At 46.4% G+C, this 281363-nt stretch overlaps 10 protein-coding genes and 2 long non-coding RNA genes across 24 annotated transcripts in view; 6 read left to right on the top strand and 6 right to left on the bottom strand.

Moving 5' to 3' along the window:
* NLRX1 (NLR family member X1) overlaps positions 1–1176 on the top strand; it is a 10540-nt gene extending 9364 nt beyond the window's left edge. Inside the window, 1 exon segment of the mRNA XM_026687975.2 lies at positions 1–1176. This exon segment is cut by the window's left edge and continues 106 nt beyond it. Coding sequence (XP_026543760.2) covers positions 1–213 — 213 coding nt within the window. The 3' untranslated portion in view covers positions 214–1176.
* Positions 1177–4517: 3341 nt separating this feature from the next.
* Positions 4518–20080, top strand: NHERF4 (NHERF family PDZ scaffold protein 4). 2 transcript variants are annotated; one of them, XM_087970178.1, is made up of 11 exons: positions 4519–5054; positions 5644–5800; positions 10496–10523; positions 10969–11033; positions 11955–12166; positions 12905–13091; positions 14481–14617; positions 15100–15304; positions 16432–16628; positions 18210–18404; positions 18944–20080. In XM_087970178.1, coding segments are annotated over exons 3-11 (1230 nt in total). In that variant the 5' UTR covers positions 4519–5054; positions 5644–5800; positions 10496–10521; the 3' UTR covers positions 18974–20080. The 2 variants fall into 2 exon arrangements, with proteins under 2 accessions (XP_087826303.1, XP_087826304.1); XM_087970177.1 differs by lacking the exon at positions 5644–5800 and having other exon boundaries at positions 4518–5050.
* DRC12 (dynein regulatory complex subunit 12 homolog) lies at positions 18279–27752 on the bottom strand. 2 transcript variants are annotated; one of them, XM_087970179.1, is made up of 7 exons: positions 27458–27752; positions 25341–25397; positions 25062–25181; positions 23322–23414; positions 21656–21786; positions 20940–21091; positions 18279–18414 (listed from the first exon to the last, which is right to left on the bottom strand). In XM_087970179.1, the coding sequence occupies exons 1-6, from the start codon at positions 27516–27518 to the stop codon at positions 20963–20965; spliced, it is 591 nt and encodes a 196-aa protein (XP_087826305.1). In that variant the 5' UTR covers positions 27519–27752; the 3' UTR covers positions 18279–18414; positions 20940–20962. The 2 variants fall into 2 exon arrangements, with proteins under 2 accessions (XP_087826305.1, XP_026543770.1); XM_026687985.2 differs by lacking the exon at positions 18279–18414 and having other exon boundaries at positions 20751–21091.
* Positions 27753–32557: 4805 nt separating this feature from the next.
* CBL (Cbl proto-oncogene) lies at positions 32558–66408 on the top strand. The gene is made up of 16 exons (XM_026687981.2): positions 32558–32911; positions 39282–39529; positions 48544–48690; positions 49849–50005; positions 50467–50588; positions 51060–51197; positions 52823–52910; positions 53830–53961; positions 54440–54640; positions 56303–56440; positions 57245–57604; positions 58496–58587; positions 59262–59417; positions 60011–60114; positions 61275–61469; positions 62479–66408. The coding sequence occupies exons 1-16, from the start codon at positions 32810–32812 to the stop codon at positions 62763–62765; spliced, it is 2667 nt and encodes an 888-aa protein (XP_026543766.2). The 5' UTR covers positions 32558–32809; the 3' UTR covers positions 62766–66408.
* A 539-nt stretch (positions 66409–66947) lies between these two features.
* On the bottom strand, positions 66948–97467 carry MCAM (melanoma cell adhesion molecule). Of its 4 annotated transcripts, none has more exons than XM_087970175.1 (16): positions 97337–97467; positions 82263–82393; positions 80163–80373; positions 79532–79602; positions 78758–78845; positions 78366–78545; positions 77695–77822; positions 76946–77084; positions 76053–76168; positions 75641–75782; positions 75413–75537; positions 74358–74490; positions 72993–73025; positions 71463–71607; positions 70387–70504; positions 66948–68991 (listed from the first exon to the last, which is right to left on the bottom strand). In XM_087970175.1, exons 1-16 carry the CDS (start codon positions 97404–97406, stop codon positions 68950–68952), a joined length of 1872 nt encoding a protein of 623 aa, XP_087826301.1. In that variant the 5' UTR covers positions 97407–97467; the 3' UTR covers positions 66948–68949. The 4 variants fall into 4 exon arrangements, with proteins under 4 accessions (XP_087826301.1, XP_087826302.1, XP_026543767.2 ...); XM_087970176.1 differs by having other exon boundaries at positions 66948–68603; XM_026687982.2 differs by having other exon boundaries at positions 71463–71604.
* Positions 97468–138325: 40858 nt separating this feature from the next.
* Positions 138326–143982, top strand: RNF26 (ring finger protein 26). Its single transcript, XM_026687971.2, has one exon. It carries the CDS (start codon positions 139268–139270, stop codon positions 140693–140695), a length of 1428 nt encoding a protein of 475 aa, XP_026543756.1. The 5' UTR covers positions 138326–139267; the 3' UTR covers positions 140696–143982.
* An 8727-nt stretch (positions 143983–152709) lies between these two features.
* C1QTNF5 (C1q and TNF related 5) lies at positions 152710–160061 on the bottom strand. Its single transcript, XM_026687972.2, has 3 exons — positions 159942–160061; positions 157081–157311; positions 152710–155842 (listed from the first exon to the last, which is right to left on the bottom strand). Exons 2-3 carry the CDS (start codon positions 157298–157300, stop codon positions 155325–155327), a joined length of 738 nt encoding a protein of 245 aa, XP_026543757.2. The 5' UTR covers positions 157301–157311; positions 159942–160061; the 3' UTR covers positions 152710–155324.
* A 2915-nt stretch (positions 160062–162976) lies between these two features.
* On the bottom strand, positions 162977–179480 carry MFRP (membrane frizzled-related protein). Of its 3 annotated transcripts, none has more exons than XM_087970163.1 (13): positions 179075–179480; positions 178522–178663; positions 177172–177303; positions 175256–175417; positions 172974–173202; positions 171692–171822; positions 169941–170066; positions 169697–169773; positions 168861–169009; positions 168109–168239; positions 165604–165738; positions 165075–165205; positions 162977–163974 (listed from the first exon to the last, which is right to left on the bottom strand). In XM_087970163.1, exons 1-13 carry the CDS (start codon positions 179207–179209, stop codon positions 163750–163752), a joined length of 1905 nt encoding a protein of 634 aa, XP_087826289.1. In that variant the 5' UTR covers positions 179210–179480; the 3' UTR covers positions 162977–163749. The 3 variants fall into 3 exon arrangements, with proteins under 3 accessions (XP_087826289.1, XP_087826291.1, XP_087826290.1); XM_087970165.1 differs by having other exon boundaries at positions 169941–170012; XM_087970164.1 differs by having other exon boundaries at positions 165075–165202; positions 179075–179479.
* Positions 179481–180623: 1143 nt separating this feature from the next.
* Positions 180624–197252, top strand: LOC148130062 (uncharacterized). 2 transcript variants are annotated; one of them, XR_015750380.1, is made up of 3 exons: positions 180624–180784; positions 193707–193878; positions 196971–197252. It is a non-coding gene; the product is annotated as an uncharacterized LOC148130062 (long non-coding RNA). The 2 variants fall into 2 exon arrangements; XR_015750381.1 differs by having other exon boundaries at positions 193707–193889.
* On the bottom strand, positions 182257–252256 carry USP2 (ubiquitin specific peptidase 2). 5 transcript variants are annotated; one of them, XR_015750378.1, is made up of 15 exons: positions 251931–252256; positions 244242–244326; positions 229743–230521; positions 203122–203172; positions 198366–198489; positions 197246–197357; positions 196437–196547; positions 194510–194574; positions 191304–191407; positions 191059–191139; positions 189545–189623; positions 188572–188679; positions 186988–187108; positions 185870–186114; positions 182257–182692 (listed from the first exon to the last, which is right to left on the bottom strand). XR_015750378.1 is itself a non-coding variant. In XM_087970166.1 (14 exons), the coding sequence occupies exons 3-14, from the start codon at positions 230478–230480 to the stop codon at positions 186027–186029; spliced, it is 1782 nt and encodes a 593-aa protein (XP_087826292.1). In that variant the 5' UTR covers positions 230481–230521; positions 244242–244326; positions 251931–252256; the 3' UTR covers positions 184076–186026. The 5 variants fall into 5 exon arrangements, 3 of the variants coding, with proteins under 3 accessions (XP_087826292.1, XP_087826293.1, XP_087826294.1); XM_087970166.1 differs by lacking the exon at positions 182257–182692 and having other exon boundaries at positions 184076–186114; XR_015750379.1 differs by lacking the exons at positions 229743–230521; positions 244242–244326; positions 251931–252256 and adding an exon at positions 214959–215210.
* Positions 215611–221247, top strand: LOC148130061 (uncharacterized). The gene is made up of 3 exons (XR_015750382.1): positions 215611–215678; positions 218513–218623; positions 221158–221247. It is a non-coding gene; the product is annotated as an uncharacterized LOC148130061 (long non-coding RNA).
* Positions 252257–261601: 9345 nt separating the features above from the next.
* THY1 (Thy-1 cell surface antigen) lies at positions 261602–270052 on the bottom strand. Its single transcript, XM_026691064.2, has 4 exons — positions 269967–270052; positions 268028–268128; positions 264352–264690; positions 261602–262740 (listed from the first exon to the last, which is right to left on the bottom strand). Exons 2-4 carry the CDS (start codon positions 268065–268067, stop codon positions 262628–262630), a joined length of 492 nt encoding a protein of 163 aa, XP_026546849.1. The 5' UTR covers positions 268068–268128; positions 269967–270052; the 3' UTR covers positions 261602–262627.
* Between the last annotated feature and the right edge of the window lie 11311 nt (positions 270053–281363).

The raw sequence follows: 281363 nt of genomic DNA, 5'->3' as shown, positions 1-281363 counted from the left end.
GTGTCTGACTACTGGGCCATCATCCTCAACGTGGTCCAGAAGAACCTGCCCATCTGGGACCGGGAGCGGGTGAAGCAACATCTGGGGCTGCTCCTGGAAGATCTTCAGTGCAGCCGCCGAGAGACGGTCAACCCTTGGAAGAAACTCAAGTTCATGAGAGTGGAAAAGGAGGTCAAGAGGATGTTGGGTCACATGCAGAGGGGCGCCCTTTGACCCTCAGTTCCTGGGAGTGATCTGGAAACAAAGCATGGGATTCCTACCACTCCATTGAAACACCAGTTGGTACGAATGCCACAGCAAATCTGGTGGGCTGCCATAGGTAACTGGACAAGGTTGTCTTTCAGTTAGCTGATCCCACCTCAGGGCTCTTCTGACATTGTTAGGAGACTAAGTTGGCGGGTGCTGTGGACCAGAGTGTCCATCTTTGGCATCTAGAAGACCGGTGGACCTCCACTTCCAACATTTTCCAGCCAGCCATGTTATGGGGAATTCTGGGAGATGAAGTCCTCCAAGTCTTAAAGTTCCCAAAGTTGGACACACACACACCCCGCCCCGCCGTAGATGTATCTGCCAATCAAAGACTGAATCGGATATCTCTCTCACGTAGCAGGTGGTTTGCCTTAATGTCAACTCTTTATGCTTTCTGGTTGAAATCAGTCTTTGATATCTGTTGCCTTCCAGGCAGGTTGGACTACACTGCCCATCACTTCCAGTTGGCCTGGGTGCAGGCGGATACATCTGGAGGGAGTAAGAGGAGGATTCCTTCAGATTTTTTGTGCTTTTGCAGGATGTGACGAGCCTTTTTTCTAACCAAAAAAAAATACAAACAACCCAGAAGTTGTGGGCAAGGTCTCTTTGGGACATCGCTGGTGCTATGCATCATGTTGCAAACTCAGTGTGCTGATCCCCTCCCCACCCATCGTTTACTCTGGGGAGGAAAGGATGTAGTTGCAGTTGAATTTTAAAGCAAAATTAAACCGGCATTCCTCGACTTACAACTGCAATTAAGCCCAACGTTTCTGTTGCTAAGCGAGACAGTTGTTAAGCAAGTTTTGCCCCTCCTTGCCACCATTGTTAAGTGAATCACCGCAGCTGTTTGGTTAGTCACATGGTTGTTCGACGAATCTGGCTTCCCCCGTGGGATGCTGTAAACATCATAAATGTGAGTTGGTTGCCAAAGCGTCTGAAGGTTGATCACGTGATGATGCTGCAACAGTCATAAGTGTGATAAACAGCCGTAAGTCACGGTTTTCAGTGCTGTTGTAAACTTTGAACGGTCACTAAACGAATTACTATAAGGCAAGGACCACCTGCAAATGGGACCTTACCAGTTAGAGCAGAGGTCTCCAAACTTGGCCACTTGAAGACTTGTGGATTTCAACTCCCGGAATTCTCCAGCCAGCCGTGTCTCTTTCTTTTTTCTCTTCTCCTCCTAAAGTGGAGAGATTTCAAAGGAAGGGATGATAAGAGAGTAAGCTAAGCTGGCTGGACAATTCTGGGAGTTGAAGTCCACAAGTCTTCCAGTGGCCAAGTTTGGAGACCTCTGAGTTAGAGGATATTTAGCTGAATGCATGCGAGAGAATGTCGGTATTTTTAAAAATGGCCTTCTTGGATGGGGTTGATGAGAAGAGTTGAGACTGACCCAACCTTTTCCCATGTCTGCAATGCAAAGGGACTTCTTCTTTAAACAGATTAATAGAATTAGAAGGGACCTTATAGGTCATCTAGTCCAACCCCCTCACCCAAGCAGGAGACACTACACCATTTCTGACAGATGGCAGTCCAGTCTCTTCTTGAAAGCCTCCAGTGATGAAGCTCCCATAACTTCTGTAGGCAACTTCTGCTCCATGGGTTGCTTGTTCTCACTGTCAGAAAGTTTCTCCTTATTTCCAGGTTGAATCTCTCCTTGTTCAGTTTCCATCCATTCTTCCTTGTCTGGCCTTTGGGTGCTTTGGAGAATAACTTTGACCCCTTCCTCCTCTCTGTGGCAGCTCCTCAAACATTGGAAGATGGCTCTCATGTCTCTGGTCCTTCTCTTTCCTAGACTAGCCAGGCCCAGTTCCTGCAACCATTCATCATATGTTTTAGTCTCCAGTCTCCTCATCATCCTGGTTGCTCTTCTCTGCACTCTTTCTAGAGCCTCAACATCTTTTCTTATGGTGTGGTGACCAAAACTGGATGCAGTACTCTAGGTGTGGTCTTACTAAGGCTCTTTATAGAGTGGTATTAGTACCTCCCTTGATCTTGATTGTATCCCTCTGTTGATGCAACTTAGGATTGCGTTGGCTTTTTTGGCTGCCGCTGCATACGGCTGGCTCATATTTAGCTGGTTGTCCACTAAGGCTCCAAGATCCCTCTCCCGGTCACTGCTATAGAGCCTGGTTTCACCCAGTCTGTATGTGTCCTTGTGGTTTTTCTTCTTGTCTCAATCCCTCAGTGTTTAACGTGGCATCCTTCTCCTCTCATTCCTTCCATCGGTACGACATTCAAAACATACCTCACCTCCGATTCTGTACCACACACTGACTTCTCTCCCATTGGCTGAAGTTATTGGCAGGAAGAATATGCTCCATAGATGAATCTAAAAAGACAAAGGGCCGCGTCATGCATCACTGAGGACTAGCAAATCCTGGGGGATTTGGTGGCCTAGAACCCCGCTATTTTCTTTGGTTTGGGTGGAGGAGTGGGATCCTTTCAGTTTTTTTCTACCCAGTTTTTTCTCTCTCTCTCCATGAGTGATTGGCCGGATTCTTTTGCAAGGATGCAGAGAAATAATACAGTAACATGATGCAAGATATGATACGATCATTTCAGCCAGATTTTTCTAGACTTGGGCTCAAATCCCAGCAGGGCAGGAAAAAAAAGCAGGGATTAAAAAAAAAAAAGCATTGTCTTGGGAATTGTTTGCTTACGTGCTTCGAGAAAACTAAAAGCACTTTGCTTCCGTACATGCAGCCCAGAGGTGGTATTTAGCCGGTTCTGACCGGTTCTAGAGAACTGGGAGCAGAAATTTTGAGTAGTTCAAAGAGAACCGGCCAATCCCACCAATGATTGGCTCCACCCTCATCTCTTCTCTGCCTCCCATTGAGTCCCAGCTGATTGGCTGGGTCTTCTTTGGTTGCCCTGCACAGGAGAATGGGGCTGGAAAGCAGGTTAGTGGGGTGGGGAGGGAATGAGGATTTTGCAGTAACCTTCTGCCAAGCCACACCCACCAAGCCATGCCCACAGAACCAGTAGTAAAAAAAATTGAATCCCACCAGTGACACAGCCCTTTACAACCCAAATTGGGACTGGAACTTCTGCCCCTAAGCGATGCGGTGGCTTAAGTGAGTTTCACCCAATTGTATGACCTTTTTTTCCCATGGCCGTTAAGCAAGTCACACCGCTGTTCAGGGAATGCAACTTCCCTCCACTATCTGGGAAGGGAGCATCCACATGACCCCGTTGCAAATACTTGCTGGTGACCGAATTTTTGACCACATGACCTCAGGGAAGCAGTGATGGTGGTAAACGCAAGTCAGTTTTTTAGCACCATCGTAACTTTGATCAGTCGCTAAACGAACGGTTGTAAGTTGAGGTTTATCTGTCGATCTAGGACTTAATGCAACTCATTTCTGCAGGCAGAAAAAATAAATAAAAATAAACAGATATGCATTGGATATAAGGGTGTAACTGGAGACCAGCTACCTCAGGTTGAGAATTTGAAGAACCAAAGGATTGTTTCACACAGAATGAATGAATGAATTCTCAGTAGAATTAATGAATTAATTCTCAGCTGAATTAATGAATTAATTAATTCTCAGTAGAATTAATGAATTAATAAATTAATTCTCAGTTGAATTAATGAATTCTGTTGAATTAATGAATTAATTCTCAGATGAATTAATGAATTCTCAGATGAATTAATGAATTCTCAGTAGAATTAATGAATTAATGAGTTCTCAGCTGAATTAATGAATTCTCAGCTGAATGAATGAATTAATTCTCAGTTGAATTAATAAATGAATGAATTCTCAGTAGAATTAACGGATTAATGAATTAAGTCTCAGCTGAATTAATGAATTAATTCTCAGTAGAATTAACAAATTCTACAGAGTTGAAGCAGGTTTTAAGAAGGCCGATCCTTTATGTCTCTGAGCTCTGAACTTTGCACGGAGCCTGCCAGTCGAGGGGCACTCTTCCTTGAAATGCCAGCTACCAGGGACAAACAAAGGTGAGAGCCTATTGTGGGTTTGTTGCAAACACTTTTACTTTGCTTCCAATTTCTCATAAACGCAAGCATGCACACACGACTGCTGGACTCTGGAGAAATAGCAATATCTATTTTCTGGTTGTAACAAAAGCCGTTAAAATAAACTTCCAGCGAATGTTTTACATTATAATTTCCCATTCGTTGCATTATTTAAACACACCACTGATTTTGTAATACCTTCTGGCCGATGGTTAAAATAATAATAATAATAATAATAATAATAATAATAATAATAATAATAATAATAATAATAATAGTACCCCAATAGAAAGAAAAACCTTGAACATTTGCCAAAGAACAAAGGACGTTTGCACTAGCAGGTCCTAAAATAATTTTTTTTCCTGCGTCAAAGGCTCAGCTTGACAATATTATTCATCACTTTTATTTATCACCCTCCTTCATCACTTCTTCGGAAAAAAATAATTGAAAAAAAACACACGTTCACACACAAACCTGGTGACGTCCAGATGACAGCTGCACAGTGCAAAGTGACTTGAGCCTTTCCAGGGTGTGCAATTCACACTTTTCTTCGCTGCTCGCTTGGCGTGCCAACCCCTCGTCCCATCACCTCCGGATCCCAAAGAACCACCCGCCCCCAGCTGCCGTGCCTGGCTGATCTTCCCTTTTGCAGGAATGAAAAAGCTATTTTCCACACTCGGCTTGGCTTCGTGGAAGAAGGAAGCGACGTTGAGAAAAAGACGCTTGAGTTGTTTAAATATTAAACGTCTCGGGTTGCGTGGCCACCTCGCCCCTGGACCTTGGACTTCAGAGTGGGAGCAGACATGAAGCAGAAAAAGGGTAAGTGGTCTGGGACTGGGCAGCAGAGTAGATCCCCTAAGATGACAGGCTTGGATTTCTTACTTAGAGGGGGAAGAAGGACACAATGGGGTTACTAAGAGGTGCCTATGAATAACCATCGTCCAACTTTTCCAGAGGTTTTGGGGAATGCAAATTATTCACATTCGTTTTTTTCTTCAGCTGAGGTTATTCCTGCATTGGTCACCTTACTGAAAACAGCCCTGCTGTTTTGAAGGCATTCATAAGCATCTCTTTGTGCTTTGCAATGTGAGGTCGAGCAAGTTTTTAAAATTAAAATCCCTTCTTCTAAGGGAACCTGAGATCTGAAGCGGTTGAAATTCAGAAAGAAAGCCTGCCCGGATTTTCCTCCCCGTAGTAGGACCACTCCCCCCAAGAAGGTAGAAGTTTAATTTCTGGCCGTTGAACCCCAAGCCCAGCTAAAATGGACCCTAATTTCTCCCCTCTCCCTGTCCTCCCCTCCTCCCTGTTCTCAATCGTGTAACAACCATGGCATCAGTTAAATCCAGGAATAAATTGCCTGCTCTCAGTCCAACCCTTCTCCACCTAGTTTTGTTTTGCTTAATAGGGTGGAGGAAAAAAAGATGACTATCTGGCCCAGCTTTACTGCTCTTGCCACATTGGTAATCTTTCAACCATGAGCCACAACAAGCGTGCTTCAAAAATCCCATCTGGTTTTTGCAGCTTGAATCTACCCAGTTAAGAGAGACCGAGGAGGAGAATCCTGTTCAGGTATTCAAACCTCTTTGCTTCCCCCTCCCCGCCCAGGTGACTTGCCTGGACCTGAAAGAAAAGAGATTCTAGAAAGAGATTGAAACTCAACAGGGGTTTCCCGGTCCTGAAAATATGTTCTTTAGGGTGAATTGGGTCTGTTGTTGTTGTTGTTGTCTGAAACTCAAGAATAATGGCAATGGGGTGATCCTTGCGAAGGAAGATCGCGATCTTTGGACTTAGTTCTGATCCCTGGCACTTTGTTTTGTGACTTTGCTGAACACCGTTGGAAACAGCGTATAAGTCTGCTTTCTATAGCCTTGGAGGCTGTTGGTTTCCCCAGGCTCCAGAACTGGCTTGTCCTCCATCCCTGGTGGATTTTAAGGTGATATTGCATAGCCACTTGTCGTAAATAGAAATAGAATAACAGAGTTGGAAGGGACCTTGGAGGTCTTCTAGTCCAGCCCCCTGCTTAAGCAGGAAACCTTACACCACTTCAGACAAATGGTTGTCCGCTATCTTCTTTAAAATTTCCAGTGTTGTATTGCAGTGTTGCATTCATAACTTCTGGAGTTGTTCCACTGGTTGATTGTTCTCCCTGTCAGAAAATTCCTCCTTATTTCCAGGTTGAATCTCTCCTTGTTCAGTTTCCATCCATTATTCCTTGTCTGGCCTTCGGGTGCTTTGGAGAATAGCTTGACCCCCCTCCTCCTCTCTGGGGCAGCCCGTCAAATATTGGAAGGCTGCTCTCCTGTCTCCCCTGGACCTTCTCTTCCCTAGACTAGCCAGGCCCAGTTCCTGCAACTGTTCATCGTATGTTTTAGCCTCCAATCCACTAATCATCCTGGTTGCTCTTCTCTGCACTCTTTCTAGAGTCTCAACCTCTTTTTTTATGATATAGGGTATCCTGCTTGAACAGGGGGTTGGACTAGAAGATCTTTAAGGTCCCTTCCAACTCTATGATTCTGCTTTCACGGCTTGTCCTGCTTCCTGTCTCTATAATCTTTTGGGTTTCCCTGAATGGTAGAAATTAAGGAAGCTTTCAGCTGCCCAGCTCCAGGTCTTTCCTCGCATGCTTATTGGTAGCGAGCGATAAATAAATAAATCTTTCTGCAAGAGTATAAGAAAAAAAAAAATCCCTTTGAGAGACAACCGTTTGGCATGCATTGTGCCCAAAGTCAGCCTAGATCTAACCATCTTATCCCTCCTTCAGTCAACCGCAAGCAAGCAGAATAACAGATGGGAGAGGGTTTTTTTTTCATGGTTGATCACTACTTTATAAGAATCTTGCCAGACTGGCTGCCTTCCCTTGGCAAACAGCAACCACTTGACCTCAAACATTTCCTCTCCCAAACGGACTCTAAATTGGAATATCGTGTCTATTGGGTGTGAATTCCTCACACCTTCCTACCTTTCACCTCTTCACCCTTTGCATCGTCTTTCCAAAATTGTTCAAGGAGGAAAAGATTGAAACGAAAAAGGAAAACATTGAGTTCCAGCTCCTTTTGGTGCAGTAGAATAAGGCATGAACATAAAACGTCAATGTGTAGATACCTATATATATATAAAAGCAAAATACTACTCACACATCATCACAAAATCTCCACAACTGTAAAGCCCACAAACTTGAAATTTGGCACGTATGCTCCTCTTGGCTTCTAGGGAGTCACTAAGCAATGATTTTTCAAAATGACCATCAGAGCATTTAGTATTTCCTATATTATTATTATTATTATTAACATGCTCTGATGCTAAGGAGTTCTACTCCCCCTCCCCACCTGAAGAGAAATCTCTTCCAAATGCAAAACACAAGCAGAGGAGTGTCAGTTTCAGTTTTAGTTTCACAGCACCTAGCAGCTTTAGTACAGAACACTTGAGCTAAGCCACGCCCAGGCTCCTTGCTGTCTCCTTCTTGCTCACACAGCAAATACTGCTTCAGTTTCCAAACAGCCCTCCACTGTCTCACACCCTGACAGGACACTAGCTAGATGAATACTGTTGGATGCTGGTAGGCAGAGGCAGATTTTTTTTTTTTTTTTGCATTATTTTCCTCCCCAAAAACTAAGCCCGACCACATAGTTTCATAGCGAAGCATGGGTATTCAGCTAGTAACAATACATACTAGCCATTTCCATAACAACAAACCTATCTAATCAGCAAAACCCAAAGCCAAAATTGTATTCGGCGAGGATCTTGTGAGTATGCAGTGCACAACCCCATGCTTCTCACTCTCTCCACACTACGGGCTTATCCAGGCCTGCAAGCCATTTGGAGGCTTCGGTAGCTTGTGAGGTCATACCGAAGACGCACAGAAGTCAATTCCTCTCCTTATTAAGGGTGGAAAGAACAAGACTATGAATCAAGCTTTCCTCTGGTTCCACCCATGAATCATAGCTGGGCTTATCCCGCATGCATGTGAAGACACAGTCAGCGTCAACATTGCAGCCTGGCTGTCCCAAAGGGGCTTCCCCCGCCCCAAGAGGCAACTGGACTTTCTGGTTTTTCTTCGAAGGCGCTTCACTTCTCATCCAAGAAGCTTCTTCAGCTCCGACTGGATGGTGGGGGAAGGGAAGGATTGATACTCCTTGCAGACAGCTGGTCATTTGCATCCTTTTAGAGGGTCATCGAGGCCACTGGAAGGTTTATTTATGTCTTCAGTTGTCCCAGAGGTGCTTTTTCCAAGAGGCAACTGGACTTTCTGGTTTTTCTTTGAAGATGTGTTGCTTCTCATCCAACAAGCTTCTTCAGCTCTGACCAGATGATGGGGAAGGAACGAAGGAAGTGAGAAAGGGAGGGAGGGAGGGAGGGAGGAAGGAAGGAGAGAGGGAGGAAAGAAGGAAGAAACAGAAGTCTATGGAGATTCCAGGTCCTGGTTGTCTCAAAGGTGCTTTTGCAGGAGGCAACTGGACTTTCTGGTTTTCTCTTTGAAGATGTTTCGCTTCTCATCCAAGAAGCTTCTTCAGCTCTGACCAGATGATGGGGAAGGAACGAAGGAAGTGAGAAAGGGAGGGAGGGAGGGAGGGAGGAAGGAAGGAAGGAGAGAGGGAGGAAAGAAGGAAGAAACAGAAGTCTATGGAGATTCCAGGTCCTGGTTGTCTCAAAGGTGCTTTTGCAGGAGGCAACTGGACTTTCTGGTTTTCTCTTTTGAAGATGTTTCGCTTCTCATCCAACAAGCTTCTTCAGCTCTGACCAGATGATGGGGAAGGAACGAAGGAAGTGAGAAAGGGAGGGAGGGAGGGAGGAAGGAAGGAAGGAAGGAGAGAGGGAGGAAAGAAGGAAGAAACAGAAGTCTATGGAGATTCCAGGTCATGGTTGTCCCAAAGGTGCTTTTGCAGGAGGCAACTGGACTTTCTGGTTTTCCCTTTTGAAGATGTTTCTCTTCTCATCCAAGAAGCTTCTTCAGCTCTGAATAGGATGGTGGGGAATGGAAGGATTGATACTCCTTGCACACAGCTGGTCATTTGCATCCTTTTAGAGGGTCGTTGAGGCCACTGGGAGGTTTATCTGTGTCCTCAGGGCTGAACTGAGTTCTGCTCCTAGTTCCTGTAGTCTGCTACTGACTTTTAGCTATACAATTTGGGATGGAGACCCTTTGAATGGTGGGGGAGGAATAGGAATGGATTTCCAATGGAAAAAAAATGCAGACTAGAGGAACCATTTGCACCACTCAGGTGACCCTGAGGACACAGATAAACTTCCAAGTGGCCTCAACGACCCTCTAAAAGGATGCAAAGGACCAGCTGTCTGCAAAGAGTATGAATCCTTCCCTTCCCCACCATCCAGGCAGAGCTGAAGAAGCTTCTTGGAGGAGAAGCAAAACACCTTCAAAAGAAAAAACAAGAAAGTCCAGTTGCCTCCCAGGAAAAAGCACCTTTGGGACAACCACAGGGATGGGATTCAAATTTTTTAACAACTGGTTCTGTGGGCGTGGCTTAGATGGTGGGTGTGGTTTGGTGGTCATGTGACTGGGTGGACATGGCTTGGTGGTCATGTGACTGGCTGGGTGTCGCCAACTCAATATCACTCACATCGAGGCACGCATCTCCTTGCCTGGCCTCTCATGACTGTGGGGATGTTGCAACAGTTGTAAGTGTGAAAAAGGGTCCTAAGTCACTTTTTTCAGTGCCATTGGAACTTTGAATGGTCCCTCCACACAAGCAAAGTACCCGCAAAGGAGGGGGAAAAAAACTCTAGAGACGTTCCTGAGACAGGAAGTCTAGTCCTGCCAAGAATGTAATAAGGGTTAACGGAGAGGCAGTTTCTGTAAGCAACACCAGAATGTTTCCTTCCTGCCTTCCTTACAGGATTAGCCCAGTAATTTCTTCTAACAGCCGGTTCTCCGAACTGCTTAGAATGTTAACAGCCGGTTCTAGCGAATAGGTGCGAACTGATAGAATCCCACCCCTAGACAACCATGACCTGGAGGGCGGAGAATCTCCAGAGACAATTGCAGACTGGATCACACAGCTCAGCCAGCCTTAAACCCAATCCAAGCTGGAGGATGGTTCATTGTGGGTTCATCCAGCCAACGGTACTATTGAATTACAACTCCAGAGGGACGAATTGGCAAAATACCCCCGAATCTCTTCCCAAAGCAAAATGAATATGTCTGGCCCGGAATCAGGGAAGGGATATTGGGGGCTTTGAGTGAGGAGGGAGGGTCTCTGTGTTGGTATGAGGCAGCCCACGGCTCATGCTCAGTCCTTGCTTTTACAGGGCTCCAGGACACCACGGAGTCAACCATGTAAGTGCCAAGCTGGGGGGGGGGGGGAGGGGCAGGCACCGGCAAAACCAGCAGACCCACCACCATTTCTTTCTCCCCTGCTCCCCCTCACCGCCACGTCCAGTTTCACACATTCCAACCGGGCACGCAGGCCAGTTTGCACAAACAAGTTGACGGGACGGGTTGATGGTTGACTGAGCTCAAAGCCATCCATTGAATGTAAGCAATACCAGAATGTTTCCTTCCTGCCTTCCTTACAGGATTAGGCCAGTGATTTCTTCTAAAAACCAGTTCTCTGAACTGCTTAGAATGTTAACAACTGGTTCTAGCGAATAGGTCCGAACCGGTAGAATCCCACCCCTGCTGATGCGGCCCTCAATGAAATTGACACCCCTGTGTTAGACTCTGCCCTGGGAACACCTGTTTCTCAATCTTTGAGATGCGCCTTCTTCTTCCTCTCTTGCAGGAAATTTGAATTTAACCCGAAAGAAGGAATCGATAATCCCGCCTTATCTCTGGCAGAGGATTCCGGTAACAAGAGGGCTGGCCAGTGGCAGCTTGTGGGCGGGAAAGGAAGGGCTGGTGTTTTCTTGAGGCTGTTTGGCAAGCGGGTTGCCCAAACTTTTCCATCAGGCAATGGTCTTCTGCAAGCTGATGTTTCTTCCTCTTCCCTGGTTCCTTCTCAACCAGGGTTCAACTTTCCAAGTTCTTTGCAAATGCCATGACCAAGTCATGAGCCTTGTCAACGTCTCGACTAGACAGGCCTTGTTAGTGTGTGATGGGAGGTGGGCTCAAAGGTTCAACTTGCTCCTGAATTCAAGAGAGCCCATCTACCAAGGAGGGTTCTTATGGGATCTTTAAAAGAAGAGAAATTTTGTAGCTTGGGGTTGAACCATGAGGTCCTTGGTGCTCCCTGAACTTGGTGGTTTTCTTGCATTACCAAACTAGATAACATTATCAGTGCTAGAAGGGAATGGGGTTGGCGGAGTGGTGGCGGTGAAGGTGGAGAACTACAATGATGATGGGGTGGGTTTTTTTTTTTGCTGCCCTTTGAACTTAGCGGTTTTCTTGCAGAGGCTTCATGACCCAAGTAGGGAACATCATCAGTGCCTTCATCATCAACAACATTAGCATTGATGATGTTCCTTAGTTGGGTTGTGAAATGTCTACAAGAAAACCCATCAAGCCCAAAGAGTACCAAGGACTCCACAGTGGAGGTTCTGCATGTATTATTATTCTGGGATGGGAGCAGACATGATGACTCCTAGAGTCAATATCAAGGAAGACCCTGCTTACAGATAGCCTCCCCCATTACCTCGGCATGATTTAAGGGTCTTCCTCTTTGCTCAGCCTATCTCTTTTCTCCATATTCAGTCTTCCCAATACACAGGTATCCCCACCTCTCCCAGCCAAACCAGTTTGAAAAGAGATGTTTCCTTTTATCCTCTTCAGAACCAGGAGGGGCTTCCCAGATACGTTTCTGTTCACTGAAGAAAGGAGCTGGTGACAACCTGGGCTTCTCGTTGTGCCAGGGAGCCGGAGGAATGTGCCCCATTGTGCGTAAGGTGACACCGGGTGGGCTGGCCTACCGTAGAGGCCTCCAGGATGGAGACCGAATCCTTGAGGTCAACGGAGTTAACGTTGAAGGCATGGGATATCTTCAGGTAAGGCTTTAATGGATCTCCTGCTTGGACCTGGGTATATTGAGTGACCCACGTTTCCAAAGTTTAAACAAGTTTCCCAAACGAACAGCTTCTCAACCTTGGAAACTTTAAGACAGGTGGAGTTCAATTCAATGCTGGCTGGGGAATTCTGGGGGTTGAAGTCCACATGTCTTAAAGGGACTTAAAGGTTGATAAATATTGCTTGTAGTCAACTTCATCCATCTAGATCAGGGGTCTTTTAAGTCTTGTGTTCCCATTTGAGGAACTCTGGAAGTCCACAAGTCTTAAAAGTGGCCATGTTTGGAGACCCTGGATCTAGATGGTGTCCATACTGGATCAGGCTGGCTGGGGAATTTGAGGAGTTGAAATCCAGACATCTTAAAAGGCAGTCGAGGTTGGGAACCCTGATCTAGATGGTGACCATGCTGGGATCAAATATTGGAGCAGGTTCTCCGGTTACTAACATTTGCTTCCTCTGTCTTTGTCTGTCTCTCTCTCTCTCTGTGTGTGTGTATGTGTGTCTCTCTCTCTCTGTCTCTCTCTCTCTTTCTCTCTCTCTCTGTCTCTCTTTCTCTTTCTCTCTCTCTCTGCCTCTCTTTCTCTGTCTCTCTCTCTCTCTCTGTTTCTCTCTCTCTCTCTCTCTCTCTGTGTCTCTATCTGTCTGTCTCTCTCTCTGTCTCTTTCTCTCTGTCTCTTTCTCTCTCTCCCTCCCCCCCACATCTCTTGTCTCATTTCCAGGTGGTCTGGAAGATCAAGAGTAGCTCAAAAGAGGTCTTGCTCACTGTCCTGGAAGGGAACGCCTACGAAGTAGCCAAAGCCCTCAATCGGGATCTCAACCAGCTCTTGTCCAGATATGGAAAGCCACGTCTGTGCTGCGTCCCCAGAGGCTCAAGTGGTTTGGGCTTCAGCGTGTCAGCTCCAGAAGGTAGTAGCGGCAGGAGTCACTTCTGCTTATCTTCGTTGGCGCTGGTGGTTTTTCACCATGAACTCGAAAGATTCTGCTTTGAGAAAAGACTCAGACCTCTCGGGCTGAGCTGGGGTTATTTTTTGCATGCTGGTTTCTTGCTGCCAGAGTCCCACTGGACACGTGCAGCATGCAAGGGACATGTCCAGCAAGAGGAATGGAAAGAGAATGGAGGGGTTGCAGCCAGAGAACAAGCTGACTGCTGATGAGATGGATTGTATGACGCAGGAGGAGACGTCTCCAAAGAGACATGCCAAGACAAGGCCTGGCCTGGCCTTCCTCCCCCCCTGGGGTGAAGGGTTCTGCACCCAGGCTCAACTGCCAGGCCACCCAAATGGGTGCTGATGGAAGAGTCAGCTGATGGCCAGCCAGTTTTTTGTCCTTTCCATGAAAGGGGAGAGGTTTAGGGCAGGAAAAAACAACCGTGCAAATAGTCACAGCTTCCTTCTGCCAGAATCCTGGATGTTGTAGCTGGTCAACATTGCTAGTAATTCTCCATTAGAGACTCTCAGGATTAAAAAGTCTGTGAAAAGTCCTCTAAAGTCTTTAAATGCTTTTAAAAACAGGAAGGACTTTTCAACTAATTTTAATATTATGCCCAGTTTGCTTACATTAGCTGTCTTGAATTTCTTTATCTATCTATCTATCTATCTATCTATCTATCTATCTATCTATCTATCTATCTATCTATCTATCTATCTACTATCTAATCAATTTCTATCTAAGTTAGGTTCTGCCCTTATCATCTCAAAGTGACACTTGGTGGTTTACAGCAAAAAGCATGAACCCATATAATATCTGGATGTGTGTGTGTATGTGTGTACAGTATATATATATATGGCTACATTATATTGAACAATATAGTATATTGCATTATGGTATGTATACCCTATTGCATTATATGTTCATATTATACCATATGTGGTTATATTGTATATACAATAAACCATGCAATATACATTGACGATATATTGAATAGCAGGGTAGGGAATCAGCAATAAAGCCCAGTCTTTGTAGCATACAAAGCATGATTTATTTGTCTCACTCTGTTAAGTAAATCCACCCAACTGTGGTTTGCTCAAGAAAGCCCAGCTTGGGTAAACCAAGAGTTCACACAAAAGTACAGCATGATCGTGGTCACAGCACGGACACTTGGAAGTCTTTGTTTACACTTCTGCAACTTGTTCTTCTTCTCCGCTAAAGAATTGAGTTCCAGAGAAAGAGGAAGGTGGCTGAGGGAAGATTTGTTGGTAGAGGGAAGAAGCTACCTAGGAAATCCGGTTGTTTTCGAGGATGCAAATTCTCTTCCTTCCCAAGGCTTCCTCTTGATGTTGTGGTCCTTCTGTGCAGGTGTGACTGGCGTATTCCAGCTCTCTGTGCTGCAAAATGGGCCAGCTCATAAAGCAGGTGTGCCTCATGGTTCCTGGCTGGTGGAACTCAATGGCGTCAGTGTTAAGAACTGGACGATTGCGCAACTCAACCAAAAGGTTCTAACAATGCAACGTACTTTGAGATTACTAATGGCCAATCTCTTACATTCAATCTCACCCGACCTCTATGAGGGGAGGTTAGAACTTTCCACCAAAAGAAGGCTCATAGCTCAGGGTACAACCAAGTCTCCCCACATAGTTGGAGACCATCCTGTACACATTGTGGGCCATGTGGTCTCCATATCTGGTTGGGGAAGATCTTCCATAAAACTTCCATAAAACTTTCCTCTGTTTGGTTTTCTCTGCACCAGAGGAAGGAGTGAGTAATTCGCTTCTCTGTCTTAACTGGACAAAGTCAATAATTCTGGACTAAAGAGAACATTTTCCCTCCCAAAACTACTCTGGCCATTCTTTGGGTGTTTTTTTACATAGCCCCTTCTCCCGTCATAGCCCAATAGTTTCCCAACCCTGTCTAGAACTACTTCTCTGAATTGTGCCAACGTTTGTCTTTCCTCTCTCTTGCTCCGATTCGGATTCAGCTCAAACAGAGCAGCAGCCCCACAGGGCTCCTGGTGATGGGCAGCCAGTCGGAAGAGGCGTACCGACAGTGCGGTGTTAAGGTTACAGCTGCCTTGGCTGACACCTCCTGGGTTCCGTTCCAAGTGACGAAGCTTCAGATGATGCGAGGAGAAGACGGATATGGGTTCTTGATGAAAGAAGAAATATCTAGCTCGGGGAAGAGGGGTGAGACATCTCCATTTGCAGGCTCCATTGAAGGTAGTCCTTGAGTTATCACCATTCATTTAGGGTCCAATCAAAAGGACAACTTTGAAAAAAAAAGTGACTTATGATCGGCCCTTGCATTGATGACATCACAGGGTCTCCACTTCACATCATCAACATTTGGGGAGATTGGCAATCGGCATGAGTTTATGATGGTTGCAGCATCCCAGGGCCAAGTGATAATCACTGGTGACCTTCTCAGTCAGCTTCCAAAATCATGGGAGAAAGCTGGATTCACTTAATGGCCAACAACTGCAGCAATCTGCTTAGCAACTGTGGCAAAGGGGTGGGGGGCTTAAAACTGGATGACCGCCTTGCTTAGCCAAGGAAATCCTGGTCCCAACTGTGGTCATAAGTCAAGGACTACCTGTATAACCTCTCCTCAAAATACAAATCAAGTGACTTTGAGGCACGGCGGAGAAGATGCTCAACCTGTCTTCCTCTGCTGTGCCCACCTTGACGCTTTGCCTTCCAACTTCCCAGGAAGTAAGAATCAAGCCAACATTCATACTCACAGTTGAGTGGCAGGATTGCAGGTTATAAGATTACAGCTATCTTGGCTTACTCCTGACAACCCAGCCATGTTGCCAAATGCCTATGCAGGTTAGGAGTTGGGAGACTTGAATTCTGGACCAGACAGGGAAAGCTAGATTTAGAAGAGGCCAATGGGGGAGGGAGCTGGATCTCGTTCCTTTAGCAGATCTCCAGTTTTCCTTCCAAGTAGGTTGATACAGGGCTCGTAAGATGGGGATGGAGAAAAGCATTTCAACTCATTTCTAAGCCAGGGTTTTTCAACCTTGGCAACGTGAAGATGGGTGGCCTTCAACTCCCAGAATTCTCAAGCCAGTGATGTTGGCTGGGGAAATCTGGGAGTTGAAGTCCACCCATCTTCAAGTTCCTAAGGTTGAAAAACATTGTTCTAGGCAGAAGTGCCTGGGGCCAAATCAGAAACCAGTGTGGAAAAGAGGGTTGGAAGTATGTCCTAGAGAAAAACCTGGAAGTTCTTAGCTACACCTGTCCCTCCAGGATAATTTGTTGGAATAATTTCATGCACAGGCCGTTCTGTCTTTCCTATCTTTGACCTGCAGCCCAATTTTTGAGAGATGTGGAGGCTGGGCTACCCGCTGAAAAGGCAGGGATGAGAGAAGGCGATTGTCTGCTGGCGGTGAATGGCGAGATTGTCGAAGATCTTGACCATCAGGAAGTGGTGTCGAGGATCCGTTCCGACAACCAGCGGGTGACTCTCTTGGTCATCGACTCAGAAGGAAGCAAGTTCTACAATATGGTACCTAAGTCTTCTCTTCTATCAACTCCTGACAGAAAGATAGAAGATGGAAGATAACAATATGCAGAAACTAATTTGGGATTCTGCATCCAGATAGTCTGTAAGCCATCACCTTATAACCAGGACTGGGACCAGAATTTTCTGAACTAACCAAACTAGTTATTACTGTCATGCCCTTGGTAGAGTCTGACTCTGGGGGAGAGGAGGAACGGCTGACAGGGAGTGGAAGTGTGGCTCTAGAGGTTGTGGAGGAGGCTGGGGAAGGGCAGAGGCCGGCTGGGCAGTCAGAGGAAGAACCAGGCCCATCCCCTCTTCATCCTAGGACATGCAGGGAGGAATGGAGAACAACTTGGCTTGTGAGAGAGGAAGCGGCCATGATCCTCCTCATTGGTTGCAGCTGGGGAGACTAGTACATAAGATAGACAATTACAACACAGTGTTGCCAGAAGTAAAATGTGTTTTATTTTGGTCTGAAGTTATCTTGGTTGGCATCCTTCCAACAGACTGTGCCTTGTTACCTCCTTGAATTTGGTAATTACTTACCCTGTTCCATTGTGGAAATTCCTTCATTGTAGTTTGTTTTAGTTTTTTATTTCACCTCTATCTGCCCATTAAGTTCGGACTGTATTGCTTTCTTTTGAAGACTATTTTTGAGTACGCTTTATCTCCAACTGAGAATTATTGAGCAGTGGGGCCAAGTTGGAGGCATTAAAGGACAGTTATTTACGTTTTGGATTTTGTTACGTTTGTGTTACACTCCAGGTCATCACAATTACTGTGAGTTGGGCCTGATTTTAAGACCGTTTTTTCAGGGTTGTTAAGAAAATCAAGGCAGTCCTTAAGTGAATTGTGCGATCATTAAGTGAATTTGGCTTCCCCCATTGACTTGGCTTGTCAAAAGCTTCCTAGGAAGGTTACCAATAGCAATCATATGACCCCATCCATGTAAATCCATGCTGGTTATCCCAATGGTGCTTTTCTCAGGAGGCAAGTGGACTTTCTTGTTTTTTATTTGAAGATGTTTCACTTCTCATCCAAGAAGCTTCTTCAGTTCTTCTTTGGAGCTGAAGAAGCTTCTTGGATGAGAAGGCGAAACATCTTCAAAGAAAAACCAAGGAAGTCCAGTTGCCTCCTGAAAAAGCACCTTTGGGATAACCACGACCTGGAGGACTGACAATCTCTATAGACTACATTCTGGTTTTGCCAGGTACCTAAATTTGGATCATATGATTGTGGAGATGCTGCACCAAATGTGAGAAAGTAGCTTTTTTCAACGTTGAACAGATGCTACCCAAATGATTGTAATTCAAGGACTGCTTGAGGTGGTATTTCTTCCATATTCAGGAGAGGAGAGCAACGAATTCCTATCATTATCCATTTCATTACAATTCAGTAGAATTCTCCAGGCAGACATGTCTACTGGTATCAAAATGATGCCCATGGACAGTGTGTTTATGAAAGTGTGGGGTACTTAAGATGGGCTAAATTTGATTTTGCCCCATGATACAAAATAGAAATTTTAAGTCTAGTTTAAGAATTGATTTCTTGATGCCAATTTTTGATTTGGGTCTACAATTCCAGGTTGGAGTATCTCCTTTAGTTTTCTACGATGATGAAGACATCCCATCAAGCTTTCTGATCACCCGTGGTTCTTCATCTCCAGGCATCGTTCAGGAACAAAGCTGGCCCACTTTGATACCATGTCACTGTCAGCTCTCTAGCAATACAGCACCACCTGGCCAACCTGACCCTAACCCATGGACCTTCACCGGAGAGGTAAGAAGTCCTAAAACAGAATAACAGAATTGGGAGGGACCTTGGAGGTCTTCTAATCCAACCCCTGTTCAAGTACAAAACCCTACCTCAGATGAATGGTTGTCCAATCTCTTTTTATAAACTTCCAGTGTTGGAGCACCCACAACTTCTGAAGGCAATGTTCCACTGATTGTCAGGAAATTCCTTCTTAGTTCTAGGTCAGTTCTCTCCTTGATTATTTTCCATCTATTGCTTCTTGTCTTGCCTTCTGGTGCTTTGGAGAATAGCTTGACTCCTTTGTGGCAGCCCCTGAGATATTGGAGCATTGCTATCATGTCCCCCCGAGTCCTTCTTTCTATTAAACTAGACATGCCCAATTCCAGCAACCGTTCTTCGTATGTCTGAATGTTCTGTGAAGCCAATGACTTGACTTTCTCTAGCCCAACATCACCTCTTGCGTTTTGGGGACAGACCACCAAAGTGGGATTTGTTCAGTGTTGCATTTCTTTTTCTGGGTTTATCTATGGAAACATAACCTAGCTTCTCCTTGTTTCATCCAGGGCCGTGATGGGTTCAGCCAGGCATTCTAGAGATGGCTCCTTGGACTCTATGGAAAAAAGTGAGCACCTTTGCACATCCTTCCAGAATGGCAAATTGATCTCATCCCCCCAGACCAGCTTTTCCAATCCCTCTTCTGCCTTCCACATCAGTCTGTCTCTGCACTCACATGATTCCTGCAGAACCCGGCAAACAGGCTGAAGATTCAAAGCAGAGCATGGTCAGAGACCGAATACGATGAGTCAGGGCCATCTTGGGGAAATTCCCTTGGGTAAGATTCAAAAAAAGATCAGGACGTTGGAAATAATTGCAACTCAAGGACAGCCCTCGTTCATTGCATTTTGTGGAAGAGAAGCTAGTATGGATGTCCTCTCTGGATGTGACACATCTCTACATGATTCCTACAAGTGGAATGTGAATGAAGAGCATTGATCACTTCCTTCAGACTCCTTTTCCCCTCCGTCAAAATATTTCCTCTGTTGCAAGATCTCCATCCTTGAAAACTTTAAGACTTGTGGATTTCAACTCCCAGATTTCCCCAGCCAGCCATGCAACTCCCAGAATTCCCTATGCTGCCTGGGGAATTCTGGGAATTGAAACCCACAAGTCTTCAAGTCACCAAGGCTGGAGTTCCCTGGTCTACTGGAACCAATACAACTGAGCACTGGACTTCCTTTCACCTTCTTCTGACAATCAACCCGTCAATTTTGCACAAAACAGACTGTGAAGGGTGGCAGAGGATAAACGAGGGGCTTCCAGTCCCAGAGCTCCCTCTCCAATATTTTTTTTCTGAGTGGAGATGCAAAGTATCTTCTGTTCCTGGCCTACACACTCTGATGAGTACAGGATTACAACCTCAGCTACGTTAAATGGGAATTAATGTGTTCTGAAACAGGAAAAGATAACAGACGGCCTGATCTGGAATTTCCTTCCTTCCTTCCTTCCTTCATTTGAGCTGCTTAAGAAAGGAGTTTGTTAACGGTGGAAAGGACTTCTTGCACATCTAAAGACTGTATTGTTTGGATTCACCCGTCACACTAAACCTTAAGTTTGCTTCAATAGGGGTTTGTCGCGAGGCACGCAGACCAACTGCACACATGACACTAAAACCAAGTCAAATAAACCACACTGTGTTTTCACATGCTGGGTGAGATGCTGAGCAATGTTGATGAATAACTCCATATTTTATTGTGTGGAATCCTTGGTGCTCTCTGAGGTTGGTTGTTTTCTTGCAGACATTTCATGACTCAACTAGGGAACGTGATCAGTGCTAGAAGGGAGTTGAGCTTGGGAGGAGGAGGGGGAAGGAGGAGGAGGAGGAGGAGGAGGGAGGAGGAGGAGGAGGAGGAGGAGGCTGTAGGGTTCTTGGTGCTCTCTGAGCTTCGTTGTTTTCTTGCAGACATTTCGCTGGGTTGTGTAGGGGTGGCTTGGGGGAGGGGAGGGGGGGGGGGGAGGGGGGAGTGGGTTCTTGTGTTCTCTGAGGTTTGGTGGTTTCTTGCAGACATTTCAATACCCAACTAGGGAACATCATCAGTGCTAGAAGGGAGAGGCAGTCTGCTTTGTGTTTTTATACACAAGAGGCTTGCCCTGTCAGTGTTGGTGCGGGTGGCCTTGATGGTTCCTTGATCAGGCTCTTTTTTTTCTCCTGTTAGCTTATCTGAGTCGGTAGCTCCCTCACTGGAGTGTCATTTGTGGCTTGGTTGTTGGTCTAGTGTTAAACTGGATGTTAAATCTCTTTTTATCTGGGCGTTGGTTACTGGCCAGGAGGCGCTGTGATCTCTTGGTTCCTTTGGGGTTTTCTGATTGGTATGTAGATGGGTTTATCTCGATGGGTCTGTTGATGGCTGATTGGTAAGAAAACCACCAAGCTCAGAGAGCACCAAGGACCCCACAGCTCAACCTTGAGCTAGAAATATTCCCTTCTAACAGTACATTTCAATGTCCGTGGCAATCTGAACACACACACACACACACCCCTGTGAGGAGAAGGGGACAGACCTTCACTCTGCTTGACTGCTGGTTCAGAACTCCAACGGGTTAAGTCCAAACTCCTTTAGCGCGTTCTTATATCCAGTATGGATGAGGGCAGCCTCTTTCTCCCAGCCCAGCTTGGCGGCTTGTAGCTTGGAAAGCACCTGATCCAAGCTATCCTGTTCAAAGGAAGTGAGAACGGGGAGGTTGAGGGATTGGAGCACGGAAACAGGATGGTGGGCCCTGACTGAATGTCCAAAGGGAAGAGATAAAGATCCGTGCTGGTTTATTTGCAGTTGGGTTACCTGAGAATTTCCCCCTTCTGAAAATGTCTTGTGAGGTTTGGGAAAGCCAGAAGGGATCAATTGTGGTCCAAGCAGACAGGATGCCGAGTGATGGAAGGAAAGATCTGAATGGCACTGAATGCTTTTTCCAGGCATCAGGATTGAAAGGGGGGAAAAAAAACCAAGCACAGACCAACAAACCAGTTTCTCTGCTTGATGAGAGGAAGAACGTTGCCCAATAATTTTGACTATCGTCACGCTCAACCTATCACCCATAGAAGCACGTACAGTGTTGAGCATAGTTGAACACAAGCAATCGTGGGAATATTCATCCTCCCTCTCTCTCTCTCTCTCTCTCTCTCCTGAAACTTTGGTAATAAGCAATGCTGAACATCTGATATCCACCCCCGATGTTCTTGGCTGGGGCCAGAATTGATGACCTTCCCATCCCTGACTCACGTGAAGGATTCGTTCCCATTCCTTCTCCATTTCCTCAGCCTTCTGCTGCATCTGAGCCTCAGCTCGCTCCTTCTCCTCCGAGATCTTGGCTCGCTCCTCTTCACTCCTCCGCAGGCTTTTTTGACAGGCAGCTGCCGAGGACAAATGAGATGGGTTGGGCATGGGTGGGGTGGGACAGAGATCGAGGCGAGAGAAAGCGGAAGAGAGCTGAGCCAATGGGTGGCTGGGGAATTCTGGGAGTTGAAGTCCAGACATGTTAAAAGTTGCTTAAGGTTGAGAGGCATCGCTCTAGTCCAAGGGTTGGCAATCTGTGGCTGTGGAGCCGCATGTGGCTCCTTCATCCTTCTGCTGCGGCTCCCTGTCCTCAGTTGGTTCCACAATTGACAAGGTTAGGACAGGTAGAGGAAAAAGGACACCACACTAGGAGGAGAGTCTATGGTGGGGAAACAAGACTTTGGTGGGTTCCAGAATTAAACAATGGGTTTCCAGTTAGGACCTTTGTGGCTCTTTGAGTGTTTAAGGTTGCCAACTCCTGCTCTAGTCAACTCCATCTATCTAGATGGTGTCCACACTGGGATCAAATGTTGGAGCAAGTTCTCAGGATATGACTGGCTGGGGAATTCTGGGCGTTGAAGCCCACACAACTTAAAGTTGTCAAGCTGAGAAACACTGCCCTTGGGACTTCAGGATTTGGAGGTGAGGGTAACCCAAGACTGGGGACCTTCAGAAATTTTGCAGATAACAATCATTTCCCTCATGTTGCTAAGAAGACTTGACAGGTGGAAATTAAATAATGTATGTACATATTTTTTTTTTTAAATGACCTGGTGTATTTTTTCAAATGGGGCAAAACCTGGACTTTATTCCTATGGATGTCATCCTAGTCTGATGCTCTCACCAATAATAATAATAATAATAATAATAATAATAATAATAATAATAATAATAATAATAATAATAATAATAATAATAAATAAACATAATAAACAAACATAATAAACATAATAAACATAATAAACAAACATAATAAAAATAATAATAAATAAAAATAATAATAGTAACAACTTTGAGAAAAAAATCACAAAGTATCGGGACTTACAAATTGAAGTTGAGCGACTTTAGAAAAAGAAATCGTGTGTTATCCCAACTGTAACTGGAGCCCTTGGAGCAACTCCTAAAGGGCTACCTCGCTATTTGGAAATTCTGAATTTATCAGACTTGAATACCCTGATTCTACAAAAAAACCACCCTACTTGGAACAGCTTATATCTTCTTATGCTACCTGAACAGTTCCTAGGTCCTTGATTAGCTGTTGAGCTACCAACCAGCCCCAAAGGCTGTGAATCTCACTAAAGATTAAATAATGATGACAATGATGATGATGATACAGCATCTGTTAAACCAGGGGTCTCCAACTTTGGCAACTTTAAGCCTGGCAGACTTCAACTTCCAGAATTCTGTAGCCAATAACTTTAAGCCAAGCTGGTTGGGGAATTCTGGGAGTTGAAATCCCCCAGGTTTAAAGTTGCCAAGGTTGGAGTCTCCCGGTTTAAAAGATGCAAGGAAGTAGATAGAGCTATTTTTTTTAGTTTCCTTAAACAGCGGCCTTGAATGGCCACAACCCATCTGAGTAACCTTCTGTCGGGCCAAACGTTTCGGTAAATACCCAGCTCTTCTTGCAGGTTCTGCTTTTCAGCTTCCAGACGCTGAATCTGGCCGTCAGTCTGGCACTGGAGCTGCTGATACTGGCGGATCATCTCTGCAACGGAGAGAAGGAACAGAAGTGGGGTCAGGGGGAAGATGAAAAACCCTTAGTTACCCATAGATGATTCCTAGATGCTACTTCTGTAGCTCCCAAGCGTGACTCTTGAGTGTACAGTAAGGTAAATGGGCAGGTCCTGGGGTGGGATTCAGCCAGTTTGGACCGGTTTGGGCGAATCGGATGTTAAATTTACATCTGGTTCGCCGAACCGTTAGTTGAACCGACCGGCTGGCCCCGAGAACATGAGATGGATGGACAGAATAGCGATTGATATCTATTGACAGAAATATAGCAGGGCATATAACTGAACACAACCAGTGTTTTTCAATCCCAGCAACTTTAAGATGGGTGGATTTCAACTCCCAGAATTGCTGGCTGGGGGATTCTGGGAGTTGAAGTTCGCCCATCTTAAAGCATGTTTCCTGGGTAATTCTGGGAGTTGAAGTCCAATCCTCTTAAAGCATGCTGACTGGGGGATTCTGGGAGTTGAAGTCCACCCACCTTAAAGATGCCACGGTTGAGAAACGCCACCCTAAACTAAAAGTTAAAGAGGGTACAAATGGAAAAGATGCACATAGACAGCTAGGCTGTGGAGAATGGGTTATGGCCCTCTTCCTAATAATGATCAAATCCCAGGTCTGTGCAACATTAAAGAATGTTACTGATACTGAACAACGCCTTAGAAAGGTCACTCTGAGACTCTGAAAAATGTTCACAGATTCCTTGATATTGATCTTAGGAGAGTTTTGCTAACCATTTTGACCTCAAGTGGATCACCCAGAAGGGCGTCAGCAATCTGCGGCTCTGGAGCCACATGCGGCTCTTTGGGCCTTCTGCTGTGGCTCCCTGTTGGGTGATCCCACCACTGGCTGACCCCGCCTCTCGCCCTCCCCTCCCAGTCACTCCTCGCCTGGCCTGAAAAGGTAAAACACAAAAAACAGAAATGGGAGGGAGGGAGAGAGAGAGAGAGGGAGAGAGAAAGGGAGTGAGAAAGGGAGAAGGAGAGAGGGAGAGAGACCCATTTCTCACAGAAAACACTAGGAGCCACAAAACCTGGGTAGGCGTGTTGGTAGTGGGTCATGTGACATTGGGTGGGAGTGACGTTGAGTTGGCCACACCCATCCAGGTTTTGTGGCTCCTGGTGTTTTCTGTGGGAAACGGGGCCAAATGATTCTTGGAGTGTTTAAGGTTGCAGACCAGAGGTGGTATTCAGCTGGTTCTGACCAGTTCTGGAGAACCACCGGTAGCAGAAATGTTGAGTAGTTCGGAGAACCGGCAAATCCCACCTCTGACTGGCCATGCCCCCATCTATTCTCTGCCTCCCAAGCCCCAGCTGATTGGCTGGGTCTCCTTTGGTTGCCCTGCACAGGAGAACGGGGCTGGAAAGCAGGTTAGTGGGGTGGAGAGGGAATGGGATTTTGCAGTATCCTTCCCCTGCCACACCCATCAAGCCACGCCCACAGAACCGGTAGTAATTTTTTTTGATTTCCACCACTGTTGCAGACCCCTGGCCCAGACGAATGAAAGACAAAGATATTAAGGCATTTTCCATCCCACTGCCAGTCCCATTTCTGGGACAAGGAGAGTATCGGTTTCTGCAAGCAACGACCAGGGGAGCAGTCCCTCCCACCTCCCCCAAATAACCTTCAAAAATATCCTTTTTGTCTTTCTGGGCTTCCTCCAGCTCTCTCTCCAGTTCTGTCAGCCTCTGCCTGAATCCTTCTCCATCAATCATGGCCTGTTTGGCCAGGTCTCTCTGGAGAACTGCAAAGCAAAAGGACACGGAAGCCACGTCACTCTTCGGTCTCCTCTCGTGTCAGAAATGCAGGGACTGGGAAAGGGGGGAAATTACAAATTTAAATATTTTTTTTAAAAAAACTGTATCCGCTTTAATAAAATATAGATTTGTACAGCTCTCCTCACCCAAGTGCTGCTTAAGCGCGTCAGCCTCCGGTGATGCCTTTTTGTGGCTGTCCTCACCTGGATGGAAAGGAGGGAAGAAGCAGAACAAATGCTGGAGAAAGGTGAAGAACGGAGGTCCTCATACTTGGTATTTAGTTAAAGCAGGGGTCCTCTGCTTTGAAACTTGTGGCACCCCAACTCCCAGAATTCCTCCTCCTCCAGTCATGTTAGCTCAGGAATTCTGGGAGTTGAAGTCCACAAGTCTTAAACTTGCCAAGTTGGAAGACCCTTGAGTTAAAGACAACTTTAGAAGCCTTAGAAAATACCTCCAGGAAGGCATTTCATAGAATCTTAGCATCGGTCAGACACATAATAACAAGAGCTCCAAATACCAGTGTTAGGAAGGATCATAAAACACCCCTACTTCTCTATTTCCATGCCCCCAGAGGAGGCAAAGAAAAACCATCCACTGAAGCTAAAGCTGTAGTGGCGCAGTGGTTAGAGTGCAGTACTGCAGACTGCTTCTGCTACCTGCCAGCTGCCTGCAATTCGGCAGTTCGAATCTCAGCAGGTTCAAGGTTGACTCAGCCTTCTGTCCTTCCGAGGTGGGTAAAATGAGGACCCAGATTGTTTGAGGACAATATGCTGACTCTGTAAACTGCTTAGAGAGGTCTGGAAAGCACCGTGAAGCAGTATATAAATCTAAGTGCTATTGCCCTTCCTTCCTTCCTTCCTTCCTTCCTTCCTTCCTTCCTTCCTTCCTTCCTTCCTTCCTTCCTTCCTTCCTTCCCTCCTTCCTTCCTGTACAGTGGTTAGAGTGCAGTACTGCAGGCTCCTTTTGCTGACTGCTGGCTTCCTGCAATTTGGCAGTTCGAATCTCACCGGCTCAAGGTTGACTCAGCCTTCCATCCTTCCCAGGTGGGTAAAACGAGGACCCAGATTGTTGGGGGGGCAAGAGGCCGACTCTGTAAACCACTTAGAGAGGACTGTAAAAGCACTATGAAGTGGAATATAAGTCTAAGTGTTAGTGCTAAGTGCTAAAGCAGTCGTTGCCTCCCAGCCAGAATGGCCACAGGTAACCCCAGTTAGAAGACTGAGACAGGCTGAATGGACAGAATTAAGGATTAAGTCAGTAAACGCAAAGCTACACTGAATTTGCATTCCTTACCCTTCCATAGCCTTGACTCTGATCATTACCCAGGAAACCAAATAGGGACAATTAGAACACAGAATCTAATCAAATCCAATAACCCCACCAGGCACCTCAATTTCAAAGGTCCAAAAAGGTATAAAAACCACTCTACTCCCCCATGTTGTCAGCTGCCCCAGAACCGATTCCGAGGCACTTCGCTTCTGATTTCTAAATAAATGGAGACCTCCTTTCCTTGCAGCTTGCCTCCAAATTCATCGGCTCCTGCAAATTTCTCCCGGCTTGGAACTGGACCGGGTTCCCCCCACCCCCAACACCAGGGAACCTCTAACAGACTATCAGGGATGGGATGTAGGAAAAACCGCCTTCTAATATCATCCCATTTCCTCCGAGAGTTACGCATTATTATTCCAGGGCTCAACATTATGGGGAGGATGAGACATCAGACATAGAAAAATGTTTTAACAAGTCGCTTTAACAACTTCTGTAACCTGATCGTTTCTTCCTTCAGAGTGAAAAATTACAAATTTAAGTTGAAGGCTAATACGCCCCATATATTTTTTTAAAAAAAGACACGTAACGAAAAAAATAATGTTAAGCCAAGCCAGGTGTTATCGTAGAGAGTTTGAGTTGGATTTTCAAATGTGAAAAGCCTTGCTCCCAAGCATGCAAAATAAGTAACGGTTTGGTATTGGTTCTTAAACAGTTTAACAGAGTTGGAAGGGTCCTTGTAGGTCATCTAGTCCAACCCCCCAAGCAGGAGACCCTGCCTACACTATTGCTGACAAACGGGCAGTCCAGTCTCTTCTTGAAAGCCACCAGTAATTAAATCAGTTCTGATTTCATTTCCTCCTCCTCTCTGCAAGAGATCGATTAGTATTCTTGTATAATACTTTCCATGAAAGGAATGTGAAGGAAGAACTTTGCCGGCAAACCTGAGGTTTTTTTTTTTGTTTTTGTTTTTTGGCATCGCTGCACTGAACTTTACCTGGAACGGATGACTTCGGCTTCCTTGTTTTTTTCACTTTTCTTTTCTTTGGAAGAGGCATCTTTGCAAAGACTCAGCCTGTGCAACTGCAGAAATTCACGCTCCACACCGCACTCCTTCAAGTCTTCAACCGGTGCAGCAGTCCAGATCTGTGTCTCACACCTGGTTAGAAAAAAAAGTCTTTCTAGAAAAAAAGAAAAGAGTCTTTGTGGGTTTTTTTCCACCATATAATTGCAAATGTTTGCTGTGGCGACACCAGAAGCGTCCCATGTGCAAAAAGGCCAGAAAAAGCGCCTGGATTTTAGCACGCCCTTCCCCAGGTATCTGAGTTGTGTGTTTTTTTTTCTGTGTTGCATGGCAACAGCCCTTCTTGGCTGCCAGGGTGACCAAGGAAAGCTTAGCAAAAGAGGGGGGAAAAAAAGAGTTCAATGTCCAGCAGCATTGAACTGTTCAGCAAAGAAAGGATTTTGAGATTTGGGCCAAATGTTTTGTTTGATTTTTTTTTTTTTTGCAGGGAGGGGAGGAAAAAAGGCAACCAACGAAAAGGAGGCAGCAGTTCCAGATTCAGTCTTCTGGGCTGAAGCGCATAGCCTAATTTTTCAATTCAGCCCCTCGCCCTCTGCTTGTTCTAATTTTCTGCCTGGAGTGTTGAAAATCTGCAGAGAATTTGGGGCGGTTGTGTTGGCCCTACTACCAAAGGTCCTCTCCTGCAGACCCTGCATATCTGGTAGGACTTGAAGAACACCAGGGACAGGGAAGGGTAGAATAGACACTACAGGGCTGCATTCAGTGGTGGGATTCAATTTTTTTTTACTACCGGTTCTGTGGGCGTGGCTTGGTGGGCCTGGCAGGGGAAGGATAGTGTAAAATCTCCAGTCAGAGGTGGTTTTTCTGGTTCTCCAAACTACTCAAAATTTCCACTACTGGTTCTCCAGAACTGGTCAGAACCGGCTGAATGCCACCTCTGGCTTCATTGCCCCAAAGGAGTCCAGGTAATGTAATGTAATGTATAGGAATAGAATAGAATAGAATAGAATAGAATAGAATAGAATAGAATAGAATAGAATAGAAGAGAAGAGAAGAGAAGAGAAAAGATTAAACTTTATTGTCATTGCACATGAATGCAACAAAATGTACTTCTAATCAGAAGTGCAAAACAACAATGAAGTATAAAGATATATATACAGATATACAAAATATGTAACTATACAAAATATGTAACTATATATGGATATACAGAATATCTATGAATATACAGAATATGTGTCTATGGAAGGAATATATATGACTGTACAGAGAGAATAGAATAGAATAGGATAGGATAAGATAGGATAGGATAGGATAGAATAATGAAGAATGACATGGAATGGAATAGATAGAATGGAATAGAATAAAATAATGAAGAATGGAATGGAATGGATAGAATAGAATGAATGGAATGGATAGAATAGAATAAAATAATGAATAATGGAATGGAATGGATAGAATAATGAAGAATGACATGGAATGGAATGGATAGAATAGAATAATGAAGAATGAAATGGAATGGATAGAACAGAAGAACTTTATTGTCATTTTGAATGTATGCCAATCAGCATACATTAAAATGAAATTTCATTGCATTTCAGCTCTCAAAGGGCCACCACCTCCAATATACACTACATAAACATGACAAAATAAATAAATACCAAATTATGCTTATACCCACGTAATATATTATGTGACACAGACAAACAACAAAAGTCTAGTTTGGATGTATATGTGTCTACGGCAAGAGAAACAAATCTTGCGAGTTTACCAGACGGATGGCACAAGGAAACAAAGCTGTTGCAGAATCTGGTAGTCCTGCTAGAAATACTTTAAAACCTCCTCCCAGAGGGGAGCAACAGAAACGGAGACTGGGAAGTGGGTGTGTGGGGAAGCAGTTGTATAATATGTTTTTCCCCCACTAGAGTTACGATCCCCTTCTTCAACAGAAGACTTGGGGAGTTCACAAGCGTTTGTCTGGCTTCCTAGTTTTGCATTTCGAGAAGTCATGCAAAAGTCACTTTCTCCCCAAACCACCTAGGATTTCTGGAGAAAAACGAACTCATTCCCTTGAGCCTTCGAGTGAAGGGATCAGTTGTCTTTTGCCCAGACCTTTCTCCATTTTCTTTGCCCAGGGCAGCCTGTAAATCCAATCATCTTCTCTTGGATCATCACTTCCTCTTTGTTGTCAGAAAGAAGGCCAGTGAAGATGTTTCGTCACCCCAAAACCTCTCCCAACACCTTCATTTCTCTTTTTGCTGCTTTACTTCTGTTTTATCAGCCACTTCCATATTTTCCTTGTGTTTTTCTGTTCCCTTGTCGTCAGATAGCATGACTTTCCAAATTTTCATAAAATTTGCAAAATTTGAATTTAAGGCAGCTTTCCCCAATCTAGAGTACAAAATTCACACTGGCAGGGGATTATGGGAGACAGTCTGGAGAAACAGGAGGGTGAGGTGGCAGCCAAAAAAGCCAATGCAATCCTAAATTGCATTGAGGGATACAATCAAGATCAAGGGAGGTACTAATACCACTCTATAGAGCCTTAGTAAGGCCACACCTAGAGTACTGCATCCAGTTTTGGTCACCACACTGTAAAAAAGATGTTGAATCTCTAGAAAGTGTGCAGAGAAGAGCAACCAAGAGCCTCGGTGGCACAGTGGTTAGAGTGCTGTACTGCAGGCCACTTCTGCTGACTGCCTGCAAGTTGTCAGTTCAAATCTCACCAGGCTCAAGGTTGACTTGGCCATCCATCCTTCCATGGTTGGTATAATGAGTACCCAGATTGTTTTGGGCTGATTCTGTAAACCAGTGGTCCCCAACCTTTTTTGTACCAGGGACCAGTTTCAAGCAAAAACACTTTTTCAAGGACCGGAGGAGGGGGTGGGGAGGAGATTCTATTTTCCATTCCCAAAACTTTATGTTTACCCTACAACTAGCATTAAAGACACCTGACTGCAGTCTCTCTAGTTCTAGGTCTTGCCCAGCTGTGTAGCTACAAAATTGCATGCAGATGTTTCTCTTATCTCTGTTTGGTGAAAACAGGAATTGAATGAGGAGCATTTAGTCAGTGTGTTTTCCCTAGGAAGCTCCTGTAGTCCTTGTTTAGGATCATTCAGAGCTACGATGAACCTCTAACATCCAGCCCAGGAAGAAACTGCTTCAAAGAAGCCGGGGGCTTTTCCTGTCGCCGCAGCTCCTCCGAAGCGCCCGTTCACCCCCACCCGCCCGCCCGCTTCAATCCAGTGCTCCGTTCTGCCTGCCTGCCTGCCTGCCTGCGTTTCTGGTTGTTTGGGAGCAGCTTCGGCTGATAAAAGAGGCGAATAGTTATTATTCTCAGCTGAAGCTGCTCCGAATCAACCAGAAACGAAGGCAGGCAGGCAGGCAGAACGGAGCACTGGATTGAACGCAGCGGGCGGGCGGGGTGGGGTGAACGGGCGCTCGGAGAGCTGCGGCGACAGGAAAGCCACCACCACCACCCGGCTTCTTTGAAGCAGTTTCTTCCTGGGCTGGTGGAGGAGCGGAGAGCAACTGAGAGAGGAACGAGGAGGGAAGAAACCGAAGCCACTGAGCCAGAGAGCAGGACAGGCTTTGGTTGCTTCCTCCCTCCCCTTCTTTCATTTGTGTCCTTGATCCCGATCCCAGCAGCATTCACCGAAGCGAAGAAAGCCGCCATTTTTATTTTATTTTTTTTTCTTTGCGGCCCGGTACAGAGTGCTCCACGGACCGGTACCGGTCCGCGGCCCGATGGTTGGGGACCCCTGCTGTAAACCACTTAGAGAGGGCTGGAAAGCAATGTGAAGTGGTATGTAAGGCTAAGGGCTATTGCTATTAGTGGAGTGGTGACTAAAACGTATGAAGAACTGGTCACTCGGTCTAGGGAAGAGAAGGAAAAGAGGAGGCGGCATGATAGCAGGGTTCCAATATTTGAGGGGCTGCCCCAGAGAAGGAAGGGGTCAAGCTCTTTTCCAAAGCATCTGAAGGCCAGACAAGGAATAATGGATGGAAACTGATCAAGGAAAGATTCAACCTGGAAATAAGGAGAACAATCAACCAATGGAACAGAAGTTGCCTTCGGAAGTTTATTTATTTATTTGATTTGATTTGTCAATTGTTTACAATTAAGCTGTGGGAGCTTCATCCCTGGAGGCTTTCAAGAAGAGACTGGGCTGCCACCTGCCAGAAAAGTCTCCTGCTTGCGTGGGGGGTTGGACTAGATGACCTACCAGGTCCCTTCCAACTCTGTTAACCTGTTCTTAATCTGATTTTAGAAAGGAAAACCAGTTACCAGTTAGCATCTTTTCTTCCAAGTTAAAACCCAAGAACTAATTTGATTTCTGCCATTCAACATTTTTTATAGACTGGCAGGGAAGTAGCTCTGCATTAGGCCAGTAAGTTGCATAACTGCACTTTTCTATGCCGGTTGCTCAACTCTGCAGTAGCTGTTAGAGAAGCCAGACTGCCCAACCTCATCATGGCATCGCGAGCCTCTTTTCTTAGTACTGCGCATGCCTCTATGCCCCACCCGCTTCTAAAGGCGCATGCGCATTCGGCTCTATGGCGCACCAAAGACATTTAAAGACACACGGCGAGGCGTGGCTATGCTAATCTGACGCCGGGTGGGCGTGGACAGAGCGAGGATTGATGCTCTTGTCCTGCCTGGAATGGGAGTGCCGGCTTCTCGGGTGTCCTTCGAAAAGGAAAAATACGGTCCGACTAATAGGACTGAGACCATTTAATGCCCAGAGCCAGCGCCGATCTTACGTGAAGAGAAAGGTGGGGCGCTCCGCCCCTTTCCTTCCACGGACCAATCAGAAAACGGCTTTTCTAAGGGGGGCAGGCGTTCTGGAAACCCTGAACCAATCAGTCGGCTTTCCCGTCGGAGGGGGCGTTGTGGGCGGCCAATGGCAGCGCACCGCCCCTCGAGGAGGCTCGCGCAGCGCCCGCTTTTCCTTCCTCTCCTCCCCACCACTTCTCCTCTCCGTCCGCCCAGCCAATCAGGAGACTCCGCCCGGAGAGGCTCGCGCCGGCGCGCATGCGCCGCTGCCCTTCCTGCCCTCCTTCCCCTCCCCACTTCCCTTTTCTTCGTCAGTCGGGCGCGTCCCCGGCGCTCGTGGAGCAGCTTCTCGTCAGTCCGTCCCAACCGCTGCCCGAGCCCGGGGCTCTCCGCGGCCCTCGGGACGGGAAAGGAAGGAACCCGCCTTGAGCCGGCCGAGCTCCCTCAGCCTGCTCGAGGGGTCCGGCGGGGGTGTCGCTGCGGCCGCCTCCCCCTTCCCCACATGGCGGCCCCCCTGAAGAAAGGGCCCCGGGGGCCTCATTGGCCTCATGAAGGACGCCTTCCAGCCCCATCACCACCACCTCGGCCCCCACCAGCCCGGCACCGTGGACAAGAAGATGGTCGAGAAGTGCTGGAAGCTGATGGACAAGGTGAGGGGAGGGGGCAATGGGGGGAGGGGGCTCCCTCCCATCCCCCCGCCCTTCGCCGCCCCCTCGGCTCGGGCTGTGGCAGGTGGGGGGCCGGGAAAGGTTGCCAGGCGTGGCCGAAGGGGGTGGAGGGGCTGAGAGGGGTGAGGGCAGCGTCCGGGTGGGGTGGGGGGCTTCTGAAGGGGGGAGGAGGGGGGCAAGCAAGCGAAGGGCTGTCCTTCATCGCCCCCTCCCCCCCCTCAAGGGATGGGGTGGGGAATTCTTGCAAGGGAAGCAACTTCTTGTGGCTGGGTGCAACCCTGGGTTTTTGGAGACTCCTGTAAGATAGACAAGATAACTTGATTGTCATTTCTTTTATTACTGCAAGCACGCCTGCCCACCTTAAAAATGAAATTCTCTTACCTGCTCTCGAGATGTGTGTGTATGTATATGTATATGTATATACACGTGTGTGTGTATATATATATGTATGTATGTATATATATCCAATAATGTACATATACATACATGTGTGTGTGTGTATGTATATGTGTATATGCATATGTATATGTGTGTGTGTGTATGTGTATATGTATGTATATATATGTATGTATATGTATATATATATCATAGTATATATATATATATATATATATATATATATATATATATATATATATATATATATATATATATATATATATATATATATATGAGAGACGTAGGGAGGTATTGCTAAATAATATAATAGCAATCAATTGCAAAAGGCAGCTTTGCTTGGATATATATATCATCATACCTATATCTGAATGAGGTAGAGAAGGTGTTGCCAAATAATATAATAATCAATTGCAAAAGGCAGCTTTGCTTGGAATGACTTACCACCTGCCTCCATACCTTTAAGATCATCAAACGGCAATATCTACCTATGCTGGGTCCTTGGGAAGGACTAGTAGGTGGATAAAAAGGCCAAATCCACCCTGAACATCTGGCTGGCTGTGTGACCGACTGTCCCTGTCAGTCAGTTGCAAAAAGCAGCTTGACTGGGAACTGTTTCCATCCTTTTGACACTGTAAAACATCCACCTGTGCCTATGCCAGGTTCTTCGGAAGGACTCCTAGGTGAATAGAAAGGCCAGATCCAGTCTGAACATCTGGATGACTGTGCGGCCAACTGTCCTAATAAGCAAAAGAAAGCAAATGTACCAATAACAGTAGGTGCCTTGGGTGCAACCCCAAAACATCTGGGCACCATCGGCATTGACACAGTCCCCATCAGTCAATTGCAAAAGGCAGCTTGACTTGGAACAGCTGACATCCTGCAAAGTACCTCTTAACACCATCAAGCAACAGCATCTACCTGTCTCAGGTCCTTGGCGGAGACTCCGTAAGTAGACCCAAATTCCAAATATAGTCTAAGCATCTGGCTGACTGTATGACTGAGCATCATAACAAGAGACTTATTGGAAAGGAAATGAGATTCCATCTCTCCATGCAAAGGTCAGGTCTGTAGACTGGGCTGGTAAGAAATGGAGTTGTGGGAGGCTCTCTGAGACCCCAAGAACCCCACAGTTCAATCCTGAGCTATAGATACTTATTTTCTGTTAGAAATGGAAATTCTAGGGGTCTCCAGAAGAAAATATAGTATAGGAAAAACAGGATAGGGTGGATTGCTGGATGGCTGGGATGTCATAGTGTTAGTGTTTTAGTATGAACCTAAGCTCAAGTCTTCCTGGGAGTTAGAATGATACAAAACTGTCAGTCTGCATTGGTTATTTTGCAACTGCTGCTAATCGCAAACAAGTTCCTGTCCTGAGGATCTGATCTTAATTTAGAAGGTGAAGGAAGGAAGTGAGGAAGAGCAAGAGGAACATGAAATCAATGCAGGCAAAAAGCAGTTACATTCTGCTTTATTCTTTGGCTGAATGTGAATATCCCGAGGAGAAGGCTGTCTTATCTGGAAAGAAGGAGATAGTTGTAGGTTGGATTCTGGGAAGTTGGGATATTGGGGAACTGGAAATTTGGCTTCAGATCAAACTTTAGATGCCATGAAAGGTTTGATAAGAATCTGCATGAAAGGGCTTGGACTAATGATGTGGCCTGGAAATCTATTTCTTTATCAAATTTATAAGCCCCCCTAATCAAATAGGCTGATTTGATGCCAAGAAGTTGCAGGTTGCTGGGATGAATTTTTCAACTGTGGGTTTTAGGAGGCAGGTACTTTCTTAGGGTGGCACATATTGAGGAAAAATGCATGCTTCAATGTTTAAGGATATGGTGCCTGCACATCTGTTTCTAAACATTTGTGCTAAGGTATGCTGTTGGTCTTGCTTGTGAATCAAGCTACTCTTGGGTGGAGATTCTGCCATGCTTCTGAAATTGTGTTTTAACACACATTGTTACAGTTTGGTTGCTCGCTTACTGGTTGGCATGGGAGGAAAAATCAGTTTTTGTGCCTATAGTCAGCTGCCCATTATGTTTTAACCAGATAACATGGATGGAACTTTTTTCGCCTATTTTATGTTAATTGCTTAGTCCTGATATGTACAACTATTAGGCTTATAAATAGTCTAATGCATCATCAGGTCTTGAACTGTAACAGATTTTTTGATTCATTCATGAACCTAATGTGTTGTTTCAGTATTAAAGCTGTGGATATATACTAATATAGCTGAGGTGTAACAGTTGAAGTGAGAATGTTAAAAATAACAAGAGGCCACCTAAATACTGTATTTGAGGAATTGAGTCTAGCAAAATTAGAAAGTTTTCCAAGGATAGAAGATGTAACCATCACATTATAAGCGAAAGAATAATTTCTGAATTTTGGCAAGCTTTTAGGCCAATGCTTTTAAGTACCTTTAAAACATTATGCTTGGTTGCTAAAAATGAGTGGAAGTTGAGGGGCCAACAGCTGGTTAAAATGTGCTTTTTTGAATCCTATGAGTGCATTTAAAAAATAAAACAATCAAGGACTTAATTAGTAAATAATTAGCTAGTACAGTAGTTAATAAACCTATTTCGTATGCATAAACTGAAGCAAGAATGCTGCAGAGAGGTGAAGCATGGTAGGTCAGTCAGACTGTTAGAGAGCTCACCAGTTCATGTGGTTTGAAATAATGTTTTTGCTGTTTCCTCTTTTTCCTTTCTTTAAAATATTGAGCAACAATTTAAATGTTTATGCTTTACTCCTTCCCTTCCTGAAGATAAGATAGTCATCTGTTTTCAAACTGGGAACGTTTTCGAGAAGGCACACTTTTCACAGAATCGCACAATTGTCAGTGCAAAATATTTCCATTTTAAAATGTAAGGCTGCCAGCTATCAGCCTCTTTGGGCAGCCCCAAGTCAAATGCTGTCCTGGGTGCCATGATGTCATTAATGAACTTGTGTTTCATATAATTATATTATCATGCCCTATAGTAAGTCCCTATACAGTGTGAATACAGCCCAACCAAGCCATCATCTTCCCTTCTAGTTTTGTTTTGATTAACTAAGACTCACTCTTAATTTTATCCCAATGATCATGATCGAAACCTTGATGTGATCAGATAATACTTGACTATAATTATTGCTATGACGTTAGTACTTGGTGAAGAGCCTCTTGTTGTTGAAGTTACTTGTTCTTAGGAGCTGTAAAAGCCAAGGAAGGAGTATAAATATAGTATGTGCCAACATTTCTCAACCTTGGCAACTTTTAAGATCAGTGGACTTCAACTCCCAGAATTCCCCAGCCAGCACAGCTCTGGGAGTTGAAGTCCATGGTTGAGAAACGCTGGTATTTGCTAATGATGTAGCCACCTAAAGTAACTTCTTGGGCGATGGGTGGCCACATATTGATAAATAAAATATTTACCATCCATTTTCTAATCAAAATTCAAGCATCTGTATTAAATCTTAAACTAGATGCTAGTTAACCTACTACAAATAATTAAGAGAAACTATGGGTAGTCAATGATGCATTAAATCAGTACAGCATAAATCATAGAGATAGAATATAAAAAAGCATCTTACTATATAGCAGTTCTAATATATGAAATAAATTCAATATTCTTTAAAATCTTACTGCTGTATCTCTATAACTATGTAGTATTTATACTCTGCTTCCATTTAGTTATATGGTTTTGGGTTAGAAATCATGAGTTTAGGATTGCTAAGGTTCTGTGATGAAAATGAACTTTAATATAACTTAGTTACTTTCAATTCAACAGGAATGTAAAATTATAATTATAAAATTATTAAAGTTATAACTACTGATACCGAATAGCTGTTCTGAAATTGCTTTAAGAGAAAGTTGGATTTTATGGTCCTGTTGGAAGTAACTAATTGAACTAAATGATAACTAGTACTAATGAAAAGTAATATGCCCTTCCTTTTCTGACGTGTTAACTTTTCAGAGGATATGGTTATTTTTGGTATTGGTTTCCTAGAAGTCATGAGAATGCTCGTATGATGTATATAGTGATTAGATTTATGGCGTCTGTGCCATTTTCCATTTCCCATTATTTCTGATGCAGGAACATTATTTTTTGGTGCTTTTGATTTCCTGGATAATGCTGTTGTCAGTGAATCATTTTCTCTTTGAACTATTCAGAATATAAAATAGCTTTACAAAAATAAAATGCATTTTTGTTCTGTACTTTAGCACGTTTTCATGATTTTAAAGGCTTTTTAATGAAAGCATGATCAAACCCGAGCTGAAGCATAATCCATAGTTGTTTTGATTGCATTGTGTCCTTTCTTTGTTAGCCTGTTTAGGAAATTTATATCATGGTATCTTGGAGCATTTTGTCCTTTATATTTTGAACTCTATATCTTTAAACCATATACAAGTTGTTATTCTGGAGGCTTTAACAAATCCAAGTCACGTTGGATTGCATGGAGTTGTGCAGTGGCTTACAGTTATTTGAATTTTAATCACCATGTGCATATTTTTAAAAGAAAAATGCAGACTACACCTGAGGAAGGAGGTGAATGATAAATCCTATTGAGAAATGATAGCTAGAGAATTGGTCATTAAAAGAGCTGGGCAAGTCCATAGTTAAGAGTCTTCGTAAAATCCACGTATATGAAAAATGCTACTGTTATATATGCATAGTAATTGATGGTTTCTGAAAATGTAACAATCCCAAGGGAGTTTACTTTTCTTGAATGTTGATGGTCTTATTATTTGAGAATCTTCCAGGCAGATTATTCTTTTAGTTAGGGAAGGCAGCTGGGGAATTCTGGGAGTAGAAGTCTACATATCTAAAAGCTATCAAGATTGAGAAACATTGCTCTACCTAGCTCCTAAGGAAGGATCTGTAGAATTAGAATAATGTGATATTTTGGATGCACAATACCCTTGCTTGTATTAAACAGAACACAGGGAGGTTACTGGTCAGCTAAAGTTACAGCTGATAAAAATAACTGATTAGCTGTTTCCACAGTCCATTTCCTTTTTGATAGTTGAGGTGCCAAGTGCTATCTGTATTTTAAGATTATTCTAATAAGCCTTCTAATATTTGCAGTTTGGCAGTAGCCCACATACAGTAGCTCCTCCTTCCCCATCCCAGACTTGGTACATTATGTCAAATAGCAAAACGTGGTCTCTTGCAGTAAAATAAAGCCTGTGGTTTCATCGGGTCTTTTTTTTTCTTTTAACTTCTTGAGCATTGAAAAGTTTCAGTGTTACATATCCGCTCACCCTAAGAGGAGTTTTGCAAAATATTCCAATGATCACACACCCTCTGCTCATCTTCAGTTCCTTGGTCTTCCTTCATCTCCTCTTGAGCTTTGTCGAGTTACAATAATGCCAAGCGTAAGTTAGCAGATCCTTGGGCAAGGGTATCCCATTCCTCCTCCTCAAATGATTCTGGGTCATGAATCCTTACAGAGAGTTGAGTGACAAGGTGACTGTCACCCACCAAAGTGCTCCACTGATAATTGGGTTAGAAATCTAACTTTGCTAAGACACCACTCTTGAGTGGACATAGGAAGCCAAGGAGCTAGGACATTTCTCTTTTAAGTGAAACCTTTTTCTTGCGTCATTATTTTGATGCTTTGTGCACACTGTCTCAAAAAGGCTGATGATGGAATAGTAATTTCAACAACTTTTAAATGGCCTCTTCATTAATGTCTCTGTGGGAGAAGTTTCTGTGGCAGCTGGTGGGCTACACAGACGTCTAGCCTCGAGTTTTGAGATTAGCATGCGTTGTGGTCTGAACTGAACTTTTTTGTAGGTTTAAAATTTCAAAATCAGAGTTCGTAGCTTGTTAGGTTCAGCCTCTCACTTGTCACGTTTTTGAGAATTCATTAAAGCACGCTGTTATTGTGAGAATGCATTCTTAAATTTTAAAATCGCGCTGCCCTCCAGAAGGCATTTTTACATTTATTTATGTTTGCTCTTTACACTTCTTAGGTTGTGCGTTTATGTCAGAACCCCAAGCTGGCACTAAAGAACAGTCCTCCCTACATTCTAGACCTGCTTCCTGACACCTACCAGCACCTGCGAACCATCCTGTCCTGCTACGAGGGAAAGATGGAGACTCTGGGAGAGAATGAATACTTCCGGGTGTTCATGGAGAACCTGATGAAGAAGACAAAACAAACCATCAGCCTCTTTAAAGAAGGGAAAGAAAGAATGTATGAAGAGAATTCCCAGCCGAGGTAATGCTGGCTAGTGCTGGAATTTATCCGTGGTATTCCAGAGCGTGCCTGGATCTGGGAAAGTCCCCTTGCTTCTTTCCAAACTCCTCGTCTCCGTTTGCTTTTGCTTCATTTTGGTTTTCCCCTGAATTTTTATGTTTCCCTGGCAGCTCATCAGTTTGAGTTGGAGGTGCTGCTCTGCTCGTTCCATTTTCACTGAAAACTCCATGTCTATGCTCTAATTTTAAAATCACCTACCTCTTGAAGGTGCCGGGATTTGCAAGATAGATTATGTGCAAAAATGAGTTCAGTTGATAAACCAGCTAATGCTGTCAAAAATTAGTAAAGAAATGCTGATATGGGATCTCTCTGAGCTTGGTGGTTTTCTTGCAGACGTTTCATTACTCAAACTAGGTAACATCATCAGTGCCAATGATGCTACTACCTATTTTGGGTAATGACATGTCTGCAAGAAAACCACCAAGCTTAGAGTACACCAGGGACCCCCTCACTTCAACCCTGAGCTACAAATTTTGTCCAGATAACGTATCCACCAATAAAATTAAATCATATCAAGCAAGGGCAGACAATGAATCTCTATGGAGATTCTCAGTCATCCAGGACATGGTTGTCCCAAAGGTGGTTTTTCAAAAGGCAACTGGACTTTTGTTTCTCCTTGAAGACATTTCACTTCTCATCCAAGAAGATCCTTCAGTTCCATTCAGCTGCTTCATTCAGTCAGAACTGAAGAAGCAGCTTCAATGAGAAGGAAAACATCTTCAAGGAAAAACAAAGCCCAGTTGCCTTTTGAAAAACCACCTTTGGGTACAGACAATGAAGTGAGGTCAGAGGAGAATGTATGTTTTAACCTTAGGCTAAAACCTGCCCTATTATTTTCCCTAGGTAACTTGGAGATGCATTCAATATCCAGAAGCTTTCCACCTTATTTATTCTAATCTTTTATCAGCCACCTTTCTCTGTAGGCTCCTCAGAGAGAGCTCTGTTAAAGAAATGCAGGGTTTGTTTTTTTTTACTTTGCAAGAGAAACAGGCAATTTCCAGCCTGCTTTGAAGAGTTGGCAGCTGCCTGTTTTCATCCTGCGGTGATTACATTTTAAATTAGGGATTAAGCTTCAGGATGACAATAGGGTTTTTGAGATGGAGGCGCTGCATCTGAGTGTGGATGGATGCTGGAAGACACGTGGGAAGAGGTGGTAGGCCGAGCTGTGTTCATAAAAAACCATCTCTTAATGTTGATGTAGCATCCCAGCTGCCTCCCACTTCCCAATAGAGTGCTGAGACAATGTCAAATAATATTGTATAAATCGAGCATCTTTGAAACGCTGTTTGGGGCAATATTCTAAATAAACAAACTTGTTGTTACCACAGCGCAAGCAATATTTTCCACTTCTGCGCGGCCTACCTTTAGAATTAAGAAAGCATCGAGCCTTGTGGTTAGAGCCATAAATAGAGCTGGATTCTCTCTCTCCGCTGTTCTTTGAGCTTAGTTTCACTTTAGCCCAGAAGCATTTTCTGCTACTTGAAGCGCAAAAGCTGATGTTAGGAAATTGCTGGGAAGGTGGGCTAGTTTATGTTGAGAGTTTGGTGTCTTCAAGACCTTGGAAGCTGTCAAATGCCATTTTCATGCATTTATTAAAAACAATGGTTTGGAAGCCACCGTTAGTCTTGTGAGTCAGTCACTATCTCTGGATAGGATGCCAGGAATTCAGTAAAGCCTCGGTTACCTCAAACAGCGTCACTGAACAGTACAGAGTAAGTAGTTATGGTTAAGGGTGAGGAGGCCCTTTGATCATTACCATGAGTCATTTATTGTGTACATTTGCAACTGGAGTGGGGTTTGTTCCTAAGACCTCAGCCTTCCCTGTGGCTTCCTTGAGCCAAGGATGAGACGCAAGAGACTGGAGAAGATAATCCTGTCGTTACATTGTGAGTGGTAAGCATAGATCAGGGTTTGTTTTTAACAGCCAGCCTTATCCTCAGAGAGTTCTGCGAGGGATTTGCCTGAATCCTAATCCCCTAGAGGGAACGGCTTGATTTTGAACATGGGTCATAAAAATGCCTCAATCATTGCTCGGAGGTCAAGGTTTCAGCTGTGGATGGTATGATTTCACTGTAACACGGAGGACAGTACATTAGAAGAATGCCCAGCTCTAAAGAAGTGGTTTCTCTGGATTTATAAATTCTCCCCCCCCTCCTTTTAAAAATGAAAACATAACTTGGCATAGTAGGAAGGGATGAGCATTTAAAGCCAATAGTAGCCAATGTATTGAGCGCCTTGTCTCGTCCTGTGGTGAGACCGGGGGGTGGGTGGGGCTTGTCTGTCTCTGCAAGATTTCATGCTTTAGCTGTAGGACCTGGAGGAACAAATCCATACAGGAAAAAGCTGCAGACATATCCAGGGCCTTTATAGGTATGAAATATGTGCAGCTCCACGTAGGAAGGAAGCTGATCCTTTTCAGGCTGTTTTTTAAGCGGCTTTGAAATATGCACGGCTATCATGTTTAATGCGCTCGAAGCATTAGACACCCCAATCCCCAATTCAGAAACAAGTTCGCTGCTAATCATTTTGCTTGCTGCATCAGGAAAAACACAATCAGGCATTGTTGAGGCAGCCTATCCAAGTCTGCGGTTAAAAACACCGCCTGCCCCTTCCTTCAGATTAACCATGCCCTCCAGAGTGTAGCCAAATGGTACAACCTACTTCTGCATTTCAATTACCACTTCTTAGGGAAAGTTCAAATGCTGCCCATTGGGGGAGAAAAAAAGGCGTCGTTTTGCTTGCCAGATTGTCAAGAAAGGAACGTGAACTGTTTGCTGTCCCGTTCTGCCATCCTGGCTATTCTTTTAAAATTGCTTGCAAAGGGTCTAAACATGGTCACAAATGAAAATATGGGTGAGCCTTTACTGATCTATCCCCTTTCCCAAACGGGTAGCTTCTCAATGAATGGAACTTCAGTTGCCATGAGCTCAAGCTAACCATGGCTACTGGTGGTAGGGACAGGAGGACATCAAGTTTGGAGGTCGGGATATAGAAGTGCCGTGTTAGGTACCGAGGTAGAATGTGGGATTAGAAACAAATATATTGTGGTTTTTAATATTAAGGGGCGTTTCATGGTTAAGTGTTTATGCTGACCCATGTGCCTGCTCTGAATGTTATGCTAGTGCATAGTTCACATGATCAGAGTAATGCTGGATAGTTCTTTGTATAGGCACTTAAAGTTGACATAGAACATAGAATAATTGAGTCACTTGTATCTGTATAAAATGAATACACTCCATTTAGTTTTCTGTACTTCTCTAGAAAGCAATATACTCTATTGAGTGGAGCAAAATAGAACTTCAAATTGTGTATTAAGCTGAATTGAGAGTAGTTGTGCAATTTTTTTTTTACAAAGTTGGTTACTATGGGAAGCAGACTCTGAAGCTGCAGGAAGTGTATATATATCAACCTATGATTTTAAATAGGACTACTCAGCATTCCTGAGGGGTGAATTCACAATAGCTGTAGCTTCCCTGCAATATGCTGTTATTGGAAGGCCATGCACCAATTTAACTATCTTGGTGGAATCTTTTAGTTGGATCAGAGATGAAAAGCACATGGCTCACAGGCGGCATCATTCTGGTGAGGCCTTTAAGAAATGCACTGTCTCCATATTTGATGCTTCATCGTGAAAGCAAACCTGAAGGACTTATGGTTGGGACAAAGTTCCAAAGTTTAAGCTTCAGTGAATGTTTATGGTAAAGTTCCAAGCTCCAACTACAGTAGTTACATTCCATCCACTCATCATATTTATGGCTACTTCATTCCCCTTCTCAAACGTGGCTCAAACTGGTCCACAGACCAGGGCTGGGGACCCCTGGATTAGACAAACCTTTCTAATTTGTCAAGAATAGCTCTACTAAATGAATTCTCCCAATACAAGAGATCCAATGCCCACATAACCTAATTTTCCTGCATAGATAACTGCCTATCGAAGAAAGACACTTAAGATTAATTCATCGGACTCGACTCGCATTTGCATCAGGCAAGCACCGGGCACTGAGATAACATCACAAGTTGGCGTTGCGTGCAGGATTAATCGAGTCCTTTCCAGATGTAGCAATTCATCGCTCGGGATGGAAGAATTGAGCCAGATGCCTTCCATTGTAGTGGCCGCTGCCCTGTTACGTGTGTGGCAGGATAACCGCAGGTTGGAAAAAAACAACAACAACCCCTCCCTGAGTGGCTCATGGCTTTGCTATCCCCCTCTGAAAAGGATAGGGGGAAGTTAAGTTAGGATGTTTGTCTCCCGACCCAGAGAGGCACATGCTGCTGTTCTTCACAAGCTTCTAAACTATTTGAAAACGCTGTCATTAAATGTTTCCGTTTGGTTAGACTCAAGTCAAATTTCGGCATTGAGAGGAAGACAGAGCTAGGGGACCAAGGTGGGGGGCGGGGAGAGAGGCTCTGAATATGAATTGCTTTAGCACAGGGGTCTCCAACCTTGGCAACTTTTAAGACTTGTGGACTTCAACTCCCAGAATTCTGGGAGTTGAAGTCCACAAGTCTTAAAGTCGCTAAGGTTGGAGACCCCTGCTTTTAGCATACTTCTTTAGCAATAGCACTACGCCTACTCTAGATACTAAAAAAATTGGATTTGGACATTTGGGAGACCGTTGTTCTCGCACTTTTCAGAAGGAAACGATTGATGAGGTTCTAATGCCACGGCCTAAAAATCATGCCATAATTTGTCATCCCGCTTGTGGCATAATTCAGATTCTGCTATACAGGGAGTCCTTGGCTTACTTGACCCCAAAATGTATGTTGCTAAGCGAGAGACATCAGTTAAAGTGAGTTTGGCTCCATTTTGCAACCTTTCTGGCCACGGTTGCTAAGTGAATCATTGCCTCTTCCTAAGTGAATCTGGCTTCCCCGTTGACTTCTCTTGTTCCGAAGGTGGCGAAAGGGGACCCCGGGACTCTGCAACTGTCATAAATGTGAGTCAGTTCACTGCCAAGGGCCCGAATTTTGATCACGCGACCATGGGGACTCTGCAACAGTCCCATTTTTTTCCAGTGACACCGTAACTTTGAACGGCCACGAAATGAACTGTTGTAAGTCGAGGGTTACCTGTACACCCATGCAGATTTTCTAGCAATCCTCCATCAAGTCTGCAAAATTGCATTCTCGACCTCAACTAGCCAGGAAGCCATTCTCTCTCACACACCCCTCTTTGCGCTGATATTTCAGGCCCCTGTTTACTTTCTCGGGATGAGATCAAACGTGTAGCCTCCCCCCCATTGGAGAGGCTTGGCTTTCCGTTCTAAACATCTCGGCATCTTTATCAGTCTGTGAATTGAAGCCTTCCTCCCCTGAGCCAGCACATCTGGCTTCCCTGGGAATAAAATGGGGGGGCGGGGGGAGAGAGAAACTTGGTGTATGTTTAAAGCTAATCACAGAGCAGATCAGTAGAAGCGCCATGCGTTACCTTTCTGCGGGGGCAGCAGCCTGGTTTCCTCTCCATCCGTCTTGTGAGTTTGGATATTTTGAATAAACAGCGATTGCGGAAGTCAGACTTGCTTACACAAGCTGTTCCCAGGTACATCTTCAGTCTTCCTCACCAAACGTAAACAAGGAAGCATCCTTGTTATTTTTAGACAGGATATTTATATATGTATTTTTTTTTTCCAGAGAGCTCTCTGTCTCTCTCTCGTGCTTTTAAGCCCATTCATAACATTTGTATTTATTAAGATCTCAAAACGCTCCCTGTTGTTTTGCTTTGTTTACCCAATCTGCAGTCTTCCAACTGGTAACCTGTCTTTGGAAACATGCAGTCATTTTGTCACCACACAACACATTTGTTGTGACTAGCAGTCTGATTCTGCAAAGAATTTTATTCCAATTGTAATTGTGAATGCTTAAATGTTTAGGGCTAAGGTTGAAATAGCAATGGCGTGCTTAATTCGAATTCCTCGTGTTCTGCTAGAGCTGCTTTTAAATTTGCCCACTATATTTGCTCTTTTCTTAAGGAAGTACAGGTAGTCCTGGAGCTACGGCCACGGTTGAGCCCTGAATTTATGTTGCTAAGTAAAACGTTTGCCAAGTGAGTTTGCCCCATTTTACGACTTTGCTTGCCACGGTTGTTAAGTGGATCATTGCATTTGTTCAGTTAGTAACGCGGTCGTTCAGTGGATCTGCCTTCTCCCATCGACTTTGCTTGCCAGAAGGTCTCCAAAGCAGGTCACATGATCCCGGGATGCTGCGACCATCATAAACATGAACCAGGTGCGAAGCATCTGAATTTTGACCATGTGATGCAGCAGTGGTCCTAAGTGTGAAAAACGGTCATAAGTCGCTTTTTTAAAGTGCCGTTGTTTCTTTGAACCGTCACTAAATGAAGTCAAAGACTACCTGTATATAATAACATCTAGCCAATTCCTTAGGTGCTCCTCTGGAATATTGTAGATCAGGGGTGTCCAACCTTGGCAACTTTAAGACTTGTGGACTTCAACTCCCAGAGTTCCTCAGCCAGCTTTGCCAAGGTTGGACACCCCTGTTGTAGATGATCATGAACCTTACTTGGTGCCCTAAAATATAAATGGTATCCCATATACCTTTAGTCTGCAATGTACTGTACCTGTCGCGTATTTTTTTAAAAATGTTATATCCAGAAGAGAGAAATTCTATGCAGTGTTTACAGACTGTATCACTGCAGATTATATTATGCGTGTTTTCCCTTGCTTGATTTAGTTTCTGCTAGTCATATGAGTGGAATTAGCAGCATATGGTAGTGATTGCCGAGAGATATCCTAGTGCTTTTCTACCTGATGCTGCCTTGTATTCCAGAGAGTTGGGATGTATAGCTCCCCCCCACCCCAAATAATCTGAGAACCTTGCTTAATTTGGCTGTGTGATGATTGTCCTGATGTATAATTTCAGGAAAGGTGTCGCAAGGCAGACATGTTTCCTCTGCAGAGGCACCAACTGAAATTGAGGGCATTTCCCCCCCTGCTGAACGTAATAAGCTCAGTTAACGGACTAAAACACTGTTCTTCAGAAGAACTCCTGGGAAGTTCTGGAGCAGCTAGTTGGAGGTGTGAAAGGACGGTTTTAAAGATTCATGGGTGCAAAGAAGGACCGGAATGAGTTGACATCCCAGTGACTTCTGCAAGGCAAGCCCTTATCATGGTAGAATGTTTTTCATCCAGCAAACAGGAAGCAGGAAAAGGACAGCCTGCTGCAGGTCAGAGGCAAAGGCAGCAGAAAACTGAACTCAGGAAAATGAGGCCCTGCTAGAGGCTGCAGTGGGGCTGAGAGCTTGGTTGACCTCTTGACTTTTTGCAGGACAGAGCCAGAAAGTAATGAGGAACTGAAGAGGAGAGCCAAGTGGAGAGAAGTGGGAAAAAAAAGAAAAGAACATCCCTTGCTTTGATGCAGCATATTTAATAGAGTGTTAATTTTCAATTCTGTCTGGTGAAGCTACTGTTGCCTTCAGGAGTTGATGCACAAAATCTCAACTCCACCTCCTTGGATGGGAGACTCACCACGCTGGCCCAGAGCCAAGACTCGTATCTCACCCACCGCCTTCCCTTCGTATTTTTAGACCGTCCAGAGTGACCGGCTACCTAGAAGCATTTAGCTTCCCTCCCTCCTTTCCGAGCTCTCTCCCTCATGTGAATGTCACAGGCGTGTTTGAGTCTCTGGGAGGTCCCCCTTGAGAAAGCATATTAATTGGGAAGTGAGAATGGTGCCAGAACAGTAGTTGATAAGGAAAATAATGATCTGGAATAAACACTCTCACAGCTAACTGCCTGAAAATTAAAACAGGAGGGATTCCATCACAGCTACAGCCTACTCAAGAGATTAAAAAAAAAATGCTCTCTTTTGCTGCTGCTCTTGTGTAGATGTGCTGCTCCTTCTGGGGTGTAAGAGCTAGAAAGTGCCTCACGTACCTTTGGTTCTTTATATAAGTCTGTGAGTAAAACGCACATCATGCTTAACATATGCTCACAGGTGTCTTCCAGGGCCTTTTTCCATTTGACACTTGAACATTTTATTTATTCAAAAATTACGTTTTAATGCCAAAGTGGTCATGAAGTTCCAAACATAATTGATGCTTTTTCCCTGGAACAAAAGAAGCCATAATCGGTCAAATTCTCATTAATTAGCCCAGAGATGATATAAGGCGAGCAAATAATGTGAGGAAGCTAGCAGAAGAGATCACCCGTGGGCCAAGAAAGTGGGGGGCTTTAGGAAACTAGGTTTGAGGGTCCTACCCCGACTTTCCACGTGTGTGAGTAAAATAAGTTGTACATGGTGTTAACTTCTCTTAATCTCGTTGATTAAAAGCACTGCAAGTAGCTGCTCTCACTTCTTAACACCGAAGGGCAATAATAGTGAAGGAAGAATCTTATTCTTTGAATTTGGTTGTCATCTGGCACTGTTGATTAGACCAGTTACAGGAGCCTCCCTCGTTGTGGCTGATAATTTTCTTACACAAGCACCCTAAATTTACCCCTTTCTTGTACACCTGTGTTGAGTAGCCTGGGTGTATGTACTCAGAAGGTGATGGCTCTTGTGCACTCAGTTATGCAAACCTTAATTTTGCTTAATAAGGTACACTTAAATTATGATTGGAATTCTTTTGAATGAAATGCTGTCTGGACAGATAGTTATTATATAACACTGATTGAAGGACTTGTAACTCCTAGCTGGGTCATCATTTTTCTGCCTTACTTTAAAAGCATTTTATCCATCTTTCTATTGCACCCTCTGCGTAAGCCAATAAAACACCTGAAGGGATAAAGAGGGCTTGTAAACTACTGTAAACCTAAATTTCCAAACTGCTGTGAATTAGAATGCATTGCTAGAAAAACCAAGTCAGAATGTGACCTGAAAAATCAACGTTCCAGTTTCTTCTTTCATTTTGTGGTTGCTGCTTTCCCATTTCATGGCACATTTATTTGTTTAATTTATCTGCCACTCATCTCACTATCCAGAGTGACTTACAAAGGTGTGTTTTTCCGTTCTTGCAGGCGCAACCTGACCAAATTGTCTCTGATCTTCAGCCACATGCTGGCAGAACTGAAAGGCATATTTCCAAATGGACTCTTCCAAGGGGACACTTTCCGAATCACGAAGGCAGATGCAGCCGAGTTTTGGAGAAAAGCCTTTGAGGAGAAGTATGTACAATTTCCAAAATAAGCTTTTAGGCTTCCGGAAGTTCTTCAGGCAACCCATAACTGGAGTGGTTTGTCTCTCGTGGTTTTACCACATCCAACTTATGTGAGATGGAACCCCAAAGCTACAAGACTGTCAAAGCTGGGTGAAGGCATTCAAGTATTTCTTTGAAATTATCTGACTGTAGCTCCCACTCTTATAGGATTAAAATCCACACACACACACACACACAGCTTCATGATAATTTTCAGCCTTGACCTTTCCTTGATAATAGAAGGGTTGACTTCAGAGAGTAAATTTGTTCATGGTTGATTTGTTGAGGAATTGATGTTTCATTTGGCTTCAACAGGCTACACTGCCATAACTTGAGATGTTTATCTCTGGAGATTAATTTTGATCGCATTCCAGATTCAAGCTTTTTCCCATATGAAATACGCACGACATATCTGAAAATTAAGACTTATGAAATATGTGCACTCATAACCTTGCCTGCAAGCAGTTAGTCTTCATTACTTCCTTTATTTAGTATCTCAGTACAGTTACTTGGATGTCAAAAATCTTGTTTAGATGCAGTTATATGACATTCCTTTATACTGCTGTTACGTCAGTAGCTGCTTTAACCAGTTATTGGACAAATTAAGGATTATAACTGATGTTGTCTGCTTTCAGTAATTGTACATTGTTTCTCTCAAAGCAGTTCATGTGCCTACATTTGTGTACTTCCATTCTTGTGGTTGTGACTCTATATGCATGGACAAAAGGCCCATTAACACTGATGGTTTTAAAAGCAATTTATGGGAAATGGTATAATGTCCAGCGTCAGAAATGATGTGTGCTTTGAATATTTATGGCTAGGAAGCATGAGTGGGATAGAGCTGTTGAGTCGATGTCTTGTTCAGGGACTTCCCAGAGCATAGCCATTTTAAGATGTGTGGACTTCAACTCCCAGGAGATGCTCAATTCCCAGGGAATTGAAGTCCACACATCTTAAAATGGGCAAGGTTAGGAAAAGCTATCATAAATGAATCTGATTGGCTCCTCTAGGAAAGACAACACTGGGTGAAAGAAGTCTTTTGTTTGATTTAGCAGATGTTTTAAGTCCCTATGATGCAAAAAACCCCATGCCAATATATATCTATCTATCTTTATCCTATTGTTAGGACTATTGTCCCATGGAAAACCTTCCGCCAAGCATTACACGAAGTCCACCCCATCAGTTCCGGCCTGGAAGCCATGGCATTGAAATCAACCATTGACCTGACATGCAACGATTACATTTCAGTGTTTGAATTTGATATTTTTACCCGTCTATTTCAGGTAAGCTTTTTTTTTTTCTTTTTTATTGATAAGCCACGATTTCCCCAAAGACAGACCTTGGTTTATCACTGAAACAGCTTTTTCCTCCTCCTGTTGAAATGGTCGATCTTCCTCTCCCTGACTTGTACAGCCTCAACCTTCAAATGTTCCTTCTCTCCATCTACTGGCTTCCTTGCCTCCCGAATCTCTCTGGCTTCTACTGTCCGTTGGGATTTCTGGGATCAGGAAGGATTGATAACCTGGCATGGGGGATAGTTTTGAAAAGAAAAATGGCCATGCCCCATTAAAATGCCAATTAAATTCTCTGCTGCTATTTGAAATGTAATGGTTGGGGTTGAATGTGGCCGAAGTCAATTCACGGAGGGGATGTGACTGCAGGGGAAGTGGAATGAGCCACGACTGGAAAGGCTGTTTCCTTGCTGAAGTAACTCCCTACCTTTTCACCTTCCCCCCCAACCCAGCCCTGGTCGTCTTTGCTTCGAAACTGGAATAGCCTTGCAGTGACTCATCCTGGCTACATGGCATTCCTGACCTACGATGAGGTCAAAGCCCGGCTTCAGAAGTTCATTCACAAACCCGGAAGGTGAGCGCTTCAAGGCAGCCTTTCTAACCTCCATTCATGTTCTGGTTAAGCGTTTTATAGGTCGAAAATAGTTGATACCAGGGACGTTGTAAATTTGAAATGCCAAAAATTGGCACTTGCAGGGTTAAGCCCATTGATGATTAATTGATTTGTCAATCCATTTAGATACCACTCATCTTACTGACTGATAGATTCTGGGTGGGTTTACAAAATCATAAGTTTCTTCCAGGCTTAATCATTCCTCAGTAGGAATGCCCCAATAGGATGATCAAGCCAACTTAGAATATCCAAGAAGTAAGGGGCCATGATAGTTAATACACATTGAAAGAAGCATTCAGATTATTATGATTGCCAGGATAGGGGAAAAGAGATTTTCTGCTGTGCTGTCACTCAAAGAAGGCCTTATATGTAGGATGTTCACATTTGTGTTTGTTCAGCTACCAATGTATCTTTTTGTCGTTGTTGTTTTAGTTACATTTTTCGTCTGAGTTGTACCCGACTTGGTCAGTGGGCAATTGGCTATGTCACTGCAGATGGAAACATCCTCCAGACAATTCCCCACAACAAACCTCTTTTTCAAGCACTGATTGATGGCTTCAGGGAAGGCTTGTGAGTGACTTTTTTTTTTTGCACCGTCTCATAACTCTGATTCGTTCTTTTTTCAGATAAGGTGCCTATACGGGCAGTCCTTGATTTATGATCGCCGTTGAGGCCAGAATTTTGCTTGTAAGCCATTGTGATCATAAGTCAAATCACCCTGTGCTGGACTCGATTTTTATGATGTTTGTTAACTGAGTTACCACAGTCATTAAGCGAATCCCATGCTTGTAAATCATAATCCCGCTTAACCAGTGATCATTTTTCCCCCCTGTAAAAAGGGCAGAAACTCAAAATGCAATGACGTGAGCACGGGGCTGTGCAGCAGTCCTAAGGACGGGCCATAAATAACATATTTTGAGTCCATCATAACATCAAAGGCTACCATGTTTTCCCGAAAACAAAACCCTGTCTTATATTTTTTTTTTTTTGCCACCCAAAAAAGGCACCAGGTCTTATTTTCGGGGGATGCCATCCACTGAATAACCTCACTTGCATGCGTCGCCCCTGGCTTTCTTTTTGGTGTCAGAGGCTTTCAGGAACTTCTTCTGTGGCCGGTAAGGCTTTCCTGAGGCCTCTGCAGCCAATAATGGAGCTCTAGATCGATCCAGAACTTTGTTCTCAGCTCCAGAAGCCTTCAGGAAACCATGGCCAGCCTTGCCGGCTGCAGAAGAAGTGACCCAGCAAGGCAGGTGTCTGGGTGTGCGAGGCCTGGCTACACCTGTCCAAAGGTAAGTAGTAGGGCAGCTCCACCACCTCCCCATCCCCACTCTAGCTTAATTTTTACCCATGCACTCTGAAGTGGGCAGGATCTTAATTAGGGCTTGTTTTGAGGGGGGTATGGCTTATATTGGGTGCATGTGTAAAAAAAAAATCAAGCTAGGACTTACTTTCAGGGTAGGTCATATTTTCGAGGAAACGAGAGAGTTAAGCAACCAGTCGTAAGGCGAGGACTCCCTGTAATTGAAGAGTGGAAAGGAATTCAGTCTGTTCTACCAAAGCTGCAGAACCTCTGAAACTCCTTGGCTCTTTCTCTGAAAGCCAAGAGGGTCCTTGTGCTTGTCCTAATGTAACCTGCCTTACCAGGCACCTGGATTCAAGGTTTTGCACAGTCCTTCGATACGCAACCGGTTGAGTTTCTCTTTCCAGCCCTGTGGCGTTTTGACAGATTGGCATCAGTAACAAACCACAACAAGATCAAAAAGAGGGCAGGTGTGTCAGTGCCTCGTTGTGCAAAAAGAGGCAGCTGGGAACTTGCACGGCCATCTCTGATGCCAAGGGGTGTGTGGCCTCAGGTGCACGTGACTTCCTTCCCCAAGCCACCTAGAGCAAACCGGTGCAAGCTTCTTTTAAGTGCCAGGCCTGCGATTGGCTGAAGCTGGTTGAGCAACAGGTTTGGCTCTGAGCAGCTCGAAGCTGAGAGGCCTTTTCCGTTTTTTTCATCGGCAGGGGAATCACAACTCAAACTTCTGTTTATTTTCCCACATTTGGGGCCTTGTAAGGTCTCTCCCTAATTAAGTTTTATCTCCTAATTCAGCCCTCTGCAAGAATGCAATCTCTCCCATTTGTCTGAGGCTCTGCTCTGCTCAGCTGTATCTTTCTTTTAAAAGAAATAATTTTCCCCATCTCTCCTCTAGTTACTTATATCCCGATGGAAGAAACCAGAATCCGGACCTGACCGGCCTGTGTGAGCCCACACCCCAGGACCACATTAAAGTCACCCAGGTGAACGGAGATCCTTCCTTCCTCTCCATTCCTTCTGCCTAGTCCAGGGGGTTTCCCACACTTGCCAACTTTTAAGGCTTGTGGACTTCAGTTCCCAGAATGCTCTGGCCGAGGAATTCTGGGGGTTGAAGTCCGCAAGCCTTAAAGTTGCCAAGTTTGGGGACGCCTCATCTACTCCTACAGTTTAAAAACAAACAAACCCGGAAAGTACACAGAAGGATGTGCAGGGTGGATTTAAATCACTAGTTAAAAAGGCTTGATTTAAATTAACTTGATTAAAAACATAATTTTTAAAAAGCAACTGTCATCTCTGTCCCTCGGCAGCTCTGTCTCTCTGTCCCTTTGACCCGCTGTTGACTCACCAACAGTCCCAATATTGCAGAATATACAGTCTCACGCTACATAACTAAGCTCCATTTCACGCTGAATAAATGATTAATGTATCTTAGATAGAAAACTATTTTAGATAGATTTTTACTCCAGAAGCATTTGATTAAAATTAATTCGATGAAAATTAAAAAAAATACGATTTAAATTTTTTAAAAATCCATTTTTTAAATAAAAAAAAAACAACATTGATTTTTATCCACTCTGGGTATGTGTGGAGTCCACATTTGGAGAAAAGGGTACTGAACAGGAGAACTGGGGAATCTCGGTTAGAGAGCACTTTCTTTTTTAACAGATTTTCTGTCTTTTTCAACGCCTGCACTTTGAAATCCTTGCAGCCATGATTTAAGAATCACACCCTGTTCCATTATCAATAGTCTTACTTTTTGAAATGAGTGGTCACCAGTGGATTTTTTTAAAAAAAATGCGTTGCAAGCTCTCCCTTTTCCGCGGCCCTTGTGGAAGCTGAGTTTTTAAAAGGCTGTTTCCAGGAGGGTGTTTTTTAAGATGTGTCTCCCTTTCTTACCCTCAGGAGCAGTACGAACTCTACTGTGAGATGGGCTCCACTTTCCAGCTCTGTAAAATCTGTGCCGAAAACGACAAAGATGTGAAGATAGAACCCTGCGGGCACCTCATGTGCACCTCTTGTCTCACGTCATGGCAGGTATGTGGGGTCGCCCCCCCCCCCGTCAGAGTAAACATGGCCCTCTGCAGCCCCTACAGAAAGTGGCACCTGGCTGGGCATGTTGCATCATGGCTGCTGTCACCAGCTTTGCGAAAGGCACCTAGAATGGGTGTTCTTCCTCTAGGCTGAGTCAACCATTATGCAGTTGTGCTCCAATGTGTTTGTGCAGTGAAGGAGGCAAAGGTGTTTGTGTCTGTCTGTGTGCAAGAGATGGAGGGAGGGAGGTAGAACATTTGATTTTTCTTCCTCTTTCTTTTGGTGTGCCCATAAGGCCTCTAGTCATACATTCAGACTAGTTAATTTCCTACTGCAGTAGCAGGTTATAAGTTTTTCTCTCTCTCCCTCTTTCTCTCCCTTCTTTCCTCCTTCCCTCCCTCCCGTGTGCCAAGATAATCCTGCAGCCACAATCCATGGGGTGGCCCTGAGTGAATCACGTGGTCCTGCTCTCTGTTTGCAGGAATCGGAGGGGCAGGGATGCCCGTTCTGCCGCTGTGAAATTAAAGGCACGGAGCCCATTGTGGTGGACCCTTTCGATCCCCGAGGAGGGGGAGGGCTTCTGAGGCCAGGGGCAGAAGGAACCCCCTCTCCAAATTACGACGATGATGATGACAGAACGGATGAATCCCTGTTCATGATGAAAGAGCTGGCTGGTGCAAAGGTAAGACTGGACTGATGGTCTCCTCCATGGAAGTAAAGTAATATAAATTGGGATGGGATGGGATGGGATGGATGGATAGGAGGGAGGCAGCCAGCCAGTAAGGTCTTCAGAATGATAGTCTGTACAGACCCTGAACCTGCCTTCAGTTTGACCCCTTTAAATCTTATGAACCAAGTTTACATATGTTTTCTAGTGTTTGGTTTCAGACGGTTGTCAGCCTTCCACTTTAATTAAAAGTCTCTATTGTCAATATTAATGTCTATAATCGGCAGTCAGCTGCGAGTTCTGCAAGTAAAATGCTGCAGTGAGTAGCCCTATCCATTCTGCCTGCTCTCTATCCTGATAATGTTTCCTCCCAGCGGCCATGCAGAGCTCAAGTTGGCAAGGTGTGTGTGTGTGTGTGTGTTTTCTTGGGTTTTGCGGTCTTTTACATTCGGCCGCCCCACAGCTGAGCTTGTCAGTCCTGTCTCCTTGTGTTTGAGGCGTCCTGGTTAGCCATGCGTCTCTTTGAGTCTCTTCTTGAGTAATGAATTCACGACCAGCTTGGAAGACGTAGCCTCTGCTGGAGCTACCATTGTCTGCCTGTTGATGTACCTCCTTTGATTGGCATAACAGATGGACCCATTTTGTTTTCTGCTCTCTTGGAAACCTGTTAATGATTTCTGGGATCGCTGTGCCTCAGCAGAGACCAGTTCCGGGTCTGTGCCCAAATATCAGCAGGCCTGTGCTCTCAGCTGCTGGCTGTCCTTAAGGTGACCATCTGTCACCTTTAAAAACTATGCCCTCGGCTAGTCCGGTTCAAGAACAGTATGCAGATGAATCGGTGACAGAACAGGTCTTGTTATTCCTGAGATACTGTATTGGAATGAACAGGAAGGAAGATGTTATGGTTCGCCGGCAGCCGGTGCAGACGGCAGCGGAATCGGACAGTGGGGAAGAATGGGGACCAGTCAGGGACTCTGGGGAGGACTCAGACGAGGGTCCTGCGTCCAATGCAGAGATGTGGCCAGGACCATGTGGGAGTGGGGTGCTGCCTTCGGAGCCTCTGGAGTCTGGCAGCAGTGAGGCAGAGGACCCAGGGGAGCCTGTTCCCAGTGGGTGTGTGCACAGAGCTGCTAGAAGGTGAAAGCAGCTGAAGCAGAAGGAGCGACTCAGAGGTAAGGCTGGGAGGTGATTGCCCCTCCCATAAGGCATAAAAGTCAGGCCAAGATGACGAAACCTTTGCAGGAAGCAAAGTAGTTCGATTGGTTCAGAGTCATCCTTGAAGCTCTTCATACTTCGGTTGGGTTTTTTTGTACTTCGGTTGGTTCCTTTTCTAGTTCATCTGATACTTCTGTTTTTGGCATCATTTCACAGAACTGAAAGGTGGGTGCTTATCTCGGGGGACTGTTTGAGATTAATTCCGGCTGGGAATGAAAACAATTCCCAGCGCTGCAATTAGTCTTATTTTTAAAACAAGAGCGTGAGTAATTAACGGTTTAGGAAGCCTGGGGCAGAAGAGAAGAGCACCTGCTCGTATTTGTTGGATAAAGATAAACAGCAGGTCTCCCGCTTGGCTTGAAGAAAAGGTGGCTTGAAATGCCATGGTAGTGGTCACTTGATGATTAGTCCTGATATTTTTTTAAAACGTCTTCACTGGATCTCCTCTTGGCCTCTCTTCAGGTGGAACGTCCTCCTTCTCCATTTTCAATGACTCCCCAGGCAGCCCTTCCGCCAGTACCTCCACGGTTGGACCTTCTGCAGCAGCAGCAGCGGGTGCCCAACCCACCTGGAGCTTCGAGCCCAGGAACCACTTCCAAGGTACCGGAACTTGTTAGACTGATGAGGTGTCCTTTGAAAAACGCCTTACCCGAAATGGACCAATGGAAGAGAGCCTTTGTAGCTGAGGGGTTGAACTATGGTATCCTTGGAAGATGTTTCATTACCCAACTGGGTAACATCTTCAATGCTACATGATGTCAGCTAGCACTTTATGTTACCTGGCTGGATAATGAAACGTCTCCAAGAAAACAACCAAGCTCAGAAAGCTCCAAGGATTCTCACACTATCTTAATTGTGTTGGGCTTGATTAATTTTCTTCAGTGGCACTGTGGACTTTTCCACTTTCCCTCTTCTTGATGATTCAAATTCCAGCTAATGTATTTGTTGAGTTAAATGATAGCCTTGATGGACTGATTTTTCAGCCTGGCTCCTACTTCTTCTTGCCCAAGTTAACAGCATGTTGTGGTTCCTTACAAACTTTGGGCTGAGTCACCTTTCCTCTGTAACTTGCCTGTTATAATCTAATCATTGTTTTATCGGTGGCTGGAAACTTCTGATGTGGCCTTTCTGACTTTGTGCATACATATACAAACATGAACGTGTGATCCATGGCTTTGATGATTACACAGGATTATAGAAGGAAGGATATTATGATTTAATTTTAGTGTATCTTAAACCTCGGTGACTTTAAGATGTGTGGACTGCAACTTCTGGAATGCCATGGCTGGCTGGGAGATTCTGGGAGGGTTGAAGTCTACGCATCTTAAAGTCACCAAGAGAAACTGCTTCGAAGAGAAAAGTTAAAATATCACTGTACTTGGAAAGCTTTCCCTTACTTTATAGGCTGTACCTGGTTCTCTCCACAAAGACAAACCTCTGCCGATCCCACCAACTCACCGAGATCTTCCACCACCTCCTCCTCCAGACAGGCCCCACGCCATTGGGGCAGAGTCTCGGTCCCAGAGACGACCCTTGCCTTGCACTCCAGGAGACGGCCCTTCCAGGGACAAGCTGCCCCCCGTGCCCTGTAACCGTCAGGGAGAGCTCTGGCCCTCGCGACCCCTGCTGAAGGCTCCCACTGAAGCCTGGGCCAATAGGGAGTTGAAGAACCGGCATTCCCTCCCCTTCTCGCTGCCTTCTCAGATGGAGGCCAGGGTGGAGCCTCACAGACTGGGCAGTACTCTGAGCCTGGACACTCCTGTGGTGAGTGGGTGTGGGTGTGCCAGGCTTCCCATGGGGAGGAGGTGGGGGGTCTTATCCCCGTCCACGAACCATTTCCAGTATAACCCACCCCTGTTGGGGCACCAGGTCATTGGAAGGGACAAGTCTTCAGGCCCTTTCAGAAAGCCAAAGGGTGCATGCAGATCTCGCCTCCAGGGCATGATGTTCGAGTGGACGGGAGCCACGGCAGAAAAGGCTCTTCCCTTGGACCCCGCCAGTCGGAATTCCTTGACCAATGGGCTCTGCAGCATAACCCTTCTACCCCTCCTTTTCATTTATGAAATTTGCAAGAGCTATTAAAATCCCAGGCGCAAAAGTGCAGGTCCACACATAAGGTCCACTTAAATTGGTTTATTGCCGCTCATGGTTATGCACAGGACTGGAGTGGTGCGGTGGCCTAGAGGTGGAGTTGTCACCTCACAATCAGGAGGCTGTGAGTTCGATCCTAGATAGAGGCAGATATTTCTCCCCCACTCCCCCTCACAGTTTCTGCCTCTCCTCCTACCCAAAGGCAACGTTGGGAATAGCAAAGATTCTTTCTAGTGGGCAAAGTTGCTTGGAGCTGGATCACTGAGTCAAGGGAGAGCTGGCCCTTCTTGCTTACTTGGGAGGAGTTTGATCCTATAACTCCTGAGGAAATGGACAAGACCTTTGCTACTTCCTCAGGCCATTCAAGAGGTGACGAAACAGTTGGGCCCATGTGGTGGTGATGTCTTCCTTGAGAGAAGGAGCTAATGCACTGGCTAGAAGCTAACCCAAGTGATGCCTAAGTGTGCCTTTTTTTTATAACTACAATAAATAAATATGGAGGCTCAATAAATGCACCTCCAACCGTACACCAGGGGTGGCGTCTGATGCAATGTTTTCTTGCAGAATCAACTGGGGCTTCCTGCTGGCTTAGACAGCGAGCATTCTAAAATCAAACCATCTTCTTCTGCCAATGCCATCTATTCTCTTTCTATAAGGTAAGTTGCGTCCTCAGGGGAGCTCCCAGCCACGGAAAATTTTACGACCGTTGCGAAGGTCGAATTGCCCAATCGATTACTCAAAGTTCGAAACTCTGTAGAAACTCGTGGGGAGAGTTTCCGGTTGGTATCTGATTCCTCATTTGGTTTCTGATCCTCTCTGTAGCGAAGGCATCGCTTTCTTGTGACGCTGGAACGCGCCAAATGGGGCGGGTGATTTTAGGCTAAGCTGCTTAGGTAAATCTGGCTGCAGTTTTTGTTTCGTTTGGGGAGGTTTGCTAGGATGGCTTCGGGTGACGAAGATGGGAGAAACCGCAAGAGGTTTCACATCATGAAACTAAAATAGGATCAAACTGGATCTCAACAGACGAGTAGCTTAACGTAAGAGGCTGTCTTAAGACAGTGTGAGGCTTCGTGGCCTGGTGTGTGTGTGTGTGTGTGTTTGTAGTCATATTGCCTGGTGTGTGTGTGTGTGTGCGTGCAGCTGTGTTGCTGTGTTGTCATTTGTGATGCAAGACTGGGCACACTACAAGTCACAAAGTTAAAACTTTTGAAAGGTTTGACACACGGACCAAAAGCCTCCCCAACTCTCACTTCAAAAGTTTCATCAGCAGAGAGCAGCAAGCTGCCTTCTATCCCAGATTGCAAACCTGTATTTGTCTTCTCTCCCCCAGATCATTGGTTGCCCCAAAACTGCTCTCTGGAGAGGCCTCTGGGAATGACGAAGACTCCGAGTACATGTCCCCTTCCTCCTTGCCACTGGTGCCCCCTGGCTGTGCGGGACAAAAACCCGATGCCAAGCTGCCTTCGGAAATGAATCCTGGTTCACGGTGAGGGAGTCCTTGTCTTCCCCCCTCCAGTGCGTGTGACTATGATTGGATTTTAGAGGTGTAGATGAGTGGAAAGGTGTAGATCTGTGGTGGCGCGCAGTGGTGAGAATGCGGTATTGCAAGCTAATTCTGCCAACTGCCAGCAGTTCGATCCTGCTCCAGGTTGACTCAGCCTTCCTTCCTTCCGAGGTCGGTAAAATGAGGACCCCGATTGTTGGGGGGGCAAGAGACTGATTCTATAAACCGCCCCAGAGGACTGTAAAAAAAACACTTATGAAGCGGCATATAAGTCTTAAGTGCTGCTGCTATTGCTATAGTTACAAGCGAAATCAGGCTGACTTTTGAATTCCCGGCAACATTGTAAGCTGGAATTGTTTGAGGCTTGGCCCGGAGTTGAAAAGCAACCCGATCCAAAGGATGCTGCTCTCCTTGGCGCAAAGGCCAGAGATGCTTACAGACTCAAAACGGCGTATGGAACCAGGCGCCACGTTGCACGAAGCAGCCTGTATGTCTGTGCTGAAGTTTTGAGCCGAGCGTCTCTTCCTGTTGCAGGAGTGGAATCCAACGCCTTTTCTTTTTTTCTCTTTGCTCAGCGTCTTGGAAGGTGAGCAGGAAATGGAGGGAATGACGTACGAAGCGATGTTCAACATTCAGTCCCAGGCAGCACCGTGTTCCTCCGAAGCTGCCAGCGTGCCTGGTAATTTTCCTGGGAAATGAAATTGTGTTTAGGCTAGATTCATATTGCAAGAAGCCAAAATAATGAAGGAGACACAGCCTCTCTAAGAAAAGGACACAAGCATTCCAACCAGTGCCTCCCCTTTCATTATCTCTCTCTCTCTCTGTGCCTCATGCAGAGCCATTAACACCTCATTTTCCTTCTCCTGCTCCTTGCCTGGGGGAAGGATTGAGAGAGTAGGAGCCCAGGTGCACAGGGCATTATGCACACAACAGCTTCCACCCTGCGTGTGACTTTGACAGCTCACTCTGGCAATTTGTAGCAGGGAGCAAAAAATAACTGGCTAATTCTTCCACCCCGATTGGCTTTCTGAGGTCTTTGCTTTCTGGGGAACGAAAAAAACTGCAGCTGCAAAGATGATCCCACCGTTCTTCCAGATTTCTATTTATTTATTCAGCCTATGGCATTTCATACATGGACTAGCAATATATATTAACACCTCACCTAGATTAGTTATATATTTATATATTTATATCTATCTATCTATCTATCTATCTATCTATCTATCTATCTATCTATCTATCTATCTATCTTAAAAAAAACCTCTGCGTTTGAATACTAGTGTCTAGGCCAGGGGTCTCCAACCTTGACAACTTTAAGACTTGTGGACTTCAACAAGCTTTGCTGGCTGAGGAACTCTGGGAGTTAAAGTCCACAAGTCTTAAAGTTGCCGAGGTTGGAGACCCCTGGCCTAGGCCATTGTCAGATCGCAAAATGGCTTTTATATGTGTTATGCATCACAATTTGTAATTTCTGTGCCTTTGGTTCAGCTTTGAGGCTTACGCCAGGGGTCTGAAACCTTGAACAAAGAGCCATTTGGACTGGTTTCCCACAGAAAAGAAAATCCCCGGGAGCCAATAATTTAACAACCGGTGGGACCAGGTGGCCATGACCAACTCGACCTCACTCGTTCCCACCCAGTCACCACCTGCTCTGGAATATGGAGGGGAGGGCCCAACCAGGGGTGGGATCAGCCAACAGGGAGCCACAGCAGAGGGCCGAAAGAGCCACATGTGGCTTGCAGACCCCTGGCTTAGCCTGTCTGCGTTCCTCTTGAAAACGCGCCCTCTCCTGCAGGCCAGAGGCCTAAAGGGGCGCTGAAAAGGCTTCCTCCTTCTCAGACGTAGGTGATATGGTAGCTGAGGACGACGTCCCCAACGGTCCCGAGGAGTCGGAGAACGAGGAAGACGGTTACGATGTCCCCCACTCGTCCGCCCAGCCCGCCGCCGCCGCCACCACTCGCCGCACTCTGTCCGATATCTCCAATGCAGCCACTTCCTTCAGCCGGGCCTCTCTGGACGGCGAACTTCTAACAGGTGCTTTCCCGCGCCTCCTTGGGCGGGGTGGGTGGGGGTGGGTGCCTCTAGGAAATGGCCCTGCATTGCTCAGGGTGCCAGGACCCACAAAAGGAGGGCGCGAAAGGTTGAGAACGGTGGCAGAGCTGACCGTATCTGTCCTCGACAAAACGACGAGCCAAAATCCCGGATTTTGATTGGGAAGCCCCAGCGATCAGGTGATCCACGACCCCTGACTTCAAGTCCCTCCTGCGCTTTTCCTACCCTGGGCTTTCAGGAAGGGGAGGAATTGGCAGGCAGGATAATTTTGAGGAGTTTCACTTCCTCTCCCTTCCTCAGGCGTTGCTCAGGAGGCCTCTTGCAAGGAGAAGCTCCTGAGTGCCATGAGGTCAGCCCTTCGAGCTAGGCCGGACTAGAGTGCCAGGACTATGAACCTGTTCCGTCTCATGAATTGTCTGTATCCCTTTTATTGATGGACTGATTCTCCGTCCTCCAGGTCCTGGGTGTTCCCAAAGGTGCTTTTTTTTTCAAGAGGCAACTGGACTTTCAAGTTTTTCTTTGAAGAAGCTTCTTGGATGAGAAGTTAAACATCTTCAAAGAAAAACCAAAGAAGAAAAGTCCAGTTGCCTCTTGACAAAAAAACACCTTTTGGGGACGATCTAATTAATAAAAATGGAACAGGAAGGGACCTTGGAGGTCTTCTAGTCCAACCCCAGGCTCAAGAAAGAGACCTGATACCATTTCAGACAAAAACCTCCAGTGATGAAGCACCCACAACGTCTGAAGAAAAAGACATTCCACCGGTTTGATTGTCCTCACTGTCCAGCAGTTTCTCCTTCATTCCAGGTTGCTTCTCTCCTTCATTAGCTTCCATCCATTGTTTCTTGTCTTGCCTTCTGGTGCTTTGGAAAATCTGAAGCTTAATGGCCAGAAAGGAGCATCCCCATCAAGGAAGGCAGCTGGTAGACCAGCCCACCAGGGGCGCTTCCCAAATCCCTTCCTCTCAGCCACGTGCTGCTTTCCCTTGCAGATGCCTCGGACGTCTCCCAGGTTCCCGAGAGGCCCCCGAAACCTTTGCCCCGGAGAATAAACTCTGAACGGAAGGCGGGTAGCGGCTGCCTGCAGGCCAGCGGAGCAGGACCGGTCCCCGTGGCCTCCCCGCAGCTCTCCTCCGAGATCGAGAACCTCCTGAGCCAAGGCTACGCATATCAGGACATCCAGAAAGCCCTGCTCATCGCCCACAACAACATTGACATGGCCAAGAATATCCTCCGGGAGTTTGTCTCCGTTTCCTCCCCCACGCACGTGGCCACATAGCACGCCCCCCTCCTCCTCTCTCTTGGCCCTACCTGGAGCCCCGTGGGTCCACCTACCCGGGCAGCCTCTTGCCCGCACCGGCCTGGAGTTGAGCAGAGGCTTCTGGAGGGATTCCCCTGCAGAGCCAGGCCCATCTCTGCTGAGATTCGGTCATCAGGGTTTTTGTGCGAGTCCAGGTGTTCTTTTCCCCCCGAGTGGCGTGAAACGGAGCAGATAGGTGTGTGTCTCCAACAGTCTTCATGTACCTTTGCCCGCCCATCCAACACCTCCCCAGCCCCACCTTCCCCCTCCTTGCACTTTTCTGATTGGAGAGAACTCTGGATAGACCGGTCACCGGTTTCCTTTGCCGTTAGAATACGGGGAAGGGTTTGGTCAACTTGTCTCGTGCTGTGAATATCCAACCGGAGGCCAAGATGCTGAAGGTATCTCCCCCCCCCCCCCAATACCTGGTGGTTTGGGATACTGCACGCAGGCCTCCTTGCTGCTGTATGTTTTGGCTCAGGCTTCCCAAATCCTCCGCCGTCAGGTACAGATTCTTGACGAAGCCGGAGGTTTCAACGCCTACTTTTTCCCTCTGCCAACCCTTCTCTTTCTCCCGTCGTGTTCAGTGCGCCTTCGGAAGTCAGCCGCTCCGCTCCGCCACACACTGGATTCCACAGCGTGGTAGATGCTGACAGCTCTCCGGGGAAGGTGTCCGGGCGGGTGTCTGGGCTACCTTAGCAGCCTCCAGCCTTTTCTCCTTCGAAGTTCCCCGGGCCGGGTTGGGCCATAGCAGCCGTCTCCGTGAACATTCCTGATGTGATGATGAACGGAGCTGCCCATTTTAGCAGCCTCGTGTGGCTCTTCCACCTCCCCTCGTTTACCTGTCAAACTCCTAATTAAAAGTTAACCACAAGCATGGTCCCTTAGACACTTAACAGGGAAAAAAAAGTGTTATGTAGCAACCCCTGGAACCTCTCACCTGCTCAGTAGTAGAAATGCAACCATTTTGGGTTCGGGGCGTCTGTGGAACAGTATAAAAGACCACAACTCTTCTTTTTTCCGGCCTGTTTATATCAGGAACAAAAGAAAGTCTGTCTGTTGGAAGGACGTTGTCCATAAAACACGCTGCCTTTGCGACGCCTTGACTTGAGCTTTTGATGTTACTTTTCCTGGGCACTCAGGGAAGAGATATGACGAAGCTGTTTTGGTTTTCTAGGGAAAAGTCAGCAAAGATTCTGTTTCTCTCTCTCTCTCTCTCTTTCTCCTTCCCCTCCACACTTTTCCTCTTTCCTCATCTGCTTCCCTAGTTTTTCTGTACCACCTGCAGGGCGAGAGCATGTTACCCTGGCATGAAAATGGACACCTCGAGGTCCCCTGCACGATTGGCTTCTGTGTTTTAAATAGCATTAATTCCTCCCCACTAATTAAGGATGCTTTCGTTTCTAAGAAGGCCGGAGAAGAGAGTTTCCGTGGAATAAATGTTTCCTCCTCAGGAGGTGCAAAGTGGTCTTCTATGGGCAGCAGAAGGCACCAACCAGATGGCCAAGACCTCATGGGGGGGGGGCTCCAAACCCCCCCCCTCTTCTCTACACCCCCACCACCACCACCATTGGAAGTTGACGAGGCCAGCCCAATCTTCCTGCCTGCAGGTGACTCCAGATAAAATATGTGATGCTTGAAGGCCTCGCGGAAAGGGCCCTGCGGAGGAGATGGTGATGGCACCTAGAAGCACGGGAATTGTACGCCCTGGCTTCAAGGAGAACTTTATTTTTTAAAGTTGCAGTGGCTTTGCTTCCTTCCACCCCCCAAGTTTAAAAATCGGTGGAAGTCTTTTCTGTTTCTCTCCAGGATGATGGCTAAATCTGGGTCAGTTGAGGAGTCCCTTTCTTGAATTCTTTGCAAAACTGAAGAAGCTCTTTGTGTGATCCCGGGGGAATTGTGTTGACACTCCTTGCTGGAAGTGGGATCGTGGCATTGTATCAGCCCACAAGGAGAGGCAGTTCTCCTGTGGGTGCCATGCCATGGATTAGAAAGAGCAGAGCCAGCCCCGCCATGCCGTGTAGCCGGCCGGGTTCCTCTGCATGCTTTCCTTTCCTTTCCCTGTCTTAAATTTCAATGGGACGTATTTTGGGGGAAGCGTCTTTCTTTAGGAACCCCATGAATGTCACAGTCCAGCAAGCAGTAGGGAGATACAGACAAAAATGTTTCTTGGGGTTGTTTTCCCTGCTGCTTTTATATTCGACTTTAAATCCACCCCGCCTCCCTCCTCCTTCCATCTCTTAATTTTGCACGCACACAAAAAGCATTGGATTTATTTTACAGAAAGCCAAATGTATAGTGCCTTTTCAATAGGGAAAATGCTGTTCTCCCCAAGGATGAATCTGAAACTGGATTTGAAACTTGACTGCACAGCCCTGGTGCGCCGTGTTGGAGCTTGGAAGGAAGGAGCCAGCAGTTGGCCAACAAGCTAGCAACAGTCACAACTAGCTCTCTTAAAGCTTCTTCGTTACTAAACAATGAAAGGCCAGTGTTTCCTGCCCCAGGCTGTACCTGAAGGTCATGGAGTGCTGCTGGACAAGTTTTAACGTAGCTGTGGCGTACGTCTTCCATCATTGGTTTCCTTCATGAAACAAGTGTCTTACCGGAAGCAAAATCCAGTTGGCTCCTTCAAGGTGTGTCTGGACCGAGAGCGTCCAACTTTGGCAACTTGAAGACTTGTGGATTTCAATTCCTAGAATTGAATTCCCTAGCTGGCTGGGGGATTCTGGGAGTTGAAGTCCACAAGACTTCCAAGTTGCCAAAGTTGGACATCCTTGGGCCAGAGCCTGCCTCGGGCCAATTTGGGGAGCGGGGCATTTCGTTGCCTTTGGCCAACTGAAGGGGGCAGAGATGGTGTACTTGCATTGCCTTTGAGCACTGTGCTTGGACATTTCCATTCATTTTTCTCCTGTGTGTGTGTGTTGTGTGTGTGTGGCTGGACAAGGAGTTTCCTGTGGATTAAATGTTCAGTGCCTAGTGGACCTCTTTCCTTATAAGTGTGGCCTCACATGCAGTTGCACTGAGGGAGGTTATAGCTTGCAGCAAACTTTGGAATTCATCTTGGATGGCATTCCCACCCAACGATCAAGAGTTCCCATGGTTTAGGATTAAAACTGCGGTCTGGGGAGAGGTTACACTAAATTATAAATTATCTTTGTTGGGTAGGAAAGAGTGGTTAACAATAAGTAGCTTTATTTCTCCTGAAGGTTGAGAACCAATGTAATATTGGTGTTTAAAAAAAGAATCAGATTTTCACTGACTATTTTAAAGTTATAATATCATTAATATAAAAAAATATATTAGCAGTATTTAATCCTTTCAGACATGTAAAGAGTAAGAACAGAAGGTAAATATTCTTACAGAATAGCCGAGCTTTAAGATTCATTTGGGCTAAAGTCCTCGGTTTTTTGTTTTTATTTTGTTTTGTTTTGCAGATGCATTGTTAATGTTTTAGAGGTTATACTAATGTTATTTATTTTTCATTTTTCATTCTGGTAAGGGACCGACTGAAGAGCTTGGTGGGGAGGGCTGGTGGCCTTTAGGGAAATTCATGTGTGTTGATTAAAAAAACAAACAAAAGGAAAAAGTTTTATTTTTAAATAAATTTCTTTGTTGTAGCACACGGCTTGTTTGATGTCAATGTCAATTCTTGTGAATAGGGGGCTAAGATGTAGGGGCACCCCAGTTTTAGGGGGTCTCCCAAGAATGGGTTTTCCAGCAGTTCCACATCAATGAAAATTAGACCTAGATTAGGGCTTTCCAAACTTGTCAACAGGAAGACTTGTGGACTTCCAACTCCCAGAATTCCTCAAGTCAGCCATGCTGGCTTGGGGAATTCTGGGAGTTGAAGTCCATAAGCTTTGCAGGCTGGGGAATTCTGGGAGTTGGTGTCCACTCACCTTAAAGTTCCTGAGGTTGAACAACACTTGTCTAGACTTTGCTTGTAGACTTGACGGCCCCACAAAAAAGTCAATTTTTTGTCTGGTGTGTATTGTTTGATAATGAGAGTGAAGCCCCCTTCCTAGAGAACAGACCTGTGTGCAGCAGGAAGCCCCTTGCTCCCCCCCCTCCTCTTAGCATGGCTAATTTAAAAACAACCCAAATCATTCCCCGAGATGTTCCTTTTTCAATCACCATATATACAAGAGGTCACTCCTGACGACTTCTTTATCTTCTTTATTTTTCATTTATATTTATATATATTTATATATATATATAAAACCCTGCAACTCAGACACTCTTAAATTTACACACATGTCAACGAAAAATATATGTATATCTCCAACAAAAGCTTTTCCATTCTGGCATCTCCCGACGTGCATGTAAAGCACACCAGCCCCTCACATTTTTGGGGGGTTAACCCTTTTAACCCGATGGAGTGTTTTCAAAGCAAGGTATTTACTGTATGGTAGGGGTGTCCCAACTTTGGCAGCTCTTAAGACCTGTGGACTTCAATTCCCAGAATCCTGGCCAAGGAATTTTGGAAGTTGAAGTCCACAAGTCTTTAGTTGGATACCCCAGCCTCAAGTTTCTGAAAGGTGAAAATAGGAAACAGTACCCAGAAGATCCTGGGAGAAGAAAGAAAGAAAAAGAGAAGGAAGGGAAGAAAGAAAGAAAGAAGAGAAAGGAAGGAAGGAAGGAGAAAGAAGAAAGAAAGACAAAAGAAAGCTTGAGTTTATGTCCACATAGAGATCTTATCCATTCCAAGGAGGGATAAGTTCTTAAGACATTGGAAGACCATTAACACACCAGAGCATCTAAACACATCTTCGGTATTCGGTCTCTGGCAGTGGCAGCTGCCTATTTATCTTCCTCCAAGGGTCTCAGCTGGACAGAAACCCAAGAATGGCATCTCCAATTCCCATTTTTCTCTCGCTGGAGCCGAGGGAGAAGTGGGCACCGCCCAGCTGCCTTAGCAAAAGGTATGGCAGGAACTGCGGACTTGAACATGGATTTTGTTGCAGCTGGAGGGGAGAGGGGACTAGCTGGAGATTTCTGATAATATGCCACTGTACAGTTTGTACAAAAAAAAAAATTCCCTTATTCCGGCATTTTTCAAACTTGGCGACTTTAGGACATGCGGGCTTCAACTTTAAGAGAGTTCTTAAAAGTTGCCAAGTTTGAAAAGCATTGCCTCATTCCTATCCTAAGTAAGAGCCATGGAAAGAACATTTCACATATTCACCGAACGAATTCCCCAGCGAGTGTCCTTAAAAACTTCAAATGTGCTTCTTCCTTTTTCACTTTTGAGACGCGACGTCTTCGGTTCAACTTCAACCATTCTCCATCTTGGACATGCTTTTTAAACAAACGTTTCAATTTACATCCTTAACTGGAAACCAAGCTTCTTAACACATTATCCTGTGCTCCAGACTTACAAATTGGGCGTTAAAAGAACAGCATAGTAAGTTTTCATTCAGAACTGACTGGCTTGGCCAGTATTCAATTGTGCCAACTTAAACCTTTTTGTTCCCTTCTTTTGTAAAACCCGGAATGCAAACACAAACAACAACATACACAGAACAGCACAGATCTGCCGGCCCACCTTCCTCTTAACACAAATGTTGTGAAATTACAGTGCCTCAAATCACCTTTCCTTGTCGTCCTCTTTGAAAAATCATAACCCCTTTGAAAAGACAGAAGAAGGCAAGGCTGCAAAGTGTCCCATACTGCTTTCTTTCCGTGCGATGTTGGTTACTTGCGTGTCTGAATGATGGAGTATGGGATGAATGTTTTAAGAGGGAGGGGCAGGAGAAAAACTCGAAGAAAACGGCCGGTTCTCTCTCTTCAGTTCCTCAGATCGATGTATTTCTCTCCCTTTTGAGAGCCAAGAGAGGAAGATCTTGCGTTAGGATCCAGAAAAGCATGCCTTTAATTTTTTTTTTTTTAAAAGAAAAATCCCAATTCACCCATTTCTTAGGTGGTTAGCACAGGGAGGCAGTTGTGTGAACGAAAGCAAGTGAGAAGCTTCAAGGCAGGGCCAAAAAACAACAACAACAACAACACATGCTGGATATTTTGGGGACTCTTGAAAAAACGACCCGCTCTTCCTTCATTGGCCAAGGAGAGGAGAGAAGGGGCCAAGCCGGCTCTGGGTTCAAAAGAAACAGTGAAGCTGCAGTCCAGGGAGATGCTGAAGCGAGGCACGTCTGCGGGACGGACTTTAACCTGTTTCCTGCTCTAACGTCAAACCTGCGTTTGCACCCTGTAGGGTAAAGAAACCAAACGGCCTGGATTCCCATGCACAACCCTAAAAGAAACCCCCCGCCCACACACACCCCTGCAAAAAATAAAAAGGCCAGCGAGTTTTTCTTCAACCTGTCCTGGGAACTTCAACCAGGCTAGCTGCCAGGGTGAAGTGCCTGGACTGCAGAAAAGTAGGGCTTTGGGGAAAGGACATATTTTGTGGCTGCACAGGAAACATCCTGCTTGCAGGCTCGGCGTCTGTCAATGGGACGGTCGGGAAAAACACTGCGGCCCCCAAACAGAGATCGAGCGAGAATAGTATTGCTCAACCTGGGTGACTTTTTAGGACGTGCGGGCTTCCAACTCCCAGAACGGCCTAGCTAGCATGACAGAATCAGGGGATTCTGGGGAGCCGAAGCCAAGGTTGTGAAAACCTGGGCTAGATGCTGATGGAGAACAGTGACTTGCGCTCTATATAGATGGTCCGTAACAACCATCCGTTTAAGCTCCCTTCGAAGTTGCAACGGTGCTGAAGCAAGTGACTTCCAACCAGTTTTCGCGCTCACAACCATCATCATAGCTGTGATAAAAATTCAGGCACGGCGATCGGCATCTATTGACACCAGTTGCAGCGTCCTGGAGGATCATTTGTGACTTTCCCAGCTGAATCCCAACAAGCAAAGCCAGCGGGGTTCGCTTAATGACTTAACCACTGCAGTGATTCACTTAAAACTGGCCAAAACGGTCCTGAAGTTGGGAGCTCAATTGCCTTGCTTAGCAATGGACATGTAGAGTAGAATAGAATAACAGAGTTGGAGGGGGCCTTGGAGGTCTTCTAGTCCAACCCCCCCTGCTCAGGCAGGAAACCCTAAAACATTTCAGACAAAGGGTTGTCCAATGGCTTCTTTAAAACTTACAGTGTTGGAGCCTGTACAACTTCTGGAGGCATTAAATATGTATTAAATTGACCAGTAGCACCCAAGCCTCGATGCAACTAAAGTGAGCTGCACTGGAAAATTAGGTGTTTGAGGCTCTTCGATAAATGGGGCAAGATTGTACCTTGATGGGTATTGTCATTTGATTGGGTTAGCAATTTTTATTGTAGATGGTTTTAATGTTCTTTTAATGCTGTAAGCTGTCCAGAGTCGCTTTGTTAGTGAGATGGGCGGCAAATAAATGTAATAGTGAATAAATAAGTCGACATCCGAAGGCCACTGATTTGGCCAAGGACGAGAAGAGGGGGCGCCATCCACTAAGAAGGAACTGTTTGCTGACAGCCCATCTGCACCCCAAAGGGTGCCACTGATCTGGAGGGAGGATAGATGAAAGTTGCCCCGCCCCGATACATGAAAGTTGGGCAATGCAGGAAAGCAAAACCCCCACCAACCCCCTCCCAGTTGCAGGAGCTGCCTACCTGGTCACCTGGCGATCTCTTCTCACCGTTGGCACCCTGCAGAAGGCCTGCCTCTTCGGGAAGTTTATCTGATTTTACTTCAACTACAATCTCGTCTTTATGTGCTTCGGGCCTCGTGCTGAGGAGGAGGAGGAGGAGGGAGGAGTGTGACAGTGTTGAGACAGATCCAAATGGGGCTCTGGGGAAGGGGGCATGCAAGGGGAGGGGGCTGCAGGTCAGAGTGGAAAGGGCACCTTTGTTTCTGCTTCCCGTTTCTTGCATGAGAAGGCGGAGCTGCTTAACCCAGGCGGAAAAGGCCCACAAGACACTTTTGCTGAATTAGGTTATGTAAAGGCCTGTGGGAACGGCCTCGGGAGACGGAAGGAGGAAGAGCTGCAGACCAAACAACTGTGGTGCAAAAGATATCCGAGTCCACAGAAGCAGAAACAGGTGGGAAGCATTTCAGAAGGACCCTCTCTAGTTTTGGGGGAATTAAAACTGTAAGAGGGGTTGGAAAGTGCTTTGCTTTCAGACTTGTAAGATTCTCAAAGTTGACCCAGCCTTCCTGAGGTCGGTAAAATGAGGACCCCAGATTGTTGGGGGGCAATAGGCTGACTGTGTAAACCACTTAGAGCTGTAAAGCACTGTGAAGCGGTACATAAGTGCTATTGCTATCCTCTTGCACTAATCTTACAATAAAGGTTGTACGCATGGTTGGTGCTTCTTGTCTGGACAACTTTGAAGGGCTATCATCAGTTTTTGTAAGTCTGAAAGTATTCCTCTACTTTCCTTTTTCTCTCTGATAAATGCTTCCCACTTTTGGATGAGAGTTGTGTAGGCTGTGACTTTCCCTCCTGTGCCAAGGCCATCCCCACAGCCCATTCGGGATGAAGCAGAAGATGGAGGTTCCCGATTGCTGCTTTTGGGGAGGGGGCGGGTGACAAGGGGAGCAGAAGCCGATCAAGCCAACCACCCACCCACCCACCCTTTCTCCTGCATTCACAAGACGTCTGTTGCTGGGTGCAATGAGATTGGGAAGTGTGTGGACTCGGGCAGAGGGGCAAAGGGGAATGTCCCAGGAAACGCTCCCGACTTACATTTCTTGTTTGCCGGAGCGCCCGCAAGCCAGCTTGCCTTTCTTGTGCAGGAAGTAAAGGACAGCCCCCAGGACGGCGAAGACCAGCAGGAAGACGATGACGGCTACAATGATCACTCCTTTGCTCTCCTGCGCTCGGGTCTCTGCTGGAAAAAATGGTGGAGATGGAACGGAATGGCTGCTCTTGGCAGGGTTCCGCGTGGCGTAGGAACTAGGGGCTGCATTTGGGGAAGGAGCCTTGCTCAGGTCTCCTGCACCAGCTCTGGGTTGGGGTGGCTCGGCACGGAGAAAAGCCGTCTCAGATGTCCCAGGGTGGGGTGGAGAACCTCCCCAAAAGAGGCAGCCGGAGGGGATTCTTGCCAGTGGCACGGCATTGAAGTTGTATCAATTGCAACACTGGCATAGATCGACTCCAGCCGGGTCACGAAGAGATCAGGCTTTGAGTTTAGAGCAGGGGTCCCACACCAGAGGTGGCATTCAGCAGGTTCTGACCCGTTCTGGAGAACCGGTAGCGGAAATCTGGAGTAGTTCAGAGAACCGGCAAATCCCGCCTCCGACTAGAGATTTTACAGTATCCTTCCCCTGCCACGCCCACCAAGCCACACCCACAGAACTGGTAGTAAAAAGATTTGAATCCCACCACTGGGTCCCACTACTAGGTCAGGATTAATGGGGCTTCATGCACGAGCGCAGCTGCCTGTCGCTCCTGTGAGTGGAGCTTCACATGTGACTGCAAGCACCCTTCACTCGCGCACGGAGTTCCATTCGCATAAGTGGAGGGTAGGCATGTGCCACTCACAAATGGAGCTGTGTGCGCACATCTGCTAGCCACTCGTGCCAGGCTACCAAGCTGGAAGTTTGGGGACCGCTGGTGTAGAGTACAGAAAGTTTTCAACTCAAGTCACTTAACAACCATCCAAAATTATGCCAGACCCCCCTCCCCCCGGGATACTTATGACCTGGTTCCAAGACTCCGACAGCCAACCCACCTCAACATGTGACCGCATGATGGGCACATGGCAACTGGCCTGCATCTACAGCGTCCCCCAGTCGTGCAACTGTGTCTTAACAATGGATTCGCCGAAAACCAGCACTGGGTTTCCAGTCTTTGGCAAAACTGGCCCACCGCAAACTCCTGGTTCGCTTAACAAACATCACACCCGCCATCTCCACTTTGTAACCGTGGTGTTTGCTTAGTGACTGCCTCAAAAACGGTCACAGAATCAGATCAGTCACCTGCCTGATCTCTTTTTAGAACGGGCGTGACTTTTGACCTTGATCGGCAGGATTCTTCATGGTTGTAGGTTGAGGGATTTCCTGCAATGTTTCTTCAACCTCGGCAACTTACGTGGATTTCAAGTCCCAGAATTAGCCAGCCAGCATGCAAAATTCTGCACAAAGGCCTCTTTTGTGAGTGTCAAAAACGGGCATCTGCAGCAGGGAAGGTGCCCCCAAAGCCCAGAAGGCAGCTGAAATGAAGTTCCTGCTGCAATGCTTGTATTTTTATGGTGGCTAACAAGGAAGCACTTACCCGGTTTTTCGGAACGGACTTGGGTTTTCAGCCCTTAAAAAGAAGGAAAGACACGTTGAGTAAACTTTTTGAGCCATCAAGACCTCCGGAGGGCCCCCACTTGCAAACCCTTTGAACCAGGCGTCCCCAACCTTGACAACTTTAAGACTTGTGGACTTCAATTCCCAGAATTCTGGGAGTTGAAGTCCGCAACCCTTAAAAGTTGCCAAGGTTGGAGACCCCCTGCTTTGAACCTTGTTTGCTTTGGGTTTCTTTTCTGCTTCGGCACATGAGTTCAAGCCGGTGTATTTCCTTTGCTGAGGAATGAGTTCATTTGGGGAAATGCCTTTTTGCTTGATGGATTCAGGAAGGAGAGGTTGCAAATTTTGGGTGGAATAACACAAAAGGTGGGATTAAAAACAACAACCCAGGAATGAATCTGGGTCTGAACAAAGTATCCTGGTCCTTCTTCTTTCCAACCTCTTGAAATTTTGTGAGTTCATGCGAGATTCCAGCCATTTCTTGAAACTGGATTTTATTTTGGAAAGCTGGAGGTGCTTCTAGCAGTCTGTACATGCTCTAGAACAGGAGCGTCCAACCATGGCAACTTTTTAAGACTTGTGGACTTCAACTCCCAGAATTCCCCAGCCAGAACATATGATGCCAGAATGGATGATGGCAGGTGGCATGGCTGGTTGGGGAATTCTGGGAATTGAAGTCCACAGGTCTTAAAGTGGCCAAGGTTGGAACACCCTGGCTCTAGAACAGGGATTGCCAACCTTTTGGACCTCGGGGACCACCAAACTCATCATTTTAAATCCCACGGACCACTAATATGAATTTTGACTGATGGTGGCTTGCTGACGGTGGTGGGGAAGTCAGCCCCATATTCCAGAGCTGCAGGAGTCGCAGGACTGGCCCTTTGGTCATCCCGGAGCAGCTCCTCCATGGTAGGCCAGTGCACCCGGGTGGAGGAGCTGCTCCGGGATGACTACCGCAGCTCTGGAATATGGGACCGACTTTCCCACCAACGTCAGCAAGCCACTCCGGGGCGGATTTGCCTCCTCTGGCATTGGTCTCACCTTTCAGTTCCAGCTCGCGTGGCTCTACTCAAGGTTTACGTGAAGGGTGGGGGCCAGCGGGTGGGCGGACCATGTGGGTGGCGCAGCCTTGTGTTCCCGCGCAGCCTGGATTAATTGCTTTGGGGTGGGGGACATTTCTCTGTGGACCACCAAAATTTCCTTGCGGCCCACCAGTGGTCCACAGCCCACTAATTGGGGACCACTGTTCCAGAACATGAATTCCTTACAAGCTGGATTAGGGAATAGTTTGCAAATGGTTTTTCTCGCAGAGGGGAGAGTCAAGGGAGAGAGGGGAACCACTTACTGAGTGGGAAGTGTTGATTCTCTGACCCCAACTCATTTTCACCAGTGCAGTTGAGACCCGATGTAAGGATTTCCTTGGTGACCAGCACCGAGAGAGTGCTGTTGTAGTAGTATTTCCGTCTGGATGTATGTACCTTTAAAAACAAAAAAAGATGGAACGGTTCCTGTGTTGTTGAGAGGAATTCAATATGGATGAGATGGTTATTATCTTTAAATAGGAAAAAGGCAAGAAATTATGACCAGCTGTCCCAGAAGGCAAGTTTGACATAGTCCTTGATTTATGATCGTTCCCTAGCGACCATTCAAAATTTCAACAGACTTGCAACCCAGTTTTGAAGTTCTGAGGTCACTGCCCCCCCCCCAAATGGTCATGTGACTGCTTTTTGGATGACTCCACAACCAGACTGTATTTAGAATATAATAGAACAACAGAGTTGGAAGGGACCTTGGAGGTCTTCTAGTCTGACCCCCTGCTTAGGCAGGAAACCTTACACCACTTCAGACAAATGGTTGTCCAGCCTCTTCTTAAAAAACCTCCAGTGTTGGAGCATTCACAACTTCTGGAGGCAAGTTGTACCACTGATTAATTGTTCTCACTGTTAGGAAATTTCTCCTTAGTTCTAGGTTGGTTCTGTCCTTGATTATTTTCCATCCGTTGCTTCTTTTTTCCTGCCTTCTGGTGCTTTGGAGAATAGCTTGACTCCCTCTTCTTTGGGGCAGCCCCTGGGATATTGGAAGACTGCTATCATGTCTGCCCTAGTCCTTCTTTTCATCAGACTAGACATACCCAGTTCCTGCAACTGTTCTTTATACATTTTAGCCTCCAGTCCCCGAATCCTCCTGGTTGCTCTTCTCTGCACTCTTTGCAGAGTCTCAACATCTTTTTCACGTATATTAAGAGCCATTTGCAGTGCCCCACGCAATCACTTTCCGAGGTCGATTAAAACGAGGACCCAGATTGTTGGGGGGGCGAGAGGCTGGCTCTGTAAACTGCTCAGAGAGGGCCGTCAAAGCACCGTGAAGCGGTATACAAGTCTAAGGACTAGTGCTATTTACCGTGCCGTTGCTTGCACTCCAGGAGATGTTCATCCGAGGCACCGAGTAGAAGGTGCAGGTCAAATCCACCACCTCCCCTTCCTGGACGCTCAGATTCTGCTCCACGGGCACCTTCTGTGGCTTTGCTGCGAGGGGAGACAGAGCAGATGCTGGGCGCTGCCGGGTGGTCTTAGGGGTGCTCAAGGGAGAAGAGGGCGAGGGCTCTACCGGGTGCCCCACCGTGCCTACCTCGAACAGCAATAACAATGTGCCGGGACCGCACCCAACCTGGGAAGTCAGGCATTGTCACCACGCAGGTGTAATTGCCCATTTTCTCATAGGTGATGGAAGTCAAGTTCAGAACCGCACCGTCTCCGATGTGCTTCCCTTTCTGGAATGAAAACTAAATCAGCCTGTGGTCCCCTTTCCTTAGCTTTTTTCAGTTCCACCCCTCCTGAAAATTTTGACTCTCTTTCCTCTCTCTTTTTCCAACCCACTACCTTCCACCGGTCTTTCCACAAGGTGAAGCTCACCTTATCTTGCATCCCTGACCTGCCCACTATCACCTTTGCCCCCCCCCCCCATGAATGTCAACTACGGCCCACCTTTGCTTCAAAGTTGTCTACCCACCCCCACTGGGCACCACCTCCACCGAAAGTACCTTCTTCCACTGGTATTTCAAAGGTCCGGATCCTGTGGTGGAGCAGGTCAGGACCAGGTCTTCTCCTTCCATTGGTTCCTGGGGTCCAACTGAGAAGATGGTGGGCACGTCGAGGTCTGGAGGAGAGAAACAGCCTTAACCCCGAGCCTAATCTTTTATTAAGAGACTTTGCAAATGTTCTCAGCCTACAACAGGGGTCTCCAAACTTGGCAACTTTTAAGACTTGTAGACTTCATTTCTTTTTTCTTTTTAAACCTGCATATTAATAACAGCAGCGAGATTAGCACTCGCACAATGTTGGAAAGGAGATTCAATGCCGACAGATGATCTAGTTATCCCAAAGATCTTTGACTGCGCAGAAATGGAGACACTTTCATTAGAATTCAAAGAGAAGGACAAGAGTTTATTATACAGTATGGGAAAATTGGCACCATTGGATAAATGAAATAAATAGATAAATAAATAAGGAACGTATAATATAGAATGATAGAGATGTATATATAAGAACAAATAGGAGTAGAAAATAGGTACTGGAATAACAATTGAAATGCAAGCACTGTCAAAATAGATTGTAACATATATAACGCTTTTATTTTAAATATTCATATTGTATTTTGTATTTTAATGTTTTAATTCTTCAATAAAGGTTTATTTTTTTAAAAAAAAAAAGACTTGTGGACTTTGACTCCCAGAATTCTGGGAGTCGAAGTCCACAAGTCTTAAAGTTGCCAAGTTTGGGGACCCCTGGCCGACAGCAACCTTCTTGCAATCCCAGCAGGGTCTTATCTCTGCGCAAAGGAAGGGGCATAATTTGGAACTGGAAGTTCCTGGCAGGAAACTCGCTTCGTCCCTGTCCTATGAAATCAGAAACAAGCACCAGGACAGCAACTCACAGTTTACCATCAGATCCACCGAAGCGATTAGTTCATCGAGGGTGTGCAAATCCAGGGCTTTGCACCAATAGAGACCACTGTCGTTTCTCACGACGCTGGGAAAGAACAGCTTCCCGTCTGGGGGCGAGTACTGGGTGTCCTGTTTGGGACAAGAGAAGGGGTTGGTGAACTAGGAAGGAAGGAGATGCCACCTTCACCCCTCAGCATTCTGGGCTTTAACTTAATTTTTATTTATTTCATATTTAATGTTTGTAAGCTCTGTTTCTATGACATTTTAAAGCCACCCAGAGTCACTTGACAGGGAGATGGACAGCATAAAAATTTAATATGTCTGTCTGTCCGTCCATCTATCTGTCTATCCATCTATCTATCCATTCATCTATCCATCTATAACCTCTCTATCACCGTGATGGCGAACCTATGGCACGCATGCCGGAAGTAGCATGCAGAGCCATCTCTCCAGGCACGCCAGCCGTCGTCTGTTGCTCTTCCGGTTCTGGTACACACATCCATGCCAGCCAGCTGGTCTTCGAGTGTGCAGGTGAGATTCAAACTGCCACATTGCAGGCAGCCAGCAGCCAGCAAAAGTACCTGCAGTACTGCACTCTAACCACTGCGCCACCGTGGTATAAGCATCTCCCTCGAGCTGGGAAGGCTGCATTCGTACAATCTTTGCTTATAGATAGTCATTCCATGGTTTAGCAAGATAAATGGGGAAGTCGGAATGGGATCTGGGACAAGAGGCTCACCTCAGTCTTGAATAAAGTGTATTCAGGAGGTGGATTCCCATCACCTTCACAGATTAAGGTCACGTTGTCTCCTTCCTTCAACTCTTGGTTCAATTGGTCCAGCGTAAAACTGAGGTTTTGGGTGGCGTCTACAAGAGAAGCAGAGCAAAACCACGAGATTCAGCTGGTTCAGGGGAACCGGATGTTAAATTTACATCCGGTTCACCGAACCAGTTTTTAAACCGATCGGCTGACCCCACCCACCCCACCTCTCCCCTCCCAGCAGTCTCCACATGGCCCATTTTGGACACAGGTAAGTGCAGGGTCAGTGCAGAGGCTCCGAGAGGCCGAAAAATAGGCCAAATGGGAAGTTCCAGAAATCCAAAAACGGGCCTGTTTCTGGTTTCCAGAGCCTGGGGGAGGCCATTTTCGCTCTCCCAGAGGCCCGAGGGAAGCCTCCGGACTCTGGGGAAGGTGAAAAACAGCCCTCCCAGAAGTTCCAGTAGGCCATGCCTACCATGGCCACACCCACCAGCAACTGGGCAGCCAACTGATTGCTGGGATTTTTGAACCCCACCCTGTGTGGTCCCTATTGTAGTTATAAGTTGAGGACTACCTACATGAATTGCCAGAGTGATCACCCGCAGTCTCCTACGTACACAACCCAACCCAATTGCGGAGCCCGGACTTACACAAAACGTTGATGTGGAAGCTCTCTGACATGGCGGTCTTGTTTGTCCCCATCAGGGTATAGTTGACTTGGCAATGAAACTGGGCCTCGCGATCCTCTTTGGCGACTCGGGCCGAAAGCATGCTGCGGATGGTGATCAGCCCGCTGGATTCCGTGATGACTGTGGCATGGATCCCTGTTTCTGGTGGAGCGGCGGATAAAAAAAGGAAAAAGCAATGAGGTCAGCCTTGTTCCAAGATAACTAAGCTGGAGATGGAGCGTGGAGAAAACATGGTTGTAATTCAAGAATGCTGTTTGTTTGGTCACACTGAAGCGATCCCAAAGGGGTTGTGAGCCCTTTTCTGACTCCAACATCTGAGGTGACCTTTGAAGAACATCAACAGGAGGACCTACCTTCATCTTTGGGGTGCAGGGCTTCCCTGTTCTTGTACCATACGATGCTTGGAGCTGGAAAGCTGTTGCGGGCGGTACAAGTTGCTATCTGAATAACAGAAACACTGACAAGATCAGTCCTTGCAGCTCTTTAGAAGTGAACAGCTCAGATGTTAATATGGGCACGGGGTTCAAATTCCCAAGTTGGAGATAGATACATCCTTTAGAGAGCTAAGGTGGAAAAGATTGGGCAAATCTACCCTTAGCAAACCATCATAGAAGGCAGGGATGTCCAACCATGGCAACTTTAAGACTTGTGGGCTTCAGTTCCCAGAATTCCCCACCAAGCACGGCTGGCTGGGGAATTCTGGGAGCTGAAGTCCACAAGTCTTGAAGTTGCAGAGGTTGGACATTCCTAATCTAAATCAAATCAAAATCTAATTTGATTTCCATACAGTTCGTACAGCCTATATCAACCCCTTATTTATACTGTAGCTCTCCCAGGTGAGAAATTAAAAAATAAAAAAGGCAGAACGTCAGGAAATGCGAGCCCTGAATGGCTTCGCAGCTTTGCACCCACATTACAAAAAATGGAATAAAAAAGTGGGCCATCGCGCAATCATCACCTTAATTTTTTTAATTTGACTTTCCTTCCTGCTCCGCTTGCATCTTTCAAAGAGAAGCTGGATGCCTTCGGAGCAGGGGGTGGGCCAGACAAGAGGTCCAAATTTGGGGATGAAGCACCACGCAGCGCTCCTAAAGGTAACATCCAGGTGACCCCAGAGCGATCCCTACCTCTTGAAGGGTGGGCTCAGCGGCTCGGAATCCATCTTTTGCCAGCTGAACCTCAGGGGGTTCCGGGGCTTCTGGAAGAGAAAAGAACCAAAGCAGAGGTCAGGTTGGGTGGCTGAAGGAAGATGCTTTCCATCGCTTGGACCCAGGGTTGGGATTCAAAAATTTCAGCAACCAGTTCTCTGCCCGGTGGCTGGGTGTGGCCATGGCGGGCGTGGCCCAATTGGCCTCCTGCACCACGGTGGTGGGGGGGGGGCGATTTCATCCTCCCCAGGCTCCAGAGGCTTTCCTCAAGTCTCCAGGAGAGCAAAAACGGCCTCCCCCGGGCTCCGGAGGCTGGAAACAGGCCCATTTCTGAACTTCCGGGAGGCCCAATTTTTCACCTTCCCAGAGCCTCCGCGCAGGCCCTGCGTTTACCTGGCATCCAAAACGGGCCACATGGAGACTCCTGGGAGGGGCCCGGCGGGGTGGGCGGGGCCAGCCAGCCAGCCATTTTAACTACTGGTTCGGCGAACCAGATGTTAAATTAACAACCAGTTTGCTCAAACCGGTCCAAACCGTCTGAATCTCATCCCTGCTTGGACCTTCCCTGCAAACTTTGAGATATGGATTAAGTGGGGCTGGGACCACTCACTTGAGACCTGCAGCTTGGTCCGGTTCTCACCAACGCCGACACTGCCGAGTCCCACTTGGCAGATGTAGAACTTGGCATCTTGCGGAGTGACCTTCTTGATGACGAGGGAGAAATTCTTGGCGATGTTCAGATGATCTCTGTACTGGTCTTCTTCCCAGTCTTCTTTGTCTTGGAGCAAGGAGATGATTCTCTTCCGTGCGATTTTTTCCCCCTGAAGAGTCCAAGAAAGGGGAGGGGTTCAGGACAGAGAAGGACAGAGACGACTCACAGAGGGTCCACAAAGAACAGGTAAAACAGTCAAGACATCAACCACCATAGTGGTTCACTCTGATTTTTATGGGCACCAACTATTTTTGCTGCATCTGGATCATACCCTATAGGCTCCTCTGGAGGTGGGCCATTTTAGGCCAACTCCTATTCTCCTGGGGGATTGTCTTCTCCACCTGAAGCCCAAGAATCAAGACCTGGAGTCCATCCAGTGATGGCTGGGAAGAATTACACTGTTGTATCCGAGCCAAGATTGAGCGGCTAAGAAGATGCGAGAGCATCAACCCCATTCATGGTTGGAAATATTGGGCCACCCCAAGATGAATTAGTTGCATTTTTTCCAAGCCAAGTTAGATGACATTGCTGGGAAATTGACATGGGATTTTCAAACACACCTATACGAAGTTCTCAATGTCCAACCATTTGTCTAGTGACCATTTGAAATCACCCCGGGATGGAAAAAGTGACTTACAACGGTCCTTGCACTTATTACCATCACAATATCTCCATGGTCATGTGATCAAAATCAAAATGCTTAGCAACAGGTGTGCATTTACAAGGATTGCCACATCCCAGGGTCTCGTGTTCACTCTTTGCAACCTTCTGACAAGCCAAGTTTCAACTCAGTTTGAAATCTGAAGTACATTCCAACTCTTATCTTAAAAAGCTACCAGAGCTTTTGCCTGGGAATATATTTAATTGGAGAACGTGATTGATGACACCCAGCCCGTGATGTGCTCAATTGGAGAATCTGATTTATGACACACCCAGGGGAGAGGAAGGGGGGGGGGAAAACAGGATCACAGAGGACTGTAAATTACCTACACCAGAGTTGGCTTCATACAGGTCATGCCAGTATGTTACCTCTAATAAATCCTTTGAAGTTTTTGGAAGTTTGGCTCAAGACTCATATTTAATTAGAGCGATTGCTGGAATCCTGACATCAAGAAGGGAAATTGAATTCACTTAACCACCATTTGATTCACTTTAGAACTGCCTCGCTTAGCAACCCAAACTCTGGTTCCAATGGTGCTCATAAGTTGAGAACTACCTATAATTGCATTCCATTTGAACAAGACGCTAATCCTAAAACTGCATTATAACCCAGAACAATTCTATTTCAAAAAACAAAAACAAAAACCCAACATATTTATTTTGACCTTTGGAAGGCAGCTTGCAAAATGAATCAAATTGAGTGTAACAAAGCTTCTATAAAACTAGAATTTTCTTCCAGAGTCTTTTTAAATAAATCGTCATACGGGGGCACTGTTGAACTTCTCGATCCAAGGGGCTGTTTTCTACAAGTCAGCCTGTCTTTAAAATTGATCAGTTCCCGCTATTTTTATTTTTATTTTAAACAAACAATTTAGAACAGCTCAGAAGTCGTCCCTTTTTTTATTCCCCTGCTTGCTGCTTCCAGAATTAGCAGCAATATTTTTTTTAAAAAAACTTGGAAGCTGCCCGACTCTGAGTGACTCTGGGCAGCTCACAACCATCAAAGAAATGACAATAAAATCAATAAAAACCGAAGATAAAACTTTGCAACAACCCAAAGCTCTTTATTTCTGGAACCAATGTGGTGCCAACACTGTTTTACACTCCAGAAATTTTTTGCAAAAGTTAGGATTGCAAAAAGAGACAAAGGAAAAAAACGGAGTGATAAAATGATAAACCCACAGAAACAGGAGGCAGAGATAAGATAGCACAGCTGCCCCAGAGCCTTGTGTTACTCAGAAGCCTCCATATATTTCCACCTTTGGTGGAACCCCACGGAAGCCAAAATTTATTCTGCCTCCCCCCGAAAAAGCTGATTCCCCCCCCCCTTTGACTTACAGAGAACCAGTTGATGTAAGCGAGGCTGCTGTTCTCTGGGAGGGAGAACTCGCAGTTGATTACAGCTGTTTCCCCAATTTCAGCTTCTACCACATCTGGCACGGAAACTTCTACATTTGTTTCTGCATCTCCTGGAAGATACAAAAAGGGGGGGGAAACAGAATTAAAGGCTACGATCATACCTATCTAAGGGAACGCTCGGTGGCTAAGACGCTGAGCTTGTCGTTCAGAAAGGTCGGCAGTTCGACGGTTCGAATCCCCAGCGCCGCGTCAGGGAGTGAGCTCCCGTTACTCCAGCTTCTACCAACCGAGCAGTTCGAAAGCACGTAAAAAATGCAAGTAGAAAAATAGGGACCCCCTTGGTGGCAAGATAACAGCGCTCCGTGCACCTTTGGTATTTAGTCATGCCGGCCACATGACCATGGAGACGTCTTCGGACAGCACTGGCTCTTCGGCTTTGTAATGGAGATGAGCATCGCCCCCTAGAGCCATAAACGACTAGCACGGATGTGCGAGGGGAAACTTTACACCTTTACCATACCTATCTAGCTTTCACAGGGCTGCCACCAGCATCTGACCCCACATCCACCCTATGAGGAAAATCAATTCTACAGGTAGGTTAGAACTACACTTTCAGTCTTTGACTTATGACAGTTGCCCACTTCAACAGACCTCATGTGAAGAAAAGCAATCCTTTGGAGGAATGGAAGTGTGTTAACCCGATATAAATACAGAAGGACTACATGCTAATTGGCACAACCTTGACATCTTCCCTTCTCAGTCCGTTTTATCACAACTGCCATGGCAACACAACTGAAACATTTTCAAGACAACTCTTTCTTAAGGATAGTAACAGTAGATGAGCAGGGAAATAACTGGAATTTTGCTAATTAGGACTATTGATGGTTCTGTCATCTGTTATCTTGACCTAGGCTCGATTAACCCTTTTTCCTCCTTTCTCCCGAAATGTGTAAATTTAAATAACGAAAGAACGCGCCCTTTTGTGTTGTAGGAATCCCTCTCATGGTTTTCGAGATGGAAATTCCTCCAGGGCGCAGCGAATAAGTAACTATCAGTCCATCAGAACAGACCCGGAAGGGACCTTAGAGGTTTTCTAGCCCAACCCCCTGCTCAAGCAGGAGAATTCTAGACCATTTCAGACAAGTGGCTGACCAGTTCTCACTGCAAAAAAATTGCAGTGAGTCTTGATTATTAGTTTTATTTTTGTGTCCCGTGCTTGATTCTATGCTCCCCGGAGGTACTTATAACACAGGTTTCAAAGTTCTGATGACCACTCCCCTTTCCCGTATTCACACGATCGCATTTTGGGCACTTGGCATTTTGCAGAGTTCCGTGGTCAGCCACTTAATGACCCTCATGTCAGGCACAAAAAAACTAGGGACATTCGTTCAATTCAACGCACAGAAAAGTTCATTATTGCTACCTCTAATATAAGAATCCAGTCAACTAACAGCCAACTAAATTGGCGCTAGATATGGATCAATGGAATTCATTTAGGTTCTTTGTGACAATGCAATGACTCCAAACTGATGACACACTTGACCCCGCCTTCCAGCTCAGCCTTTTTTTCTCCTACACACCACAACTTATGACTGTATGTAGAAGGTTTGCCTCTTTCTTCAGGATGAATTCAAGCTGTTGAAGGCACCTTTCTACCAGAATGGTCCATCGTGTTTTCTTGTCTGTAAGCCTTCCAGTGAACCAGACCATACCCCATAGTTCTCATCTTCAATCTGGATGGAAGTCTGGAAGATTCTGCCCCACAACACGCAATGGACAGTGTAACTCCAAAGCTGCTTCTGTAGATCCCACCAAAGGTGGTATTCAGCTGGTTCTGACCAGTTCTGGAGAACCGGTAGCAGAAGTTTTGAGTAGTTGGGAGAACCGGCCAATACCACCTCTGACTGGCCCCGCCAACCCCATCTATTCTCTGCCTCCTGAGTCCCAGCTGATCAGCTGGGTCTCCTTTGGTTGCCTTGCACAGGAGAAAGGAGCTGGAAAGCAGGTTAGGGGGTGGGGAGGGAATGGGGAGTTGGCAGAATCCTTCCCCTACCAAGCCACACCACAAGCCACACACACAGAACCAGTAGTTAAAAAAAAAATTGAATACCACCACTGACTAAAGTATCATCCCAACTAGATGGTTGTTGTTTTTTCTATACACTCTTTGGGCAACCTTTTTTCATTGGTCCAGAGTTTGACGACCAAACTCTTTGCAAAAGTTAGACCTCTTTGGCTCTGCCTCTTCTTTTTAAGGGGGTAGCAGTTGCAATTCTTTCCAGACCAACCCTGAGATGGTCATTCCCATCAACATCCAAACCAGCAAAATGCCCGGAGTTCTTTGCAAAGGAGCAGGTGCAGATGAATATCCTGCACAAAACCATTCCTGTGTGTGTGTGTGTGAGAGAGAGAGAGAGAGAGAGAGAGAGAGAGAGATCTCCCTGGAAAGCTCTGCCCAACTATTTTGTGTGACCCACAATCCTTCCCCCCCCCCCCGCCGTTTCGAAAAGAACCCACACATTTTTGCTGAACATCTGCTGGGTTTCCAGGCATTCACCAAGTGGGCACGATTTCTGGACTTGGCAGGTGGGGATTCAGTTACATTGTGGAAGGGGATCCCGAATTATTTCTGATGACACCCAGGCTGTCATGTAGCAAGAATCCAACTTGTCTGAACAAGGAAGCCAAGAAGCAAAGGAGACTGAAAAAAGAACTAAGAGGTCAATGATCTTCTTGCATCATTATGTTCTCAATCTCCAAGAAGCCACAGCCCTCCTAATAAGCTGCCTTAGATATCCAACCCTTCTAAATATGGAGGTTTCATTTAGTTAGACTAAATAACAGCTATTGATAGAACTGACCCAGTGGTATGATTCACAAGGCAGTTACTAACACCAGGCTTGACGGAATAGAGAAGGGGCAGGCATTAACTCTTGCACATTCCTTCCCTGAAGAGGAACATTTGCATCAAGGGGAGGATTGGGAATCCCATCGACCACATCTCTACCGCAAAAAAACACCAGCCGTCCTGAAGGACTAACAAGACCATAATGTGATTTCCATGAATGAGGACCAAGCTATGAATTAGGCAGAGGTGGAGAACTCTCTGGGTTGCAAGCTAAGTACGACCAGGCAGCCAGGTTGGAGCACCAAGTAGGTTGGCATGGAGTGCCTGATTCCCTGCAGGTGGTAGAACTTCACTTCTTTGGCTGATCAAGAAAAAGCAAAAAGAAGCCAGACTTGGTTCGTCTTTGATGGGAAGCTAGCAGGAAGTCTTCATTTCTTCTTTCTTCTCCACTGGCTTGGTGGTATAGCCAATTGGTGGAAGGATTGAGAGACCCATACAATGGTCTAGTGGCTCCTTGAATGGCTTCTTCTCTGGTAGCCCAGAACAAAGCTTCTGTCTCTTCTCAAATAAAATCAACATCTTTGCCCAGCTGGATATCACCAGAGACAAGCCCGGAGTGAGCACAGATGACCTTCAGCACTAAGCAAATGTGAAACATGATGAGGCGTGATGTTTCCATGCAACCCGCCTGATGAAGAAGCTCGGCCGATTGAGTTGGATAAGCTTCAGCAGTTTGTTCTGTTTAGTTATTTGTTCTGGTTTATGTGCTGACTTCCTCTGTGGGCCTGAACGATGTAAGGAGGGAGAGAGAGAGACACACACAGGAGACAGACAGAGAGAGAGAGGGAGGGAGGGAGGGAAAGAAGGGAGGGAGGGAGGAAAGGAGGAGAGGGAGGGAGGGAAGGAGAAAAAGGGAGAGGGAGGGAGGGAAGGAGAGAGAGGAAGGGAGGGAGGGAAGGAAGGAAGGAGAGGAGGGGGAGAGAGGGGGAAGGGGAGAGAAAGAGAGGGAGGGAAAGGAGAGAGACAGACAGGGAGGGAGGAAGAGAAACACTCATTTAAGATATGTGGATAGAGCTGGACACCATTAGGAAAGAAAAAGGAGCTGAGTAATCAAGCTAGGTGACTTCCCCCTTCCACCCACCCCTCCTTTGTTGAGTCCTCAAAAGATCTCCATGGGTGAAGAGGCTGCTCACTGATGGGTCGGTGGCTGAGGTTGTTTCCATCTCCATGCCAAGTAATGGAGTCGCTGGCCGCAGTCCAGGGGAGAAGTAATGGGCTTCAATCGATCCGGTGTTAGGGCAGAGCCTGGGGTGGGGGTGGGGAGGATGATAAGCCTTGGTCCTGAGGAAGAAAACAAGCTTCAGGGCCTAAAACAGCCAACACTTGGACCTCTCGAAGAAGGCTCTTGGCAACCAGTGAGCCCTGGTTCATTCCAGACAATCAAGGTGTCACAGGTTTATGTTCTGTAGCATGGACCACCTTTGAAGGTTCTGCAGCTCAGCCAAAAGGATGGATGGTAATTCCAAAGAGAGTCATCTAAACCAGGGGTCTCCAACCTTAGCAACTTTAAGCCTGGAGGACTTCAACTCCCAGAATTCCCCAGTCAGCAAAGCAAAGGGAGTTGAAGTCCTCCAGCAAAGCTGGCTGGGGGATTCTGGGACTTGAAGTCCTCCAGGCTTAAAGTTGCCAAGGTTGGAGACCCCTGATCTAAGCAGCTTGCTCTCATTCCAGATCCGATGACATTGGAATAATCACCACCAAGGAAAGCCTGATGGGGTGGATTCAGGACCAGCCAGGAGAGTGGAGAGAAACCAGCTTCAGGAGACTGGCAAAAGGCGGATGGAGGCCTCAGTTGGTGCCGCAGAGGTTGACATTGTGCTGATGTTGAGAAAACCATTCTGGCCAAATTTGGAGGAAATTCTTGTAGGATCCTACCTAGAATGAGCCAATGTATCACTCTTGCCACTGCCATTCAAATCAATAGTCCCCGCTCACGTGTTGAAGAAACTCAATAATTTGCTTTTATGTCCATCAGGGTATTGCTGTGACTTTACAAGCCACACTCACAAAAGAGAGAATCACAGAGCTGGACATGGCCATCAAATCCAGCTTCCCTGCTCGAGCACAGAATTCCAAATATTGGTGTCCCAGACAGATTCCACCCCCATTTAACATCTCCAGCATCTCCGGCCACCGGGCCTGGAGTTTGGCATCACTGTCTTATAGGATCTGGAAGCTTCCTTAAGGTTTCTAGAACCCAACTGCTAAATCCTTACAAGGATCCAGGGCTGTGTCTCTGTAGCTGGAGTGGATGAAGGTCGATCCATTTTCAAGCAGCAAATTCACATCACGAGCAATCCAGCATTGCAATGTCCATTACGGGCAAACCTCCATCTACTTGAAAATTATGGTGGCTCCAAGCTACAAAACTAGGAACCAAAGCTGGTTAGTTTAGTTTAGTTTATTGTCATTGCGCTTCGTACAACGAAATTAAACACCACCTTCAGCATACATTGTGACTATAAAAATAAAAATACAAACGCACATCCTTTGCATTCTATACATTGAATTGAAAACCCCTGATATTGCATTAATGTTGCACTATGTAGTAGAATTCAGTATAGTTACTGCCCTGGGATAGAAGCTGTTTTTCAGCCTGTATGTCGTTGTTTTTATTATTATCCTGTACTGTCTGCCAAATGGTAATAGTTAAAAAAAAAAAGGGTGCCCAGGATGAGATGGATCTTTGAGGATGTTTTGAACTTTCTTAAGGCAGCGGGAGCTCTAAAGCTCTTCCAAAGAGGGGAGAGGGCAACCCATGATCTTCTGGGCAATGATGTTCACCCTCTGGAGTGCTGTCCTATCTGCCCCTGTGCAATTGGCAAACCATACAGAGGTGCAGTAAGTTAAGATACTCTCTACGGTGCAGCGGTAGAAGGTCACCAGCAATTTTTCATTCAGTTGTTGTTTTCTGAGAAGTCTCAGGTAGTATAATCTCTGCTGGGCCCTTTTGACCAGGGCTGCAATGTGGGCACCTCAGGTCAGGTCCTCTTTTATGGTAACACCCAGAAACTTAAAACTGGCCACTTGCTCCACTCGGTCTCTATTGATAAGCAAGACTGAATGTCCGATTTGTTCCTTCTGTAGTCCACTATAAGCTCCTTGGTCTTATTGGTGTTGAAGATCAGGTAGTTGAGTCCCACCGCTGTTGTATCATCACTGTTATTCTCAAGATCCAAACCAGAGTTGGGAAGAGGTTGAACAACCCCGTTTTGAGGTTCAACCACATTCTTTCTCAGAGCAAGTTTTAAACAGTGGTCTGGGAAAACAGAAAGGAAGGCTGAGAGTTTGCTGTTGGGTGGACCAGCTTGGTTGTGTCCTCTCACTGTCCAGGGCTGGCCTGCTGGATGACTTCCGGCCTGCACGACCAACTCATGCACCAGGAATGTCCACCCCGTGCCACTGGGCACAAGTCAGAAAGCCAGTCTTTTGTTCCTCCGCTGTCCCAAAGCTGTCCCAAGTCTGGCGGCTGGCACGTCAGAGCAGCTGCTGCCAACACTCTTACGGAAGCAGGGGGTGTCCAGAGGAGAGATGGGATCGGTTCTTTGGTTCTTCAAACAAGAGGGGCAGCCAGTGCAAGCGAAGGAGGGTGGACCCACAGACAAAAGGGGCTTTGCTGCTGGAGGGGTTTCTGATCTGGAAGCCCCACTTCCTTCTGACGGAATGGAGCCCTTCGGCATTTCCCATCAGGCCTGGAGCCTGCAGCAAAGTTCAGAAGCAAATGTCCACCTCCCTGCAGGAAAAGAGGGGCAGCCCCCAACACAATGGCTTGATTGAAGGCGAGAGAAAGCTCCAAGGATCCCGGGGAAAACTTTCCAAACGACTCAAAAGGCTGCAGAGAAGAGGAGCCGGGAATAGAGATTCCATTCTCTCCTAAAACTTCTGCCCATTCCCAACGCCCACCCAGAATCGCCCGGGTAAAGAAAAGTAAGGAGAGGAAAAGGAAGAAGAATCCCCCGCCCCATTTCTTCTTCTGGAACAAGAGTGACCAGGTCTGAACCTAGTCCACCCCCTTCTGGAGATCTCTGCAAAGCTTGGACCAGCCTCTTCAAGCAAGCATCAGTCAAGATTCGGTCAAGAAGGGCTTCTGGAGGACAGGAGAGCCTTGCAGATGTCAAGAAGATCTAGAGTAGGTTCTTCTGCAAAAGTGAAGCCTTCCTTGGAAAGCTGATCACTCAGATGATCTGGAGCAGGGGTCTCCAACCTTAGCAACTTTAAGACTTGTGGACTTCAGCTCCCAGAATTCCTCAGCCAGCTTTGCTGGCTGAGGAATTCTGGGAGCTGAAGTCCACAAGTCTTAAAGTTGCCAAGATTGGAGACTGCTGATCTGGAGAACATGGATCACCCTTAAAAAAAACCCAACCACGATTGGAAAGGGAAAACTGGTGCCCAAAACATTAAATTAAGCTGTTTTTTTTTTTTTTAAAAAGTGTTAAAGTATCAGCTTTCACTCTGGGCTGAAAAAGGCTCAACCGGACCCAGAAATGAACAACAGATGAAGCCAAACCAACTTCTAGATTGTTTCCAGCAAGAATCTTGCAAGAGAGCTCCAGAATGGAAGCTTAAGTAACAGTAAAAGAATTGGAAGGGACCTCGGAGGTCTCCTAGTCCAACCCCTCGCTCAAGCAGAAGAACCTCTACTGTCGGACAATCCAGGCGGAGCGCAGAGTTGCACGAAATGGTCAAAAAAGCCCCAATTTGGCCCTCCTCTTCTTTTAAGCCAAAGCCTTGGAGGACCGATCAGCCAAAGAGAGGATCGCGAGGCCGAAACGTCTCCCTGAGACAGGGAGCAGTGATAAAGCGTTGTCTCGTTTCTCACAACATGGCAACCCCGGGAGGGTCATTCCCTAAAAGCTGCTTGGAAGGAGATGAAAAGGCAGAAAAAGACCGCATGTCTTTCTCCGGTTGATGAATCCCTTTCCTCTCTGCCAAAGATGCAACGAAGCCAAATGGCAGTTGCGATGGCTTTAAAAGGAGAACTGGAGCAAGCCACAGAACAGAGCTCAAGGTTATCAGCCTCAAAATGCCCCCCCACCCCACCCCAAGGATTTGTATCATCAGGTCTTACTTGCCAGAGAGCCAAAACAGAACGACAGATATTTTAAGGGAAAGGAGCACGGGAGGGGCAGAGGCGGCTTGGGTTGTGATTCTTAAATGTGGCAGCTTCCCAAACTCTGAGATGTTTGCTGTTGTGCAAACATCTCAAGGAAACATTTCCCCAAAACATGCAAAATTTAGATCCTCGTTTCTACCACCCCTGGCAAGGAACCTAGGCGCGCCCCCAGGAAACATGAGAAGCAAAAGATCCCAGGATCTGATGGCAAAGCCAGCTCAGGCCCCCACTTTGCTCTCCCCCAAACAAACGTCTGAATGCATAGAACAAGGATGGCAGTCATAGCGATAGCCCGTAGACTTATATACTGCTTCACAGTGCTTTACAGCCCGCTCTGAGCAGTTTACAGAGTCAGCCCATTGCCCCCAACAATCTGGGTCCTCATTTTACCCACTTCGGAAGGATGGAAGGCTGGCCCAACTTTGAGCCAGTTGGAATCGAACTGCTGGCAGTCGGCAGAATCAGCCTACAATACTGCATTCCAACCACTGTGTCACCAAGGTCTGTCCCTTCCTTCCTTCCTCCCTCCCTACCTACCTACCTAGCAATAGCAGTTACTTATATACTACTTCCTTGTGCTTTCCAGCCTTCTCTAAGCAGTTTAGAGTCAGCCTGTTGCCCCCAACCAATCTGGCTCCCCATTTTACCCACCTCGGAAGGATGGAAGGCTGAGTCAACCTGGTGAGATTTGAACTGCCAAATCGCAGGGAGCCAAAAGCCTGCAGTACTGCACTCTAACCACCGCGCCACCGAGGCTCTGGAGAGAGAGAAGCCCAATGCCTGACTCACGGCGGGGCAGGTTTCCCGGGACTCCAGTTAACCATATTTAGCCTGCTTGGGAGCAGTCAGGATGCAGACCTCGCAGGCAGCCAAGCCCACGGAAGCACCGACTGCTTTCTGAGCCATCCTGGGAGGCCACGAGAAGAAGCGGTTGAGACGAAGAGTCCTAAGCAGAGACAGAGAGGGGGTCCTTCCTGCCTGCAGGAAGGAGCAGTGAGATGAACAGGGGAGAGGGAAGTCCAGTTCCCAGGGAGTGAAATTAATCTGAGAATTAATTGCCTGTCAATAAGGAGAGGATGGGGACAAGGCCAGGCTACTTGGGGGGGGGGGCATGAGGGAGAGAATTGCGGACATGCCAGAAGGATGAAAAAATAGCATCTGGAGAGGATAAAAAAAGACAAGGCAAGAAAGTTTGCTCGGAGAGAGGAATTCTCCCTAGAAGGAAAGACTTGGCTTTCCTCCCAATGAACCCATATAAAGGGGTAGAATACAGGAAAAGATTTTTTTTATTGATCGAGGGCTGCTGGTTTGGGTTCTGTTCGGTGTGTGTCATGCCCGTCGGAATCCGAGGAGGAAGACGAACAGCCATCAGGGAGTGGGAATGTGGCTCCGTTGACTGCGGAGGAAACTGGGGAAGGGCAAAGTCTGGCTGGGCAGAGCAGGGCAGAGGTTGTAAAAAAACGGGGGAAGCGGCACATCAACCCATGCAGTGGACGGTGTGTCATTAATCATCACAATCGATGGACACATTGTCAAAGCAATTTTCCCGAGCTTGGTGATGTTCTCTCCATATCTGTGATTTCATTGCATGGTTAAGTTTCTGGAGGGTGTAACCAGGTAATGCTAAATTCTCAACATCTGCGCCCTGCCCAAATTCTCCACATTCCTTCAAAACAGAGAATTAAATTGGTTTTAGAGCCCTGGTGTGCTCTAAAAAGTAACCGTTGATCCTGGTGGCTTCTTCCTTCCTTCCTTCCTTCCTTCCCATTCAATGACTATTGGGCATGGAATTGCATGACAGGTACTGTGTAATCTTCGACATACAATCGTCATGGAGCCTAGCGCCATTATGGTCATATGTTGTGATGGCCATAAATCCCGATGTTTTTTTTTTATGGCAATCGTTAAGCGAATAGGGTGGACACTAAGCAAACACAGTGGTCATTAAGAGACCCCATTGCTTGCTAGGGCACGGTTTGGTCCCATGTTGAAGGTATAACTTCCGCTTTTCAGCAAAACGGTCATAAAACGTATTCGAGGTGACTACCGGATGTTGCAAATGGTTGTAACTGTGGTTGTGTTGCTGAGCACCCAAAGAGCAGTCCTGGGACCTTTGCTTGGGGGGGAGAATAAGGGGGGGGGGGCAAAACATCAGAACTTCAGAACCAGGTTGTAGCTCCCTTTTTCAGCTTCAAAAGGTTCACGAAGCGACTATTTATATTTGAAATTCTTCCTTCTCCAACTTTCACTCTTCGTGTCTCTCCTAGATGGAAAGATTTCCCCTAGTATTTTTTCTTAAATACTTTCAAATACTCCCTTCTCTTCCCCCACCTCCACCACTAAGGTAACAGGAATTCAAAGCAGACGTGGAATTTAAGATCCAAAATTCTCTGGATCTCCTCCAAAATTGTTGTCTGATGATCTCCGCTGGGCTCCCCGCCTTCCAAGGGAAGCAACCCAACCGGAGGGGTGAGTCAGTCTGAGTGAGACCCGCTTATTTCCATACCTATCGGATGCGATTAGGAGAAGGAACTTCTGCGAGGTTGTGAGAAGTGGGCAGGGAAAGCTGTGGTGGTGGTGGACAACCTTTGAACATGTACTTTAACAGAGTTGGAAGGGGGACCTTGTAGGTCATTTAGTCCAACCCCCTGCCCAAGCAGGTAACCCTACCACACTTCAGTCTAGTCTCTTCTTGAAAGCCTCCAGCAATGAAGCTCCCACGACTTCTGAAGAAAGCTATTCCATGGGTTGATTGCTCTCCCTGTCACAAAATTCCTCCTTATTTCCCGATTGAATCTCTTCTCCTTGTTCAGTTTCCATCCATTATTCCTTGTCTGGCATTATTCAGGTGCCTTGAAGAATGGCTTGAGCCCCTCCTCCTCTTTGGGGGCAGCCCCTCAAATATTGGAAGGTTGCTCTCCTGTCTCCCCTGGTCCTTCTCTTCATTAGATTAGCCATGCTTTAGATTCAGCCTCATCTGCCAAACTTGACACTACCCAGATCTCCAAAGAGAAGCGAATAACAGTGGCCTCTCCACCATGGTTCTGCTGAACCATTCAGTGAATTCAAGGGTCTTCCAACTTGGCAAGTTTAAGACTTGTGGACTTCAACTCCCAGAATTCCTGAGCTAACATGACTGGAGGAGGAATTCTGGGAGTTGAAGTCCACAAGTCTTAAAGCTGTCAAGTTTGAAGACCCCCCGAGTTAATTATTTCACCGTTCGGGACACCTTCTAAAACAACATTAAACACTCTGATGTCAAGACAGGTAGGCACAGACAAAACTGGGACACCCAACCCAGAAAGACAGATGGGTTCCTTCTCCAAGGTTTTGTATGTCCCCACCATCCAGTCAGAGCCAAAGAAGCTTCTTGGATGAGAAGAGAAATGTCTTCAAAGAAAAACAAGGAAGTCCATTTGCCTCCTAAGTAAAACAATGCACCTTTGGGTATGTCCAACCATTTTTTCCAAGCTGGAAAGAATTCCTAGTGGGCCCTTTGCCCCATGTCCCAGATGGTAAGGCCATGCTCAGCTACATGGTATTGTCCCAAAAATTATTTCCTGAAAGGAGAAACAGAAGGTGGGCCAGGTTGAGAAGTCTCATCAACAGAACGTAGGTTGAGTGGATTTCACATGGACTTCAATTCCCAGAATTCCCCAGTCAACCAAGCTGACTGGGGAATTCTGGGAGTTAGAGTCCGGAAAGTTGGCAAGCTGGAAAAAAACACCGTCCTAGAGGTAGAAGCTTCTACAAGGCCTAATGATCAATGACAGAAGATCCTGGAAATGGGCATGAGCCAATGGATCAGAGATGGCTACACCTCTCACTTCCACCCCCATGAATAGACTATTGCAATATGCTCTATGTGGGGCTGCCCTTGAAGACTACCCGAAAGGTATCAGAAGGTATCTGCTTTGCTGGCGTGAACCCAATTGAGATTCCCTTCACATAAGATCCGGAACGAGGCAAAAACCCCATTGATTTTTCACTGATGGGTTCATCTCTTTCCCCCTAAGAAGAGCTCCGCCTACCACAGCCACATGCTGCCTTCACGCCTACCATTCAGAAACGCAGTCCCTGGAGAAAGGATGCCAAAGATCTGTCTGCATTTGCGCGTTCCACGTTAGGATTTGATGCAATTTGCCTTTAGGTATTGATTTGATTTTTAACCGGAGGATCGCAAGCCTGCTCTTATCAAAGTTGCCTAAATAAAAGTCTACCCACAGCTGTCCTGCAGTGAGCAGTCTCGCAAATTGAGCATTGGGAAGGGTGTGGCCGGACACAAAATATAATTTTAGACAGAAAGCAAGTTGGTTATTCAATCCTGAATCCGTTCTCCATCACCTGAGGTTTTTTCCCTTTGTTTAGTTTCGTTTACTTTACTTTATTGTCCTTGCACCTTGTACAATGAAAATAAATACCGTCTTCAGTGTACATTATGACTATGAAAATAAACACACAAACACATATCCTTCACATTCTATACACTGAATTGAAAACCCCGATATTGCATTAATATTGCACTATACAGCAGAATTTGTCTTTTACTTTCCGAGCAATGGACAAAGCACAGGGCTAAAGTCGCCCTCAATTTTTTATTTTCTAAGGATATTTATAAAGGAATAATACTACAGCCGGCATGTTCCTTTCTCCTCTTTCCATGCTTGCTAATTGAAAGAACTGCAAGATTTGCAAAGCAAAAAACTGCCCGCTTGTCCGCAGTCCCTCTTTTCCCATCCCTGATTTCGAAGCGCACGCCTTCATCCCTTCCTTTCCTCCTTGAAAAACTTGTACATATTTTAATGTACAGCTTGTTCCCAGGCAGAGCGCAGCCCTGGAAATTTTTGGCACCATTCTCTCTCTCCTCGCTCCCCATTATAAATACTTTCCATCAAAACGAAGCAAAAAACACAGGGCCTTTTTTGCATTTCCGTACGTTGTTTGTTTTATGAAACCTCTTCCCCATCACAGATCTTTTCTGAATACGTAACTGGGATAGGAATAGAAAAAGAAGAAGGAAAGTCCACACATTCCCCGAACAGGGCATGACCCAGCCTAGCAGTTGGAAAAGCAAAGGAGATGCCAGCTAATCTCGCAAAGGCTTGGCCAGGGGAAGAGGCTGGCCTGAATTGCAAAGGGCATGTTTTAAAATCTGACCGCCCTAACGGATCTCTTTTTCGAGCCCCTGGGCACCACGCCCTTGGGATAGTGGAGATTTCTGCCATCTTGAATTAAGGATGGCCAAACAGATGGAGGAGGGAGACAGGTGGCCCCTTCTCTGGGTTTGGAAGAAAAGGGACCTCAACTCAGCCTTGGAGAACGCCGGCTACACAAGACGCAGGCATCAAATGTCAAAAACTGGGGCCCCAGCCTAGCAAGGAAGCTGAGGCATGAGAAGTGGGCGGGTGGCATGTGCCCGGAATCCCCTCCCTCAGTGCCCTGCTTTCCGTGGGCAGGGAGGGGCCGGGAAAATAGGCAGCAGAGCCACCTGTCCTGGAGGGGGGGGGGGAAATGGAGATGGGACGCTGGCTTGCACCAGCCACAATCCCTCCTTCTAAGCCGCCAAGGCAGCTCTGGGCTTGTCCCGCTGGGGGAAGAAACCGCCTCGTTCTGCCTCTGGGATGCAATAAAGGAGGTTTAGCAAAGGTTACCGAACCGAGAAGCTGGGGAGGGGGCTTTCCCCACTGTCCAGAAACCAGCCGGATCTTTTGCCTGCGGAGCAGCTGGTGCCGGGCTGGGCTCCACCCTTTCCGAGGCAACCGCATTTGCAACGAGAAAAGGGGGCGTGGGGAGGGGGGGGCGGCTTGAACCCCACGGAACCCCGGGAAGGACGCTGCATTGCCCCCCCCCCGCTCCCCGCAAAGAAGGAATAAGGGCTGGTTCGGTTGGAGGCTTTTCCACGCCTTGGGCTCAACGCGGTTTGGAAGCGAGTCTCGGGCAATGCCCGGGCACCGTCCGGCTCAGCTGGGTTCCTGCTCAACGGGGTAGGACTACAAAGCTCATTAACCTCAGCCAGTTCCAGACGTGGCGCTGGGCAACAGCAGGCTCTTTTGTGGGAGGGGTCCCGAAGGGCTTTGCCCTGAGCATGCTTTGCAAAAAAAACAAGGAACGAGACTGCAGCAAAGACGGACCCGCCTCCTCCCCGCCTCGCCCCCTCCTCCTCGGTCTCCGCGCCTGGGAAGCGGGGTGGGGGCGACGCCAGGGGGTCGTCCTAGGGAATCCCCTTCCTAATACCTGGGGAGGGGGCGAGGAACCCGATCCCTTTCTCCCTCGCCCGCCCGCCGCATTTCCCCCCCACCAGAACAGGCGGTGCCCGATGAATGCACGCCCAACTGGGGGTCGTAAATCAAAGCGGGGTGGATGGGGGGGGAGCAGAGAGAGGACAGACGGACGGGGGTCTTGCAGGGGCTGCGTTTGGGGAGGATCCCCTGAGCCTTCCAGCCCTCGCCACCTCCCTCCCCAACGCCCTCGGCTCCCCAACCTCGGTGCTTTTGTGCCTTGCCTTTTCTTCACCTCCGCGCACCCCGCCCCCTTTTCCCTCCACTAGTTGCAAAGCGCTTGTAGCAGCTGCTGCACCCTGGAGTAGAGTAGAGTAGAGTAGAGTAGAGGCGGAGGGAAGGAGAAAGGTGGGTGTGTTCTCTCCAACGGGGCTAGCCGGAGAGCGCGAAAGGCGCGCCTCGCTTTTTCTCCGGCACCGGGTGGGGACTCGCGCGCCCTGCCTAGCCGAAAGCTTTCCTCCGGACGGGCAAGCCGGGCACCCCCTTCTCATGCAGGCACCTCCAGGGCTGGGCACCTCCTGAGCATGCAGGCACCTTCCCGGGCTCGCTTGGAACCGGAGGGGCTCCGAGAGCCGCCCCCCCACACAACGCCGGAGTAAAAAAGCAACGCCGGGGTTGGAGAGCGCCAGACGCGCGCTGCGCCGGGCAATCCAAGCTGGTTGCAACCCCGGGGAAGCTACCAGAGGTTGGACCGCGCCTTGGGTCTGGGGGCAAGAAGACCCTCCCCTTCCAGCCCGGAGCGCCCCCTACTCACCTCTGCCGCAGGAGCTGGCGAGCAGGAGGCAGCCCAGCAACGCCAGGGAGCTCAGCCGTCCGCAGCTCATGGTTGCCCGCAACGTGCCCGGACTCCGACTGCGGCCAAGAAGCCGGGGAGCTGGAGCCCGGCGGCTGACGTCACGGGCGAGGGGAGGGGCCGCTCCGAGGGGGGCACCCCGGACGGCCCCTCCCCCCCTCCCCGTGAGGGTGGGCTGCACCAGCGCGGAAAAAAAAGCAGGCGGATCCGAGCAGGTTGCTGGAGGGGTTCCCAGGTGTCCGGCTGCAGATGCGCCCACATCTGGCTCGCCTTTCCCTTGGCAGATGCGTGCAGCGGAGCCGGCAAGCGCCACTCGGGCCGCCCGGGGCAGGTTTTCCTCCTCCAGACAAAGAAAAAATCCGCTCAGGGCCGTCTTTTGTTTTTAGTTTAGTTTATTCGTAAACATTTTTTGAATAAAACGTTTTGTCCGGATATATTATTTACAAGTAAGAAAGAAAGAAAGAAAGAAGGAAAGGAGAGAGAGAGAGAGAGAGAGAAAGAAAGCTAATACTGTAAAAAATATTGTCCATTTACTAATAATAATACTCATAATAACACCTAAGTTAACAGCTCTAGTAATACTACAGTTCCCAGACAATACAGTTCTCATTCTTTGTATTTAACTCATTCATATTTTTTAATATTTATAACAGTTGTAGTTCTATATCTTCCCTGTTTTTAATAAGAACCTTCATCATTTTTCTTCTCCTTAACTTCTACCCCTTGTTTTAAGCCACTTATAAAATCTATTCCATATCAAATAGTATTCTGAGTCTTCTTTTTCTTTTCTTTTTAAAGTTAAATTGTCCATCTCAGCACATTCTGGGATCTTTCTGATTATCTCCTCATCTGGGGGAATATTTTCATTTTTCCAAAATTTTGCATAGGGCTGTCTTAACGGCATTATGGGGCCTGGGCAAAGCAATGTCCCCTACGACAACTCACAGGAATAAAAATGCAAAGAGTCGATAAAATTAAACATATGTTTATTTTATTGGCACTTCAAACAAATAAATGTGTAATAAATACGTTTCTGCATTTATATGTATTTACTAATTCCCATAACACTGTCAAAGTATTTAGTAAGACTGTATTACTATTATTCTTCTCATCCTATTACCTATCTCTTCCAACTTATAACTATAACCGTGTTGCTTGTATCTTTACAATTTATATTGTTTTATTTGTTCCATAGTATGATTTGACTCAGAGGTGGGATTCAGCAGGTTCTGACCAGATTTGGAGAACCGGTAGCAGAAATTTTGAGTAGTAATACCATCTCTAACTGGAGATTTTTCAGTATCCTTCCCCTGCCACGCCCACCAAGCCACGCCCACAGAGCCGGTAGTAAAAAAATTTGAATCCCACCACAGATTTTGACTGCTTATTAGTAACCTATGACTATCAGTCAGTGTTGTAGCTTATGATTCTTGATGAATGTATTTTATTTTTTCTTATGTACACTGAGAGCATTTGCACCAAAGACAAATTCCTTGTGTGTCCAATCACACTTGGCCAATAAAGAATTCTATTCTATTCTATTCTACTCTATTCGTTCTATTCTATTTGTTCTATTCTATTCTACTCTATTATTCTATTCTATTCTATTCTTATTCTTCTATTCATTCTATTCATTCTATTCTACTCTATTATTCTATTCTATTCTATTCTATTCTATTCTATTCTATTCTATTCTATTCTATTCTTATTCTTCTATTCGTTCTATTCTATTCTATTTGTTCTATTCTGTTCTGTTCTATTCTATTCTGTTCCTGTTCTGTTCTATTCTATTCTATTCTTATTCTTCTATTCTCTACTCTACTCTACTCTACTCTACTCTACTCTACTCTACTCTACTCTATTCTTATATTCTGATTCTTCTCTTCTCTTCTCTTCTCTTCTATTCTATTCTATTCTATTCTACTCTACTCTACTCTACTCTACTCTACCTTACTCTATTTGTTCTGTTCTGTTCTATTCTACTTATTATTCCATTCCATTCTATTCTATTCTATTGTCTCCTATTCTATTCTATTCTATTCTATTCTATTCTATTCTATTCTATTCTATTCTATATGATACAAGGTGCACTGAAGGGTTAACACACACCGATTAGTATGGGGCCCTTATGCTTGTAGGGCTCATGGGCAAGTGCCCATCAGGCCCATGCATTAAGACAGTCCTGGTCCAGGCTCAGGGTCTGGGTCTGGGTGGGTTGAAAGCAGGGATCTCCCCACCAAAAACTCTACTTGAGATAGATAGATAGATAGATAGATAGATAGATAGATAGATAGATAGATAGATAGATAGATAGATAGATAGATAGATAGATATAGATAGATGATAGATGATCGGATAGATAGGTGGATAGATAGATGATTCATAGAGCTAAATAAATGATAGATGATTGTTAGAGATAGATAAATAAATAGTTGATTGGTGGATGGATGGATGGATGGATAGATGATTGATATAGATAAATAAATAGATAAATAGATGATAGATAGTCAGATAGATAATTAGCGATACATGATAGATTGATGGATAGATAGATGATAGATAGAGATAAATAAATGATAGATAGATGATTGTTAAGAGATAGATAAATAAATAGATGATTGGTGGATGGATGGAGAGATGGATAGATAATTGATAGAGATAGATAAATAAATAGATGATAGACAGACAGGTGATTGATAGACAGCAGACAGACAGCCGAAAGGCAAGACCAGGGAGACACCTTGTTGCTGGCAGCATCCCATTCTTTCACAGGAACCTCGTGATCCAAGCAAAAGGGATCCAGTCATTTGAGAGTCAACAGGTGACCCGTTGGCCTGGGTGCGAGAAAGGTGGGCCAGCTGAAACGCTCCTTCCCAGCTTCTCCTTCCTCCTCCAGTTCCTCCCTTCAGTCCTTGGGGGTTGGGGGGACTTCCTCCGGATTCTGCAGGTTCCCACAGTGCCTGCCCCGCCAGTAAGCCATGCCTCCCGAGCGCTTCCCAGCTTGCAGGCGATGGGAGGTGGCCGAAAGACCAACCGGCCTCACCTTTTGGCCTCCTCATTGCTCCGTTGCTCCAGGGGATCCCCACTCAGGGAGAAACCTGGCTGACCAGTTACCCAGTTTCCTGTCCCACTGTGGTTTGGAAGGGGTCAAAGCCCCAACCCTCTTTGGGGATGCTGTCCTTCTGGCCCCATTTCCACTACTGGACAAAAGAAATTGCCATGCATTCAACAAACCTCTCCTCTCCTCTTAACCTGTGGAATATTTTCTCTTGCTAAAAATCTCTCTCTCTCTCTCTCTTCCTTCCTTCCTTCCTTCCTTCCTTCCTTCCTTCCTTCCTTCCTTCCTTCCTTCCTTCCTTCCTTCCTCTTTTCTTACCCTCCCTCTTTTCCTTCCTTCCCACCTTCCCTCCCTCTGTTCCTTCCCTCTTTTCCTTCCCTCCCTCCCTCTTTCCCTCCCTCTTTTCTTCCTTCCTTCCTGCTCTCCCTCCCTCTTTTCTTTCCCTCCCTCTATTCCTTCCTTTCCTTCCTTCCTTCCTTCCTTCCTTTCCTTCCTTCCTTCCTTCCTTCCTTCCTTCCTTCCTTCCTTCCTTCCTTCCTTCCTTCCTTCCTTCCTTCCTTCTTTCCTCCCTTTTCTTTCCTCCCTTTTCTTTCCTTCCTTCCTTCCTTCCTTCCTTCCTTCCTTCCTTCCTTCCTTCCTTCCTTCCTTCCTTCCTTCCTTCCTTCCTTCCAGCTTTGGCTTGGTGTCCCCTCTGAATCAGTGAACTGCAATTCTCAGCTCAAAAGGCAGACATCGTTTAGTGGCTGCCTCATTTAGCAACCGCAATCTCCACAGCAACAAAAAAAAAAGCCACTTGGGAACAATCGTGGCATCACCGACCTTCCCAGTTCTGGAAAAAAAAAAAAAACCCAGGAAAGATGCATCAGGAGCTCAATTACAGTTTCCCTTAGCAGCTGCTTCACTTAACTTCCCGACGACGGCGGCGGCTGCTAAACGTGGACCGGTCCCTTGTAACCCATTCCATACCATCTGGGCTTAAACAGATGGCAGCCAGGGCAGTTGGTGGGCCTTGTTGAGAAGGGAACAGTGGAGGGGATGTGGCGTGGCAGACCCTCGTGTTTTTCCGAAGAAAACTGGAAAAAAACTATGCCTGGGAGCGGAGTTTTATGCAACTTTTTCGGCCTTCCCCTCCACCGTCTGGACTGATGTTTTTCTCCAGTTCACTGGGGTGTGTGTGTGTGTGTTTTCCAGAGCTTCCAGGGTTAGTACATGGCAGTTCAGGTATACGACCGCTTCCCTCCCCAAACAGATTCCCCCAAACCCAGAAAAGAAACGGAAGAGTTCACGGCAGAGGGGAAAGAGTCAAGAGGCTGCCCTGCTCATTCCTGTTTCAGCCCCTCCCCACCCGTGCCAGGCTGCAGTACCGACGACGGGCTTGCTAGCGCATGCACACTCAGCAAGACGCCATCCTGTTCCTTCCCCAGCAGCAGCAGAAGAAAAAGAGGCCCTCGCTCTGCCTAGCAAGGAAATGGGCCTTGGAAACACGCGTTCTGTCTGAGTGCAGACAATCTGCCATGGCTTTCCAGGCAGGGGAGGCCTGCTGGGGGTTGACAGGGGTTCAGGAGAGCCCCTAGCTAGGATTCTGCACAGTTCGGAGAACCCCCCAAATCCCACTCCTGGCTGGCCACGCCCACCCTGCCTCTCCCCTCCCAGGAATCCCCATGAGGCCCGTTTTGGATGCAGGTAATTGCAAGCCACGCACGGAGACTCGGGAAGGCTGGAAATGGGCCCGTTTCCAGCTTCCAGAGAGCCTCCAGAGTCCGGGAAGGCAATTTTCGCCCTCCCAGAGGCTCAAGGAAAGCCTCCGGAGCCCGGGGAGGGTAAAAACGCCCCCCCGCCCATGTCACCGTGGTGCAGGAGGCTGACTAGGCCACGCCCACCATGGCTATGCCCACCCAGCAACCTGGCAGAGAACCCTTTGCTGCTCTTTGCAAAATGTAGCAATTTTGCCAGCGCTTACCGTGTCTCCTGTGGCCTTTTCTTTCTCCCCTTTAGTTCCCCAAACAGGTTTGCTTGTATTTAACACACATTTCTGCTGAGCAGGAACATACCAGGATCCATAAACATCACGATCAACTCCCTGGGCCTGTTTCCCCAGTCGGGTTAACCTGAGACAAACCACCTTCTGGCTGGCTTTTAACCTCTCATTTATTTGCCCCCGTTCAAGCGGTGGGAGTCGTGAAGCGTTGGCAAGGACTCCTAAGCCGTTGAAAGCAGCACACTTTGACCCTGTGGAGCATTATAGATTCGTGGGGAACATTCTGCCGGGTCAGATCCAGGGTTGTCTGCAAGGGCAAGATAAGAGCCAAGACAATAACCAATCAAAGCACCACCTGCTTTTAATGTGTATCCCATCTCAGCGTCCACCTTGCCCTGTGGACCTCCCAGATCAGATCAAATGGCCCATCCAGGAACAGCCTCAAGGCCAATGTTCCCCAACCTCAACAACTTTAAGATGTGTGGACTTCCAACCAGAGGTGGGTATTCAGCAGGTTCTGACCAGTTCTGGAGAACCAGTAGCGGAAATGTTGAGTGGTTCGGAGAACCAGAAAACACCTCCTCTGACTCCAGCTTTAAAACCCAGAAGATGGCATTTTCACCTGAATCCTGGTCCATTTTGCTTGGTTCCTCCCACTCTTCCATCTAAAGTCTCCTTCCCCCCTTTCCATTCTGTCTTCGGCACCCCTGACCTCACCTTTCCTGCAGCTGGCTGGAAGATTGCAAGGTTTCCTTGTAGACTTCCTCAGCATCTCCTGCCGTCACCACCGTTGCTTGCCAAGTGTTTTCAGAAACGGCCCCAAGGCCAACAATGGGTTCGCCAGCTGCTCGGGGAATCCCAGTGGGCACTTCTGAAGTTTGACCCAAGCACTGTATTCTTCGGACTTTCCTCTGCTCAGCTTGGTTAAGCTTTCTTACTGGCAGTTGTGCTTTCTTTAGAGCAGAGGTCTCCAAACTTGGCAACTTTTAAGACTTGTGGACTTCAACTCCCAGAATTCCTAGGAGTTGGAGTCCACAAGTCTTAAAGTTGGCAAGTTTGGAGACTCCCGCAGTTGTTATATAGAGGGCAACATGAGTAGCTTTTCATTCTATGTTCTAACCTACAACCAACCCAGTGGTGGGACTCAAATTTTTTTACTACTGGTTCTGTGGGCATGGATGTGGCAGGGGAAGGATACTGCAAAATCCCCATTCCTTCCCCACCCCGCTAACCTGCTTTCCAGCTCCGTTCTCCTGTGCAGGGCAACAAAAGAAGACCCGGCTGATCAGCTGGGACTCAATGGGAGGCAGGGAATAGATGGGGGCAGGGCCAGTCAGAGGTGGGATTTGCCAGTTGTCCAAACTACTCAAAATTTCTGCTACTGGTTCTCCAGAACTGGTCAGAACCTGCTGAATACCACCTTTGAACCAACTCATGGAGAGGAACAACATGGCTTTCCATTGTGCAAATTCATTGTGCAAACTCTTTATTTCTCCCCCTCCCTCAAAACAAGACGTAAGATGGAATCCCTGGGTGTTTCTAAGCACCGTTCTTCCTTCCAACTCATGAGCGAATTTGAAAAGAGAAGCTAACTGTGAAGGAAACCTTTGCTTCTCCAAGACTAACATCCATAACAGGATCACCTCCGAGAGATTTAAAACAGATGTGCTTCCCCCAGCAGCCGGATCATTCAAGCCTGGGAAAATTTGTAATATTTCTTCCATATTTCATCGTGGAGCCTCCTCTTCGGCTCCTTTCCTTTGAGGGACAAGCCGTTTGCTTTGTTCCTTCAGCTCCCGTTGGCTTCTTTGTCTGGACCTCTGATGAGGCAGCTGCGGAGAAGAAAGGGGGATGAAGGGGACGCTGACAATTTGAAAAATGGGGTCTGAAAAAAATAGAAGGAGGGAAACAGAGGAAGGAGTCCCCCAAAGGGACACAGCTCTGACCTCTTGAGTCATCTCCAGGATTTATGTCCAAAGAAGAAGTCTTGGTGTGCCCCAATCCAGACCACCAGGCTAGGGTTCCTTTGTGACCTCACCAGAACTGCGAGATGTAAATCACTTCCAACCATCCCTGGAAACTCCTGCTGGGTTAACAGAAGGGAAACTCAGTCTTTAAGTCGGTTACAACATAGTTTAATCTTAGAACGAGAAGCCAACAGACAGACCTGCAACTTGAGTAACCTCAACAAATTATTTTGTTGTTGTTAGTTGCAAAGTCGTGTCCGACCCATCGTGACCCCATTGACAACGTTCCTCCAACATTGTCCTCTACCAACTTCTGGAGTCCATTTAAACTCATGCCTGCTGCTTCCATGACTCCATCCAGCCGCCTCCTTCTCTGCCGTCCCTTTCTTCTTTTATTGCCCTCCATCCTTCCCAGCATTAGGCTCTTCTCCAGCGAGTCCTTCTTCCTTCTCATGAGGTGGCCAAAGTCTTTGAGTTTCCTCTTCAGGATCTGGCCTTCTAAAGAGCAGTCAGGGTGGATCTCCTCTAGGACTGACCAGTTGGATCTCCTTGCAGTCCAAGGGACTCGCAGGAATCTTCTCCAGCACCAGAGTTCAAAGGCCTCCGTTCTTTGGCGCTCAGCCTTCCTTATGGTCCAACTTTCACAGCCATACATTGCAACTTGGAAAACCATCGCCTTGACTCTATGCACTTTTGTTGGCAGGGGGATGTCTCTGCTTTTTAGTAGGCTGTCTAGATTTGCCATAGCTTTCCTCCCCAGGAGGAAATAACGTGACATTGTTTTTAGGGTACACTGAGAAGATCTGTGGGAGACAGAACACTTTGACTTGGAAATACCCTTCCAGTTAAATGATAACAAGTCAGTTTGTGCTATTAAGCCTCTGTGCTTTCTTAAGTTGGAGGCTCAGTCAAACCTTTTTCCTGTTTTGGAGACACTGGACTGGTTTGGTCTGTTCAAAACAAAACAAAAAAGCAGATTACCCATAACAATAAGGAAACTTCAATCCAAAAAGAGATCACTCTGGTGGAAAAACAAATCTGGTCACGTTGCCAATTTCAAAAGCCGATACAAAAATTTATGCCACCAGATAAAGACCGAATGCACCAATTATCACATTAAACAAGAGGAAAACCTTCTAAGCACCAATTCCACCCGTGCTTTGTACAATTTTGTAAACAACAAACTAAAAGACTCAAGGTCCATCCCACCCTTGATAGGACCTGATGGTAAAGACTGCAACGACGACACCATTAAAGCCAACCTCTTTAACACATTCTTCGGCTCAGTATTTGTAAACAGCAACGGATCATGCCCAGTATTTTCTAGCCGTACCACAGATAACAACAATGATCTAATACATATCGATTTCACAGAAGACAATGTTGAAAAAGCACTACGCAATCTAAAACCATCTCTATCTATTGGACCGGATGGAATATGTGCCTACTTCTTAAGAAAGCTATCCACTGCCATAGCCAAACCTCTAAGCATAATCTTTGAAAAATCTTTCAGGACCAGCTCCTTGCCTAACCTATGGTCACAAGCCACAGTCATCCCCATCTTCAAAAAGGGAGACCCAAGCCTAGTTGAAAATTACAGACCAATCTCCTTATGCTGCGTCACCTGTAAAATCATGGAATCAATTATTAACCAATCCATCATCCTCCACTTAGAGACAAACAACCTACTCTCCAATAAACAATTTGGTTTCAGAAAAAAACTATCCTGTAATCTGCAACTCTTACACTGCAAAAACATATGGACGACACAACTCGACCAGGGCAAAGCAATAGACGCAATCTACATAGACTTCTGTAAAGCCTTTGATTCAGTGGTACAGACAAACTACTCCTAAAAATAAAATCCTATGGTATCTCTGGACAACTGAATAACTGGATAGAAGCATTCCTGTCAAACAGACAACAAATGGTCAAAATTGGGAGAGTCCTATCAAATTCAGTACCTGTCAATAGTGGTGTCCCCCAAGGCAGTGTTCTAGGACCAACTCTCTTCATACTCTACATAAATGACCTCTGTGATCATATTAAGAGCAATTGCGTTCTTTTCGCTGATGATGTAAAGCTGTTCAATACCACAGACAATACTGCTACCCTACAAAAAGATCTGGACTATGTATCAGAATGGTCAAACAAATGGCAACTTCAAATCTCAACAAATAAATGCTCTGTCTTACATATTGGCAAAAAAAAATCAGAAAATAAAATACAAGCTGAATAGTCAAGATCTTGTTGATGACCCAAGCTCTGTAAAGGACCTTGGAATACTCACCTCTAATGATCTAAGTGCTAGAGCCCACTGCAACTACATAGCCAAAAGGCATTAAGAGTTGTTAACCTAATCCTACGTTGCTTTTTCTCTGGTAATATCACACTACTAACCAGAGCATACAAAACATTTGCTAGACCAATACTCGAATACAGTTCATCAGTCTGGAACCCACATTACATATCTGATATTAGCACAATTGAGAAAGTCCAGAAATATTTCACAAGAAGAGTTCTCCACTCCTCTACTCGTTGTAGAATACCTTATGCCACCAGACTTGAAATTCTAGAACTAGAAAACCTTGAATTACGCCGTCTTCGGTCTGACTTAAGCATGGTATATAAAATCATACATTGCAATGTCCTACCTGTCAATGAATACTTCAGCTTCAACCATAACAACACAAGAGCACACAATAGATACAAACTCAAAGTTAACCGCACCAAACTTGATTGCAGGAAATACGACTTCAGCAATAGAGTGGTCAATGTCTGGAATACTCTACCCGACTCTGTAGTTTCTTCCCCAAACCCCAAAAACTTTAACCTTAGACTGTCTACTATTGACCTCACCCCTTTCCTAAGAGGTCTGTAGGGGGCGTGCATAAGCGCACTCAACGTGCCTACCGTCCCTGTCCTATTGTTTCTCTTATTCTTCTTTTATTTTTCTTATATGTAACCATTTCATGTATTCACAACTATGTATACACTTATACTTATTATCTTGTAAACAATTGGCAAATCAAATAAATAAATAAATAAAACATCTGTAGCTTTATAGATTATCTTTAACCTTTCCTAGCACTCTTGGAGCAGCTAATTCTCTCTCTCTCTCTCTCTCTATTTACATGTGTGGGGACAACTTTAGTGCCCCTTGAAAGGAAACAGCTACTCCAGGTTCCAAGCAAGCAAAGGTCAGCTTAGCCACCCTTGCTCTAGTTTAGAAAAATCGGGTTTCTGTGGACCACGAGTCTTCCTTTCTGATCTGGCCTTACAATCTCAGCGTTTTGTTCCCTCCTTTTGGAGCGAATCAGGTTCAGATGAGTCATCAGAAACGATCAATTCCACCACCACCCCACCGCATTTCCAAATGAGATTAAAGGCTTGCAATGGCCTTATTGGGCTAAGATAAACGCCAGACGCCGGTGTGCGTGTTCCTTTGGCCAAGAGGCCAGTGCAAACTATGGAAAGGCTGATCCAGTCTGGCAGGGAGTGGAATCGGGGACTAAAGAGAAGGTGAGTTGCAGCTGGGTGTGCAGAGAAGAGCAACAAGGATGATTAAGGGACCAGAGGCTAAAACATACAAAGAACGGTGGCTGGAATTGAGTATGGCTAGTTTACTACTACTACTACTAATAACAACAACAGTAATAATATGAGTATTATTATTATTATTATTATTATTATTATTTCCTCCGATGCTCCCTGAATAGTTCCTAGGTCCTTGGTTAGGACTTGAGCTGTTGAGCTATCAACCAGCCCCACAGGCTATGAATCTTCCTAAAGATATAATAATAATAATAATAATAATAATAATAATAATAATAATAATAATAATAATAATAATAATAATAATAATAATAATAATAATAATAATAATAATAATAATAATAATAATAATAATAATAATACATCACACCATCCTAAATGCTTGGGAAGTGTTCGACTAGTGATTTGTGATACGAAACCCAGCATAGTTATCTCATTTGCTGTGTACACTGTCGTTTTTTGTGTCAAATAATAATCAAATACTAATACTAATAATACTTTATTGTCATTGTACTTATATACACAGTATACACATACAATGAAATTCACATACCACTCAGAGACCAGACCCAACACGCACACACACTTGACAATCCCCAAACACACCCCCACCCACCAAAATTCCCCACCCCCTAAAACACACCAAGCATCCACACAACAGACCAAGTAATACTGTCCAACAGCTCACTGATGGCGGACCTTAAGTTCATTGTTAAATGCAGTTATAGCTCTGGGATAAAAACTGTTCAGAAAACATAGGAATGAAAGGGAGGACTTGGGTGACAGGAGAACAGTCTTCCAATATCTCAGGGGTTGCCCCAAAGAAGAGGGAGTCAAGCTATTGTGCAAAGCACCTGAAGGCAGGACAAGAAGCAACGGGTGGAAACTCATCAAGGAGAGAAGCAACCTAGAACTAAAGAGAAATTTCCTGACAGTTGGAACAATTAAGCAGGGGAACAGCTTGCCACCAGAAGTTGTGGGTGCTCTCCATCACTGGAGGTCTATGGAGATTGTCAGTCATCCAAGTCATGGTTGTCTCAAAGGTGCATTTTTCAAGAGGCAACTGGACTTTCTTCCATCACTGGATGTTTTTAAGAAGAGACTAGACAACCATTTGTCTGAAATGGTATAGGGTTTCCTGCCTGAACAGGAGGTTGGACTAGATGACCTCCAAGGTCCCTGTTACTCCATTTCTGGGGTCTGTTCAAGGCAAGCACTTCCTTAGCTTCTTCAAGATCCCTTGTCAAAGGCAATTGGGTTTGAGGAGGCATCAAGGGAAGCCTATCTGTCCAAGCCATTTCAAAGGCACCAGCACGCACAATTTAAGCAGGGTTTAAATTGGAAGAGCGTGCAACATTTGGAGTTGTCTGCAAAGGTCCATTTGAACAGGCTGGGACGAAAGCTAAATTGGCTTTTAATGAGATTTTCAGCTCAGTTGAAATGTCACCCAATTAATTCAACCCATCGTTTATTCCAAGGTGGTTTCATTGAGATCTCCCCACATATTGAATGCACTTTTTACTTCATTATGATAAACAAGACGGCAATGACTTTTTCGAGGCTCTGGGGATGGATCATACAGTGGCAGCTGGATGTCACGTGTGGCTGTTAGGGAGAAACTGTCTTGAGCGAAGAGCTCTGTGCGGCTCCCAAGCTTATATATTTATTAGTGTTGTGGTTAGCCAGCAGCAGGTGTGGATGGCTGAAAAGAGCAAGGACTCTGATGAAGGGCCAGGACCACCAGGGAGTGGACTGCTGCCTTCAGAGATTGTGGGGGTTGGCAGCAGTGATGAGGAGGTTCCCGAGGAGCCTGTGCCAAGTGCATGCGCACGAAGGATTGCTCGGAGGAAAGAACAATTACAGCAGCACAGGTGACTCGGGAGTAAGGCTGCAAGGTAATGGCCCCTCCCTCAAGAGGATAAAAGCCAGGTTTGGAAAAGCGTTCTTTGCAGACAGCAAAGAAGCTCTGAAGCTCAGCTTGTGGACATCTTAGTTCGTGTTTGGAGAATCTTGTAAATTAGTTCTTATCTCTGGGTTTTTGGCAGCCTTGACGAACAACTTGGCAAGGCTCTTTCCTGTTGGAGCGAATTAGTGGAAAGCAGCCTTCAGAACAGAATTCGTTATTAAAACTTAAAAGGTGGGGGCTGCTGCCTTTGTCTGTGTTTGTTCTTTGGGAACCTGGTTGGGTCAGAACAATTAGCTGCGACACAGTTTTGAAGCCTCTTGGATAAGGCTGGGGATTGTTCCTACACTGGGGCATGAGTCAGAAGAAGTGGACAATCCTGGGAGTGCCAGGACTGTCATAGGGAAGCTGGTCAAAAGGACATCCAACCTGGATAATAAAAGGAGGCATTTCTTGACAGTAAGAATGATTAATCAGTGGAATGACTTCTGCAGTTGCGGGTGCTCCATTGCTGGAGGTTTTCCAGAAAGGATTAGATAACCATTTATCCAGGATGGAATAAGGACTCCTGTCTTGGTCAGGGAGAGTTGAATTAGAAGATCTCCAACATCCCTTCCAGCTCTAGGAAGGAAGGAAGGAAGGAAGGAAGGAAGGAAGAGGAAGGAAAGAAGTCCCAAGGTGTTTTTCAACCATGATCTTGATGACTCTATCATGAATCTCTGGAAGGAAGGAAGGAAGGAAGGAAGGAAGGAAGGAAGGAAGGAAGGAAGGAAGGAAGGAAGGAAGGAAGGAAGGAAGGAAGATGGGTGGGAAGAAAGGAAGGAAGGAAGATGGGTGGGAAGAAGGAAGGAAGATGGGTGGAAAGGAAGGAAGGAAGATAGGTGGGAAGGAAGGAAGGAAGATAGGTGGGAAGGAAGGAAGGAAGATAGGTGGGAAGGAAGGAAGATGGGTGGGAAGGAAGGAAGATGGGTGGAAATGAAGGAAGATAGGTGGGAAGGAAGGAAGGGAGATAGGTGGGAAGGAAGGAAGATGGGTGGAAATGAAGAATAGGTGGGAAGGAAGGAAGGAGATAGGTGGGAAGGAAGGAAGGGAGATAGGTGGAAGGAAGGAAGATGGGTGGGAAGGAAGGAAGATGGGTGGGAAGGAAGGAAGATGGGTGGAAATGAAGGAAGATAGGTGGGAAGGAAGGAAGGAGATAGGTGGGAAGGAAGGAAGATGGGTGGAAATGAAGGAAGATAGGTGGGAAGGAAAGGAGATGGTGGGAAGGAAGGAAGGAGATGGGAAGGAAGGAAGATGGGTGGAAATGAAGGAAGATAAGGAAGGAAGGAGATGGTGGGAAGGAAGGAAGATGGGTGGGAAGGAAGGAAGATGGGTGGGAAGGAAGGAAGATGGGTGGAAATGAAGGAAGATAGGTGGGAAGGAAGGAAGGGAGATAGGTGGGAAGGAAGGAAGATGGGTGGGAAGGAAGGAAGATGGGTGGGAAGGAAGGAAGATGGGTGGAAATGAAGGAAGATAGGTGGGAAGGAAGGAAGGGAGATAGGTGGGAAGGAAGAAGATGGGTGGAAGGAAGGAAGATGGGTGGGAAGGAAGGAAGATGGGTGAAATGAAGGAAGATGGTGGGAAGGAAGGAAGGAGATGGTGGGAAGGAAGGAAGATGGGTGGGAAGAAGGAAGATGGGTGGGAAGGAAGGAAGGAGATAGGTGGAAGGAAGGAAGATGGGTGGAAATGAAGGAAGATAGGTGGAAGGAAGGAGATGGTGGGAAGGAAGAGATGGGTGGGAAGGAAGGAAGATGGGTGGGAAGGAAGGAAGGAAGATGGGCAAGGAAGGAAGGAAGGAAGGAAGAAGGAAGAGGAAGATGGGGAAGGAAGGAAGAGTGGAGGGAGGAAGGAAGGAAGGAAGGAAGATGGTGGGAAGGGAGGGAGAGAGGGAAGGAAGGAAGGAAGGAAGGAAGGAAGATGGGTGGGAAGGAAGGAAGAGATGGGTGGGAAGGAAGGAGGAAGAGGAAGGAAGGAAGGAAGGAAGGAAGGAAGGAAGGAAGGAAGGAAGGAAGGAAGGAAGGAAGGAAGAAAGGAAGGAAGGAAGGAAGGAAGGAAGATGGGTGAAGGAAGGAAGGGGAAGGAAGGAAGGAAGGAGATAATGGGTGGAAGCTAGGGAGATAGGTGGAAGCTCAGAGAGAGATCCAGACTGGAAAAAGGAGGAATTTTCTGACAGTGAGAATGATCAATCAATGAACAGTGCCTTCCAGGGTTGTGGGTGCTCCATCACTGGAGATCTTCAAGAAGAGATTGGACAACCGTTTGTCCGGGATGGAATAAGGACTCTTGCCTTGAATAGAGGGTTGGACTAGAAGACCTTCAAGGTCCCTTCCAGCCCTAGGAGTGAGTCTATGATTCCTCTTGCAACTCTGGCTCATCTTATGGCTGGCTTTGTTTTCCTGGTGCCTTGGCTTCAGCTCTCTGAGCTGCTGTCCAAACAAGCGGGCGGATTAGCAACTGAAGGTCGGCTCGCTTTATTCCCCTCCAAATAGTTGGAGATCAAAAGTTCAAACCAGCCCCTCGTTTGTGGACTGGGGCCAGTCGCCTGGTATGAAAAGAATCAGGAAGGTGTGCCATTTAAGGAACTGGCTGTGTGTGGTTTCGGCAAGGCTGGGCCGGCTGGGAGGGAGATTGCAGTGGAGCCAATAAACAAGCAAAGGAATAAATAAATACGTTTATTGTGCTGGGACTGTCCGCTTTGAAGCTTCCAGATCACCCGAAGCTAATGTGATCATAACCGTTCTGCATTTCGAGGTCCAGAAACCAGCTAGGTAACCCAGATCAGCATTTCTCACCTTAGCAACTCTGAGAAGTGTGGACTTCAACTCCCAGAATTCTCCAGCCAGCATGCTTGAACTTTTAACTCCCAGAATTCCCCAGCCAGCTTTGTCAAGACATCTTAAAAGTTGCTGAGAAACACTGGCCTAAGAGAAGAAGGGTGTTCTGACCCAAACCTTGTTCCAAGGAAACAAACATGAAACCTTTTAATGATTCTTTACAAATTCAATTCCTTCATGGTTAAAAGGCTCTTTCAAACTCATTGTCTCTGATAAGAACGAGCCTTGCCAAGTTTGTACAAGGCTGCCAAGAACACTAGATAAAGTTACTAAGAAATATTTCAAAACACAAAGAGTCTCCAAAAACCAACCAAGATATTCAAAACACCCACAAGGCTTGAGTGCAAAAACTTATTTGCTTCCTGCAAAGAATTCTGATTTCTCAGCTGGCTTTTATCCCTTATGGGAGGGGCCATTACCTTGCAGCCTTACTCCCGAGTCGCCTGTGCTGCTGCAGCTGCTCTTTCCTTTGAGCAGCCCCGCGTGCACGCACACTGGGCACAGGCTCCTCGGGGGCCTCTTCCTCACTGCTGCCAGCCTCCACTGCCAGCACTCCACTCCCTGATGGTCCTGGCTCCATCCCTGCATCACACACAGGCCCCTCATCTGACTCCTCGCTTTCCGAGACCCCAGCCATCCGCACCTGCTGCCGGCGAACCACAACAAAGGGTCCAAGCCCCATTTTCCATGGTGGCTGGCGAATTCTGAGAGTTGAAGTCCACACCTCTTAAGAGTTGCTAACATTGAGAAAACTTGCTCTAGATGCTGTGTTCCAAATCAGAAGAAAACTAGGAATGTGATGCTTGCAACAACCAAATTTTGATCAGGGCGAGCTACGGAGCTCTTTCTCAGGAGAACAATCCACTTCTCCTTAAACCAGCTGAACGAGAGACAACACAGCAACAAGGAGATAATAATTCTGGTCCAATCAGTAGATTGGAATGTTCTTCTACCCTGAGCATTTCTGTGGCTCTTAGTAGACTTAAAATAACTTTATTGTCACTTGGAATATACACGAATCGGCATACATTAAAATGAAATTTTGTGGCATGCAGACATTTTATTTTACTATTCATCCAGGACAGATCTGTAGGGGGAACCAACCAACCAACTAACCAAACATTTATGGTCTCAGATCAATAGAGTGATGGGAAGTCAACCGACTTGCAACCCAAAGGAGTGATAAATTCCATCTAAGATTAAATTTCAATCTGAGATTAATAGTCATGAATCAACAAGTATGTCAAGAAGTCAAGTCAAAAAAGCTGAACTTTAAGGAGAGGAGATAAAATGAAACTGGAATAAGCCCCCCTTTTGGAGCAGCTTCCCAAAAAATCAAGAACACAATTTCCTGCCATTTTGAGACAGGAAACACCTGAGAAATTATATATTTTTTTTTAAAAAAAGCTGAATGTTATTCACAAAGATAATACAAAATCCCATTTTTCACCCCCTCCAATGTTCTTGATAAAACCTCCGTGTTATCCAAGTTACTTATTGTTTGGGGGGGGGGGGGGGAATTAAAGAAAAGAAAAACACACATTGGGTGCTAGAAACCTGCCCAGTTCCTTTTCCTGATCAAGGGTTAACTTTCTTGGCTGATACTTCGAGTTAACAAAATATGCCTGCAGCACTTTGGACATCTTCATAAACATTGCTAAGAAAGGCTTGAGTTCTGTTGAAAAATAACCCTTATTTATATGAGGACTTCACAAGTTTACATCAAACAGGCAGCTCATAATCTGTGCAAAACTAAATTCAGACAAGGTTTGGGTGAAGATTTTTATCGTCCTGGCTCAGGAAAATAAACAGTTAGAAAATAATGGTAGGAAAAAGAGATTTGAAAACCAGGGCGTTTCTTCTTTGTCGTTTCTCCATCACCAGTTGGGTTGCAAGAAAATAAACCAGGGCTAAAATGGGCTGTGAAGAAAGTTTAGAGAAAGAAAAGGACGATATTGTGAGCATCTAAATCAGTGTTTTTCAAACTTGGCAACTTTACAGTGGGTGGACTTCAACTCCCAGAATTCTGTGCTGGCTGGGGGGGATTCTGGGAGTTGAAGTCCACCCATCTTAAACACTGATTTGGCTGCTTTTGATTTCTATGGGGAAAAGTAAATGTAGTTTAATTCCTCATCCCCAATTCTGGTTCCTGTCTATCAACCGTTGTGGCATCTGCAGGGTTCACCGTGACCAAAATTTGGATGCTCCGCAACTAGTTCCTATTTATAACGGTTGCAGATGTCTCGGGGTTTTGGGGTCACCTTAATTTTACACCCATAGTGATTCCCTTAATGGCCAATCCAAAAAAAAATGGGTAAAATCAGGTGGATGATGTGACGAGCTGCTTAATGACTGGCACGACTTACACAATTCTAGGCTCGATTATTGCTGTAAGTTGAGGACATCTGATACTAGACCGCTGGCTGCTTGGCCAATAGATTTGCGCTGCTAGCTGTCCCACGGCCTGGGTCAAGTTCCTGCCAAGAGAAAGTTTACTGTCATGCAAGCTATGCAGTCCTGCATACATTTAATCGCTCAGCAGAACTTCTGTGACTAGTTAAGATGGAATCAATACAGACGTTCTTTCAAACAGGGAGAAATCCCTGTGGGCATTCGTCAAAGTAGTCTGAATTCTGAATGCTGTGTGGATCCACGCCAGCCCTACAAAGTAGATCAGACTGTCATGGTTGTTGTGGCTCAGCAGTGGGGAGGTTGGGGAGGAACATGGGCCAGTCCCGCAGTCTGGGAAAGGCTCTGGCGAGGGCTCTGCGTCGGAGGCAGAGAGGGGGCCAGGGCCGTCCAAACAGTTATCAGCTGCCTTCAGAGTCGGAGATCAGAGGGGAAGAAGAACAGCTGGAGCCTGTTCCCAGTGTGCACATGCACAGAGCTGCCAGGAGAAGGGAACAGCTAAGGAACAAGGGTTGACTCAGGAGTAAAGGTTCAGGTGGACGGTGAATGGCTCCTCCCATAGGGAATAAAGAGGAGCGAAAGGGGAGTGGGGTTTGCAGGAGACAATTAGTTCAATTCATTAGGGTGAAGATTTGTTCCTGACTTCTTGCCAAGTAATTGCTGCTACAGCGTGGCGTTTGGAAGATATCGGCCTGGCAGCTCTCCAAGCCTGATAAAGGTCCGTAGTTGTGAAATCTCATGAAAGATTATTTGCCGGAACTTTACTGGAGAGGAATTCACTTTAACCTAAATAAAAGGGGTTTTATCTGTACGAGGAGTCAGATTCATGATATTGGGAAGGTCTAGGTCAGAACAATGGCCCGTTTAGAGGAGGAGGAGGAGGAGGAAGAGGAGGAGGAGTTGGAGGAGGAGTTGGAACTGGGACCATCCCACACGGATGGCACATCTCCTTTGGCTTGTTTAGAGAGGCCAGGGACCCTCAGGCATTGGGGGAGGTGGTCAACCGGACAGAGAGCTGCCTGCCTGCAGACACAGAGGAGGGCCGGCTGCTGACCGGCAGTGGTGCCGATAGATAGCAGATCCCCTCTGATGAGGAACAGCTGCCTTCTCCACTGATCCGAGGACAAGGAGAGCAGAGGGGAGGCAAAAGCCTGCCCCTCCTCACACCTGGGTCATAAACCAGACTAAGAACCCACGTAGACCAGGACTTCCTTTACTGGAGCAGTTGTAGTACAGATAGTCCTCACGTACAACAGTAATTGAGCCCAGGATTACAATCATAAGTCATGCTTGTCATTAAACGAGTCATATTTCATCTGCCTCCACACAACATTCTATACCAGCTTGGATTTCTGGGGGCTGAATGTGTTGTGTGAATCCAGCCCACTTTGTCAGTTTAGTCCTCAACAATTCGTTTAGTGACCAAAGGTGTAATGGCCCTAAAAAAGTGGACTTACGACCGTTTCCCACACTTATGACTGTTGTGGCAACCCCGTTGTGACGTGATCAAAATTCAGAGACAACTGACTCATATTTACGATGGTTAATCCCCTTTTGTGACCTTCTGACAAGCAAACCCCAATTCCGATTTGCTTAACAACTGTGTTAGTAACTTAACAAGCTGCAGTGATCCACTTAACAATGGTGGCAAAGGTGCTTTTTTTTTTTCAAGAGGCAGCTGGACTTTCTGGTTTTTCTTTGAAGACATTCGTTTCTCATCCAAAGAAGCTTTTTCAGCTCTGGCTGGATGGTGGGAAGAAGAAGGAAGGAAGTGGTGGGAAGAAGGAAGGAAGGAAGGAAGGAAGGAAGGAAGGAAGGAAGGAAGGAAGGAAGGAAGGAAGGAAGGAAGGAAGGAGGGAGGGAGGGAGGGAGGGAGGGAGGGAGGGGGGAGGGAGGGAGGAAGGAAGGAAGGAAGGAAGGAGGGAAGGAAGGAGGGAAGGAAGGGAAGGAAGGAGGGAAGGAAGGAAGGAAGGAAGGAAGGAGGGAGGGAGGGAGGGAGGGAGGGAAGGAAGGAAGGAAGGAAGGAAGGAGGGAAGGAAGGAAGGAAGGAAGGAAGGAGGGAAGGAAGAAAGGAAGGAAGGAAGGAAGGAAGGAAGGAGGGAGGGAGGGAAGGAAGGAAGGAAGGAAGGAAGGAAGGAGGGAGGGAGGGAGGGAGGGAGGGAAGGAAGGAAGGAAGGAAGAAGGGAAGGAAGGAAGGAGGGAAGGAAGGAAGGAAGGAAGGAGGGAAGGAAGGAGGGAAGGAAGGAAGGAAGGAAGGAAGGAGGGAAGGAAGGAAGGAAGGAGGGAAGGAAGGAGGGAAGGAAGGAAGGAGGGAAGGAAGGAAGGAAGGAAGGAAAGAGGGAAGGAAGGAAGGAAGGAGGGAGGAGGGAGGAAGGAAGGAAGGAAGGAAGGAAGGAAGGAAGGAAGGAAGGAAGGAAGGAAGGAAGGAAGGAAGGAAGGAGGGTGGTGGAAGAAGAAAGCAAAGCAAAGCAAAGCAAAGCAAAGCAAAGCAAAGCAAAGCAAAGCAAAGCAAAGCAAAGCAAAGCAAAAGCAAAGAAAGCAAAGCAAAGCAAAGCAAAAGAAAAGAAAAGAAAGAAAAGAAAAGAAAAGAAAAGAAAAGAAAAGAAAAGAAAAAGAAAAGAAGAGAAGAAAGTCTATGGAGATTCTCCGTCTTCCAGGTCATGGTTGTCCCAAAGATGCTTTTGTTTCAAGAGGCAACTGGACTTTCTGGTTTTTCTTTGAAGACGTTTCGCTTCTCATCCAAAGAAGCTTCTTCGGCTCTTGAGGAAAACTCGTAAAATGGGGCGAAAACTCACTTAACAACTACCTCTCTGGGGAACATAAATGTTGAGCTCAATTGTGGACATAATCCGAGGACTACCCTGTAATTCATGTCATTGGACAAACCCAGAAAACTCAGGTCCAGTTTTGTAACCAATTGGGTCCAAACCAGCTCAGTCTAATGCACTAAATATAACATCCATGACTCCAGACCGAATCAGTGCCAAATCCCCTCCGGTGCAGGATTACTCCAAATGCCATTTCCAGCTGGTAGAAGTTCTGCTTTGGGGCATGAGGAGCTGAAAGCCGCATACAGTTGCGAGGTTGTTGAGTTTCCACAGCAGCTGGGGACATCTGTTCACACAAACAGTCCCGGCCAGTCATTCAATTCCTCTTGATTAAAAACCATCTCACAGAATCCGGACTCCCTGGGGAAGAAGGAAAAGCGGGTAGGAGAGAAGAAACTCTGCAGCTTTGGAAGCGGTTTCCCATCTCAGTGTGTGTGTGTGTGTGTGTGTGTGTGTGTGTGTGTGTGTGTGTGTTCAGCATCAACTCTATTTTCAAATATTTGGAAAGGCTACGCAGCCAGTTCTTCCAGCTCTGGAAACCTTCCTTTACATCAGGGTTTAGTTCCCAAACTTGGCAATCTTAAAATTTCAACTCCCAGAATTCCCCAGCTAGAATACAGAATAATACAGAATAACAAGAGTTGGGAAGGAAATTTTGTAGGTCATCTAGTCCAACCCATTATTCAAGCAGGTGACTCTCCAGTGTCTTCTTAAAAAGCACCCACAACTTCTGTTCCACTGGTTAATTGTTCTCTGTTTAGAAGTTTCTCCTCCTTTCCAGGTTGAATCTCTCCTTGTTCAGTCTCCATCCATTATTATTCCTTGTCTGGCCTTTGGGGGCTTTGGAGAATAGCTTGACCCCCTTCCTCCTCTCTGGGGCAGCCCCTCAAATATTGGAAGACGGCTATCCTGTCTCCCCTGGTCCTTCTCTTCCCTAGACTAGCCAGGCCCAGTTCTTGAAAGAACTGGAGAAAATCACTAAATACAAAGAGCTGCAAATAAGAAATAGGATGACTGGGACAAATGAAAGCAAAGTTGGCACCAACGGGGACAGGCCCCATGGGCGCAATCCCCAAACATCTGGAGCTCCACTGCCTCAGCATTGACAAAATCCCCGTCGGTCAGTTGCAAAAGGCAGCTTTACTCGAGACAGCTTACATATATTTCTTGAACGTTTACGTTCTGTGAGGATGCCTCTAACAACCATCCACGTCTGCCTATCCCAGGGCCTTGGGAAGGACTTGACTGCAGGGGACGGCTGCTGGGGGCTCGCAGGGGTTTGGGAGAGCCCCTAGCTAAGATTCTGTGCAGTTTGGAGAACCCCCCAAATCCCACTCCTGGCTGGCCCCTGCCCACCTCACCCCTCCCTTCCCCATGCCAGGGGTGATATTCAGCCGGTTCTGACCGGTTTTGGAGAACCGGTAGCGGAAATGTTGAGTAGTTCGGAGAACCGGCAAATGCCACTTCTGACTGGCCCCGCCAACTCCATCTATTCCCTGCCTCCCATTGAGTCCCAGCTGATCGGCTGGGTCTCCTTTGGTTGCCCTGCACAGGAGAACGGAGCTGGAAAGCAGGTTAGTGGGGTGGGGAGAGAATGGAGATTTTGCAGTATCCTTTCCCTACCATGTCCACCAAGCGACGCCCACAGAACCGGTAGTAAAAATTTTTTGGATCCCACCACTGCTGCACGCAGCCCGTTTTGAATGCCGGTAAGTGCAGGGTGCGCATGGGGGCTCAGAGAGGGTGAAAAACTGGCCTCCCCAAAGTTCAGGAAGGCCAGGAATGGGCCCGTTTCTGGCTTCCAGAGACCCAGGGAGGCTGTTTTCACCCTCCCGGAGGCTCGACAAAAACCTCCGGAGCCCAGGAAGGGCAAAAATGCCCCTCCCACCACGGTGCAGGAGGCCGACTAGGCCATACCCACCATGGCTTCACCCACCCAGCAACCGGGCAGAGAGGCCATTGCTAAGATATTTGAAGCCCACCCCTGCTGGACAGGGGGATTAAAAACGCCAAATCCAGTCGGAACATCTGGCTGACTCCCCGACCCGACTGTACCTAACATTATCCAAAGGGAAAATAGCAGGGAAGGACGTTTGGATCATGGTCATGCCCGAGTCGTTGGATGAGGGTGCAGAGACTTCGAAAGCAACATCTGGATCTGAATTCTCTGCTCCTTTTACAGCTTGGGCCTTTTTATGTGTGGGACCCTCGCAGCAGAGGAGGGCAGGGCGCCTCGATTCGAGCAGCCCTCCTCTCTCCATTCACGCCCTTATTTTTAAGGTTTGTTTGGGACAAACCCACCCCGACGTCTCCCTTTTGGAGTTGGCCTTTCGCACACGTGGGGCACAAAGGCCCCTCTGTTTCTCATCAGAGGAGACCCTCCCCCCACAAAGGCTGGGGCGATGCAGTCATCCCTCCAGCACAGGGTGTGGGAGGACCTAGAGGGCACCGGCAAGCGAGCAGCTGCTGATCCCAGGCTTCCTGTTCTAATGAACTAATTAATCACAGTAAATAGACCAACAATCGTCGTTGACAGAAAGCCGCCTGCCTGCCTCCCTCCCTCCCTGCCAGGTGGGGGCCAAAGATGAGGAAGGCTCAGGTGGCAGGCTGTGAGAATTGGTTTGCGGTTGGGGAGGGGGCTCGCAAGGGTCTTAATTGTGCAGAGGCAATTAATCTTCTGAATGGGAAATCAGAAAATTTCTGGAAGGGGGGGAAGAGAGAGAGAGAAAGAAAGAGAAAGGAGAAAGAAAGAGAAAGAGAGAGACAGAGAGAGAAAATGAAAGAGAAAGAGAGACAGAGAGACAGAGAGAAAAGAAAGAGAAAGAAAGAAAGAGAGAGAGAAAGAGAAAGAGAAAGAAAGACACAGAGAGAAAAGAGAGAGAGAAAGAGAGAGAACAGAGAGAGAAAATGAAAGAAAAGAGAGACAGAGAGAGAAAGAAAGAGAAAGAAAGAAAGAGAGAGAAAAGATGAAAGAAAGAAAGAGAAAGAGAGAAAGACACAGAGAAAAAGATAGAAAGAGAAAAGAGAGAGAGAAATAAAGAGAGACAGAGAGAGAGAGAAGGAGAGAAAGAAAAAAGAGAGAAAGAAAAGAAAAAGAGAGAGACAGAGAGACAGAGAGAGAAAGAAAGAGAAAGAGAGGCAGAGAGAAAAGAAAGGAAAAGAGAGACAGAGAGAAAGAGAAAAAGAGAGAGAGAGAGACAAAGAGAGAAAGAAAGAAAAAGAGAGGCAGACAGAGAAAGAGAAAAAGAGAGAGAGAGACAAAGAGAAAAGAAAGAAAAGAGAAGCAGAGAGAGAAAGAGAAAAAGAGAGAGACAGAGACAGACAGAGACAGAGACAGAGAAAGAAAGAGAAAGAGAAAAGAAAGAGAGAAGAAAGAGACAGAGACAGAGACAGAGAGAAAGAAAGCTAACTCTGCCAATTGTCAGGACTTGGATCCTGACCAGCTCAAGGTTGACCTTCCAAGGTGGGTAAAATGAGGGCACAGATTGTTGCGGGGTGGGGGGTTGCTATTGCTATTTAATGGATTTTTGTTCTGTGCGTCCAACTCTCAGGAATATGTTGTGAGGGGGAAAAAAAGCAAGAACAGGCCCGGATCTCTGAAAAGGGTAACTGTGGTTCTGAAGACCAAAGAGAGTGTTGTTATCCAGATGCATCAGTAGAATTGGGGTTTATGCTCAGCTCTATGCCGCCGATCCTAATCAGCTCACCATTATGATTTGGCCTCTGTTGCCTTGAGAATCGTCTTCTGGGAAACCACCTAATGGAGGGCGGTGCACTTTTATGTCTGCGTCTCAGGAGCTGCCCTTTTTTTGGCTCCTGTTTGGCCTCTGTTCCTCTCCAAGATAGGAAGCCCCGTATCTGCTGGAAAGGAAATCCAATGCATCTAGATCAGGGGTGTCCAACCTTGGCAACTTTAAGACTTGTGGACTTCAACTCCCAGAATTCCTCAGCCAGCTTTGCTGGCTGAGGAATTCTGGGAGTTGAAGTCCACAAGTCTTAAAGTTGCCAAGGTTGGACACCCCTGATCTAGAAGCTTGTCTTAAAATGGGGTTCTCCTTTTGGGAGACACTTCTTAAGCAAGTTTGTGGACAGAAGTCCTCCATCCTCCAGGTCCTGGTTGTCCCAAAGGTGCTTTTTTTTTCTTTTCCAAAAGGCAACTGGACTTTGCTTTTCCTTCAGTTCTTCAGTCTGTTTCATTGGTTTGCTCCCAAGTCCAGTTCAACATGGTGGTAACAGCCTTTCAACCCGCAGTGACAATGGACCAGGTTAATTTCAGGGACTTCCCCAGTTACGTCCACCAGGTCTCATAGGTGAGGCATGCTGTGGGTCCCACCCAGGGGAGGGCTTCAAAAATTTTAGCAAAGGGTTCTCTGCCCGGTTGCTGGGTGGGTGTGACCATGGCGGGCTGTGGCTTAGTCAGCTTCCTACACCATGGTGGTGTGTGTGTGTGTGATTTTTGCCCTCCTCAGACTCCGGAGGCTTTCTTTGAGCCCCCAGGAAGGCAAAAATGGCCTCCCCGGACTCCAGAGGCTCCCTGGAAGCCAGAAACGGGCCCATTTCTGGCCTTCCTGAACTTCTGGGAGGCCTGTTTTTTGCCCTCCCCGAGCCTCCGCACAGGTCCTGCACTTACCTGTATCTAGAATGGGCCATGTGGAGACTCCTGGGAGGGGAGGGGTGGGTGGGGTGGGGCCAGCCAGGAGTGGGTGTGATGACCCGGGGCGTGGCACAAAAATAACAAAGTCACCAAAGTAGATAAATTCCCCTTAATGCCTCCAACTTGGCCCACAATGTCCAATTATCCTTGGCTGGAGATCAAACTCTTCAAAAAATAGTCTACGCAGAGAAGAAATGCAGTCCGAACCCAAAATACAGATAAAGTAGAAACTAAAAAACCAACACAAACCACGCTGAAGTAATTAACATGACAGACCAGGATAATAACTTGCAGACTTCCAAAAGATAACGGGGCACATGCAGTTGGGAGGATGCCAAAACCCAGATAAGCCTCTACAAAAATAATGCACGCTTTGCTTCCAGCAACTTTGCCATGTGCAGTTAGCCCTTTTAAACAGTCTTCCCAGCTGCAGCACATGAAGGGGATCAGGGCCCTTTCCTCCCCGTAAACCATGTTGCTCCCTTATCCATTCCTCCCTTCATGCCCTAGGATGAAGAGGGCCTGGGTCTTCCTCTGAATGCCCAGCCGGCCTGTGCCCTTCCCCAGTTTCCTGCACAGCCACTGGAACCACACTCCCACTCCCTGTCAGCTGTTCCACGTCTCCCTTGGAATCCGAGTCCAACTGGGGCATGACAGTGGGATTTCCGAACCAGCCAGGAGTGGGGTTCTCCAAACTGCACAGAATCTTAGCTAGAGGCTCTCGTGAACCCCTGCGAGCCCCCAGCAGCCCATCCCTGGTCCCATCAGCTATGGAGTTTCCTTGGGTGAGATCTCAGAGAAAACCTTTTCTGACGAGAACCCTGCCTTGTGGGAAAGCATAATTTCATGTTTATATTTATCCTATCTGAATGTGTTGAATAAATAAAATAAATGACCGTGTTTTGCTAACAGCGGCTGCTGCTGTGTGTTTACCTCAAGGCCATCTTCACCCTCTTCTGCAGATGCAAAGGAGGACTTGAAGGTCACCTACTAAATATTTGCTGTCAAAATACTCCCAAAGCACAAGGAAGAACAGCCCTGTTCCATCCCCATCCACGCTGCTCGGTTTCTCCTTTTTTCTTTTTTTGTCTCCTCGTAGATTCTCCTCTCCCTCCTTTTCTCTGCCTCTTCTCCTCATCTCCTGAAGTTGAGAGGTGGCAAAGAGCCAAGCAGTGCCAGGCAAGCTGAGTTATTTCAGTCCCTGACTGGGAAGGTGGCAGCTCCACAACTCCCCCCCCCCGGCTCCTCACGGCCTGCCTTGGCCTCCCAAGTGAGAGACAGTTAGGTGATGGAGGACCGAGAAGGGGCAGGTCTTACAATTCTCTGCCCTTCTGGGGTTCCCACATCATCAGCTAGGTTGGAAAATGGACAGACCGCAAGACATGATTGAAACTGGAATCATAGAACCACAGAGTTCAGAGGTGGGATTCGGCAGGTTCTGGCCAGTTCTGGAGAACCAGGAGCAGAAATTTTGAGTTGTTTGGAGAACCAGCAAATACCACCTCTCTGACTGCCATGCCCACCAAGCCACGCCCACAGAACTAGTAGTAAAAAAAAATTGAATCCCACCACTGATAGAGTCATAGAATTATAAGAGTCATAGAGTCATAGAATCATAGGGTCATAGGGCTGGAATGGACAGCAGAACAAGGAAGAAGGATATGGAAGTCTGGGTGGACATAAGTTGAACACCACCAAGAGTGTGGTAGAATTGCAACAATAGCAAATGCAACCCAAGCGGTGTCCAAAGAAGTATAGTGTCCAGGTGTCTATGGAGATTCTGAGGTCATGGTTGTCCCAAAGGTGCTTTCTCAAGAGGTAAGGTGGGGAAGGAACAAAGGAAGTAAGAAAGAGAAGGAGGGAGGGAGGGAGGAAGAAATGGAAGTCAACCAGGTCATGGTTGTCCCAAATTCATTTTTTTTCAAGAGGCAACTGGACTTTCTGGTTATTCTTTGAAGACGTTTTGCTTCTCATCCAAGAAACTTCTTCAGCTCTTCTTCAGCTGAAGAAGCTTCTTGGATGAGAAGTGAAGCATCTTGAAAAAAAGCACCTTTGGGATAGCGTCCAGATCAAGAGCAACCACCATTTTCTCTAGTCTATTCTACATTGGTCACATCGCCGCGTCTGAGATGCTATACTTCACAAGAAGTTGGACAACCTCAGCATGCCAAGAAGGTAGCAACACAGAAATCAAACAACTAGGAAGAAAAAACTTGGCCAGAGCAGTTAGAGATCTATTTAGTTTGAAGAAGGTTGTGGAGAGAGAGAGGGCGGGGGGGATACATGTCTTCAGGCGTCTGAAGAGCTGTCATGAAGAAGATGGGGCAAAATCAATCAGACATCAAGACAAGAAATACCTGTTTTAAATTACAAGGAAGCAACTTTTGCTGCAGTATCAGAAACATTTAAATTCTTCAGCAGCCAGGCAGAACGGCCATTGCTGGCCATGTTTAAACAGAGACTGTTGAGGATGCTGGACTGCTAAGAATCTTGCTCTTCCCATAGGTTGGACTTTCAGGTGGGCTTGTCCCGTCCCAATTATGGAATGCATCTTCTCAATTTTTAAACCTGTGGCATTTTTTTGTCTGCTTTGGTGAATCACATGTCCTGCTTTGATCTCTCTAGCGATATTAAGAGAAGGGAAATCCAATAGTCAGGAGAATAGATAAACAGAGGATAGACTAATGGACCATTTGATTGTTTGGATAGCTTTCTTTCGCTCTTCTGACTCGGCAGGGAACAGAAAGCAGAAATATACATTCTATCTTCTTTTGGCTGTAAAGTAGGAAAGGATAGAAAACACAGATGCTGGTTGTCAGCCTAAGGCAGCGGTGTGGGAGTGAAATTGACACGACAGTTTATCTTTTCATTCTTCAGAAATTCCAGGCATAATTCACAGGTTGCAAATCTTTTCCCATTCAGGCTGAAATAGCCTCCCCCCAGCCTGGTGACCTCCAGATGTGCAGGGAGTGGAAGGCCCAGAATTTTCAGCCATCACAGCCTTCAAGCTCTAGAATAACCTTGGCTGGGAAATAGGGAGCTGTAACCCCCCCAGACATCTGGATAGTCTCTGCTGAAGACAAGATGCTATGGACCACTTCCAAGGTCTTCTTCAAAGCGATGGACATTCAGGGATGAAGGCTGCTGCTACTACATTCTCCCAACCTTCCAGATCAAACCATGGGCAGAAGCATTTACGGACATCTGGAAATCTCCGGATTTCCCGCTGATCCAAGAGTAACTTTTCTATGATGGGTTGCAGCCATTTCTCTTTTCATAGCCTGCAAAATTGCCCTTTTACAGTACAACACTCGATATCTGAAATGATACATTATTGAGAATGATTGGATAAAGTGTTCCCATGAAACTGATGACTACATTTTCTGGATGTACAATGCTGTCATCCTTCAAATCAGAGCAAGATGCAGAATTACTGTCAATTACCATGCAAAAGATGTTCTCCCTTATCTAGAACGGATGTTTAACTGAATCATCTTAGATGTTCACCGTGGAGATAATTGAGTCCAAGTTTCTACTCCTGTAGGGATCTGTTTGTGTGAAGAAGCTGCTTCAAAATTCTTGAGGGATGTTCAGCTTCTACTTCATAAACGTTGTCCATGCAGGAGACACCATGATCATGCTCCAAGATAGTCTGTTCCTTTAGGAAATTTATCTTGCCACTGAACTGAACTAATTCCATGTATTTATTCATTCTCAGTTCTGCTTTTCACTTTCAGCAACACTGAATGCGAATTCTTCACAAGAATCCAAGGCTAAGAGCAATCTAATTCCCTTACTGATCATCTGGGAGAATACAAATGCCTTGTTTTCTTTTTTATATAGCATGCAGCTGACAGGGTGATTTGATATGGGTGTGTAATTATAGCATCCCAACTCTTTGCCAGATAATGATTTTAATCGTCAGATAACAACAACAAACCAACATGATAGCGTATCATAATGTCACTCTTCTACTGTGGCATATCAAAAACAGGATTGGGGTGTGACTTTGCTGTAGTAATAATAATAAACCGATGCAACCATGAAAGGTGAATCAGAGTTATTTTTCATAGCTGAAATTGTTTTCCACTTCAGTTCAGTTTCAAAAATGCTGCTAGAACCAAGTGAGCTAATTGATATTCCTCCAGTGATAATGAACTCCGACTCTCCTCATGACATGACATAGAAAAGATGATGAGAATTGCAGTCCAGCAACATCTGAAGATCTGCATCCTGCTCACCCATCTTGGAGAAGAAAACTAGTTTGGATCCAGGTGCTTCTACACATCTCTCTTTCATTACGGAGTTCCTAAGCTAGTTTTTGTAGCAACCCCAATTTTTCATGAGAAGAAACCCATTTGCTCGGGACATATTATCAAGATGGGATAGTTGTTCCATTGGTGAATGTCCCAAAACCTAGAAGAAGACTTTGTAGAGTAGAATTATAGGATGCTCTCCATCCCTACTGCAAAATGAAGACATTGAATGGGATGGACAGTGTTGTTCCTACAACTGCTGAGGGATGTCTGGGAGATATGGTCAGAAAGATCTAGATCAGGGGTGTCCAACCTTGGCAACTTTAAGACTTGTGGACTTCAACTCCCAGAATTCCTCAGGTGGCTGAGGAATTCTGGGAGTTGAAGTCCACAAGTCTTAAAGTTGCCAAGGTTGGACACCCCTGATCTAGATGAACCTGGTCATGAGGATGCACTTGAAGTGTCTGCTTTTTATGGAGGTTCAAAACCCCTTGGCTTGCTTGTGGTTGTTTAAGAAGATAGATGTTCCTCAGCAAAGCAAAACAGTGTCTGTACCAGAACCAGAATCAGAGCTTAGGCTTTGTATGAACAATTCAGAACACGGGACCAAGTCTAGAAAGAAGATCACGCCAAGAGGATGAGTTGACACATGCATCATGAGTTTCATGAGTAAGACAACGGTCTCACTGATGGGACGCAGTCCTTGCCCCCTTCCGATCTACCTTCTCCATCCTTCCCTATGTGTTGGGAGGCAGTCAATGCCTCCCTTGAATGCATGGTCAGAACCACACTGGCACAAGGGCTCTCCTGTAAGTCATGCTCAAAAACATGAGCAACTGAGGTCATTACTCACATCCTTTGGGAAGTCCATACTTTTTTGTACACAATAATTGAACAAAGGTTTCATTTCCTGCGAGAAATAATTTGTTATCCGCTGGGGCTCACTGAAAATTTTAGCTTCTGGCTTTTTCTTCCAGCTCATTTCCCCCATTCTTCTGACACCCACACATCCCATTCCCATAGATTCTTCTGGAATCACTCCAGGGCCCTTGGAGCCAACCATAACCCTTGTGCCGTTGATCTGAGCTGAAACTAGAAGGCCAACTCTCCTTAACACAGTTCCCTTTTGTGGCAACGAGCTCACAACCACAGACCAGATACTCTGAGGAGGACTAAGCTCTTGATCCCCTGAAACTTAGAGATATTTTTGTCCTGGTGATGAGCCTTCACGAGGAAACTCAAGCAGTGGGTCACCTGAAACTGTTATATTACAACTTCAGTTGCCACACAGAAATAATGGATCAGAAAGGCATTTTCCTTAACACCCTTGAGATCAGAGGTGGTATTCAGCCGGTTCTGACCAGTTTGGGAGAACCAGTAGTGGAAATTTTGAGTAGTTCGGAGAAAGGGAACTTTATTGATTTTACTGAATCGTAGCCTGTTGGACTGAAGTTCTATGCTCCTTTTTGTCAAATAAAAAGAGAGCTTCACATTTGCAACCAGTACAGGATAAGGAGGTTTTGCGGTGTCCAACATCATCTGTGCAACCCTCAGAATTGCAGTGAATGAAGGACCTGGAAGAATTGGGCCATTTTCTCAATGCTAGGAGGGAAAAAACAAAAAAAGACTCTGCATCGGGAAAACGCATCACTACATCTTCACAATTATTGAATGCAAAGACACTAAATCATGATGTCCAGTTATTGGCAGGGCAGTTTGGGCCCTACAATTAAGTAATTGCCTTAGAAAATTAGCAAGAAAGGTTTGGCGGATGGAATTGTGTGCAATGCAGCTTGCTTTGAACCTCAAGCGCTAACTTTCCACCTGGAGGTAGCAAAAAAATAATGTCATATTGTCAAGATGTTGTGCTTTGCTTTGGCCAGCTGAGTCCTTTTGAGATGGCCCTGGTTATTGACTATCTGCCATTCAGTCATTTTGAGGATGCTACCTTGCAGACTTAGAACTGCTGAGTGGCCTCTTAGCTCCCATAAATATTGCACATTGTGACCAGCCAGGAAAGTAGGGGAGGGTTCTCCTGTGTCATCTCACTTTCTCTGGGCTAGGGGATCTGCAAATGTTGCCATCTGGGTCATTTAATCTCCCAGCTTCTGCTGTCTGGCTGGAATTCTGGCAAGTCACGGCATCAGCTGCCAGAGCCGTTCTCCTCCTTTGCATGAAAATGAGCAGAAATGAGGTTAAGAAGGCGGGAGCCTTTCCTTTGCAAAAGATGATAAGGAGATTGATCTGGGAAGTCCGTTCCCTTAGGGGGCAAAAAGTCAGAAATAATGGAGAATCGCCTTGGAGGCATCAAAGGGACCAGGAGGCGATGCTCTTGGGTAGTACGGGCTCTTCTATAGTTGATTGAATGGATGAAAACTAATCAAGGAGAGAAGCAACCAAGAACTAAGGAAAATTTCCTGACAGTTAGAACAATTAATCGGTGGAACAACTTGCCTCCAGAAGTTGTAAATGCTCCAACACTGGAAGTTTTTAAGAAGAGATTGGACAAACATTTGTTTGAAATACTACAGGGTTTCCTGCTTGAACAGGGGGTTGGACTAGAAGACCTCCAAGATCCCTTCCAGCCCTATTACTCTATGTTCTATGTTCTTTGTTTTGTTGAAGTCACATTTTTGCAGGGGGGAAAGCACTGCCAATGTGTGAGATCACCAAGTGAAAAGGAAAGTGTCAGAGCCTTTCTGACTCACAGACCCTGATGTAATGAGAGAGAGAGAGGGGGGAGGGGAGAGAGAGAGGGAGGGAGGAGGAGACAGAAAGAAAGGGAGGGAAGGAGAGAGAGGGGGGAGAGAGAGAAAGAGAGAGGGAGAGAAGGCACAGTCCTGGCACATCAGGATTTATGCTTAGCCTGGGGACAGAGGAAAAGATATCACAGTCAGCCGAATCCTGTCAGATTCTCCTAGTTTGGAGGTGAAGCCCATGGAAGCTGTTGCTGGGGCGTGATAAGGGAGAACCATCTAGGCACACCAAGACACTCTGGCCCAGAGAACAATAAAAGTAGGGATTTGTTTGAAAGAGATGAGAGAAGGCAAACAGGCAGAGGGGCCCTGAGCCAAGAACGCCATCAGCGAATCAAGGTGTGTCCTTAGATGCCTCTTACGTGCTTCCAAATAAAACTGTGAATGAATAAGACAGTGGCCTAGGAGGGAAGCGGGGGAACGCGATGCCAAACATTACCATAAATGCTGAAAGCATCTGCAGCAACTTCACAGGGTCTCTCTCTCTCTCTCTCTCTCAGTGTGTTAGGGTGGGTTGGAAGGGAGAGAGGTGGGGGAAGAAACTGGATGAAGGCAAAGGAGAAAAATAATAATGGCCAGAGAATACCACCAATCAGAAGGCCCGCCGAGAAAGAAAGTAGGGTACGGAAAAATGAATTCGCACCAACGATTTATACTCCTGCTACAGAAATATTAGCAGTGGAGGCTGATGGAGGTTAGGGTTTTTTTGTGTGTTTTGCTATATTTTTGGTCACTCTAGACTGGCCCCAAGTATCAGTACAGGGAAAGAGCCGCAACAGTTTCTCTCCGCGAAATGCTCTCTGGCTGCGAAATATAATCTTCTCTTTGGGTTGCTTTTATCCAGGCATAAACCTCTCCAAAGCCAGCTACAAAACTGGACATTCCCACCCCTCCCCCGGTAAAAAATAAATAAATAAGATGAAGCTCTTAGGTGTCTTCATCATTTCAGACAGAGGTTTGAGCATGCAAGTTTTTCTCGCTGCTGGGAGAAAAAAACACCAGGCGATTCAAATGAAGACAAGTTTTCTCTCTGCAAGGAATGCTTGTTCCGTGGGGATGAGTGGGCAGAGGGGAGTGAAAAGAGAGAGGGCGGGAATGAAGGAGAAATACCATGGAGATGTAATGTATCTGGATCTCCAGAAACCTCCATCAGTTTGACCACCCATGTTGTGGCAAACCAGAAAAAACAAACGCGAAGTGTCTCCCATCTGCAATAATATACACTAGTTTTTATAGAACATAAATGGCCTACAAGATATACAACATATAGAGATTGAAATATGCCTGTGGGTGGAGACGTTCAACTTGCAATTTATCCAGGTGGGATCTTGATCTCGACACACCTTGAGGCTGCCCCTTCTCTCCACAAAAATGAGTTTTGGAAGCGCCATGGAAGAATTGAACCCTGAGTAGATTAAATCCTAGGGAACCACCCTTGATCTTAGCCCAAAGGCCAAGGAACATGTCCAGGATCTTGAACTTCAAATCAATCTAAGTGGGGTTCTTGTCAAATGAGGTGCACAGAACGTCAACTGGATAGGCACAAGTGTATGAAGCAAGCTCTGCCTTTGTTTAAAAAAAAAATCTGCGAGTTTAATCTTTTTACTTGCAAGAAGGATTTTTATCTTGCTGTGCAGCACTTGGTAAGTGTCTCATGTTCCTGCAGCAAACCAGGATGTGCTCCAGGTGAACAGCATCCTTTTCTTTGCTCTTCCCTGCCAGTTTCTTTAAAAAAAACCTTGACTGGCCCCTTTGGAGCATAACAGGAAAGCAACTCCATGTGGCAATTGTGGAGGAGAAGGTATGGATTGGGTTTAATATGGTAACGAGGTGTTAGAAATTGTTTATACATAGCACCACAGAGCAAACAAAGAGTACAGTCACCATGTGCTTTACTGCTCAACTATTTTACAGTAACCATCTTGGAAAAATGGGTTGACAGATTAGTGGAGTTGGAAGGGACCTTGGAGTTCTTCTAATTTAGTCCAACCTCCTGCTCAAGCACGAAATTCTATAGCATCCCAGACCAATCCATTCTTGAAAATCTCGTGTTGGTGCATTTACAACTTCTGGAGGCAAGTTGTTCCACTGATGACTTGTTCTCAGTGTATTTCTAGGTTGATTCTCACGTTGATTAATTTCCATCCATAGGAAACTAATGGATATTTCTCAAACTCAGCAACTTAGAGTGGACTTCAACTCTCAGAATTTTGGAAGCTGAAGTCCACACATCTTAAAGTTCCTGAGATTGAGAAGCACTGCTCTACAGCATCGTGACATATGATATGTGGATACAGAGAGGTGCTCTATAAGGCAGAGAAGTTGAAAATGAACCATGAAATGGTTCTGAGAATAGATTTACTGAGTTGTATCTATCCTCAATAAAGTTCTGCAAATCTCACTGGCCTACAGCTTAGATCTGGAGCTCAGCAATTGCACCCTTGTTAATGTATCTCTGTAGCCTTGGTCTGTCCCAGCCCACTCCCACTCTATTCCTACCTGATCTTCCTCATAGTTTAATTTGCCACCGTAACACAGAGCTGGCTTTTTAATGAAAATAGTACTTAATCCTATTTGCACAAGGCCTCCCCTGGAGTTATTTTGAGGCCTCGCTCGACTACATATATGCCTTGAAGCCATTTTCAATAACTCAGGCAATTGCCTTTCCTGATTTGCAAGTCAAATCTAAATGCTATTGGGAGAACCAGACGTCTGCTCTTTCAGCTGCTTTCTGTTCCAGTTCACCTTTTTATGTCCACTTGGGTCAGTTTGTAGCTTCATAGATATACAGGTAATACTCGTTTAGTAACTGCAAATGGGACTGGCTACTCAGATGTTAAACACAGCAGTCACTAAATGAAACCTCGACTGGGCTTACGATCTTACTCCACCTTTCCTTTGCTTTACAGACCTGGGAAGGTAACACATGAGAGGATTGGTCCAAAGATCATCACCGCTGTAACTGCAAACGGTTGCTGTATGAGGCAGTCGCTAAGTGAGGACAATCTATATATCTTATTTTAAAAGTTTGTTTATTTGATTTCTGTAGCCATCCATCTCAACAAATGACTCTGAGGGTTCACAATTCTGAATCATATATTACAATTAAAATCATAAAAACTTTTTAAAATAAAAACACCAACAAAAAAACGGTAAAAAAAAAACCATTAAAATTCTAAAAAAGCATGAATATTCAATTTTAATGAATTTCCTACCTTTCCTCTAAATTGATCAGATGAAGCTTCTTGTATACCAGAGGCCTCCAAACTTGGCAACTTTAAGAGTTGTGGACTTCAACTCCCAGAATTCTCCAGCCAGGAGAATTCTGGGAGTTGAAGTCCACAAGTCTTAAAGTTGCCAAGTTTGGGGATCCCTGTTGTATACAATCTAGTGATAAAACTGCATTGGGAGTGCAGCAACCTAGAAATGCTGTACACATAAACCAATCGATCGGTCAATAAAATCAGTTAGCCAGCTGTTGGAAAACCTCATCAAAAACCCCTCACATGATTATTAAGTCCCAGATAAACGACTGTTTCGCTGTCCCAATCTCTGGTTCAAATGATTTTCTGGAGCCAGTTTAGAGAGCAAATACACAGCTCCCCTCTTTAAAGGCTCAAGCAACAGGTTTTAAATAGGATGCAATTCTTTTCAATCCATTTAACCGAGTCAAGATACTGGAGTAAGGGCACCTGTTCAAACAACACCTGGCTTTGCAAAATGGATAAATACAAACAAGAACAAGGGGCTGGTGGGCAGAGGAAATGAAAATGGAGGGGAGAAGCAATTTACTATGGACATCACTGAGAAAATTTTTTTTGTATTACAGCAGTGTTTTGCTGGGGCATTCTGGGAATTGAAGTCCACACATCTGCAAGCTGCCAAGGTTGAGAAACGCTGCTACGGGGTGAAGAAAAACCAAGATGTTTTTCTGTAACCATGGAATAAATAATGATCCCCTTTACATCCTTCATTTAAAATATTTGTCTTCCAGTTTCGCTGTCCCAAGCAGAAGAGTTTTTCCACGTTTTTCAGCCAACACAAAAATTAATGCTTCTGCAAAAGGGGGGCAGATCAGGGGGAAAAAAAACCCTGTATTTTATTGCTGACAACAGAATATTTGTATATATGGATTTCCTGAACAAATGAACACTTGTCCGTTCTACAAAGGCCAGAGGAATTGAAGAGAAATCTGGCCGGCGAAGCAACATAGCATAATGCTTAGCAACAGATCAACAGAAAGAGAGACTTTCTAGAAGAGATATTTTATTTCATAGCATACAGCATGACGTTTTTTGTAAATTATTTTCCGAAGAAATGAAAACATTTCCTGCCTGTTGGGAGAAGGAGTAAAATTTTAGTTCTAAACGTGGCTCTTCCAGAAAACAATCCCGTGTCCGGACGGTGTATATATACGTATCATAAAACAGTCATCATGTCAGAGTTATTTTGAAGCAATCTATTTTTAATGTCTTGCAAATAGTTCATCATGTCTGGCTTGCTTGCTTTCTACCGCCAGGTAAGAATTGAAATACTCCTCGGAGATGGCCTGTTTTCAGTGCTAAAAGTTCTTGCTGTCTGCTCCTTTATTTAGCATTTCTACTGCATGTCCAAAAGTTCATTTTAGGGTTGGAGCAGCCGGTAAAGATTTTACTTTTAGATGGAACAGCCGACCTCTCAGAGCATGAGAAAACAAATTTTTTTTTGCTGCTTTCTATTCCAGTTCACCTTTCCATATCTCCGTGAATAGGTTAGTATCTTCATAAATAGTGATAGCCCTCAATTTACAACAATTGAGACCAGAATTTCCGTTGTTAAGCAGGGCAGTTGTTAAGAGAGTCATATCTGATTTTACCCTTTTTTTGCCAAGCAAATCACTGCAGTTGTTAAAGTGTATCACATAGCTAAGTGAATCCAACTTCCCTTGTTGACTTAGCTTGTTGGAAGCCAGCTGGGAAAGTTGCTAATGGCGCTCACATAACCCCAGGATCCTGCAACGGTCATAAATACATGCCAATTGCCAAGCACTTACATTTTGATCACATGACCGGTTGTAAATCACTTTTTAAAATGGCATTTCAACTTTGAATGGTGACTAAATGAATGGTTGTAAGCCAAGAACTACCTGCATGACATTTAGGAATGGCAGTTGGGGCCAGCAACTCAGTTGTTAAGCAAAAACTGTTTTCTCAAGAAATGTTCTCATGGAATCCTAGAATTGAATGGCATGATTTAGGCTGCCCTCTATTCAATTCCTTGTGAAAACAGTGAATGGAATAATAGTGCAAAGGAATTGCATTTCACAATTTATAGAGACTGAAGTAGATCACAAAAATGCTGATAGAAGAGGATGTTTGTAGCTCAGGGTTGAACTGTGGGGTCCTTGGTGCTCTCTGAGCTTGGTTGTTTTCTTTGCAGATGTTCATGACCCAACTAGGCAACATCATCAGTGCTAGAAGGGAGTATAGTTTGCTCTCATTTTACATACTAGTGGCTTGCTCTGCCAGTGTTGGTGAGAGTAGACTTGGTGTTTCCTTGATTGGGCTGTTATGTGTGTCTTGGTAGTTGGCCTAGTGTTAATCTTGGCATTCATCTCATCTCAACTGGTGTTGATTGCTGGTGTTTAGGTCACACAAATGCACTGATAAAGACATTTTCCAGTCAGAGTTCTTGCCTTTTGTTTGGTGCATATATTTACTAAGTAGCATTCTACATTTGGAGTCCATGTGTCCTTCAGTATTATGGCTAGGAGGCATCTGGTTGGCCTTCAGGAAAATAAAATACTAGATTCTGGTCACAAAAGAGCTTCCCTTCTTAAATTCCTTTTTCTTAACCGAGGATGTTTTTGTTGATCAGTGTGCTATAATTAGTTTAAGGGCACGCAATGCTAACATAAGGAATATTATTCAAATATATTGCTCTCAGTCACGGAAACATGAATTATTAAACAGAAGGCTATTTGGTCTTCTAATCCCCCCCCAAAAAAAAATGTTGTATGCACCAGACAATTTCTCCTGCCTTGCAGATTTAAAGTTTGCTATTGAGGGTTTTAAGAATGAAGAAATGGAACAGGTTTCTTCCTCTGGATAAGTTGGCATCTACAATGCTTGCTTTCTCTTGCAGTCTTAAGTTGTTCCCACCTGGTAGTAAATAGGTATAGTGTATATGGGAAGTCCGTGAATATTTATAAGCACAGAACATAACTTCTCGTTCAGAGAACTTTCACATGAAAGGAGGCTATCGGCTCTTTAAAGGATCAGAGCACAGAACTTGGAAAGCAAGTTTTAAACTTTCTGAAGAAAGGAGTGGGCTGTTATTATGTGGGGGAAGCAAGCTTACAGCCCGGCTAGAAATTCTTTGGTGCAATTTAGCAGCTTACTTAGACAGCCTTGGATGCTTCTATAAAGCTCAAATGCTGACATCGGGTTAATCAAATCATTGTAGCTTAAGCCAGGAAAACATCAGGAAGGGGGAGAAAAAAGATTAATAGGTGTCCTCTTGAGATTTTTGGAAAAACTTTTACATGCAGTTATTGCTCCATCTTGTTGGGCTTTCAGGGTAGATAAACAGGCAACACGACTAGATGAGCTAAATCATGTTTTGTAAGATTACATGAACAGTCTGAAAATAATAATAATAAAAACTTTCCACTGTCCTTTTTAATTGCTTGATCTGTTCAGGTGGGTCCTTTCTCAGTTTCTTCCTCTAACCATTAAGCACTTGTGGGTTCCTGCCCCACTTCTCTGTTTCCTAGACAGCATTCTTCTCTCTTCAACGTCACCCACATATTCCATCACCGTTTAGAGGCAGTTGGCCTAAGAATACCATTGGTCTCCTTTCCTATGCCCAGATAAGAGTAGTTTGCCCTCGACTCTATCTACCAGTTGTCCATGGGGACCGGAGAATAGTTGGCTAACTCTAAAAAAGCCTTTAGAAGTCCAGCAAAGGCTAATTTGGGGGCTAATTTTAAAACAAAAGCAGATTACAGATTAACGGAGTTGGAAGGGACCTTGCAAATCATCTAGTCCAACCCCTCACCCAAGCAGGAGACCCTACACCATTTCTGACAGATGGCAGTCCAATCTCTTCTTGAAAGCCTCCAGTGATGAAGCTCCCACAACTTCCGGTGGCAAGCTGTTCCATGGGTTGATTGTTCTCACTGTCAGAAAATTTCTCTCGGTTGAATCTCTCCTTGTCCAGGTTCTATCTATTATTCCTTGTCTGGCTTTCGGGTGCCTTGAAGAATAGGTTGGCCCCTTTCTCTCTGTGGCAGCCCCTCAAATATTGGAGCACGGCTATCATGTCTCCCCTGGTCCTTCTCTTCCCTAGACTAGCCATGCCCAGTTCTTGTTCTTCCAAGTATTTATGCATCTTTCTGGCTAGTCCTTTTGGGTTTTAACTTGGTATGTCGAGCACAAGAAAATTAGCGAGCATGTTTCCACACATTACAGGTCAAACCAAACATATGCAGTAAGTTCAGCTTTTCCTCCCTGGACACACGTCCACTGGAGACTTTGGGGAGGCATCCCGCCATCGTCCTCTGTGCTTCCAACGCGAGCAAGGGAGTTTCCCCCTTGCCAGAGCTGCCTTTCCAGACTCCAGCTACTCTTCCGATGACAATTCGGCTCCAAGGCTCTGTCTGCGAATGTGCCAAGTTCCGTTCTTGGCATGCATCGGAGGAAAGACTTGAAATTAACAGTAGCTCCTTCCTGCCTATCAACCAGGTGGCGGAAACTGAGCTGAGAATAAATATTCCATCCTTCTGGCAGTTTTGCTGAAGATCTTGTGGGTTCTTTCCTCTGTTTTGCCAACAAATTTGGTAGGAAAACTCAACACGGTTACAAGGTCTTTGACTTATGACCACAAATGGGACTAGAACATCCATTGCTAAGTGAGATGATAGTTAAGTGACTCATGCCCGATTTTATGACCTTTTTTTGATATGGACATTACGTGAATCCAACTTTTCCTATTAACTTTGTTTGTCGGAAGTGAGTTGTGGATATTGCAGATGGTGATCATATCACCCAAAGACTTTATAACCGTCATAAATGCACCTTCTTCTTCCTAGCTTCCTAGGACCCAGGCAAGAATTCGAGTTTGACATGTCTGGAGCCTTCCCCAGAACTGGGGAAGCTGTTTTTAACCTTCACAGAAAGGCTAAATAAATAAATAAACAAACCAACCAACCAACAAACCGACCGATCGATCAATAAATAATAAAATCTCCACAGGGTGAGAAAACTGTGTGAAATTTGAAATAATTTTTGCGAAAATATATGCCTTAACTTTTGCAAAAAAGCCTTCCTACATTTTTTTTTAAAAAAATCAAATTAACTTTTTAAAATTAAATTAAATTAATTTTTTCAAAGCACTTTTTTTAAAAAAAATGCCCTATTTTTAAAAAATATTAAAAGCTATGTCAGATTAAAGAAGACCTAATGGCTGAAGAATAAAATATCACTAGATTAATAACGGATTTACCACAAACACTATATTTAAAATTCATTATTTCAGCTATTATTTTCAGGGCTCCCAAGGCTCCGCCCCCTCGGAGGCGGGGAAAAAGTGAGGAGCGCCCCTTCCCTCGAATCACGTGACCTACTCGTTCCCGCCGTTCGCCTCTGGAAGCCACGCCCCTCACGCTCCCTCCCCCCCCCTCCCGCTCGGAGCGACGTCAACCGCCCGAAAGGCGACTTTCAAAACGGACCAATCGCGGCGCCGGCAGGGCGAAAAACAACAGCCGCTGCGGCCAATGACGAGAGGGAAAACTCAACGTCCCTCGGGTTTGCGCTCGCTGATTGGACGTCGTGGCTACCGCTCCTCCCCTCCAAGATGGCGGCGCCCAGCAGAAGAGAGGCGAACGCTTAGTGGGGAGTCGGTCGTGGCGCTTGAAGGGGCAGTGGTCGCTTGCGCCCCTCGCGGCGGGCAAGGAGGCAGCCCCCACCCCGGCTTGGCGAGGCGGAGGAACGAGGCCGCGGCCTTCCGTGTGGAGGGACTTCACGGCGGGGGGGGGACGCCCCCTGGGGGGGAGGGGATTCCCGTGCGCCCTCCCCTCCCCCACTCCAGAGCCCCCTCCTCAGTAGTTTTGGGGCGCTCTTCTTGCGCCCCCTCAAAGAACCCCTTTTTCGACCTATGGCATGACCTCTTGCAACCCCTCTCCCCATTTTGAAAGGGGTCCCAGACTGAACTGAATTAAAAGGCTGGACTGGCAGCTTCTCTGGACAGAAAGCAAGAAAGAGTCACGTTCAAATACATTTCAGCAAGGAAGACCCCTGGGGGGGGGGCGAGAAGAGAGGAAAAATCATTCCCCCCCCCCTCGAAGAAGGGGAGGGGTCTTTCCCAGGCTTCCATGGACAGGGCCTAGTGGTTTGCAAGCCCCCATGCCTCGATTTGAGGCAAGGACTGGCCTCCCTTTGGGGAAAGGAATTGTCCACCTGGGGGAGCCTTAATTTGGACCGGCCGCCCCGTTTGCCCAGCAAGCAAAGACTTTTGCAGGACTTGGTTGCCAAAGCGTTATTTTTTTCACCCCCTTAACGTAGAAAATTAGGGAGCAAAAACGCACAACGCGCCTCTCCTTCCTGCTGACTTTAAGAAGCTGGGAAGTCGGCCTCGGCTGGTTCTTGGCCGCGGCTGATTCTTCAAGAGCTCCGCGATGGATCTAGTGTTCCTGGTGATCAACGGCATGGGGATAGTGTTGGATCTGCTGGTAATCCTGCTGGACATCAACTTCTTCCTCGTTTCCAGCTTCCTCTCCATCTTGATCTGGCTCCTCGCCTTCGTTTACAACCTGCCCAGTGCTACGGTGGCCTGTCTGGGCCAGTTCTGGAATGGGATCCTGGTCGTTGTGCTATGCATCCTGGAGGCCTTGTCCTACTTGACCCTGGGGTCCGTGCACGCTGTCCTCAACTTGTTGAGGGGACTCTGCTCCAGCATGGAGAGTTTGAAAGTCTTGGGCCACCTGTTCACCCACCTGGGCTTGAGAAGCAAAGAAATTGTGCACCGAGGCTTCTGGAACCTGATTGGCTCTGGTCAGACGCTTCTGAGACAGATGTGTGAAGTCTGCGCCATAGCCATGAGCCTTGTGGCTTACTTCATCAACAGCATAATCAACATCTGCCTCATTGGAACTCAGAACCTTTTTGCGGTGGGGCTGGCCCTGTGGGATACTATAGTTGGCCCCTTTCTGAGGATCACGGACCTCCTGGTTGCCTTTCTCGCTCGCCTCTCCAGCAGTGCCATTGCTACGGCCATTCTCCTGTGGACTCCCTGCCAGTTGGCCGTTGATCTCCTGGCCTCAGTGAGCAAGCTGCTGATCAATGTCTTATTTGTCAACCTGTATGGCATGGTATTGCTGTCTGCAATTCTTGTCATCAGCATCTTCATCCTGAACCCTCAGCTGACTTGGACCCTGGCAAACCAAGTGGCCGACTATTTGAACACGATGCCTTCCTACCATCGCTTGCTCAGGGACATGCAGCGCCTTTATCACATCATGCTCTTGTCCTTGGAGATGCTGTTGAGCTCTCACACCTGGCGTAGGTTGGCAGACTGGGGTCTTGAGGTGCTTAGTTGGAACAGGAACATCTGGGCAGCTGACCAGCAGGGAGAACAGCAACCACAGCTGGTGCTTGAAGCTCCCCAAGAAAGGGCAGGGGGAGCTGCCGTGGCACAGAGACTGGCTCTAGAAGAACCATATCCACGGAGACAAGGGCCAACTGGGACCCCACGTCCCCGCCAAAGAGGCAGCAGGGACCAGACCAGAATGGACAATGATCTGGGAACAGCCACACAACAGCCTCAGGGGGAAGGACCAAGTGCCTCCCAGACCAAAACTGCAAAAAAAGAGCAGCTAAATGCTTTGGAAGAAGACAACGACCCTTGGCGGCTTCTTAAAGAACAAGAAGACCGGAAGAAGTGTGTCATTTGCCAGGATCAAACCAAGACAGTCCTCTTGCTGCCCTGCCGGCACCTTTGCCTGTGCCAAGAATGCACTGAGATCTTGCTGCAGCAGGCCATCTACCAACGCAACTGCCCACTATGCAGACAAATGATCCTGCAGACTCTCAACGTCTACCTGTGAGCTCTGCGAGAAGCAGCTTTTTGCCAAAGCACAAGAGGTCCCTGGCCTTTGGACCTCTGTAACAGCTGGTAAAGGCTCTCCGTGTCAAAACCCACCCCCTTTTAAAAAAATTCCAGGGACACTAGTTGCAATTAGCGGAACCTGAAAAATGCTATGAATTGTTTTTTGCACTTCTGTTTTTATGGTTTCTTGCTTTCATAAGGGAAAAAGAAAACACCCCAATTGCTGATCACAGTTAATAGTTGGGAAACTTCCTGTTGTGAGAGGTGATGGTGAAATCGTGCCCATATTCAGATGTGAGGCTAAAAGAGTCTAATGGCTGTTTTTCATCCAGAGCACAAAATGCACAGGTGCTGGATTCCTGATATGTTGGGTTTTCTATCAATTGGTGTTTGGAACAAAGATGTCTGTAGGGGACATAGCTGATAAACAGGACTGAAAATATGAATAAGATAATTCTGCCTCTATTATTGGAGTCAGAATGTCTCCTGCCACTCTTTATTTTTTAAAGTTCATTGTAACTTCACCTCTGGATAGTTTTATTGATCTCTGTAGAACATTGCCTGACTCATGTAACACACTTATTATTAAGTTCTGCTTCTAGAGAAGTCTATACTTCCAAACCTTGATCTGCAAGAGTTTGGTGCTACCCACCGAAGGGGATGTTAACCTAGTGTGCATTTATCACAGCCATACATTGTAAAGTTTCACAAGGCACAATTAATGTTTTAGATTATAGTTCTTACTGACCATCTCGATGTCCAGTTTTATACCATGAGTCCAAATATTATTTCCAAGACTCTATGTATGTTTGTCCAGATTCCTGAGAATATAAGCTGGACACTGTGTAGCTGTGACAGCAGGTAGATGCTTCATAGATTAGTTTATTACACTTACGGAAGATCGTATTCTACCTATCAGCATGCAATTTCCACAGGTTATCTATGCAAAATAGTACATTCCAGCTCTGTTGCACAACTAATTCCCTTCCCTCCTCTTTGGAGGATAATTTTGGGAACCTAATAGCACCAACTACAGTTTGCTAGCTAGCAAATGGCTCTTATAAGCAGCAGTGGAAGGTAAAAGTGAAATGGATGGGTTTGGCCAGTGAAAAGGCTTTTTACGATTCCTAATCTGAACTGGTTTTAGAACACAAAGTAAGTTCTTGATGTCATAATTTAATTCTGGAAAGCAGAGTTGCTGGGGCTTCTAAGGAGACATTGTCAATCAGGGGTGTCCAACCTTGTTGGCTGGGGAATTCTGGGAGTTTATGTCCACAGGTCTTCAAGCGACCAAGGTTGGGTGCCCCTTTTGTAGATCCTGCAAGGGTAATTCTAAGTAAAGAAGGCAGTTGTGGTTACAGTGGTTTGCTTGACTTTTGGGTGAAGAGAGATTGTTGTTTTGAGAGGCAGTCATTAAATATCAAACAGGATTGCTTCGAAAGCCAGCCCTGAGTGTGCCAATTGTTGGGCGATAAGTGCACCCACCTAGTAGAATCAGTTGTTTTCTTTAATATTTTAATTGGAAAAAACATCTTCAGGCTAAAATCCTGAAGATATTTGTTCTGTTTTTTGTTTTTTGTTTTGGAATGGCTGAATTATTGATAGCTGTTCCTTCTCTAAATGGAACTTGGTTGAAACCGCAGCGCACAATGGCCGGATCCCAGCTATGCAAATGGGCCAAATTGAAGTAGCCTTTGCAGAGGTGGGGGTTTGAGAATGTGGCACACTTGCATGGAATCCAACCCTGTTGATTTTAGGAAGTGTATCTTTTCCAGGAAGGTTTGCCGAGAAGGCTAAAGCATCCTGTGGAAAAGTCGGGTGCCTCTAACACAGGCTGGGAGGGCAGGGCTCAGCGTCTGTCTTGAGTAACGCATTTTCAGAAACTCTGCTTTTGAGATTGTTGCTTGACGTATCTTTGGAGATTGTGCAATTCAAGTCCAAAGCCTTCAGGGCACTAAACCTGCCTTTGCACAAAGCAGATTTTTCCAGCATTAAAAAAACAACAACAACCAGAGTTCCTATCCTGCTAGACTGGGATGCCAAAGTCAGCTGTAAACATTCTCAACAGCAGGTTTTGAATGTGTGCCATCCAAATTCAAGGAAGAAATCTCTCCGTTGAGAAGATTTATCATCCATTTGCAAGAGGAACATTGTATAAAGTGGAATTTGCTGCTGTCTGTGTTTCTCTGGCTACAGGTGTATAAGGATCACAGCTTAGGCCTCTGCTGTCTTTTGACCAATCTTGGCTACATTTTTCACCTACCTGAACCATTTGTTTTCTTCCTTCAAAACAAAAGGAGGAGCTATTTTTATTCATGGAGGCAACTGGTTTTATTTTTTACTGCATCCGCAGCCAGGGAGACATTAAAACCCCAGCCATCATCTATGCTGGTTTTTAATTTTGTTTTACTTGAAAATAAAGTTGTTTTCTTTTTCTAATCTGATTTTAAACCTTAGAATTAAATTGGCAAAACAGTGCTTGACTGTAGCAGAGAACCGAGTTCCTTTTATTTTGGGAAAAGCTGCAGGATTCTCAGGAGTTGGAGGGGTAAAATGAGGGAATTGACCAATTGCTAAACTGAGTGCCTTAATGCTGGCAGTGCTGAAGGCCTGTGCTTGTGTGCATGCAAAGAAGGGGCTGTTCAGGTCAGGGAAGAGAAATCCAATGTGAATAGCAGCAGGCTGGATCCAGAGATATAACTGGGGTTAACATCATAAATAAAATAGGCTTGTACAGCTTCCAGATGCAAGGAGGGACTCCTCTTTTTATAACACACATGCTTTTTGTAAATGCTTCTTATAAATTAAAGACGGGGACTCTAAACAGACTTCCACCACCCAGGAGCCAAGTAGAGGTGATGGTTTAAAGCAGGGGTCTCTCTCCAGACTTGGGAACTTTTAAGACCTGTGGACTTCAATTTCCAGAATTCCCCAGCTGGCCATGCTGGTCTAGGAGTTTTAAGTCCACAAATCTTTAGAATTGCCAAGTTTGGAGACCTCTGCGTTAAAGGCTTCTAGTGCCCCACCTGGGACAGCCCAAAGACTTAGGTTCATCTTCTCTAAAGGTTACTAGGCCTGGGAGGGTAATGCTATACCATCCTCCTGAATTTACCTGGGTTCAGGGTTGGGAGATGTACCTTGTTGTTTAATCCAGTCCTTTTTACCTGCAAACGAGGAAGGGCGTTCTCTCTTTTTTTTTTTTACGTTTGATAAGGCTTTGCGCATCCTGATCTGTACTTGAGGATTTCAGAGAAGTTAGAATAAAATATATTCTTCCTTGCCTGTCTCTGAAGAATGTCCTTTTGGTTTTATTCAGCCTGTGAATGTTTATCATGTGCAGGTAATTCCACGGTGCCGACCGTAGAGGTAAAGTTGGAGAGAGGAAAAGATAAGTGTAGTTTTAACAGCAGAAGTGCCTGCTCTGCTTGTAAAGAGGCCGCCGCTTCCTCCTAATCTGTGCCTTGTCCAATCTGCTACGCATTCCGACCCCCTTCCTGTGCGTTGTTGTGTTCTCACAATCCGACTGCCTCTCTGGAGGGACCATTTGGTTGCTTGGGTGAACTTCGCATTATGTAAACAACTTGACCAATTAAAAAAAAAAGCTTTTTTCCAGAAAATATATTCTGCTACTCTTTTTCTTTCCTAATTTTTTTTTTTTCAAGAGACAACACACTCTGGGTCCTTTTTAATTTCTAAACATGTGGAAAGTTCTTTATGCTTTCCGGGCCAACAGGTTGCAGAAAGAACGTGGCTTGGGAAACGCGTGGGAATCCCAGCTAGGTTGAAAGATCAGCCTTGGGCAAATCCCTTGGGAGCTTCTGATTAGTTGAGCAAATCCCATCTACTGGATTCCTATAATATGCCATGAATCATTGCTTATCAAACACAGCTAGAGAAGGCAAATCAAAAGTACATAAAAGGCAGCTTTAATTCAATTATTTGGTAATTCGATCATATCGGAAGGAAATTCATTTTCTGTAGCTATTGGGGGTTGTAACGTCAGTATCCTTTCCTTCAGAGGGTTCCAGCATCTGAATGAAGCTTTGAGGTTGGTCCTCCCCATTCCTGGTTTTTATCCCTAATCTGTTAACTGAAAGGGAGGGTCCTTTTTCTGTATCTGTTTGAACCATGGTGGCACAGTGGTCAGAGTGCAGTACTGCAGGCTACTTCGGCTGTTGCCAGCTGCCTGCAATTTGGCAGTTTGAATCTCACCAGGCTGAAGGTTGCCTCAGCCTTCCAGGCTTCCGAGATCGGTAAAATGAAGACCCAGATTGTTGGGGGCAAGAGGCTGACTCTGTAAACCGCTCAGAGAGGACTGCGAAGCACTGTGAAGCAGTATATAAGCCTAAGTGCTATTGCTATAGTGCTATCTTGGGTGCAGCTCTGAGTTAAATTCCAATAATTGCTTCTAGAAGGGGAAAATCCCTTTTGAAGCACAGCTGAAATCCAGCCAAACCAGATCATGAGGGTTGGGGTGGCCAGTGCGAGTCTCTGCAAAATTTGCCCAAGATGGCAAGAACCAAGTCAAGTGAGTCACTGGAATTCTCCACTAGACAAATCAGATTGGGATTCGAAGATAAGCGGAGAAAAATGCTGGTGAACTTACTAAAAACACACACTCAACCGGTGAAAACATTTATGATAGAAGAGTTGCAATCTCGGTCTCCTAAGTTATAATAGAGCTTATCCTTCAGCAAGGTCTTTAAAATCGCCAGCCTGAATTGAGAAAACTTGAAGAGGAAGCTTTAAGTCTTTTGCTGAAGTGGGTTGTATTCTGCCCCAGTTCCCTCCCTCTAATCTGATGACATCAACTTTGGGAAGTTTTCCTGGTTTTGCCCCCTCTTTGCTGTTTTCTAAGCATCTTTCTGCAAGAAACCCCATCTTCAGCCATCAAAACGAAACACGACAAGCAAAAAAAATGTAGGCGCATATCTGACCGATTTCATCTTAAATGAAAGAATCTGAACCGGACATCAGAAGAACTTTTGAGACATAGCAATCTGTTGAGGTAATCAACACACATCCGAGATAACCCTGATTTACAGTTTGTGAATTAGAACAGCGCGTCCTTTCGAAACTTGCCTCTGTGCCCTCGCTGATATTCCGTATAAAAAGCCATGTGGTTGGCTAATGACCTCCTGAACCGCTCTGTGGAAATTTCCTGAGGATGATTACAAGACCACAACAGAACATACGCAGCTTATCTTCAACAGAATCACTCGCTTTCTGCCAGAGAAAACACGGTCTGTTGAGCACCCTTGGCAAGAGATAGAGACTGTCTTGGGGCACAGCTGGAAACTAACCAAGGAGAGAACCAACCTACCACTGAGGATAAATTTCCTGACACAATTAATCACTTTCTTCCAGAACTTGTGGGTGCTCCAACACTGGAGGTTTTTAAGAGACTGGACAACCATTTTATCTGGAACAGTGTAGGTTCTGCTTGAGCAAGGGGTTGGACTAGAAGACCTCCAAGGTACCTTCCAATTCTTTTACTGTTACTCAAGCCTCCCCATTGGGGCTACTCAAACAATATAATGCTCCCCCTCTGACTGAAGAAAGCTTTGGATGGTACACGGTTGTTCCTTCTTGCCTCTTAAGGCCGCTTGGCCCCTGAAATATCAGTCAATTGGTTTTCTTAAATCATAGCCATTAAACCAAGAAACCCAGCATTTCCCAAATACATTTGTCACTCTGCTGTAGTTACTTGTTGCACCACATTCATTGCATAAACCACAATTGATGGGTCCATGCCTTCATTCTTCCATTCCCTAAAGTTACAAATAGGCTTTAATTTACGACCATTCAATGTTATGACAGAGTCTCCAAAAGCCACTTATGACCTGATTCCAGAGTTCTGACAGCCGCATGCACACTCCTGGGGTGTCACATGACTACATTTCGGCAACCACTTAGCAACGGGCTCACCTTTATGGCTGATTGCAACGTTCTACAGTCCCATGACTGATTTATAACATTTTTTTTGCCAATTTCCGGCCTTTTCAAGTGTTTTCTGACAAAAAAACAACAACAACACCCATAGGAATATAATAACTCCCTTAACGGCTACAAAAAAAGTGAAATCGCTTCTGGTCACGTGACTGCTTCAATCACCATTGTGAGTGACAGTGGAAATCCTAGGCTCGCTTATGGTTGTAAGTTGAAGACTACCAGTATAGCCTGCTGCATTGGATATTCACTGGCTACGTGAAGCTTAGTATGATGCGTAAGACAGAATGATATCAGTGAACCACCAATCAAGGGTTGAAGAATTAGGTTCCAGTGTGTTTGTGTGTCTGTTTCTCTCTCTGTCCCTGCAGGGAGGGAACTATTTTGTCCTTAAAATATTTTGGTCCCAATTTCGTACCACAGACATCAGTATCACTGCAGCCTCCTTCCTCCAAACACCAGTTCTGGGGTTCATACATGCAATTAATTCTTCCACCACTGCATCAGCAATCCAAGATCTACATAAATTCCCATGAGTGACCAAGGGAATTCTGGAGGAGGAAACTGTCTTTGTGCTGGGCAGCGTAAGGTCGTTTTCCTCCACTGCAGCCTTTCTCGATAAACATTCCTCCTTTTTTTCTCATCCAGCTGAAAGCCCTTTTTGGAAAAAAATTACATTTGGGGGGGATACGAGTTCAAATATCAAATCCTTTTTTTTTCCTCTGGATAAACTGTCCTCTTCCTCATTCTATATCTGTGTCTATTTATAATGAGGGTAGAATAAGTTCTAGTCCTTGTGGAATTGACTTTTTTTTTTAAAAAAAAATAACCCTTTCAAACTTATGGGAACAAGATTTTAAAGCAATCCTCAAAACATATCTGATTTGGCACTGAATCAAGAACATTAAGCGGCTTGCGACAAATCCTTGCCTTTTTGCCTTGTGTGTCTGTTTATCCTAGATGGTGTTTTGCAAACAGGTGACAATCACTGCTGGGATTCCAAGTTTCCCTGCCATATTTCTCTTCACGGCTCTATTTCCAGCAGCTATAAAGCAGAGCTGGGCACTTAGTTGTGAGCCAAGGTTGTGTTTGCCATAATCCATGAGGTTGTTTCTAGGCGGCGCTTCCCATGGTGTATAACCTGCGTGGGCGCTTAGGCCACCTGCAAATAAATGAGATGGTCAAAACTGTCACCTGTTTGGCTAATCTTTGGAAACAGCTTAGTTGAGGATACTCTTTTTGGACCTTCTGTTTCCTGGTCCTGTCTTGCCATAGCAGAGCAGGGTGTCCATAGAGTGTAGCCAAAATCATGTTCGTGGCCTGCCCAGGGCAAGAAAGCTTTCCCATTTCTATGGGCATTGGATATGCGGCACACTGCTGGATTGCTGTCCTCTCCATGCCTAAGATGTGGGAAGAGAAAGAATGCCTTCCACAGAAGAGGACCACAGAAGAAGACATGTCAGCCAACATCTCACCGATGTTGAGATTGAGCATTCAAGAGCGAGGAAGGATGAAAATGTTTCTATTTTCTTGGATATAAGTAGTTCCTGACTCACTTGAGAGACGAAAGAAAAGGAAGAACTGGTGAGAAGATGATGGGGAAAACTTTATGCTGTTGACTGAAGTAACATTGTTCTGCTGATGCTTGTGAATCATTGGTTGCTATCATGCAGAAATGACAGATGAAATCACTTAATGCCTGAATGTTCACCAGCTGCCCATTTGTTCCAAGTTGTCACTAATATTCTGCAGAGAGAAAATTAAATATTTTTCTCTTCCAGAAACTCTTGTTAAGTCAATGTTTACTCATTGCTCGGTTCCTCTACAAGGAACAAGAGGCGGAAAATACCGATAGATACTGACATGTAAATCCTTTTTTGGAAAAAGTTCTGAACTTTCGATTCCGGAGCACAAAGCAGCCATTAAATAGCTAACCGTCCTCAGTGATGGAACATACCTTGATGGATAAAAATGGGTTTTCTGCACAATCTGGGGCAGGAAGGCGAGTGAGAACTTGACCTCTTCCAGTTTCTCATGAAGTCTTCTCTTGCAGATCCACCGTGAATGGTTTCTGCAGACCTGGAAAAGCCACAAATGAGCTACTCAACATTTGTACATGTTATGAGCGGAGTAAATTAGCAACAGAGTTTTCCCTTGCTGGTTTTCCACAGGAAAAGTTGAGACTCTTCAAAGCTGTCCCAGATACATATTTTTCTCCTGGGACGGAAGAAGATATGCAGCTGGGCCTCCCAACAGAGAGAGGTTCCCTTGTGGGAATGGGATGAGAGAGATCCAGTCGGACATCCTCGCTCAAATATTGGAGCCCCCTGAGGGATTTGGGGGGACTTTGCTCCAACTTTGATTTTTCAGCCCATGCTATCTTGCAGAATTATTAGTGTTAAACCAAAGGTAATGAAGCCTTGCCCTGCCTTATCAGTACTGTAAAAACTAGGTAACACCATGGGAGTAATAATAAAGGTGTCAAATCCACCTTCTACCATCTTGTAGCCATAGCGCTCAAAAAGTTCTTGAGAACTTCCAAGGACGCTTTCAGAAGAGACAGTTAGTTGGCTTCCTATCTATCCGGGAACTAACGTGGCCTCAACTTTAATGTCATGTAAAAGGAAGATGGCTCAAATCATACGATTGTGGCCATCTTGATGTTTTGATTGCCCCCATCCCTGCAGACCATCCCTGTTGGCAGAGATGGAGAATCACAAATTTTGCCCCAAGTTCTGTGCCAAAGGTTGAATTCCATGCCTGTTGTTTTGTTTCAAGAAAAATAATAATCCCATTTAATAGAGAACTGAGTCAGGCGTCTTGCTCCATTTGTCTCCCCTGTGCAGCGTCCACCCACCTAATTTATCCCCCCTAAGTCATTCTTTTCCACCCACCTCAAACCTCCTCTCTTTGTTTGCAAAATTGGAGACCCGGCTGTCAAGGGAGGACAGCACAGACAAGCGCAGGTGGCTACTTTAATGAGGAAGGAGGTACTTTCAGCACCATTGGTCTGTTAGCCATTCAAGGCAGCAGATGCCAAGCTGAACCCCTCCCAGCTTTGGGGCATCTTCTCACCCTCTAATCTCTAAATGAGGGGGGAGGAATACCTCTAAGCTCAAAACAAGGGAATAAGTTAATGAGGCTTTCCTCAGCTAGGAGAAAGCAGCTGAGCCACAAAGCTAGCAGCAAAGAGGTAGATTTCCACCCCCCCCCCCAAAGTCTGCATCAAACCAGAAGACTTTCATGTGGTGGATTGAAGACACCAACTTTTTCAGGTGATGGAATTGGAGACCCTTTTTTCTTTGGACACAAAAATTTCAAACCCTCCAACAATCGGAGAATAAGTCAGATCTTCCTGGCCCCAAACAGAATTGTTCATATCAATTGGATTTCGCCTAATCTGTATTTCAGGCAGTTCTGCAACTGAGTGATTGTGACCAGGCAGGATTTTCAGTATGGTCCAATTTGTTACAGGTTTTAGATCCTGGTTGCTTCCATTCTTGATATGGACGGAGAAGGAGAGGATGTTTGGAATGGAGGGAGGGGAAGATGTGGTTGAGAATGAAATGGGGTGGTTATTGTGGGTGGGTGTATAGGGAGATGTGAGATGGGCTCTGCAGAGGCTCCAGGACAGAAAACATAGCCTTTCTTTGTTACAGTCCTGGCTCAGAGCTATGCAACGCCCACGTCATTTGGGACAGAGGCCCTTCGTCAGCCTTGACCCCATGGGGTGCTTTTATTTGACGAGATCATTCCTGCTGAACCAGAACATAGAACACAAACAGAGTTGGGACCTTGGAGGTCTTCCAGTCCAACCCTCTGCCATTCCAGACAAAGGGCTGTCCAGTGTCTTCTTTAAAAACTTCCCGTGTTGGAGCATCCACAACTTCCTTAGGCAAGCAGTTGCACTGATTAATTGTTCTCACCGTCAGGGAATTTCTCCTTATTTCTAGGTTGGATCTCTCCTTGATTATTTTCCACCCATTGCTTCTTGTCTTACCTCCGGGTGCTTTGGAAAATAGGTTGACCCCATCTTATTTCTGACAGTCCTCCAAATATTGGAATACTGCTGTCAAGTCATTCTCAGACCTTCTTTTCGTTAGACTAGACATACTCTGATAGACCCAGAGGGACCCAGAATGCCCCCACCTTCCCAGCTTCTTGAACCCTGTTTTAGGTGGGTCTTCTCAGCCAGCATCCTGGAAGTGTCCCAGAGCCAAAACCCAAGAACCAATGAAGCCACCACTGGGATTTGCAGAAACCTGCCTTGAAAATAAATGGGATGGCTTGGCTTGGCTTGGCCATACAAACACACTAACTTGATATCAGGCGTTTGTGGGAGTGGCGAGGTTTCCCTCCCAGCTCCCTGGAAATTGCCAGATGTGGCCCTCAAGTTCAAAGACTTTGTCCCTCGAGCCAACACTGGGAAACTTCTGCAAACATCTGGGAAGGCTCCAGAAGGATTTAGGAAAATGGCCCGGAGGAGATCTATTTTGGGTAAGAATGCAAAGCGCGTGCTAAAAATAAAGGACCTTTCTCCCCCTGCCGTTACTGAAGTTCTCACACTGGAAATCTCTTAACCCGGACAGGAAAAGAAAGATGATCTTGGAGCTTCACGGCAAAATCTGAGCAGGGATTGTCCCCAGTATAGCTTTCTATGGGAAAAAAAAGCCTCTGAAGAACAAACAACGCTATTGAGCTCTATGCCTCCAACCCAATATTCTGGGAATTCTGGGAGTTGAAGTCCCACATGAGAAATACTGCTCTAGACTTTTATTTAGCCTTTTAGAAATGTTCTTTGCAGCTGGTTAAATCCCCACCACCCTTTAGGATTTCTAGTGATGTGAAAATTTAGTATCCCAAGCAGAAACAGCTGCAGTCAATCGCTTGGACTCTTCTGAACCTCTGGGGCTCCAACCTCTGGAGTTAAGCAATTCAGATTACAGATTAACAGAGTTGGAAGGGACCTTGTAGGTCATCTAGTCCAACCCCCCACCCAAGCAGGAGACCCTACACCGTTTCTGACAGATGGCAGTCCTATCTCTTCTTGAAATCCTCCAGTGATGAAGCTTCCACAACTTCTGAAGGCAATTTCTGTTCCATCGGTTGATCTCATTGCCAGAAAATTTCTCCTTATTCTAGGTTGAATCTCTCCTTGGTCAGTTTCCATTCATTATTCCTTGTCTGGCCTTTGGATGCCTTGGAAAGTAGCTTGACCCCTACCTCTCTATGGCAGCCCCTCATATATTGGAAGACTGCTATCCTGTCTCCCCTGGTGCTTCTCTTCCCTAGACTAGCCAGTTCCCAGTTCCTGCAACCGTTCATCCTATGTTTTAGCCTCCAGTCCCCTAATCATTCTGGTCGTTCTTCTCTGCACTCTTTCTAGAGTTTCAACATCTTTTTAATAGTGTGGTGAACAAAACTGGATGCAGGATTCTAGGTTTGATTCCATTGGATGCCATCCCTTGGCACCACCCCAGTTTGCTTTAAGCTCCGCCCTCAGAGTTCACTTGCTCTACTCCATGCATGGCCAGAGAGCCGGAACATTTCATCAGCCAGAAATAATTCATTTTCATGCCAAAAACTGCTGAACCGTCAGCCATGCTGGAGGATGCTGGAGAGTTTGATGAGGCTGTTTTTCCAACACACCCTTCAGAGGGAGATTGAATCACTCGCTTTCTGCACTTGTACAAAGTCTTGAAGCACAAGGCAGCACAAGGGGCCGATTTTGCACAGCATATAAATCACACTCACGTGAACAAGTAACCGAGATTAGACAAGGCCACCGCCACCCAAGCTTTGCAGATGGTACAAAGGGAGCTACTGACCCGATGGTTTGGATTTTACATGGTGTTTTTTTTCTGTACCCCCATTTTTGATTTAAAGCTTCAACTTGTTTTGCTACGTCACCCAGTGCATTGAATGGCTTTCGCCCTCCAGCTCCCAAAAGATTTGCACCTAGTTGCTGTTGCTTTGTTCAGACAATTAAAAGTACTCCAAATTATTGACATTGTATTTTAAGAAATTTGAGAGGTGGAATCAGTGGAGAACGATAGGGAAAGGGAAGATATGCACAGAAACATTTATTGCACTGAGAAAATGTAACCAAATAGGCGAAATCTCTTTGTACGAAAAGAAATGGGTACAAAACTTACAAACCAGGTTAATTGCAGAATTAAACTTGGCTATCAAATGCAACTTGAGCTCAGGGTGCCCTCTAGTGGACAGAACCTTCTATGCTCCATTACCGCAAACGTCAGCTCATGTGGGAGGGCCCTCCCCCCTTCTGACCCCAATTTCTTCAAATTTGGCTAAAATGCACCACATTTTCTTCAAATGTCTCTTGCAGCTTGAACCCTGCTAGATGGACCCTCTGCGTGGACTGCTGCTGAAGGCTGGGTTTTTCCAGCAGAGGACAAGGGACATGAAGTGACAGACTGCATAATGTTAGGATGATGCCATCACGAATCCTATGATTTCATACCGTATTGGCTTGCATTGGATGCTTCTGGGATGGCTGGTCAGTTTGGTAGTCATTGCCGTGTTTCTCAATCTTGACAACTTTAAAACAAGTGGACTTCAATTCCCAGAATTCCCCAGCCAGCATTTATGCTGGAGAAGGGAGGTTGAAGCAAACTTTAACTTAATTATCTGTAGCAGTCGGAAGATGCAAGCCAACCCAAGATAAAAATGGCCAGTTCATCTTCTGCATACCAAAAGTGACTGCAGGAACTTGCTAATCTTTCTCTCTTTGGGGAGAGTTGAAATAAGTTTCCCTTATTTCAGCTTGGAGGGGAGGAGGCAGTGGTGGTATTCAATTTTTTTTTTTTTACTACTGGTTCTGTGGGTGTGGCTTGGTGGCCATGGCTTGGTGGACAGGGCATGGCTTGGTGGGCGTGGCTTGGTGGGCATGGCAGGGGAAGGATACTGCAAAATCCCCCTTCCCTCCCCACCCCACTAACCTGCTTTCCAGCTCTGTTCTCCTGTGCAAAAGGACCACTCCTCCCCTCGTGACTTATGTGAGCATGGAATTAATCCATTTTTGGGGAAGTACAAAACACGGAACTGTGGACAAGCCAGCTTGAGTTGGCCCAGTATAGACTTGAGAGGCACAGGCAGGCAGAACCCAACCAAGGCTTGTGTGCCGTGTAGGCTTGGTTAAGTGTCTTGTGAATGCAGCTTTGCTTTAAAGCAAGGTCGCACCTTGTTCAAGGCCAGCAGCCCAATTCTTCGGATCACATTCTGGAGACGGCATTCCAAAACGTGTGGAGCCAAGATGAAAAGAACCTCCTGGCTTGCTTTTTCATTTGACATGGATGTTTTCAATTAAATGGAAACACAGGGTAATTCAATATACCCTGTTTCTCCAACAATACGGCCTCCCCTAATAGGAAGTCCCAGCATGTTTTATAGGCATGAAATGAAATTAAGCCCCTCTCCCCAAATTAAGGCCTATATTAAAACATGCGAAATGGGGGGAATGGTGGGGGGGCTTGCCGTTAGGAAGTACTTTTGTTGCACATCCGGATATGGTGCTGCCTGCGTTGACCCCGATACGAAGTGCCCCACCAACGCCGAGGTCAACATCCAAGCTGTCGCCGCCCACCCGCCCGCCCAAAGATGCAAGGGCGGGAATTAAGTCACCCCCGAAAAGACAACCTAGCCATTTTTGGGGGGCTCAAAAGAAAATAAGACCTGGCCTTATTATATGAGAAACACGGTACTTAATGCAAGATGTGGAGTTGAGAATCTTGGCCCATCGAATCACCCAAGAGTTGGAGTTGGATATAACTGAATCATCATCATCATCATCATCATCATCTATTTCACATCTATATATTTTTTTTTCCTCACGGTCACGTTTGGGGAGGGCCACAACCCAAAGCTTTTTTTTGGGAGAGGGCCATCTGTACCTTTGGGTTTCACATGGCACAGCTCTGTTCGGTCACCATAATTTCCATAATTGTCATGAGGATTTTGGTTCCTGCATTCCTCCCCATAAAAACCTCTGAAATCAGGAAGGGGCCTCGTGGCCAAAGAGGGATTGGAAATTAAACCTCTTTTCGTGGAGAGAGAGCTGAAGAATTGGCCGAGAGCCTCAAGCCCACCCTTTGGAGGACTTCTGATTTCAGGGAAGGAAGAGGTGGAATGGAACTCCTTCCCTTTAGAAGAGACCGTTTGCTTAGCGGCTGTCATGACGGCGCTGAAGAAAGCGACTTAAAACCAGTCCTCATTCTGTCACAGAACTTTGGGATCAAAATTCGGGCTCTTGGGAACTGCTGTGTATTTGTAATGGTTGCAGCCTCCCAAGGACATACGGCCAGCATTTGCCACCTTCCTAGCCTGTTTCTGGCAAAGTCAAATCGGGGAAGCCCAATTTGCAAGAATCATTTAGGCCTGCAGTGATTTGCTAAACCACAGCGACACAAGTGGATGTTTTGGTTGTAAGTCGAGGACTACCTGCATTAGGGTGATGCTGGAGAAAAGTATTGGTTTCTCTGTGGTGCTCTGGGCCACCGGGAATTAACAGAGACCTGTCCCCTCCTAATCTCCTAGTTTCAATAGGGTCAGCTAAAGGGTATTGCACCCCCGGGTCAGAAAGGGACTTGGGGCTCTTGACATAAACCAGGCCCAGGATGTGAGACTTTAGGATGCTGGCTGATTTCCTGGTCTGCCTCTCAGGCAAAGACGGGGGAGTTCTGCCAGTAGGAATAGACGAGGAACCCGGTGAAGATGCTGTCTGTTTTCACGCTGGAGTAGAAGCCAGTGTACTCGCCTACTGCCACCTGCACCCAGACTTCGTCCTCAGGTTCCAGCCGTACCAGGCTGCCTCCGGACAGAGAGGTCGGCTTGGGCCAGTTGCCGTAAAACTGGAAGAAGGAGGCAACCGACTTGCCGTTCTTCATGATGTCGAACTGGAGGCTCATCCGATAGACGGTGGCGTGCACGGTGAAGTAGTATAACCCTGGGATTTCACACATGAACTTGCCAGTGTTGCTGTCATAGTGGCCTTGCTCGTTAATCAGGACAATGTCGAAGACGATGGGCTCGTCGGGCAGCGGGGGGCTGCGGGACTCGGAGCGCTTTGCACTGAAGGCCGAACGGGGTGCCACTGCACACTCCCCCTGGGCTCCCTTCTCCCCTGGGAGCCCGTTGCTGCCGGGGCTGCCTGGGTCCCCTCGGAGGCCTGTCAGTCCTTCAGGGAGAAAAAGTAAAAGCAGAGTTGGGTGAGAGCAAGAATGGAGGGTTAAACAGGAGGAAGGAAGGAAGGAAGGAAGGAAGGAAGGAAGGAAGGAAGGAAGGAAGGAAGGAAGGAAGGAAGGAGAGCTTAGAGATGAAGGAAGGAAGGAGATGGGAATGAGAGGGAAGGAAGGAAGGAAGAAAGGAAGGAAGGAAGGAAGGAAGGAAGGAAGGAAGGAAGGAAGGAAGGAGAGCATAGAGGGAAGGAAGGAAGGAGATGGGAATGAGAGGAAGGAAGGAAGAGCATAGAGACGGAAGGAAGGAGATGGGAATGAGGAAGGAAGGAAGGAAGGAAGGAAGGAAGGAAGGAAGGAAGGAAGGAAGGAAGGAAGGAAGGAAGGAAGGAGAGCATAGAGGGAAGGAAGGAAGGAGATGGGAATGAGAGTAAGAACGGAAGGAAATGGGAATGAGAGGAAGGAAGAAAGAGCATAGAGACGGAAGGAAGGAGATGGGAATGAGGAAGGAAGGAAGGAAGGAAGGAAGGAAGGAAGGAGAACATAGAGGGAAGGAAGGAAGGGAAGGAGAGTTTAGAGATGAAGGAAGGAAGGAAATGGGAATGAGAAGAAGGAAGAAAGGAGAGCATAGAGATGGAAGGAAGGAGATGGGAAGGAAGGAAGGAAGGAAGGAAGGAAGGAAGGAAGGAAGGAAGGAAGGAAGGAAGGAAGGAAGGAAGGAAAGAAGGAAGGAAGGAAGGAAAGACTGAAGGTTCAATAACAATTGCAGCACATATTTAAACTGAGTCTGTAACATCAAAATGAGGTTCATCATGAGGGTCAGGGACCATGCTCATGATTGCATACCTGAACTCCCACCTCTTTATAAAAAAGGGAGGTCTTCAATTGTGTATTCACCTCCCCATCCTGCTGCTTCGATGTCCCCATGCAGACACCTCGCCTGGTTAAAGTCTTCTTTTTTTTCTGGGTCTACGAATATAGTAAATTTGATGCCTGTCCCAGGTTCCTTTGAAACCTCTTTCATGTATTGGAAACCTGTCATTACATTCTTGTTTCCTGAGCACAACTCTTGAAAAGTTGGGCTGATGAATAACATTTTTCTCACTCATTTCCCTCCTTAAATTGGGGGTCCCCAATATTGGGCATTCTGAGATTTGGAGAAAAGTTATTCTGCCCCAGAATCCTGAAATGATTTGATCCCAGCAGAAAAGTCAACTTATTATTCCATCCCTTTTCTTACCTGGATGGCCAGCTTCGCCCTTCTCTCCCTGAAGACCTGCAGGCCCATCTCGTCCATCACGACCATCCCTGCCGGGCAAACCTTGGTGGCCGTGAGTTCCAGGTGTCCCGGGGAGACCAGGCTGCCCCGCGCACAAACTGGGGATCTTGTTGTCTTCCAACAGCGCCACCTCCTTGGCCAGGGCGAGGAAGAAAAGAAAAAGGAAGCGCACCTGCTCCATGTTCCCGAGGCCTGAAGAATCGGGGAATCACAAAAGTTGGAGATCTGAAAGGTCACTCTAGATCAGGGGTCGCCAACCTTTTGGCCCTCAGGGACCACCAAACTCATAATTTTAACTCCCAGGGACCACTAACCGGTTCTGTGGGTGTGGCCTAATTTGTGGGTGTGGCTTGGTGTTCATGTGACTGGCTGGGCATGGCTTGTATGTGAATATTATGAATATTTATATAAATATTGATTTTTTATTTAAAAAAAGAGCAACTTTTACCCAAAATCAGGCAAAGCAGGCAGGCAGATTGAGTTGCTCACAGAATCATTCAGTGATCTATCTATCTGCCATCGGCTAGCTCAGTCTCTCAAATTTGCTTGCCGTGAGTCTGCACTGAATTTGTTTGCAAGCAAACCTTCAGTCCTAAGGGAAGCAGAGCTGAAGATCTAAAGACTAGCTAGAAAGCAAGAAATCCAACCATTTCCTGCTTCCTAGCTAATCTAAATCTCCAGGCACAGCAGAACACCTGATGGGCGGAAAAAGGAAAAATAGCAATTTAGCAGCCAAGTTTGCTGGGTAAGGATTGAGTGAGTGGGGAAGGTTCCCGCAGGCCATGTGGGCGGTGCAGCCTTGTGTTTCTGCGCAGCCTGGATTAATTGCTTTGGGCAGGTGCTCTGGGGGTGAGATTTCTCTGCGGCCCACCAAAATTTTCTCATGGCCCACCAGTTGGCAACCGCTGATCTAGATCAACCCCGGGGTGTGTGTGTCGTCCAATCATTTTTGCAACCTAATCTTAGGATTAGCCCTGGCTGCTGCTATTGGAAATTAGAAGAGGAAGAGAGACAGGCATTGTTTAGCACCCAGGGGGTCATGTTTGTGTGTTTGTGAGACTGTGAAAGTGAGTAAGGGAAAGTGTGTTTGTGTGTGTGAGGGTGGGGGGAGTTTATCCCATCAGTGGAAAAACAACCGTTTCCTTTTTGCCAAACTGCAGCAGGGCACAAGGAAAGACCACACTTTCTGCACATCTACATATCTGAATGCATTGATTTCTGCTAAAAAAATATATATATTGATCGGTCACTGAGAGTTTTTGATTCATTCATCAGGAAAAGCAGAGTTCCAGTCGATGCGCACGAGTGCCTTTGCCTTTAAGAGAACATCCCCTCCTCTTTCAGATTGGAGTTTAAATACTTTCCTGACAGGCCAGATTTCCACCCCGAGCCTCTCCCGGCATAAATGAACCCAAACACTGAAATTTACAAAAAGTTTGACTATGAGAGAGCAAGAGGAAATGGATGAGGATTCCTCAACACCCAAACCCCAACCCCTTTCCAAAAACGCCTTTCAGCCAACCAGGATCGATCCCTGGCATATTTGATTCAACACCCCCCACCCTCTCCTCCAACATTGCAAGCTCTGGCATCCTCCGGGGGCTCCGGATGTGTCTGCATTTCCTGTGCTGAGTTTGCTTTTCAAGGCACAAGAAGCAAAAAGCTGCCTGGGAAGAAAGAAGCGGTTCTTTTTCCTGATAGCAACGGAGGAAGGCGCTGGATACGGAGATGGGCTGCATATCAATCAAATCGAATCAAATAAGAGATAGATTAGATAGATAGATAGATAGATAGATAGATAGATAGATAGATGTTAGATAGATAGATAGATAGATAGATAGATAGATAGATAGATAGATTGATTGATTGATTAATAGATAGATAGATAGATAGATAGATAGATAGATAGATAGATAGATAGATAGATAGATAGATAGATAGATAGATAGATAGATAGATAGATGATAGATAGATAGGAAGGAAGGAAGGAAGGAAGGAAAAGAAAGAAAAAAAGAAAGAAAAAGGAAAAGCTGAAGAAGCTTCTTGGATGAGAAGCAAAATGTCTCCAAAGAAAAAACAGAAAATCCAGAAAAAAAAAAAAAAAAGAGAGAGAGAGAGAAAGGAAAGGAAACTGTGATTCTCCTTCAAATCATCCTTGGGCTGTCTAATTCACTCTCTCTCACCCGAGATCCTCCCTTGCAAGGGAGAAAATGGGAGGAAAATCAAACAGGTGCCCTTAAGTTCTTCGGGTTAAGGAACCGAAGAAAGGAATGTCAGGAATGGGTAAGATCTGAATCTCTAATATTTTGGGTGGGGGGGAGACCACCGGGTGGATCCTGGGGGGCGTAATTTGTCTCCCAACAGCCCCCACCCTTTCCTGCTTAAGGGCAAAATAAAATACCAGAAGCCCCTTTTCTCCTGTGTTTACTTTCCTTGTTTAATCCCCCACCGGGATGCATTTTGGCCAGCCAGACATCCAATCAAGGACTTCCAATGTTCAATCAGCAAACTTTCGTGTGTGTGTGTGTGTGTGTGTGTGTGTGTGTGTGTGTAAACAAGGCTGTGCCCCCTGCCTATCCGAAGCAATACAGCCTCAGCAGATTCCAAACCCGCCTTGCGCTGACCTAGGCTCCCATCTTTCCTAACCAGCTTGGCTGGGAATGATAGGCTCTGCAGTCCAGACCTCCAGAAAGTCCCAAGCTGGAAAAGAGGGGCCCCCAGTACCCCAAGATGGGGAGGAAAAGGGATCCCCGGCCCCAGCAGCTTTGGGGAATCTTCTTTGCACATATGCAGATATTTGGGGGGGCAGATTCCTCCCTTACCTGGTTTCCCTTTGGGGTTTTATCTCTCCTTGCTTCTCCCCAGGAGGAACGGACTTTCCGAACGGCCAGCTGGCTGCTTTTGAGGGCTTTTAGGGAGCTCCGCCGGCCGGCCTCCCCCCCCCTTAGTTCCCTCCTCTCTCTCTCTCTCTGTCTTGGTCTCTCCTCCCAAAATTTTTAAAGGAAATGAGAGACTGCCAAAAACTACATTGCAAGGGAAGGAACAGGCTGGTGTTTGAGCAGCACAGCCGGGACGCTAGGCAGGGGTGGGGATGTGTGGATAGGACATCCCATCCGGATGTCCCTGGGATAGGTCAGGAGGAGAAGAGAAAGGAGGAAGGGTTTTTTTTCCCCCCAAGGATATGGAAAAAGTCATGGACAAAGGGAAAACCTCCATAAAAATCTGTGTTTCTCAACACTTTAAGACCCGGGGACTTCAATTCCCAGAATTCCCCAGCCCTGGTGTACTGTTCTGCTGCTAAATAGCTCAATGGCTCATCACCCTGATCAAAATGTGATTGTTGTAAGCATCACATTTCTAGTTTTCTTCTGAGTTGGAAAAGAGCTTTCGGTATTTCTCAACTCGGCAACTTTTAAGATGCCTGGACATCAACTCCCAGAATTCCCCAGCCAGCCTATGGCTGCAGCATCTTGGGGAATCACGTGATCACCATTTGTGACCTTCCCAGCCAACTTCTGACAAACCAAGTCAATGGGTGAAGGCAGATTTGCTTACCAACTGGAAGGTTCAGTGAACAATTGCAGAGGTTCACTGAACAACCTCGAGAAAAAGATTGTAAAATCAAACGTGACTCGCTCAGCAACACAGCCATGGAAATTCTTGCGATTTTAACTCAAGGACTACTTTAAGTGAATAACTCACTTTGTCCTGTTTGTGGTGGGCTGTTACCCCTGGAGAGATGCCACAAAAGGCTGGCATTACCTAAAATTGTGCCTCTTGTTTGGAAAACACAGTGGCAAAGTTTCCTAACCCACGCAGTGCCCTAAACCAACCACCTCAAAGTTTTGTGTTTTGCCCCGGTCATAGAGCATGCTACAATCACAGCAGGATTTTCACCACAAGCTCAGCCACAAACAGTGCAACCCTGTTATGTCGTAGCCAGACAGCTGAATGTGTGCCAGGGTTTATACAGAACGGTGTCTGCATGTCTGGGCATCAGCTGTGGGGACACAACCACCGAGCATGGGAAGAGGGCCTTTTGCTTATAGAGTGAACATAAGAAATTTCTCGACGTGCATTGAAAATTAACGGGAAAGGATTCCTGGCTGTAAGTTCAAGCAGGGTGGGGTCCCAGCGTAGACACACAGATTTCTGTCTACAAGCAGGGAGTCAACCGAAGAACACTGAACAGCTTCCCGCAGAACGGAAGCACAGAAATGAAGCCTCGGAAACTTCTGAATGTAGATTGTGTAAAGAAGGTTTTTTTGTTCATGTGTACATGCATGACGCTGAGCTTGTTGATCAGAAAGGTCAGCAGTTCGGTGGTTCGAATCCCTAGCGTCGTGTCACGGAGTGAGCTCTCATTACTTGTCCCAGCTTCTGCCAACCTAGCAGTTTGAAAGCACGTAAAAGTGCAAGTAGAAAAATAGGGGCCACTTTGGTTGGAAGGTAACAGCGTTCCGTGCGCCTTCGGCATTTAGTCATGCCGGCTACATGACCACGGAGACATCTTCGGGCAGAGCTGGCTCTTCGACTTTGTAACGGAAATGAGCACCACCCGCTAGAGTCAGGAACGACTAGCACGTATGTGCAAGGGGAACCTTTACCTTTATGTGCATACATACCTGCTTTATAAGATGCTCCTGCGGCACAGCTGCCCTTATTTTTCCATACTCCCCCTTCTGACTGCCAATAATCAATATCTGATGTTCAGCCGTGGAGGAGCTGAAAGGGTGGAATTGACAGGAAATGTTGCAGAAGGCAAAAGACCCTGTCAGCCCTCCCCCTTCCTGTTCCCAGGGGGTTTTCTCCCCCACCCTCCGAGCAATTGGAAGTTCGCGAACCCTGAATCTGTCCAGGCTTCATAGTTTGGTTAGCGCATAATGTGTGCTTGGATGCTGCTCCCATCCTTTCTCAGTACACCTGGAAGTCATTCATTTGTCTTTGCCTGAATGTCGTCTGGAGTTTTCCTCCCCTTAATCCATGAAATAAAATCCATGCCCCCTTGCCTGCTGACACATAGGACACTCTGTGTCCTGTGTGTACCACTATACACCATGCATGCGTGTTCCACTATTGGCAGCCGGGAGCAGTTGGTTGCAATTTTTTTATAGGCTGCATGTGGCAATCAGGAGAACTTCTGGGTGTTTTCCCAGCTGTGATAGCCACATCTGGATGAGGTCACCCCCTAACCATTGCAGACGCTGCTCTTTGCCAGCTGTCTCCATGAAACTCCTCCCTGCTGTGGAGTGTGTGTCTGCATGTGTTTCCCAGATGAGTGTGTCCTTCTACTGAGGTCAGAGGAGACACACCAGACGGGGTAAGGCAGTTCAAGCAGGAACCCATCCACCCATTGACCAGGAAGGAGACAGATGTCCTGCTTTCCTGATCCCTCCCTTGACACGAAAAAAAAATAATGCAAAAGGGAGAAAATGTGGTTCCTTTGGGCTCGATTCTCCAGAGGCAGTGCAGATCTGGCTTTCTGTAAAAGAAAATGTGGAAACGTTTTTGATTTGACGTTGAGACTTTGGAAAAAGTGCAAAGAAGAGCAACTAGGATGATCAAAGGCCTAGAGACTAAAACATATGAAGAATGGTTGCAGGAACTCTCTCTCTGTGTCTCTGTTTCTCTGTCTCTGTCTCTCTGTCTCCGTCTCTCTCTCTCTCTCTCTCTCTCTGTTTCTCTGTCTCTGTCCCTCTGTCTCCGTCTCTCTCTCTCTCTCTCTCTCTCTCTTTCTGTCTCTGTCTCTATCTCTGTTTCTTTCTTTCTTTTCCCCCCGCCTTTTGCAGGAGCAGATGGTGAATTGTTTCCGTGTTTACTCAAGAAGCTATGAACAGTTTTCAAAAAACTATATGACTAATTGGTGGACTCTTTATTAAAAACTGGTTTTTAAAGGGTTCCGCTAAGGATTGATTTCATGATGCCAGAAGATGATGCAGCTCCTGTGATGTTATAATTATTATTTTATTATTCTTATTATTTTTAAATGGGTTTATAAAGCTTAATCGATGTGGAAGCCTCGTCAGAGGGAGGCTGTGGCTGCTCCGGACTAATCTTGGAAAGTGCTAAGCATGGTCAAACTCAGCCCGTCGTTGGACATCATGCTTCGAGCAAGGCTGGGAAGACGAAAAACCCTTCTAGAAGATTCTTGGTTTTGCCAACAAAACATCACAGATGTGCCTGCAGAATCAGCAGGAGTTGAGACCGAGAGTGACTTTCTAATTGTACAACCCTCACTTAGTGGAAAAAGCTGGCTCATGAAGTGTTGGGTTCTCCATGGTCGCAGATCTTCAGAAGTTGGATGGTTATCTGTCATAGGTGACTTAGTGGAAGTTAGGTTAGATGCCTTTTGAGATCCCTTCCAATGTCATGATCTAGGATTCTAGGACTTGATCCTTGATCTGTTTGCAATCTATAATTTGATAGAGACAGAAGTGGAGTCCAGAAGGAGAGTCAATGAATGGGTCTTTAGGGACGATTACTCCCCGGAGATATGTTCGACCGCAACTGGTAACAGCTTGCTGCAAGATCAACAGATCAAAGGATCTTCTGGACTGGGACTTCTCCTGGCTGCCTCCAACTGGTCCTCCCTCCTTCCTTCTGATCCAGGCACTGGGTGGGTGGGGGCCCTCAAGGCAAGAAGCACTCCAGAGGGTTGGTGGAGTCAGGCAGGATGCTACAGTTCAAGGGCCAGAGGATGTCCAAGCGGGCCAAGGGCTTTCGGCAATGCTCTTCCGCCCCCAGACACACGGAGCGACAGGGCTGCAAGGTGCCCCCTTCTGGGATGCACTTGGGGACAAAGAGGCTGCAGATCAGCAAACGCAGGTAAGGGTAGCATCTGAGGTCCCGCAGCACCTGAAAAAGAGGGGGCTGGGCTCAGTCAGGGGCTGGGAATTTAGAAATTCCTTTGTTGCAGGTCTGAGTTTTACCCATGTTGCCAACTGGACTGCCCTCTTGAGGGACAATACTACCGCACAATTCACTGGCTGGCCCCTCCCTGCCCACTCACTCCTTACCTGGCATGCATGCCATCCAATTGCCTGCCTTGTGCCTTTGCCTAATTTTTGGTAAGTAGCTGTTTTTCCTCCCCCCCCATCCAGCTGTTCTGACTATCAGCTGTGACTTTAGCTTAGGTAGAAAGCAGGAAATTGTTGGATTTCTTTCTAGCTAATCTAAAGGCAGAGCTGAACCTTCCTTAGGACTGAAGCTTCTATTTTTCAGTGCAGATTCAGGTAGCAGATTGCAGAATGGTAGATCTCTGAATGAATCTGTGATTCTGTGAGCTCCTCAATCTGCCTGCCTGCTTTGCCTGATTTTGGGTAAAAGTTGCTCTTTTTTAATAAAAAAATTCAATATTTACATAAGTATTTACAAATATTTACATACAAGCGATGCCCACCCAGTCATGTGGCCACCAAGCCACACCCACAAATTAGGCCATGCCCAGAGAACTGGTTGCTAAGAAATTTGAATCCCACCCCTGGTTGAAGCATCCTGGGATCACATGATCACCACTTGTGACCTACCCAGCTGCCTTCTGACAAGCAAATTCAATGGGGGAACCAGATTCGCTTAATGACCATATGATTTAACAATTGTAATGATTCGCTTCCATGGCAAAAAAAAAAAAAGGGTTGTAAAATTGGACGTGACTCACTAACAACCGCCCTGGCTTAGCAAAACATTCCTGACTGTGGTCGCAAATCAAGGACCATCTTTAAAGCTGCTGTGTAGAAGTCATTCTCATCCACATATTGTTAGCAAAACATGGAAATCCCGCCCAGTTCTTGGTATCTAATTATGCAGTGGGAAATTAACCCTGAACCATCCCTGTGTTGATAGTTTGAAAGTTTGAGATTTGCTCTCCATGCAACACCCACTCTGGAGATGGCGAGTCTCTTCCCACGGACTAACCCCCCCTTTCTCCCACCTCTCTGTCCTCCTGCCAGCCTCACCATGTAGTCTTGAAGCAGCTCCTTGGCACTCTGCTGATGGGGGATCATCAGCCAGATGTTGGGGAAGGAGGTGGAATTGTAGCTGAGACCTTGGCACATTTCTATCTTGATGGGCTCACAGGAGGCCTCTGCTAGTGGGGGGAGAGAAGAGAACATCTCAGAGACTAACCAGAATACAATTGTAAAGAGTTGAGTTGTCCTCTGCTTTCGTGGGGAAGAGGACTACCTGCATTGAAAACAAAAAAATGTGAAAAATGGAGCCAGGTTGTCCTCCAGAGTTCACACGTCTGGTTTCCTGTTGGTGCATCAGGTTGGTTTTTAGGTTTTGCTCAACGTCATTGGACCAGCCAATGAAAAAAGGAGGATGGTGGGCTGGATGGGAGAGAGACTGTAGTTGACCCTCCAAGGAAGTTGGCTTGAGATCAGAGGTGAGGCCTGAACTGTGGATGGTGTGATGCATAGTTCTGCAAACACCAATGAAGGCAGCTTGGTCCATGTAAATTACTCACCCACTGAGTACATTACTCACCCACTGAGGTGGAAGAAATGCTGGTACAGTTGACTTCATCACTTCCATCTGGACAGTTTCTCCAGCTGTCACACACAAACTCCTGGGCCACACACTCGCCATTTCCGCAGACAAATTCTAGAGGTCCACATGTTTCTTGCATGGGATGATGGGCGGGGAAAAGAGAGAAGAATTTAGAGAAAATAATTCCTTGGACTTTCAAGATCAGTGTTTCTCAACCTTCAAAGCTTGAAGATGGATGGACTTCAACTCCCAGAAAAGTCCACCCATCTTTAAGGAGTTAAAGTTGAGAAACACTTCTTAAGTTGGTCAAGATGTCTACTTAGAGTTGAAGTCCACCCATCTTCAAGCCACCAAGGTTGAGAAATACTGCTTAAGATGGAGAAAATGTCTACTTGGAGTTGGAGTCCATCCATCTCCATGCTGCCAAAGTTGAGGAGCATTGCTTAAAATAGTGAAGAAGATGTCTACCACCCATGGCCTTTCTCTTTGAAGCCAGAGATTCCCAGAAGAAATCCAGATTATTCTCGTGCCTTGCTTGAAAATAATCGCCTCAATTCTTCAGTTGAAAATAAAAAATCAGAGCATCTGGAAAAATGCACTGCAAATAGCTCAGGCACAAAGCTCGGTCTTAGCACAACCTGTTGACCCCAGCATGGCCAGAAAACCTTTGACAAGTGTTTGTCTTCCACTTAGATTCATCGATTTGAAGGCAGGGATTCATTGACACCAGATTGCCATCTCCTCAATCTCAGCTGAGCTCCTGCAGAAGCTGGCTGCTTGAAGCAGTGATTTATTAACTGTTTAGCCTGTAAGTGAAGCGGTCATGCGTGAAAGTTAATGTTTGTATCTTTCAAAGTTGGATTCCAGGCAACAGTTTACAGAAGGATGAGCATTTTGTCTGATTAGATCACCTGCCCACGTGGCCTGCACCTTTAACACACTTGCTATGACTTTCTTGCCAACACTTAGATTAACACAGTGGAAGACACAGGATGTCCATTTACACAATGCTTAAAAAAAAGGAACAGAAGGAAGTGCAACACATCTTCAAGAGAATACCAGAGAAGACACCAGTTTAGGTCATTTCCTTGTTAATGATTTCTATTATTTTATTGTGTTGTGCAGCTACACAATTTATAATGAAGGCTTTGTATCACTGCAGGGATGGTGGGGTGAAGGCAGAAGAGGTAACACAATCAGTTCAAAAAGCCTGCTGAGAATTGAAGATAACTTTTCGTGCTTTTGCAATTAGCCAATGCCTGTATCAAAAATTTGCACCATTATTTTTCCAACATCAAATCCCTCCATCCATCCCTCCCTCTCTCCACCCACTGACCCATCCATCCATCCATCCATCCATCCATCCATCCTTCCATCCTTCCATCCATCCATCCATCCATCCATCCATCCATCCATCCATCCATCCATCCATCCATCCATCCTTCCATCCATCCATCCATCCATCCATCCACCCATCCATCCACCCATCCTTCCATCCATCCATCCATCCATCCATCCATCCATCCTTCCATCCATCCATCCATCCATTCACAGCATTACTCCTTAACCTTGGCCCCTTTTAAGAGGTGTGGATTCAAACTCCAAGAACCTCCTCCACTAGCAAGGCTGGGAATTTCAGTCCACACATCTTAAAAAGTTGCCAGAATTGAGAAATGCTGATCTGTCTGTCTTTCTATCCAATTATGAAATTGTAAACACAATCCTTCTGCTTATATAAACACAACCCCACACATCTTGTGGATGGGGAGGACTTCTCAAAAGGTCTTTTTAGTTTGCCTGGGAAAATGGAACCATAATTACAGGAATCAAGAAACCAAAACTGTGTTCCATCTCAGAAAGAACAGAGATTATAAACAAGCGACCACAACGCTTCTCATGAGACTTGGATCAAGTTCAGCCTTTCTCTACTTGGCTGGGACACCTGAATAATTTATAGAGAAGGAGGAGGCAGAGGAGGAAGGAGGAGAGGGGAGGAGGAGGAGGATCTTTGGTGCTTTCTGAACTTGGTTGTTTTCTTGCAGATGTTTCCACTGGGGGACATCATCAGTGTACCGATACTGTTCCCTAGTTTGATCATTAAATGTCTGCAAGAAAACAACCAAGCTCAGAGAGCACCAAGGACCCCACATGAAATCAATATTCCCACCAACACTGACAGCGTAACCTATGATATATAAACAGAAGACAACCCCGCTTTCTAGCACTAGATGAAGTTACCTAGTTGGATAATGAAACCTCTTCAACAAAACCACCAAGTTCAGAGAACACCAAGCACTCCACCATTCTACCTTGAACTACAAATATTCTTTCTGCATTTTCCTTTTGTTTCCTTTTGATTTATTTCCCAGGGCAGCTACCCATCCAATCATTAACCCTGCTTAGCTTCCCATTCCAGGTCAGGTCTGCCCCACTTTTGGGGGGCAAGAGGTGAGCAGATGACTAGCTGCATCATTTAGCCTCAACAGAGCCACCATTACCTACTTTCACTCAGGTTTTGGGCACGGTAGATAGCAATGAACCCATTATCCGCAATCTCTTCGTCAGCCACGAACAGGATGGTCATGATGTGCTGGGATGAAGTCAACACAGGAGGCTTATTGGAGTTGCAGAATCTGCAGAGAGTAGAAAAATCAAACTCAACTCTGGAAATGTGGGATGGTTACTTTAGGGGTCAATGCAGCCAAGAACCTGGAGCCAAAGTGAGCGTGCCCATATGGATTTTTCCATAAGGAGCACAGGAGTGTGTGTTGATCACATCACAAATGAGACCATTCGACAACATTTTGGTGTGGCACCAATTATAGAGAAGATGGGAAAAGGCCAGCTCTGCTGGTATGGACACGTCCAGAGAGCAGCACCTTCAACCATGGCCAAGACTGCCTACCAACTAGAAGTCAATGGCTGATGACCTTGCGGGCACTCAAAACAGAGGTGGCAAGACACCATCAACAAAGATATGCAAGCAGTGGGCCTGCGTCCCAAAGACGCAGCTGACCATGCAAACTGGTGTTCAATGATCCAAAAGATGGACCCTGCACCTGCAGGATTACACTAGGAAGAAGAAGAAGAAAGAAGAAAGAAGAAAGAAGAAAGAAGAAAGAAGAAAGAAGAAAGAAGAAAGAAGAAGAAGAAGAAGAAGAAGAAGAAGAAGAAGAAGAAGAAGAAGAAGAAGAAGAAGAAGAAGAAGAGTGTGTGTGTGTGTGTGTGTGTGTGTGTGCAAGAGTCCAACTTACCGACCCATGAGGCTGCTGGCCCCCATGGCGGCACTGTCGTACACCTCCACAAAGTCAAAATTGCAGTCTTTGTGGGACTCAAGGCTGAAGTTGTAGAATTGCAGTTGGATCACGTGGTTCACAGGCACAGAGATGTGCCAGAGGCAAATCTGGAAGGGAAGAGAAGAGAAATCTAGGAGATAAGCGGAGAGGGGAGGGTGAGGAGCTCCATGCTAAGAAAGAGGGGTGTTACAAGGGGTGGTAAAAATCTGGAAGAGAGTCCCAAACCTTTTCATCTAGTATCCCCCTAGATACCTTTGAACATGTATGTATCATTGGTTGGGAGGAAAGAGGGGCATGAAGACAAAGACCTCAAAATTATGGGAACTGGACTCTTCTTTTTTGGTTGGAATCTTCAACAATATGAACATGAAGAATTAATCCAAAAGAGTTGGGATGAAATGCTTTGCTATGTGTTGACCACGGGATCTTTGTATGGGACTGTTTTTCCTCCCTTACTCAGACTCCATCATTGTAGGAGGCCCATTTTTTTTTAAACCACTAAGGTTTAAATTTCCAAGTGAAAATTTCTCAGACTCAAAATTTCTCTCTCTGTCTCTCACTCTTATCTTCTATCTATCTATCTATCTATCTATCTATCTATCTATCTATCTATCTATCTATCTATCTATCTATCTATCTATCTATCTATCTATCTATCCGGTAGAGCCAGGTCCAATCCTTAAAGGCCAGGCTTCCCCAGAAAGGGATACAGTGATAGAGTTGGAAGGTGAGACTTCTGGGGCAAAATGGGTCCCCAAGGCCCAAGCTTGCCCCCCTCAAAAGTCTTCACTCACCTGTAGATGTGGGTATGGTTTGGGGTAGTTTGGGGAGAAGAACTGTCCCTCCAGGCTGGTCAAGCTCCCACCACAACCTGGAAAGAGACAACCAACACCGTAGATGGTCATGGGTTTGTTACTGGCACTTTTCTGGTTATACCTGCAATATCTTCCCGTCTCTTTATTTTTCCAATTTCTTCTCTTCTCCTCCTGACGTGAAGCAGAGTCACAGTAACTTTTCCTGCTTGTGTGGGTACCATACCTGTATGCCTGGCACTGCAATTGGCTTCATCTCTGTTGTCCAGGCAGTCCTGATGACCATCACACACATAGGCTGGAAGAAGGCAACGTCCCTGGTCACAGAAGAATTCATCCCAGGAGCAGTTCTCTAGAATAAATATAGGCCTCTGGAAGTCAAGGAGTTAAAGGTTCAGATCAAACCCAGTCTATCTTGGAATTGGTTGCAATTGACTTGACTCCCTTCTTCTTCTAGATACTTCTGGCAATGTAGCTTTGCAAGAGTATGAAGAAGGAGGAGAAAAAGCAAGGAAAAAAGGGGAGGGGGAAGGAGGAGTGGTGGTGGAGGAGGAGAAGGAAGAAGAAGAAGAGAAAGAAGAAGGGAGGAGATGGGGGAAGAGGAGGAGGAGGAGGAGAAGAGATGGAGGAGGAGAAAGAGGAGAAAGAAAAGCACCAATCTTGTCATTGCTTGGCTCGTGATGCCCAAGTAACGCTCAGTCTTTATTCTACCCAATGTCAAAAGATTTTAAGCCAGCTTAAAAGTGCCACGCAAGCTGTCTTTTGTTTCCCTCACCAATTTAGAACTTTCCCACGTTCTGAGGATAAAATTAGCCAATGCATCCATGTGACTCTGAGTAATAAATCAGCGCTGAGCTAATTGTGAATGTTCGTTCCGCGAAACATTACGGCAATTTTCCCATTTGGTCCTTGATACGAGGGCAACCGTTGTCTTCGTCGTGAGACAAATCAGTATTCTCTTGGGTAGCTGATAACTGGAGAGACAGCCGTATCCTGAGGTCTTCTCCAGTCTCCATCCCCAACCATGATGCATTTGATACCCTATAGCAGGGGTCCCAACCGCCGTCCGCGGACCGGTACTGGGCCGCGGAACAAGCCTTACCGGGCCGCTGGTTGCTGGGCGCCGCCATCTTTTTGGTAAAAAAGCAATTTTTCGTCAAAAGATGGCGGCGCCATGTTGGTGAGCTTTTCCGGGTAGAAAGCCATTTCTACCCAAAAGCTCACCAGAAGTGCTGGCGCCGCATTTGACGAAAAATCACTTCCGGTGACGTAACCGGAAGTGATTTTTCGTCAAAAAGATGGCGGCGCCCAGCTGACGCGAACCGGGCGCGGCGCCCAGCTGACGCCGAACCGGGCCGCGGCGTCGAAAAGGTTGGGGATCCTGCCCATAGTCTACATCTCTTCTTAAAGCTGATGCTAAGCTGTTTTGTGGGCAGGAGGCTAACTTTTGCTATATATCCGGACATTTGAACGTATGAGAACATCTCAAGAAGGGGGTCTTCTTTGGAGACGCTCTTTACATCTTCAGTTCTTAACACTTTAAAGCAGGGGGCTCCATCCTTGGCAACTCCCAGAATTCCTCAACCAACCAAGATTGGAGACCCCTGTTCTAGGACACTTAACTCAGAAAGAACAACCATAAATAAAATATGTCTTCCATTTTCCCCACCGATTTGACTAGCACAGAGATCAGCTGTAACCCTTTCCCTGGTCAAATTGGGCTGTGTTATTGCACTGATGGGTTTAAATATTGTCTTCTTCTACCTGGTCAGTGAGTGGCTGTTTTTTTTTTTTTTGCTTTAAATGTCTTCGGAAGTTGCATGGTTCCAATCTCTTTCATGTCATTCCCATTACTTCAGGCATAGAAAATCATGGTTCCATGTTAAAACAAAACAAAACACCCAACTCCCTCCCACCCAAAAGCAAGTTTCCAGCAGCCTCAAATTCCTCCCCATTCAAGAAATAGCCGGCACTTACTTTCACTGGGGAGGATGGCCCGGTACCTCGCCGTGAACCCTGAGGGGGCAGTATTATCATCGGACACAAAGCCAACTTTGATCTGGTTAGAGTTGGTGTTGATAGTCGCTGGGGCTACAATGCCACAGTACCTGTAAAAGTCGCCATGTAAGTAAGGGAGCAAGGAGCTGTGGAGCCCCGCTTCCCCTGGAGAGAAATCTACAGGCAGTCCTCGTGCAGTGACCATTCACAGTTCTGACAATATTGAAACAATAATTTCACAATGACCAACCCTCACAGTTACAACCTTCACAGATTTGCACAACAAAGCTGAAATAAGATCCTAAGCACCATTGGGGTTTCAATTAGTGACTGCTTCACTTAATGACTTAACATTTCCACTTTTCCTTTGGCTGTTGGAGAGCTGACCACCCTTCCATCATGTATTCTCAGCTGGGCATCAGAATGAGATTTTAAGGCTGAAGTAGATGACACCAAATTGGATGAAATGCTGAATTGGATCATTGATCATTTCAACATCGATTTAATTTCAGATTAATTTCAGATTTACAGAGTTGGAAGGGACCTTGTAGGTCATCTAGTCCAACCCCCCCCCCAAGCAGGAGACCCTACACCATTTCTGACAGATGGCAGTCCAGTCTCTTCTTGAAAGCTTCCAGGGATGAAGCTCCCACAACTTCTGCTGTTCCATTGGTTGATTGTTCTCACTGTCAGAAAATTTCTCCTTATTTCTATGTTGAAACATATTTGTAAACGAGAAATTAAGGCGAGGTTTTTTTAAAAAACCAATTAAAAACTCTCCTTCTAGAGGGATTTACAAGGTTCGAAAGCAAAATATGGAAAAGCAATGGCATTTGAAAGTTTAAGACATCCCACTTGAAACAACGGATATGGAAGTTAATTGCCTCCTGTTCATTCCTTATTAGTCTAATAGAATTTGAGTAGCTCTTGGTGGATTAGAGAGTATAAAAACAAAATGAACAAATCAATAAGTAAGCAAACATTTCCAGCTCTCACCACTAGGGGGACCATAGGCAAGAATAAATAATCTTCCTTAACATTTATCCTACCTACTTGGTTACAGGATATGCCTTTTGGCATTGCTCTTATCCAATTCAATGGCGAAGTCCTTAAAACGCAGGTACTTTCTGGTTGCTGGCTTGTCTCAATCATCCGGATGGAGGATCCAGAAAACTAAAATCCATCCCATCTAGTAGCTAAACACATGTAGGCACACTGAGAGGTCCAGTCCTCCTCCTCCTCTCTATGGTATGCTACCTACCTGGTACTCCCGTCCCAAAGGGAGAGACTATCTGATTCCTCGTAGATTTCCAGCCGGTCGTAGAAGCACAGATCTGAAGCCTCCAAATCCATGGTTTCTATTTTCAGCTGAATCACCATCCCCAACTTCACTTGGATGTGCCAGTGGCAGAGGACGTTAGGTGGGTAGGGATCGGGGTAGTTGGGAGAGCTAAAGGTGCCCTCGGGGCCTCCAAGTTCACCTCCACACACTACGGAAGAAGAAGAAGGAAGAGAACGAAGCAACTCTTCAGAGAAAGAACTATTAAATTAGAGCAGCTGGCTTGGACTCAAGACCAAGCAAGGATGTTGACATGGTTAGAACATCACCATAACCTCACCTCTTCCAGATATGTGAACACACATCTTTCATCCTCCACCAGCATGGCCAGTGAAGACAAGACAAACACACTTTTTGCAAAAAAAAAAAGAAAGAAAAAGAAAAAGCTCAGTGTGTGTTGTGAACGTGGTTGGGAAGCTTACAAAGCAAGGCATTGTGAGGACACAGCTCTTCTACTTAGCTATTCCACATCTGTATGTGTTAGAGACTAGATTCAGTGAAGGTCAATATTTTCCTTGATGTTCTCCAAATATTGGGTTAAAGTTCCCAGCAATGGCCAGGCTGGGTGGGAATGATGGGAGTTAGAGGGCTTCACATCAGACTGATGGATTGAGCGACCTCATAGTGTGTTGTGGGCTTATTTAGTGTATGACATAGAGCAGTGGTTATTGGAGTGGTACGGTGGCCTAGAGGTGGAGCTCTCGCCTCACAATCAGGAGGCGGTGAGTTTGATCCTAGTTAGAGGCAGATATTTCTCTCTCTGGGCACACTGGGAATATATCCGCTGAACAAAACTCCGCATTGGTGACAGGAAAGGCATCTGGCCATGAAAACATTCTGCTAGCTCCATTCAGTTGCCCAGACTCCAACCCACAAGGGAATATGGGGGTCATTAAAAGATGATGATAGAACAGTGGTTGTCAACCTGTGGTCCACGGATGCCTGGTAGGGGGCACGATCTCATGACATGAGGTCCGCGAAAGTTTGAAGAAACTTTATGATTTAAATCTTGAGTGAAGTCTTGGGATGGCCATGGTCTGTGGCCACAAAAGGTATTTAAAGGGTGGGGGGGTCCATTGTGAAGAAAAGTTTGATATGGAGCACATGGATAACTAATAAAATTATATTACTATGTGCTCCTTCTATACATGTACATATGAGATAGAAAGGTGTAGTCCAGTGGGCTCCTGTGCCAAAAATTGCACACGCACCAGTGCACATGCGTCAGTGCACACGCACTCGTGTGCCAACACCCAGAATGCAATGTGTGCCCCCTCCCCATGCCCCCTTGTGCACGCATGTGCAATCTCCTCCCCCTTTTACCTGCACTGCACCTCACAGATGATTTTTTTTGGCTGGTTTGAGACCTTTTTCTGCCTCCCAGAGGCTTGGAAAAATCCTCTGCAAGGCTTTTCAGGACAAATTATAGGCCCGTTTCATCACTTCCGGTATTACAGGAAGTGACGAAACGGGCCTATCATTCATCCTGAAAAGCCTTGCAGAGACTTTTTCCAAGCCTCTGAGAGGCAGAAAAAGACCTCAAACCAACTGAAAAAAAATCAGCTGTGAGGCGTGCACATGCACAGTGAGGTAAGTTTGCCTGTGGCTTACGTGCCAGCACAAATGCCTCTGAGTGCCACTTGTGGGCATGCATGCCATAGGCTCACCATCATGGGTGTAGTCCATTTTGTAAAGAAATCATCATCATCTTTTAACGACCCCATAATCCCTTGCGGGGTGGAGTCTGGGCAACTGAATGGAGGTAGCAGAATGTTTTCATGGCCAGATGCCTTTCCTGTCACCAATGCAGAGTTTTGTTTAGCAGATACATTCTCAGTGTGCCCAGAGAGAGAGAAATATCTGCCTAGACCTAGGATTGAACTCATAGCGTCTTGGTTGTGAGGTGAGAGCTCTACCTCTAGGCCACCGCACCACTCCGAATTCAAGAAATGATATATAAATTATATATAGTTATACATAAAGCTACATTTTAAAACATGCTGATTCATAAAAATGGAATAGATGTTGTCTATGAAACACCGTATTTTTTAGATGGAGAAAGTCTGCCTTTCTCCTTCTTGTAAGTTCTCAAGTGGCAGCTGGACACTATGAGGTCCAGCATCGGTCGAGGAACACCACAATCCCAATCCCCAGGCCAAACAAACCAGGTTAGAGAAACAGCCCCAGCAGTAACCGGTACTCACAAGGCCCTGGATTTGTGGTTCCCTGAAGCTCTCGCTGGGAAGGGCTAGTGGTGGAGATGGGGTCCCAAGAAGTCCTCCTGATGGAAGTGAAGGTGACATTGGCGACCTTGTGCCCAAGGAAACTCTCAAGAGTGGGCTTGCTTGGAGGAGGGGACTTCAGCTCTGTCTCCAGGAAAGAAAAGAGAGAGAGAGAAATTGACGAGGAAAAGAATAAAGACACCAACATTGGGAAAATTGGGCCTTGAAAGCTCCGTTCCTTGTTCTCGCCCACTCCCTGCCTTTTTCAGCCTGATTCCTATACATGACTCCTGAAAGTCAAAATGTACCTTTAGAAAAATAAATTAAAGAGCAAGAAATAATACCTGGGGTTTAAGCTTTTGGAGAGAATTAATCACACTGAGTCACCAACTTGCCAAAAATAAAAATAAAAATCCACCCTTTGCCAGATCAATCCCAGCTCCTGCTTTACACCCCGCCATCTGCAAACAGGATCCCAGCCCATGGGGAGGCAGGATTTTAGGTGAGAAAGGAGTGGGGGCATCCCATTTACCCAGTCATCTTCCCAGTCCCATTTTCCCAGTTCAGCTCCCGCCCACTTCAGCTGGGGTGGCTAATGGAAAAAGGAGTTGTTGTGTGAAGACTACAGGTCCATTGCTTAGAGCAGTATTTCTCAACCTTGGCAGGTTGAAGCTGGCTGGGAATTCTGGGAATTGAAATCCACCCATTTTCAACCTGCCAAGGAGCTACAACCATAGGGGATGGATGAAGAAAGGACGGCTCTTCAAGACTGAGATCCACTAGAAGGTCTGATGGACATCTGGGGAATTCTGGGAGTTGAAGTCCATCCATCTTCAACCAGCTAAGGTTGAGAAACATTGGCTTAGCTTCACCCAATGGGGATGGTTGAAGAAAGGATGGCTCTTCAAGATTGAGATCCAACAAAAGGTCTGGTGGACATCTTTCCATGTAGCTGTTGACATGAAAAGAACAGGCTGTCTTAGCCTATTTGGACCTGAAAATAAATCCCTCTTTGTGTTCAAGAATGTTGGCTTCTTGGATTTTTTTTTAAAATTGTATTCTTTAAAAACAAAAAATACAAAAATCTCATTTCCATAAACAGTTATTGTGTCATTGTATATACATGTTTCTTATTTTGTGACTATACATTATTTTTATCCTTATCCTTCACCCATTCGTACCACCTGTCCCATGTTGCAGAGTATTCTCGATCCTCTTTGCCTTTCAGTTCCATAGTGAATTTATCTAGTTCAGCGGAGTCCATTATTTTTTGAATCAAAACTTCATCTGCTGGTATTTTATCACTCTTCCCATTTTGTGCTAACGTGATTCTTGCTGCAGTTAAGATGTGTACAATAAGGTATCTTTTATCTTTACTCAAATTCCCTTTGATCATACCTAATAAAAACGTTTCGGGTTCCAAATTCAATTTATATTTTGTAATCTCAAAAAGCCATCTCTGTATTTTCTTCCAGTATTTTTTGACCTCTATACATTGCCACCACATATGGAAAAATGTTCCTTTCTTTTGTTTGCACTTCCAGCATTCTGGTTTCAAGGTTGGATACATTTTCGCCAGTCGTGCCGGCGCTAAGTGCCATCTACAAAACATTTTATATTGATTTTCTTTGAATGCCATCGACAAAGTCAGCTTCCAGTTCTCGGTCCAAGTCTTCTTGGAATTAAAGTGCATGACCTTTGGGGTCTTGGTAGCACAAAAGGAGCAAAGGGCAGCCCCAGCTATGGTGCCCTGCCTTTGTTGCCCACATAGCTTCAGGGAGACATCATGGTGCCACCACCGGCTTTTGCCACCACCAAAGCAAGACCGTATTGGCCCAGGATGGGCTTAAATTGCAGGAATGCCCCTCCAAGACCCCACCCCTCAATCCAGAACTTACGGTAGGTGACTAGGATGCCCACAAGCAATGCCAGGAGCAGGAGAAGCAGAAGGGTCAGGATGGTCACACAAAGCCAGGAAAATTTGCAGTCTGGCTTGAATTTCTTGCTGGCCGCCTCTCGCATTTGCTGAGCTGCAGGGTAGGAAAAGCAATTTGGCCGTCATGGTACCCCTACCCACCGGTAGGTCGACCTCCCACTCCCTTCCTGGGTGTTCTGATGACCTCTTGTGATAGCCCCAAGAAGGACCTCTGGAAGAGAGACTGGAGCAGAAGACTTTTTACATGTTGCTCTAAATCCAGAAATCAGAAATCCAGCCAAAAGCCAAAGAAAATCTTGCAGGACTTGGAGATTTTTCCTTCCTTCCTTCCTTCCTTCCTTCCTTCCTTCCTTCCTTCCTTCCTTCCTTCCTTCCTTCCTTCCTTCCTTATCTTTCCTTTCTTCCTTTTCCTTATCCTTCCTTTCTTCCTTTTTCTTATCTTTCTTTCCTTTCTTCCTCTTCCTTATCTTTCTTTCCTTCCTTTTTGTTATCTTTCCATCCTTCCTTTTCATCCTTCCTTCCTTTTCCTTATCTTTCCATCCTTCCTTTTTTTATCGTTCCTTCCTTTCTTCCTCTTCCTTATCTTCCTTCTTTCCTTTTCCTTATCTTTTTGTCCTTATCCTTCCTTCCTTCCTTCCTTCCTTCCTTCCTTCCTTCCTTCCTTCCTTCCTTCCTTCCTTCCTTCCTTCCTTCCTTCCTTCCTTCCTTCCTTCCTTCCTTCCCCTCCTATCTCTCCTTCCTTCTTGCCTGCGTGCCTGCCTGTTGGACTTCAGCTCCCACAACTCCCCCTGGGCAGCATAGCTCTGAATTCTTCTGTCTCAGTGATGGAAGTTGGAGTCCATCCTACTTGGATGTGGACAACCACTAAAATATAAACTAACAACCCTGAAATGATGCACCACAAAACCATCTCCTCTATAACTATTATCCTTAAGAGATTTCTATCCCAACCTTGCTTTAGTACAAGGGTCTTCAAACTTGGCAAGTTTAAGACTTGTGGACTTCAACTCCCAGAATTCCTGAGCTAACATGACTGGAGGAGGAGGAATTCTGGGAGTTGAAGTCCACAAGTCTTAAAGCTGTCAAGTTTAAAGACCCCCGCTTTAGTACAACTCAAGGCAAGATTCATAATGCTCTCTTTTGGTAACAGCAACTCCCTGGCGTGGTGGGTTGGGCTAAAGAAGACTTGAATTCAAATCCTCTTGGTTTTCTAGGCCAGCCTCTTCATTTTTAACGCCAAACTGACTCTCCCCATCTTGTTGACATTGTTATTCCATCTTAGCGCCCCTCCAAAACATAGACTTATTGCTACCAAATCCATTGGCGGTGAGTTTGGCATCATTGCCCTTTTCTTCCTCCCGCTGGTTCTGGGTCAGCGTCTCGCCATCCTCCTCAAACACGGGATTGGAGAACTCAGTCAGCAAGTTCGGTGGCAAAGACAGCACGACAGTCTCCTGGGGCATAGAAAATGAGGCATTTTAAATCTGTTAAGTCTCCTGTAGTCTCCCCTCCCTTTTAAGTAACCCTCCGTTTTTCTTGCAAACCAGTTTTGGCATTTTGGAGTCGAAAAAGGACAGTCCCAAATAATAAAAGTGCACTTTGGGACTGAGTAGCCCCACAAAATGTCAATTAAACCCACCAAGCAGCAGAAGAAGCCAGAATGAAAATACCGTACAGCCCTAACCATGTTCTAACTGAATTTTGTGGGGTTGTCCTTAACAGGGGTTCCCCAGGAAGGAAAAAAAGGTCATTAGGATGGCCACAATCATGCAACACACAAGGGTTGGACAATGGACATTCCCTGGTCCTTGTTGGATAGAGATATGGAGCTCAAAGCATTCTCAAACAGCTGGTCTTCTGCCTACCTGGTTTTGATCCTGTGCCTCTGGTTGAAAGATCACCTCGGTGAAGTCCTTCATAGCCAGGAAGGAGGCTGGGGGATACGTGGACAGGATCCCTGCCTGTCTGGGGCTGCCACATGTCCCCCCTTCCTGTGGCATCCGGCTTTCTGCAGTGTCAGTTCTCCCAGGAACCTTCTGATGTTCAACGCATGGACCAGAGGTTCTTGTCCTTGGTGAAGGCTGCCCAAAGGGTGAGATGATGGCCGCAAATTGATGGATTTTTTCCCTTTCCCGGTGAGGGCGATGGGTTAATTCAACCAACTGGCCCTTGTCTTCCTTTCAAGACCACAGCTCATCCCTGGCCAACCGAGCGTGGGGGAGAAGGGACTGGTTAAGCTGCTAGGAAATGAAAGAATGTGCAAGCATGAAAGCCACTAGGCGCCCCAGCGCCTTAATCCAACTCAGCTGAGGACATGGCCAGGTCAGAGGCCCTGGCATGGGCTACGGTGCTTTTAAAGACACAGCACTGCCCAGCTAGACCAGGTCTTCTAAACAAGCAGAACGTCTCTTAAAATGGGCATATATTTATCTTTTCCAATTTGGGTTGGATGTTAGAAATGGTGGTGAAAAAGAGTTGTACTTTTGCAGAGTAGATCCTGCTAAATATAGTGCAAGTGTCATGAAGGGTCCCATAAACAAACAAAACAGGATGGCCAAGTTCTTCAAACTGAGAGAGTAGAGTAGAGTAGAGTAGAGTAGGGTACAAGAATAGAATAGAATAGAATAGAATAGAATAGAATAGAATAGAATAGAATAGAATAGAATAGAATAGAATAGAATATGGAATAAATAGAAGGTAGGGTAGGATAGGGTAGAATGGAATGGAATGAAATTAAGAGAAGAGAAGAGAGGAGAGGAGAGGAGAGGAGAGAAGAGAAGAGAAGAGAAGAGAAGAATGAAGGAATGGAATGGAATGGAATAGAATTGTGAAAAACTTTTTTCACAATTTTCAGAGCCGTTGTAACTTTGAAAGGTCACTAAATGAACTGTTGTAAGTCGAGGACTGCCTGTCACATGATCACAATTCAGGCCCTTGACAATGGCCATCTATTTATGACCAGTTACAACATCCCAGGGGGTGGGGGTGAGTTTACGGGATCGCTGTTTCCAATCCTCCCAGCCAGCTTCCAACAACAAACAAAACCAACGGGAGATGCCAGATTTCCTTAAACCGCCTGTGTGATTCACAGCAACGGCAGGGATTCTGCTTAACTACCCCGGCGAAAAAGCTCCCAACATTGGGTGCGACTTGCTTAACATGCTTGCTTAGCCACAGAGATTCAGTCACCAATTTTGGTCGTAACCCGAGGAGTCCCTGTCTCTCCTCGGTTGCCCAAATCACGCTTCCTTATTAGCGTTGCGTCAAAAGTGCCATTGGCAGCGCAGCCCTTTCCGCAGGACTGGGCACGTTGCTAAGACGCCCACATTCCAAGCCGTTGCCCGTCGAGCGATTGCGCAACCTTTCTGGTCTTGTTCCAAAGCAAGGGACAAAGAGTTCCTTGTTTGCCTGCTCAATTGTTCGGGAAGGAACACCGGCTCCTTATGGGCACCCGAGTCTGTTTTTCAATCATTAATCCGTGCCCTTGGCTGCATTGGCCTTCGTAATCTTACTCCATCTTTGGTGAGCCGGAGAGGCAATTAACTCAGCCAGGGTGCCCCACTGGGAAGGGTCAGGTAAGTTTCCAGAAAAGGGGGAAAACACTCAAAAGCTCGTATAAACGAGCCAAGCTGCAGGGGACAAAGACAATTGGATGTCACTTCAGCTTTGACTAGCCCTTAATGGAATAGAATAGAATTCTTTATTGGCCAACTGTGATTGGACACACAAGGAATTTGTCTTGGTGCAAATGCTCTCAGTGCACATAAAAGAAAAGACAGTCAAGAGTCAAGAATCATCAGGTACAACACTTAATAGTCATAGGGTACAATAAGCCATCAAATCATACTAGGAAACAATCAATATAAATCGTAAGGATACAAGTGACAAAGTTGCAGCCCTACAGTCCCAAGTGGGGGGGGATGGGTGATAAGGAGTGATGAGAAGATTAATAGTAATAGTAGTGCAGACTTTGTAATAGTTGAACAGGGTTGAGGGAATTATTTGTTTAGCGGAGTGATGGCTTTTGGGAAAAAAAATGTCCTTGTGTCTAGTTGTTCTGGTGTGCAGTGCTCTATAGCGTCGTTTTAAGGGTAGGAGTTTATGTCCGGGATGCGAGGGGTCTGTAAATATTTTCACAGCTTTCTTTTTGACTCGTGCAGTATATGGATTTATTTCCTATGCATATATTGGATCCTGATGTATGTATCTGATACATCATATGTATTATGTATCACACAACATTAGTAATGGACAAGAGAAAACATGTTCCTTTGGTTAAAGAAATGTAGGGATGCAAGATAAGGGTGGGACTGTTTTTCCTTTGTTATTGTCAAGGAATGAAATTGTTGTTAAAGAAAATGATTCTGGTACTAAAGTTTCTTCTATTATAGATTTATTACGGTATAGTTTAGAAGCAAAGAGTTGTATTTTGAATTATTTCTAAACTGTTGAGTAATTCTTTCTAAACCACCAAGTAAGTTATTTGTAGTTAAAAATACTTCATATTTAGGGGCTTCACTTGTTTGCTTTCTAAACTGAAAATATTTTAAAATCTCTTTTCAGGGTTTGATCAATAAAATGCAAATTAACAAAAGAAAAAGAAGAGTAGTCAACAATGGCAATTTCATATAAAGAAAACTTATATAAAATGTTTTGTAGATGGCACCTACCACCTGCTAGATTAGCCAAAATGTTCAAAAATATGTCTAGTAAATGTTGGGAAATGTAATAAAAAATCGGGCACATATTACCATCCGTGGTGGACTTGTGTTAAAGTTAAAAAAATGGGGGGCAAAAATACGCATGTGGTTAGGAAAGATGTTAGGAAAACATGTCAATCTTAAACCTGAACTTTTCCTATTAGGTGTCGTACCAGAAAAATTTGATAAACGAAGTATATATTTAATATTGCATGTATTAATAGCAGTGAGGATTGTATTTGCTCAGCATTGGAAAAATGAAGAAATAACATGGAGTTTATTTGATCAATGGCTGGAACAAAGCGGTAAAGATTACGAATATAATTTGTATTGTTAAGCAAACAAAATAACCCAGACAACATGATGTTTATTAAGCACTAAATAAATGTAATAGTAAAAAATTAACAAAAGTTTAAAAAGAAAGAAGAGTAAAGTCACATTCCCCAGAGATAATACACCACCGCGGAGCAACAGGCTTAGAGGGAGGCCTGGAGTTACAACCAAAAGTGAACCCAAAATTTCCATTGCTAAGAGAGAGACCGTTAAGTGAGTTCTGCTCCATTTTATGAAACCTTCCTTGCCATTTTTGTTAAGTGAATCACGGCAGTTGTTAAGTTAGGAACACAGCTGTTCAGACAATCTGGCTTCCTCGTTGGCTTGGCATGTTCAGAAGGTCGTAAAAGGGGATCACATGACTCCAGGACGCAGCGACCGTCATAAAGAGGAATCTTTTGCCAAGCCTCCAAATTCTGAGCATGTGGCCGTGAGGATGCTGCAACCATCCTAAGTGTGAGAAAAGCCATCTTTTTCAGTGTCGTTGTAACTTCAAACATTCACTATACGAATGGTTGGAAGCAGTGGTGGGAGGCTGCCGGTTCAGACTGGTTCACACAAACCGGTTGTTCTCACAATCAGCTGGCCCTGCCCACCTGCCCCGGCCCGATCCTGTCCTTTATTTCCTGCTTTGTAGCTCATCTCAATCGCGCGGCGCAGATGGTTTCCCACACCCTCACTCTTCTACTCACCGTTGTTGACTTGGAAGGTAAGCAGCTGAGCTTCTAAAGGCTCCATTTTCAGCGCAAGCGCCTTAGGCGCACGCTCACCAAATCGGTTGTTAAACCGGCAGCATCCCACCACTGGTCGTAAGTCAGGAGCCACCTGTATACCATTATGCTTTTTTTCTCCCACTGTGCAAAAATGGAAGATGTCTTTTGGAGCACCAACCCACCAGGCCTCCCCATATCCCAGAGCACCCAAAAATCCCGGCTCAACTCTTCTGCCATCCTGTCCAAGGGGGGGTAGGGAACTTTGCCCCCGAATTGGCTTTTAAGTAGCTCCCTTCACATTCAGACTGGCCAGGAGCTGCTGATAACACTTTTATGGAGGAATGATTGTACTACTTTGTACTTCTATAACTGTCTGGTTTGGCACTGCAACCAAACAGGTAGAGACTCCCATGGATAGTTCAGACTATCAGAAAAAAAACAAATGCAACCAGGCCTGCCTTCCACCCCTTGGGATGGCGCAAGGCACTGGGAGTTGAAGTCCACAAGGAATCCACAAGTCTTAAAGTTGCCAAGGTTGGACACCCCTGAACTAGAGCCTTCTTCCCTCCTGCCATCACTCTGCTAAGCACCTAATTCCCACAGTAGTCTTATGTCTAGGATATTTAGTACGGCTGTATTACTGTTATCCTTCTCGTTTCTTCTTCTACCTTCTCTTATTGGTACCATTGATTATGTTAATTACTCTGCTCTTTTGCATGTAACCCTGAGAGCTTCTGTACCGGAGACAGATGCCTTGTGTGTCTAATCGTACTTGGTCAAATAAAACATTACCTTTCATACGTATTTGAGCAAAGTGAGCCCACCATCTTGTAACCCCTCATGCCTGTGAACAGGCAGCAACGTCCTTCAGCTCTTCCCGCAGAAGTACCACCTACAACCCTCGTGCCCAAGTGTGGAAGGAATCTTGAGGTCCACCAGCCGAGCCCTCCTCCTTCAGAGAAAATACATTGGGTACACTGCCCAGATTGTGGCAAATCCAGCAAGAGTCGAGCCCCACAGCTCATCAGGGGCTGGGGGCTTCTTACCACACAACCCACCCCTCCCATCGAAGATTTCTTGCCCACAATTCACAGTCACTTGTGTGCACAAACGCAGTGGATTGTTCATCAAGTTACAATTTTATTTCTGTACAAGCCTCCTTCCTGAGTGACCACGGCCCGTCCTCCAGCCTTGCTTACACAGTAAACAAGCTGTTCAGTCCAAACTGATAAACAAAAAAAAAAAAAAAAAAAAACCCAAACACAAACAAAACGGAAAAAAAATACCCCATCCCAAACCAAGCAAAATAGCAACACTGAGAAAGGCTTTGCTAGCCAGACCCTTGACATCTGGGTTACCCCTTCTGCTTTCCCCACAGGGTCCTGAGCACCGGCCTGGTTGAAATGGAGTGAACTATGCAAGGGGGGCACTTTTGGTTGTAGGAAAACAGGCCGTGAGAATGGCAGAGGGGGTCAAGGGGCATCCTTTAGGCTGCGAACCAAGGTGCCCACTAAAACCAACCTCAATGCTCTGCTTGATTCAAAACTGGGTTAAAGTCGGCTTGGTGCTTTTTCAGAGCTTTGCAAGGCGTAGGGGATGAAGAGGGGGGAAGAAATAAAACAGGGGAGGGTTTTTCTACCCAGCGAATGTTGTCTGGTTGCAAAACCATCAAGGTGCTAACTCTAACCCTCAGCCCTTCAAGTAGTGTCTGCTTTGGAGTTGGGCTGAAAGGTTGACCCTGCATGATGGGGATGGAGAATAAATAAGAGGAGGGATAAGCTTACTGATCGCTCCCAAACTGGTTCAAAAAAACCCCCTCCAACGAGGTGCGTTTTGGCGACTCTGCGGCACACATGCAGTGAGAACCAAAATGAAAACTGAATCAAGGCAATCCTCTTTGAAAATTGTCCGAAGCGTTCCTGAATGGCCTCCATCCCAGGACAAATGAGGGATGTGGTGAGGGAAAGTTGGGACAGCAGGAGAGGAAGGCTGAAGGATGGGTGTGTGTGTGTGTCATATTTCTGCTGGTTGCGCCGTGTCCCTTTCCGAAGGGCACTTGGATCGGCTGAAAACGCACCGTGTCTTTCGTCCGGATGCTTTTAAGGCACAGTAGTGACAAGAAAACAGGTAGAATTGGATCCAGCGAGCCTCTGCTTTTGCGACAAAGTCCGTAAAAATCCATCCAAGGATGCGTCCAGTTTGTTAAAAAGAAAAAGGAAACCAACAACGGCCCCCACCCCATGCGAATAGATAGGACTCAAAGTCCGCGGTTCCTGTAGAGAAATCCCTCATCCCCCTCCCCGAGGAGGATTGTGTGAGAACTGTGCAAAAAACAAACAAGCTTTGCCTTGATCTAAGAGGCAAAAATCATATTCCGGAAAACTTGATCTAGTTCTGCAACTCGGTGGCCAAAGTGGCGTCCAACTGGCATCAGAGAGAAAAAACACCTGTGTGGCTCAGCTCCAATACCCTCCCCCCCACCTGCCAAGGGATCACAGGGGGACAGGCAGGTTGCTACCCTCCCCCCAAAAGAGCAGCAGCTGTTTGTGACTTATTGCACACCACAGTTGTGGAAAGGAGTGTGGGCGGACCAGGGGAGAAGGGAGGAAGGAAAAGGGAGAGAAGGAAAACATAGAAACCACCCCTGAGAATGTTTTTTTTTCGGAGCGATGCAGTTGGCGCGGAACCTGCTCACACCAAGGATGGTGTTTTCTCCCTCGTCGTCTCCGTCTTCGGTCCCGTGCGTGGGAGTAAGGCATCCCGGTGAAGACCGGCAACTTTAGTTAACGCTTTATTAAAAGCATTTTCTTCCTCCCTCCCTCTCTTTCTCTCTCTCTCTCTCTTTTTTTTGCTTTTGCTTGTTTTTTAGGAAAAAGGGGGAAACCCAGTTTAGAAAAAAAATCCCTCAAGTCACCATTGTCCTGGGTCTCCGCGTGCCCTCCCTCCCACCCCATTCCCGATGCGTTTTCTGAGCTGGTGGCTTGGCTCGCGTCCTTCTTCTGGGATATTACGAGGATTCCTTTCCATGGGGATGTGGGTGGCGGGCAGGGGAGGGGAGCGTGATCTGGAAGCTACATTCGGGAAGACGGGCTGGCCAGCTCGTAGAAGAGGAGATAGGCGTCGCTGCTGCGGAGGTGGCCCAGGGAGATCGGCGTGACGCTGCAGGAAGGACAGAAAGTGAAACCGGCATTAAGAGAGGGGTGCAGTGTAAACGAAGAACGGATGTGAGGAAAACTGACAACAAGGGATGCCTACTTTGACCTCTGGCTGGTTCTGACCCACACATTCCAGCCCTGAGAGGTAAAAAATGGGGAGTGCTGGCAGTCCTTGTTTTATGACCAGAATCAGAAACGATTTTCTGGTTGTGCATCATTACAGTCCTCAGTCAAGACGCCAATGTGACCAGATCTGATTCAAGGACAATTTTGTTGGGTAGTCGTTAAGTGAAATCACTGTAGTTCCTAAGCGAATGCTTCGATTGTAGGTGTGAAGCTGTTCTTCCAAATGGGTGGTTTTTTTTGCTGGAAATCAGCAAAAAAGGAAAAGTCACCAATCATGATCATGTGACTGCAGGATGCTGCGGCTGGTCGCAAAGACACACCTAGTTGTCACAAGACCACGAGTGTGTGTGTGTGTGCGGGGCACATTTTATGATGACCAAAAGTACATTATAGGCTGTAAACACTCTTCTGGGCTTGTCGTAATTATAAATGTCCATGAAGCAACCAATCATAAACTGAGGACTAGTAGAACATTATACTGATTATTTTTTTTCTTTTATGCTAGATTAGTAAGAGAGTTTGAGGAGAGGACCAACCAAAGAGGCAAACTTTGGAAAGGGAGAATTTGGTTTTCCAGGCTAAATGATAACAGGCAAACCGAGGCAATCGTCATCTTACAACCAGAATTGAGCTCCAAATTTTTGTTGCTAAGCGAAACAGTTGTCCGAGTTAAGTTTTGTCCCCTTTGATGACCTCTCTGGCTCGGGGAAAGAGTTGGGAGCGTGAAAGGAGAGGCCGGGCACTGGCTTACCGTGAATCGTTGAAGGTGTGCCATTCTCCGGAGAGCGGACTCTTGCAGTAGGCCGTGTAATGGCCACCCATTGTGGTCCCGCTGTGGTTGGAGATGGCATAGAGATTGTAAATTGCATGATCTGAAAATAGAAGAGGTCAAATTACTGTCAGGGGGGACTTTCTTTCACTTTTGAGTGTGCAAAAGCAGGAAGCGGCCTCGATTAGAAGTGTGCAATGGCCCTTCTTTTTCTCCCCAAATATTGCTAGCAGGGTTTGCCTTGGCTTGATGTTCGTGGAAGGTCTGACTTTTGCAAAAAAAAAGGGAAAAAAAGAATGAAATACAAAAATCTGAGGAATCTCTTATCACAATCTTGGCTCCCAAGGAAATTCAGAGGGAGAAGCCCCCAAGCATAGCTCAGTTTTTATTTTTATTTCATGATTATTTGATATTATTAATGCAGCCGCTCATTTCACAACAGCCGTGCTGGAGAGGGTACCAAGGTGGGACATTCCTGCTCCCTGGCAAATTTTGTAAGCCTTCCTCAAAACCACTCACTCAACTTCTTTGTTGCTTTCCCCTAAAATGTGAACAGCTGGAGGAGGAAAACTCCAGCGTTTTTTTCCCCCCCAAGCTGGAAGCCACGATTCTGAAAACCAGATTTCAATCGTGGATGGAGCACATATCGTCCACGTACTGTTTTAAGAGTCCCTCTTGGAGGGAGTTGGCCGGTTCAGCCATGTGAAATACAAGTAAATAAATAAATGGCTCTCTCAGACCGGACCCACTTCTGCGGGAGATCTCATTTCAAATGTTTTCCAAAATCGAGACCTTCTGAACAGGTCAGGGAAGTGAATTCTGCTTCCTGTTTCCTTTACAATTCCAGGCAGCGGGTGGAATCAAACAACCAGGCTGTGTTTGTGTATCTTTGTTTGACTGGACTTGTAGGGAAGAAGGTTCATAGATCTATCCTCAGTTGGTGACCCTGCTAGATCAGGGGTCCTGGTGCCTCTGGGCTGTGGACATCCAGAAACCGGGCTGCGCAAGCAAAAGCGAAGCCCCATCCACACAAGTGTGGGATGCAGGCAGTGTGTGACACTACACCGTGGAAGCCAAACCAGTGGAACAGAGGTTGCCTCCATCACTGGAGGTTTTTAAGAAGAGACTGGACAGTCACTGGTCTGAGATGGTGTAGATTCCCCTGCTTGAGGAGGGGGGCTGGACTAGAAGACCTCCAAGGACCCTTCCAGCTATTCTATTCTATTCTATTCTATTCTATTCTATTCTATTCTATTCTATTCTATTCTATTCTATTCTATTCTATTCTATTCTATTCTATTCTACATCCTATTCTATTCTATATTCTATATTCTGTATTCTGTATTCTGTATTCTATATTCTATCCTGTATCCTATATCCTATATCCTATTCCATTGCATTCCATTCCGTTCCATTCTATTATTTACACACACACCCAGGTCTGTAGAAAAACCTCCCTCCATGAAATGGGTCCCTGACACCCAAAAGGTTGGGGGTTGCTGGCCCAGATGACCCCCCCCCCCCCCCCCCGGGCTGGTTCTTCCAAATCCCTCAGGAGATACTCACTGCAACTCTGAGAGGCAAATTCCCGTAGATCCAGATCCTTAAGCGGGAAATTGACAAAAGTGGTGAGTTTGCTGGATCGCATCCTGGCTTCCGAGAAACGTTTCAGGTCTGGGTGAGGAATTAAGGAAAAAGCGGGAAGGGCCAAACGGTTCCCACAAGTGAAGAATGTTTGTTTATTTTATTATCATCATCTTTTAACGACCCCATAATCCCTTTGCGGGCTGGAGTTTGGGCAACGGAATGGAGCTAGCAGAGTGTTTTAATGGCCGGATGCCCTTCCTGTTGCCAATATGGAGTTTTGTTCGGCAGATATATTCTCATTATACCCGGAGAGAGAAATATCTGCCTCTACCTAGGATCGAACTCACAGCCTTCTGATTGTGAGGTGAGAGCTCCACCTCCAGGCCACTGCACCACCCCTTTATTTATTTTATATCCCACTTTGATTATTTTTACAAATAACTCCAGGTGGCAAACATATCCAACACACCTTCTTCCTTCTGCTTTCCCCACAACAACAACAACCCTGTGAGGCAGTTTAGGCTGAGAGAGAGGAGTGGCTCGAAGTCACCCAGCCAGCTTTCGTGGCTAAGGCAGGACTTGAACTCATGATCTCCTGCTTTGTAGCCTAGCACCTTAACTGCAAGAAATGTAAAGCAAAAAGGTTAAGGCTGTAATTTGTGTGTGTGTGTGTACGTTCTACTGCACTGAAAAAAGTCTGTGAATCCTCCAACCAAAAGGACTAGGATCTTGAAAGAATAGACTGTTTCAAGCTACGTCCTCCGCAGGCTGGATTCTGGGCCCAGTAAAATTGTCTGCACCTTACGGATCCTGATAGGACACTTGTCAAGTCTCCATGCATCCACATGTGAGATCTCCTTTGCTATGGAGCCTCCCACAATGGTTGGATACAAGATGGATGGCAAATAAATCCCATAAATAAATAGCTGAGGAAACCAAAAAGAAAGGATACGTAAAACCAGGATCTTGGGGAAACGTTGGATGCTGAATTTCTTCATGCATTTCGTCCTCGCTTTGCAATGGCAGCACGTCTGCAGGGACAAAGGGACAACCAGGGTTTAGGGGAGGAGCCACAGAGATGTGGGGGAGGCTGCCTAATGCATGAACATTGTTAGGAAAGGCAGGCATGGGACAATGTAGCTCCAGCTGGGGGGAATGAGTAGCAAGGATTGGCTAGATAGCAATAGCATTTAGACCAGTGGTGGGATTCAAATAATTTAACAACCGGTTCTCCGCCCTAATGATTTTTTTTTCCAACAACCACTTCACCAAACTGCTCAGAAAGTTAACAACCGGTTCTCGCCAAACCGGTGTGAACTGGCTGAATCCCACCGCTGATTTAGACTTATCTACTGCTTCATAGTGCTTTTACAGCCCTCTCTAAGCAGTTTACAGAGTCAGCCTCTTGCCCCCCAACAATCTGGGTCCTCATTTTACCCACCTCGGAAGGACGGGAAGCTGAGTCAACCTTGAGCCCGGTGAGATTCGAACTGCCAAATTGCAGGCAGCTGGCAGTCAGCAGAAGTAGCCTGCAGTACTTAGCACTCTAACCACTGCACCACCATGGTTCAGTGATGAGCTGAAATGGCCGGGGTAAACACAAGGGCCGTCAGCGGCAAACCAGCGGGGCCTGGCTTTGATTTCACAGGGCAGAAAACCCCTTATTTTTAGAGGAAAAAAACTGACTTGGGCAGGTTGATGGAAGCATTAAAGGCAGCCCTCCCATTATGGACTCAGCTCCTCCACAAGTCGGAAATAGCAGTCTTCCAATATTTGAGGAGCTGCCATAAAGATGAGGGGGTCCAACCACTTTTCCAGAGTACCAAAGGTAAGATAATAAACAATGGATGGAAACTCATCAAGTAGAGAAGCAACCAACAACTAAGGGAAATTTCCTGGCGGTGAAAACAATTAACCAGTGGAACAATTTGCTTTCAAAAGTTGTGGGTGCCTCATCACTGGAGGTTTTTAAGAAGGGATTGGGCAACCCTTTATCCAGAATGGTGTAGAGTCTCCTGCTTGTGCAGGGGGTTGGTCTAGAAGATCTCCAAGGCCCCTTCCAACTCTGTTATTCTGTTCGGTTCTGTTATGCTTCACATGAGCCAGAGGCTGACACAACAACCAGGTGAAGCAACAGTTCAAAGAAGAATAGACACGTCTGACATTTCCCAACCCATTAATCTAGAGCCTTAGATCTAGCTTTTGCAACAAGCTTTTTTTTCCCAATCTAAAGAAATCACCTCCAAAGTTGGACTTGAAGATCTCCAACTCTATAATTCTTAAAATCACCAGCAACTTCATTTTGTGCAAAACTCCAAACCAGAAATTTGTGTAAAAAATCCACCTGCTGGTTGATTTTGACATCTAGGGCTTAAAAAACATTTGGAACAAGAGACGTGAACTGCGTGCAGAAACCTGACTGGTGAGGTTGTTTTTTTTTGCACCTCCCTAGTCATCTGGACTTACAGGTTTTTCATCACCGTCTAGAACATCTTCCTTGGTGAAGAGTCGCATGCAGTCAATCAAATTCACCTCGCCGTAGCTTTTCTGCAGAAAGAGAAGAGAAAGAGAGAGAGAGAGAGAGAGAGAGTGAGAGTGAGTGGCCAAGGTCCAAGACGTTAGGTCACCAATGCAAGAAGAGGCAGATCTGGGAAGCTGCAGATCTGGGGTCAGTGGGAAGCCAGTGGGAGCCCCAGGGCATAGAAGGTTACCTTGGCAATGGGCAGAGACAGGTCCCAGAAAGGATCAAAAGCAGTGGAACAGTAGCCGCAAGAACTGCAGGTCAAGGAGCTCTTCAGTTGCCCAACAAAGAGATCTACAGAAAGAGAAGGTGGAGAATATGAAGGTGGAGATCAAACTGGATCACCACGTATGGAGGAGATGGACTTTCTCCTGCCTGAAAGCTTGAAGGGATGTTTCACGTCATCCAAGAATGAGAACGGAGGATCTGATCTCATGGCTGGGTTACCTCAATAGTCTTACTCACAAACCAGCCAACTTGCTTTTGACCTCATTTGTTGTGCAAGCTCAGGCTAATGTTGTTCACGGATGCTTCTCTGCGTAGGAGTTACCCATGATCTAGTTACGTGGATAGGTGTGCTATGCAGCAGTGACCGTAGAAGGGCATTTTTTAAATGTAAGTTTTAGAAAGAAGCTTCAAAGTCCTGACTGAGGTTGGATCTCAACTCCATACTTTTCAAGGCTTTCCCTGTGTCTAGAGCTGAGCGTGATGGAAATCGGTTTTACGCTTTTCCAAAATCAACTGAGGAATTTCAGAGATCATGAAACGCTCCTTGATCTTTGTGGCTGATGATTTCCAACCCGGTGGGGTTTCCAGTTCAGTTGCTGGGAAGCAAACACGTGAATTGCAGCCACAAATTCAACACAGCTTCTTGTGTGGCCTTAAATTACTAGGTAAACTAGCACAGAACGAATAAAGTTTGGCCATCCAAAAGGTCAAAATAGTTTCTGAAAAGTTTGTCAAATGGGGGTCCAGCATTAAGTGGATTCATACAGTAAAAAGAGAAAAAATGTAGGTTGAACATTAATGATTTGATAGCCAGGTTAATTACTGGGTGGGTGCAGGGGGGAAACCCACACTTTTGTAACAGAAAAGTTCCTTTGAAATATCCAAGGAAGTTTTAACAAAATGACAATGAAAAAGTCCTGTTAACAATGTTAACAGTCAGTGTTCTATAAATATCAACAATTCAGTGAACAAATTCAATGAACAGTTGCTCTTCCTGGCTTTGATCCGAGAACATCAAGATCAGACCTGACAGGGTACAAATTTTAAAAGGAAATGAAACCAAAAGAAAGTGGCAACCTTGAACAAAAAGGGAACAATTCTTTAAACCAGTTTTTAAAGAGGCAGCTATGTTGATTAGGCTCAACGCCATCGGGGTGTTTCTGAAGATTTCACCAACTTTGAAATCCACAACCAGGCAAGCAAATAGAGACTGCTGACTACCATGGCAATGTAAGCCAACGTTTCTCAACCATGGCCGCTTTAAGGCATGTGGACTTTACCAGAAAAATACAATAAAGGGAATACACATTTAATTTTACACGTTAACAGCAGCAAGAATTGTTTTTGCACAACAGTGAAAAAATAAATATATCCCAATAGATGAGAGTGTAATAAAAAACATTAGAATGTACAGAGCTGGATAGATTAACACTCAAACTAAAGGAGAAGGAAGAAACAATATTTTTAATACAGGATTTGTTTTATCAATGGTTAGATAATAGAAACAGAAGTTAGAAACTCAAAAGTTTAAGGGAATGATCAAGTATCTAATGAAGGTTTATTAGTATGGATAAACAAATATCATTATCATTATGTGATTATTATTAATGAATATTAGGGTCATTATTGCTATTATTTTTTTAAAATTAATTGAGCCCAGACAACACACTGTTCACGTAGATATTGTGTTTTTATGTATTTTAAAGAAAAATGTATGTATAAATAAATAAATAAATATATATATATATATATATGTGGATCTTGTTTCGGTTCTCCTCACAGAAGATTCAGAGTATGCAGGTTGGAGGTCCCACTCGCCACTCAGGCTGGTGCTCGGCTTAGTGCCAGTGCACTAAGCCGAAAGCACCAGCCTGAAGATGGCGAGTGGGACCGCCAAACGCTGCTCAGATACTTTGAATCTTACGCGAGAGAACCCGAATAACCAAAGATCCACATACAAATACCTGAACCTCAGAAAACATATATATATATATATATATATATATATATATATATATATATATATATATATATATATATATATATAAAATATATATATATATATATATATATATATATATATATATATATATATATATATATATATATATATATATATATAAAATATATATATATATATATATATATATATATATATATATATATATATATATATATATATATATATATATATATATATATATATATATATATATATATATATATATATAAAGACATGTGGACTTTGATTCGCAGAATTGCCCTGGCAGCCCATGCTGGTCTTAAAAATGGCCAAGGTTGATCTAAGGGTAGGTGACACTCCCGATAATTTTGCGAATCACCTCTAATGCATTTTGTCTTAAAGATGTCACCAAGCTGTCCTTCTTCCTATCTGACCACCAACTGAGATGACAGAAAATTCCCAGAATGGATGAAGAGGAGGCAGAGAAACTGATGGGGAGACCTATAGCTAGAAATGGGTTGTGTCCCTTGCTTCACTTACATTGCTCCAGGCATGTTCTCCAAAGTTCAGATGGGTAAGGAAAAGGTAAAAGTTCTCCTCACCCATACATACTAATAGTTTCTGGCTCTAGTGGGGCGGTACTCATCTCCGTTACAAAGCCGAAGAGCCAGCACTGTCTGAAGACGTCTCCGTGGTCATGTGTCCGGCATGACTAAATGCCTTCGAAGGGGCATGGAATGCTTTTCCCTTCCCACCAAAGGTGGTCCCTATTTTTCTACTTGCATTTTTTTACATGCTTTCGAACTGCTAGGTTGGCAGAAGCTGGGACAAATAACGGGAGCTCGCTCCATTAGGCGGCGCTAGGGATTCGAACGGCCGAACTTTCTGATCGACAAGCTCAGCGTCTAAGCCACCGAGCCACCGCCTCCCTGCATCAAATGGGTATCTTGGTCCAAAAAGTTAGCCAAACCATTGGTACAACTTAAATCAGGGTTTTTGTTTTTTTCTGGCAACTTTAAGAAGTCAAGAATTTAAGAAATGCAGGGAATTCTGGAAGGAGAAGTCCATTCCTCTTAAAGCATGTTGAGTAGGGAATTCCTGGATGGGAGGTCCACCCCTCTTAAAGTCGCCAGGGTTGAAACCCTCTGCATCATCACGTCCACCAACCCCCAAACTCTTTCTCGACCGCCCCACCAGATACTCACCCCCAATCCGACTGTCTTCTCTTGAGAGGTATTTCATCCACATCTGCCTCCCCTTCTCGTCATCCCTGCAAGAGAGACACAAGAGAGACGGTGAAGAGGCTTTCCCAGCACAGATCAGCAGCCCTGGAATCAGATCCCAGAGGTGCTTTTTCAAGAGGCACAACTGGACTTTCTACAGGAACCATTTGCCCTCGAATTCGAGATGCAGACAACACAGTTCCTCCCCCAACAACCCGAGCCTGTCCTCGGTGGGGAAGGGACAGAAAAACATTCTGGAGAAAGCACAGTTCCAACTTCTCAAAGAAAGAATAAGAGCTGAAGAAGCTTCTTGGATGAGAAGCGAAACATCTTCAAAGAAAATCCAGAAAGTCCAGTTGCCTCTTGAAAAAGCACCTTTGGGACAACCATGAGCTGGAGGATGGACAATCTCTACAGACTTTTAGCTGTACAATTTGGGATGAACCCCCTTGCAATGGTGTGGGAATAGGAATGGATTTCCAAGTGGTAAAAAATTGCAGACTACAGGAACCGGGAGCACCACTCAGGTGACCCTGAGGAGACAGATAAACCTCCAAGTGGCCTCAAGGACCCTCTCAAAGGATGCAAATGACCAGCTGTCTGCAAGGAGTATAAATCCTTCCCTTCCCCCACCATCCAAGTCAGAGCTGAAGAAGCTTCTTGGATGAGAAGAGAAACGTCTTTGAAAGAAAAATAAGGAAGTCCAGTTGCCTCTTGAAAAAAGCACCGTTGGGACAACCAGGATCTGGAGGATGGAGAATTTCCATAGACATTTATGGAATCAGATGCTTATCCCAGAAGGCTCCGGGATGGGTGGATGCCCATGGGCTTTGTAATCCTCCCTTGGCTATCACACTTGCAAGGGCCCCACTCTTCTTCAGCTACACCTTCCAAGCTAGCTTGTCTTGAGGATCAAAAGGAGCCGAGGGAAAGATGAAAGGCATACAGGCAGCCCTATGCTTACAACCATTCATTTATTAGTGACTTTTCAAAGTTACAATGCACTGGAAAAGTGACTGATGACCCTTTTCCCACACTTAACAACCTTCCATCCTTCGAGGGTCGGTAAAATGAGGACCCAGATGGTTGGGGGCAAAGAGGCTGTAAACCACTTAGGGAGGGCTGGAAAGCACTGTGAAGCGGCATATAAGTCTAAGGGCTATTGCTGTTTCCTTCTCTCACTTCTCAGGTCAGCTTCAGGGTTGACACCTATCTCTCTTTCCGCCTTTCCTTCCTTCCTTCCTTCCTTCCTTCCTTCCTTCCTTCCTTCCTTCCTTCCTTCCTTCCTTCCTTCCTTCCTTCCTTCTCTTCCTCCCTCCCTCTCTTCCTTCCTTCCTTCTCTTCCTCCCTCCCTCCCTCCCTCTCTTGGTTGGTTCCTTCCTTCCTTCCCTCCCTCCCTCCCTCCCTCCCTCTTTTCCTTCCTTCCTTCTCTTCCTCCCTCCCTATCTCTCTTGGTTGGTTCCTTCCTTCCCTCCCTCCCTCCTTTCCTTCCTTGTGATTAGAATGCAGCATTGCAGGTTAACTCTGCCCACAGCCATGAGTTCAAACCTGACCAGGTCAAGGTTGACTCAGCCTTCCAGCCTTTCAAGGTGGGTAAAATGAGGAGCCAGATCATTGCGGGGGGGGCAATAGGCTGACTCTGTAAAGCACTTCGAGAGGATTGCATTGTGAAGCATTGTGAAGCGGTATATAAATCTAAGGAGTATTGCTACTATGGTTGAACCCCAACTGGCTCTCCATCTAAGTGGATCACCCTGATCTTTCTTTAGGGACCCGGTCCCATAGAATGGACCTTCTTAAAGAAAAACTTGTTCAGTCCAGACCAGACCGAGGGCATCGGCATCTGGTGGTCTCCAGCCCCTCCCCCCCCAAACCCCTATCCTAGTGCTTTGATTCTGCTGGGACTCACGGTAGATGGTCCAGGTTGTCATTGTTGCCTTTGGGACGGACCAACACCCGGTTCACTTCGCTGTGGAGCCCGTCGAGAAGGAAGCGCAGGAACTCCTGGGCATCCTGCTGGCTGCGAGAGAGGAAGGACAGGTGTCAATCTAAGCCCGGCAGGAGGGTGGTACCCAGTCAGGCCCCACCCAAGGAGCCCGGGAGGAGAGGAAACCAACCCTCTTCCTCTCCTCCTGTCCTTCTGCAGATATTCAAGGGAGTTGATTTATTTATTTTTATGTGTTAAATGTATAGGCCAAAGTGATTCCGGGTGGTTAGGACAGATGATTGGCAAAAGGAGAGGAGGGAAAAGGAGGGGACGGAGAAGGAAGGGAAGGGAAAGGGTTAGAGAGGAGAGGGAAGGCGAGGGAGGGAAGGGAAGGGAGAGGAAAAGGGGAAGAAGAAGAGAGGAGAGGAAAAGGGGAAGGGGAAAAAGAGGAGAGGGGGAGAGATTGAAAGAAGGAGAAGAGAGGAGAGGACCAAACTAACTCTCTCTCTTCATCAGATTTGAAAAGACAGGACACAGTAAGGCAGAGGTGGCCATCTTTGAATTTGATAGAAATCATGGACTTTAGCATCCTCCCTTCTCTACCGGCATGCTGAATGCCAAGGAATGGGAGTTGTAGTCCACAAGAGATCTACAGGACAACAGGTTGCTATGAAGGAATCCAGAGCTAGCAAAGGCTAAAAGCGCTAGCTAAGGTTGAAGAAGGAGAAGAAGCAAGGGAAGAATGGCCACTTGCGAAAAGCGGAAGAGAAGGTCCTCGATCTCCCTCTTACTTGTATCCCACAAAGCGGGGAGCGTATCGTTGGATCTGCATCTTGAATTCGGAAGGGCTCACGGATTCATTGGGAGACGAGGTCCACAATGCCTGGATGAGCTTGGCGAACTCTGGAGAGAGAGGAGGGAGCAAGGCGTTCGTGAACACACAAGCACGGAAGAACCCACGGTGGCCACCAAGAACTAGACCTTGTTCCATCCCTTCTAGACCCAACGTGAGTCCCTGTGGGGAGACACGAGCTCTGGCTTCCTTCCTAGCTATGATCCATGCCACAGGAGACCTGTGGGGCCCTAAGGACCAGCGTCTATGATGCTAACAACTACCAAATAGAGCAGGGAACCGAGGAAGGAAGAGGAAGAATTCAAGGGATTGAGCTTGATGGTTTTCTTGCAGGTGTTTCATGACCCAAACTAGGTAACATCATCCATGCTAGAAGAAGCCTGAATGAGAGCAACCCCCTCTCCCTTCTGCTACTGATGATGTTGCCTAGTTGGGTCATGAAACATCTGCAAGAAAACCACCAAGCTCAAGAGAGCACCAAGGACCCCTGAGCTATAAATATTCTTCCTTTTATTGATTCAGAGGATCCTCCTCCTCCTCCTCCTCCTCTCCACAAACCACACTCCCTGCTAACACTGATGATGTTCCCTAGTTGGGTCCTGAAATGTTTGCAAGGAAACTAACCAGCTCAGAGAGCACCGAGGAACCCTCATTTCAACTCCGAGCTACAAATATTCTCCTTTATTGATTCAAGGGATCTTCCTCCTCTTTTTCTCCTCCAATCCCACTTCCTTTTAACACTGATGATGTTACTAGTTGGGTCATGAAACATCTTGAAGAAAACAACCAGGCTCACAGAGCACCAAGAACCCCCCAGTTGTCCTCCTCCTCCTCCTCCTTTCTCCTCCTCTTCTTCCTCTTCCTCCTCTTCTTCTTCCTCTTCTTCTTCTTTCTCCTTCCTCCTCCTCCTCCTTTCCTTCCCTCTGAAAGTCACCTCCTTCAGCTTTCTCCCCCTCCTTCCTAGCCCCCTCCCATTAAAGGGCTTCGGGAGATGAAGGCCCCTGTCTGCTTGCAAACTGTTCCCCTGTTGTGCCCGAGCGAAATCTCGCCGCCTTCACCTGTCATAAGAGACATCTGCATGCGACTGTTGTTGTTGAGATCACGGAGGTATTGGCTCTGCAGGCAGTAATCTCGCAGCTCTTTGGTGTTGCTCAGGCACTGCAGGATGGAGTTCATAAAACACTGCAAGAGGCAGGAAAGAGAGAGAGAGAGAGAGAGAGAGAGAGAGTGAAGGCCAGGACACCAGGCCATGAGCTATTCCACCCCATCCTTTCTCCAGGTGACAACTGTCCAGGTGTCTCCTCTGAGCTAGAATGTTTCACCCCCCTTGGATGAACTTGGCTCCAGGAACTGTTTTTCAGAAAAAAGAATTAGGCCTTCCAGCTAAGCAGGGTCAACTATCTGGAGAGCAGCAGATTTGGAACGTTATCTGCTCTGCAAGGTGTGTCTTTTAAACACCTGGCAAACTAAAGGAGTCCCTGACTATACCTCTACCTAGGATTGAACTCACAGCCTCCTGATTGTGAGGCGAGAGCTCCACCCCTAGGCCACCGTACCACTCCACAGGGGTCACTGACTATGACCTTCATTAAACTCTGTGCCAGGAGGGACCCTGTTACAAAAAAGAAAAGAAAATCTAGATACCCCTTTGATTTCCTCCTCAGTGTCATTTCCTTGTTGGAGTCTGATTCTGAGGGGGAGATTGAGCAGCTGGCAGGGAGTGGGAGTGTGGCTCCAGTGGCTGTGGAATAAATGGGGGAAGGGCACAGTCTGGCTGGGCATTCAGAGGAAGACCCAGGGCCACCCCCTCTTCATCCTAAGGCATGCAGGGAGGAACGGAGAAGGGAGCAACATGGCTTACGGGAGAAAAAAAGGCCCTGATCCCTTTCATTAGTTGCAACTGGGAGAACAGGCTATAAGTGGAGCGTTTGCACACAGCGCCTTGCTGGAAGCAAAGCATGCATTTTCTTGGTCGAGGCCTACCTGGGTTTTTGGCATCCTCCCAACTGTGGGTGCTGCGTTATCTTTTGAAAGTCTGCAATTTATCATCCTGCCCTGCTGTGTTAATTACTTCAGTGTGGTTTGTGTTGGGTTTTTTTTTTTTTATGTCTAATTATCTTTACTTCGGGTTCGGGACTGCATTTCTTCCCTTCATAGACTTTTTTTTTTTTTTTGAAGAATTTGATCTCCAGCCGAGGATAATTGGACATTGGAGGGCCAAGTTGGAGGCATTAAAGGGAATTTATTCTACTTTTGTGACTTTGTTATTTTTGTGTCACACCCTGGGTCATCAGACTCGAGAAAGCAGATATTGGAACATAGAATCATAGCCTTGGAAGGGACCTTGGAGGTCTTCTAGTCCAACCCCTGCTCAAGGAGGGGGACCCTCATATCATTCTGGACAAATGGCTATCCAGTCTCTTCTTGAAAACCTCCAGGAATTGGAGCACCCGCCACCTCTGGAGACAAAAGCTCTTCCACTGCTTAATTGTGGAATGAACAGGATTTCCCCTTAATTCGAGGTTGCATCTCTCCTTGATAAAGTCTCACCCATTACTGGTTATCCTGCCCTCCATGCCCTCACCTACATTTCATTTTTTTTAATAAAAAAAGAAGCTTTAAAAATATAAAAGCGCCACGAGAGCTGTTGCTATGGTGAAAAAACAATTAAGAAACCCAAAGGTTTTTTGGGGTGTGTGTGTGTTATTTCCCCCCCAGCTCAACCCACAGTGTTCCACTGCGTCTGTGACTGACTCATGCTACGACGCACATGGGCAGCGCACAATCACACGCAATCACACCGGTTTGTCACGCCTGGGCCGAGATGCCCGCCAGGGGCTGGGGATGAATGGCGCTTTATCCGTCAGCTCCCTAAAGCGATGCTTTTTAAGAGGCATAATTGAGGGCATCAATTGAGTTTTTACGGAGCCCTCCAACCCTTCCCTGCTAGTTTCTTCTTTCATCATCCAATCCACATCCCTTCCTTTGGGGAAGCAGGTGGAGTAGGCAACGACTACTAGGACTACTGCTACCAGCTCTCCTCCTCCTCCTCCATCAAGAAGGAAGTGAGAGGCTAGATCCTTTCTCTCTTGTGTTTGGGAGGAGGTCCCAGCAGATGTTTCCCCCCAGAAAGAACTCCCTCCCCCTGGGCACCAAAGGGGAACCCACCTACGCAGCCAATGCTAACTCTAGAAATGTGTGCATGTGTGTGTGTGTGTGTGAGAGAGAGAGAGAGAGTTTGTGTGTGTGGGAGGGTGAACTTCAGTGCTCAATTCCCCCACCAGGTCTGATGCCCATCTAGTGTTTTAGAAGATGCCTTCACTCTCACTCCCAAGGAGCTTCTGGCGGCCAGGAGAGACACGTAACGTTGGGTGAAGAGTGAGGGGAAGCGAGATTAGCCATGTCAGGAAGGAAAAATTTCCTTTCCTTCTTTTTCTTTTCCTTAGTTCCGTCTGTCTCTCCTTCTTCCCTTTCTCCACTCCTTTTCCTTTCCTCCCTCTCTTTCTTTCCTTTCCTCCTCTTTCTCCTTCCTTCCTTTCCCTCCCTTTCCTTCCTCTCCTTTCCTTCCCCCTCTCTTATTTTCCTTTCCTTCTCTCCTTCCTTCCTTCCCTCTTTTCTTCTTCCTTTCCTTTCTCCCTCTTTCTTCCTTTCCCTTCCTCCCTCTCTTCTCTCTCCTTTCCTTTCCTTCTCTCCTTTCCTCTTTTCTTCCCCCTTTCCTTTCCTTTCTCCTCTCTTTTCTTCCTTTCCTCTCCTCCCTCTCTTATTTTCCTTTCCTTCTCTCCTTTCCTCCCTCTTTTCTTCCTCCCTTTCCTTTCCTTTTCTCCCTCTTTTCTCCCTTTCCCTTCCCCTCCCTCTCTTATTTTCCTTTCCTTCTCTCCTTTCCTCCCTCTTTTCTTCCTTTCCTTTCCTCCCTCTCTTCTTCCTTTCCCCTTCCTCCCTCTCTTTCTTACTTTCCTTTCCTTCTCTCCTTTCCTCCCTCTCTTCTTCCTTTCCTTTCCTCCCTCTCTTCTTCCTTTCCTTTCCTTCTCTCCTTTCCTCTTTTCTTCCCCCCTTTCCTTTCCCCCTCTTTTCTTCCTTTCCTCTTTCCTCCCTCTCTTATTTTCCTTTCCTTCTCTCCTTTCCTCCCTCTTTTCTTCCCTCCCTTTCCTTTCCTTTCTCCCTCTTTTCTTCCTTTCCCTTCCTCCTCCTTCTCTCCTACTTCTTTTCCTTCCTTTCCTCTTTTTTTCCCTCCCTTTCCTTTCTTTTCTCCCTCTTTTCTTCCTTTCCCTTCCTCCCTCTCTTACTTTCCTTTCCTTCTTTCCTTTCCTCCCTCTCTTCTTCCTTTCCTTCTCTCCTTTCCTCCCTCTTTTCTTCCTTCCCTTCCCTTTCCTTTTCTCCCTCTTTTCTTCCTTTCCTCTCCTCCCTCTTTTCTTCCTTCCCTTCCCTCCCCTTTTCTCTCCACCCTCCTCTCCCCTCCCATCTCCACCCCAACAAGAAGGAAGGAAGGAGAGACAGATGGAAGAAAGGAAAGGAAAAGGAGTAAAGGGAACTTTTTTCCTGCCACAAACCACACATGGCTAATCTCTCTTGGCTGCCCAGATTTTGCCTGCTATGGAACCTACTGTGAGCAGGACAATTCACAGCAAATCTTCCTAGCTCAAAACGACAGAAAATTAGGCTGACCCTTCTGATGTAGCCCTTAAGGGAGGGTTTAGGGAGCAGATAAAGTGTGTTTGTGTCTTCTTGTTGTTTGCCTTCGAGTTCTCACATCTGGGTGTGGCAGGGTGACACTATTTTCCGAAAGAGTTACACAACTCTTTGGGGGCTTCCCTCTGCGCAAGTGAGAACAAAACTCCCCGCAGAGTCATCCGAGAAGCGGAAGTGAGGCAAAAGAGCAAGCGGAAGCATCTTGGCTTCCTCAACCAGAACCAACTGGCCCAGGTTGGAGGGCCGAGCTGCAATTCTGGGCACAGCTGAACGAGCCACCCTGGGTGGGGGGCTCCGGGGGGAATGAGGCAAGGTGAGAGGCATCCCCCTGCAAGGAATGGACCTCAGCAAGTATGGTAGAAGGAGAACCATGTTGGTCTATCATGGCTAAGATCTCACTAGGGTTTTCCACAAGGCATCATGAAGGAGGGGAGGAAGGAAGGGAGGGAGGGAGGGAGGAGGAGGGAGGGAAGGAAGGAAGGAAGGAAGGAAGGAAGGAAGGAAGGAAGGAAGGAAGGAAGGAAGGAAGGAAGGAAGGAAAAGGAAAAGTGATGAAGGGAGGGAGGAGGAGGAAGGAAGGAAGGAAAGAAGGAAGGAAGGAAAAAGGAGAAGTGATGAAGGGAGGAAGGGGGAGGAAGGAAGGAAGGAAAGAAGGAAGGAAAAGGGAAAGTGATGAAGGGAGGGAGGGGGGGATGGAAGGAAGGAAGGAAAGAAGGAAAAAGGAAAGCGATGAAGGGAGGGAGGGGAGGAAGGAAGGAAGGAAGGAGAAGGAAGGAAGGAAGGAAGGAAGGAAGGAAGGAAGGAAGGAAGGAAGGAAGGAAGGAAGGAAGGAAGGAATGAAGGGAAAAAGGAAAGCGATGAAGGGAGGGGGAGGGATGGAAGGAAGGAAGGAAGGAAAGAAGGAAGGGAAGGAAAGAAGGAAGGAATAGAGATGAAGGGAGGGGAGGAAGGAAGGAAGAGGGATGAATGGAGGGAGGGAGAGAGGAAAGAAGGAAGGAAGGAAAAAGGAAGAAAGGGCGATGAAGGGTGGGAGGGAAGAAAGGAAGGAAGAGGGACGAATGGAGGGAGGGAGAGAGGGAAGAAGAAAGGAAAGATGGATGGAGAGGGGGGAAGGAAGGAAGGACTTACGGTGTTACCGAGGTTTCGGAGACCAGTCAGACCTTGTAGCGTTTTCGAATTCTGCAGAGAAAGAAGAAGACACAGTTTGTGGAAAAGGCAACCTTCAGACAAAATACACACACACACACACACACACACACACACACAAAATATTTTTATCACCTGTCTCTCTGTCTCTATTTCTCTCCCTCTCTAGTCTATCGTCTTTACCACCTGTCTGTTTCTCTCTCTGTATCTCGCTATCATCTATCATCTTTATCACATATCTGTCTCCGTTTCTCTCTCTCTTTCTCTGTCTATCTATCTGTCTGTCTCTGTATCTCTCTCTCATCTTTATCACATATCTGTATCTCTCTCTCTCTCTTCTCTTTCTCTCTCTCCCTCCCTCCCTACCAGCTAGCAAGAGACATAGAGAAATCTACCAATGCCCAGAGACCGGCATGAACCACTTGGCCTTTGCCACTCGCTGGACTGGCCCCTCGGGCAAAGGACTGGCAGAGGGGCAAAGTCTGACTTTCCACAGGAATATCTAATCACTCGGGTGACGAGTCAAAGTCGTCAGCAGAAACACCGCAGGATCTTGGCGGCTTATTAAGAGCCGGGACAGAAATTCTTGGCACGGACGGATGCTCGGAACAGGTCCAGCTGGCAGAGGCCCAGAGGCCGCTGTCCTTGCTCAGCCTCTCTCCTTGGAGTGGGCAAGAGGGGCAGAGAGGGGCAGCTGCACCGGGCAAGGCTGAGCTTTGTGCTCCTAAGAAGTGAATCTTTGCAGGCCCGCAACAGGAATAGGGGCCGTCCTCAACGGATCCCACCCCAAAGGGATGTTGCTAAGCGAGAAGTCCATTAAGTGAGTCACCCCCCCCCATTTTACGACGTTCCTTGCCCCATTTTGTGAAGGGAATCCCTGCCATTGTTAAACTGGTAACACGGTCATTAAGTGAATCTGGCTACGCTTGTCAGAAGGTCGGAAGAGAGACAATCACATGACCCCAGGGTATGGCAAACCGTCGTAACTATGAGCCAGTTATCAAGCATCTGAATCAGGGGCCCCCAAATTTGGCAACTTTAAGAAAGTCACTTTTTTTCCATTCTGTGATAACATCAGTCACTAAACGAACTGTTCTAAGACAAGGACTACCTGTACCAGGATTTTAAGCATTACTGGCCCCAGCCAAAGATTTGCAGGGAAAGACAGGCTATGTGCAAAGCCCAAGTGAAGGCTTCACCTGGTGAATTTCTGCCTGCTGCTGCTATTTTTGGAAAAAAATCAAGGGGGGTGGGGTAGTGGGGAAGAAGGCTCGAATTCTTTTGTCTGGCTGCAATCTTCCTGCTTATCTTTCCTTCTGCAGGAGCTTCCACTCTGCAAGCAAACGAAAGGGGGACTACCAGAAAGGTTGAGAGAAACTGACCGGGGCAGGAGACTGTGCAGAGGGTGATTTCAAACACTGGCCCGGGAAGACAAAGAACCCACCCTCGTTCTGCCTATTTTCCTTCTTTCTTTCTTTCCTTCCTTCCTTCCTTCCTTCCTTCCTTCCTTCCTTCCTTCCTTCCTTCCTTCCTTCCTTCCTTCTTTCTTTCCTTCTCTTTCTTTGCATCTATCTATCTATCTATCTATCTATCATCTATCTATCTATCTATCTATCTATCTATCTATCTATCTATCTATCTATCTATCTATCTATCATTTTGTAATATTTTTGGGGGGAATGCAAGTAATACAAACATAATACATATAAATCTAAATACAAATTTTTTTTCGAATATTACAGTGCACACCCTCCCCTCCCTAGAGACTATTTTTCCCTTATATTTCTTCTTCTATACCAACTCAAAGGTATACCATATATTCCAATTGTGCTCTTATCCCCCCGCTCAAAACAACATATATTCCTGAGTAAGGTTTATTCCCTTTGCCTTCCACCAACACCAATTTTATAAACCTCCCCCCATTTCATTAACATTGTTTACTTTAATCATCCCTTTTTTCAAAATTTAATTTCTGTTGCTCATTTATCATTTGTCGTCATACTTCCAGATTTCATTACACCACTCACTTCTTTGAATATCCCGATTTCGTTTCCCCTCTGCTTTCGGGATGCAGAATTGCCAACTTTTTTTTTTTTTAATAAAAGAAGAAACGTGGGACAATCTTAACGCTGAATTCTTAATTTTTGTCGGCGATGTGTTTTTGGTCTCCAGATAAGCAGGGATGGGGCCTTGGCGGGGGACGACTGCCAAATGGGAAACCCAGCCCTGAGCAGGACCCAGCCTGTGGCTCAGCCTTTTCCTTAGGGAGTTCGGGATGTTTGGCCTCGCTCTGCTTTCAGGAGGAGGAAACCTGGCGTTAAGTAGGGCAAAGATCTTTGAGTCTCGGATGAACCTTTTGTCCGCACGCTTGGTTGGGTTCCCCAAGGCTGACTTTGGACTTCCAACTTTCTCTCTGCTCTCTGGAAGGCGAGGCCAAACCTTAAGGACTAGCTGCTTCGCTCCCGGCCTGTCTTTTAACCTCCCGTCAAAGATTTAGATGCAGAAGAGCCTGCGGTGCATGTGTGCAGAGGTGGTATTCAGCCGGTTCGGACCGGTTTGGACGTACCGGTTGTGAAAATTTTGAGTAGTTCAGAGAACTGGCAAATACCACCTCTGGCTGGCCCTGCCCAACCCCCCTGCCCTATTCTGTCCTATTTTCCCTTGTTTTTTTTTTTTTTAGCTCATCTGATTTGTGTGGCAGAAGCGAAGCGTCCTCTCATAGAACCGGTGGGAACTGCATGTGTGAATGGGGTTACGTGTGTGTCTGATCCTTCCCAACTTTTTGCCGGCTGAGTTTTTTTCAGCCAAAAGCTGGATGGGGAGACTGACTCCTGCCCCTTCCCCCACCCCACCAGATCTGGGGTTCAGGACCACCGAGGCCTGCTCTGGAGGGGTTCGCCTTGCTGCCTTGGCACCCCAGAAAGGGAGGCGAAGGAGGGGGCTGCTGCACTAGCAGCGGCTCCAAATAGCGCTTGACATGTGCGAGTGGGAGGAATGCAGCCTTCTCCTTGACGACTGTCCAAAATAGACTCGGCTCCGAAAGGCTCCGGCTGCGCTTTAATTGTGCACACAACGCTTCGACAGCATGTCAAGCATGGAAAAAGAGGCAAGGAGACGCATGTCCTCCTCCTCTTCTTTTTCTTCCTCCTCCCCCTTCTGCTCCTTCCTCCTCCCTCCTCCTCCTCCTCCTCCTCTTCTCCTCCTTCTTCTCTTCTTCTTCTTCTTCTTCTTCTTCTTCTTCTTCTTCTTCTTCTTCTTCTTCTTCTTCTTCTTCTCCTCTTCCTCCTCCCCTCCTTCTTCCTCTTCCTCTCCTTCTGTTCTTCTTTCTCTGCATCTTCTTCTTCCTCCTCCTCCCTCTTCTCCTCTTTTTCCTCCTCCTTCTCTTCTTCCCCCTTCTCCTTCCACTTCCCTTCTTATTCACTTCTTCCTCCTCTTCCTTCTCCTCTTCCTCCTCCTCTTCCCCTTCCCTTCTTCTTCCTCCTCCTCCTCTTCTTCCTCCTCCTCCCCTCCCCTTCTTCTTTTCTCCTCCTCCTCCTCCTCCTCGTCTTCCCCTTCTCCTTCAGTGGGAACACAGAAAGCACCTCTTAAGGCAACACAGAAATTTGTGCCCAGTGCCCACAAACCTCAACCAAACCCCATCCTTTCCCAGCTCTCCTTCCCTCTTTTCCCCAGCTTGGCTTCTAACCTTTGCTCTCCCAGAAGCGATTATACCTAAGTCCAAAGTTATGCAACCAGCATAATTCAAGAGACGGGCCATTTGGATGGAGGCACAAGCCCCACCTAAAAGAGGCTCCCTCCCACCAAAACCTGAACATCTTTTGAGAAGACATGGACAGTCTGCAGGCTAGGTCAGCATTTTTCAAGTATGATAGTTCAAAGAAGGGCAAACTTCCATTCCCAGAATTTCCCAGTCAGCATGCTGGTTAGGGAATGCTGGGAGTCAGGAGTTCACCTATGTTAAAAGTTGGCAAATTTGAAAAAAAACAAACCAAGCCACACACACTGTCCTAAAGTTATATCCTACAGCTGAAAAAACCAGAGCATTTTTTTTTAAAGTCCCTTATTTCAATAGATGCTGCTTTGGTTGTGTTATTATCAGTGCTATTCAAAGCTACCTAGTGATGTGGCCAATACGATGGGATAATCAGGGAGTATTTTAGTGCTCTGGAAAGACCAGACTGGAAATCCCCATCGTGATGTCCAGGGGATGAATTCACTCATGTTCTAGGCTAAGCTACTTACGCCGTGACAGGGATAAAAATGGAGAGCAGGGGAGGCAGAATATTAACGTAAAGGAAAATCACTGGCATAAGATGGATTAAAAACATCAGTTCTGCAATGCAAAGGAATTTGTGAATATTTCTGGGACAGAAACAATCCACGGCTCTTTATGAATTGTGGCCATGTTGTCACAACAGGGAAGGGCCAAGAAACATGCTGGCTGGCCAATGAATTCAAGGTGCCAAAAGGGTACAATATATTATTGGAACCAGAAAGCGCAATCTGCAAGGAATCCTTAAAGTCCTCATTTAGTGACTACAATTGGGACCAGCAATTCGGTTCTTCAGCAAAGCGCTTGCTAGGTAAAACTGCAACTGTACTTTAAGGTCTGACTCGAGTTTTCCTTTACTTTACATGCCGGTGAAGGTCATAAATGCAAGAACTGATTGCATGGTTCATTTTTCATTACTGTCCTAAGTGCAAACTGTCGCTAAATAAGGACTGCCTGCATGTCGGAATCCTGGACACAAGCAATAATTACATGAAAAAGCAATAACGGGGGAAAATTCCTAAGATTCCTTAGATGTCCCAAAAGTGCTTTTTCAGGAGGCAACTGGACTTTCTGGTTTTCTCTTTTGAAGATGTTTCACTTCTCATCCAAGAAGCTTCATCAGCTCTGACTGGATGGTGGGGAATGGAAGGATTTGTACTCCTTGCAGACAGCTGGTCATTTGCATCCTTTTAGAGGGTCGTTGAGGCCACTTGGAGGTTTATCTGTGTCCTCAGAGTCACCTGAGGAGCACAAATGGTTCCTGTAATCTGCAATTTTTCCCACAGGAAATCCATTCCTACTCCCTACCATGCAGAGTGCCCATCCCAAATTGTATAGCTAAAACACTGTAGCAGACTACGGGAACCAGGAGCACCACTCAGGTGACCCTGAGGACACAGGTAAATATCCAAGTGGCCTCAAGGACCCTCTAAAAGGATGCAAATGACCAGCTGTCTGCAAGGAATATAAATCCTTCCATTCCCCACCGTTCAGTCAGAGCTGAAGAAGCTTCTTGGATGAGAAGTGAAATGTCTTCCAAAGGAAAAAAACCAAGAAAGTCCAGTTGCCACCCATGAACTGGATGACTGAGACATCTGCTGTAGATGTGAACTGCTCAGAAACATTTATTTAGCGCCAGTGAGATTGTTCATTTTTTTAAAATTTCAGATGTCTTCCCTGAAAGCAAATCTGTGGAGATCAAGAGCTTTGGAAGCCCAGCATGGCCATTGCGAAGGCTGGCAAAGGGCTGGAGAAGCTGGCACCTGGAATGACCCTGCTGAACCTGCCTTGCTTCGTCCTTCCCAAAGGGTTTCCCCGCCCGATGAAGCGGAGACAGATTTCCTCAAGGAGAAACCAAGCCCTTTGCGCATCCCTCTGGCATGCGAGACTTGTCAGCACGCATTCTTCGGCTGCGGGCACCGGGAAACGTGCCCTTGCAAAAAATCCCGCAGCCGGGAGGGTGGCGAACGTGCCTCCCTCGATATCTGGGCAATCTGGAGGCACTCCAGGTGCAATCTTATTTTGCACTCCAGCCACAGAGTGGTCAATGTCTGGAATCCTCTACCTGACTCTGTATTTTTTTCCCCAAACCCCAAAAACTTTAACCTGAGACTGTCTACTATTGACCTCACCCCTTTCCTAAGAGGTCTGTAGGGGGCGTGCATAAACGCACCAATCGTGCCTACCGTCCCTGTCCTATTGTTTCTTTTTATTTTTTGATTTTTCTTATATGTATCCATGTATTCATAATTATGTTTTTACTTGTACCTATTATCTTGTAAACAATTGACAAAAATAAATAAATACAATAAATATATAAATAAAATGGAAAAAACAAGGCAACCACAGTGCGCAACTGGAGCAGTTATCTGGGCATCTGGAGCAGTTATTGCTTGCATGCTTTTGAAAAACGAGCCACTGATAGTACAGGGGTGGTACCCGGTTTTACCTGGAGGGCCTGGATGTACATGGACTCTTTTTCCCCCTCTAAAGATAATTCAGGAGCGTGTTTTGCTGAAAGCAATTTGGGGCATGGGGGTGTGTCCTCTTTTCAAATGCCCTGCAGCCCACCCTCATCTATATCTATCTATCTATCTATCTATCTATCTATCTATCTATCTGTCTGTCTATCTATCTATCTATCTATCTATCTATCTTCTATCTATCTATCTATCTATATCTATCTATCTATCTATCTATCTATCTATCTATCTATCTATCTATCTATCTATCTATCTATCTATATCTAATCTATATCTATCTATCTATCTATCTATCTATCTATCTATCTATCTATCTAATCTATATCTATCTATCTATCTATCTATCTATCTATCTATCTATCTATCTATCTATATGTACAAGCTAAATCCCCTCATGCATCATCACGAAATCTCCAGAACCATAAAGGCTACAAACTTAAAAGTTGGCACGTATGTTCCTCTTGCCTTCTAGGTGCTCGCTAAGAAAGGATTTTTCGAAATGACCATCAGAGCATTATTATTATTATTATTATTATTATTATTATTATTATTATTATTATTATTATTATTATTATTATTATTATTATTATTATTATTATTATTATTATTAACATGCTCTGATGCTAAAGACTTCTACTCCCCCTCCCCACCTGAAAAGAAATCTCTTCCAAATGCAAAACACAAGCAGAGGAATTTCAGTTTCACAGCAGCAAGCAGGTTTAGTATAGAACAGTGGAGCTAAGCCACGCCCAGGCTCCTTGCTGTCTCCTTCTTGCTCACATAACAAATACTGTTTCCGTTTCCAAACAGCCCTCAACTCTCTCACACACTAGCCAGATGAATACCAATGGATGCTGGTAGGCAGAGACACAATTTCCCCTCTTATTTTCCTCCCCAAAAACTAAGCCCGACCTCATAGTTCCATAGCGAAGCACAGATCTCGAGCTAGTACTAACTACAGCCTTGCTGGGGTGGGGAATTCTGGGAGCCGAAGTCCACCCATCTTTAACTTTCTCAGGGTGGAAAAACACCGGTTCAAAGAGCTGCAGAAATTGCTTCCCACTGCTACCCATGTTGTGATCACGATCACGTGGGGACCTATCAGCCCCCTCCCACTCGCCCACCCAGCTACCCAAGTGTGAGCCAATGCCTTTTTTCACCAAATATTCAGATAAAACAAAGGGCTTTGCAAAGAGAGCTGATAAGGGATGTGTGATCATTTACTTTCTCCCTCTCCTTCCTAAACCCTCTTTTTTTCTGCCACTGAAGATTCCAGTTTCTCTGCCATCCTGCCTGTCTTCCCTTAGAAATAGGCCAGGAGGAGAATCCCTTTGGGGGGTCCTTGGTGGTCTCTGATTCAGTCTGTTTTCTTGCAGACATTTCATGACCCAGCTAGGGAACATCATCAGGGCTAAGAAGAAGTGGGGTTTGCTCTCAGTTTTATATTCTAGTGCCATGATGGCAAACCTATGGCATGCGTGCCACAGGTGGCACGGAGAGCCATTTTTGCCGGCACGCGAGCCACAGGCGAACTTACCTCATTACACATTTGCGCGCTTCACAGCTGATTTTTCAGCTGGTCTGAGGCATTTTTGGCCTCCCAGAGGCTTGAAAAAAAACCTGCAGGCTTTGCAGGATGAATAATAGGCCCATTTCGTCAATACCGGAAGTGACGAAGCGGGCCGATTATTCGGCCTGCAAAGCCTGCAGAGGCTTTTTTCAAGCCTCTGGGAGGCCGAAAAACGCCTCAAATGCCTCAAACCGGCCGAAAATCAGCTGTGAGGTGCAGTGCAGATAAGGGGGCGGGGGGGATTGCACACGCATGCGCAGGAGCGTGCGGGCCCCCGTGCGCATTGCCTTCTGGGTGCTGGCACCCGAGCACATAAGCACAAGTGCACGCACAATTTTTGGCACAGGAGCCCCAAAAGGTTAGCCACCACTGTTCTAGTGGCTTGTCCAATCAATCTTGATGGGTCTTAGAAGTTCTTTGGCTGGGGAGTTTACTGTTGTTAGCTTGTTTGGCAGTTCCTTGATTGGGGTATCGTTTACCTCCTTGACTGTTGGTCTGAATTAATTAATCTTGGGAGTTAATCCAGTCTCATCTGGGTACGGATTGCTGGCATTTGGGTGATTTTTGGCTCGTCGATTATCTCTTTTGCACAGCATGTAGATATTGTTTATGTCTATGTGTCTGTCAATGGCTAATTGGATCTCCTTTCTTTACGGTCCTGTATCAAATGCCGCCCCGCGTGAGCTTGCGAGCCTCCCAGGCTCCGAACTGACCCCTCCTGTCCCCCCCCTCCGTTCCTCTTCCAGCCAGCTGCGATTGGTGCTTTCCAGGCCCAGCCTCTTGTGCCAAGGAAGTGCCAAGTCTGCACAGGGCAGAGCTTCAACTTACATAACCAAGGCCGGCTTCGTTCAACTGGCAAACAAAGGCACCTCCACCACAGGTGCAGAAGACAGGCAGGTTACATAAAAGAGCCAAGGTGCCCCTCAAGGGCATAGATCCCACCAGGCCCGGGGCAAACGATAATCCCAGCTGGAGAAAGCAGGAATCCCAACCTTTGAGCTTTGCTCTCTCCGGGACCTGGAATTCCAACCATGCCTTGCCATCCAATCGGGAAGCCACCCCCTCCTTGTGCCTTCAAATGAAGAATTCTCCCCCTCCCCAATTATTCATGGGTTACCCTCTGGTGGGGTGAGGGGGGGCGGGGGCAGAGATGAAGGACTAATTTTCAGATAAAGAAAGGCGGCTGGATAAAAGCAACCCATTCGGAAGGACCCTGGGGTCATCTTCCCCCAGGGACTGCGGAGGACTGTCCTGCTAGAGTAAGAATGTGACTCCTTTGACTGGACAAAGGCAGCCCCCTCCCCCCTATCCCTGAGCATGGAAAGGCCTGTTGAGAAGAGGGGTGTGTGTGTGTGTGAGAAGGAAGATTTAGACTTTGTCCTTCCTGCCCCTCCCCCCACCCATTCTTAACAATTCCCTCTTCTGCAGGAAGGAGGGGGAACAAAGGGTTTTCTTGGAGGGGCTTTTGGGAGAGGAGTTTGCAAACACCCCCTCCCTGGGCCTATGGTTGTGTCTCTTGAATTCCTGGAGACAGGCGGGCTTAGATGGAAGCCTCCCCCTCCTCCGTTTTGATCTCTTGTTCTCTTACAAGGGGAAAAAGCTGCTTTTAACCAAAGCCCTTAAGAGGCCCAGCTCTGCAGGCAGAGGGAGAATCTCCTCCGGCAGGCTGTGTGCTTAGCTCCTCAACCCTTTTCGCTTCTCTCTCTCTCTCTCTCCCTCTCCTCTCAATCTTTCTCTCTCTCTTTCATTCTTTCTCTCCCTCCTTCCCCCTCTCTTCCTTTCATCCTCTCTTTCATTCTTTCTCCTTCCCTCAATCTCTCTCTCTCTCTTTCAGTCTCTCTTTCATTCTTTCTCTTCCTCCTTCCCCCTCTCTTCCTTTCATTCTCTGCCCTCCCCTCTTCATTCTTTCTCTTCCTCCCCTCTTCCTTTCATTCTCTCTCTCTCATTCTTTCTCTCCTCCTCCCTCCCCCTCTTCCTTTCTTCTCTGCCTCCCCTCCTTTCATTCTCTTCTCTTCCTCCCCCTCTTCCTTTCATTCTCTCTCTCTTTCATTCTCTCTCTCTCCTCTCCCTCTCTCTTTCATTCTCTCTCTCTTTCATTCTTTCTCTCCCTCCCTCCCTCCCCTCTCTTCCTTTCATTCTCTGCCCTCCCCCTCTCTTTCATTCTCTTTTTCATTCTTTCTCTTCCTCCCCTCTCTTCCTTTCATTCTCTCTCTCTTTCATTCTTTCTCTCCCTCCCTCCCCGTCTTCCTTTCATTCTCTCCCCCCCCTCTCTTTCATTCTCTCTTTCATTCTTTCCCTCCCTCCCCTCTCTTCCTTTCATTCTCTCTCTCTTTCATTCTCTCTCTCTCTCTCTCCTCCCTCTCTTTCATTCTCTCCCTCTCTTTCATTTTTTCTTTCCCTCCCTCCCTCTTTCATTCTCTCTTTCTCTTTCATTCTTTCTCTCCCTCCCTCCCTCCCTCCCTCTCATTCTCTTTCTCATTCCCTCTCTCCAACAAGGGCTTCTAAACTACAGCCAGGGTCACGAGTGTGACAAGCTAACTCTTCCCTCCCTTTGTGGTTTCAAGTTGGTGCAGGAATAAACGCTATCCTGCCAAGGAGGAACAGGTATTCTGGGAGGAAAGGTTGATCTATTGAGGCAAGTACTGGAGAATCGTGTAAAGGTCTGGTGCAAGAAATCAGGAAACCGGCAGCTCCTTTTCTGACGGACAAATTTAATGGAAAGGCGCAAGCTTTGGCGAACTCCGGAAAACTTCTGCCTTTGAATTACATTTGTCTGTCGGAAAAGGAGCTGACGGTTTCCTGATCTTTGGCGGAGCTCCTGGGGCGCTTCTTGGAATAAAAACCAGAGGATGTTGCAACAAGCTGCAACCCCCACCCATGAATCAAGCAGTCCAGGGGTGTCTACCAGAGAAGGTCCCAGTCAAAGCTTTTCTACTACGTGCATCCTGCAAGTGGGGTATCTCCATTGCATCATTGTGGATTATTATTTTCTTGACCATACCTTGCAAACACCTGTCCTCCCCTGTCCCTAGAAATGTGGGGGAGACAAGCACAACTCAAACACTCTTCCATCACCCAACGTTAGAGCTGCTTGCATGACAACTCCTACCATCCTCAGCAGGCCGGCCGGGGCCCATGGGAGTCCCAATCCAACCCACGCTGGTCTCCCCCAATTTGGAAAGCAGCCCTCCCAGGCCTTTCCTAAAAACCCAGGTTGGGTTCACACGCGCCTCATTCAACCCGACTGCTTGAACATCCAGCTTTCTCGCGGACTAACCGAGGTTCCAACCAAGCCGTTTCGCCCCGCGACCGTCTCAGAGGGATCCCGCAGATCTCTTCCCTTCTCCCCTCGCCTCCAAGGCGACTTCAAAGCGCCGGTCTCTCCAGCCCCGCTTCCCCAACCCTGCGCCCTCCCAACGAGCCGCCCGGAGTTCGTCTCCTGCCACGGTCGGCCGAGGACCATGGGAGCTGTAGTCCAAAGGTGGGTGGGACAGGAGAGATTTCCCCCAGCTCCCCAGGATCTGGTTCGATTGCCGCGCGGCGCAAGCTCTCCTCATGCCCCAACCCCCCGCCCCAAAGTACCGGGCGATCAAGGGGGGCAGAAGGCAGAGGCAGAATCCTGGGGTCTCCCTTTCCTACTACCCACCCACCCCCGGCCGCCCCTTCCTCCTACCTTCGCCTTGGTGACCCTCAAACCCACGAAGGTGGAGAGTTAGCAGGGACCCCCGGATGCCCCTTCCCCCTTTGCCCCCTAAATCCCGGGCGATCCTGTGCCCAGCCCAAGGGGGGGCAGAGGATACGGGCAGAGGGCAGGGGGTGTCCCCCCGCTTCCTACTACCCACCAACCCAACCCTGGACACCCCTTTGCCCCCAAGTCCAGGGCGATCCTGTGCCCAGCCCAAAAGGGGTGTGTGTGTGTGTGTGTGTGTGTGCAGAGGGCAGAACCCGGGGGGGGAACTCACTCACCCACCCCGCCGCCCCTCCTCCCTCCTACCTTCGCCTTGTTGACCATCAACCCTACGAAGGTGGAGAGGAGCAGGGAGCCCGACAAGGACACCCTGGGGCGCAGCTCCTTGTGCCCGCCGGGCAGCGGCGAGGCGGGCGGCGAGGCGGGCAAGGTGACGGTGTAGGAGTTGCGCATGCTGCCGCCGGACCCTCGGCCGCTGCGGCTCTTCCGACGGGCGCTGCCTGCCTGGCGAGCGGGCACAGCCTGCCTGGCTCGGCGGCAGCGGAGGACTCGGCGGCCCGGGCTGGCAGCGGCGGAGGAGGCACCTGGATCGCTCTGACCTCAAGCCGGGAGGCGGGCGGGCGGGGCGGGGCGGGGCGGGCGGGCGGCGGGCTCCCTCGAGGGAGGCGCCGACGGCCGAGCGCCCAGAGGGGCGGGGAGCGCGAGGGACGCCCGCCGCACCCCCCTCCCCTCGGCCAGGGCAGGCTACAGCAGCTCCCGGCGTGGGTGGGGGTAGGGAGAGCCAAGGGGGCTGGAAAGCCGGAGTACTCCCCCCTCCCCCTTTCCAGCTCTCAAGAGTTGGAAATGGCCCTGGGGAGGGGGAAAGGGAGGCAGCTGCCCCCTCCCCAAATCCTACCCCCAGCCCGAAAGGAAAGCTATTCTGCCCCCCGCCCGCAAATCTCTGTGTTGTTGCCTAAAATTTTACGTGGAGATTTCTATGAAAATCCCTAGGGTCGAAGGAAGGAGACTTGAGAATTTGAAATGCTGGTGGTATTATTATTATTATTATTATTATTATTATTATTATTATTATTATTATTATTATTATTATTAGTAGTAGTAGTAGTAGTAGTAGCAGTAGCAGTAGTAGTATTGTCCCACCTTCCTTAAATCAACGGATTGATCAATCAATACTGTATGTTTCTGTGTACCTTTTTGTATCTATGTGTCCTCTATGTAACTATGTATTGTATCTATTTATCATCCATCTATATCCTATTAATCTCTCATATTCTCTTCTCTCTCTCTCTCTCTCACACACACACACACACACATATCTTATCTATCTATCTATCTATCTATCTATCTATCTATCTATCTATCTATCTATCTATCTATCTATCTATCTATCTATCTATCTATCATCACAGCCTGGCTATCTATCTATCTATCTATCTATCTATCTATCTATCTATCTATCTATCTATCTATCTATCTATCTATCTATCTATCTATCTATCTATCTATCATCTACAGTGTCTGTCTATCTATCTATCTATCTATCTATCTATCTATCTATCTATCTATCTATCTATCTATCTATCTATCTATCTATCTATCTATCTATCTATCTATCTATCCTTGCCTCCAGAAGTTGTGAATGCTCCAACGCTGGAAGTTTTTAAGAAGAGATTGACAACCATTTGCCTGAAATGGTATAAGATTTCCTGCCTAAGCAGGGGGTTGGACTAGATGACCTCCAAGGTCCCTTCCAACTCTGTTATTCTGTTCTGTTCTAACATCTATCATCTATCATCTGTCCTCTCTCTCTTTCTCTCTCTTTCTCTCTCTTCTCTCTCATCTATCTATAAAGTTGCAGTCATTTGAAAGTTAGATTAGCATTTTAGAAGACTCTAAAGGAGAGACAGCATTGCCAATTTTCAGCCATTGCTCCATCCCTCCAAACCCCCCCTCTCATCAAGCAGTGCCAAAAGAGGAAGAGAAGGGCGGGGGTGAGATTGGTTTGCCCACCCTTAATTTTAATAACCGCTGAAGGCTACGCCCGGTGAAGCTTCTCAGGGAAATAGAAACTTACAATACAATCTTGCATGAAAAGTGCATCTCAAAGTCTGCTTATTTATTGGAAGATTTATTTATTGGGGGGAAAAGGCAATTTCTTTTGATTTTTCAAGCAGAGCTGGCTCAGGAATGAGCCCTCTGCCCTTCCATTCATAGGCTCTGTACTTAAAGCAAATCTTTTGGGATCAGGAATGTGCAAAACCCTCCCAGGTCAGGCCTTCTCTTTCCATTTTCCTGGCAGGAAAGTAAAGCCCAAGAGCAAGAAATTAAGGAAGGACACCCTGTCACTTCGGTTCTTTTGCCCAAAGTCACTCTTTTCCTTCTGCTTGGCAAAATTGACAGCATGCAGCCGTTTTAAAAAACAAAACAAAAAAAACAACCTCCAACACCTCTTGTAAAAAACAACAACAAAGGAGTTTTGGTGAAAGATTCAGACGTGGTTGGTAGAGATGATTGCACAAAAAATAGAACGCAAACCAGAACTATTCCTACTAGGAATTATGAAAGAGAGAGATAGTAAAGAGGTGACCTGTTTAATATTACATATTATTTCGGCAGCAAGAATGGGTTTTGCCCAACAATGGGAAAATAGAGAAATCCCTGTAGAAGGTAAAGTGACAAAGAATATACAGATAGGTACAGGAATGGATAGGCTGACTTTGGAATTGGAAAATAAAGGTGAGACAGAATATCATGAGATATGGAATAAATTTTATCAATGGTGGGAATGGAAAGGAGGGACCCAGAATAAAAACTAATCAGGATTTGTAGAATGGACAATGAAGGCTATGTATGTAATTACAACTGAATATGATGGACAATATGATGGATATAAAACTAGTAGCGCAGAAGAAATTATAAATGTATACACTGGATAAGTTTACTGTATAAATGTATATAAGATACATATCATATACTTTAGTACAGGGGTCGCCAACCTTTTGGACCTCAGGGACCACCAAACTCATAATTTTAAATCCGGTGGACCAGAGACCCTGGGAAAATCCCCCAAAAGTCTGCATGAAAATCCCCCACCCCATTTTCCTACCAATCTATCATTCTTTATTTGGGATCGCAGGATACCGTCTCCAGCTCCGTGCTTAGGGGGAGAGAAAGAGAGACTTTTGGCTTCATGCAAGGAAAACAGCAGAAGCAGCAGAAGTCTTTCTTTTTCTCCCACAAACTCTGCCAGAAATGAGTCTCTGCGGTGCAGCCTCTTGGAGCAGGAGGCCTTGCAGGGCCCCAAAGACTCATTTCTGGCAGAGTTTGGGGGAGAGAAAGAAAGACTTTTGCTGCTTTCCTTGCATGCAGCCAAAAATAGAAGAAGAAAGAAACGGAAAGACGCAGCCCGGTGGCCAGGCCAGGTGTGTGGGGGTGAGTCCCCTCCCTCTGCCCTTTCCCCGCTCCCCTCACTACCTCGTGTTGTTCGCAATGCAAGTGATGCAAGCCTTGTGTTCCCACGCAGTCTGGATTAATTGCTTTGGGGGGGACATTTCTCTGCGGATCACCAAAATTTTCTTGCGGATGACTGATTTAGTATGTATAGCAAAGATGATGTCAGGATGATCACACTGTGTCCAATATTTTAATGTGTAATGAATAAAAAATTGGGAGCGGGGGGTAACTCCACTGGCAACAACACAATGACACACAATTTATAAAGCCAGACCGTAAACGCTGAATGTAATCTGGACAAGCAGGTGCTAAGGGGACGATAAACAATGGCCACAATAAGAACAAGGATGGCATCATGACGCCAGGATGCTCTGATTCATTTTAATGACATTTCTATCCTTTCCTAGCATTCAGCTGTCACTTGAGCCGAATTTTTGGCACCGGGTGCTGAAGTTCCAGGTAACAACCGACGCTAAGCGCGATGAAACGCCAGCCTAGGTTCACGATCGCGAGGACAGGTAATCCTCCACTTACAACAGTTCATTTAGTGACCATTCAAAGTTGGGACAGTGATTAAAAAAGAAGTGAGTTGCAACCGTTTTTCACGCTTACAGCCTGTTTCGGCCTCCTTATGGTCACATGATCAGATGCTTGACAACCGATTCATATGTTATGACGGTCACAGTGTCCAGGGCTCACATGACCCCCTCTTGTGAGCTTCTGACAAGCGAAATCTACAGGAAAGCCAGATTCACTTAAGAACCACGGTACTAGCTTAACAACTGCAGTGATTTGCTTAACGGCTAGAGCAGGTGTCAGCCACCGGTGGCTCTGGAGCCAGATGCGACTCTTTGGGCCCTCTGCTGCGGCTCCCTCTGTTGGCTGATCCGACTGCTGGCTGGCCCCGCCCCCTCGCCCTCCCCTCTCAGTCACTCCTCGCCTGTCCTGGGAAGGTAAAACACAAAAAACAGAAATGAGAGGGAGGGAGGGAGAAAGAGAGAGACCCATTTCCCACAGAAAACACGGGGAGCCACAAAACCTGGGTAGGTGTGGAGGCGGAGGTCATGTGACTGGGTGGGAGTGACTGTCAGGGCTCCACCCCCATTCAAATCAAATCTCTAGCAGCATCTCTCGGAGTTAAAAAAAAAATCGATTTATTAGGAGCGGCCATGTTGGCGTTAGCTGGGTATAGCCGACACTAAAATACATCATTCCTTTCCCCCTTGACCCTGGTCTTCCCCCCGCCTCCTGGATATATATTCTCCAATGGGACACATCCATAGTCAAGAGTCATCAATCATGCCCTCTAATAATAATCTTGCGTGCCAGAAGCTTCAGCTGCCAAAGTGATTATCTGAGGCATTTAAGGAATGCGCTGCTTTCCCCCGCCCCTTTCTGCTGGCAACTAAAAGACCAAAGGAATATTATTTTTTTAGTTGACAGTGACATTGAGTTGGCCACACCCACCCAGGTTTTGTGGCTCCCGGTGTTTTCTTTTCTGTGCGAAACAGGTCCAAATGGCTCTTGGAGTGTTTAAAGTTGCAGAGCCCTGGACCAGAGCAAGAAAGGGTTGTGAAATCGGGCGAAATTTACTCAACAAATGTTTTCACTTAGCAACGTCAATTTTGAGGTCAACGATGGCCGTAAAGCGAGGACTACCTGTGCCGTAGAGTTACAACCCTCGAGAAAAACCAGGGAAGGACCCCAGGATCAACCAACAAACTTTCAAAAGTCCTTTGTCCCAGTTATCTCCCCCATTAAACATTCACTCATGACCCAATCTGACCTACAAATAAGTTCTTGGAAGAAAATCCAACTGTGTGCAGGAATGTTTGCTCTCAAATAACGTCAGCGGTGGGTGTGAACCCAGGGGAAAAAAAATAATAGCAGTTCCCCACCCAGAACTGCCTGTGTGCTAGAACGGGGCCTCTGGGGTCGTCTAGAGTACAGCCAGTCCTCGGCTTACGACCACAAGGGAGCCAAACATTTCTGTTGCTAAGCGAGGCAGCTTGCAATCCCTTGCAATTGTTCAGTTCGCAACACGGTTGCTAAGGGGATCTGGTTTCTCCATTGACTTCGCTTTGCCCGTAGGTTGCAAAAGGGGACGGCATGACCCCCGGGACGCTGCGACCGTCATGAAGACGAGCCAGTTGCCAAGTGTTCTGAATGTCGATCGCGTGATCGTGGGAATACTGCAACGGTCGTTGTGGAAAATGTTCCTGGGTCCCGTTTTTCAGTGCCGTTGTAACTTTGAGCGGTCACTAAATGAGCTATCGTACGTTGAGGACTACCTGTATACTTCCCTTACCAAACTATCTAATTAAAAAAACTGTGTATCTGTCTTTATCACAGACGCCTGGACATATAGGGATAGAATGATAGATAGAAGGATAGATAGAATGATAGATAGATAGATAGATAGATAGATAGATAGATAGATAGATAGATATGATAGATAGATTTATTGATTGATTAATAGTGAGATAGATTATCTATCTATCTATCTATCTATCTATCTATCTATCTATCTATCTATCTATCTATCTATCTATCTATCTTCTATTTATAATGTAGATAGTGTAGCTAGCTAGATAATAGATAGATTGATACAGTTAGAGGGACAGATTATATATGTGTGTGTGTGTGTGTATACATAGACAGATTGATAATGTAGATATAGATTATATATCGAGAGAGAGAGAGAGACAGACAGACTGATAGTGTAGATAGATAGACAAATTATATATCTATCTAGTTACACTATCTATCAATCAATCTATCTACCTATAGTGTAGATAGTGTACACTGATAGTGTAAGATAGATGAGATAGATAGATAGATAGATAGATAGATAGATAGATAGATAGATAGATAGATAGATAGATAGATAAAGAGAAAGGGAAGGAGAGCAATGGAGGGAGGGAGAGAGCGTGCAAATCCCATACTATAACACCTGGAACAAAAATAACACAAATGAACTGCTCACTTATTTTTAATAAATCAAGCAATCTCCACTCCTTTCTCTCTCCTTCCCTTTTCCTTCACCCTCCAGGCAAACCTCTGTGCACAGGAGGCCTGCTGCAGAGAAAACTATGTTTAGCTTAGCTGAAGTTGAGCTATTTTTGGCCGGCATAAAAATAAATCCAAGGAGACCATGGAGGGTGTAGCGCGCGTTGGTTGTGTCCCTTCTCCTCCTCCCCCTCCCCAGCCTTATTTATCTCCTGGAATTTTAAGCCTCTCTTCGTCACTTCTCAGTTCTCCGTTTCATGCTCCCTGGGAGCCCAGAGATAAAAGTTGCACTGGGGAGGCAAAGCCAGGGGGTGGGAGGCGCACTGGAGGCGCATGACCTCATGCTTACGTGCACCAAAGCGGATCAGAAGCGCCTGCATTATTAGTTGTAGGCAGCCATTCAAGCCGGGGGGGCTGGCATTTGTGTCCTTGCATCTTGGGGGCAAGCTTCACGGGGGGGGCTGGAACATAATTGCAACCTGCACGCAGTTGTGAGTTCCCACAAGTTGGTGGGAAGGGCTGGTGGACTTGGTTTTAGAGGTAGTCCTCCACTTTTGACTCCTTTGTTTAGGGACTGTTCGAAGGGACAAAGGCTGTGAAAAAAAAGGGACTTAGGATGCTCATTTCAGAACTGGGTTATAGGCACTGCCCCAAAGGATCCATTTTGCCCCGGGGGTGTGTGTGCAACAATAGCCCTTTTAGGATTCGTGGACTTCAACTCCCAGCATTTCTTAGCCAGCCATGCCAGGAGGAGGAATTCTGGGAGTTGAAGTCCACAGGTCGCAAAGGGGCCCGTAGTGGAGGAGGATGCCTTTGAGACGCTGAGAGGCAGACCTAAACTGCCCTGATCCTGTTATTCCCCTTCCTTGGGGTTCACTCTTTACAGATATACTATTCTTACACAAGGAGGGTCTTGTATTCTTTGCTGCCACTGGCAGTCCTCCATCAATGAACTTATCGCTCAGTGGGGGCTAACCTTTTGGGGCTCCTGTGCCAGCACCCAGAAGGCAATGCGCGCCCCCCCACGCCCCCTATGCATGCGCACGCAATCCCCACCCACTCGCCACCCCCTTATCTGCACTGCACCTCACAGCTGTTTTTCTGTCTGTTTGAGGCCTTTTTCGGCCTCCCAGAGGCTTGTGGAAGGCTTCTGCAGGCTTCTACAAGCTTTGTAGGCCAAAAACTAGGCTCGTTTCATCACTTCCGGTATTTCTTGGCCTAGTTTTTGTCCTGAAAAGCCTGAAGAAGCCCGTAGAAGCCTTCCTCAAGCCTCTGGCATTCCAAAAAAAGGCCTCAAACTGGCCGAAAATTAGCTGTGAGGCATGCACATGTGCAGTGAGGTAAGTTTGCCTGCAGTTCATGTGCCAGAACAAATGGCTAGGCATGCCACCTGTGGCATGCGTGCCACAGGTTCACCATCATGGTTATAGCTGATTCTTGAGATATATTTGGCTTGGGGTGATGGATATGGGAAGGCACTTCTTCTGTGCAACTAGATATGGAGGGGGGTCTTTAGTCACTTCCATTTGGTCGAAAGTCAAGGTTTCACCACTTAGTACATACAGCCAGGGCTACCTCTGGCCTCTCCTGGCGTGAGTCAGGATTCCTGGAAGCAAACTTGGAGCCTAAGGCCACTCCAGCAATTCTCTCCCCCAATCCCACCCCCCAAGGATGTGCTCAGTTGCTCTTCCAGATCTCCCCCCACCCCTAGAAGGTCAACTTAAGCCGCCCAGGGCTTCACCTGTTGCAAGCACAGAAAGAATTTGAAGCAAAATTTGCATTGGCTGCAGATAGCACAGGTGTCTACTTCAGAGGGAAATGCGCAAGCTTTGATGGGTCTGGAAAGTTGAGGGGGTTGTAATGGGATGGGAGACGGGCCTGGGGGAAGAGAGAAGGAAAGGGTGTGGGGGAGGGGTGAAGACATGCGGAGTTCCCTCCCTCCCCTCAAGCATTTGGCCCTGGCCCTCTGAAATTCTGGCCAGGCAACTACCCAGCAATCATCTCAACGATAGGATCTGCGTCCGTTCTCTCCTCCATGCCAATTGGCCCTCTGCAAAATGGCTGGCCTCTTGATCTGCACAACCTCGGATGACCTCTGAATTTCACACACTGTCCCGCCCAGCCTCATAATTCACTTTCTGGGGTGAGGGGGTGGATGTTTTGCTATTCTTTCTTAAGGCAGAGGTGGATATTCAGCCGGTTCTGACCGGTTGTGGAGAACTGGTAGCGCAAATTTTGAGTCGTTTGGAGAATCAGCCAATCCCACCTCTGACTGGCCCTGCCAATCTTATCTCTTCTCTGCCTCCCATTGAGTCCCAGCTCATCAGCCGGGTCTTCTTCGGTTGCCCTGCCCAGGAGAACGGAGCTGGAAAGCAGGTTAGTGGGGTGGGGAGCAGAGATGGTATTCAGCCGGTTCTGACTAGTTCTGGAGAACTGGTAGCGGAAATTTTGAGTAGTTCGGAGAACTGGCAAATCCCACCTCTGACCGACCTCACCAACCCCATCTATTCTCTGTCTCTCATTGAGTCCCAGCTGATCGGCTGGGTCTTCTTTGGTTGCCCTGCCCAGGAGAACAGAGCTGGAAAGCAGGTTAGTGGGATGGGGAGGGAATGGGGATTTTGCAGTAACTTTCCCCCAGGAGTGTGGAGGGAACAGGGATTTTACATATCCTTCCCCTGCCACCCCTGCTTCCTCCTCCTATTCTTCCTCCCCCTCCTTCTTCCTCCTCCTATTCTTCCTCCCCCTCCCTCCTCCTCCTTCCTCCTATTCTTCCTCCTCCTTCCTCTTCCTCCTCCTCCTCCCTCCTTCTTCCTCCTCCTATTCTTCCTCCCCCTCCTTCTTCCTCCTCCTATTCTTCCTCCTCCTCCTCCCTCCTCCTCCTTCCTCCTATTCCTTCCTCCTCTTCCTCCTCTCCTCCTCTCCTCCTCCCCTCCTTCTTCCTCCTCCTATTCTTCCTCCCTCTCCTTCTTCCTCCTCCTCCTTCCTCCTCCTATTCTTCCTCCTCCTCCTTCTTCCTCTTCCTCCTCCTCCCTGCATCCCTCCCCCCAGTCCCCTTTAGCACTGATGATACCAAGCTGGGTCATGAAACGTCTGTAAGAAAACAACCGAACTCAGAGAGCACTGAGGGCCCCTCATTTCAACCATGAGTTACGAATACATGTTGCTAAATGAGACATTTGTTAAGTGAGTTTTGTCCCATTTTACAAACTTTTCTTGCCACAGTTGTTTTTTCTTACATTTTTTTGGGGTGGGGGCAGAAAACACCATTGGTGAAAATGCGTTCGCTTAATGACTGTGGGGTTTGCTTAACGGCCACTTCAAAAAGATCATAAAATCGGCGACATCCATTTAACGACCGCAATGACTTAGGGCTATAATTCTGGGCTTAATTATGATTGTAAGATGAGGTTTATGCATATCCAGCCCTGTTCCCTCAAACTGAAGATTTCTGGGAGAACCTGGTGGGCTCCCGTGGGAAAACTAAGATCAAAGGCAATCCCTCACCCCTCACATCATCAGAGCTTTGGGTCTGAATCAAGACTTCCAGGAATTTTTTTTTTTTTTTTGAACTAATAAGTTCTGCAAATTGAGCAAGTTTGAAAGAAGAACATTGGACTCGTTCGAACTTTGTCCCTTCTTACAAATCCTTCCCTCTGTAATCCTTACGAGAGGCTAATTCAGGTTCACTGCACTCAGAGGAGTTATTCCTTAACTATTAATAGAGGCGGAGGCTTCCTGACTTTGCAAATTAGGAACAGATAAAAGTTAGTTAGGCTGACAAATGCAGCGGAGGCTAGGCTAATGGTCTATAGCATTAGCACTTAGTCTTATATACCGCTTCATAGTACTTTACAGCCCTCTCTAAGCGGTTTACAGAGTCAGCCTCTGGCCCCCAGCAATCTGGGTCCTCATTTGACCCACCTCAGAAGGATGGAAGGCTGAATCAATCTTAAGCTGGTCAGGATCGAACTGAGTGAGCAGTGATTTAGCCTGCAGTACTGCATTCTAACCACTGTGCCACCACCGTCCTTCCTTCCTTCCTTCCTTCCTTCCTTCCTTCCTTCCTTCCTTCCTTCCTTCCTTCCTTCCTTCCCACTTAGTAATAGCCCTTAGACTTATATACCGCTTCACAATGCTTTCCAGCCCTGTCTAAGCAGTTTACAGAGTCAGCCAATTGCCCCCAACAATCTGGATCCTCATTTCACCCCCCTGGGAAGGATGGAAGGCTGAGTCAACCTTGAGCAGGTGAGGATTGAACTGCTGGAGTGAGCAGTGAATTAGCTTACAATACAGCATTCTAACCACAAGGAAGGAAGGAAGGAAGGAAGGAAGGAAGGAAGGAAGGAAGGAAGGAAGGAAGGAAGGAAGGAAGGAAGGAAAGGAAAGGAAAGGAAAGGAAAGGAAAGGAAAGGAAAGGAAAGGAAAGGAAAGGAAAGGAAAGGAAAGGAAAGGAAAGGAAAGGCAGGGAAGGGAAGGAAGGAAGGAAGGAAAGGAAAGGAAGGAAAGGAAAGGAAGGAAGGAAGGAAGGAAGGAAGGAAGGAAGGAAGGAAGGAAGGAAGGAAGGAAGGAAGGAAGGAAGGAAGGAAGGAAGAGCAATAGCACTTAGACTTATATACAGCTTCACAGTGCTTTACAGCCCTCTCTAAGCAGTTTACCTCTTGCCCCTAATAATCTGGGTCCTCATTTTACCCACCTTGGAAGGACAGAAAGCTGAGTCAGCCTTGAACTTGGTGAGATTCAAACTGCCAAATTGCAGTCAGCCGGCAGTCAGCAGAAGTAGCCTGCAGTACTGCATTCTAACCACTGCACCACCCTGCCTCCATGGTGATCTTTTCCCACTTTGTCCTTTGGGGTTGGGTGGGAATTTTGCTAGACGCTCATGGTGAACGAGAGCATGCTTGGAGCTTGAAGGGAACAATATTTCCTTTGCACCATTTTTATTTTTATTTTTTAATCCCACCTTTATTACTTTATAAGTAACACACAAAGTGGGGAATGCATATAGCACTCCTTCCCCTTTCAAGAACTCTGTGGGATGGGTTGAGGGTCTGAGAGAGGGACTGGCCCAAAATCACCCCGGTGACTTTCATGCCCAAAGGCAGAACTAGAACTCACCATCTCCCAGTGATTGGCCCAAAGTCCCCAGATGGCTTTTGCACCTAAGGCAGGACTAGAAGTCACCATCTCCTGATGATTGGCCCAAAGTCACCCAGCTAACTTTTGTGCCTAAGGCAGGACTAGAACTCACAGACTCCTGGTGATTGGCCCAAAGTCACCCAGCTGGCTTTCGTGCCTAAAACAGGACTAGAACTCCCACTCTCCCGGTGATTGGCCCAAAGTCACCCAGCTGACTTTCATGCCTAAAACAGGACTAGAACTCCCAATCTCCCGGTGATTGACCCAAAGTCACCCAGCTGGCTTTCGCGCTTAAGGCAGGACTAGAACTCCCAATCTCCCGGTGATTGGCCCAAAGTCACCCAGCTGGCTTTCGCGCCTAAGGCAGGACTAGAACTCCCAATCTCCCGGTGATTGGCCCAAAGTCACCCAGCTGGCTTTCGTGCCTAAAACAGGACTAGAACTCCCACTCTCCCGTGATTGGCCCAAAGTCACCCAGCTGGCTTTCGCGCCTAAGGCAGGACTAGAACTCCCAATCTCCCGGTGATTGGCCCAAAGTCACCCAGCTGGCTTTCGTGCCTAAAACAGGACTAGAACTCCCACTCTCCCGGTGATTGGCCCAAAGTCACCCAGCTGACTTTCATGCCTAAAACAGGACTAGAACTCCCAATCTCCCGGTGATTGACCCAAAGTCACCCAGCTGGCTTTCATGCCTAAAACAGGACTAGAACTCCCAATCTCCCGGTGATTGGCCCAAAGTCACCCAGCTGGCTTTCATGCCTAAAACAGGACTAGAACTCCCAATCTCCCGGTGATTGACCCAAAGTCACCCAGCTGGCTTTCGCGCCTAAGGCAGGACTAGAACTCCCAATCTCCCGGTGATTGGCCCAAAGTCACCCAGCTGGCTTTCATGCCTAAAACAGGACTAGAACTCCCAATCTCCCGGTGATTGGCCCAAAGTCACCCAGCTGGCTTTCGTGCCTAAGGCAGGACTAGAACTCACAGACTCCTGGTGATTGGCCCAAAGGACAGGATAAAAAGGAATATAAATAAATAAACAAAGTTAACCGGTCAGCTTTCATGGCTAAGGTGGGACTAGAACTCCCTGTTTCTAGGAATTCTAGCCCAGCACCTTAATCCATACTGCCTCTCAACGATGCAGGAATTGGGAAGGGCAGAAGGATAATTAAGGCGGGACAAACAGCGGTGCAGATGGGGGTTTTAAAAAGGGGGGGATGAAGACCACCCCAGCACACACACATCCATGCTGGGGGGGGGGGCAGCACAGGGAAATGCAACCAGCCCCTTCCTTCAGGGTCCCCCCTCCCTGACCCCAGGAAATTGCTTGTTTCACCAGCAGCGAAAGAGTCAGCCTGTCAGTTTTTGTGTTTCCCTGTTTCTCAGTCCTTGGCACAAGTCCCCGTTTTTTTATGTAAGCGATATAATCGCTTAATACTCACTCGGGAACATGCAGAGAATCGCACAAACACACACGCCTGCGTACGCACGCACCCCAGCTTGTTATATCAATAGTCCTAAAAGACTTTGGTTTTTAAAAACAAACATAAACAAACAAAACATAAAAACATCAAGCTTTCTTCCATAGGTGTGCATAAATTAAAAAAAAAGAAAAAAGAAATAGTCCTGAAAGACTTTGAGAGGTGGCTGGGGGCCCTGGGGGCGGTCACCACGGAGGGTGAACACACTGGACACCTCACTCGGGGTCTCTCTTTCTCCCTGCTTTCCAGGTGTTCCTCCTCCAGGTGGGACTGCCTCCGCCCACCACAAAAGCCACAGGGTGGAGCTGCAGCTGGGAAAGGCTGAGGACGGGCCACCTTGAGGCTCAGCGTCCCGCCCAAAGGCCCAGCACACATATTTCCTCTTCACCCTTTCCTCAGGCTGGCCATGGGCAGACATTTCAGCAGTGGCTGTTGTCCCCATCTTTTGCCAAGTGACCCTCGGGTTGCCGAGCTAAAGAGAAATTCCTGAAGAGGAGCACCAGCACAAGTCCAAAATTTTCGGGAGACAAAAACTCTGGTTCCGGTGACCGACCCAGATTGGATCCTGCAACATTCAGTTTCCCTTAACTCAAGAACACCGAGAGCCCCAGGCTGTTCAGGAAGGTGGCGGTATTGGTGGCCATTAACCCAACGTTTAATCACGCCTGACCTCACCTGGACACAGTACAATTAGGCCACTGGGCCATGCCCTCGCTGACCCAGCTACCACGGCCATTCCAACTGGCTGCGTTCCTGAGGAGATGAGGGCATTGCGTGCCCGGAGCATGCCAAGGGTGTGTTGGAAAAAAAACAACCCAGGTGAGTTTGGATGGGATGGAAAAATGGGAGGGTACAGAGGACAAGAAGTGGGTCTGAGAAGATTTGGATTTTTCGAGTTGCACAACTGCTGAGGTTGCAGAGGAGACTTCTGCACAGCCAGGAGGGGGAAGCCAAATGGTGGGTGAACTGCCAATCAACACCCCCCCACACACACACCCTTAATAAAAATTACCTGCTAACAGATTTAGCAATTTAGCAAACAGAGGCCAAACTGGGCAGGACAAGAGAGGTCACAGGTTGTGTGAAGGCTGCGTTTAAGATAACGACTGGCCTCTATATCGCTACTTCGAGAAATCTCTCTTTTTCGTGTTGATTTTGGTTCACTCACCTTTCAGTGCTGGTTGCATCAAATGAAGGCTCAACACCCACCCACCCCGATTTTCCTAGTTCCATGGAAAATGCAGTGCCCCTTGCCCAAAATTGGAAGAGTGATAAGATACTAACAGAGGGGAAAACAATTGAAAAAGTACTTGGATGTGCAGAAATGAATAGAATGACACTAGAAATTAAGAAAAAAAAGAAGAAGAATCTGAATATTATATGGTATGGGATTTGTTTTACCAATGGATAGAAAATAGAATAAACTAAAAGGGACCAGATGTAATAAGAGGAATTAATGGAATAGGTATATTGGATTTCATTTGTACTATGTATATATGGGAACGCAATTATTGTTACGTTGTTAAGTTGAATAAGAATAATATTAATAATGATTAAGTAATTTGAAATATGTACCTAATCAACGCACGGTAGAAATGTAATGGATTTTGTGTGTGTGTGTGTGTGTTATCACACACACACACACACACAATATATATATATATATATATATATATATATATATATATATATATATATATATAACACACACACACACACACACACACAAACACACACACACGTATGGTATTCACCCACAAAGTTTAGCAATGTTTGCAGAATCTCATCATCATCAGGCTTCTGTACACACACACACACACACACTATATACTTCTGTATACGAAAACACACACACACCCCTATATATACATGCACACACGTATATGTATACATATACATACATACATACGTACATACACACACACACACACACACACAAAACAAAACAAAAGAAAAAGGAAATGCAGAGCCCCCTTCCACCCCGCAACCCAGTTCAAATTGTGGCGACTCTTACCGGATTCTCCTTGCTCAGGAGGTCTGTCTGGCTGTCAGTCCACTCCCACTGCTGAACGGAGGAACGGCTAGTGGGGCGCAGGGATGGGGTGATGACCTCCGGCGTGGAGCCATGCATGCCAGGGCCCGGGGAATGCCCCCCTTTCCGGCTGTAGGAGTCCAAGTAATCCTGGACGTAATCCGAGTGTCTGCTGGGCTGGTAAATTCCTTGGATGCTGCAGAGCTCTTGTCGGGGACGGGCGGTGAAGGGGCTGCGGGTGGAGGTGGAAGGGTAGGGGTCTGAGGACAGGTGCATGGAGGAGAGATCCCGTGCCAAGTCGGAATGGCTGCTGGACTTCTTGCGTCCCAGCGGGGTGGAGCCATAGCTGGTCGAGGGCGCGTTCCCAAAGGAGTAGGTGGCCCCTCCACTCAGCCCTCCAGAGGGCCTCACGGGGACCCGGCTATACCCAGGGCTCAACCTGGTGCCCGAGTCCGGGCGCTGGAGCAGCCTCCCTCCCCCATCGAAGTTCAAGGAAGAGGAGGTGGTGGCCCCCGACGTCCGCAGGTGGGTAGAAGTCAAGTAGCTGGAAGGAGTGGTGGGCTTGTAGTTGAGCTTCTCTTTGTCTGAGTAGGAGGAGGAGAATTTCGACGAGTAGGAGGAATAGGTGGCATAGCTGGTGGAGGCTTTGCTGCAAGGCAAGGTGTCCGAGTAGCGGGGAGAATCCACATAGCGCTTCAAGGTGGAAGAGAGCTGGGACATCCTGAGGGAGGGGGCGCTGGGGGAGATGCGGGTGGCATTGACTGAAAGAGAGCAAAGGCAGGAACCAGTTAGCAGGAGGGGCTGGCACAAAGGGGGTCCTTGACCCCCTTCAGGGTCAGCAGAAAGGAAAGAACCAATGGCCTTCCAACAATGGTTGGCCAACGGATTCTTCATGGCATGCCATTGACTGAATCCACGAAGTCAACTGGGAATATCTACTAGCCAACCAGGCATGATCCAAGAAGCCAAGAAGGGTTGACTCTGGTCAGTTCTTGGGAGGAGAAGCGTCTGGTATGGGGGGACCAGGACTGCTGACTGGATTGGGAGGTCAACCCCCCATCTTTGCCCAAGTTGAGCCAGCCCACCACTGTATCATACCCAGAAGATGGCAAGAAGGTTGTGAACCTGTCTACAAAAGTTGCCAGAAGTTGGGCTCAACTTCAAGCAGGCATGACTTGGTTCGAGGACCTGGATTTCAAGCAGGGGTGGGATTCTACAGGTTCGCACCTATTTGCTAGAACCAGTTGTTAACATTCTAAGCAGTTTGGAGAACCGGTTGTTAGAAGAAATTACTGGGCTAATCCTGTAAGGAAGGCAGGAAGGAAACATTCTGGGGTTGCTTACAGAAACTGCCTCTCCGTTAACCCTTATTACATTCTTGTCAGGACTGGACTTCCTGTCTCAGGAACGTCTCTGGAGTTTTTCCCCCTCCTTTGCTGGTACTTTGCTTGTGCAGAGTGACCATTCAAAGTTACAATGGCACTGAAAAAAGTGACTTATGACCATTTTTCACACTTACGACTGTTGCAGCATCCCCACAGTCATGGGAGGCCAGGCGAGGAGATGTGTGCGTCCATGTGAGTGATATTGAGTTGGCCACGCCCAGCCAATAACATGACCACCAAGCCATGCCCACCAAGTCACATGACCACCAAGCCACGCCCACCACCCTAAGCCACACCCACAGAACCGGTTGTTAAAAATTTGAATCCCACCCCTGATTCCAAGTCTTGAGATGGAAAGAGGTGGTCCCAAACACTTCCAGGTGATTGCCAAGAAAACCACCCACAGACGTGTCCAGATAATTTTCTTGGAGGCCACAATCATATCTGGTAGGAAGTGCTCATCCAGGGTGGTGACTTGGCTTCCAAGTCCATTCTACTTAGATGGTCTCCCATTTGAGCCAGGATAGTTATTACTACTAGGGTTATTACAATTACTGCTATATCATGATCATCATTACTATCAAAACATAAAAACACCATTGACAGAATGGAAAACAAGATAAATACTGGTTAAATAGGGAGGAAAAAAAACCTGGATAATAGAAAAACAGAGTTGGAAGGGACCTTGGAGGTCTTCTAGTCCAACCCCCTACTTAGATAGGAAACCCTATTCCTATGGCTGTCCAATTATTTCTTCTTAAAAGTCTCCAGTGGTGGAGAAGGGAGGGAGGGAGGGAGGGAGGGAAGGAAGGAAGGAAGGAAGAAAGAAAGAGAGAGAGAGAGAGAGAGAGAAAGAAAGAAAGAAAGAAAGAAAGAAAGAAAGAAAGAAAGAAAGAAAGAAGAAAGAAAGAAAGAAAGAAAGAAAGAAAGAAAGAAAGAAGAAAGAATAGCAGAATAATAGATTTAGAAAGGGACCTTGGAGGTCTTCTAGTCCAGCCCTTTACTCAGGCAGGAAACCCTCTAGCATTTCAGACAAATGGCTGTCCAATAATCTCTTCTTAAAAACTTCCAATGTTGGAACATCCACAACTTCTGGAGGCAAGTTGTTCCACTGATTTAATGTAATCATTGATACAATTATTAAATTAAGTGCGACAAAAAAAGGCGGCAGAGAGAGAGAAAGAGAGAGAGAAGTAGAGAAAGATCCATATAATAATTATTGGCATTGATGTCAAGTTAACTCAACCTTTCAGCAAATTAAATCTAGACCAGGTAGGTGCCTTTTGCTTCAGCTTCTCATTTCTGGAACACACAGGCCTTTTTGAAAACAGATAATGGACCCATCTCCTGAATCTCTTCCTTAGTATCACGAAGGCAAATTTCTTCCCATTCCCATAAAAACCATGGTTTTAATTCAGGTGGAGCCCTTCACACCGTCGATTCTACGAGTGCCCCCTCTCAGCCCACCTGTCCTCACAGAGATATTCTGTCGCCTCCCTCCAGGTGCCCACCATTCTCCCACGAGGAGAGTTGTAGTCCCACATCTGAAGAGTTGACGGAAGTTCAACTCTTTTAGCCAGCTTTTGGGAGAATCGGAATTGGAAGCATGGGGAGGCGACATGAAGGCCACTCCTGCCTCCTGCTGGTAAAACAATGGCATCTTGCAAAGAGACGGGTAGCGCAGAATGCTAGAATAATGTACATAGGTGCTGGGTTCACACAAGTTCAACTAAAGTGGGTCAAAGCAGCCAAAGCATGTTTTAAAAATGATTGTACACACAACCATGTGAAGCCACAGCTGCCAGTGGTTTGACCTTCATATGCATCTTCTTAGGTTCTTCCTTAAGGACCTAGGATATTGTCACATATCGGATACGTGAGGATCCAAGAGTGGGGCTTTTTGCTGTTGACGGAAGAAAATTTCATCAATACACAGGTTTTCTAAATACCCTCAAAGATTTTTTCTTTGGTATTATGATTGGTTGCACAGCCAGATGTTTAGACTAGATTTTGGCATTTTTGTCTACCCACTGAGTCCTTTTCAAGGAGCTGGGATAGACAGATGTTGTTTTTCAATGGCCTTGGTGTAACTCAAGCTGCCTTTTGCAGTTGACTGATGGTGATTTTGTCAATGCCAATGGCATTCAAGGGATGGTCCAGATGTTTTGGGACTTTTTACTCATGGCTCCTATAACTATAAAACTGTGTTTTTTTGCCACAATTGTTCCATTTCTATTTGCAGCTCTTTGTGATTTTTCTCCAGTTCTTTCTCTTTTTAAAAAATAAATAAAAAAACCTTTATTAAGATTAAAATATTAAAATACAAATATGTCTATGAAGAAAATAAAGACAAGCTTTATGTCTTATTTCTAACCTTTCACATTCCTACTATCTATCCATTGATACCAGTTATCCCAAACTGAATAATATTCCGAGTCTTCCTTGTTTTTTTAATTCTATAGTGACTTTGTCCATTTCTGCACACTCAAAAATTTTACGGATTATCAAACCATCTATCGGTATGGTAGCCATTTTCCAAGCTTGTGCTAGTGCAATTCTCGCTGCTGTGATAATATGTATAATCGAGTATTTAATCTTTTTGGGGTATTTTCCCCAAGAGAAACAATTCAGGCTTCCATTCTATTTGACTGGGTGCAAGTTCTTTCTCTTCTATTCTGGTGTCTCCAGTTACAGCAACGTCATCAACTCCTCCTCCTCCTCCTCCTCCTCCTCCCCTCCTCCTCCTCCTCCTCCTCCTCCTCCCTCCTCCTCCTCCTCCTCCTCCTCACTTACTTACTTACTTACTTACTTACTTACTTAAAAATATTGTTTGGTGCTTCACCAGACACAACCTACAACTCTGAGGATACAACGGTGAACTGAATATGAAAAGTTGAAAGAAAGCTTTAGTGTTATCCCAGGATGGTCATGAAAAGGAAACATACCCATCTACCTTGGGGAGGAGGACGCAAAACAAATGGGGCGTTATATGATGCAATTCTAGATCCTCTTCTGGTCCTCTGGCTCAGGCGTAGAACATCAGAAGTGAGAGTAAAATGTGTGCATCTAGCAATGTGCAGGGAGACATTCATTGACCATAAAGCATCTTGCTGGATCCGTCTTAAGAGATGGGCTAGCTGTGAGTCCAGTTTCTATATACAGCCATGTCTCTGGAATAGTATATCCTGGACAGTAAATCCTTCTGTTGTAGGTACTGTTATCTCCAAAAGTTGGAGGCATCTGACCCTGGATTAGAAGTTCATTTAGCTACCAAGGTCCAATAAAGTCCAATAAAGCAAATTCTCATAGACCATAGAATAATAGAGTTGGAAGGGACCTTGAAGGTCTTCTAGTCCAACCCCCTACTTAGGCAGGAAACCCTATATCATTTCAGACAAATGGTTGTCCAATCTCTTCTTCAAAACCTCGAGTGTGGGAACATTCACAACTTCTGGAGGCAAGTTGTCCCGCTGATGAATTGTTCTCACTAACAGGAAATTTCCCCTTAGCTCTCAGTTGGTTGTCTCCTTGGTTAGTTTCCATCTGCTGTTTTTCATCTTGCCTTTTGGTGCTTTGGGAATAGTTTGACCCTCCCTTTGTCTTTGTAGGACCCCATCAAATATTGGAAGACTGCTATCATGTCTCTCCTAGTCCTTCTTTTAGAACAGAACAGAATAACAAGAGTTGGAAGGGACCTTGGAGGTCTTCTAGTCCAACACCCTGCTTAGGCAGGAAACCCATGACCACTTCAGACAAATTGTTATCCAATCTCTTCTTTAAAACTTCCAGTGTTGGAGCATCCACACCTTCTGGAGGCAAGTTGTTCCATTGATTAATTGTTCTGACTGTCAGGAAATTTATCCTGAGTTCTAGGTTGCTTCTCTCCTTGGTTAGTTTCCATCCATTGCTTTTGAGAGAATAGCTTGACTCCCTCTTCTTTGGGGCAGCCTCTTAGATATTGGAACCCTGCTATCATGTCATCCCTCATCCTTCTTTTCATTCAATTTTCATTAGAATTCTCCATTCTAGAATTCACTCATTCGCCACTCCTCTACTCGTTGCAGAATACCTTATGCCACCAGACTCGAAATTCTAGACCTAGAAAACCTTGAATTACGCCGCCTTCGGTCTGATCTAAGTATGGTATATAAAATCATACATTGCAATGACTTACCTGTCAATGAATACTTCAGCTTCAACCATAACAACACAAGGGCAAACAATAGATACAAACTCAAGGTTAACCGCACCAGACTCGATTGCAGGAAATACGACTTCAGCCACAGGGTGGTCAATGTCTGGAATACTCTACCTGACTCTGTGGTTTCTTCCCCAAACCCCAAAAACTTTAACCTCAGACTGTCTACTATTGACCTCACCCCTTTCCTAAGAGGTCTGTAGGGGACGTGCATAAGCACACCAATGTGCCTACCATCCCTGTCCTATTGTTTCTTTTATATTTTTCTTATATGTATCCATTTTATGTATTCATAACTATGTCTATACTTATACCTGTAATCTTATAATCACTTGACTAAATAGATAGATGATAGATAGATAGATAGATAGATAGATAGATAGATAGATAGATAGATAGATAGACTAGACATATCCAATTCCTGTAAGCATTCTTCACACGTCAGATTCTGTGCTTTTAAAACAGCTGGATCTTACACCATCCTTTCCCAACCACACCGCCAGATGTGCCGGGACCACACCTTTTCTCCTCCAGCTTCTCTGCCCTTTTACCCTTTCTGTAACCTCAGTGAAAACCAGGAGAGGAAAAACCCCACCACCTGAATTCCTACCTGCCCACCAACTCTTTTTAAAGCTCGAGCAATCTCAGCAGGGCAAAGGAGATGTTAATTCTTGCATGGAAAATCTGGGAACAGCCTGTTCTCCAAGGAGGAGGAGTCCTCTTTCAACACACCTTTTGACACCTGGATAAAAGCTTTCTCCAGCTCACCTGCTCTGGATGCCTCCCGAGCAGCTCACCTTCTCACATGAGCCTTTGCTGCCACATGCGCGCGTAAGAGAGGCTGGGCAGGTCTCGTGGGAGCCTGTCACCACAGCGGTGGCACCTGATCGCCTGATAGGGTATCTGGGGGTCCAGCTTCAGAGCCTCCGGTAGCTTTCCAACCCCAGGGTTGTGATGTTCTCCTGCACACCATAAACGACACACAAAGGCTGCCGTCTAGCGGCCTTTGGAAAGCAACACACACTCCTTCTTGCAAGCCTGCCTCTGCTGGATCTGAGCTCTTCCAGAATCTCAGAAGCTGGCTGGGTTGTTTATTTTCCAAACAAGGCTGTAGTAAGGGCACAAGACCCCTGTTGGTCCTTTTTCACAAGGCCATTGGGTGAACCTGAAAATCCAGAGTGCCCCTGATGACCCTCCTGCTTCTAATGGGTTGGGTGAATGTGTCATCTTGAAGCCCTGAGGCATCTTTCCACTCTGACCTGCCTGGGCTTTTTCTATTTTCTTGAAACTCAACCATCCATCTTTGTCCATCTATCCTTTACCCATCCTTTCTATTCCTCCCTCCCTCCATTCCTCCCTCCCTCCCTCTTTCATACAAGAGCTCAAAGCAGTCTACGCAGCCCTGTCTTTTCCTATTTCCCCCCCACAGAACAATCCTACCAAGTAGGTTGGGCTGAGTGACCTCTCCTGGGTTGGAGGGATCCTTCTCGCTGCAGCCCAGAGGGGATTTTCCATCCTGCCCTTCACTGGTGTTTTTCTATTTTCTTGAAAACTCAATCCTTCAATGTGATCAGAAAAATCAAAATTCCTCTCCAGGCAAGGTTGACTCGTGAGAGCTCGAGGGCTCAAGCTGGGCAGTTTTCTTGGCAATCAACTAGAAGTAGTGGATGACCACCTTCTTCTTCTTCTTCTTCTTCTTCTTCTTCTTCTTCTTCTTCTTCTTCTTCTTCTTCTTCTTCTTCTTCTTCTTCTTCTTCTTCTTCTTCTTCTTCTTCTTCTTCTTCTTCTCCTCCTCCTCCTCCTCCTCCTCCTCCTCCTCCTCCTCCTCCTCCTCCTCCTCCTCCTCCTCCTCCTCCTCCTCCTCCTCATCCTCCTCCTCCTCCTCCTCCTCCTCCTCCTCCTCCTCCTCCTCCTCCTTTGGATCCTCTTTTGTCTATCAACCTTTGGGATGCCCAATAGTCCCATTCCAGGTCTTCCTTACTCAGTCAGAGCCGTGATGTCCTACAAAGCCACCTGTCTTGCTTTTGTCTCTGGTTCAGCCAACCAAGGTCTCAACCAACAAGAGCCTTTCCCCTAGATGTCTGCTACTCAAGTCATCCCTACTGATGTTTACACAATGGAGACTCGCTATCCATGTAGAATAACAAGGTAATTTCAAGACTGGAAGCCCTGAGGTTTGTAGGAACATCACAAAACTTCTTGGGGGAGGGAAACCTCGGGGGAACACCCCTCTGAAATAAGCCTTTGGGTGAAACCCTCTCTCAAAATTCAGTCGGGTGAGATGTAGGGAGGTGTCACTGGGTTCAAACACGATGCTAACCCTCGGATGTGCTGTATTGAGCTTTGTGCTGGCACAGTGTGCGAGTCCAACAAGCTGGGCCATCTTTTACAACTAAGCCCAGCTTAGCATCATGAGTGACTCACAGTCATGGGAGTCCAGGAGAAGCTAGGATAAGGTCATGCCTGCCATGACATAATTTGTCATCTGCCTGTTGCACATGACATAATCCATCCATTCCTGCAATGAGATCATGATCAACACAGCATTGTTCCTTTCCTCCTTCCCCTTCCAGATTCCCGATTCCTCTAAACAAAGGATTATGGAATTGGTTGCCCTCCACCAAACACTCAGAGCATCCCTCCCCACTGTGGGGGACCAGCAGAGATGGTGAGAGGGAGGTAGATCAGCAAAAACGAGTGATTCCCCTCCCTTCTAGCAGGATTGGTGTTACCTAGTTGGATCATGAAACATCTGCAAGACAAATCAAGAATATTTGTAGTTCGGGGTTGAATTGTGGGCTCCTTGGTAGGCTCTGAGCTTGGTGATTTTCTTGCAGACATCTCATGACCCAACTAGGTAACATCATCAGTGCTATCCGTGCAGCATTGATGATGTTACCTAGCTTGAAAATGAAACATCTGCAAGAATACAAGCAAGCTAAGAGACCATCAAGGACCCTACAGTCCCCCTTTTCCTCCTCCTCCTCCTCTCCACTCCCTTCTAGCACTGATGATGTTCCCTAGTTGGGCCCTGAAATGTCTGCAAGGAAACCACCCAACTCAGAGAGCACCAAGGAGCCCACAGTTCAACTCTAAGCTGCAAATATTCTCTTTGTCCTGGTACAAGAAAGATACTCAACCTAACCAAATCATTCCCCATTTGATCAAAGGCCTCAGTCCACAACTTCCAAGGCCTTGTGTGAGGCTGGAAATGATGGTGCCTCCAGTCCAGCACCCTGGAGAAGCCGTTCTTGAGTTTCCAGCCAGAATGCTCGGGTTTCCTCATGAATCATTGATGCCAGGAGCTTGCTATCACCACGGCTCCAGAAAAGGGCACTTTTTGTATCTTATGTTCAATTCAGAGCTCCGTAGAAAACTGGCAATTGGATCTCAAAGCGGAGGAGGAGGTGGGTTGCTGAGAAACTTTGCAGGCCTTCTTCCTTCCGCAAGAGCCTTTGCAACTTGAGAAGATTTCTTACGTGGAAGAATTTGCGTTTAAAATGCCATGGTAACTACTTTTCATCCTGGCTTCTCCATAAACTGGGGAATCAACAGGGGCTGAATGCTTTCGAAGCATGTGAGATTCTTGGCCTCCTGATTTCTGACAGCCGTTTGCACGTTCTTGGCTAAGGCACAGCAGCTTAGAGTTACTCAGCTTAGAGTCAGTATTCTTAGTTGTAAAATGGGGATAGGTTTGAATGTCAGTAGATACAGTATCATCTATATCAATAGCGCCCCGTGTCTAAGCTGTATCACTCTGGGTGTCTCAGAAACAATAGGACAATAGAAAAGCACTAAAACAACAGAAAACAAACAATTTCCAAACAATTAAAAAAATACCACAAAACTCGTAGCTGGGTTAGCCTAACATTCATCAACCATGATCAATACAACCACTGACAGGCTCCACCACACCCTAGCTATCTACATCTGATGGCCAAACCACAATTGTTAATACGTGTGTGTGTGCGTGCATATGCGTGTATAAGCGAAGGGAAAGGGATGGAGGGAAGGAAAGAAGGAAGGAAAAGATAGAGAATGAAGGGAGAGAAGAAAGGAGGGGAAAGGAAGTAAGGAAAGAAAGAAAGAAAGAAAGAAAGAAAGAAAGAAGGAAGGAAGGAAGGAAGGAAGGAAGGAAGGAAGGAAGAGAGAGAGAATGAAGGGAGAGAGGGAGGGAGAAGGAAGGAAAGAAGGAAGGGAGGAAAAGATAGAGAGGGAAGGGAGAGAGGGAGGGGGGAGGAAGGAAGGAAAGAAGGAAGGAAAAGATAGAGAATGAAGGGAGAGAGGGAAGGAGGAGAAAGGAAGTAAGGAAGGAAAGAAAGAAAGAAAGAAAGAAAGAAAGAAAGAAAGAAAGAAAGAAGAAAGAAAGAAAGAAAGAAAGAAAGAAAGAAAGAAAGAAAGAAAGAAAGAAAGAAAGAAAGAAAGAAAGAAAGGAAGGAAGGAAAAGAGAGAGGGAAGGGAGAGAGGGATGAGGAAGAAAAGAAGGAAGAAAAGGAAGGAAAAGATAGAGAAGGGAGAGAGGGGGAAGGGAAGGAAAGAAGGAAGGGAAGGAAGGAGAAGGAGGGAGGGAGAAAAGAAAGAAGAGGAGAGGAGAAGAGAAGGGAAAAGCAGACACATTAAACTTAGAAGGAAGCCTAGAAGGAAGAGAAGAAAAGTGGCAGACACAATCATAGGCACGAAATGGAGAGAGGAAAACAGGCAATCGGTTTTAGACTAACCCAGCTAGAAGCCGCCCTCCTGGACACGCCAGCCGATCCCCCGATCACCTCGCCCTTCCTCCAACGTGCCTTGGATCAAACCCGAGAGAGAGAGAAGAGAGAGAGAGAGAGAGAGAGAGAGAGAGAGAGAGAGAGAGAGAGAGAGAGAGAGAGAGAGAGAGAGAGAGAGATCCATCCAAACCCCTTGGAACTCCTTTGGGTTCAGGGCTAAAGTTGAACTCCCAGACCCTTCCAAAACATGCTAAACCATCCGAAGGTCCCCAAACACAGCACAAGCAGGCGGAGGAGGCCCTCCCCTCCCCTCTGGGACACAGCAACCAAGCCCCTTTCCCCCTGGGCCAAGCCCTCTTCCAAGGTGGCACAGAGCCCGGCCCTCTTGCTGGGTGGAAGAGACCAAGTTCAACCAAGTTCAGCTAAGCAGAAACCTTCCGCAGCCAAACCGTGCAGCCAAGGGACGCTCCCGAGACAAGCCACGGTCCCGCAGAGCTTACCTGATCCCCTTCCAGCCCCCAGTCGGGGGAGGGCTGTTCCCCCACCCCAGTTTCTGCACCCCAAGAGAAACTCTCTACCGGGAGGAAGTGCCAAACCGACCTAAACGGGACTTAGCCAGCCCCGGAGAAGTTCGGCCTCTTGGGTTGGCAGCTGCTTGGCTCCTCTCCTCTCCTCCAGCCTGGTTTCCTGAGGCTCACATGGCGGAGGTTTGCCGGTTGCTGAGGGAACAGCCCTTTGAGAGGTGACCGGCCGAAAGTTTATGGGTTGGCCGGGTGCTTTGGCTGGGCTCCAGCTGGCCTTCAGCAGGCACAAAGGCCGCAAGGAGGAGGTGGCAGCTGAGGGGTGAGATGAGCTGGCCCGCCAACAGAGCCTCCTTCCCAGGTGGGACAGTGTGGGGGCAGGACGGGGTGTCTGTCAGGGATAACCCAAAGGTGCCTTTTTTCCCCCAAGAGGCAACTGGACTTTCGGGGTTTTTCTTTGAAGGTGTTTTGCTTCTCATCCAAGAAGCTTCTTCAGCTCTTGAGTGGATGGTGGAGAAGGAACGAAGGAAGTGAGAAAGGGAGGGAGGGAGGAAGGAAGGAGAGAGGGAGAAAAGAAGGAAGAAATGGAAGTCTATGGAGATCGTCCATTCTCCAGGTGGTTATCACAAAGATGCTTTTTTCAAGAGGCAATTGGACTTTCTGTTTTTTTTTTATTGAAGATGTTTTACTTCTCCTCCAAGAAGCTTCTTCAGCTCTGACTGGACGGTGGGGAAGGGAAGGATTTATATTCCTTGCAGACAGCTGGTCATTTGCATCCTTTTAGAGGGTCACTGAGGTCACTTGGAGGTTTATCTTGTCCTCAGGGTCACCTGAGTGGTGCAAATGGGTGTGGAGCTCTCTGCAAGGAGTACAAATCCTTCCATTCCATCCACCCTGCTCATTCTGAGCAACCAATTTCTGTTTTTTGCAACCCCTGTCCTGCCCACCTCCTGGAGATAAATGGAATCAACCAGGTTTCAAGTGGCATTGTCATGCCCCTGTCGGAGTCTGAATCCAAGGAGGAAGACAAACAGCTGGCAGGGAGCGGGAGTGTCCCTCCGTTGGCTGTGGAGGAAACTGGGGAGGGCAAAGTCTGGCTGGGCAGAGCAGGGAAGAGGTAGAACAAGGGAGAGGGAGTTCAGAGGAAGACCCAGGCCCACCCACTCTTCACCCCAGGGCACACAGGGAGGGACGGAGAAGAGAGCAACGTGGGTTGCATGGCTTATGGGGAAGGAAAGGGACCTGATTCCCTTGATTAGCCACAGTTGGGAAGAGAGTTTAAAAGAGATGCAAGCTGAAAGCGGCATCTGCTGGGAACAAACGTGAGTTTATCTTGTGTGTGCTTTGGTTATCTGCGTTCCTAGCATCCTCCTAACTGGGTTGATGTACTGCTGTTCCTTCACATCTGGAATTCCTTCTCTTGCCCTGCTGGATTAATTACCTCATTTTGCATTGTTTGGATTTACAGTTACAGTTTTTGTTGACCACGTTTTGGACTTGATTCTCTGCAGCCAAAGCCTGTTCCTGGGAGAATTTTTCTTCAGCCAGAAGGTAACCAGGACATTGGGGGCAAAGTTGGAGCTAATAAGGGGATTCCTACTGATTATCTGACTGTGTTGCCTTTGTGCCATGTCCCTTTGGGTCATCACAGGCACTATGGTCTGCATGCCCACACGTGATGCCATAGAACATCACAGGCAGCCCCTTTTGATTTAGGAAAGGCATTGCAAAATATGAGTCATTTCATTCGTTACTCATTTCATAGGTTGTTTGTATTTATAATTATTAGTTTCAGAATTAGTTGGTCGTAAAATGTACCTGTTGGAAAAGAAAAAGCTACCAGACTCTTGATTTTTAGCCAAGATGGATTAACATGGCTACAGTGTCAGCAAATTTTAAGGATGTCTTCTATCAAGAGTTGAGTGTTGAATGTACCCCTGAAAAGTCATTAAGTATAAAACCCTGTTGACGAAAGACACTCAAAGGTGAACAGAATGTGGTACGCCAGGACCAAAGCAATCCTATTACGGTTTAGCATATCACAACAAGCCAACCAGGGTTGGATACCGCAGCCAATATAGGATGGTTGCACAAACCAGAATGCTTCCAGGCCCTGTACAATTGTGGGAAGGTGAACTCTAAGCTCTTTGCTTTGTTCCTCACAACCTGTTTTGACAACTTGAGAAAGTCTTCCTCCAGAATGCAAATGGCCCTCAAAATAACAAACCACGTCTTAGACCAGCGCTCTCCAAAACCTCATAAATTACCCCAAATTCAGTAAAAATAGTTTTTCCCAGGGACATATAAACAGACTTAATTTTGCAACATGTACTGAAATACTCGAAAATCTGCCAAAGTATCCCTACAAAGACGAAAATCGATGAAATACCAAGAGTAATTTGTTGAAAAGACCCAAAGATCATTCAAGGATGCTGTTTTTATCATTCGGGTAGTTCTCAACTTACGTCCCTTTGTTCAGCGACCGTCCGAAGGTATGACGGTGTTGAAGGAAGGGACTTAACAACCTCAAAGTTTGATCCCAGACTTTGGGATAAGCAAGAGGTTTCGGCAACAAAGGAAAACAATTAAGCATTGTTTCTTTCTTTTTTTTCTCCCCTTGCCTTGAGGTAGACCAAAGGAGAGGATTTGGGCCTTACTTACCACTGGAGGACATGGCTTCTTCGTTCACTCGCGAGGAAGTTTCTTCAGGGTTGGAGTTTGCTCGTAACCCATCCTTAGCCAAGCCACTCAAGTACATGTTGCACGCACAATTAGCACAGCAGGATATAATTAAGTGGGATGGAATTCGGCATGAGTAACCAAGCCGCCACCTCAGAGGCTCACGCCAACAGGTCATCAGTTAAGCAATGCTTACCAAATACTTGTAAATATATATAGGAGCTGATCCCTCCTTTTGCAACGCCGGTGTGTGCGAATGCATTAGCACAAATTGTGGTGCGGTGGTTGCTGGAGGCAGGCAGACAGGCAGACAGACAGGAGGTTGGGTCTGCTAGTAGACTTCACTCATCGCCTCTCTTTCACCAAGACCATCAATCCTCAGCTGACCACACGACAAGTCACCCATGAGATAAGTCTAGCTTTGCCTCCTTAAAAGAGGCTGGGGAATTCTGGGAGTTGAAGTCCACGCACCATCAAGTTACGTAGGTTGAGAAAGGCTGTGGGCTCTAGAGGGTGGTGGATCCTAGTTTTACAAAGGACTTTACAAAGGGTGTTGCACAAAGGTAGCCCTTCCAATCAGAGCCCGGAGGAAACAAAGCAAAGCAGAACAAGGTGAAGGAAGAGTCGTAAGATACAAGGAGAAGATTTGTCTTGCACAAAGAGACCCCATTTTTACTTCCCGGAGTAGTGGCGGAGATGTGGTCAGGATTCTATCCCTTCTCTGCCCTCTAGTTCAGATGGTTGCAATCTGTTCCTTGCTCCCCCCCAAACCTGCCAAAGGCCCCATCTCTCGACTCTACTGCCTTTTGGATAAAATAGTTGGTGCCGACCATGCTTTGCACAATCAAACAACCCCAGAATGGTGGGTTTGGCCACCTTCATCTCTGGCAAGGCTGACCTCTCAAGGCCAGCTCCAAGGAAGCTCATAAAACCTGTAGTTCTCTCCCTCCCCCTTGTCCCCCTTCCCAAAGCCCTCAGAGAATGCTCACCGTTTGTGTCTGCCACTTCTACGAGAGCTTTGTTCCTTGTGATGTTAGAAGCAAAGTGGCATCATCTCACAATGGGTGCCTGGGGCTGTGGGAGACACAGAGAGAGCCGGGTGAATCACACACACACACACACACACATGAGACACACCCGTGGGAACTCAGGTGCAAGTAGGCAGGGAAGGAGGGAGGGACCTTGGTGGAGGAAGAACACAGCGGCCGGCATGGGGAAACAGCCCGGGGCACGAGGAGAAGACCGCCTCAGCTGCAGAATCTGGGGCGTGCTCTTTCTCCCAGGCCTGGCATGCATCAGAGGCCTTACCATAAGCCTGCGCCGCCTTCCAAGGGCTCCAGAGAGCTTGCGGTTTGCAGGGATGCCGCTGACTCCTTGGCAGGACCAAGCTGAAGCAACCCAGAAAGGAAGGACGCGGCTCAGCAAGGAAGGGCCGGAAAAGGAAGGGCCGGGAGGCGAATCCAACCACGTAAGAGGGACCTCAAATCGTGTCGCATCCCTCCCAGGTTTGGTGCCATTGGATTAGGCGCTGTTCCCTGGGCATGAAAGCCAGCTGGGTGACTTGAGGTCAGCCCGTCTGTCTAGGCCCCAGACAGAGACGTGGGAAAAACTTCCCTGGAAGGATGGAAAGCAGAGGTGGTCTTCAGCCGGTTCTGACCAGTTCTGGAGAACCACCGGTAGCGGAAATTTTGAGTAGTTCGGACAACCGGCAACTACCACCTCTGACTGGCCCCGCCAACCCCATCTCTTCTTCTCTGCCTCCCATTGAGTCCCAGCTGATCGGCTGGGTCTCCTTTGGTTGCCCTGCACAGGAGAACGGAGCTGGAAAGCAGGTTAGTGGGGTGGGCAGGGAAGGGGGATTTTGCAGTAACTTTCCCCTGCCACGCCCACCAAGTCATGCCCACCAAGCCACAACACGCCCACCAAGCCACGCCACAGAACCGGTAGTAAAAATGTTTGAATCCCACCCCTGATGGAAAGCCACTTCTGAAGACATTGCCCAATTCACGGGGCCACCAGGAACCCAGCGCACCAACACAACAACGTCCCTTCCCCAAATACATAATTTCGCCCCCATTCTTCTACTTAGTGTCTAGTATTTGGAAAAAGAAAACCCCAGCTTGTAGTGAATGATGGGTTCCTTTAAGGTTCGCTGTTTGCTTAACCACCACAGTGTTCGTTTAATGACCGCCACAGTCACTGAATACTCACCACAAAAAAAAAAAAAAGTTGGGTTGCAGTTACGTGATGATACCCTTACCGACCTCCATAAGTTATGAGGGTAATTGAACCTGCAATGCAGCCCTGATCGCCTGCAAAGCATGTTCTCATCACTCAGTTCGAGAAGCTCAGAGTCGCCTCGAGCCATGAAATGACGGCAAATACATGAACGGCGACAACAACAATAATGGAGGGACTCACCAAAGAAACCCCCAAAACGGGACTTTGCAACTGTCCCTGTCGTAGCTGCTCTACAACAGGTCCAAGAACCCAAAGCCAGAGACCAGGCAAAGCCACTGAACTTTGCTTCCCACCTTGGCGCTTACAATAAGCGAGGTTTCATTTGGAGAGTCGGGTTAAGCGTCTGGGTTCCAAGAAACACACCCAATGGAATCAGAACTCCAAGGCAGGCATCTTCCTCAAAGAATAGATTTATTTTAGGCAGGTCGGATTGGCACATCTGGGGAAACCTGACTCTAACACACACACCCCGAGGTACCTCCCCCCCAGTAAAAAGTAATTTTTTTCTCTGCCCTTCTCATGCCGCCCATCACGGGGTCCAATCAGGCCACCATCCAAGGGTCAGTTGGTCTCAGGTCCCACCTCCTTAGCACCTGGTGGGAAAGCCCTTGGTTCTCAGAGGAAGGAATTTTATTTTATTTCGGCTGCAATCCAGAGGTGGTATTCATCTGGTTCTGACCGGTTCTCGAGAACCGGTAGCGGAAATTTTGAGTAGTTTGGAGAACTGGCAAATACTGGGTCTGACTGGCCCCGCCAACCCCATCTATTCTCTGCCTCTCCTTGAATCCCAGTTGATTGGCTGGGTCTTCTTGGGTTGTCCTGCACAGGAGAACGGAGCTGGAAAGCAGGTTAGTGGGGTGGGGAGGGAAGGGGGATTTCGCAGTATATCCTTCCCTTGCCACGCCCACCAAACCACGCCCACCAAGCTTAAAGAACCGGTAGTAAAAAAAAAAATAGAATCCCACCACTGCTACAATCCCCCAGCTATCTCTACCTCCCCTCCCGTTCCCACGCCTCAACTCTGCTGGAAGGTGCCTGGGGAAAATGGCTTCAGGGCTGGCACCCACCTCAGACCCATACAATAAGCGAGCGAGAGATTTCTACTCCTCTACCGCGGGAGATGCTGGCTTTGGCTTCTCGTTGCAACCTGGGGCGTTCGGTCCACCGGGTTGAAGTTACACAACCATGCATTCTTGGTTGTTTTGGCCCGAACAGTCCAACCTCCGACTTTTTCCTTGCTGCCGGGGATTTAGGGCCAAGCCGGCCCGTAACTGGATCGCCAAGAGAGCTATTTTTAGTTCCAAACAGCCGCGGTGAGTCTCAGGTTGGGCCAGGCTGGAGGAGGGGGGAGGATGGAGAGCCACAGCTGCTTCTCCGGCGGAATTCCTCCTGCATAAACAACCCCTCCACTGATCCTTGGCTTCCGTCTTCACGTTACAGCGAAGAATGGTGGTTTGGACGCACAGATGGAAGGATGGGGAGGAGTCCCTTCTGGGCAGAACAGATGGTTCTAGATCACCTGGTCCCTCCTTTTATGGCTTATGAACCTTGTTAGGAGGACCAGGTTGGGCTCCCGTGACCGTCCTTGCCCTCTAGCCAGAACGATGCTGACTGAGGATAACTGAAGTTGTAGTCCATGGGTGGGTGGCTTGGTGGAGGGGTGGGGTCAGAGCCGGTCAAACAATTCTAGAATATGGAAGGGGGATGGAAGAGCTAAGGATCTTGCCAACCGCAGCTCCCAGGATTCTCTGGGAGAAGCGATGACAGTTAGATTGCTATAAAACTGATTCTATGCCCTGTTGTAATAGTAGACGAGAAAGACCTTGGGAGAGAATTTGAAGAGAGGGGCCTATTCAAGAAGAAGGGGTGGATAAGAGGGGGCTTAGGGTTCTCCCTAATTACTAGGGGGTAAAGGAGACAGGAGGAGAATTGTACGTTCAGACTTGCAAGGAGAATATTTGTAGGAGAATATTTGTAGGAGAATAAAGGAGAATATTTGTAGGAGAATATTTGTAGGAGAATAAAGGAGAATATTTGTAGCCCAGGGTTGAAATGAGGGGTCCTTGGTGCTCTCTGAGACGTTTCTTGTAGACGTTTCATGACCCAAACTAGGTAACCTCATCAGGGCTGGTTAGAGTGGCTAGCATTGATGATGTTACCTAGTTTGGGTCATGAAACATCTGCAAGGAAACAATCAAGCTCAGAGAGCATGAGAACCCCTCATTACGAGGTTCTGTCAATATCATCTTTACTATAGAATGGGCTCAACTGGTTGTGTTTCCTATCTGGTCTACCTGGCAGGACTGACATCCATCTCCCAAACCTGGCTCTAGATCAGCATGGTGATACTCTGAGAAGCACAGGCATTTAGCCGAGGCCTACAGGAGCTGTTGTTTCACTGCACGTCATACGGTGGAAGGCAAAGGATTTAAAAGTGTGGCTTGTGAGTCATTCACAGCCTTCTGAATAAATTTTGGCAGCCGGGGGCAACAATTTGTAGGCCCTGGGGAAGCTGCCCAGCAAGTCCACTGAGATATGAAGGTTGGTCCATGAGCAGTTCTCTACCAAGAAAGGGAGGGAAAGAGGGAGGGAGGATGGAAGGAAGGAAGGAGATAGGAAAGGAAGGAAGGAAGGAAGGAAGGAAGGAAGGAAGGAAGGAAGGAAGGAAGGAAGGAAGGAAGGAAGGAAGGAAGGAAGGAAGGAAGGAAGGAAGGAGATGGGAATGGAAGGAAGGAAGGAGATGGAAGGAAGGAGATGGGAAAGGAAGGAAGGAAGGAAGGAGATGGGAAAGCAAGGAAAGAAGGAAAAGAGAGAAGGAAGGGAGAGAGGGAGGGAGGGAGAGAGGGGAAGGAAGGGAGGAAAGGGAGGGAGGGAGGGAAAAGAAGAGAAGAGAAGAGAAGAGAAGAGAAGAGAAGAGAAGAGAAGAGAAGAGAAGAGAAGAGCAGGCACATTAAGATGGGAAAGGAAGGAAGGAAAGAAATGAGATACATTTAATACGTTTACATATCTTGACATACCAGGCTATCTTGCATTTTATTTTCTTCCTTTTTTGACTCACTTGAGATGCTGGAATCCCCGCGTGAAAATACTTCAGCCTTCAGTCTAACGAACTCCTGTCCCAGACTTGTAATTGGAAACGGAGACTCCTGTTCCAGGGAATTCTGAGTCTTATGTATTTATGCAATCTTTTTTTTTTTTTAAACTGGGAATTATGCAAATTGAATTTTGTTTTTTTTTTCCTGCCTCCAAATATGTCGCCTCTTTGAATCTATTAACCTTCGTCTCCTCTGCTTCTGGGCACCCTTCCTCAAACACATCCCTTATTTTATGTTCTCTCTGTCGGCTCTATCGGGGAAACTTGTCTCAATAAGAAAACAAATTTTCTGCAGAAGTGTGACACGCATCCATTAGACTCTAACAACCGGACTGCAGGAAAATGGGCTGCCTAACACTCGTGATGAGGATTAAGAGCATCAACCTTATTCGTAACACCAACCTCTTTCCACACAGAGAAGAAACTAAACCAGGGCTACAAAAAAAAAGAGAGAGTGTGTGTGTATTTGGTTTACAAAGCCCACAGTAACCTCACATGCACCTGGATTTCGCTCCTTGGTTGCTAATTGATTTGCCAAGGATACGTTTGGCCTATTCTTTAGTTGTGTTCACCCAAGATATCATCATCCTGGTTACTGAATTAGCTCGTGTGAGCGGTTTGGCAACAACGCAACACAACACAATGAGCCCTAAACTAAACCAAGAGGCTGGGCTCGGACGATGCAGCCAATTTCAAGCAAACTCCAAGTTCTGCTTGTCCCACGGAGAGAACTCCGAGTGATTTTGTTTAGCGCACGGTGCAAAGACGGGGAGTTTGCGATGCCTTGTTACTCTTCAGGCACTTCTCCTTTGTGGCTGGGAGAAGTTGTCTCACCCAGGAGATCCAGGCCAGGCCAGTAAACATCCAGACACTGACCTTCATCACAATTCAGCTCATGCGTGGCATCTCCCAAGCAGAATATATTTTCTCTCCAGGAACCACAAAGAAATCTTGAATTTCTGAAGCCCAAGTTTTGCAATTCTCCAGCTGGTAAATATTTTGTCCAAGGCTGCCTCTTCCTCCTTTCTCCATTTCCAAGGAGCTTCGAAAACAAAGGCTCCAGGCTGGCTTTGCTAATCGCCCAGCTTCCTGCAAACTCCACAACCTCTCTCTCCCTGCCTATTCTCAGAAGTGAATTTGACAATTCTCTTCCCCTCCCCTTCCCTGGTAATTCGCCAGGATTTGGGGAAAAACAAAAACAAAACAGCTCTCCGATCCCCACACCTGGGCCTCACTTTCTGAGAAAAAATGCTACCTAAGCAAAATAATCCTACTCGGTTTGGGGTAGGAGTGGGAGGAGGAAGACAGGAGGAAGGGAGCTGAGTCAGTAGAATTGACTGGAAATCTTCTGTTTGCACGCTGCTGCACTAGGTAACAATTGGAGGTTACTCAAAGGAAGGACCTTGGCTATGGGGAAAGGAGGGATTGGGGCCCACAGAATAATCCCCATCTCTTTCTGCTCTGCCAAATTCTCAATAGGCCAATTTTTACTCTCATCTCTCCAGCCACTTATCTGCTCCCAAATATATACCCCAAATATCCCACATTACAAAAAAAGATGTTGAGACTTTGGGAAAAAGTGCAGAGAAGAGCAAGTAAGATGATGATTAAAGGCCTGGAGAGTAAAATATATTGAAGGATGGTTGCAGGAATTGGGTTTGGCTGGTCTAGACAAAAGAAGGTCCAAGGGAGACATGATAGCAGTATTTGAGGGGTTGCCACAAGGAGGAGGGGGGTCAACTTATTCTCCAAAACATCCGAGAGCAGGACAAGAAATAATGGATGGAAACTAACCAAGGAGAGAAGCCAACTGAAATTAAGGAGAAACTTCCTAACAGTGAGGACAATGAACCAGTGGAACAGCCTGCCACCAGAAGTTGAAGGTGCTTCATCACTGGAGGCTTTCAAGAAGAGACTGAACAGCCACCTATATGAAATAGTATAGAAACTCCTGCTTGAGCAAGGGGTTGGACTAGAAGACCTCCGAGGCCCCTTCCAGTTCTATTCTGATTAATTGATTGAAATATATCTACCCAGGTCTACACTGAACTGTGCTCAAGATTCACACAATCACTTGTCGTCCTTCACACTCTGCACACATCCTTCAGGGATGTTGATTGCAAGTTCATCACCCTCAGTCAGCATATCCATGAGGAAGGCTGACTGGGAATGATGGGAGTGGTAGTCCAATATATTCTGAGGGCAGCCAAAATCTTTGTGGGTGCTATTTGGGAGATCTTGAATGGTCCAGAAAAGTTGTTTCTAGCACTCTTGCTCTTCTCTTCAAACAAGGGTTAAATTAATCAAGGTTCAGTCCATGATTGGGGCACCCAAAGTCCCAAAGAAGACCAGCAGAGCTCATCTATACGAAACAATTAGCAGTCAGAAGACATGATGAAAACTCCTTAATTGCACAACACGTGGACAGAGTTTACCGCAGTTTCAATTGGAAACTCTGAGCACCTTAGACAAGCCAAATCCACAAACGTGGATTAGAGAATTCCTGAAGCTTCACCCTCAGGCAAAGCTGCCATCAACAGGCTCACAGAGATAAACAACATCTACATACCAATGAAAAGAGACAATCCAAAGGCCCAAAGAAAACCAAAAGACCACAACACCTCCTCACCAGCAACAAACACAAAGATAAGGAGCCTAACACCAAGACCTCTAGACCAACAACACCGCAATTAAGGAACTGCCAACTCAGACAAACAATCAAACAGTCAACAACTGCCTAATCAAGGAACTAGCAAGAAGAAACCAACACTCCCACCAAGAGTGAAAGGACAAGCCAGCTGTATGTAAACAGAGAGCACACACCACTCCCTTCTCCTGCTGGTGATATTACCTAATTGGGTAACGCAACGTCTGCAAGAAAACAGCCAAGTTCTGGGAACACCAAGGACTTCATAGAAACGGAAACTCAGATAAACAGGGATTAACACCAGACAAATAACCAAGCAAAAAACCCCAATCAATGAACTCCTAAGTGAGGGAAAAAAACACAGGTCCCCACCAACATTGCTGGGGCAATCAAAGGGAGCAAACCCCACTCCTTTCTAGCACCAATGACGTTACCAAGTTGGGTCATGAAACGTCTTGCAAGAAGACAACCAGGCTGAGAGAGCACCGAGGACCCCCACAGCCCCAAATCTCTCAGTCTTGTAGTTGAAACTCCAAATGGAAGTAGCCAAGTCTTGGATCCATAATTGCCCATAATTAACCGATTATCAGACCAATGGAAACGTTTGCATGTTGAGACCCTCCCGCTTTCCCACGCCCTGCTAGCCGTCAAACGCGCCCCCCCTTTTCCTGCGCACCACTTCCGTGTGCAACCCACCTGTGTGTGTAGAACGACAGGCCCACGGAGCCGTGGCATGAAATTGACGCCTGGGATGGGTGGGAGGGGGGGGCTCAGGTCAGCCTTGGCAAGCTGCTTTTTCTGCAGAGAGAGAAAGAGAGGGAGAAGAGAGAAATAGGAGAAGGGGCGAGAAAGAAGAGAAACTTGATTAAAAGGCAGCAGGGCCGGTCCTGTTGGAGGAGGACGGGGTGGTGGCGGCGGCCATGGGGTGGGCAGAGGGAATCCACAAAGAGGACCCTCCCAGGCGGAGAATGAAGTAGATTGGAAGGGACCTGGGTGTGTTCTAGCCTCGGCCTGAGAGATCCGTCGGCTCGGGTTACTTGCTGGATAAATATAGAGCTTTTATCTGACCTCGCTGGGTAATGCACGCATTCCAGCATTGGGGGGATTTAAAGGGGCAGGAAAGGAGGATCCTGCAGCCCAAGCATACTCGGCAGGGTGGATCCCCTGTCCCGATGGAGAGTGGGGTAAAGCGGAGGAAAGTGGAGATCTGGATGCGGGGGGAAGGTGGTGTGTGGGAGGGTGGGTAGGTAGGGGTACTTCAGATAGGAAATTAAAGCAGGCCCCGGCATTCTTCTAATAATGCAGTGGTTCTCAGACTAGGCAGCTGGGAAGCTGTATGGACGTCAACTCCCAGAATTCCCCAGCCAGGCTGGTGAATTCTGGGAGTTGACGTCCATACAGCTTCCAGGTGCGTGGGTTGAGAAACATGGCCTTAACCAGGGGTGGGATTCAGATTTTTAATAACCGGTTCTGTGGGCGTGGTTTAGGTGGTGGGTGTGGCTTGGTGGTCATCTGACTGGCTGGGCGTGGCCAACTCAACATCACTCACATCGAGGCACGCATCTCCTCGCCTGGCCTCTCATGACTGTGGGGATGCTGCAACAGTCGTAAGGGTGAAAAACGGTCCTAAGTCACTTTTTTTCAGTGCCATTGTAACTTTGAATGGTCCCTCCACACAAGCAAAGTACCAGCAAAGGAGGGAAAAAAAAAAACTCCAGAGAAGTTCCTGAGACAGGAAGTCTAGTCCTGCCAAGAACGTAATAAGGGTTAACGGAGAGGCAGTTTGTGTAAGCAACACCAGAATGTTTCCTTCCTGCCTTCCTTACAGGATTAGCCCAATAATTTCTTCTAACAACTGGTTCTCCAAACTGCTTAGAATGTTAACAACTAGTTCTAGCGAATAGGTGTGAACTGGTAGAATCCCACTCCTGGCCTTAACCCTTAAAGACTAGAAACCTGGAGGTTAAAAAGAAAAGAAAAGAAAGGTAGGATTCAGGGGAGGGCTGCTGGGGTTGGCAGGGGGTCAGGACAGCCCCTAGCTAAGATCCTGTGCAGTTCAGAGAACCCCCAAATCGCACTCCTGGCTGGCCCCACCCACCCCTCCCTGCCCCTCCCAGGAGTTCCCACGTGGCCCGTTTTGGATGCAGGTAAGTACAGGAGGCTCAGAGAGGGTCAAAACAGGCCTCCCAGAAGTTCGGGAAGGCTGGAAATGGACCCGTTCCCAGCTTCTAGAGAGCCTCAGGAGTCCGGGGGGTGGGGTTGTTTTCGCCCTCAAGGAAAGGCTCAGGAGTCCGGGAAGGGCAAAAACGACCCTCCCACCCTGGTGCAGGAGGCCAACTAAGCCATGCCCACCCTGACCACGCCCACCTAGCCACCGGGAAGATAATAAATACCCTTTGCTAAAATTTTTGAAGCCCACCCCTGGGTGGCATCCACAGTACGTGGCACCTGCCTCCCCCAAATCCATTGTCAACTTTTATTTCCTGTGGCGTGTTGCTAGAAAAGGAGCAACACGAAATCGCCATGGCAATTATCTCTGCCATCTCCCAACGCTGCATTCACACACAGAGAATGAGGAAACAAGACAAGCCAGGACGCACCGCCTGGATTAACCTGTGTTTAACCATCGGGATAAGATCTCTTGGCCTCGGTTTGCCGTTGGTGAAAATGGGCACTCAAGAAGCAGCCAGGCTTTGCAAGGTCATTTAAAAAAAAAAAATGGGAGAAGGAGGAAGCAGCCCTGGCTGTCCTGAACTCCAGCAGGAGTAAGGAAGCGAAAATCACCCCAGAACTGCTGCCGATCGCAAATTCTGTCCCTTTCTTTGTTTCTTTTCAGCAGGTAAAGGAACCAGGGATTTTTTTTTAAAAAAGGGAAGATTGGCTTAATTTGTAGTGTTCCCAGTCCTAGAAGGGGGACCCAGGTGTAGCCTTTAAGAACCAGGTGTAGCCTTGGTGTTAAAAAAAGAACACCAAAGGCCATGGCGGCACTGTGGTTACAATGCAGTATTTGCAGGCTGACTCTGCCCTCTGCCAGGAGTTCAATCCTGACTGGCTCAAAGTTGACTCAGCCTTCCGTCCTTCTGAGGTGGGTAAAACGAGGTACTCAGATGGTTGGGGGAAAAGAGGCTGACTCTGTGAGAGGCTGTAAAGGACTGTGAAGTGGTATATAAGTCTAAGGGGGTATTGCTAGTTGTGATGTCTCCCGTTCAGATGGGACAACCAGGTTTAAATAGGTGAAATATTTTAAATATTTAAATATTTATTTAAATATTTTAAATATTTAAATAGTTTAAATATTTCAGGTTTAAATATTGAAGTTTGGTTTGGCCTTTTGGTGGTATCTCCCCAGTTCAGAAGAGATAACCAGTTTTAGCTAACCTGAACCAGGGAATTTAAAAACTGGCTGGAACCACATGAAACAAACGAACGAACAAAAAAAAAGGGGGGGGAGTTATAATTAATTTCAATTTAATTTTCTTCTGTTTAGCTCACTACAGCTGATGAACCCTAGATACTTTAAACCAGGAGTCCCCAAACTTGGCAACTTTAAGACTCGAGGACTTCAACTCCCGGAATTCTGCAAGTTGAGTCTTAAAAGTTGCCAAGTTTGGAGACTTCTGCTTTTAAAAAAATATGTTGGTCACTTTAAAACTTTCAGCTGAGTACCTGGAAGGGGGAGGGGAGACAGCCCATGCAGTGTTGCTCCCTAGTTTTTAACCCCAGGTGCATTTCCAGAAGGGGTGCAAAATCCCCCTCCTACCTCCCCCCCCCCAAATATTTCCTGGGACAGCTCTCTAAATGTGCGCCAAACATAAGACCACAGAACTGTGTGTCACTCAGGGCTGACCGGCTGGGATGACCTCTTCCTTGCGGCCTCCTCTGCTCCAGGCCACAATCCTCAGGGTGGGGGGTGACTCATCCCCAGAATGACAGCAGAGGCTTGGGGCAAAGTGAGATCATCCATTCCAGTTGATCCTACCCCGCCTCCTTCTGATGCAGCAGTCCCTCCTTATGTTAAACAGGACATGAACGCAAAGTTTGCTCCCATCCCCTAAGAAGGAAATAATCGGACTTTCGGTTTGGCCTTAAGCACTCTAGGGTCCCAGGTTGCTAGTTCTGGGGTCAAAGCAAGAAGCCTGGCACATGGGAGCACAGGGCTCCTGAGCAGGTGCAGAGGGCACTGCCAAAAAGCTGGGTATCTGAAAGACTCTTCGATAACTTTGGTTCCCCATCTTGGCCTCTTCTAGATACGCCGGAGTCCATCTCCTCCCGCTACCTCAAATCGAATCGAAGCTTCTCTTTGACCCAACCAAGTTTCCCTTGACAGCTTCCTAAGAACTCGGCCAAACAATCCTCTCCATCTTCATCATCGTTACCATCCTCACCCTCGTCATTTCCAGCAGCCATCATCCACCCTCTCCGTGTCCAGGTTTCCCGGCCAGGAATGCCAGGACTACAACTCCCATCGCCCACACTCCCCACCCCCCCCAGATGGGGCTCAGCCGCGGGCCAGGGCTGCCCACTCCCACCCTTCTGGGCTTCCCCGCCCTACCCACCCACCCACTCCGCGCCCGCCTTGCGCCGCGAGACCGAACCCACCCGAGGCGAGGCGCGCGGGGCTCCCACGCCGCTCTAGGGCGGGGCGGGGCGGGGCGCCCGATAGTTTGGGGAGGGGGCGTGAGCCAGGCACCACCAGCCTCCGGGGTCCCTCCCCTCACTCGGGCACCCGCGACCCCCGCGCAGCTACCTCCCTGCGGAACCTCCGCGGCCCGGGCGCCCCTGCCCGGGGCGAAGGAGAGCGCCCCGCTGGCAGGCTCCGGGGCGGGGAAGGGGCGCGGCCCGCACTCACCTGGCCGTCTCCGGGGGACGAGCCGAACCCGGCCGGCTCCATGGAGCCCCTAGCCCACCGGCCGCCGCCTGATGTCACAATCCGGCCACGGGTGACGCAGCGCCGGTCCGCGGCCGGCCGACAAAGCCGGAATGGAGCCCTCGGGGAAGGGTCCGCGCGCTCTGCACGCGCCCAGTGGGCTCACCGGTGTCACCTGGTGGTGCCCCGTCCCTTACAGATCTGGGAGGACATAGGACATGACCAGGACATAGCCCCTCCCTCCTCTTTCCATCTTGGTCTGCAGCCCCGGCCCGAAAGGAGCCGGGCGTGGTGGGAAAGGAGTTAAGCGCGGTTCCTGGACGCTACCGGCGGAGCGAGGGGGATGGCTACTGGCTGGACCCTCGGTGGGTGGGCTGCAGTTTCCCTTCCGGAGTGAGGAAGGAAGGGTCCCCATAGAGGTTTTGAGGCTGGGGTCGTCCGGAGGAACCTCCCCCCCTCCCCCAGAAGGACGCTCAGAATCAAGAGTTTTGAAAGTTTCCCAGACGAAAAAAAAAAAAGCAAAATCAAACCTGGCATGTTTGGAAAAATGCAGATGCTCTGATGACACCACCTAGTAGGGTCATGAAACGTCTCAAAGAAGGCAACCAAACTCAGAGCCATATGCAGCCTGGAGCCTGCAGAAGTTCCTTTCCTGGATGCTCGGACTCTGGGGCTGCTCTTGTGCCTTTGTGCTTACTTGTTGTGTGTTGTGTGTGTCGTGCGAGACCCTGTTTTTACTCCTTATATGTGCACTGGGGTTGGCTGTCAGTGTGTGAGACGGCAGAAGTCAAGACATGGAATATTTGCAATAAGGCTGTGTTTCCTGTTAGCTCTACCAAGACATCAACAAATCTGGACTCTTTTCCCCCCAAATAATTTGCTGCAAATTACATTGTAATGAAGATTACAGGACTGGAGGCTGAAACGTAAGAACGGTTGCAGGAACTGGGCCTGGCTACTCTAGTGAAGAGAAGGGCCAGGGGAGACAGGATAGCAGCAATACTTGAGGGGCTGCCACAGAGAGCAGGAGGTTCGAACAAGGAATCATCATCTTCATTCTGGGCAACTGAATGGAGCTAGCAGAGTGTTTTCATGGCTGGATGCCCTTCCTATCACCAATGCGGAGTTTTGTTCAGCAGATATATTCTCAGTGTGAGGGACCAGACAAGGAATAATGGATGGAAAACTGATCCAGGAGACATTCAACCTGGAAATAATGAGAAATTTTGTGAAAACAGAACAATCAACCGATGGAACAGAAGTTGCCCTCGGAAGTTGTGGGAGCTTCATCCCTGAAGGCTTTCAAGAAGAGACTGGGCTGCCATCTGCCAGAAACGGTGTAGGGGTCTGCTTGGGCAGGGGGTTGGACTAGATGACCTCCAAGGTCCCTCCCAATTCTGTTGTTTGGTTCTGAAGAACTCCTTCCTTCCTTCCTCTCTATTTTGCTTTTTCTGTGCTGTCTTTAGACGGAAGCCCAACCTCCAATGTTTTTTGATCGGTAGCAACTCTGAGACGCTCCGAGCAACTAGAGAATAACGTCAACAAAATTCTTCAACCAGTGAAGCAGCCTCATGGTGCTTTAAAAAAATAAAATAAAATAAAAATGAGCTGCAGTCCGCAACATCCAAATAAATGACCCCTCCAAGAAAAAAAATATAATAGTAATAAAAAAAAAGACACAAGCAAAAGGAATTCTACAATCTAAAGATTTTATTTGTGCGGATTGGGGGTGCTTTTTGCCCCGTGGTTGTCTTTTGAGAAGAAGCGATGGGAAAAACACTCTACAAATGTTCACGGGAGGAGACGAGGATGAAGCAGGAGGGATGGGTAGCCTGGACCCCTTGCCCCCCCCCCCGGGGAAAGAGGGGCCGCATCCCCAATAGGGAGCTGCTGAATTTGCCCGGGAAAAACCGAGAGCCAAGAGAGCAAACCAGGGATTGGCGTTACCTGAGCTGTAAAATCCTGAAGTTGGAAGGAAGCAAAAGCGGTTTGGCTTAGATGGAAGAGCAAAAGCTGGCTGGGGAAGGGAGGGGTGGGGGAAGGGCAGGGCAATCCAAAAAACGCCCCAAAGTCACTGGTTTGAGATGGGCAGCTATAACAAATCAAAATGAAGCCTGCAAAACCTTCCATTCTGGCCTCTCGGATCTGCTGCCCACGTGGATGCCGTCCATCCGTTCAACTTAAGCTCTGCCTGTCGAGTTAAGCTCGCCAAGCAATCAGGGCTGGGAATAAAATGTGCGATGGATATTTCCATCTGATTTAAGGTTGTTATCTTGCTTTAATTTGGAATGTATTTAAATGGCCTGGACAAATGATTGTTCAGAGATGCACAAACTTTCCTTCCGGCCATAAATAGCTCTTTCCAAAAGGCCGGGTTGAGCCAGCAAACTAAAATGATAGAAACAAGGATTCTTTCTTTCTTTCTTTCTTTCTTTCTTTCTTTCTTTCTTTCTTTCTTTCTTCTTTCTTTCTTTCTTTCTTTCTTTCTTTCTTTTTTTCTTTCTTTCTTTCTCTTCTTCTTCTTTCTTTCTTTCTTCCTTTCTTCTTTCTTTCTTTCTTTCTTTCTTTCTTTCTCTTTCTTTCTTCTTTCTTTCTTTCTTTCTTTCTTTCTTTCTTTCCTTTCTTTCTTTCTTTCTTTCTTTCTTTCTTTCTTTCTTTCTTTCTTTCCTTCCTTCCTTCCTTCCTTCCTTCCTTCCTTTCTTTCTTTCTTTCTTTCTTTCTTCCTTCCTTCCTTTCCTTTCTTCCTTCCTTCCTGTTTATCTATCTCCTTCTTTCCTTCCTTCCTTCCTTCCTTCCTTTCCTTCCTTCCTTCCTTCCTTCCTTCCCTTCCTTCCTTCCTTCCTTCCTTCCTTCCTTCCTTCCTTCCTTCCCTTTCCTTTCCTTCCTTTCCTTCCTTCCTTCCTTCCTTCCTTCCTTCCTTCCTTCCTTCCTTCCTTCCTTCCTTCCTTCCTTCCTTCCTTCCTTCCTTTTTGTCTGTCTGTCTCCTTCCTTCCTTCCTTCCCTCCCTTCTTCCATCTTTCTTTCTTTCTTTCTCTCCCCACTCCCTCCCTCCCCTTCCTTCCTTTTATTTTAGAAAATCATACATTGTCTTAAAGTGAATTATTTTTATCCTCCATTGAGAGGGACTCCCCAAATACTGAATTATTATTTTTTAATTATCTTTGCTGTGTAAAGGTTTGGCCTTAACAATCTGATATTTCGTTCTGGGAAGCCTGCAACAGAAGGTGGTTTCAAAATTTTAAATATTACACCTCCATTTTTATCCTCAGACTGGTTGCTAAAATTTAGGCCAATCATTTCCTGTTTTAAAAGTATAAAGCCCCCAACTTCAAATATCTGATTGTTTTGTCCCTCTCTCCTCCAATGCAATGCCCTGGTGCTTTTTCATAAACCTTCAGAAATCTTATCCTACAGTAACTCTTCCGGCTCCACTATTTTGAAGGAACGAGGAAAACAAATGCAGAAAACCCAGCATCATATAAGAGAATGTAAATAAAGACAGGCTGGGTGCTTTAAGGGAAGAAACTCCAATTTACAAGCCCAGAATTTATGGAGAACATTTTAACCTCACCCATCGCTTCTACATTCCACCTTTCCAGATCCTCACAGCTAAAAATTACTTTAACCTACAGCCATTTAAATACATTCCAAATTAAACTCTGAAGCGACTACACAAACAGGCATCTTAGCAAAATAGGGTCAGCAAATTAGGAATGTTTAGTAAGCATATTTCTGGGGTTTTTAAAGTTATTTTTCCACATGCAAAGAAACAGATCACCTTATATTTCCCTAAATGCTTTGATTTTAAACCCAATTAGTTTTGACTCTTTAACCTCGTTTTTTCAGCCCTCTGACATAGTGTTGACTCCCCCAAATTCTTCTTCAGAAGTTAATCTTATTATCGTAGACTTAACAACAGTCTCCTATGGTGCATATGATGTCTAATAGGTTTCATTTTTATTTCTGGCATTAAACTTGTAATTTGAGGGCCCCAATCTTCTTGGTATTTTGGCATTCTTAGTTTATTTGTCTGCTTTTCTTGAGATGGGTGTCTCTGTAAATGATGCATAAACACAGGATGGGTTACCTTATTGCAGCAAAATAAACCACTACCTTTTTGTTATAATTGTGGGATTCAAGAGTGAGCGAGTATCTGAGAATGTACAAGGCACCCCACTTTTTACAGGAATGGGCTGTTTTTTCACCTTGCATTCTTGACTTACACAATCCTCTTGCAAATTCTTGGAGAGCAGCCAATCTCTTCCTCCACCTTGGTGACGGAAAATGCAAGCAGAAGGGAAACGGCTGAAATTACGCTTGGTCAGACAGTCATTAGCTACCGTTTCCTGCCTCGCCAGCATCTGGCTGCAGAACTCCAATAAATAAACAGAAATAAATCTCAGAAGGCACTGGTTTTCTTGAGAGGGCGAGGTGACCCCTTTTGAAGTCCTCTGCGAGCCACGCGATCCTTTTGGTCACACGGAAAGAATAACAGAATAACCGAGTCGGAAGGGACCTTGGAGGTCCTCTAGTCCAACCCCCTGCTCAAGCAGGAAACCCTATACAATACAAATGGCTGTCCAAAGATGCACGGACTTTCCATCCAGCCATAAATGGCTCTTCTCAAAAGGCCAGACTGAGCCGGGTGAACTAAAATGGGAGAACTTTCTTTCTTTCTTTCTTTCTTTCTTTCTTTCTTTCTTTCTTTCTTTCTTTCTTTCTTTCTTTCTTTCTTTCTTTTTCTTTCTTTCTTTCTCTCTCTCTCTTTCTTTCTCTTTCTTTCTTTCTTTCTTTTTCTTTCTTTCCTTTCTTTCTTTCTTTCTTCTTTCTTTCTTTCTTTCTTTCTCTCTCTCTCTCTCTCTTTCTTTCTCTCTCTTTCTTCCTTCTTTCCTTTCTTTTCTTTCTTTCCTTCCTTTCCTTTCTTTTTTCTTTCTTTCTTTCTTTCTTTCTTTCTTTCTTTCTTTCTTTCTTTCTTTCTTTCTTTCTTTCTCTTCTCTCTCTCTCTCTCTTTCTCTATCTCTTCTTCCTTCTTCCTTTCTTTTTCTTTCTTTCTTTCTTTCTTTCTTTCTTTCTTTCTTTCTTTTTCTTTCTGTCTTTTTCTTTCTTTCTTTCTTTCTTTCTTTCTTTCTTTCTTTCTTTCTTTCTTTCTTTCTTTCTTTCTTTCTTTCTTCTTTCTTTTCTTTCTTTCTTTCTCAACCTCCTTGCCAATAGGAGGCTTCTGGCATCCAGCTGGGCCATGGACTCTCCTTCCTCCAAACCAGGACTCTTCCCTGCTCCACAGAACTGTCCTGACCCAAACGAACAGATTTGGGAACTCCAAAAACCCCACCCTTTCTAGCAAATGGTACCCAACACAAGTTACAGGTGGCAGGGGTTGCCTCAACCCACAAGCCCCTGCTCCTGCAGTCCATTTGCAAGCCTCTTTGGCTGCAAATGTGCTTGGTTGCCCTCCAGCAGCACAACAATCATTAAATAATAGTAATAATAATAATGATCATGATCATGATAATGCACTTTTATCAAACCTGCTCAGCTGATACAAGAAACCAGGAGCCCCCAATTTCCGGCCCCTGCATAACCACCCAAAACTGAATTGTACAGTTTACTGCCAAGCTCAGCAGCACAATTTTTACCTGTTTGGAAAACGTTGCATGCATTGGAAATATAATTTAAGGAAAGGAGTGATCCCTGCTTCCTTCTTTGACATGGCCCGAGACAAAAGTTCTCCAATTCTTGCTATTGTTCAGCTGGGCAACCCACCTGCCAAGAAACCCCCTGGGCCCCATAAGTGGAATCTTCTTCCCATCCTCCCCTTGCCCCACAGATCCTTTTGCCCCCCCAAATGCAAAGAAGAAATGGAAGCTTTAGCACCCCAAACCTCCTTGGAATCCGCGTTTTTTACTTTTGCGTCTCCTGCCCAGCCCTTCTTGGAAGACCCGAGAGGGGAAAAAAAAGACCGAGAAGAGGAGAAGGGGAAAAGCAAAAAAAACCAACAACAACAGTGGCGATCGCTCTGCTTTTGAGGGAGGAGGTGGAAGAGGATCGAATGAGAAAGCGGGATGGTGAAAGCAGAGGGAAGGAGGGAGGGAAAAAAAAGGAAAGGCAAAGCGATGGGCTATGTAGTCATGCTCCCCTTTCCCACTCCCTGCGATGCGTTGCTTGCACATTACGGCACGATAAGATTGGGTCTAAGCGCAAATCGGTCACTCGCAGCAGCTATGTGGCTAAATAGAGAGCGGGGTGGGGTGGGAGAGAGAGAGAGAGAGAGACAAGAGACAGAGAGAGAGAAAGATTAAGAGAAAACCCTTCTGCCTTCCAGTTCAAATCCATGGTCCACACCGGTTTCCTCTTTCCAAAACCACCAGGAAGAGGCCCACGTTTCCTCGGATGGGTTTAAGCTTGTGTGACAGGCTGTTCTTCCTTCTTCCTTTTCTTCTTTCCTTCTTTCCTTCCTTTCACCCCCCACCCCACCCCACCCCCACCTCCTGGTGCCCCTCTCCCCACTCGCTGGAGCTCTTCCCCCCCTTCAAAGCGACACAAAATCCACAGCTTGCAACAAGGGGAGGGAGAGGAGCAGCAAGAGGAGCCAGGAGGTGTTCTGCATGAAGACGCTGATCCCGGCGCATCTCGCCAAGTGGGCTGTCAAAAGGGAAAGGGAAAGAAGAGAGTCAGAAAGGGGTCTTGGAGGTCTTCTAGTCCAACCCCCCACCCCTTCCACCTTTGCTCAAGCAGGAGACCCTACCACCCTTCCAGACAAAAGGTGGTCTTGGGCTCTTCTTGAAAACTTCTTGGGATGGAGTATTCACAGCTTCTGAGGAAAGCCGTTTCATGACAGCTGCAAAAAAATGCCTAAATAATCCGTTCAGATTATTTCAGATTATTAGGGGAGAAGTGACTAGCACATATGTGTGAGGGGAACCTAAAAGTAAAGGTTCCCCTCACACATATGTGCTAGTCACTTCTGGCTCTAAGGGGCGCTGCTCATCTCCGTTGCAAAGCTGAAGAAGAGCCAGCGCTGTCCGAAGACGTCTCCGTGGTCATGGCCTAGGTCAAAGCTTTGAAGGCGCGGCATGTTCCCTTCCCACCAAAGGGGTCTCAATTTTTCTACTTGCGCTTTTTACATGCTTTCGAACTGCTAGGTTGGCAGAAGCTGAGACAAGTAACGGGAGCTCACTCCATTACGCGGCGCTAAGGATTCGAACCACCGAACTGCAGGCCTTTCTGACCGACAACCTCAGCGTCTTAGCCCCTGAGCCACCACATCCCTCTCAAGAGACGTGAGGATCTTCTTAATGACTGCCATGACTTATTTCCTGGCTCCGTTTGAGGACTATCTACAGGTAACATTATTTGTGCAATAAGTGTAGGGTTTGCTCCGTGTTTACATAGCTTGCTCCGTCCATATTGGGATTGTGGTTTTCTCCTTGGCAATTGCTTCTTCTACCTAGATCACCCAGCCAAGAAGAGCTCATTTCTTCTTGGGTCACCTGTCCAGGTGTCCAATTGCTCTTTCTGCCAGACGTTTCTCCTACTATCTGACTCAACTTTCCTGTAACTTCCACCCACCTTCTGTCCCCTAGAAGGATAGAGCCTCTCCTTACATGCTTGGGGTTCTCTTCCTTCCACTGTGAGAGAAGCAGTGGCAGAACTTGGGGCAGAGTGAAAAGAGAGATCAGCCTAGAATCTCCACATAATCACAAGCAAACTAAGCCCAACCTCCCTTGAACTCGGTTGACCCTTGTTTAACTTCAAGCAGGTTAGTGTCAACTCATAAAATATTTCCATGGTCTTTTTAGAGTTACCAACAGAAAGGGAGGGGGGAGGAGTGCAGCAGCTTGCAAAGCCGAAACCGCATTCCACAAATGTTTTCAAAGATAGTAACTAGGTGACTGAAGTTTCTGCTGCACAAAATTCTAACTGGAGAGCATGATTGATCACTCTTGGCTATGGATGTGTCCCATTGGAGAATATGATTTATGATACACTCAGATGGAAGAAGGGGAAAAACCAGGGTCAAGGGTGACAATAAATTATGTGCCTCAGACTTGGCTACACCCAGGCAGTGCCGGCATGTTAACTGCCAATAAATCTTTTTTAAGTTTGGAAGTTTGGCTGGAGACTCATGATTTAAATGGGAGTAACTGCCGGAATCCTGAGAAGATCCCTCGGCACGAACTGTTTAGCAATCAATCCGTTTCATTGGACCTTCACATACAGACCTGGTCTTTCCCGTCTGACCTCTGCTCTCACCTTTGACCACAGAGATGTTCTTGGACTGCATGTCTTCGTAATCGTTGGTGATCTTCAACATGCAAGTGTAGGCTCCCTCATCGCTGGTGCTGAAGCCAGAGAGATACAGGCACACGAGGTTGTTGGTGACACTGACGTTGGTGCGAGGCTTGTAGGAAGCGCTTGCTACGTTCAAGTTGCCAGCCACAACTGTTTTATCGGTAAACCCCTTGGACAGGTAGAATTCGTAGGACAGAGGGTTGGTGGTTTTCCGTTCGTAAGCACAGTCTATCCGCAGGGTTTGATCGGTCAAGCAAGCGGTTAGTCTTTTGATCCGTTGGCCATGGCTGACTTGGAGCACTAAGGAAGGAAATAAGAGAGTAACAGAAGAGTTGGTAGGGACCTGGGAGGTCTTCTAGTCCAACCCCATGCTCAAGCAGGAGACCCTCGACCATTTTAGACAAATAGTTGTCCAATCTCTTCTTAAAAACGTCCAGTGTTGGAGAATTCACAACTTCTGGAGCCAAGTTGTTTCACTGATTCTTTGTTCTAACTGTCAGAAAACATCTCCTTAGTTCTAGGTTGCTTCTCTCCTTGATTAGTTTCCATCTGTTGCTTCTTGTCCTGCTTTCAGGTGCTTTGGAGAAGAAGTTGACTCCCTCCTCTCTGGGGCAGCCCCTCAAGTATTGCAAGACTGCTATCATGTCACCCCTAGTCCTTTTTTTTCATTAAACTAGTCAGGGATGATTATCTTCACCTTGGGCTGAGCTAGTGGTAGGATGACTGCAGTATTGAACGAACAACCACTGGTTAATCAATCCTTTGGCTAGATTCAAGGGCCAAAACAACTTTAACTAAGGATGAACCAACATCTGGGTAGCATCGAAGTACCAAAAGAAGAGAATATTTATAGCTCAGGGTTGAACTGTGGGGTCCTTGGTGCTCTCTGAGCTTGGTGGTTTTCTTGCAGATGTTTCATGACCCAACTAAGTAACATCATGAGTGCTAGAAGGGAGAATAGGGGGAGGAGGAGGAGGAAGAGGACTATGGGGTCCATGTTGCTGCCTGAGCTTGGTTGTTTCCTTGCAGATGTTTCATGACCCAACTAGGTAACGACATCATCAACGAAGGAGTTACCTAGTTGGGTCATGACACGGCTGCCAGAAAACAACCAAGCTCAGGCAGCAACATGGACCCTACAATATCGATGTGTTACTTTTAAGAATTAAAAGAAACAAGGGGCAACCTTGGTTAAATGAGGTCATACGTTAAAACAATCCACAATCCCCCATTAAAAATAATCACCTACTCATCCCAATGGTAAACGAAAGAGTTTAACAAATTAAAAGCGGTTTCTTTATTACTCTTAGAGGGAAAAGGGACATCTGTACACCTTTGTGCATACCTCATATCACCTAAAAAGAGGGCATAGCACATCTGTCTCTGCTTCAAAGAGCCAAATCACGTGCAAATCGGAAGCCCTTCCCTGACCAAGGGCAGATTTCCCAAGGATCTTAATTTCCATGCAAATAGAAAATCCAGAGGCTTGGAGGTTTTTTTTTTTAAGGTCAGCTCTATATATAAGGCTCAACTGCTAGCAGAAATCCATATGTAGAGCACGACAGGCTAAATATATATAAAGGTTGCACAAGTTAAAAAAAGAAGTGTATTAGACCACACAGAGAAAGAGGCTGAGTTCATATAATGCTTCTCAACCTTGGCAATTTGATGAGGTCTGGACTTCAACTCCCAGAATTCCCCAGCCAGCATATGAATTCTGGGAGTTGAAATCCAGACCTTCAAATAGGTGGAAGGAGATTTCCCTGTGTTTTTATTTTCCCCTAAAGCCGTTTAGAAAAAGCCCCCCCATGCTCAAATTTAACAGATAAACCTTCATGGATGAAATCTTTATTATTTGGAGAGATTTTTGTCAAGAAGAAAAAAAGTGCTCAGCGTATTTTCTTTATATACTTTCTGTCAACTCATAAAATATTTCTATGGTCTTTTTTAGAGTTGCCAACAGAAAGGGGGGGGGGGCAGTGTGGCAGCTTGCAAAGTGCATTCCATAAATGTTTTCAAAGATAGTAACTAGGTGACCGAAATTTCTGCCGTGCAAAGATCTAACTGGAGAGCATCATTGGTGACTCTTGGCTATGGATGTGTCCCATTGGAGAATATGAATTATGATACACCCAGAGGGGTGGGGGGAAAACCAGGGACAAGGGTGACAATGGATTATATGAAGTGAGGGGAGCCGAAAGTCAACTCATAAAATATTTCTCTGGTCTTTTTAGAGTTGCCAACAGAAAGGGAGAGGGGGAAGCAGTGTGGCAGCTTGCAAACTGAAAGTGCATTCCATAAATGTTTTCAAAGATAGTAACTAGGTGACGAAGTTTCTGCTGCTCAAAATTCTAACTGGAGAGCATGATTGATGACTCTGGGCTATGGATGTGTCCCATTGGAGAATATGAATTACGATACACCCAGGGGGGGAAACCAGGGTCAAGGGTGACAATGAATTACATGTCTCAGAGTCGGCTACACCCAGGCAGTGCCAACATGTTAACTCCCGATAAATCCTTTCGAAGTTTTGGAAGTTTGTCTCGAGACTCACGATTTAAATGGGGGTGACTGTCGGAATCCTGACAGCTAGCCAACTCTGAGATACATAACTTTCAGGATGGGTGCAAAATGCAAACAGACAGGTCTCTTTAACACAATCCCTGCTGAAGCTCCACACAGATGGTCCTCGATTTACAGCGGTTCTTTTAGTGACTACCTGAAGTTGCAGCAGCACTGAAAAACCAACTTATGACCGCTTTTCACACTTACGACCGTTGCAACATCCCCATCGTCATGTGATCAAAACTCAGATGTTTGGCAACTGACTCATTTTTATGACGGTCATAGTGTCCTGGGGTCATGGGATTCCCTTTCTCACAAGCAATGTCAATGGGAAACCAGATTCACTTACTAACTCAACAGCTGCACTGATTCACTTAACGTCGGGCGCAAGGAAGGCAGGAAATTGAGGGCGAAACTCACTTAAAAGCTCCCTTGCTTAACGATGGAAGAAATATTGGGCTCCATTGTGGTCATAAGTCGAGGACTACCTGCACTAGGTGTTCAAAATCGGAGAGAGAAGTGAACAAGCACAGCTTTAGGAAAAGGTCATTTTCGGGAATTGGATGTGTTCAGACCATACAGTTGCTGCCTGGGGCCACCAGGTGGCAGCACCTGGCAGTATCTCTTAGTTTAGTTTATTGTCATGGCACCTCATACAACAAAATTAAATACCATCTTCAGTGTTCATTATAACCATGAAAATAAACACAAACACACATCCTTCACATTCTATGCATTGAATTGAAAACCTCTGATATTGCATTAATGTTGCACTATACAGTAGAATTCAACAGAGCTACTGCTCTGGGATAAAAGCTGTTTTTCAGCCTATTTGGCCTTGTTTTTATTATTCTGTACCGTCTGCCAGATGGTAATAGTTCAAAAAAAGGGGGTGCCCAGGATGAGATGGATCTTTGAGGATGTTTTGAACTTTCTTAAGGCAGCGGGAGCTCTAAAGCTCTTCCAAAGAGGGGAGAGGGCAACCCATGATCCTCTGGGCAATGACGTTCACCCTCTGGAGCGCTTTCCTATCTGCCCCTGTGCAATTGGCAGCTTTTTTTTTTCTTTTTACCTGCCAAAAGGAGAGCCAGGCTGACCGTTGATCTCAGCATTTTCCCAAGTGTGTGTGGGGGGGTCACTTGGCACACGGCAGCAGCGTCGGTGGAGCGAAATCTAGGAACAGAAGCAGCATATCGTTAAGGAGGCAGCGGTGCAAAATCGATTGGCAATGCTGGCCATGCCCCCTTGCCCAAAACAGATTGTGTGTGTGTGTGTGTGTGTGTGTGTGTGTGTGTGTGTTTTCAGGCTTCTAAAATTCTTCCTTCTGCAGGTTTTTTTTTTGTTTAAATCAGCGCTTGGCTGGGCATCGTGCCAGCCAGCCAGCCAGTCACCCGTGGGAGAGAAAAGAGAGATGACTCACAAGCCCGACTTGGAAGTGGCAGAAGATTTTTATGATCTCCTGCGGTTCCAAAAAAAAAAAAGATTCCCAGAAATAAATTCTAGGAATTGGGGAGCTGGGGACGGGAGACCATGCCCGTTTGCTCCTTTGCCGATCTGAATGGGGTATTCCCCCCCCCCCCAGGGGCGGGGAAGGGTGGGCAGGAAGAAGCTGCGGAGAAGACTGGAAACAAACTGCAGATCTTAGAAAACCCAGTTATTTAGGAAAGGGGAGAAGCGGGAAGGGAAAGTAGGTGGAAATAAGAGTGGGGAAATCTGGCGAAAGAGAATCTCGGCTTGTCCAGAAATCCTCCCCAGGAGGAAAAACGCCTGAACCCCCCCTGTAATTTGTGGTTAAGGGGAGTGGAAAAAGCCAAGCTTTGGATGCTGTGCAGCTGCATCCCATTTCGGGGCTGGTCCTTCTCAGCAGCAAAGGCTGAGGCTGGGATCCCGGGGTCTGGCTGGGGTAGAGAAGGGGGCACAGGGCGCGCCCCTCTCACGCCCGCCCTTTCAGAGGGAGGCGGGACGGACGGACGGCCTTGGGCGAGGGAGCTTCTCTTGCAGACCCAGGCTCGCCTTTCTCCTCCTCCCTATCCCCTCGTTTCGTGCCCATCTAGGCCGGCTTTAAAGGGGACGCTGCACGCTGCGCGGTCTGTTGGTCAAAGCCCCGTCGGCGCAGCGCAACACGGCGGATCCTGCGGCATTCCCCGGGCGGGAGCACATGCGCGTTTTGCGCCGTCCGGGTCGGCCCAAAGGGCAGCCCGGCGCGCTAGCGCTGCGGCAAATGATCTGGCTTTGCGCAAAGTGACCTCCCGCCGCCCGGGATCCGCCCGGGATCCGCCCTGCAGCCCCTCGCCTCGCTTGGGCCCGACACTCCCGCCCCTTCTCCCCACCCCTCCTAGGGGACTCCCGCAGCCTCCCTCCCCGCCTGAGCGCCCGCCGTCTGGAAAGGTCCCCTCGCCTCTTTGCGTCTCCATCACTTTGGACAGCTCCCGTTTGGTTTCCCGGCCCCTCTCTTGCTTTCCGACGCTTTCCCACTTGCGTGTCGGGACTGAAGGGAGGACCCTCCAGACGGAGGGACCTCCGGGGCTGGGGGAAGGGTGGCTGCCAAAGCCCCTCGGGCGGAGACAGAAGAGAACCTGGCCAGCCTGCTTCGCCCTGCCCAACTCTTTGCGCCTTTCCTCGCCCTTTCTCCAGCGTCCTTCGCCCCGGACGTTCCCCCACCCGTTTGGTGGCTGCCACTCTCCCCTCGTCCGTAAGTCGCTTGGGGATGATGGAGCCTGGAGTCTCTCCATCCCGTCCGGCTACTCCCGGGCTGGGGGCGCCGGGGTTGGGGCTGCCTGCCCGGGAGGGGCTGGGGAATGCGCGCTTACTAGCCAGTTACGCGCTCCGCTGCGGGAAGGATGCCCGCCTCCGTCTGCTCCCCTTCCCTTCATTGCGCCCGCTCCTCTGCTTTTATTCCCAGCCGGAGGAAGAGGAGCGGAGAAGCCGAGGCTGCCTGCAGCTCCCCCTCGCCTGCCTGTTGCACCCCGAGGCTCCCCTTCCCCGTCCCGCTGCCTCGCGCGCCCCGTTACCTGCAGCCAAGAGCCGCTCTCTTCCCTTCTGGCGCAGGCTGGGTCGGATGCACTAGGCGCCTCTGCGAAAGGGGCGGGCTTCCCAATAGACCCCGCCCTTTCTCACAACCCTCCCCGCCTCTGCGGTACCCGGGCGGAGAGCCTGCAGCAGCTCGGGTGGGGTGGGGGTTTCTGCGCGTGCGCTAAAGCTGAGTGGTCGGGGTTTTTTGGGGGTGGGTGGGTGGAGGGCGTCTCGGATTGTTTTGCAAGGGCGACTTGGAGCTTTGGGAGCCGATGGGAGTCTGAGGGTCTGGGAGATGCCTGCAGGGCTCCTTCTCAGGGCGTTTGGGGTGGGATGGGGTGGAAAGAGATGAGGGTCAGGGATTTCGTGCCACCAGGAGAGACCCGTTTTCCTCCTGGTTTCGGGACGGGGGGGGCGGGGGGGAGAAGGAGGAAACGCCATCTCTGACTGGGCATTTTCACACCTGCAGTAGCAGCCCCTCTAAGGAGCGGCTCCGGCCTTCTTGCCAACCAGGGCTGACTTGGCAAGCGGCAGGATTCCTGTCTAAGCCTGCCCAGCCTGGCCCTCAGCTGGGGTTGAGGGGGGGGTGAGCTCTTCCGGCCCCCGTCTTGTGACAGAAAGATGGGAGACTTTGCAAAGAGAATTGGGGAAGGGATTCTTGGGCTTGCTAACTAAGGGTTTGAGATTCCCAGTCTTCCAGGTCATGGTTGTCCCATCGCTTGAGACTTTCAAGAAGAGACTGGACTGCCATCTGTCCAAAACGGTGTAGGGTCTCCTGCTTGGGCAGGGGGTTGGACTAGATGACCTACAAGGTCCCTTCCAACCCTGATGATCTGTTATCTGATGTCCCAAAAGTGCTTTTTTTTTTTTTCAGGAGGCAACTGGACTTTCTCGTTTGTTTGTTTTTCTTTTGAAGATGTTTCGCTTCTCATCCCAGAAGCTTCTTCAGCTCTGACTGGATAGTTCCATCCTTCCCTTCCCCACCATCCTGTCAGAAGCTTCTGGGATGAGAAGCGAAACATCTTCAAAACAAAACAAAAAAAAAAACCCCAAGAAAGTCCAGTTGCCTCCTGAAAAAAGCACCTTTGGGACAACCAGGACCTGGATGACTGAGAATCTCCACAGACTTTTGGCTATACAATTTGGGATGGACACCCTTTGGATGGTGTGGGAGTAGGAATGGATTTCTAGAGGAAAAAATTGCAGACTTCAGGAACCAGGAGCACCACTCAGGTGACCCTGAGGACACAGATGAACCTCCAAGCGGCCTCAACGACCCTCCAAAAGGATGCAAATGACCAGCTGTCTTGCAAGGAATATTGTCATGCCCCTGTTAGAATTTGACTCCAAGGGAGAGGAGGAACAGCCGACAGGGAGTGGGACTGTGGCTCCGGAGGTTGTGGAGGAAACTGGGGAAGGGCACGGGCCGGCTGGGCATTCAGAGGAAGACCTAGGCCCATCCCCTCTGCATCCTAGGACATGCATGAAGGAACGGATAAGGGAGAAATGTGAATGGCGTGGTCTATGGGAGAGGAAAGGGCCTTGATCCCCTTCATGGGCTGCAGCTGTGAGGACTGTTTGAAAGGACAGACTGCACATGGCCCAGTGCTGGAAGCAAAGCGTGAAATAATTCTAGCCTTTCCGTTCTTATCTGAGTTTTGGCATCTTTCGCAGGTGTGTATTTCGATATCTGTGGACGTCTTCAAGCCCTTATCCTGCCTTGTCTCAATTGCTTCAGTGTGGTTTGTGTTGTTTTTTTTCTATTTATAATTTATATGCATTTTGAGTTTGAACAGAAGTTCTTCCTTTTTGCAACTGTTTGTGGGGGGAGTTTTTTCTCCAGTCAATGATAATTGGACATTTGAAGCCAAGTTGAAGGAATTAAAGGGGCTTCACCTGTTTTTGTGACTTTGTTGCTTTTGTATCTCACCCTGGATCATCACAAATATAAATAAATGGTCATTTGCATCCTTTTAGAGGGTCATTGAGGCCACTTGGAGGTTTTTCTGTGTCCTCAGCAGAGGTGGGTATTAAGCAGGTTCTGACCAGTTCTGGAGAACCGGTAGTAGAAATTTTGAGTAGTTCGGAGAACCAGCAAATCCCACCTCTGACTGGAGATTTTACAGTATCCTTCCCCTGCCACGCCCACCGAGCCACGCCCACAGAACTGGTAGTAAAACAAATTTGAATCCCACCACTGGTCACCTGAGTGGTGCTCCTGGTTCCTGTAATCTGTAATTTTTTTCCCCGCATGGAGGTTTTTAAGAAGAGGCTGGACAACGGTTTGTGTCTGAAATGGTATAGGGTCAATGGTGGGATTCAAATTTTTTAACAACCGGTTCTGTGGGCGTGGCTTAGGTGGTGGGCGTGGCTTGGTGTTCATGTCACTGGGTGGGCGTGGCTTGGTGGTCATGTGACTGGCTGGGTGTGGCCAACTCAACATCACTCACATGGAGGCACGCATCTCCTCGCCTGGCCTCTCATGACTGTGGGGATGCTGCAACAGTCGTAAGTGAGAAAAATGGTCATAAGTCACTTTTTCCAGTGCTATTGTAACTTTGAATGGTCCCTCCACACAAGCAAAGTACCAGCAAAGGAGGGGAAAAAACAACTCCAGAGAAGTTCTTGAGACAGGAAGTCTAGTCCTGCCAAGAATGTAATAAAGGTTAACGGAGAGGCAGTTCTGTAAGCAACACCAGAATGTTTTTCTCTTCTTCTTCTTCTTCTTCTTCTTCTTCTTCTTCTTCTTCTTCTTCTTCTTCTTCTTCTTCTTCTTCTTCTTCTTCTTCTTCTTCTTCTTCTTCTTCTTCTTCTTCTTCTTCTTCTTCTTCTTCTTCTTCTTCTCCTCTTCCTTCTTCTTCTTCCTTCTTCTTCTTCTTCTTCTCCTCTTCTTCTTTCTTCTTCTTCTTCTTCTTCTCCTCCTTCTTCTTCTTCTCCTCCTCCTCTTCTTCCTCCTTCCTCTTCTTCTTCTTCTCCTCCTCTTCTTCTTCTTCTTCTTCTTCTTCTTCTTCTTCTTCTTCTTCTTCTTCTTCTTCTTCTTCTTCTTCTTCTTCTTCTTCTTCTTCTTCTTCTTCTTCTTCTTCTTCTTCTTCTTCTTCTTCTTCTTCTTCTTCTTCTTCTTCTTCTTCTCAGTCAAGGCTGGCCTGGAAGTGATTTGCCTTCTTAAATAAAATCAAGGAAGCCAATTCCTTTCCGAGCAGATGGAGAAGTTTTAAGAACTGGGAGCAGCTCCTGGCTTCTTCCCCAGAAAGACGTGTTATTTTGAAGGCTGATGGATGGAAGAGGAAGTGCCAAGTGTGTAGGAGAAACTGGGGCATCTCTCCAAGGGAAGGAAACGGCGTCTTTTATGGAATGGCATCTCAGAAATGTGCCAACATTTAATGGAACTCAAAGGCTCCAACTCATCACTTGTCCTATTTGCATTAATAATAATAATAATAATAATAATAATAATAATAATAATAATAATAATAATAATAATAATAAAATCTTTGCCAAGGATCCAGGCAAGCCAAAGGACTAAAATCAGTCCAGTGCTTTGCGGTTTATCTAAACATTACTTATGCACTGAAAAGTGGATTTCAAGCAATGCATTGCAAGCTGCCCCACACGGTTCTCTGGTCTTGCCTATTTCTGGAGGGTGGGGGCACTTATGTCTCCAGGTGGAGGTTTGTTTTGCAGGGGCAAATGCCAGCCTGGAGAAAGGCTCACTTCTAAAAACTGGCAAACCTCCCCGCCCTGCCAAACAACCCAGGAATCTGATAGGTCTCTTTTCTGAAATAAGCAATTTGATCGAAGGGCATAAGCTTTTGTGAGCTGCAGTATATGAGGATATATGCCTTTGAGTCAAAGGTTTTGGTTGGAAAAGGGACTACCGGACCCATAATCAGTGGGTTTTTTTTTTTTGCCACGGAGTTTTTGTCTGGGTTCTTCTACAGCAGGGTGTCAAATTCGAGTTCATTGAGGGCCACATCAGGGTTGTGTTTGCATGCGCAGAGGCTTGGGGGGGGGGGCAAAAAACAGGCCGCCTGGAAATTTGGGAAGGCCAGAAATGGATCCGTTTCCAGCTTCCAGAGCCCGGGGAGGCCATTTTTGCCCTCCTGGGGGCTCGAGGAACACCTCCGGAGCTCAGGGAAGGCAAACACACACACACACACACACACACACACACCCCGCCGTGGTGCAGGAGGCTGACTAGGCCAGGCCCACCAAGTCCACACCCATCCAGCAACCGGGCAACCATTGCTAAAATTTTTGAAGCCCACCCCATTGGCCAGCTGATTGTCCCTCGGCCTGCCCAGGCTCCATTTTCAGCCACGATGGCCTCTTTGAGCTCTGTTTTCACTGGCAGAGGCACTGCGGACAGGTCCTTCACGGTTTCCATGGTGGCCCCTCGGGCCAGATCTAAGCACCCCTCGGGCTGGATTTGGTCTGCAGGCCTTGAGTTTGATACCCCTGTCCAACAGAGTTGGCCGTTTCCAGCAGCAGGTGATGGGAGAGAGAGAGAAAAGGAGAGAGAAAAGGAGCGGGTTGAGAGGTGGGGTCATTTGCAGGACACCTCTGACATCTAGTGGCCACTTTAGGGGAAAGCAGCCCCATCTCTCGTTTTAATTCTGAAATAAGATGTGAGATGGAACAGAACAGGTCACCCCTCGACTTGCAACCGTAGTGGTCTCTGTCCATCATAGTCCTGAGAGTCATAAAATGCATCCGTCATATGACCAACCCAATTTTATGACTTGTTTTGCATTGGTATGTTGGAAGAAAAACCTGGTCTGGTTCCAAGCCAGGAGAAAGACGCTGGGGGAAAAAAAAATGGAGGCAGGCTGCATTTTGGAAAGGAGGTCTCTGTTTATTTGGTAGCTAGGAGGTTCAGCAACAGCAGCATGTTTCTGGGGTGGCTGACAAAATGGGGTTGAGAGAGGTGGACTTGTATACATTCTTGTGGCGGGCTTTGTGATCGAAATGCTTGCTCCTGTGTAAGAATGTGTCTTTTAATAAGGCTGTTGTCAGATTCCTTTGTGGTCATGTAGGAATCCTGGCTCCACAGGCAAAAGGGAAAATGCAAATCCTAGGTGTTTGTCTGAGCTAATCTTGTCAGCTTTGGCTTGCCTAATGGAGTTGCTTATGTGGAGTCTCTTTGCTTATGAATAGATTGGCCCAAGTCTTTCCGACTGGATACAAAATCTCTATTCCAAAAAGACCAGCCTCTTGAGGCTGTTTTGCCAATGGCAGGAAGGCTGGCTCTGCTTTCTACCTTCCTTAAGATTTTTTCTCCTCTTCTCCTTTAGGGGAAATATTCTATCCTGCCTCTTTTTCATATTAAGAATAAATAATATTTTAAACCTGGAGAGGAGCGGGCTTCCTACAAGTAATTAAACAAAAGCAGTGATTTGTAAAGTGGAAGATGTTAAACCAATGGCTCGGTATCCAGAGCATCACTTGAACACAGTGGGTGTTGACAAAATTGGTCAATTGCGAAAGGCAGCTTTGATTGGAGCAGCTTACATCCTGCAAGGAGACATCTAACACCCTCAAACAAGAACATCTGGCTACCTGAGATCCTTGGGAAGGACTCCACTGGTGGATAAAAATCCAAATTGTAGTCTAAACATTTGGCTGTGTGGGGACAATTGTCATCATAATATAATAATACTAATAATACTCATCATCATGATGTCCTTGGTAAGGACTTGATAGGTAGACAAAGATGCCAAACCCAGTCTGAACATCTAGCTGACTGTGCGATGAATAATAATAATAATTTAACAAAGTGAATCTAACAAAGAAGGAATAATAGACATGTAAAAAAAAAAAAGAATTAAATAATGGAATGTAAATAGTGAAAGGTGAATAATAAAAGGAGACCACAAAGGTCATAAACATTACAATTTTCCCATTGAGCATTAATTATGTTCAATTATAAATTGTATAACTTTATGAGAAAAAAAACCTTCCCGAAACCCCCTATTAAGCTTTAAACTAAAGACACCTGATTATCACAGTATAAATCACTAACTGAAATTATGAACTATAATGAATTATATCAGCACTGAAAATCTAATTATCCGTAAAAGTGAGATATTGACTTCACATATGTAGAAAATCTAAATTTGGGGTCTGGTAGAAACCCATGGAATAAATCATAGCCTCGGAAGGATTTCCAATTAGACCTGAATTTTGTATCGGGATTTTCTTGTTATATACACAATTATTGGTTTTTTTTGTTTTTTTCTCCTTTTAGTCATTTTTTTTTAAATATAATTGAGATGGCATTGATAGCAATTTTAGAAGCTGCCCAGCATTGTTAAGAGAAGGAATGGCTTAGGCATTTTGCAAATAGAACCGAATGCAGGAAATCCTTGACTTATGACCACGGCTGGGGCCAGAATTTTCATTGCTAAGCAAGAGAGGTTATTAAGGGAGTCACAGCCAATTTTATGATCTTTTTTTTTTGCCATGGTTGTTACTGCAGCTGTTAAGGGAATCATGTAGCCATGAAGTGAATCCTGTTTTCCTCATAGTTTTTGCTTGTTGAAAGCTGGTTTGGAGCAGGTCATGTGCTGAGTGATTTTTTCCAAGCATCTCGGAGGCTTCAGAGAAGCTTAGCATCTCCCTGGAAGCGTGTTAGAAATGCTCTCCAAGCCCCCTTTGCAAAAATGTCAAGAGGTGGGCGATACCTGAAAGATATTGCAGACCATCATCCGAGAAAGCAGATGAGATCTTTAAGGTGCTATGAGGTTTCTTCGGAGTCTTGAAAACTTGGTAGCCTGCCGTCCTTGGCTTCTGTCGGCTCATTGAGACGTCAGCTGTATGGGTTCAGCCCAGGGCTGTACTGGCCTAGGCCTCCTTAGAAAGCATAAGACACAATCTCAAGTGCCAGAAAAACCTCTTTCATTTCCAAGGCTGTGAATTACGTTTACTCACAAACAGTCTTTCAGGGGAATGTTCATAAACACCCACCTTATCACGCTTGGAATGCTGCCAGAGAACTAATGGCCAAACGCAGAGCAAGGCCAAACTTGACCACAGAGTCGAAAAGAACTTTTTAGAGCTTGAACCGACAAGACGAATTACTTGCTTCCTGCAAAAGCTCACATCCCTGTTCGCTCCTCTTTTATGTCCTATGGGAGGGGCCAATCATCTCCAAGGTGCGGCCTTACTCCTGAGTCGACCCTGCTTTCTCAATTCTTCTTGTCTTCTGGTAGCCCTGCACACGCACAGGTGGAGAACCGGTTCCAGAAACTTCCTCACCTCACGGCTGTCAGAATCTGAAGGCAGCTGATGACTCCCCGCCTGTGCTGGCTCCATCTCTGCTTCTCATCCGAACCTTCCTCAGCCTTCGAGATTGGCCCAGGCAGCCAGCCTCAACCTCCTTGCTACTGTTCAACTCTGCTGCCAGCTCCGTCAGCCGCTGGCAAGGGCAATGTCAACAATCACACTTGCCTGGAGTGAGCGAGAAAGTCAGGACAAATCCTAAAGAAACAAAAAGCAAGGAGGAGTGAAGCTTCAAGTGAAGAAACATGAAGTCCACCAGCCCTTGCACAGTTTCAGCCCAGCTGCCAGAATTCTTCAGAAGAACTTTTGCAGAAGCTATGAAGATCTTCAGAAGTTCAGGAGATCTTCTTCAGAAGGTCTGAAGATCTTCTTCAGCCCAAAAGAAGACACCACAAAGGGCTTTTGATAGCGCTTTCTGACTGTTACACATACCTTGTGGTTGAAGGTCAAAAGATATCGAGGGACTTTCACATTTTCAGGTGCAAAATTTCCACTGACACCGTAGTTGGATTTTTTTTCTCGCCCCCTAACAGTGACTTCAGTGTATCAGACCTCAATCAAATTGACCGAAGGAAGCCATGTTTGTCCTTAAAATATATTTTTGAGTTTTTATTGTAATATTTCAGTTCCTAATAAAATTGGACAGATATCAGAGGCATTTTAAGCCATTTTTTTTCAAGTCTTCCTTTCAGAACATATTGTACATCCATGTTTTTCTGTGTAAGGATACGATCACCAACCCTGGGATATATATATTTTTAAAAGCAATACTAACACATGCCAATACTTCTGAGACAAAATGTCCTTTCTAAATAACTTTCCTGGAGTTAAAACTATTTACTCAAGTGAACATTTTCAATGCTTTGTGATCTGCTAAGAAACAGAATTTGAATGAATGTAACTCAGCAGCAACAGAATGTTGTGTATGTGTTTTTTTTTTTAATGTTTTGACATTTATCCTTGTCAGCATGAATAATGAATTAGCACTTTTGGAGACCATATGTCTCTTTAGATTCAGAGAGACCAAGCATGCTGTCTTTTAATATATTGGAATGTTTTTATCATGGTTTTGGTAAATTATGTAATAATCCATGCAACGCTTTTAAGTTACGGCAACTTGAGTTGTGCCTTGACCTGTTCACCGAAGAAGAAAACTTTGTAATATTCCATGGATTTTAACTGTTTTTTAAAGATGATTTCTCCAAGTGCCTTTAACAAAAATCCATGTCTGAATTTTGTCAAGCCAAATTAATATTTTTTTCTCTGTTAATTTTGCTCTGGAGCTCCTGTTCGGTTTCTCTACACATGTTCAGGGTGCTGTTGTGTACAAGGGAGCAAGGAAATGTGCCAGACTGGAGGGGAGTTCAGGATGCATGGACTTGGGGTGGCGTAGGGAACAGTTTTGGAAAACTTATAAGAAAGCGATGTTCCGATAAAGAATATTTGTAGCCCAGGGTTGAAATGAAGGATCCTTGTGGCTCTCTGAGGTTGTTTTCTTGCAGATGTTTCATTACCCAACTAGTGTTGGAAGGAAAATCCACCTGGTTCAGTTCCAAGCTGGGAAAAAGACCGTGGAAATAACTTGGAGGCTGATTGGAAAGAAAGTTTAATGATGAACAGAACCAACAGCATGTGGTTCTGGGACAGCTGAACAAATGGTTGAAGGAATGGATGGATCTTTATAGATTTCGGTGACTTTGAAGTTTGAACTGTGCTGGGGATTGTGCAATGAAGGGGCTTTTGTGACTTTTGCTAAACGGCGGTGGGTTAATCCTATTATGTCCTAAAAAGGCCCATGTCCTGTTCTTAGAATTTGGGAGGAGGAGAATGTCAATTTTAATCCCATCCTTGGAGGCGAAGTTCTTCTGTTGTGGTGAATAGGCTGGCTCAATCTTTCTTCATGGGCACAAAATATCTGCTGGGGACTATTAAGAAAAGACCTGAATCTGCTTTCTGTCTTTAAGAGCATGTTTCTCCATTCCTCTTTTAGGGAAATATAATATTCTGCCTCTTAATATTTCCCCAAAATATTTCATTCTTCTAGGAAGAAGGGGAGCTTCCCACACTAGCGCGAACATCAGTTACCTAGTTCGGGTCATGAAATGTCTACAAGAAAACACGACTGCTCAGAAAGACCCCCCAGGACTCCTCAAAACGATGTCCCTACGTTTCACCAGCAGAGGGCACTGTTGCCTTGCTGAAAACTACAGAGGGACAAACGGTCATAAAAAATGGAATCCTGCAGAAACCCCACAGAAAGAATCATGCTGCACCTCCCATTCTAGCAGGATTCACACTCGCTCCCAGAAATCCAGCCGCATCACCGTTTGCAAGCATTCCCAGGCTTCTGTTGATTCCCAGGTGGCTGGGAGGTAAAGGTAAAGGTAAAGGTTTCCCTCGCACATCCGTGCTAGTCGTTTCCAGCTCTAGGGGGCGGTGCTTGTCTCCGTTACAAAGCTGAAGAAGAGCCAGCGCTGTCCGAAGATGTCTCCGTGGTCATATGGCCGGCATGACTAAACGCCTTCAAAGGCGCACGGAACGCTGTTCCCTTCCCACCAAAGGGGTCCCTATTTTTCTACTTGCATTTTTACATGCTTTCAAACTGCTAGGTTGGCAGAAGCTGGGATGAGTAATGGGAGCTCACTCCGTTACACGGTGGTAGGGATTCGAACCGCCGAACTGCCGACCTTTCTGATTGACAAGCTCAGAGTCTTAGCCCCTGAGCCACTGCGTCCCTAGATGGCTGGGAAGGGAGCTGCAATTCAACACTTGCAAAAACAATGGCTTCTGGAACGAAGCCATTGAGCTAGTCCTTGACTTACAACTATTCGTTCAACAACTGTTCAAAGTTACAGCAGCATCGAACAAAGCAAGTTACGATTGGTCCTTACGATCGTCGCACGATCCCTACAGTCAAAAAAATTGGGTGCTGGGCAGCCAGCCTGTATTTCACCACTGAATTCCCCCCCCTCACCTCCCAATTTGCTCACACGGCCTTATGAAAATGGCCACGTCATGCAGGGGCCTTCTATGCCAATGGTTGGGAGGAGAGCACACCGATGGGCTTGTTCACTGGCATCGCTGTAGCCTTTTTGTCCACCGATGCAAAAATCTCTAGCGAAGTAAAGAAGGAAGACACTGTGCAGCCTGTGGAGGAGCATCAAGGCTTTGTAGGAAAACAAAATTGTGAAACTGTGAAACATTTGGGCAAGAGAACATCCAGGATTCTATCACTGGGTTGCAGGGTGAAAATGTTTCAAGATCCTTCCTGTCTAAGGAATATAATTTAGGAAAGGCTGCCTGGATGGTTTTTGCTTTTCTCTTTCTCCTTGCTGCGCAGAAAGCTCCACCCTCCCTCCCATCTTCCTTCCTTCCTTCCTTCCTTCCTTCCTTCCTTCCTTCCTTCCTTCCTTCCTTCCTTCCTCTTCCCTCTTTCCTCCTTCCTTCCTTCCTTCCTTCCTTCCTTCCTTCCTTCCTTCCTCCCTTCCTCCCTCCCATCTCCCTCCCTCCCTCCCATCTTCCTCCTCCCTCCCTCCCTCCCTCCCCCTCCCTCCCTCCCTCCCATCTTCCTTCCTTCCTTCCTCCCTCCCTCCCATCTTCCTCCCTCCCTCCCTCCCATCTTCCTTCCTTCCTTCCTCCCTCCCCTCCCATCTTCCTTCCTTCCTCCCTCCCATCTTCCTTCCTTCCTTCCTTCCTTCCTTCCTTCCTTCCTTCCTTCCTTCCTTCCTTCCTTCCTTCCTTCCTTCCTTCCTTCCTTCCTTCCTTCCTCCCTCCCATCTTCCTTCCTTCCTTCCTCCCTTCCTCCCTCCCATCTCCTCCCATCTTCCTCCCTCCCTCCCTCCCTCCCTCCCTCCCATCTTCCTTCCTTCCTTCCTCCCTCCCATCTTCCTTCCTTCCTTCCTCCCTCCCTCCCTCCCATCTCCCTCCCTCCCATCTTCCTTCCTCCCTCCCTCCCTCCCTCCCTCCCTCCCATCTTCCTTCCTTCCTTCCTCCCTCCCTCCCATCTTCCTCCTCCCTCCCTCCCATCTTCCTTCCTTCCTTCCTCCCTCCCTCCCATCTTCCTTCCTTCCTCCCTCCCATCTTCCTTCCTTCCTTCCTTCCTTCCTTCCTTCCTTCCT

This window comes from Notechis scutatus, chromosome 7 (genome assembly GCF_049901735.1).
Source record: "Notechis scutatus isolate UNSWTSFEM ecotype Mainland chromosome 7, rNotScu1.2, whole genome shotgun sequence".
NCBI classification, from domain to species: Eukaryota; Metazoa; Chordata; class Lepidosauria; order Squamata; family Elapidae; genus Notechis; species Notechis scutatus.
Note: the sequence above shows the minus strand (reverse complement) of the source record. Positions and strands in the feature narration are given on the sequence as shown.

Coding starts and splice junctions, on each gene's coding strand:
- MCAM (XM_087970175.1), bottom strand. CDS start 97,406: ATGAGCTGCGGACGGCTGAGCTCCCTGGCGTTGCTGGGCTGCCTCCTG. Junction 71,608..72,992: donor AGTCCGTTCCGAAAAACCGG/GTAAGTGCTTCC, acceptor CATTTTTTCCAG/CAGAGACCCGAGCGCAGGAG. Junction 68,992..70,386: donor AGAGATCGCCAGGTGACCAG/GTAGGCAGCTCC, acceptor TTTACCCTACAG/GGTGCAAACGCAGGTTTGAC.
- RNF26 (XM_026687971.2), top strand. CDS start 139,268: ATGGATCTAGTGTTCCTGGTGATCAACGGCATGGGGATAGTGTTGGAT.
- CBL (XM_026687981.2), top strand. CDS start 32,810: ATGAAGGACGCCTTCCAGCCCCATCACCACCACCTCGGCCCCCACCAG. Junction 51,198..52,822: donor GATGGCTTCAGGGAAGGCTT/GTGAGTGACTTT, acceptor TCTCTCCTCTAG/TTACTTATATCCCGATGGAA. Junction 58,588..59,261: donor ATCTATTCTCTTTCTATAAG/GTAAGTTGCGTC, acceptor TCTCTCCCCCAG/ATCATTGGTTGCCCCAAAAC.
- C1QTNF5 (XM_026687972.2), bottom strand. CDS start 157,300: ATGGAGCAGGTGCGCTTCCTTTTTCTTTTCTTCCTCGCCCTGGCCAAG. Junction 155,843..157,080: donor GGGCGAAGCTGGCCATCCAG/GTAAGAAAAGGG, acceptor TTCTCCCTGAAG/GACTGACAGGCCTCCGAGGG.
- USP2 (XM_087970166.1), bottom strand. CDS start 230,480: ATGTCCCAGCTCTCTTCCACCTTGAAGCGCTATGTGGATTCTCCCCGC. Junction 198,490..203,121: donor TCCGAAACCTCGGTAACACC/GTAAGTCCTTCC, acceptor TGCCTCTTGCAG/TGTTTTATGAACTCCATCCT. Junction 191,140..191,303: donor TGTCTCTGCCCATTGCCAAG/GTAACCTTCTAT, acceptor CTCTTTCTGCAG/AAAAGCTACGGCGAGGTGAA.
- MFRP (XM_087970163.1), bottom strand. CDS start 179,209: ATGCCACAGGAAGGGGGGACATGTGGCAGCCCCAGACAGGCAGGGATC. Junction 178,664..179,074: donor AGGCACAGGATCAAAACCAG/GTAGGCAGAAGA, acceptor TCTATGCCCCAG/GAGACTGTCGTGCTGTCTTT. Junction 173,203..175,255: donor AACCACAAATCCAGGGCCTT/GTGAGTACCGGT, acceptor CTTCTTCCGTAG/TGTGTGGAGGTGAACTTGGA.
- NHERF4 (XM_087970177.1), top strand. Junction 12,167..12,904: donor AAGGCATGGGATATCTTCAG/GTAAGGCTTTAA, acceptor TCTCATTTCCAG/GTGGTCTGGAAGATCAAGAG. Junction 15,305..16,431: donor ATCTAGCTCGGGGAAGAGGG/GTGAGACATCTC, acceptor TTTGACCTGCAG/CCCAATTTTTGAGAGATGTG.
- THY1 (XM_026691064.2), bottom strand. CDS start 268,067: ATGCTGAGATCAACGGTCAGCCTGGCTCTCCTTTTGGCAG. Junction 264,691..268,027: donor CCTGGCTCTCCTTTTGGCAG/GTAAAAAGAAAA, acceptor TTCCTTCCTTAG/TGCTCCAAGTCAGCCATGGC. Junction 262,741..264,351: donor GAACATCTCTGTGGTCAAAG/GTGAGAGCAGAG, acceptor CCCTTTTGACAG/CCCACTTGGCGAGATGCGCC.
- DRC12 (XM_087970179.1), bottom strand. CDS start 27,518: ATGCCTCTTCCAAAGAAAAGAAAAGTGAAAAAAACAAGGAAGCCGAAG. Junction 23,415..25,061: donor CAAAAAGGATATTTTTGAAG/GTTATTTGGGGG, acceptor TCTCCGTTGCAG/AGATGATCCGCCAGTATCAG. Junction 21,787..23,321: donor GAACCTGCAAGAAGAGCTGG/GTATTTACCGAA, acceptor TGTCCTCGGCAG/CTGCCTGTCAAAAAAGCCTG.